A 288,358-nucleotide genomic window follows, 5' to 3' on the forward strand; every position below is an offset into this window, starting at 1 on the left:
CACAATTATTTAAAGTAAAACTCTCCTAATAGAGCAAATCTCAATCAAAGTCCCGATCTCATCCTTGTAATTGAGCAAATACCAACTCTGAAAAACTATACCAAATGTCACAAAAGGGGTATCTGTGTGTAAAACAAAAACATAGTCTCAGCAAAATCATACTGGCTTAAAGCAGAAAAATATTTTAGAATGAATAATAATTTTATTATAAAAAACAATTAATCAATCTGGTTTTGGCCCTAGGGAAACACTCAGCATACAAGACAATTTTTTGAGTTCCTGCCTGAGCAAGTCAGCTTGCAACCTCCAGTGTGAGGAAGAACCTGCCTGCCCGACAATACGCCAGCCGGGGAATGTGAAGCGAGGGTTCTCCACTTCGGTGATGAGACTAGGCGTCTCATCTGAGGCCGGGGAATGTGAAGCGAGGATTCTCCACTTTGGTGATGAGACTAGGCGTCTCATCTGCAGTATCAAACTGGCGCTGGAATAAATTTGATAAAATTTGTCCCCGAAATGCTTGGGGATGAATGAAATTTTAGAAATAACCAGTGATAAAATTCCATCAAGGTCCAAAAACTCAGATGGAAACAGCTGAGTGTCCCCAAGGATTTAGGATTAAGATTTATTCACCTTCAATAAAGTCATGAGAAAAATAAAAAAAAAAAATTATTATAAAAATATATGTACGTACATGATATATCTATATGTGTAGATCTACATCCTAATTTACAATTATGTAACTAAAAGTAGTCAGTATTAAAAGATTATAATGCTTTAAATTAATATTTCCTAACAATTCTTGTGCATACTTAATTGAAGTAGATGACACTCTTATATACCTGCAGTAACTATCAGAGGACCAGCGTCCTAGTATTTTGACCAAATGGTCACATGACAATACTACAAAATTATATTCAATATTCAAAGTTCTAACATGAGAATGCTATAAAAAGATATTCAGTAATTCAATGATGAGATTACTATAAAAATAAATATCAGTAATCTAGATTGATTCATATAGATTTTGAACATCATGAGAGATGCATTCAGTATTGTAATTCAGAGAGAAAGAAACTGCCTGTACAACAATATGCCAGTTTGGGAATGTGGAGCAAGGGGTCTGCACGAGGGGGTGAGACTTGGTGTCTCATCTATAGCTGTTAGTGTGCTAGGTCTGTATGGGGGATATTCCATGTGCTAGTAGATTAGCCAAGGTCTATCATAACTGTTACTGAAATACAGGAATGTTAATGCTATAAAACTATATTTAGTATTCAAATATGATAAATTTTCCTAAAAAGATTTTTGAAGAAAATACCACAAGCTGTTCAGTTATGCAGTTAATAAATAATTCTTTCGAATGCCTGAAGCTCTCATCATTGAAATACATGTTATATACAGTTATATATTTAATAATTCTTTCGATGTGTTTGTCTAAAGTTCAAAAGTACACAGCTATAAAGAACTGTTAGATTCTAGGGTGGTATTGACTGTTTTTATATACTGCTGTCTCCAATGTGAACATTGGGTGTGTAAATATAAAATTTTTGAAATGCATGTATACTCTACGGTAAACATCATTGTAATCCAAATATGAATCTCTTTAACATATTAGTTTCAACAGTAAATCTCCACTATGTATAGAGCAATAATACCTATGTACATACTGTCTCTGCTATTGTAAAAAGTGGTAAAAATACCTGTCTAAAACATAATAGAATCTCTATAATACTAGTATTTTAAAGTAATAGGCAAACTATACGGTTCCTTGGTTCTTGGGTTTGCCATATTTTAAAGATGAAATATTGTAAAGATTATCCAACTGGTGATACTATGATTAGCATACTGCAAATGTTCATGAGAATATATACATGTAAGTATGACTAAGCTCCAGTTGAACAAAAGTAAAGTTGAATAATAAGGTCCCATTGACATATAATTCCAGCTGTAGCCACATCTTAGGTTAAATGAAGAACTTGATAGTGTCTAACCAACAGAGATTATTTATGACATGTATCTGATTAAGAAAGGATTAGTGTGCCTCCTAGTGAGATACCAGTTGTAACTTCAAAGTGTCAAATGCCAGGGAAATTAACCTCAAGATATAACAAGTGGTTTGTGTATGTTAATTAAATGTATCCAGAATGTCAGCATCTTTATTATCACATTAATTATTAAGTGTAAGCTGGAATGGCCGTTTGTATAAACAGTACTTATATTACATATAAGTACAATACATATCTTAGTCCACATGTGACACTCGTTGTATTGCAAAGATTCCAAAGCTTCAGGTAATTAACTCAGTAATGGCCATATTCCAAGGCAAAACAAAATTATTTCATATCTAATGTATGCTTTATTTTTAAACGGAGGAAAACAGTTAAATCTAAAAAGTATTCGAAAAAGGATCTTAAATTTTATTTGTTTGTTCTTTGAGATGTACAAAATGAAAACAAAACACATATTTGCGTAAGATATTTACTGTTTCATTTATGTTGAACATACGAACATCATACGAAAAACATTGGAAAATATAAAATTCCATGAAATCATAGAACATTCAGCGAAAACGGCTAAATACGAGATATGTGTATGCATATTATATCAACGACATGATAAAGAATAAATTGCTGTTGCTTAACAAAATTGATTATATCCAAATCGGAATGTTTTAGTCAACCCTGCATCTACCAATATCCATTCTTTCGTTGTTTTAAAAGACAATTTTACATTTATGTATTTGTTTCTGTTAATAATAAGAGAGACACAATCTGTTAAAATGAATCAATATTTTCAAAACCTGCAAATCTAACTTTAGGCTTAGAACCACTAATTCCGGCCCGTTCTGAAAGAACATACAGGAAAGAAATAGATACTTTAACAAAATAGTTCCTACGTCTAGCTGTTACTTTGTCAATAAGTAAAATATCTGGGCATTTTTGGTATGAAATGAAAGCTTAAGGGTATGGGATCACTGTAAGATCCTTGTTAAAAGTTTCTATTAATAATAAAAAGAAATATGAAATTAAAACAGTAGGGCATATTTTTCCTTTTGTTCAGATCAGAAGTTTTTGTTTGTGTACTACCAAACTTCTGGGAACCAGTGCGCTCTAATATACAATTAAATGTATGTTAATTTTTCCCGCACAAGTCATGGTAAGGTATAGTTTTTAACATGAAATAACTGTCATTTCATTTGAACTTAAGACAAAATAGCTATGAATGCATAAATTGCAGAATTCAACATTGAAAGCAATGGGCTATGAATTAATAAATTTTTATTAAGAAATGGAAGTTGGATAATTTTTCTTAACTAAATGTACAAAAGAGATATAGATAAAGTGTTTTACTATCATTAAATAAAAAAAAAAGGTTTTGCGTTTAGTTTGTATCTTATTTCATTAGGAACTAACGATATGATAAAGTTCCTTGTAATTGATTAAATAATTCATTTCTTTCCGAAGCTTTTAAAGAAATTAAAGTACATCAAAGACATGAACATTTACTTCAAGTGCATACCAAAACAAGTCCTGAGATATAAAGGTTTCCGTAGCTTCATATTCTGATGAAGGGTGTAATATATTGCATTTGAATACATAATTATAAAATCATGAAAAAATTAAAACCAAAGCAAAAGAAAATATAGATAAACTCAACGAAGAACTATTTTATATCTCTAGGATTTTATGTAATCTCTTAAGACTCGAGCACGCAAAAGCAAAATGGTATATTAATATTCTATACAATCATATAAGCTAAACTGATTCTGTTCTAACTGAATAAAATCAAAATGTTCCATTGTTTTGTTCAAATAACTGTAACTGATGTCGACAACTTTCGTGTACTACTTTCTATGTCTGATTGTCCTTTATTGTGATCTTTATCAGTCGTTTCACAGGTAAGAATATTTGCCAATTGTTTTCGAAATCCTTTATCAAATGTGGCATATATGAAAAGATTAGCAACATGATTTATTAGGTATGATCTCTGTGCAATTTTCAGCAAGGAAAATGAGAACAGATCTAAAGTTTGTTCATCCAAACCCTTTGTTGCCCATTCGTTAATATATAAAGGCAAATAACTAAGGGTAAACACTGCACTAACTGTTATAGCAATTTTTGTCATCTTATGTGAATGAATTGTTGATCGGCCTGAGTGTAAACTGTGAAGTTCGGATTTGCGTTTCTTATTTCGTTGATGAATAGTCTTTCCAATCATAATATACAGAATAAACAAAAGTGATGTATAGGATAAAAACAAAAAAGTAAGGAACACATTATAGTTTTTCCAAGCCTGCTGTGATTCTTTCCATGCTACAGAACATGTATAGCCAGTAACATTGTTCCCGAGATCTGTTTCGGCAAAAGGTTGTGAAACAGCGATCTGTGGTATTCCGAGAGCCACTCCAATTGCACAACATATTCCAATAAAGTATGACACATTTTTCAGTGTTATCTGTCGTCTCAGACGATAGCATACGTGCCAGAATCTGTGAATGGTTAACAAAACTAGTAAATGAGTAGAAGTTATTATTCCACTATCCAAAATACCTACAACGATTTGACAACTCCTCAATGATTTGAAATTGTAATAGTTAAACATCCTGCTAAGATTGAATGGAATACCAATCAAACAGAACACCAAGTCTAAAACAGCAATCGTCCATATGATCTTGATGTAGACATTTTTATTATAATTTTTGTAAATTACCAAAATTGAAATGTTTCCAGGAAGTCCTATCAAGAGGAGAATAACAAGATACACAATTGGTGCCACTAATCTTTCGCGGACAACTACGTCATTGTAAAAATTTCTTTTAAAAAAATCCGTCATGATTGTATTATTGATATTCATTTTTGTCACAATAATATTGTCCGCATACTAACAGAATCCATATACAGTAAGAGTGCTGTTTGTAATACCTTTAAACATCGGTTCACGAATCTCTAGGTATTTATAATAAAATTCAGTTAAAGTACGCCTTTTTTGGCTTTTATGGTTATACTAACAAATAGAAAGTGGGAAAATATAATACAATAGTTAATAGTGTATACATGTACATTCACTAAAACCTTCCTTTTCCTAATTGTTCTTGTCTATGAAAAGTCCTGATGGATGATTAAAATTAAAAGTTCCTTATATTTTTTTTTTCAACTTATTATTACATGTTCTTTTTTTCAGATCTAATTACGATCTACAAAACTATTAGAACTAATCTTGTAATGTTATCTACGGACTGTATACATGAACGACATTTTAAAACCCATGTCATGTGTTAACAATTGACAGGTCTCATTACCAACAGCGTTGTACACATGTTGTAGTGATATGCTTGTGTTTAGCGTTCTGTTATGACCTCGTGCATTAGAAATGCCACGAATCTACTTACGACAACCTTATGTTTCACTTCATAAATACAAATTGTTGATATCAAAATCAAGCACAAAAAGAAGCACATAGATACAAAAAAAGTACACATGCTGAAATGTCTCGCCTGCTTTACTGATCATGATTCAATTTACGTTTAAAGTCTTAATTACAATTGTATTCTACAAATATTACATAAAATGCAATTAAATGTAAATCGAACCTTGTTAAACAAACATGTACGCAATACAGTCATTCTATACACCAAATATAGTTCTTACAGTTTCTGGTAAACAGACGTCACCAAATTATTTTAACTTCAGCATAAAAAAAGCATGAACATGAGGTCATTGTAAGATGAACCCTGTCGGACTGACATGTACACAGTACAATATTTCGATACACCAAAATATAGTTAACATATTCTTATAGTATATGAAAAACAGACCTAGTTACGAAAATGTCACGCTGATCTTTGAACCACGAAAATGAGGCCGAGGTCGGATAAACTTGCCAGACAGACAAGTATACCATACAATATTTCTATACACCAATGACATATTGCTTATAGTACCTGGGATGCAGATCTGATTTTAAAAACTGTACATTGACCTATGAACCACGAAAATGAGGTCATGGTCGGACATGACCTGCCAGACGGACGTGTACACCTTACACTCGTTCTTTACGCTCCATATTGTTGTCCTATTCTTAAAAAATCTGAGAAACTTGATTAAACAGGAAAACATAACACTGACCAATGAAACCTGACAAATAGACATGTATACCTTACAATCATTCCAAACACCAAATATAGTTGACTGTTTCCTTATAGTATCTGAAAAACAGACCTAACCACAAAACTTAACCTTTAACAATTAACCACGAAAACTAACCGTGTCTGATTGACATGTAGAACTTGCATGGGGCCATTTTCAAATTCACATGACAAATAAAGCTATACAGCTTTTTGAGCAATCGCTTGACCATGAAATGGAGCTAATGACAATCAACATATAACAGACAGACATTTGTATTCAAGGTATGAAGTATCCAGGTGTTTTATGCTCGGAAATATAAAACTTTGTGTAAATTTTTTACGCCTTTGCTGCTGTCACCACAGTATTGGCATGTCTATGTCTCGCATGCTTGCTAAGATCATATGGACCATTGCTGTTTTAGACTTGCTGTTTTGTTTGATTGGTATTCCATTTAATGTTTTTTTTTACTATTACAACTTCAAACGATTATGGTGTTGTCAAGTCATTGCAGGAATTTGGATAGTAGAATAATTACAAGTATTTTTTAAGAGGTTTTTTAATGAAAATTTTCAGGTATTTTGATATCCTTGGTATTCAAATTTGGCGTTTGGGCGTCTTGGTAAACATGGGGAAGGTAAATATAAGATGCAGTCCGGTAACTCCGCCCACATAAGCCTTTGATCGTATATATTTCTGCTTAATTATATAAAAATTGCATCAAATTTGATTTGAATCTATATCCTGAAAACTCAATTTTACGTTTATTATCTCATTTCCGCAAACATATCTGAAATGATTTTGAAAATCAACCAAACAAATGGGTCACCTGTGATTTTTAACGGAAGTGTGTTTGTCCGGTAAGTCCGCCTTTTCGTAGTAAACATGTATGGAGGGCCAGTTTATTACATATTAACGAACAAAAAAGTAAGGAAATGATAATTTATTAAGAGACAACTAAGAAAGGAATTCCAGATGAACGAAATAAAAAAAATTCAAGTCAGTATTATTAAGAAATCGATGAAATAAAAAAAAACAAAAAATTAAAAAAAAAAAAACCCAAAAAACAAAATGTGATTATAGAAATAGACAAGATTGTTAATAGCATGGTTAATAGTCTTGTTATATAAAATGGCTATCGTTTAGCCTTCTGAAATGCAGTTAAGACACACATATTCATCATCCTTGTCGATGGGTTTAAAGTCAGTGCATTAGGTCTTGTGCACCCAACCGTTGCACCTTACACATTGATACCACTCCACAAATTTTATTGACAGTTTTAAATCAATCTGACATGAATGTTTTCTGCTACAAGCCATACAAAGCTCAGTATTCTCTTCTTCATGTTCTTCATCGTCGAGTTCCTGAGTGTGTTGTTTCTTTGGTTTAAGACCTTTTCCTTTTGTAGAATGGGTTTTATTGGTTTTCTTCTCCTTTTTTTCTGTGGTTGGTCCATCTGATTTACTTGTACTTGTTTTTACTGGTGGAATGAATTATCTTTTTGTTGTGTTTTTCTCAGGAACTTTATATTGTTTCGGTGCCATGTTCTCCTTTTTTTTTTGTTGTTTCAAGAAACTGTCTTCTGTTATTGCAGCTCCAAATGGTGGAAAGAATTTCTTTCTTGGTTTCTTATTTGCTGTTACTACCATGTTTTCTTTTGATTGTTTAAACTGTTCTGTTTTCTACTCGAACAGTTTTTTCACTGATCTGTTATTACGTCTGTCCTTTCTTGATACATTTTTTTTACTTGTTTCTATGGTGATAATAGATGGTGGTGCAGTATTGACTGTTGACTGGTCCAGTGGGAAAATACCAGTTTTCCTAAAGCCTGACATGATGGTTGGCACGGTATAAAGTGCACGTGAGCTCTTGTATGCTGTTGATATCATGTGTGGGAGCAATTCTCTGGTGATAACATTATTTGGATGGAGATGAAGATATAAGTGAAAGTCTGTGTCCAGACAACGCTTGAATGAGGCAAACACAGATACGTCCAATGGTTGAAGACAGTGATGACTTGAATGTGGAGGAAGTACAAATAAAAAACGTCTTTAGCTGCTTGGATAATGTCACAGGTTACGTGTGTAGTATGACCATCATTGTATGCCTCTTTTAGTTGTTCCATTTACACCTGAAATATAAATGAATGTATAAATATTTTGTATTAAACAAGGATAAGTACAGTGTATAGTGGTTTTAATATAACCCACAATTTTATTTCAGAGTCAATATATTTTCTTTTTTCTTTTACTTTTAAATCGAGAAAAAACATCAAGATAAAGGAACTTTTAGAAAAAAAAGCCATTTTATTTTTGTTATTTTGGCTTTCCATAGTTTTTTTAAAATGCATTGTCTCCCTTTGTTTTAGACTTGACGTCAGCAAATGTTTTATGCGGCAGAAAGTTCTTTGAATGCTTATTTTTGGAACAGAAATTGAAAGAAATTGATGAAAACATGGTATCAAGAAATTGTTAGATAAATGTTATTTATTGTAACACAGTGATGACTGCTGTACCCATATTTTGACTATTTTATTTATAATGTCTGTTTTGTTCACGCATCGTTGTAAATATAACGAAATTTGATAAGACTGTCGTACAAGTGAGAGGTTTAGCGCTATAAAACCAGGTTCAATCCACCATTTTCTACATTTGAAAATGCCTGTACCAAGTCAGGAATATGACAGTTGTTGTCCATTCGTTTGATGTGTTTTGTCATTTGATTTTGCCATGTGATTAGGGACTTTCCGATTGAATTTTCCTCGGAGTTCAGTATTTTTGTGATTTTACTTTTTATTGTTTAATCTGACGCTTGGAAACATGTTGAACTGATTTACACAACTCATGAATTTTAATGAAGGCAAAGGCCGTGAAATGTAAACATTTCAACATGTGTTTGGGAGTTGGGCGTAAATTGAGTTTTGTAAGCAATTATAACATAATCTTTAACTTTAGGAATTGTTTTATATATTACCTTATTATTTTTGTGATCACACTTCCTGCTTGGTACTTTGGACAAATTCTTGGCAGCAAGGATTCTTCTAAAGTTGAAATGATATAGCAGACAAAATTTTTACGGAAGTGACGTACACGGAAGTAAAGGGTCGGAGATACCGGACGGGCGGACTTACCGGACACGACTGTAGAAAAGCGCTCTGAAGCACATAATTTATAAAGTACTTGCTATCTTTTTACCAGCACTGTCTTGCATGGTACCATTGCTGGTTGACTGTAAGTGGCAGTGGGTATCATCAGCTAAGTAGTCATTGATTCGGTATTGACATGAGTTTAAATATACTTAAGTTCTCCATTTAACCTGACCTCAACACAAAATTTAATGCTGACCACTTAAATGTTAAAAGAGGTCAAGTTCCCCATAGCCGATTCTTCATAAGAAAATAACTTAAATGTGAAATCTTAACGTTGATCTGAAATGTGAATCGTCCAATAAGAGATTTAAAATAACTGTCAGTCTCGGAGTCCGAGTACGAGTATGACAATAAATCATACAGGTAAGCTATAGGGTGATCTCAAAATAATGTGTTGGCTAACTAATCTACCGTGCTCAATCGTTGAGTAGTGATAGGAAAAACCATTTATCAAATCAATTGATGTTTTTTCCGTTTTACTGAAGAGAAGAAAAGGGCCTTTTCGTTTAAGCTCGCTAACAGATCTGTTCAGAATTTCAAAACTTTCACAACAACCATTTTTTGCTCCTTTTATTTGCTCCTTTTTATCGTTTACAAAAAAATCTTTTCAAGTTAAATGGTCCTTTCGTACCTAACGATATATTAAAAGAAAATTTGATTATACTATTATTCATTTTTTTTTAATGTTTTTTTAATTTGATTGTTTTTGGTCGGGTAGATGTCTGTTTGCTTCCACAGTGTATAGCCTTTAGGATAGAATAAACTTTTTCAATTGAATGATTGCCAGTTGTATCAAATCTTTTTGGGTGAGGAATTTTTGGGTTTTTTTGCTCCTGTTTGTATTGCTTTGGATGAAAAAACAAAATTCGTAAGTTATGTGAATCACTTTGAATTTCCAACCAGTATGCATTGCACTAATCAATCGTCTAAGTATTCCAAAATGTACAAAAATAAGTATGACAGAGAACCATACAACGCTTCTTTTTTTCAAATAGACATTGATATTTCAGCCCTTCAATTCGCAGTAGCCTTTTTGAATTTTTTATTGATCAATCAATGTATAAAGTGTCATATGTTAACATTCCTTCAAACAATTTCAGACGGAAAAAAGTTAAACTGAGCAGCAAATAATACAAAAGAAATAGAAAGGGCAGAAAGAATCAAAACAACGGGACGGAATAGTGTGTGGGAGGAACATGGAAAGTACATGTAGGTGGATGTGGTTATATAAGAAAAATACTACATTTAACAGACAAAGAAAATGTGTTTTAATTTTTGGAACTGACATTCAATTTTCTGTATGATTGTTTGACTTTTCGCAATTCGTCCTACCAGAAAACAAAAACCATTTAATACAAATACACGATGTACAATACAAAACTCGTGTTGTGAAGGAACAAAGGGATAAGACTAAAAGCACATCATTTATATGTTAAGATATTTCTTTGTTTTTTTTCATTTTTGATAAATATACATTGTAATGAATTAATCAGATTATTTTGTTTTCATAATTTAATATGCACGACATTACTGAAACAAAACAGTCTAATCACTTTCAGATGAATCTAAATCAACTTCGAGGTTTAAACCAATCTGGGAACCTGTTTTGTAATAAGTTTTTCATATCTTTCATTGTAACTGCGAACCAACTGCATTAAATGTACCTTTGTTTTCTTTTTTTTTTTGAGGTTTTCTTTTTATTGTAGCGTCAATTTTTGCAGGATCATCATTGCTGTTATCTGCAGGAGCATCATAAAAATTAGCTGCAGCTCTGTTTGTACCAACTGTTTATTTCTGCAGCTTTCTCTGTAGAATCGTCTGCATTGAAATCACAATTGTCAGGCCCATTATACATTTTTTTGAAGTTAAGGTTTCTCTACTGCTCTTACAGGAGAAGGTGGTTCCTAATCGTTGTCAATAGAAAGAGATTGGATTATTTCATCACCCATACACGAGACAGCCGATAACTAGAAAGCCGTGACACATTTGAGAGAAAGTCTAGAAAACTTAACAGACTCATACTGGAGTACTGAGTCTCTGTTGATCAAATTATTGGCAAATTTTCATGCAATAAAGTGATGGCAACTCTTTGGAGGCATCCTCATCACTCATCACAAATTTAAAGCCATAGTTGAAATTTTTGGTAATTTTTTTCAATCGCCAAAAAAATCTTTACCATTAACACTATAATGGTTTAACTACAATGTTTTCAATATTTTCATTATTTAAATATCGGCCCCGTCATTTAATCTGTCTTATTCGGACTTGGATCTAAGTCATACAATTATTGTAAATCTCTATTAAGGTCACTCCTATCTGAAAGACATGAACTTTTTACACATATCCTATTGACCAATTAAAGTTGACTTTGTTGTGAAAGTAAAAGAAAAACTAAAGCGCATAAACTCAACATTTTGATGACTGAACCGTAAAGGTTAGTCGAACCCTGGCAAAATGCACCAATAATACACTCAGAAACTGACCCAAGTGCGAAACATTAATCATTAGACCGTAAATAGTCAATCAGGATATTCCTGTCGGATATAGTGCGGTGACAAACAGGCACAAAGTCGTCTAATAATTGAGATCAATCTCCCAGCATAACACACAGCTAGAACTTATTTTATATTAAACATACATATGTCTACTTTAATCCCCCCTCCCCCCCCCCCCCTTAGTCTAAGAAATTCGTATGGTCACAATTTCCTAAAAAATCATTTTCTTCAAGAGAATTTATTTCATGGGATGAACATAATTATTGTTAGTTTCGGTTTTTATTGGTATATAACCTTTAAAATTATACAATTTCAAGTTGTTTAAAAATATCGCTTTTTTTTCGTAAAAATATAGATATAAACTTTATTTGCTTGTTCCTATATGTATAAATTTGTAGGTATAGAAAATTATAAAGATATTGATGATAAAAATCAAAATTATAAAACTTCAAGTTTAAATCGATCACTCCTCTCACGGTCATTAATTTTTAGTTAGCACTCAAGTAATATTTCAATTTACTAATTTACTATATTTATGCTATTATATATGTTTTCCAGTTTAATGTTGTTATAAATGAACAAATATGCATTTTTATGTTTATTATTTAGTAATTTCGCCTTTTTGTGTGAAGAAAATGTCTTTTATTTTAAAGCAAAATTTACGACGGACATTTCCGCATTGATTCGTCTAGCCCATTGAACATTTTTGCTATCAAGCTTCATTGTTTTCAAGGGCGACCTGTTTGACAGGTTAAACTCTCTATCAAGATCATCGAATACGAAAAAGTTAACCTTTACACCAGATCTATAGAGGTACTCTATTGTCTCCAAGTAATCGAACGGGTTTTCCCCCAGGTTGATTTTTTTTGTCTGGCAACGAAAATAAGCAATCATTACCTCAGATTCTTTAGAATTTTATTACATATTACAACATAAAAAACCCTTATGCACTATAAGACTTTAGATTATTTACTTTATTTGTATTTCTACCTATCTCAAATTGTAGAACGTATCTGTGCAAAGTGTCATTGACTGTATCGACATAACCCATGAGCGGGGGAGGGGGGGGGGGGGGCACATATGATTCTGCACATTATCCATGTCGATAGACAGTTTGGATATTTTCATTATACAGATAGAACTGGTGGAGAGTGTTCTTTTTTGGCATTCATAGCACATCTCCTTATTTTCATATTAAAAATTTCTTTACATTGACGTTTTAATTCTTTGTTTTTAATTTTCTTTATCCCTGCAAAATTCAGATGATCTGTGGTATTAAACAGCAACTATTACTTTTACCAAGTACACAAGACGTTACGAACTTGAACATAAGCTTTGTACTTATTTGAAACTCTATTAAATTAATGTATGTCTCTAGCACATGCAATTGCATGATATGACTTCTCACAGAAAATGTAACATGACGGCTTTCAAAGTTCTTAAACAGATGACAGATTGCCATACAGTGATATGGATGAATATCTTCAATTTGCATGAAAGATAATCGCAATGTTGTATGATCAAAAAGGTAAACTAAACAGCGTTTTCAGTTGTCCTAAATATACGGTGAAAAAAAACTTTCTCCTTACTAAAACACGTCCTTGGCAAATCCACTCCCTTGTGAGTTCACATTAGACTCAATTAACCTCAAGTATATCCACCCAAAATAGTTGATTCACATCTATGTAAACCATCTCCGAGATCTCTGCTAAAATTGGACAGATTGAAGTTATTATTACTAGAGGTTCCAATGTCTTGTATTTCTTACAAGTACTTCATCAAGTACACGCTTTGCTTTGCTTGAAAGTGAAGCGTAGACAACTTATCTGCATTTTAATCAGAGTAAAAATGTCTGTAATGAGTACAAAATTATAAGTTAGTTACTTAAGAATAGAGACAAATCATGTAGGGTTCGTGTTGTTCAGTCTTAGTTTTCTATGTTGTGTTTTGCGTACTGGTGTTTGTCTTGTGGTCGTTTTTTGTATTTTGCAATAGCAATTTCAGTTTGGTATCTTTAGTCTTTCTTGTGTCTGTTATTATACCGTTTCCTACGAAATCTTATATAAGACAGTGTTTCTCATCCAATATTCTATTAAAATATCGTAAATAGAACTGAAAAGTCACATATTTAAACTCAGAAAAGTTTCGACATCTTTCAGCAAGGAAAACATGCATGATTCAGTCAAAATGGATTTTTTTCTTCGATGGTTTGCTGATTTTGAATACGTTCAGTTCTCTCACAAATACTGGCCATTTCAATTCGTCGATACTTAGACTTCATAAACATGTTAGAAGTGATGTTTCTCTCTTTTCCCCATGAGTGCAAGTATCAAACCAACATTTTTGGCAACCTTGGCTTGTTTGCCATAGTAAAGCGCATGTTCTGAAAAAAATGGTTTTCAAATAAGAGGTTGTTTTATTTCTCTGTTTCAAGTTTGTGGTCAGATGTTGGTAGCGGGACTATTTAGTTTTCCGTCCAATTGCATGTTTTACTGTTACTATATATGATCTAAAAAGGCAAAGTTGTAGGTTTGTGCACACGTAACCCCTCCACCCTAAACCACCATCACCACCAACACAACACACACATACATACACATGATGTGTCTGTACTAGGTCAGACTTTTGACCCCATGTTTATCACTTTTTTTCAATGTTTTAATGTATTATTGAAATACTCAAAAGGGTTCGTTTGCTTTGAGCAGAATCCGTCATGCGCAGACTTTTGTTCATGCTATATAAGAGAAATATGTAATAACATGAAAACCCGTCTTGTGATAAATGACGGAAATGACAATAATGGAGTACAGACTTGAGAACCTTTGAAAATCTGTAGTACGCTGCAAAAAGAAAGGAATAGGGCTCCTATAAAATCAATATAAGTAAATATGACTACCTAAAAGACATTTTATTCATTTAACTACCCATTTGGAAACAGTTTTATGGATAAAGCCAAACAAATTCCTGTAGTAAACAAATATGACACAATCAGTATAATGTCATATTAAACCTTACTGCTTTTGAACTGATACATCGTATACAATAGTGGCTGAAAAATAACTTTGTAGTTTTGTCTTTCAGGACTAATGATATTTTACGTAAAATTGACATTATTTGTAAGGTCATGGTCATTGAAATACAAACAATAAACTCTATTTTAAGATGATCTTCAATACCTTAATCATTTTGTGTATGATAAGGCCATTCTGGAAGTTCATTAGACATCAAACTATTAGACATCGAGAATTATATTCCGCGGAATCCTATGTCTCGCCTGCGATTGCTGCTGTCAGTGTTAAAAAGTGTAAAGTGTAATACAGAATAAAAAAAAAACCTTTTCCTTAGATGCTATTTCAGGGTCTTGAGCTTCTGTCCAAGTTTCATAACAATCCATGAAGGTTAACAAATTTATCAAACAAGTTTAATCCCAGACTGTCTGTAAATGTTAACTGTAAAAAAAATCCATCAATCAGAAAATACTGAAAATGAAAAAAAAATATATTTTCAAAAATTTGCTTCAGACATTATCTCTTAATCATAAAAAAGCTTCTGCCAAAATATCATAAAATTCTATGAAGGTTTGACAAAGTAATTGATATATGCCAAACTTTAACCCCAGACTTTTATCCCACTGCCTGAAGTCTTGATTGCTTCAATAATAACTTTGAAAGTTTGGTAGATATATAAAAATTACAATAACATGGTCTTGCCTAAAATATTTAATGTTTTAATCTTAAAGCATTTTGTTAACTCAGCTTGAATAGACAAAATTCACATATTGTAAAAATGAAATTCTGAAAAGTATGTAGGTGAATTATTCTGTATTTACTGACTAATTTCTAAATTCACCTTTTGATATTTGATATGCTGTTATTTATGGTCTTTTCCTTTAATTCTCATCATTAAGTTCTCCAATAGAATCATGAGAGTCATGAGAGGTATAACGTATAATCTGTAATGAGTTTGATTAATCTTATATTTTGATACAATTTATCTTCTTAGTTCGATTCATTATAGTCCTGAAGAAACAAATGACTGGAACTGCTACCTGGCACATTTACTTTTCCTTTTTAATTTTCCCAAGACGTTTCACTGTGACAATTTTTATCTGTAAACATAAAAATAGTGTTTAAGTAAAAAACTAATAGTAATTTGAAAAAAATTGTGATGCTTATATTAAGATGTTGGTTTCGCCATTACTGAAATGTACTAAAGGAGTTAAAGTTTACGAAAGGCAAATATCCTAAATATTCTTATGAAGAAATATAGAAAAATGCAAAATCAACAGTCATTGCAAGAAAAATAAAAGGACATACTTCAAATGTTCCCTTCATTTACGTAGATATGTAATCTGTTCAAAGGCAATAACTCTAATATATTTATTGAGGGTTCTTTTTCATAAATATCCTACATGAAGTTGTTAACAATGCAGTTTCAAACATAATAATATGTGGGAACTTTCTTATTTTGTTTACAAATACCTATAATGGTTTACTTTTATAAATTTTGACTTGGATGGAGAGTTGTCTCATTGGCACTCGCACCACATCTTCTTATATCTATTTGAAATTGAAAGAGAGAGTTGCATTGTCTGATATTAAAAGGTATCTTATTCCATAATTTCACTGTTGCAGGGAAGAATTATTCAGAATATGAGCGCGTTTTTGTACTGATATCTAAGATATTTTGATTTTGCCTTGTATTATTGTTATATAAATGTTTACTTCCTACTAAACCTGGTATAATTTGTTAACAAAGATAAATAGGTGTTTTGTCATACGTGTTTTATAATTTTGTGACAGAGAATTAATCTATATATGACTTTCCCTTCGTACCGATAACTTTTCCCATTGAGATTCAACATGCAATTTACAAATTCATTAATGTTAACAAATTTGTTATCACCTATAGAATTAATGCTATATGAATATAAAATTATTGTATTTGTGAATATATATCAATTGACTTTATTGCTAGAATCTCAAAGTACACACATGAAGCTGTGCATCATGCTCTGAAAAAGTAAACAAAAACCAAGACTTTTGGAAGTAGTCCAGGTGTAATATTAATAAGGGGAAATTAGACCAACATCTTAACTGTCCCTCATCCAATATATACCGTGAAACACCTCTGCCTATAGTATTTGATTTACTTGTATTGTTTATACTGATGTCTGAAATATGTGCCACTGGGACATTATACAAACATCAATCAATCATGTTAATGTGTGTAAATGTTTTGTTATGTGATTTAATTTGATTTATATGCCTACACAGGATAAAAAGTATTCCTTTTTATACCCCTGCAGTCTGCACTTAGCCACAAGTCCGATGCCCCAGACTAGTAAGTATTTTCAAAATTTTGTTTTGACACATAAGAAAAATATAGGAATATTGATCTTTCAGACTAGTAGTTGGAAAAGATTTAGGTGCAGACTGCCCCTGTCGTAGGCGAAGGGGGCATTAAGTGTTACCCTTGACCATCCGTCAGTCTTTCAGTCCGTCCGTATTTCCATCCATCCCATTTCTGTTTCCACATTCTAACTTTAGTTTGCCTCATGCAAACTCTATGAAACTCTTTACACAATAATAAGAACCAAAACTTGCAGATAGAGTTCGAATTTGGGCAGTTTGTCACTTACCGTTATATAGTTATGCCCCTTTATAACTGGGAAAATTGCAAATTTATTCATTTCCGCACTCTTACTTAAATTTTGCTCATCCAAATTTTATGAAACTCGTACACAATGCTTAGAACCATAATTCTCACAGAGGGAGTTCGAATTTGGGCAGTGAGTCACTTACCGTTAAAGAGTTATGCCCCTTTATTATTTGAAAATTGCAAATTTATTTGTTTCTGCACTCTTTCTAAGGTTCTCTCATTCAAATTGTATGAAACTCAATACACAATGCTAAGAACAGCAACACGCACTCGCAGACACTGACAGAGTTTGAATTTGGGCAGTGAGTCATTTACCGTTCTGGAGTTATGCCCCTTTTTAACTTGGAAAATTGCAAAGCTTGAGCGGGGGTATTCGTGTCCTCAGACACATTCTTCTAAGTTCTTTTATTTGTAAAGACAATGTATCCATTTTAAAATGTGAAATCCAGAAAAAAAACACAGGTCTTTCTACATGTTCTAAACGTTTTTTCCTTTGTATTTTGTTTATTCATTCAGTGCAATGAACTTTTTTTTCTTCTATGTAAAATGTATTGTAATCTCTTAACTTTGTAGAAAAGAAATTAGTATTTGTACAAGTAAGACATTACATGTATTAATTATAAGATTTAAGGTTCATCATACCCACCACTAATCTCTTATTTATTGTGCCATCGATCTTTTCATAAAATATCTTACGACTAAAATTGATCATAAGTTACATGTATACTGTAATGTTCATGACATACGACTGCTTTTTCTTGTAAGATTTTTTTTGAGAAATTTATCGTTGGGCCCCTGAAAATATTTAAGTCCACCTTATTATACATGTATGGTCTTTATTTTGGCTTTCACATGAACACAGACTGTGTCTGTCATTGTATGTGAAAATAATTACTGTAGTTATGAAATTGATTTCTTTTTATCCTATAGGTCAGTTAGCAAATATGACCTCCCCTAAGTCAGGAAGGTACATGTATGTTGAAAAAATCCACAAATGTGGAAGAAAATGGCAGGGAGAGATGCCTGGTAAATGTTGCAAATATACTTCAGCAATGGTAAGTATATTAAGGTATGCACAATTTCTACTGTATTGAAAATTTATGTACTTTGCAAGACAACATGCTTTCAATACATAATATATGATGTAACTTTATTACTATATATTGAGGTAACTTTGCTGTCACAAATAGTAAGGAGAATTTATTAGAAAAGATATACTGCAATAGAGAAACAAAGGATATGGGGTATCCATCCATGACACAAAATCAGTACATGTACAGCAAAAACACATTAAAAGCAAAGGAACATCACTTTTTGTTCATCTAAAAGTCACAGTGAGGCATTCAACACGGAGCAAAAAAAAAGAAACCCTCCTAACTGCAAGATTAAGGTGGCCCCTAGCACCGGCTTGAGTGGAAATCTTTGAAAAAATAATTTGATAGACTTATAAGATGTAGCACTACCAAATCGGGCACGGTCGAAAAGAACATCCTGGAAAGTAGTACATATTTAAAACAAAACAGTTCCTATGCATACGTGTAAATATCAAATGAAAGGTAGAGGACTGGTGATCCTTGTAGGACACATTTTGACTGATAATTTTGAATAATACAAAAATGTATGAAGGAATTCTAAAATTGAGGAAGTTTATAATTGCCTGTATATATACAGACATGACAGACATTGACAAATACAACGCCTACCCATGTAAAAATGAGCAAAGAGCATGGCATGAAAGAGAATGTCTTAATTTACAAATAAGTCAACATGGCAGATATCATCAGTTGACTCCTTACAGACTTTGAATGAAGATTTGTACCAATTTTTATGTTTTTGCTTGAAACTACAGGAAATTTTCTTGAACATTGCATTGTATGGTAATTTAAAGAAAAATACAGATTCCTTAGAGCCTATAGTTTAACATGTTTAACATGCTTCCTTTTCGATGTGAGCCAAGGCTCTGTGTTGAAGGCCGTACTTTGTCCTATAATTGTTTACCTTTTACACATTATGACTTGGATGGAGAGTTGTCTCATTGGCACTCATACCACGTCTTCTTATTCATAATTAATGTATTTTCTGTTTAGGCTTTTATTTTCACCCTTTGTGAGTCCACTGATTGAGGTTAAAATGTTGTTTGAGATCTCTGAAAATCTATTTTAACTTTGCATTGGCTGCAAAATGTTTTTGTGTTATCTGCCTTAATTGTTGCTCTCTTGTATCTTGGTCTGAAGCACAAAATGATATTCAATTTTTAATTAACAGCTTCTAAGTAAAACAGAAAAAACCCTAACTGTTGAGACAAGACACTTCTGTCAACATTAACCAAGATTTATGGAAGAGAAACATTAGTAGACCTCTCAAATTGTAAGATTATTATTGACAAATTATATTAAGTATAGGCTATAGCTCAAATACATCCTGTACATACATGCACAAGTAACAAAAAGTTTGAAAAAAACGATAATAGTTAAAACGGTCTTCTCTTAGTAATAAGATGAAAAATTAAAAAAAATAGTTTGTGCTAAGGTCAGTTAAGGGGAACCACCAATGGTAAGTTAATGATATATAGTATGCAGTCATACTACATGTATAGCATTGGCACACCTCATTTCCAAAACTCAAACAAATAAAAGTTTAAAAAGTTAAATCATTGGGAACTATCCATAAGAAGAGAAGATAATGAAAATCTGTTGTGAAGCTATGCAAACTATGTATGATCCATTTTTTGATTTGTCACTAGTTTATCCTGTTGCTATAGAAAACATCCTAGGGAGAAAGTGACAGTTTAACTATCAAACCTACTACAGGGTAGACAATTTAGACACATCTCTATTGGGCAGATGTTGTATCTTTAATAAAGCTAAATGGAAAAAGGTAAAAAAAAAAAAAATAGGGATGGGATTAAATAAGAGTAGGTCAATTGACAGTGAAGTTGAACACATGCATTTTTAGCTCACATTGCCTGAAGGGCAATATGTGAGCTTATACCACAACTTTCCGCTTGTCCACTTGTCTTCCGTAAACTTTTCTTAAAAACAATTTTCTCTGAAAGTGCTTAATAGATTGAAACCAAAGTTTGTCACCTTCAATTTTTGTCTTGCTTTGGCAAAGTAAACAATGCGAGACTAAGGCGTGCTGTTTTTTGGCGTCATCGCTGGTGGTGGTGTCATTAATGTATTAGTTTGATCAGTTTAAGATAAACCACTAATGTTAAGTCAATGATATTTGGTATGCAGTTGTATAAGCATTTGCAAGTCTCATTTCCATGGAGATTATATGGCTCGGTCCTATCATCATGGTTCATTGACTTTAAAACTTTTGCATGGTTTACAAGTTTAAGTTTGTGTTTAGGTTAGTTTAAAGGGAACCACTAATGATAAGTTGATGGTATTTGGTATGCAGTTTTTAAGCATTGGCATTTCTCATTTCCATGGAGATTATGTGGCCCTACACCTTCAGTCATTGTTCACTGACTTTGAATGTTTCGCATAGTATAAATGTAAAATGTTTGAATATTGCCATTTAAATTTTAATTTTAACATTTGCATTTTACTATCAAAATCTCAAAAAAAAACAGATGTACAATGTATCTCTGTGTCAACTGTTTATTTGTCTTGTTTTCAGAATTTGGAACTTCTTAAATATTTGAATTTTTAGTATAGCCTAAGAGCATTTTCCATTGTTTAAGAAACATTCTGTACAACCTGTCCATTTGAGTATTTGATCTATTTTTCTGTAATTTACTAATGAATCATTATGGAACATTGCGTGGAAGTAGTTCGATCTTTTGCATTCAACATTTAAGTACCATCTGAGAAAGATTTTAAAGCTTGAAAAACTTTGTCTTATCTTCATGGCATTTTACAAAATTTGGATAGAAGTTCATGTTTAGCCCTGAACAAAATAACATTTTTTTATATAAAATCTTATGAAATTAAGCAAATTTAATTTAAAACACAAAATTATGAAAAAGGACATTTTGATTTAACCAAATATTAGTGAATCTAGTGTTTTATTTAGAAATTGTTTAAAAGGATGGGGCACGACCATGTATAAACCCTGTACGGAAAAACACTGTCATTGAGAGTGAATCAGAACTATCTTGTACAAAAAAATGTACCTTAATAATACAAAATGACCTTTGATAATGAATTAATTCAAAAAGTGAGGTTTCATCATTTTATTTTATTTATGTTACAGGAGTCTCTGGAAAGCCAAGCAAAACCAAAGGATAATTTCATATCATGGACTTCTGTTGTTATGTATATATATACTATTATTAAAAAGTTTTAAATTTTGTCCACGCTGTGCATAAAATAGGAAAAAAAAAAAATAATAAGGCTGAAAATGCACCAAATATTTATATTCCCACGCTGTGCATAAAATAGGAAAAAAACATAATAAGGCTGAAAATGCACCAAATATACTATGGAGAACATTTTTGAACAATTTGCTGTTGTAATAGACAAAATGTGAATATTCATATTGAATATAAATATTTGGTGTATTTTCAGCCTTATTATTTTTTTTCCCTATATATATATATATATATATATATATATATATATAGTCTAAATTGAAAACAACGTTCAAACCTATGATTGCGTTGGATAAAAACCGCAATTTTTATACGTGTGCATGCAAAACAAATTTCTTGGTAGAGGGGTCTAAATACAGCACAAACAACATTTTCCAAAAGACCAAAAAAGTGAAAAAGTATATTTTAACAAAACGCATTTGACTAACAGGTCGAACAACAAATGTTCTTAAACCCTGCTGACTGCCATTGGCGATTGCCAAATAAACGGATCACCGATGTAATAAATGGATCTTAATTTTAAATCTAATACTAAACAGAAAACAATAAACTTGCGGAAAAGATGATATACCGCAAACAAAAGGTGCAAAGGTTTTTGTACACCATATCCGGATTTCGACAATTAATGTCTCTTCAGTGATGTTAGGAATCGAAACGGTATTTGGACAGTCAGGATTCTACTTCGTCAAAATTATCTCCCCATTACGCCAGTTCATTTTTACAATCGTAAAAAACGGAAGCCATTGTAGGGATGACGCGCTTCCAATTTAGCTCTTGAAAACCGATAAATTTATCCACATAACACCATTACGATCCTTATATGCCAGGTGTATTTTAAAAGACAAATGTATCTACTAGCTAATGAGCATCAGTTAATGTACTTGTCTGCATTCAGTCAACTAAAAACTATTGTCGGATCGGTTGTCAGGTGGAATTTTCGGAAATTCATAAACATTTAAAAAAATTCTAATTAAATATTTCGTGGAAGGGCAGACTAAAAATTTTCAGAGGTTGAAGATTATAAACCCTAATTATCACACACAAAAAATGAAGTTTTTTCGAAGATATGCATTTTTAAGATCCAACTTAAAAGTCAGTCGTAAAGTACTTTTAGTAAAAATTTGCTATTCGAACACACCTACTCTATTTTTGTGATTCATTAGAAAGGTATTTCACTTGACCCATATATCTAATTGTTTAGTACTGTGAACTTTCGATGTTATAAAGTCAACTTGCAGCCTTGATATATAAAAATAATAGAATATGAAGCGAGATGATGTATCAAATACTCTTGCTTTATACGTTTTCAAGACAAAATATTTAACTCAAACACGCCCTAACATAAAATGGTGCACTCGATTTTATCTTTTCGGTGCAATTGTTACCCATTTTTTTGAATTTTTTCTTGAGTTACATAATGGAAGGGCAGAAACGAAAATTAAGGAACAAATAGATTGATATGTTCTCCGTCCGTGGTAAAAAAAAAAATAAAAATCGGAGGTTATGCATTTTTTAGATCCAACTGAATAGACACCCATGTCGTCGACTTGATATATAATTGTTCTGCCTAATTATGTAATAGATAAATTGAAAACTTATGCAAATTGTGTTTTCATGATAAAGTACTTCGTAATTTAGCCGAAAACTGTCATTTTATTTGTTTCTATTAACTTTTAAAAATTTTGTTACTATAGTAAACATTACAGTAAGCATTTATCGCCTTCTCTAACAAAGAGCTTCGATTCTTTTGTTCTATTTCAACTGGGTTTCCGCCTGTGGAAGGCCATATAATTTACCTCAATTTAGGATAGACTCTTGAATTTTAAAGAGTCGAAATAGGATGAACGGATCATATAAACCCGAAGGCAAATATAATACAAGCCCAAACAAAAAAATATAAATAAGTCTAAATTGAAAACAACGTTCAAACCTATGATTGCGTTGGATAAAAACCGCAATTTTTATACGTGTGCATGCAAAACAAATTTCTTGGTAGAGGGGTCTAAATACAGCACAAACAACATTTTCCAAAAGACCAAAAAAGTGAAAAAGTATATTTTAACAAAACGCATTTGACTAACAGGTCGAACAACAAATGTTCTTAAACCCTGCTGACTGCCATTGGCGATTGCCAAATAAACGGATTACCGATGTAATAAATGGATCTTAATTTTAAATCTAATACTAAACAGAAAACAATATACTTGCGGAAAAGATGATATACCGCAAACAAAAGGTGCAAAGGTTTTTGTACACCATATCCGGATTTCGACAATTAATGTCTCTTCAGTGATGTTAGGAATCGAAACGGTATTTGGAAGGCCATATAATTTACCTCAATTTAGGATAGACTCTTGAATTTTAAAGAGTCGAAATAGGATGAACGGATCATATAAACTCGAAGGCAAATATAATACAAGCCCAAACCAAAAAATATAAATAAGTCTAAATTGAAAACAACGTTCAAACCTATGATTGCGTTGGATAAAAACCGCAATTTTTATACGTGTGCATGCAAACAGATTTCTTGGTAGAGGGGTCTAAATACAGCACAAACAACATTTTCCAAAAGACCAAAAAAGTGAAAAAGTATATTTTAACAAAACGCATTTGACTAACAGGTCGAACAACAAATGTTCTTAAACCCTGCTGACTGCCATTGGCGATTGCCAAATAAACGGATCACCGATGTAATAAATGGATCTTAATTTTAAATCTAATACTAAACAGAAAACAATAGACTTGCGGAAAAGATGATATACCGCAAACAAAAGGTGCAAAGGTTTTTGTACACCATATCCGGATTTCGACAATTAATGTCTCTTCAGTGATGTTAGGAATCGAAACGGTATTTGGAAGGCCATATAATTTACCTCAATTTAGGATAGACTCTTGAATTTTAAAGAGTCGAAATAGGATGAACGGATCATATAAACCCGAAGGCAAATATAATACAAGCCCAAACCAAAAAATATTAATAAGTCTAAATTGAAAACAACGTTCAAACCTATGATTGCGTTGGATAAAAACCGCAATTTTTATACGTGTGCATGCAAAACAAATTTCTTGGTAGAGGGGTCTAAATACAGCACAAACAACATTTTCCAAAAAGACCAAAGAAGTGAAAAAGTATGTTTTAACAAAACGCATTTGACTAACAGGTCGAACAACAAATGTTCTTAAACCCTGCTGACTGCCATTGGCGATTGCCAAATAAACGGATCACCGATGTAATAAATGGATCTTAATTTTAAATCTAATACTAAACAGAAAACAATAAACTTGCGGAAAAGATGATATACCGCAAACAAAAGGTGCAAAGGTTTTTGTACACCATATCCGGATTTCGACAAATAATGTCTCTTCAGTGATGTTACGAATCAAAACGGTATTTGGAAGGCCATATAATTTACCTCAATTTAGGATAGACTCTTGAATTTTAAAGAGTCGAAATAGGATGAACGGATCATATAAACCCGAAGGCAAATATAATACAAGCCCAAACAAAGAAATATAAATAAGTCTAAATTGAAAACAACGTTCAAACCTATGATTGCGTTGGATAAAAACCGCAATTTTTATACGTGTGCATGCAAAACAAATTTCTTGGTAGAGGGGTCTAAATACAGCACAAACAACATTTTCCAAAAGACCAAAGAAGTGAAAAAGTATGTTTTAACAAAACGCATTTGACTAACAGGTCGAACAACAAATGTTCTTAAACCCTGCTGACTGCCATTGGCGATTGCCAAATAAACGGATCACCGATGTAATAAATGGATCTTAATTTTAAATCTAATACTAAACAGAAAACAATAAACTTGCGGAAAAGATGATATACCGCAAACAAAAGGTGCAAAGGTTTTTGTACACCATATCCGGATTTCGACAATTAATGTCTCTTCAGTGATGTTACGAATCGAAACGGTATTTGGAAGGCCATATAATTTACCTCAATTTAGGATAGACGCTTGAATTTTAAAGAGTCGAAATAGGATGAACGGATCATATAAACCCGAAGGCAAATATAATACAAGCCCAAACAAAAAAATATAAAAAAGTCTAAATTGAAAACAACGTTCAAACCTATGATTGCGTTGGATAAAAACCGCAATTTTTATACGTGTGCATGCAAAACAAATTTCTTGGTGGAGGGGTCTAAATACAGCACAAACAACATTTTCCAAAAGACCAAAAAAGTGAAAAAGTATATTTTAACAAAATGCATTTGACTAACAGGTCGAACAACAAATGTTCTTAAACCCTGCTGACTGCCATTGGCGATTGCCAAATAAACGGATCACCGATGTAATAAATGGATCTTAATTTTAAATCTAATACTAAACAGAAAACAATAAACTTGCGGAAAAGATGATATACCGCAAACAAAAGGTGCAAAGGTTTTTGTACACCATATCCGGATTTCGACAATTAATGTCTCTTCAGTGATGTTAGTAATCGAAACGGTATTTGTAAGGCCATATAATTTACCTCAATTTAGGATAGACTCTTGAATTTTAAAGAGTCGAAATAGGATGAACGAATCATATAAACCCGAAGGCAAATATAATACAAGCCCAAACAAAAAAATATAAATAAGTCTAAATTGAAAACAACGTTCAAACCTATGATTGCGTTGGATAAAAACCGCAATTTTTATACGTGTGCATGCAAAACAAATTTCTTGGTAGAGGGGTCTAAATACAGCACAAACAACATTTTTCAAAAGACCAAAAAAGTGAAAAAGTATATTTTAACAAAACGTATTTGACTAACAGGTCGAACAACAAATGTTCTTAAACCCTGCTGACTGCCATTGGCGATTGCCAAATAAACGGATCACCGATGTAATAAATGGATCTTAATTTTAAATCTAATACTAAACAGAAAACAATAAACTTGCGGAAAAGATGATAACGCAAACAAAAGGTGCAAAGGTTTTTGTAAACCATATCCGGATTTCGACAATTAATGTCTCTTCAGTGATGTTAGGAATCGAAACGGTATTTGGAAGGCCATATAATTTACCTCAATTTAGGATAGACTCTTGAATTTGAAAGAGTCGAAATAGGATGAACGGATCATATAAACTCGAAGGCAAATATAATACAAGCCCAAACCAAAAAATATAAATAAGTCTAAATTGAAAACAACGTTCAAACCTATGATTGCGTTGGATAAAAACCGCAATTTTTATACGTGCGCATGCAAAACGAATTTCTTGGTAGAGGGGTCTAAATACAGCACAAACAACATTTTTCAAAAGACCAAAAAAGTGAAAAAGTATATTTTAACAAAATGCATTTGACTAACAGGTCGAACAACAAATGTTCTTAAACCCTGCTGACTGCCATTGGCGATTGCCAAATAAACGGATCACCGATGTAATAAATGGATCTTAATTTTAAATCTAATACTAAACAGAAAACAATAAACTTGCGGAAAAGATGATATACCGCAAACAAAAGGTGCAAAGGTTTTTGTACACCATATCCGGATTTCGACAATTAATGTCTCTTCAGTGATGTTAGGAATCGAAACGGTATTTGGAAGGCCATATAATTTACCTCAATTTAGGATAGACTCTTGAATTTTAAAGAGTCGAAATAGGATGAACGGATCATATAAACCCGAAGGCAAATATAATACAAGCCCAAACCAAAAAATATAAATAAGTCTAAATTGAAAACAACGTTCAAACCTATGATTGCGTTGGATAAAAACCGCAATTTTTATACGTGCGCATGCAAAACAAATTTCTTGGTAGAGGGGTCTAAATACAGCACAAACAACATTTTTCAAAAGACCAAAAAAGTGAAAAAGTATATTTTAACAAAACGCATTTGACTAACAGGTCGAACAACAAATGTTCTTAAACCCTGCTGACTGCCATTGGCGATTGCCAAATAAACGGATCACCGATGTAATAAATGGATCTTAATTTTAAATCTAATACTAAACAGAAAACAATAAACTTGCGGAAAAGATGATATACCGCAAACAAAAGGTGCAAAGGTTTTTGTACACCATATCCGGATTTCGACAATTAATGTCTCTTCAGTGATGTTAGTAATCGAAACGGTATTTGTAAGGCCATATAATTTACCTCAATTTAGGATAGACTCTTGAATTTTAAAGAGTCGAAATAGGATGAACGAATCATATAAACCCGAAGGCAAATATAATACAAGCCCAAACAAAAAAATATAAATAAGTCTAAATTGAAAACAACGTTCAAACCTATGATTGCGTTGGATAAAAACCGCAATTTTTATACGTGCGCATGCAAAACAAATTTCTTGGTAGAGGGGTCTAAATACAGCACAAACAACATTTTTCAAAAGACCAAAAAAGTGAAAAAGTATATTTTAACAAAACGCATTTGACTAACAGGTCGAACAACAAATGTTCTTAAACCCTGCTGACTGCCATTGGCGATTGCCAAGTAAACGGATCACCGATGTAATAAATGGATCTTAATTTTAAATCTAATACTAAACAGAAAACAATAAACTTGCGGAAAAGATGATATACCGCAAACAAAAGGTGCAAAGGTTTTTGTACACCATATCCGGATTTCGACAATTGATGTCTCTTCTGTGATGTTAGGAATCGAAACGGTATTTGGAAGGCCATATAATTTACCTCAATTTAGGATAGACTCTTGAATTTTAAAGACTCGAAATAGGATGAACGGATCATATAAACCCGAAGGCAAATATAATACAAGCCCAAACCAAAAAATATAAATAAGTCTAAATTGAAAACAACGTTCAAACCTATGATTGCGTTGGATAAAAACCGCAATTTTTATACGTGTGCATGCAAAACAAATTTCTTGGTAGAGGGGTCTAAATACAGCACAAACAACATTTTCCAAAAGACCAAAAAAGTGAAAAAGTATATTTTAACAAAACGCATTTGACTAACAGGTCGAACAACAAATGTTCTTAAACCCTGCTGACTGCCATTGGCGATTGCCAAATAAACGGATCACCGATGTAATAAATGGATCTTAATTTTAAATCTAATACTAAACAGAAAACAATAAACTTGCGGAAAAGATGATATACCGCAAACAAAAGGTGCAAAGGTTTTTGTACACCATATCCGGATTTCGACAATTAATGTCTCTTCAGTGATGTTAGTAATCGAAACGGTATTTGTAAGGCCATATAATTTACCTCAATTTAGGATAGACTCTTGAATTTTAAAGAGTCGAAATAGGATGAACGAATCATATAAACCCGAAGGCAAATATAATACTAGCCCAAACAAAAAAATATAAATAAGTCTAAATTGAAAACAACGTTCAAACCTATGATTGCGTTGGATAAAAACCGCAATTTTTATACGTGCGCATGCAAAACAAATTTCTTGGTAGAGGGGTCTAAATACAGCACAAACAACATTTTTCAAAAGACCAAAAAAGTGAAAAAGTATATTTTAACAAAACGCATTTGACTAACAGGTCGAACAACAAATGTTCTTAAACCCTGCTGACTGCCATTGGCGATTGCCAAGTAAACGGATCACCGATGTAATAAATGGATCTTAATTTTAAATCTAATACTAAACAGAAAACAATAAACTTGCGGAAAAGATGATATACCGCAAACAAAAGGTGCAAAGGTTTTTGTACACCATATCCGGATTTCGACAATTAATGTCTCTTCAGTGATGTTAGGAATCGAAACGGTATTTGGAAGGCCATATAATTTACCTCAAGTTAGGATAGACTCTTGAATTTTAAAGAGTCGAAATAGGATGAACGGATCATATAAACCCGAAGGCAAATATAATACAAGCCCAAACCAAAAAATATAAATAAGTCTAAATTGAAAACAACGTTCAAACCTATGATTGCGTTGGATAAAAACCGCAATTTTTATACGTGTGCATGCAAAACAAATTTCTTGGTAGAGGGGTCTAAATACAGCACAAACAACATTTTCCAAAAGACCAAAAAAGTGAAAAAGTATATTTTAACAAAACGCATTTGACTAACAGGTCGAACAACAAATGTTGTTAAACCCTGCTGACTGCCATTGGCGATTGCCAAATAAACGGATCACCGATGTAATAAATGGATCTTAATTTTAAATCTAATACTAAACAGAAAACAATAAACTTGCGGAAAAGATGATATACCGCAAACAAAAGGTGCAAAGGTTTTTGTACACCATATCCGGATTTCGACAATTAATGTCTCTTCAGTGATGTTAGGAATCGAAACGGTATTTGGAAGGCCATATAATTTACCTCAATTTAGGATAGACTCTTGAATTTTAAAGAGTCGAAATAGGATGAACGGATCATATAAACCCGAAGGCAAATATAATACAAGCCCAAACCAAAAAATATAAATAAGTCTAAATTGAAAACAACGTTTAAACCTATGATTGCGTTGGATAAAAACCGCAATTTTTATACGTGTGCATGCAAAACAAATTTCTTGGTAGAGGGGTCTAAATACAGCACAAACAACATTTTCCAAAAGACCAAAAAAGTGAAAAAGTATATTTTAACAAAACGCATTTGACTAACAGGTTGAACAACAAATGTTCTTAAACCCTGCTGACTGCCATTGGCGATTGCCAAATAAACGGATCACCGATGTAATAAATGGATCTTAATTTTAAATCTAATACTAAACAGAAAACAATAAACTTGCGGAAAAGATGATATACCGCAAACAAAAGGTGCAAAGGTTTTTGTACACCATATCCGGATTTCGACAATTAATGTCTCTTCAGTGATGTTAGTAATCGAAACGGTATTTGTAAGGCCATATAATTTACCTCAATTTAGGATAGACTCTTGAATTTTAAAGAGTCGAAATAGGATGAACGAATCATATAAACCCGAAGGCAAATATAATACAAGCCCAAACAAAAAAATATAAATAAGTCTAAATTGAAAACAACGTTCAAACCTATGATTGCGTTGGATAAAAACCGCAATTTTTATACGTGCGCATGCAAAACAAATTTCTTGGTAGAGGGGTCTAAATACAGCACAAACAACATTTTTCAAAAGACCAAAAAAGTGAAAAAGTATATTTTAACAAAACGCATTTGACTAACAGGTCGAACAACAAATGTTCTTAAACCCTGCTGACTGCCATTGGCGATTGCCAAGTAAACGGATCACCGATGTAATAAATGGATCTTAATTTTAAATCTAATACTAAACAGAAAACAATAAACTTGCGGAAAAGATGATATACCGCAAACAAAAGGTGCAAAGGTTTTTGTACACCATATCCGGATTTCGACAATTAATGTCTCTTCAGTGATGTTAGGAATCGAAACGGTATTTGGAAGGCCATATAATTTACCTCAATTTAGGATAGACTCTTGAATTTTAAAGAGTCGAAATAGGATGAACGGATCATATAAACCCGAAGGCAAATATAATACAAGCCCAAACCAAAAAATATAAATAAGTCTAAATTGAAAACAACGTTCAAACCTATGATTGCGTTGGATAAAAACCGCAATTTTTATACGTGTGCATGCAAAACAAATTTCTTGGTAGAGGGGTCTAAATACAGCACAAACAACATTTTCCAAAAGACCAAAAAAGTGAAAAAGTATATTTTAACAAAACGCATTTGACTAACAGGTCGAACAACAAATGTTGTTAAACCCTGCTGACTGCCATTGGCGATTGCCAAATAAACGGATCACCGATGTAATAAATGGATCTTAATTTTAAATCTAATACTAAACAGAAAACAATAAACTTGCGGAAAAGATGATATACCGCAAACAAAAGGTGCAAAGGTTTTTGTACACCATATCCGGATTTCGACAATTAATGTCTCTTCAGTGATGTTAGGAATCGAAACGGTATTTGGAAGGCCATATAATTTACCTCAATTTAGGATAGACTCTTGAATTTTAAAGAGTCGAAATAGGATGAACGGATCATATAAACCCGAAGGCAAATATAATACAAGCCCAAACCAAAAAATATAAATAAGTCTAAATTGAAAACAACGTTCAAACCTATGATTGCGTTAGATAAAAACCGCAATTTTTATACGTGTGCATGCAAAACAAATTTCTTGGTAGAGGGGTCTAAATACAGCACAAACAACATTTTCCAAAAGACCAAAAAAGTGAAAAAGTATATTTTAACAAAACGCATTTGACTAACAGGTCGAACAACAAATGTTCTTAAACCCTGCTGACTGCCATTGGCGATTGCCAAATAAACGGATCACCGATGTAATAAATGGATCTTAATTTTAAATCTAATACTAAACAGAAAACAATAAACTTGCGGAAAAGATGATATACCGCAAACAAAAGGTGCAAAGGTTTTTGTACACCATATCCGGATTTCGACAATTAATGTCTCTTCAGTGATGTTAGTAATCGAAACGGTATTTGTAAGGCCATATAATTTACCTCAATTTAGGATAGACTCTTGAATTTTAAAGAGTCGAAATAGGATGAACGAATCATATAAACCCGAAGGCAAATATAATACAAGCCCAAACAAAAAAATATAAATAATTCTAAATTGAAAACAACGTTCAAACCTATGATTGCGTTGGATAAAAACCGCAATTTTTATACGTGCGCATGCAAAACAAATTTCTTGGTAGAGGGGTCTAAATACAGCACAAACAACATTTTTCAAAAGACCAAAAAAGTGAAAAAGTATATTTTAACAAAACGCATTTGACTAACAGGTCGAACAACAAATGTTCTTAAACCCTGCTGACTGCCATTGGCGATTGCCAAGTAAACGGATCACCGATGTAATAAATGGATCTTAATTTTAAATCTAATACTAAACAGAAAACAATAAACTTGCGGAAAAGATGATATACCGCAAACAAAAGGTGCAAAGGTTTTTGTACACCATATCCGGATTTCGACAATTAATGTCTCTTCTGTGATGTTAGGAATCGAAACGGTATTTGGAAGGCCATATAATTTACCTCAATTTAGGATAGACTCTTGAATTTTAAAGACTCGAAATAGGATGAACGGATCATATAAACCCGAAGGCAAATATAATACAAGCCCAAACCAAAAAATATAAATAAGTCTAAATTGAAAACAACGTTCAAACCTATGATTGCGTTGGATAAAAACCGCAATTTTTATACGTGTGCATGCAAAACAAATTTCTTGGTAGAGGGGTCTAAATACAGCACAAACAACATTTTCCAAAAGACCAAAAAAGTGAAAAAGTATATTTTAACAAAACGCATTTGACTAACAGGTCGAACAACAAATGTTCTTAAACCCTGCTGACTGCCATTGGCGATTGCCAAATAAACGGATCACCGATGTAATAAATGGATCTTAATTTTAAATCTAATACTAAACAGAAAACAATAAACTTGCGGAAAAGATGATATACCGCAAACAAAAGGTGCAAAGGTTTTTGTACACCATATCCGGATTTCGACAATTAATGTCTCTTCAGTGATGTTAGGAATCGAAACGGTATTTGGAAGGCCATATAATTTACCTCAATTTAGGATAGACTCTTGAATTTTAAATAGTCGAAATAGGATGAACGGATCATATAAACCCGAAGGCAAATATAATACAAGCCCAAACCAAAAAATATAAATAAGTCTAAATTGAAAACAACGTTCAAACCTATGATTGCGTTGGATAAAAACCGCAATTTTTATACGTGTGCATGCAAAACAAATTTCTTGGTAGAGGGGTCTAAATACAGCACAAACAACATTTTCCAAAAGACCAAAAAAGTGAAAAAGTATATTTTAACAAAACGCATTTGACTAACAGGTCGAACAACAAATGTTCTTAAACCCTGCTGACTGCCATTGGCGATTGCCAAATAAACGGATCACCGATGTAATAAATGGATCTTAATTTTAAATCTAATACTAAACAGAAAACAATAAACTTGCGGAAAAGATGATATACCGCAAACAAAAGGTGCAAAGGTTTTTGTACACCATATCCGGATTTCGACAATTAATGTCTCTTCAGTGATGTTAGGAATCGAAACGGTATTTGGAAGGCCATATAATTTACCTCAATTTAGGATAGACGCTTGAATTTTAAAGAGTCGAAATAGGATGAACGGATCATATAAACCCGAAGGCAAATATAATACAAGCCCAAACAAAAAAATATAAATAAGTCTAAATTGAAAACAACGTTCAAACCTATGATTGCGTTGGATAAAAACCGCAATTTTTATACGTGTGCATGCAAAACAAATTTCTTGGTAGAGGGGTCTAAATACAGCACAAACAACATTTTCCAAAAGACCAAAAAAGTGAAAAAGTATATTTTAACAAAACGCATTTGACTAACAGGTCGAACAACAAATGTTGTTAAACCCTGCTGACTGCCATTGGCGATTGCCAAATAAACGGATCACCGATGTAATAAATGGATCTTAATTTTAAATCTAATACTAAACAGAAAACAATAAACTTGCGGAAAAGATGATATACCGCAAACAAAAGGTGCAAAGGTTTTTGTACACCATATCCGGATTTCGACAATTAATGTCTCTTCAGTGATGTTAGTAATCGAAACGGTATTTGTAAGGCCATATAATTTACCTCAATTTAGGATAGACTCTTGAATTTTAAAGAGTCGAAATAGGATGAACGAATCATATAAACCCGAAGGCAAATATAATACAAGCCCAAACAAAAAAATATAAATAAGTCTAAATTGAAAACAACGTTCAAACCTATGATTGCGTTGGATAAAAACTGCAATTTTTATACGTGTGCATGAAAAACAAATTTCTTGGTAGAGGGGTCTAAATACAGCACAAACAACATTTTTCAAAAGACCAAAAAAGTGAAAAAGTATATTTTAACAAAACGCATTTGACTAACAGGTCGAACAACAAATGTTCTTAAACCCTGCTGACTGCCATTGGCGATTGCCAAATAAACGGATCACCGATGTAATAAATGGATCTTAATTTTAAATCTAATACTAAACAGAAAACAATAAACTTGCGGAAAAGATGATATACCGCAAACAAAAGGTGCAAAGGTTTTTGTACACCATATCCGGATTTCGACAATTAATGTCTCTTCAGTGATGTTAGGAATCGAAACGGTATTTGGAAGGCCATATAATTTACCTCAATTTAGGATAGACTCTTGAATTTTAAATAGTCGAAATAGGATGAACGGATCATATAAACCCGAAGGCAAATATAATACAAGCCCAAACCAAAAAATATAAATAAGTCTAAATTGAAAACAACGTTCAAACCTATGATTGCGTTGGATAAAAACCGCAATTTTTATACGTGTGCATGCAAAACAAATTTCTTGGTAGAGGGGTCTAAATACAGCACAAACAACATTTTCCAAAAGACCAAAAAAGTGAAAAAGTATATTTTAACAAAACGCATTTGACTAACAGGTCGAACAACAAATGTTCTTAAACCCTGCTGACTGCCATTGGCGATTGCCAAATAAACGGATCACCGATGTAATAAATGGATCTTAATTTTAAATCTAATACTAAACAGAAAACAATAAACTTGCGGAAAAGATGATATACCGCAAACAAAAGGTGCAAAGGTTTTTGTACACCATATCCGGATTTCGACAATTAATGTCTCTTCAGTGATGTTAGGAATCGAAACGGTATTTGGAAGGCCATATAATTTACCTCAATTTAGGATAGACGCTTGAATTTTAAAGAGTCGAAATAGGATGAACGGATCATATAAACCCGAAGGCAAATATAATACAAGCCCAAACAAAAAAATATAAATAAGTCTAAATTGAAAACAACGTTCAAACCTATGATTGCGTTGGATAAAAACCGCAATTTTTATACGTGTGCATGCAAAACAAATTTCTTGGTAGAGGGGTCTAAATACAGCACAAACAACATTTTCCAAAAGACCAAAAAAGTGAAAAAGTATATTTTAACAAAACGCATTTGACTAACAGGTCGAACAACAAATGTTGTTAAACCCTGCTGACTGCCATTGGCGATTGCCAAATAAACGGATCACCGATGTAATAAATGGATCTTAATTTTAAATCTAATACTAAACAGAAAACAATAAACTTGCGGAAAAGATGATATACCGCAAACAAAAGGTGCAAAGGTTTTTGTACACCATATCCGGATTTCGACAATTAATGTCTCTTCAGTGATGTTAGTAATCGAAACGGTATTTGTAAGGCCATATAATTTACCTCAATTTAGGATAGACTCTTGAATTTTAAAGAGTCGAAATAGGATGAACGAATCATATAAACCCGAAGGCAAATATAATACAAGCCCAAACAAAAAAATATAAATAAGTCTAAATTGAAAACAACGTTCAAACCTATGATTGCGTTGGATAAAAACTGCAATTTTTATACGTGTGCATGAAAAACAAATTTCTTGGTAGAGGGGTCTAAATACAGCACAAACAACATTTTTCAAAAGACCAAAAAAGTGAAAAAGTATATTTTAACAAAACGCATTTGACTAACAGGTCGAACAACAAATGTTCTTAAACCCTGCTGACTGCCATTGGCGATTGCCAAATAAACGGATCACCGATGTAATAAATGGATCTTAATTTTAAATCTAATACTAAACAGAAAACAATAAACTTGCGGAAAAGATGATATACCGCAAACAAAAGGTGCAAAGGTTTTTGTACACCATATCCGGATTTCGACAATTAATGTCTCTTCAGTGATGTTAGGAATCGAAACGGTATTTGGAAGGCCATATAATTTACCTCAATTTAGGATAGACTCTTGAATTTGAAAGAGTCGAAATAGGATGAACGGATCATATAAACCCGAAGGCAAATATAATACAAGCCCAAACAAAAAAATATAAATAAGTCTAAATTGAAAACAACGTTCAAACCTATGATTGCGTTGGATAAAAACCGCAATTTTTATACGTGTGCATGCAAAACAAATTTCTTGGTAGAGGGGTCTAAATACAGCACAAACAACATTTTCCAAAAGACCAAAAAAGTGAGAGTATATTTTAACAAAACGCATTTGACTAACAGGTCGAACAACAAATGTTCTTAAACCCTGCTGACTGCCATTGGCGATTGCCAAATAAACGGATCACCGATGTAATAAATGGATCTTAATTTTAAATCTAATACTAAACAGAAAACAATAAACTTGCGGAAAAGATGATATACCGCAAACAAAAGGTGCAAAGGTTTTTGTACACCATATCCGGATTTCGACAATTAATGTCTCTTCAGTGATGTTAGTAATCGAAACGGTATTTGTAAGGCCATATAATTTACCTCAATTTAGGATAGACTCTTGAATTTTAAAGAGTCGAAATAGGATGAACGAATCATATAAACCCGAAGGCAAATATAATACAAGCCCAAACAAAAAAATATAAATAAGTCTAAATTGAAAACAACGTTCAAACCTATGATTGCGTTGGATAAAAACTGCAATTTTTATACGTGTGCATGAAAAACAAATTTCTTGGTAGAGGGGTCTAAATACAGCACAAACAACATTTTTCAAAAGACCAAAAAAGTGAAAAAGTATATTTTAACAAAACGCATTTGACTAACAGGTCGAACAACAAATGTTCTTAAACCCTGCTGACTGCCATTGGCGATTGCCAAATAAACGGATCACCGATGTAATAAATGGATCTTAATTTTAAATCTAATACTAAACAGAAAACAATAAACTTGCGGAAAAGATGATATACCGCAAACAAAAGGTGCAAAGGTTTTTGTACACCATATCCGGATTTCGACAATTAATGTCTCTTCAGTGATGTTACGAATCGAAACGGTATTTGGAAGGCCATATAATTTACCTCAATTTAGGATAGACTCTTGAATTTGAAAGAGTCGAAATAGGATGAACGGATCATATAAACCCGAAGGCAAATATAATACAAGCCCAAACAAAAAAATATAAATAAGTCTAAATTGAAAACAACGTTCAAACCTATGATTGCGTTGGATAAAAACCGCAATTTTTATACGTGTGCATGCAAAACAAATTTCTTGGTAGAGGGGTATAATACAGCACAAACAACATTTTCCAAAAGACCAAAAAAGTGAAAAAGTATATTTTAACAAAACGCATTTGACTAACAGGTCGAACAACAACTGTTCTTAAACCCTGCGGACTGCCATTGGCGATTGCCAAATAAACGGATCACCGATGTAATAAATGGATCTTAATTTTAAATCTAATACTAAACAGAAAACAATAAACTTGCGGAAAAGATGATATACCGCAAACAAAAGGTGCAAAGGTTTTTGTACACCATATCCGGATTTCGACAATTAATGTCTCTTCAGTGATGTTAGGAATCGAAACGGTATTTGGAAGGCCATATAATTTACCTCAATTTAGGATAGACTCTTGAATTTGAAAGAGTCGAAATAGGATGAACGGATCATATAAACCCGAAGGCAAATATAATACAAGCCCAAACAAAAAAATATAAATAAGTCTAAATTGAAAACAACGTTCAAACCTATGATTGCGTTGGATAAAAACCGCAATTTTTATACGTGTGCATGCAAAACAAATTTCTTGGTAGAGGGGTCTAAATACAGCACAAACAACATTTTCCAAAAGACCAAAAAAGTGAAAAAGTATATTTTAACAAAACGCATTTGACTAACAGGTCGAACAACAAATGTTCTTAAACCCTGCTGACTGCCATTGGCGATTGCCAAATAAACGGATCACCGATGTAATAAATGGATCTTAATTTTAAATCTAATACTAAACAGAAAACAATAAACTTGCGGAAAAGATGATATACCGCAAACAAAAGGTGCAAAGGTTTTTGTACACCATATCCGGATTTCGACAATTAATGTCTCTTCAGTGATGTTACGAATCGAAACGGTATTTGGAAGGCCATATAACTTACCTCAATTTAGGATAGACTCTTGAATTTTAAAGAGTCGAAATAGGATGAACGGATCATATAAACCCGAAGGCAAATATAATACAAGCCCAAACAAAAAAATATAAATAAGTCTAAATTGAAAACAACGTTCAAACCTATGATTGCGTTGGATAAAAACCGCAATTTTTATACGTGTGCATGCAAAACAAATTTCTTGGTAGAGGGGTCTAAATACAGCACAAACAACATTTTCCAAAAGACCAAAAAAGTGAAAAAGTATATTTTAACAAAACGCATTTGACTAACAGGTCGAACAACAAATGTTCTTAAACCCTGCTGACTGCCATTGGCGATTGCCAAATAAACGGATCACCGATGTAATAAATGGGTCTTAATTTTAAATCTAATACTAAACAGAAAACAATAAACTTGCGGAAAAGATGATATACCGCAAACAAAAGGTGCAAAGGTTTTTGTACACCATATCCGGATTTCGACAATTAATGTCTCTTCAGTGATGTTAGGAATCGAAAAGGTATTTGGAAGGCCATATAATTTACCTCAATTTAGGATAGACTCTTGAATTTTAAAGAGTCGAAATAGGATGAACGGATCATATAAACCCGAAGGCAAATATAATACAAGCCCAAACAAAAAAATATAAATAAGTCTAAATTGAAAACATATAATATTTTCTGAACAATATTTTTGGTCTACATACACATATATATGAAAGATTTGGACAGTGATTTAGAAAAAAAATATAAAAAAACACTTGCTTTTCCAAACACATTGCAGCTGTTTATTTTTCATACATTACCTATAAATAAGTTAAATGAAAACTAACTTCTTATGATCATAACACTTAAGAAACTGCTTGATTTTGTAAGTAAAAAGATCAGTTGTGTTTACATTTTGTGTTAGAATAGATTTTTTTATTACAAATATAAATTGCTTCCAGTTTTTTCTACATAAGTTTAATATAAAAATAAGAAGATGTGGTATGATTGCCAATGAGACAACTATCCACCAGAGACCAATGACATAGAAGTTAACAATGAGCAAAACCCATGATAAATGTATAACAAAAAATCATGTGTCTGAGACTAAAAAATCAATCAGTACACATCCAACATCCAATGGATTTAGTGAAAAGTCACTGAGGTTATTTCATTCTGTTTAAAAATGAGAACTTCCAGTATATGGGAATAAATCAAATTAAGCATAAATGTAAGATTATGAATGTAATTGTTTTCTTTTCAGATGAATACAACTTGAAGAATAACCCTCTTTTTGTTCACTTTTTGACAAAATTACAGCTATGCGTAGGAACTATTTTCGTTGACATATGTACTACTTTCTGGTATGTTCTTTTTTACCGGGCCCGAATTTGTGCTTCTATACCTTCTGGGTGTCAAGCGAAAACTAAAAGAATTAACTCACAAACTATTTTTGGAAATTAGCGCAAACGTCCCTGCACGCTCTACGTAAGTCTTACTAATTTTCTGGAGAAAAAAAAAGATAAGCGAAAATCAAACAAAGGCTGAGGAAAATGAAAAAAAAAACTATCTCCTTCTTACGTAGTTATATGTTTTTAATTCAACAACATTCAGAATATTTTTGAAATGATTTTGTGACTCTAAAAAGAGTAGTTTTCTATATGCAATTGTCTTTGTTCTGTAACTTTCTGTCTGGATGTAATCACTTTAACTGCTTTTCAGAAGTGTTAACATTTGATTCTTCCCCTTAGACTGCAGTGTAAACCGATTTCTCAGATCCTCTCCATGTTTTCTTCATTAGACGATCGATTAAATTGACTTCCTTCCTGCATGGTTAACTGAGTGAATTGTTTCTCTACAGTTCCGTTACATCTGGTACCATACGGACGTCAACTTCGACTAATGACTTGTTTTTATACTCATGGAATGGTTATGCCAGTGTGACTCTGACTTAGACTTTATCAGTTTTAATCGTTGACGATGAAATTATGTTGTCTTTTCGTCTGTTGCCTATGCCATACTGTGATATAAAATGTATATCTACTCAGATTGACGGTATTGCACAACACTGTAACTTGCTTATTTTACGTAGGCCTCCGCTGAAGAAAGTCTCGCGCCATAAAATTCTATTTTTTTGCCAATACACGTCATAAATAAAACACCACTCCTTGCACGTGAAAAGTGGTTTATATTTGAACTGACAATCCAATAAAGTAAAAACAGCAAACTTCATGCCGTTCAGTTGTTTCAAAAAGTAACAAAAATCGTTTTCCAAACTTAATACGATACAAAACAAGCTTGTTCTTTCAGAAGTTTTTCATTTTTCGTCTATTTGTGAAGTTGTGATCTGCACAGATTAAAATTGAATAGTCGAAAAAAATTTAAACAACGACTCAATCATGAAATGAGTCTTTATCGTGGTTTTTTCCTGAAAAATAAACAATAATTTTGCAAAACTTGGAAATTATCCGTATTATTATACCTTTTTCATGAAACAATTCTTACATATAACTTTGCATTGCAAAATTTGTAATCTAACCGCAGTCTAGTAATTACCGTATAGTTTTGTTAAGAACTTAACCCTCGATGGGACTGAGTGAAACCCGTACGTTAAGGCGACGGAGTCAATTCTTAGAAGCAACTTTTCCCATATCTCTCCTAGTAATGTTGTAAGATAAAAGGGGGGGGGACGGATGGGAAAAAAACTTTCGTTTAACCCTGTTACATTTTCTTAAACGTGTGTATGTTCATTTCAGGAACGTTGTCGTTAGTGGTCGTATGTCATATCGTAATGTTTACCCCCTTTTTTTAGAGAATTGAGTGTTAATAGCAGATCTTTGATAAATTCTGTTGAATTTATATATATATAAATCGTTCATAGAATAGAGACAATTAAGAGCGAGATATATTGTGTGGTTATCTGTCTATTTTTTCGAAGATGGTTTTTTGGGGTTATTTTTATCGTTAGGCTGCTGTTCCATTGGCATACATACAGTCTTCGAAAAAAATAGACAGTTGACCACACAATCGCTCTCGATTCCATGAACGATTTCTATATAAATAAATTCAACAGAATTAATCAAAGATCTGCTATTAAAACTCAATTCTCTAAATAAAGGGGGTAAACATTACGATTTGACATACGACCACTAACGACAACGCAACGTTCCTGAATTGGACACACACACGTTTAAGAAAATGTAACAGGGTTAAACAAAAGTTGTTTTTTTTTCACAACCGTCCAACATTACTAGATGAGATATGGGAAAAGTTGCTTTTAAGAATTGACCCCGTCGCCTTAACGTACGGGTTTCACATAGTCCCATCGAGGGCTAAGTTCCCAACAGAACTAGAGAGTAATTACTAGACTGCGGTTAGATTACAAATTTTGCAATGCAAAGTTATATGTAAGAATTGTTTCATGAAAAAGGTATAATAATACGGATAATTTCCAAGTTTTGCAAAATTATTGTTTGTTTTCAGGAAAAAAAAAACCACGATAAAGACTCAATTCATGATTGAGTCGTTGTTTAAATTTTTTTGGACTATTTAATTTTAATCTGTGCAGATCACAACTTCACAAATAGACGAAAAATGAAAAACTTCTGAAAGAACAAGCTTGTTTTGTTTCGTATTAAGTTTGGAAAACGATTTTTTTTACTTTTTGAAACAACTGAACGGCATGAAGTTTGCTGTTTTTACTTTATTAGATTGTCAGTTCAAATATAAACCACATTACACGTGCAAGGGGTGGTGTTTTATTTATGACGTGTATTGGCAAAAAAATAGAATTTTATAGCGCGAGACTTTCTTCAGCGCAGGCCTACGTAAAGTAAGCAAGTTACAGTGTTGTGCAATACCGTCAATCTGAGTAGATATACATTTTATATCACAGTATGGCATAGGTAACAGACGAAAAGACAACATAATTTCATCGTCAACGATTAAAACTGATTAAGTCTAAGTCAGAGTCACACTGGCATAACCATTCCATGAGTATAAAAACAAGTCATTAGTCGAAATTGACGTCCGTATGGTACCAGATGTGACGGAACTGTAGAGAAACAATTCACTCAGTTAACCATGCAGGGATGAAGTCAATTTAATCGATCGTCTAATGAAAAAAACATGGAGAGGATCTGAGAAATCGGTCTATACTGCAGTGTAAGAGGAAGAATCAAATGATAACACTTCTGAAAAAGCAGTTAAAGTGATTACACCCAGACAGAAAGTTACAGAACAAAGACAATTGCATATAGAAAACTTCACTTTTTAGAGTCACAAAATCATTTCAAAAAGATTCTGAATATTGTTGAATTAAAAACATATAACTACGTAAGAAGGAGAGAGTTTTTTTTTCATTTTCCTAAGCCTTTGTTTAGTTTTCGCTTATCTTTATTTTTCTCCGGAAAATTAGTAAGACTTACGTAGAGCGTGCAGGGACGTCTGCGCTAATTTCCCAAAATAGTTTGTGAGTTAATTCTTTTAGTTTTCGCTTGACACCCAGAAGGTATAGAAGCACAAATTCGGGCCCGGTCAAAAAGAACATACCAGAAAGTAGTCTTGGGATCACCTTTGATGAAAGTTTCTCATCAATAATAACATAAATATATGAAAATCTAATATGGATCATATTTGCCCTGTTACTCAGGACAGAAGTACCTGTTTTTATACTACCCAACTTTCGGGAACAAGTGCGCTGTAATATACAATTAAAGATATGTTGAATTTTTCTGCACAGTCAAGTCAGGATAAGTATAAAAATAAGGAGATGTGGTATGATTGCCAACAAGACAACTATCCACCAAAGTTCGTATGGAATTATAGGCAACCGTACGGCCTTCAACAATGAGAAAAATCCAAACCATATAGTCGGCTACAAACGGCCCCGACATGAAAAATATGAAACTATTCAATTGAGAAAACTAACGGCCTAATTTAATGTATAGTTTTGCTATGAAATGACTGCCACTAAATAGCTTTCAATGTTTAAAATTGCATGATTTAACATAGAAAGCTATGTATTAGTGGTTTTATTCCAGAAAACACATTCGAAGCAAGTGCGCGTCTGCGTTTCTGTAAAATTCCATCTTTCTACACTCAGAAAATATCAAAATAGCAATGTTTAAGTAGACTAGACACATGTGCAATATCTTAACGATTTGATTTTCTGACACAATGGCTTTAAATATGCATGATGTATTTGTCACTGGACGTTAAGACAAAAAATTGAAATAAATCCGCTATATTTGAAACAAAGCAAAACTGGCAGTGCTATCAGATTTATATGATAATATATTTTGGCAGTCATCATTGCACACGGAAAATTAAGCTGCATGAATAAAAGGAGATGTGAAGTATACGTCAATGAGACAGCAACCCAACTACATAAATAACTAAAAGACATTAAGAGGGAGACGTGTAATCGTCAACAACAGACAGGTGTCCTAACAATATGTCATATATGTGCTATCAGATTTATATATTTTTTTTTCAGCCAGCAGTGTACAAGGAAAATTAAGATTGAAATGGAAGTAGAATCAGATGTGGGTTATACGTCAATGGAACAGCAGCCTAACGATAGAAATAACCCCACAAAATCATCTTGATGCATATATACAGTCTTCGAAAAAATAGACAGGTGACCACACAATATATCTCGCTCTGAATTGTCTCGATTCCATGGACGATATATATAAATATAAATTCAACAGAATTAATCAAAGATCTGCTACTAGCACTCAATTCTCTAAAAAAGGGGAAAACATTACGATATGACATACGACGACTAACGACAACGTTCCTGAAATGGACAAACACACGTTTAAGAAAATGTAACATGCTTAAACGAAAGTTGGTTTTATTCTCAACAGTCCCCCTTTTATCTTACATCATTACTAGGAGAGATATGGGAAAAGTTGCTTTTAAGAATTGACCCCGTCGCCTTAACGTACGGGTTTCACTCAGTCCCATCGAGGGCTAAGTTCTTAACAAAACTATACTGTAATTACTAGACTGCGGTTAGGTTTCAAATTTTGCAGTGCAAAGTTATATGTAAGAATTGTTTCATGAAAAAGGTATAATAATACGGATAATTTCCAAGTTTTGCAAAATTATTGTTTGTTTTCAGGAAAAAATCACGATTAAGACTCATTTTATAATTGAGTCGTTGTTTAAATTTTTTTGGACTATTTAATTTTAATCTTTGCAGATCACAACTTCACAAATAGACGAAAAATGAAAAACTTCTGAAAGAACAAGCTTGTTTTGTTTCGTATTAAGTTTGGAAAACGATTTTTTTGACTTTTTGAAACAACTGAACGGGATGAGGTTTGCTGTTTTTACTTTATTAGATTGTCAGTTCAAATATAAACCACATTTCACGTGCAGGAGTTGGTGTTTTATTTATGACGTGTATTGGCAAAAAAATAGAATTTTATAGCGCGAGACTTTCTTCAGCGCAGGCCTACGTAAAATAAGCAAGTTACAGTGTTGTGCAATACCGTCAATCTGAGTAGATATACATTTTATATCACAGTATGGCATAGGCAACAGACGAAAAGACAACATAATTTCATCGTCAACGATTGAATCTGATAAAGTCTAAGTCAGAGTCACACTGGCATAACCATTCCATGAGTATAAAACAAGTCGTTAGTCGAATTTGACGTCCGTATGGTACAATGTACCAGATGTAACGGAACTGTAGAGAAACAATCCACTTAGTTAACCATGCAGGGATGAAGTCAATTTAATCGATCGTCTAATGAAGAAAACATGGAGAGGATCTGAGAAATCGGTCTAAACTGCAGTGTAAGAGGAAGAATCAAATGAATATTGTTGAATTAATAAAATATAACTACGTAAGAAGGAGAGATTTGTTTTTCATTTTCCTCAGTCTTTGTTTAGTTTTCGCTTATCTTTATTTTTCTTCAGAAAATAAGTGAGACTGTTAGAATGTGCAGGGATGTCTTCGCTAATTTCCCAAAATAGTTTTTTCGCTTGACACCCGGAAGGTATAGAAGCAGAAATTCGGGCCCGGTCAAAAAGAACATACAAGAAAGTAGTACATATGTCATAACAAAATAGGTCCTACGCATAGCTGTAATTTTGTCAAAAGGTGAACAAAAAGAGGGTTATTTTGGTGTCAAATGAAAGCTTCCTGTTTCGAGATCACTTAGAACCCTTGATGAAACTTTCCCATGTATAATAAAATAAATATATGAAATTATAGTAGGGGCTATGTTTGCCCTGTTACTCAGGACAGAAATACCTGTTTTTACACTACCCAACGATTGGGAACCAGTGCGCTGTAATATACAATTAAAGATATGTTGAATTTTTCTGCACATATAAGTCAGGAAAAAGTATAGTTTTGCTATGAAATGACTGCCACTTTATTTGAACTTAAGATAACATAGATATAGAGGTTTTCCCGTAACAGTGTTGACATCCGAAGTACTTTTGTTGCTAAAAATACTGAATCATTTACCTTCAACTTGTTTGTCATCGGCTATCGATAACAACAATTTTACGCTCACTCATTCTTTCAGAGACCATCCAGTAGGGATTTAAATAAACACTTGTTACACATTTCGATACATAAAATGAAAATCTTTTCACAAAACTTTAAAGGAATTTGTTTGAAATATTCATTATATCAGCACACACAACAGTTTCATTTTAGAGAATAATAAATGTTCAGAGCAAACATCATTAAATAATCGAAAAATACATTTACACATTTAGATTTTCATTGTAAAAACTTCAAGTCGATTGGGTTAATTCACAAAATATCTTTATTCAAGATTAAGGGCATACAATACAGTAAAGATATCTGGATATTTCAATAATTATTTTGTTTGTGACAAAATAAAAAAGACTTGTTTATTTAAATCAATCTTTAAGTGCAACAGTGTGCTTTCATAAACAACATATTTGCTTTCCTTTGAAGTATTTTAAATACATATAAACAACTCATTTAAAGACATCTGTGTGTTTCTTGGAAGTTAAGTTATATTATTATCATCATTGCGAAAACAATGCGTAACACTTCGATAAATTATTATGTGCCTATTATATAGTATACTACTAGGACTGTATCGTATGCCCTTAGATACACATGACAAATTATAAACTATGTCACTCTACAGAGCCATTTATCGTCCCCTTCCGACAGACTATCATCGTTATTTTTTTCAAAACTTTAAAGGGGAGGGGATGTTTATCCTTCAGGCAACGTGAATCGTTCTCTAATAAAGGAATGTGCAAGAAGTTTAAATATGAGTGTAAGATTAATTTTTTTTTCTTTCAGAAGCATGGCACAGCAAGAAAAAGATATAAGACACTACAAGACATTCCAAGTGATTTTGAATAAGACAATTGATTGACTTTTTCAATGTATTCTTAAATAAATCAAATAGTTGATGTAATGGTGTTTTGTTCTCATCTCTTAAGCCAATTATCAATGATTATTGACCTAAGATGTAACCCTATTAGAAGTGTAAAGTTTTAGTTTAGAAAGAGAAGTTATATTGAAAAATCTGAATTTGGGACACAAGTTTTAATCAATGTAACTTCAACTTAAAAATGTGTATAATGTTTGCATAATGTCCAATGGCAAATATGTCATGCATGTTCAGGTTGACATATGCATGATGTGTATAAGATAGGTAATAAAAGTTGAGAGTGAAAAACTAAACATTATACCACTGTGGTAGGAATGTGGGCTTTCTTGCACTGTCTGTCGTCTGTCCACCTATATTTGTCGGATTTTGTCCAACAAATATTTTCATTACTGTTTTTTCCAAAACTGCTGATCAAGATGAGTTCATATTTTATGAGCTGCTTGATAGTGATGAACTGTGATGTGTGAACGTTTTTTTATCTGGCACCTGTTTCCTGTTTGCTTATACATTGTATTTCAAAATGTTGAATGTTCTCAAATTTTTCATTACTTTTATTAGTAATGCTGCTGAACAGAATGACTTCATATTTGGTAAGTGGCTTGACCATGATGAGTTGTGTCTGCAATTTTGGATGTGTCAAAATTTGTCGATACTTCTTGGTTTAAGATACTTTGAATTGTGAATTTTCAAATGCTTAATAGCAAAACAACTGATTTATTCTTGTGTGTATATAGAATGAATCACTGTGTATAGATTAAACTAATAATTTGAAATTTAAAAAAAGCAGGAAACTCAATCAAAAGTACAGAAAGTTTTATATTGATATGATCTAGATATCAACCAAAAACATCTTCTTAAAACATTTTGAAAACATTTTTTAGGCACAGTCTCACTTGAAAGAAAACATCCCAAAAACATTTTTATAACATTATTTGATGTTCATGATGTTTTTCAAACGTTCAGAAAATATTTCCAGAAAATATTTTTTAAAAGATTATCAAAATGTTTTATTTGCCATTGGTTTTCACATTATCATGATATTTCTTGACAACATTTTAATTATGTTATGCAAATATTTTAGAAAATATATTAGAAAACGTTTTAGCGATATATATTCTACCATACATTTAATGTTTTTCTGACGTTCTTTTGTGATATTTTCATGACATTAGACACAACATTTGAATAACATTTTAAAGATGTTTTTGTGTTTGCTGGATATCTATATGTTTATCTAATTAATTAAAAGATTTTTCTGTATGTATAATGCTTTTATGTAAAGTGGAAACTGTTCCGCGTGTGTGTGATCCTGTTTGTCTCTTTGATCAAAGATAGTTAGTCATAAACTAAATTGCAGTACTCGTCGATATATCATTCTTGTATCTCACGGATTTGGGTCTTTTACTTACAAAACTTATTTTCTTGTAACGCATTTTATTGTTGAAGAATGAATGTTGACCGTTTTTTAATTTTTTGTCGTTTGTTTGTGTCTCATTGACATACAACCGGATCCCCTTTTCTTCATATTTAAAAAAAATACGAGATGACATCAATACCAATTCATGACACAAAATAACTGAGTTAAACTAACAGTAGAAGAAAGAAAAAGAAAAGCGCTTTCATGGTTGTACTCAATCTCGAAGTCATAATGTGGTCTTTGAAAAAAATGTTATAAATAATAAAAAAATAATAATAATAATTTTTGAACGTTTATATTGGAAAAAGTAACGTTGTGTAAATTATAACAATTATTTCAATTTCAATCCACATTAAGCTATTATATGCACATTTTCATTGCGATCTTAAAAAGGACGAAGTTGATATATAAACTGCCGTCAATTATTGTGTGTGTGTAAGATGGGCCGTTTTTTTTTAAATGAATTGATTCTAGAAAAGAAATGGAAAGGAAAAAAAATACTGTGTTTCAGAAAAAAGAGGAAAAGAACAACTAATTGATTTACATTCAAATTTAGGGACGAAAAAAAAATACGATACTAAGATTAAAAAAGTAATGTCCATGTAAGTGCATGAGAAAAAAAACCAATCCCCCCCCCTCACAAAAAACAAAAAACACAACACACACACACACTCAGAAAAGGAAGAATAGTCGGTGCATAATCATTCTGCTTCCAAGGGTTTTTCACATGTAGGGTCTATAGTAGTCAGCAGAAAAGTTTCAGTTTCGAAAATACACCAAATTTACATTTTACCCACTAGTATTTCGTGAAGTAAAATGCAAATTTTATAAGGCTTGGTCCAAATAATTTTTTACTGTCCAATGTCTTGCAAGTACGAAAAAGACCGTAGAAAAGTATATTTTGTCTATGTTTTGTAATTGCACAACAATTGAAAGTTGATCATGCATTCGTTCTGAAATGAAATTTTACACAAGAAAAAAGTTAAAAGATACGAAGTGAAAAAATTAGACAACCGCAATGGGTTAATCGCTTTGACGTCCGAAAAAAGATAATAGCCAACGCATACATTGTAACTTTTAAAGCTAATTAAATTAATTTTTATGTTTAAAGAACGTGCAATATCAAAAATATTGTTTATCAAAACATAACAAAAACGCTAGAAAAGAACGTTTAAGTATTCAATATTAATCAAAACACAAAGGTTAATCATGTACTATTTTTTCGAATTATTTGATTAAGGCGGTGCGAACCTTTGGTGACCTCACAGTTTAAATGTCTATAATAAATACGACGTGATAAGTGGGCGTTACAAACGAACGTTCACCAAATATAACGTAGTCAATGGAAGACTTGAGCGCGCCAAAAATTGGTCTCGTCCACACTGTTATGAAAACGATACTAAATGCTTAAAATTGTATTATTTAACCTAGAAAGCTACGTATTAGTTGTTTAATATCAGAAATCACCTTTGAAGCAAGTGCGTGTCTTTGTTTTTGTAAAATTATTTCTTTCTTCACTCAGAAAAAAAAAGAAAAAAAAAAGCAAATGTTTAAGTAGACTCGACACATGCGCAATATCCTTCTATTTTGAGCATGGAAACATTATCTAAATAGAAATATTTAAAAAAAAAAACAATTGACTTCTTGTTTTATGGTTCTTGTAGATATTTCTTGAAGATATTTTCAAAAGTCGAAGTCGACGTATTGTGTTTCGTAAGGAAAAATCGATGACGGCCATGTAAAAACGGTTTGACTATAATTTTAACTTGTGAGTAAAATCTACTTTATTTTATTTATCATGTAACAATGATAACCATATGATTTAATAAATAAAAATTTTGTTTCTCGAAATTCTTAAAAAGTAAAATAACAAAAATACCGATCTCCAAGGAAAATTCAAAAAGGAAAATCACTTATTTAAAAATGTCAAAATCAAAAGCTCAAACACATCAAATGACCGGTAAACAACTGTCATATTCCTGAATTGGTACAGGCATTTCCTTATGCAGAAAATTGTGGATTAAACCTGGTTTTATACCTCTCACTTGTATGACAGTCACATAAAATTCCATTAAATTGACCACACAATTAGATTTATTTTATTATTTTATTATTGATTAGATGATTTCAGGGCTGAATATTAATTTTTCAAAAACACAAGTAGTTTGGATAGGGAGTAAACAACACTGTTGTGGTATTCTTTGTCTAAATAGAATTAATCTAATTAGACCTTTTCAACAATTGCCTACACCTACAGTTGACAACGACTACGACAGGTAAAATGTAAGTGGTCGTCTCAAAAGTAGTAATGGTAGTATATATAATTGTCATTGATCAGTACTTGAATTGAAAGGGGAAAAAAAACATGTTTGCTTATTTTTATTTACCACAACCATATGTTTCTTGTTTTGATTATAAACCATTTACTGATTTAAATTCTTTAGTTTTATTTTTGGATTTTGTATGGGTTTACAGATTGTACATAAATGGACCAATACTACTGAATCATCATGGCACAAAAAAAAATAGAGAAAAAAAAACAAACAGAATACTAGGGTACTAAATTATGATAAAGAACAAAGAATAGAGAATAATTGGCAACATAAAATACAGAATAGAGAATAATGGACAAAATAAAAGAAGAATAGAGATGATGTGTAAAATAAAAACAGAATAGAGAAAAGTGCTAAAAAATAAGACAATATAAAATTGAGAGATCTCCATCCAGACCCTCACGAACAAATAAAAGGGAAATCTTTAATATTCTATTCTAGGCCTCGGATGCCTTCACAATGCACTTTAAACTTAGCGGGCTTTTTTTTTTACATGGCACGAAAAAAGCTTAAAATCACATAATGCAACACCTATAAAACATTTAGAGGTACCGCGTGATATCTTCAATACTATCGGAAAATCAGTTCCAAGCCGCGAAATCTGAACGTCAAGTGGCGGATCCAGGGAAAAGGGGGGGGGGTGTGGTTCCGGGGGTTGGAATCCCCGCTTTTATTACGATTAATGCATTTGAATGGGGGCATATAGTTAGAACCCCCCACCCCTTTATCCCGGGATGGGAACCCCCTTTTAAAAATGGCTTGATCCGCCCCTGACGTAAAGAGATAATAATATTGTGAACTAAAAATTCTACCGAGAAAAGAATATTTACCTTTGACCAACATATTCCGGGGTTGGAAAAGGGGCATGACATATTCGGCGGGTTGAAATAAAAAAAAACATTGAGACGCATAACAAAACTAGATAAGAGAAGAAAACTGGAACGCAAATTAACAAAAGTGAAAATTCCGAAGAAAAAATCGGGGGAAAAGAAAAAAGGGCAATTTTCACATAGAAGACCAAAGTTATATGAGAAAACTCTGTAAAACAGGGATCAACGCAAGTACTCCTACAGGCTAGGCTTAGTAGTTTAAGCTTTTTACAACAGACTAGATGTTTTTCCCGTGATGATAATGCCCGAGAATGGAGAAAATGTTTCAAAAACAAAGGGTCACGGTTTTATCATTCGGACCGAAGACAACTTATAAAAGTCAATTATATTCAATATGTACGACAAGTATAATAAAGGTCTGTTGAGAAGCAACATCTACAATGTCCACAAGTGTGCTTCGGACACGTTACGGACAGGCAGATGGTCCCGTTACAATGTCCTATCCGTAACTTTGTTACTATGGGTAGTCATGTAAAATAACATTCCAAAAACGAGTTGACGGCTATTGGCAAGCGAAGCAGGCTTCTATGGAAAACTCGTACAACTAGAAAGCAATAATCATATTACCGAAGATTAAATAGTTTCGGATGTGAATAGATTGGCGATTTTTTTTAAAGATTTGAAAGTTAAATGCTTTATAATTTGTTTTAACATACTATGATAAGTATTATATGAAAGAAAGGGGAAAACAAAGAAAATTCACAATAGCTATTTGTAAAATATTCGTTCTTTTTTAAAAAATAATATCGTTAAAATCGAATATGTAGTACTATGTTTATGTTACATGCATGTTATACATGAATGCTTTTTATCTTTGATACGACCCCTCTATTTCTCCTGTAAACTGCAGGTGTCAATAGTCGGTGTCGAGAGTTGTTGAAAAGGTCTAATAAGATATGGTCAGAAAGTAATCGTACAGTAATAGGTAAAATTACAGTTGTTTTTATCTGATTTTACCTGTCCTGAATCACCCTATAATTACATTGCCAAATCCAAATCAAGAACTTGTTAAAAAGATTAACGAGCTTATTTTACATTTATTTGGAATTCACCTGTTCATTGAGTAAAAAAAAAGAGCTGTTACAAAAGGACTACAGTGTAGGTGGGTTGAAAATGATCAACATTAGCTCCTTCATCACAGCCCTCAAATCTACATGGCTTAGAAAACTTTTTCAATCAGACTATCAATGGAAAAATATTTTATTTTCCATAATAAATCAAGAAAAATTATTCAAATGTGGTAATTGTTATCTATCATACATTAAATAAGATATGAAATATAAATTTTGATATGATATATTTCATGCATGGGACACTATTGTTGAACAAGAAGAAAACAACATGGGAATACCAAGCCCACTGTAGATGAACAAATGTACAAAAATAGAGAATAAACCTGTATTTTATAAAACTGGTTCAATAATGGTATATTTTTCATTAATGACATTGTTTCAGATGCTGGAAAAATTCTCAGTTTGGAACAGTTAGAAGCAAAATTAAAATTGACAGAAATGTTATGAAATATAACAGCATACTTTCTGCTGTAAAGAATGCAGGAAAGTGCTATGTATTTGATAATTATAAACTAGCCACTCCATTTGTTCCTTCATTTGCCAAAATGGTTTTTGAAAAGTTGAAGGGGAACTAAAGACATGTATTCACTATTAGTTAGAAATGATATAGTTTTAACATGTTAGAAAAAATCGAATGAAATTTTAGGTTTAGATGAAAATGAATAGAGACAATTTTTAAATAACTTTTTATAGTCACATCAAATACCAAACTGCAGTGGTTACAATATAGAATTAACCAGCATATTTTAGGTACAAATAAACTCATGTCATTGACAATCCTAACTGTGAGATTGTTAATTTGATTCATCTGCAAATAAAACAATATATTTTTAACTGCAAATATTTTTAAAAAGCTTTAACATTGCAGGCAGTGAAAAACTTATTGCTGTTAAAAATAAAAGAGTTTTTTTTTTCAACTAACAAATGTACAGATTTCAATGAAATATGAAAAAGAAAAAAAAAGAAAATAAGAATTCCATCAAATTGACAACATTGTGTGAGCAAAACAAACAGACATAATAGATAAAAATGTCAAAAATTGGGGTACAGCATACAACATTATGTTATAATCCTAATCACTATAACACAAATAACTATGTCAACAAAAGAAAAACAAAATGACATATAGACACTCCATAAACAAAGCTCATAAGCAAAACCTGAAAGACAAGAATACACAAAATGACCATAGCTCAATAACACAATGGTGAGATGTATAAATAATCGGAATGCTCATATGGTGCGGAACATACAAGTATTTTGCATTTTGCATGCTTTGTAGCAGATATCTGTCTCTGACATTCTCATTTATTGAAATACAAACAATAAACTCTTGTTTCATTTATCAATAAAATTAACAATTTTGAAAGGCTTAAATAGTTCAACTATTTTGCAATTTCCGGGGCCAATTAACCATTCGTATCATGCCTCCTCTTTTATTAGTATCAAATCTAATCTATGGAGGAGTAATATAAAGAGGATTGAAAATCGTATGGTGAGGTGTTTCTATATTTAAAATTCCTAATAAAAATCTTTCATCTAACAAATATGAAAACTTGACATTTGGCACAGGGTAAACTAAAAGAAAAAGGCTTGAAAATTTATAAACTATCATTACAGAAAGTTTGCATATATAGAGAGAATAAAAAGCTATTTAAGAAAAACAAATTTTAAACACCTTAAATGCAAATAACAAGTTTTCCAAATATGAAGTAAATGATACATTTCCTTTTTTTTTTAAAATAAGAAGTTTCACCAAACGTGACTTTATAGAAATTATAAATCACAAATTCTAAACTATAAATAAATATATATTTTAAAAAAATGTCAATGACTTCCATAGGAAGATCCACTTGTATTTCATCGTCTATAAAATGAGATTAATGGGACATAACATACTTTGAACATCCTTCCTGGTCTGCTGTGTTTGAAAAACGGATTTCCCCTCTTCAGTTATTTTTGCCATCTTTTCAAAAATACATTCATCATGTTGTCTTTTGGATCAATGTCAAGTAAATATTTTGCCAGGAATTTTTTTCACTAATTTCTCAAAATTAATAAAATGCTAAATTAGTACATTGCGTACTTATGAATTTTGATAAACATCAAATAAACATTTAATTCTTAATTTAAATCTGAGTTGTACCACCTGCCAATATGAGTAGTCAAAATTCTGATAATAAGTATAGAAAAGAATACAACACACAATGTTTTGTTTAGATATTTTGAATTGGTCAAGGAGCAGTTCTTGACTTAATTACAATGGAATAATTTTTTGTTGATTACAGTTTATGTTTATTGTATTTAGGTGTTATTTATTTGGTAAAGGATTTATTGCAATTATAAATTTGAAATCACACTTCAAAATACTTGAGGAAGGTGGATATATTATAGTTAAGTTTGAGATGTGTCGTCATGTATTCAGAGGAAAAAATACGAGAAATACATGCAATGTAAACATCTTACCCATCTGAAATATTGAGATGTGATGAACGTGACAAAGATTTCACTACAAGAATTTAGTATTAAACTAATTAGTTTTATCTTGATTCTCATTCTAATCATTCAGACTTCTCATTATTACTGTGGATTCGTTATTATTCGTAGGATGCGGTCAATTTTCGTGAATGTTGAAGATATAGTTAAACCAGAAAGGAAAAGGGATGATAAAACTAATTATTTTGGCCCTTGAATTCGAAAATGAAAAAATATTATAAATCTGACATATATCATCCTTTAGATGTGCATTAGCCTTTGGTCTGCCAGATACCAGTATATATAGTTTTGAATTTTGCTTCACATATTTACATCACGTCTTTACACTAAATCCATTGGATGTTGGATGTGTACTAATTGATATTTTAGTCTAAGATACATGATTTTTTTATGAGTTGTTATTTGCTTTGAACTAGCGGTCAGTAACTGCGAGTACTCTCAGATCTGTTCTTTGTGTCTTTTTTGTGATGGATGTATAAAAACCATGTCACGTCCGGTCTGGGCTTTTGTTAGACATTTTTGCTGCTTTGTATCGATCTGACGAATAAAGCCCTTTTCAACTGATTTTTATTATAGTTTGTTCTTATGTTGTACTGTTACACCACTGTCCTAGGTTATGGGGAATGCTGGCGCCTTCAAACATGTTTAACCCCGCCACATTCTTTATGTGCCTGTCCCATGTGAGGAGCCTGTAGTTCAGTGGTTGTCGTTGGTTCATGTCTATTATATTTGTTTTCCTAAATTGTTTTGCTATAATTTAGTCCGTTAGAATTCTCAATTGAATTGTTTCAATTTTTCCTGTCGGGACCTTTTATAAACGACTATATGGTATGGATTTTTCTCACTTTTGAAGGCCGTACGGTTGCCTATAATTGCTTACATCCACTTCATTTGAACTTAGTTGGATAGATGTATCATTTGCAATCATACCACATCTCCTTATTTTCATATCAACTTAAGGTTCAATCTTCTTGAAATTAGTGCAAAACTACAACACATTTCAGGTCTTGTCATTGATAATTACATATTAGCAAAAGAATTACCAAAGAAAGTTTTTTAGAAAGATGATTATGTTAGTAAAATATCTTTTTGAGTAAGGCTGTCGCTCAAATCTATTTGGCCAAAAACTATGTGTTAAATAGCCATTTACACAGCTAACAAATTTCGGAATTTTCTTGAAATGTTTTTTTTCAACTTCATTTGTTTATTGATAAAGGTTAACTTTACACTGTTCACTACACCGGAATTGTTTTTCGATGAAACGTTTTTTTTCTATAGTGGAATTATGTTGGATTATTCTGGAAATAGCATCAAGTGAAAGTATGGAATCAACTATTAAGTACAGCAGCCGATATAGAGTGTAGGACGACATTATTTCATATCATCGTGTTAAATACCGTACTTGGGTTTACTTTAAGAAACGGTGTCCGTTCTTTGATTGCATAGTATAGCTAAATATAGTTTAACCCCGCAACATATTCATGTAATTGTTCCAAAAATAACCTCATCAAATATACAATGCTTACAATTTGGTACTCCAGACTCGCGTTCTTCACACTAGACTCACCAGTGGCGCTCGAATAAAAAAAGGTGAAAGGCCAAATCTTATACGCAGTTGAAGAGCTTTAAAAATTTGAAATATCAAAAAGTTGTGCCATGTCAGAGATCTCATCAGTGTTTCTTATATGTCATATCTTTAATGTCTTGTTATTTTGATAAATTGACGTTAATGGCAGATTTTTTAACAATTCTTTTTTTTTAAAATTTTTATTGTGATACATGTATAGGAAAATGTCGCCATTGAATATTAGGAAACGCTAACCAACTGTGTAGTTAGCCACACATAACAACATCATTGGTTTGAAATATTACATTCTTCTTTTAATCAATAAACATTGTTTAAAAACTTCTCCAAAAGTATAAATCAAACAGGTAGATAATATCAAACGAACTTTGTAAAAAATAAAAAATCAGAAAAATCAAAATCAAGATGAAAAGACTGGGGTACAATTCAAAATCAACGAGATAAGTATAAGCATAAAGTTAAAAAGACGTACGTAAAACAAACGAACAACAAATAAACAAAAATAAAGCTTGGAAAAAACTTATCATTGATACAGATTTCCATCAAAATCGATATTGATCGATATCAGGTATGCATATCTTAATCCGCATGCAACACTCGTTGTATTGCAAAGATTCCAAAGCTTCAGGTAATTAAATCACTAATGGCCATTTTCCAAGGCAAAACAAAATTATTTCATATCTAATGTATGCTTTATTTTTTTAAACGGGGAAAAACAGTTAAATCTTAAAAGTATTCGAAAAAGGATCTTAAATTTTATTTGTTTGTTCTGTGAGATGTACAAAATGAAAAAAAACACATATTTGCGTAAGATATTTACCGTTTCATTTTTAGTTTAAAAATATGAACAAAATACGAAAAACATTGGAAAATATGAAATTCCATGAAATTATAGAACATTCCTCGAAAACAGCTAAATACTAGATTTTTATGATTACATCCAAATCGGGATGTTATTGTCAACCATTGCATCTAGCCATATCCATTTTTTCGTTGTTTTAAAAGACAACTTTACATTTATGTATTTGTTTCTGTTAATAATAAACTGTCAAAATGAATCAATATTTTCAAAACCTGCAAATCAAACTTTAAGTTTAGAACCATTAATTCCGGCCCGTTCTGAAAGAACATACAGGAAAGTAGCAAATACTTAAACATAATAGTTCCCACGCATAGCTGTTAATTTAGTTTAAACAATATTTTATTTTCAAAAGTGCACAAAATACATTATACAATATAAATTCTGGGATTCGGAAACAAGAATAACTTATATAAATCCGTCTCCGAGAGCTGTTAATTTGTCAATAAGTAAAATATCTAGGCAATTTTTGTATGAAATGAAAGCTTAAGGGCATGGGATCACTGTAGGTCTTTTGTTGAAAGTTTCTATTAATAATAAAAAGATATATGAAATTAAAATAGGAGGGCATATTTGTCCTGTTGTTCAGATCAGAAGTTTTTGTGTTTGTACTACCGAACTTCCGGGAACCACTGCACTGTAATATACAATCAAAGGTATGTTGAATATTTCCGCACAAGTCAGGGTAAGGCATAATTTTGACATGAAGTTACTGTCACTTTATTTGAATTTAAGACAAAATAGCTATGAATGCATGAAATTGCAGAATTCAACATAGAAAGCAATGGGCTATGAATTAATGATTTTATTCAATTAAGAAATGGAAGTTGGATATCTTTTCTTAACTAAATGTACAAAAGAAATATAGATTTTTAGTTTTACTATCATTAATTTAAAAAAAAAGGTTTTGCGTTTAGTTTGTATCTTATTTCATTAGGAACTAACGGTATGATAAAGTTCCTTGTAATTGATTACATAATTCATTTCTTTCCGAAGCTTTTAAAGAAAGTAAAGTATATCCAAGACATGCACATTTACTTCAAGTGCATACCAAAACATTTCCTGAGATATGAAGGCGTGTGTTGCTTCATATTCTGATGATTAGTGTAATATATTGCATTTAAATACATAATTATAAAATCATGAAAAAATTAAAACCAAAGCAAAAGAAAATATAAATAAAACTCTACGAAGAACTATTTCATATCTCTGGGATTTTATGTGATCTCTTAAGTCTCGATAACGCAAAAGCAGAATGATATATTTATACTTTATACAATCATATAAGCTATAAAATTGAGATTGGAAATGGGGAATATGTCAAAGAGACAACAACCCGACCAAAGAGCAGAAAACAGCTGAAGGCCACCAATGGGTCTTCAACACAACGAGAAAATCCCGCACCCGGAGGCGGGCTTCAGCTGGCCCCTAAATAAAAATGTGTATTAGTTCATTGAAAATTGGCCGTCATCCCAAACTCCAAAACATATAAATGAACTAAAATAAAAAAAAACAAGACTACCAAAGGCCAGAGGCATCTGACTTGGGACAGGCGCAAAAATGCGGCGGGGTAAAACATGTTTTGTGAGATCTCAACACTCCCCCTATACCTCTAGCCAATGTAGAATAAACTGCTTCTGTTCTAACTGAATAAAATCGAAATATTTGATTGTTTTGTTCAAGTAACTGTAACTGATGTCGACAACTTTCGTGTACTACTTTCCGTGTCTGATTGTCCTTTATCGTGATCTTTATCAGTTGTTTTACAAGAAAAGATATTTGCCAATTGTTTCCGAAATCCTTTATCAAATGTGGCATATATGAAAGGATTAGCAACACGATTTATTAGGTATGATCTCTGTGCAATTTTTAACAACGAAAATGTGAACAGATCTAAATTATTTTCATCTAAACCCTTTGTTGCCCATTCGTTAATATATAAAGGCAGAGAACTAAGGGCAAACACTGCACTAACTGTTATAGCAATTTTTGTCATCTTATGTGAATGAATTGTTGATCTGCCTGATTGTAAAGTGTGAAGTTCGGATTTGCGTTTCTTATTTTGTTGATGAATAGTCCTTCCAATCATAATATACAGAATAAACAAAAGTGATGTATAGAGTAAAAACAAAAATGTAAGGAACACATTATAGTTTTTCCAAGCCTGCGGTGAATTTTTCCATGCTACAGAACATGTATAGCCGGTAACATTGTTCCCGAGATCTGTTTCGGCAAAAGGTTGTGAAACAGCGATCTGTGGTATCCCGAGAGCCACTCCAATTGCACAACATATTCCAATAAAGTATGACACATTTTTCAGTGTTATCTGTCTTCTCAGAGGATAGCATACGTGCCAGAATCTGTGAATGGTTAACAAAACTAGTAAATGAGTAGAAGTTATTATTCCGCTATCCAAAATACCTACAACGATTTGACAACTGGTTAATGATTTGAAATTGTAATAGTTAAACATCCTGCTAAGATTGAATGGAATACCAATCAAACAGAACACCAAGTCTAAAACAGCAATTGTCCATATGATCTTGATGTAGACATTTTTATTATAATTTTTGTATATGACCAAAATTGAAATGTTTCCAGGAATTCCTATCACGAGGAGAATAACAAGATACACAATTGGTGCCACTAGTCTTTCGCGGACAATTACGTCATTGTAAAATTTCTTGTCAGAAAATCAGTTATGATTGTATTATTTATATCCATGTTTGTCAAAATTATATTGTCCGCATACTAACAGAATCCGTATACAGTAAAAGTGCCGTTTGTAACATCTTTAAACATCGGTTCACGAATCTCTTGGTATTTATTATAATATTCGATTTAAGTACGCCTTAGTTATATTAACAAATAGAAAGTGGGAAAATATAATACAACAGGAGATAGTGTATACATGTACATTCACTAAAACCTTCCTTGTCTATTATTTTTTGTCTATTAAAAGTCCTGATGAATGATTAAAATTAAAAGTTCCTTATTTCTTTTTTTTTCAACTTATTATTACATGTTTTTTTCAAATCTAATTACGATCTACAAAACTATTAGGAGTAATCTTGTAATGTTATCTACGGACTGTATACATGAACGACATTTTAAAACCCAAGTCATATGTTAACACTTGACAGGTCTCATAACCAACAACGTTGTAGTGATATGCTTGTGTATGGCGTTCTGTTATGACATTATGCCACGAATCTATCTACTTACGACCACACTATGTTTCACTTCATAAATACAAATTGTTTTATATATAAAAATCAAGCACAAAAAGCAGCACATAGGTACAACACAAGTGTATATGCTGGAATGTCTCGCCTGCTTTACTGATCATGATTCAATTTACGTTTAAAGTCTTAGTTACAATTATATTCTGCAAATGCAATTATATGTAAACTAAACTCTGTCAAACAGACATTTGCGCAATAGAATCATTCTATACACCAAATATAGTTAACCTATTGCTTACAATTCCTGGGAAACAGACTTCACCAAAATATTTAACTTCAACATATGAACCATGAAAATGAGGTCATTGTAAGAAGAACCCTGTCGGACTGACATGTACACAATATAACATTTCGATACACCAAAATATAGTTAACCTATTCTTATAGTATAGGAGAAACAGACCTGATTAAGAAAATGTCACGCTGATCTTTCAACCATGAAAATGAGGCCTAGGTCGGATAAACTTGTCAGACAGTCAAGTACACCATACAATATTTCCATACACCAACTATAGTTGACCTATTGCTTATAGTACCTGAAATACAGATCTGATTTAAAAACTGAACATTGACCTATGAACCACGAAAATGAGGTCATGGTCGGATAAGACCTACCAGACGGACATTTACACCTTACACTCATTCCATATATTCCATATAGTTGACATATTCTTAAAAAACCTGAGATACTTGACTAAACAGGAAAACATAACAATGACCAATGAAACCTGGCAAATAGACATGTATACCTTACAATCATTCCAAACACTAAATATAGTTGACTTATTCCTTATATTATCTGAAAAATAGACCAAACCACAATAACTTAACGTTTACCAATTAACCACGAAATTAACCGTGTCTGCTTAACATGTTGAACTTGCATTGGACCAAATAGAAATTCACATAACAAATAAAACTATACAGCTTTTTGAGCATTCGCTTGATCATAAAATGCAGTCAGTGACAATCGACATATAACAGACAGACATCTGTATTCAAGGTATGAAGTATCCAGGTGTTTTATGCTCGGAAATATAAAGCTTTGTGTAAATAGTTTACGCCTTTCATGCTGTCGCCACAGTATTGGCATGTCTATGTCTCGCATGCTTGCTAAGATCACATGGAACATTGCTGTTTTGGACTTGCTGTTTTGTTTGATTGGTATTCCATTTAATGATGGTTTTTTTTTTAACTATTACAACTTCAAACGATTATGAAGTTGTCAAGTCGTTGCAGGAATTTGGATAGTAGAATAACTAAAAGGTTTTTTTTAGAGATTTTTTAGTGTATTTTGATATCCTTGGTATTAAAATTTGGCGTTTGATCGTCTTGGTAAACATGGGGAAGGTAAATCTAGAAAAGAGCGCTGAAGCACATAATCTATAAAGTACTAGCTATCTTATTTCTAGCACTGGCTTGATACTATTGCTGGTTGACTGTTAGAGCCAGAGGGTATCATCAACTCAGTAGTCAGTGATTCGGTATTGACATGAGTTTGAATATACTTACATTGTTTTTGATTGTTTTCGGGGAGGGGGTGATGGCTGTTTGTTTCCACTGTGTATAGCCTTTGAGGATAGGATAATAATCAATTGAAAGATTGCTAATTGTATCAAATCTCTCTGGTTTAGGAATTTTTTTTTTGTTTTTTTTTGTTCCTGTTTGCATTGCTTATTGATGAGAAAACAAATTTCATGAGCTATGTGAATCATTTTGAATATCAAATCAGCATGCATTGAATTAATCAATCGTCTAAGTATTCCAAAGTTTACAAAAATAAGTATGACAGAGAACCATACAACGCTTCTATTTTCAAATAGACAATTCTACAAGATCATTGGTATATCAACTCTTCAGTTCGCAGTAGCCTTTTTGAATTTTTTATTGATAAATCAATTTAGATAGTGTCATATATTCGCATTCCTTAAACAATTTCAGATTGAAAAAATTAAATTAAGTAGCAAACGATACAATAGAAATAGAAAGGGCAGAAAGAATCAAAACAACGGAACGGAGTAGTGTGTGGGAGGAACATGGAAAGTGCATGTAGGTGGATGTGACTATATGAGAAAAATACTATATTTAACAGCCAATGAAAATATTTTAGAATTTTTGGAACTGACATTTTTAAGTTTTCTGTGTGATTGTTTGACTTTTCGCAATTCATCCTACCAGAAAACAATAACCACTTAACACAAATACACGATGTACAATACAAAACTCGTGCTGTAAAGGAACAAAGGGATAAGGCTAAATGCATATGATTTATATGTTAAGATATTTCTTTGTCTTTCATTTGTTGATAAATATACATTGTAATAAATAAATAAGATTTTTTTGTTTTCATCATTTTATATGCACAAAGACATCATTGAAACAAAACAGTCTAATCACTTTCAAATGAATCTATATCAACTTCGAGGTTTCAAACAATATGGGGACCTTTTTTGTAATACATTTTTCATAGTAACTGCGAACCAACTGCATTAAATGATCTTTTTTTTTTCTTTTTCGGATGTTTTCTTTTAATTGTAGCATCAATATTTGCAGGCTTATCATTGATGTTAGCTGTAGGAGCATCATAAAAATTAGCTGCAGCTCTGGTTGTATAATTATCTGTTTATTTCTGCGGCTTACTCTGTAGAATCGTCTGCATTGAAATCTCAATTGCCAAGGCCCATTATACATTTTTTTAAGTTCAGGTCCCTCTACTGCTCTTACAGGAGAAGGTGGTTCCTAATCGTCGTTAACAGAAAGAGATTGGATTATTTCATCACCCATACACCAGACAGCCGATAACTAGAAAGCCGTGACACATAAGAAAGAAAGTCTAAAAACTTAACAGACTCATACACGAGTACTGAGTCTCTGTTGATCATGTTATTTGTAAATTTGAATGCAATAAAAAAAAAACAATGGCAACACTTTGGAGGCATTCTCATCACAAATTTAAAGCCATTGTTGAAATTTTTGGTAGTTTTGTCAATAGCCGAAAACAACTTTTCCATTAATACTATAATGATTTAAGTACAATGTTTTCAATATTTTCATTATTTTGATATCGTCTTCGTCATTTAATCTGTCTTATTCTGACTCGTAGTCGGACTCTGAACGGAGTTGTTGTTTACAATTAGTGTAAATCTTTTTTAAGGTCACTCCTGTCTGACAGACATGAACTTTTTACACATATTCTATTGACCAATTAAAGTTTACCTTGTAGAACAACTAAAGCGCATGAACTAAACACTTTGAAGACTGGACAGTCAAGGTTAGGTGAACCCTGGCCATATGCACTAATGATAAACTCAGGAACGGACCCAAGTGCGGAACATTAATCCTTAGACTGTAAATAGTCAATCAGGATATTCCTGTCGGATAGACATTTACAAATAATAGATGACAAACTTTTCTAAGTTCGAAAACTTAACATTTATTTAGATGGACTTATTAGTTTGGTTAGTCGCTGCAGACAAATTAGCATAAATATATTTCGCAGTTGGATTATTTCATAGTAGATAACCGTCTTTGGCATTCTCATCCATTGAAATACAAACAATAAACTCTATTTAAGATGAACTTCTCTATCTTAATTGTTTTGTGTTTGCTACATGTACTCCAAATACTAGTAATAAATTTGTTTGTCAGGAAGTTTTAGATTTGATTCAGAAAGTCTTCTTATATATAAACTGTACCTCCTTGACATATTTACAGCATATATATTTGAATGTATAGATAGAACAATGAGGTCAAGTCATTTCTTGAGCTAGTTCGTTAGATGTAGAATAAAACCAATATTAACTTTGTTTATTATCTATTGAAAGAGTACCGGTATTGAAAGAAGAAGGTATGATAAGGCCATTCCGGATGTTTCAGAGGTACAACAAAAGTGCACACGCTGAAATGGCTCGCCTGCTTTACTGATTCAATTTACGTTTAAAGTCTTAGTTACAATTGTATACTAAAAATATTACATAAAATGCAATAAAATGTAACTTAAACCATGTCCGACAGACATGTACGAAATACAAACAATAAACTATTTTGAGATGCACTTCAATATCTTAATTCTTTTGTGTTTGCTACATGCACTCCAAATGATAAATTTGTTTGTTAGGAAGTTTTAGATTTGATTCAGAAAGTCTTCTTATATTGTTATATATAAACTATACCTCCTTGACATCTTTGCAGCATATATATTTGAGAGTATAAGTAGAACAATGAGGTCAAGTCATTTCTTGAGCTAGTTCGTTAGATGTAAAAATAAAATCAATATTAACTTTGTTTACTACCTATTGAAAGATTATTGAAAGGAGAAGAAGGTATGATAAGGCCATTCCGGAAGTTCATTAGACATCAAACTATTAGACATCAAGAATTATATTCCGCGGAACCATGTGTCTCGCCTGCGATTGCTTTTGTCAGTGTTTAAGTGTAATGTTGACTTAAAAGTGCGTCCATTTATCAGTAAAATACAGAATAAAAAAGAATCAAACTTTTTCTTTAGATACTATTTCAGGGTCTTGAGCTTGTGTCGAAGATTCATAATAATCCATGAAAGTTTACAAATCTTGCATGTCAACAAATTTTAATCCCAGACTGTCTGTAAATGTTAACTGTAATCAATGTAGCAAGCTCTACAATAATAAAAAGTATGGGTCACTGGGCTTCTCAAGCTACAGGTTGTGCAAAATTGTTAGATTTTATATGGATTATGCATGAAAAACCCAATTTTAAGTGATAGAAAAAAAACTAAACGATAAAATTTTAAGATTGAATATGTGAAGATAGCTCGTATAATCTGCTTTCTGAAAATAAAATAAAAAATTGGGGTCACTGGCCTCTTTTTCTTGCTACAAAACAAAACAGGTAAATTCCTTACATATTCCTTTATAAAGTTACATTATCTGAGTTATCTCCCCTTATATTGCAAAGTTGAAAAAAAAATTAATCGAGCAAAAAGATTCTGTATTTGTAAAAACAGTTATCAAAATAAGATAAAACACAATATTTTTCATTTAGATGAACATTAAAACAAAATGTATTACATTCCTCTCTCAGTATTAGTATTTCATTTAGACCGATTGTTTTCTGCTATTTAGAATTCCAAGATGCCGGAAGACACCCGATCTACCTTAAGGCTAAAAATTATTGCATTTTATTGCAAAACTGTAAAACTGCAAAAATAGCCTCATTTGTGACCTTGTCATCTTCATTTAAATATGGCCAAAGGTTTTACACAAAATCCTATTCTACAAAGATGTTGATGTGTGTAAAATACTTTTTTGGTTGTAAGGACTTGGCTCATATCTATTTTGCCCAAAAACTGTGTTTAAAATAAAAGACGATTTAAGGTTAAAATGTTAATTTCGTCATATTGATGGCGTCACATAAAACTGACCACTAAGCCTCAAACTTCCATATAATATCAACCTGTATATTTATAAATGAAATCAACATAATTTTAAAAGGTTTGAATAACTTTACTATTTTTACAATTTCGATGACCAAATAATAGTTCTTATTTAACCTCCTCCCTTATCAGTACCCAATATAATCATTGGAGTAGTAATAAAGGGCTGACTGAAAACTGTTTGGACGTTTGTTTTTCTATGTTTACAATAGCTCATATATATATACAATAGATCATTTAAAAAACATTGTTCGTCTATCATTAAGCAAAAACTAGATCTTCACATTTTGAACGGAGTACTCTCAAATAGTTAAACAGTAAAGCACTTTCAAAATTACAGATACCCCATTATTCAAATAATTATCTTCTGAACACAATCAAATTTTTCAATTGATGAAGGAATCGCCTGTCAAATGTAGCGTAAATAAAGGGATTGATTAACTACATGGTTAATCAGATATGCCCTTTGTACAATTTTAAGCAAGGAAAACGTAAATAAGTTCATTTTCTTTTCGTTTAAACCCTTGGTTGCCCATTCATTCACAAATAAAGGAAGATAGCCAAAGGAAAACACAGTGCTGACTGTAAAAGGCAATTTTTAGTCGTCTTATGTGAATCACTTGTTGATTTCGCTGATGGTAATTGTTTGCCTTGAAGATTTTTTTTACGTTTTTGTTTTGCACCTGGATGGTTCTACCAATTAGTATATAAAACACTAGCAATACCAATGCACACAGTAGAGTCAGTTGACCGTTATGGAATACCTGTTTCAAAGATGAGGACGGAGATGTTCCAATCATCGTAACCACAATCCTGTCTTCCTTTTCCCTAAATGTGACCTACTGAATTAGACTTATCACCAGGTTTGTACTTGCACATGTGGAACAGGATCTGCTTATCCTTCTGAAAAACACCTGAGATCCCCACCGGTTTTTTTTAAATTTGAAATATGATATCATGGAAAAAATCTAAAGATGAGTACACAAAATATCATTTATTCGTATTTTATGTACGAAATGTACCATATGAAAAGTACTTAAGCCTTTGAAAATTTTGTCTTGTTGTTAAAATCATAGATATTGTGTTTTAAATAATAAGTATTCTAATGATTATGGTGTTTATATATCTCAACTTGTTCGATTCGCTCGTGTATGTAACAACGTATATGATTTTAGCGAAAGAAATATCTGTTTTACTGAAAAATTATTACACCAGGGTTTTCGATATCACAAACTTGTCAAAACATTTATTGAATTTTATCATCGGTACAAGGACATCATTCGTAAATATAAATCAACGTGCATACATCTTATACGTTCAGGTATTTCACATCCCATCTTTTATGATAATATTCAATACAAAACACAAAAATTTCGTCATTCACCTCAAAAGCTAACCAAACCTTTAAACTGACTTATTCAGAAGGAATATAGTTACGATACTGTTGTCAGGTCAATAAAGATGGCATTTTTTGGAATAAATATTGATTCACTCACAGGGTCTTTGCATCGGAAATAAACACATTTATTCTAAAACCAGTTGTTGGCATGAAACGGGTTATGTTCTGCTAGTATATTTCATGATGGTATGATACTAAACCCCTAACGGAGGGATTGTCCTTAATTTTCATATGATGAAGACATTATCTTTCAATCAGTTTAATTGAGGTCTGGAGCTGGCATGTCAGTAACTGCTAGTATTCCTTTGTTAATTTATGTAGCATTGTCATTTTGCTTAGTTTCTTTTGTTACCTATTCTAACATCGGACTCGGACTTCTTTTAAACTGAGTGTTACTGTGCGTATTGCAGTGTGTTTGTTTATTCTACACTGACTAGAGATATAAGGGAGGGTTGGGATCTCAAAAAACATGTTAAACCCCGCCGTATTTGTGCGCGTGTCCCAAGCCAGGCACTTCTGGCTTTTGTTAGTTTTGTGTGTTTTTTTTAACTTTGGTTCATTTATATGTTTCGAAGTTTAGAGTGACGTCCATTTTCTCTGAACCAATATACAATTTTGTTTAGGAAGCCAGCTAAAGCCCGCCTCCGGGTGCGGGATTCTAGCTGTGTTGAGGACCCATTGGTGGCCTTGAGCAGTTTTCTGCTCTTTGGTCGAGTTGTCTCTTTGACACATTACCCGTTTCCATTCACAATTTTAATGATTAATTTTTGATAAGGAAAAATAATCTTAATTTATCTGCACATTTTATATGATATTTTACCAAAACAGTATTTTTAAGTTGAGTTTTAAAATGATCCAATATACTTGATTCCTCATTTAACAACTGAATTATTTTATTTGTTGATTATTTCGCAATCGCCAGGTAAATTTTATATGTTGCTACAATCATGTCCTATTGTTCGGAGCCCTTAAGTGCAATATAAATATAAAATGTTCGTTCGCCGGAAATTTAATCTAGTGAACACTAGTTTGAAAAATCGTGCGCCTGACTTTGAAACTCGTGTGATTGACTTTAAAACTCGTCACGTGCGCACCAGTTTGAAAGTGCACACGACTTTCAAACTGGTGCGCACGACTTTTAAACTGGAGCTTACGATTTCAAACTGGTGCGCACGACATTTTTAAACATGTCACTTGACTTTCAAACTAGAGCGCTCGTTCGTACAGAGACAGTCAAACTTTGTTTTAAAGTCGTGCGCACCATTTATGAAAGTCGTGCGCACCATATTGAAAGTCTTGCGCACTAGTTTCGAAGTCGTGCGTACCAGTTTTACATTACAAACATTACACTATTATTTCGAAATATATTTTAACATTGACTTGATTATAATAAATGTTCATGTTATTGTAAACATAAATATATTGAACAACTGACTCTAACAACCCCCCCCCCCCCCCCCCCCCCTTGTTTTTTCAGTTATTCATAACGGTATATATCTTCAAAGATAATGATGATGATTTGAACCCGAGCTACATAGCTGGACTGTACTTATTCTACTGTTTATTCTTATTTATTACAATATCTATCAGATTGTAATAGACTGTATATTGTTTCATGTTTGTAGCTTGTAGTGTGTATGCATTTAATTATAGTTATTATTTGTTAATGCTCCTTTATGGGGACCTTGATTGGAATAATAAATATTCATATCTCTTTATCTCATGAAAATTATCTTTATTTTATCACAGACAGGACCAAAACCATTAAACCAGTTACGATAATGATTAAATTATATATAAATGTAAAAATATGTAAACGAGAGGCAAAAAATACCAGAAGAATATTCAAATTCTTAACTCGAACACAAATTAACAACGCCATACAAATATAAATCAAACAATAATTGAATATGACCCATCAACATTTTAAGACATGCAAAGTTCAGATAAAAATGCTTGAAGTGTAATATCGCCAGAGTTATTTATTACACCCAATTTTACTACGAAAGAAAGTTATTAAGCAACTAAGGTTGTTAAATTATAGAGTAAAAACCTGCGTATGAATGTTTATTTCACACACATTAATCTTGAAACTGTTGATTAATTCAAATACATATTTACATTACACATGTATGCTTTTTATCTGTTATATTGACCGCTTGTTAACATCGGTGAATGACATCAATTTAGTTATTTCAAGTACATAATTATTCTCATACCATTAGAATGACGGATTAATTTAGTTTTAGTTTTTTAAATGGTGAATTTCATTGAATTTGTACAACGTTGTATTCTAGATGGTTTAGCTATTCTTATTCCTTCTAGATTGACACTTTAACTAATGAAGTCATCCAAGTAAAAAGGCAACTTGTAAAAATGGGAGAAAACCCAGACAATACTGAACAGAAAGTGGATATATTGATTCAAATACTGCAATAAAACACAATTAACAAAAAAGGGAAGCCAAAAGATTAACGTACCTGCACAAATTGTAGTAAGTAATTATTCATTATGCCACTTGTAATTTACCTTTTTATAAGGTGCTTATTGCAGTAGGGGATATTTCATTCAATTTTCATTTTTATATGTAGTCTAACATAACAATATTCGTTAAGTTTGAGAACCTAAAAATTCAATACTTTTTGGCAAAATATGATTTATTTTCATTTTTTTTTTCAGCCTATGTACAAAGGAGCAATTGTGTTATGCACAAGATTCAAGATTCGCTTAAGCATATAGTGCTCATACATATTGCACACTTACATTTTGTGTATTAATCGTATAAAATTTTACAAACTATGAATACATTTTGTTGTGTTTAGTACGTAATGAACTCGTGAAATTAAGAATGTATGTTTTTTTCATGTTTGCGACTTTCTACACATGAATGTGACTTCAGTTCTATAAACTTCAACAAAACAGCAACCCAACAACACACAACTGAATGACATGAAATTCGCTATTTACCTTATTAGATTTTTAGTTCAAATATGCACCACTTTTCACGTGCCAGGGGTGGTGTTCTAATTATGACGTTTATTAGCAAAAAACTAAAAATTTAAGCGCGGAACTTTCTTCAGCGCAGGCCTACGTAATATAGGCGAGTTACAGTGTTGTGCAATGTCGTCAATCTGAGTAGATGATCATTTTATATCATAGTATGGCATGGGCAATATACGAAAAAAACAGTATAATTTCATCGTTAACGATTAAAACGGCTAAAGTCAAAGTCAGAGTCATACCGCCATAACCATTCTGAGAGTGTAAAAACAAGTCGTAAGTCGAAGTTGACGTCAGTATGGTACCAGAGGTAACAGAACTGTGGAGAAACAATCCACTTATTTGACCATGCAGAGAGGAGGTCAATTCAATCAATCATCTAATGAAAAAACAGGGTGAGGATCTGAAAAATTAGTCTACACTGCAGTGTAAGAGGAAGAATCAAATGTTAACACTGCTGAAGAAGCAGTTACAGTGATTACACCCAGACAGAATATTACAGAACCAAGACAAGTGCATATTGAAAACGGTTCTTTTTAGAATCACAAAATCAGTTCAAAAAGATTCTGAATTTTGTTGATTCAAAAAAATATAATTACGTATAATTTATCGACATATCAATGAATTCTAATTTATGTACATCACACCCTTCAACCGGCTTTCGCTACTCCGGATGCAATCGGTAAAACAGATCCGACGGACGTTTTTCAGGGTTGCAGGTAAGTAAACATATTTGAATTAAACCTTACCCTTTATCAAAAGTTTTCAGATTTTACAAAAGCGACAATCAAATCTAAAGGAGGAAAGTGAAAGACCCAATTTGAATCAGTTTTATTGTTCACCATAGCAAAACCATGTTTATTGGACAAATTAAATCTTGTAAATACCTGCAATTGATCAACATGAATGGTTCATCCTTGGTAAGAAGGTCGTCTATGGTCTATTAATGTTTTATGAAACCTAAAGGTGGCGACGAAATTGTAGTTTCCAAGAAATGAGTTATCATTAACGAAATTTCTTGGAAACGAGAGAACGCTTAATTCACACTTTTTAATAGGTAAAGGCCTAACCTAAATTTTGCAAAATACGTAAAACATAAAACCATTACCACAAAATTCTATAAACAGAAGATAATACGAATATATTAGATCTACTTGTCATTCCGAGAAAACACCGCAATACACATGCCGGATCTATAATATCGATTGCATCTGCTGCACAGATTACCGGTAATTATAGGGTGTTTACCCTGTAAAAAGAGGGAAAGATACAAATAACCCGGAAATCTGGTGGCGTAAATAAAAATGCTGAAAAAGAAACAAGAATCAAGAGATCAATAAAGGCAACAGTAGTATACCGCTGTTCCAAAGTCATAAATCGATTGAGAGAAAACAAATCCGGGTTACAAACTAAAGCCGAGGGAAACACATCAACTATAAGAGGAAAACAATGGAACAACAGAAACACTGAAGTGCAACTAAAACAAACGCAAACATACATAGAAACGAATTATTTGATAACAACTGCCATATTCCTGACTTAGTACAGGACATTTTAAGAAAACTGGTGGGTTGAACCTGGTTTTCTACATTTGTATTTTTAAAACGATAAAAGGAAGTTTATAAATGTTTCATATCAGTGGTTCAAAGATCCTAATGATTATTCAAAGTGCTGCCAAATACTTTCTTCTTTTTTCTTAGATGAGCATGATGAGATTTAGTCAGATCTTGATGTTGATTGCAATGCACATGCAAAAGACAAGATTTTCAACAGTTTATCTGCTGCACATGGTATTAATTCTGGCAAATAGGTTTTTTTATTTTAATTAACTGTTCTACTAACAACTTATCTGCTACAGATACTTCTTATTAACAACTCCTTGTATGAACATGAATACTTCGAACATTTTGAATACGTTGTTTGACATGATTCTAATTAAAACTTTCTTTAGATCTACAACTCATTGTTCCACTCGGTTTTATTTTTTTCTTGTTTACCTTACATTTTGCATTAACACTGTTAATTGCATAGCTAGTCAAAAGGAAAAGGAAAGAAGAAGGTACATTTAGGTCGTATTAGGCCATTTTTCTCTTTTTCAAAATAAAAAGCAATGTATATCATTATAAATCACAGTTTTAAAACATCTAAATGAAACTATTTTGTTGACCATCAACGGTCGACTATCATAAATTTTGACATCAACGATATTATCACAAAATACACCTAATTTGTAAATATATCATGGGATGTACCCTTCATGATTGTCAGCATATATTTTTATCGGAATCAGTTAGTCTACATCTTAGTCTACTTCGCCATTTTATTGAATGTATTGTTATTTCGTGACTGTACAGTTTTTGTCAGCTGTTTTTCATTCGTTACATTGGTTGCTATAATCGAGCGTTTGATTTTATCAGGTTTGTGGAATTCCCTCGCTTTGAATTTACCTTGGAGTTAGGTATTTTTGTCAATACGTTTCATGTAGAGTAATATCGATCAACAGAAATGTCAAAGCGGATTGAAGTAGATGTAAGTTTTCTAATTCTGCAAAGCGATTATTATTGAATCTAGGATCAATTCGGCTGCGAAACATATCTAATGCTCATATTGATTGAATATCTATATAATTATCCTTTAAACTATAATGTAATCAGTTAAATTTAGATTAAAAGAGCGGAGAATAACAAATGTACTAAATTTCATGCGCATATGAAATGTATTTTGGACATTGAGCTATCTTAAAACTATTTTCAGTAACCAATTTGTAATTGTATTTCCACGCCATCCCTCTAAAAAACTCAAAAAAAAACCCGAGATACCCCCAAGATACCCCCAACACACCCAAAGAACATACGAGCTTTGAATCTAATAACTGATCTCGGAAATAAGAAAAACATGTTACTATTTGAATAAAATGGGTAAGACTTCATTATCAACGTCACTAATTTGACAAAAATAAACAATAACATCAATATCTACCTTTTCAAATCTATTGACCCATTCTCCTCCACCTTAATACTTTAGTCGAAATATCAAAAAAAAAAAAAAATTAAATCATATTAATCCAATGCAGTTTTTATTATTGCATTAAGTAGAGAGGCCTAACAGACAGACAGGTCTTATATTCCTCTGTATATTTAAACTATAGTATGGATGAGAATAAAAGGAGAATTTCTTATACGACATTGAAAGCTGATAGGCAGTTAGTATAATGTTAATTTAATTGTTGTTGATCTTATTGACATTTCTTATCTTGCAGAAGGAGTTCTATATTAAGGAGGTTGTATTGAAAAGACCAACAGTACATTGTGATATTTTTTGGCAATATGAGAAAAGTAAACATGATTTTTATTTTTGTGAAAGCTGTTTTTAGTCGGGTGCACTATGGTGAATTTCCGGCTAGCGGACGGATAAGCGAACACCAGGTGTGAAATAGATGGTTAGTGTTTTTGTAATCACTTCCTCCTCCAGATCTTTAGTGCTGAACGACAAAGCTGTTTGTATATACCTTGATGTTTACTTCACTTTGTGAACACATTTTGATATTTTTCGCAAAATGTCTAGAAATTCTAACTCAGTAAATTAAAGTAGCATTCTTAATGATAGGTGCACTTTTCGTCTATTGACACTTCCTATAGTTTAACCTAGAGGCTTCATAATTTCTAAAATCGTTTTATTAATTATTTCTTATTTATATTGAAAATATACTTGACTTCGAGTAAAAAAGATTTTCATATCGTGTAATATACTTCATTTTATAGACTACAGCATTCACAATTTGTAATACGTTGACACAAGCATTGAAAATGTGCTTCTAATTTTTTGTAATAGTTCAGAGATTTTTGATAGGGGTACCCCACTTATATTACAGTTTTTATTTCAAACCTTCAAGCTTTCTAGAACTCCTTCAGGGGTCTTGTGATAGTGTACGTGCTTTTAGAGCAGTATGTCGTTGATTTGAGACTAGGTTAAATCAAAAACTTAAGGATTGGTATATGCTTCTCAGCTAAGCACGTGACCCTGTAAAGTATGAAGAAAAATTAGAAGGCTCGATGATAGAAAAATGTGTGGGAGTAAAACGTAAAAAAACCGACTATGCTTTCTATTATGAACAAACATATTCAAATTTTAAAAACATAGCCCTTTCGTCCTGTTTATGCCCGAATCAATCAACAATTTTTCTTGAATATTTGTTTATACATTGAAAATTTTGCAACTCACTCTATGTAAGCAGTCAGATAGTTTTGGTTTTAGTTATAGTTAATTTCTTCTTTGACTGAAATTTTCCTTATTCTTATTAATTTGTAGAAATCAGTAGATATATCCTTTCCTTTATAACTTTCAAATAGAAGCTCCCTAAATCATAAGAAAAAAGTGTCATTACCATTTAATGGTCTTTCAAGTTGCATAATAATGAGTATTTCAACCAAGCCATCATATTTAATTTTTTTTCTGAATTTAATACATAGAATGAATGGATTACATACATCATGTACACAAGAGTCAATCATTCACTAGGCAGTAAAATTTATTACAACATAAACATTATTGAAATACCAGGCTTTGGAAACGTAGAGAAAGATAAACAAATTGTTAATCGAATTCGAGAGTATTTTACAACAATAGGCGAACAAGGTATAACATGTTTGGAGGGTGTATGCGTTGTCATTCCGGCATCAACAACAATATCACCAGAACAGAAATACCTTCGACGCAATTCTATCAATATTTGACAAGAATGTAGCGGAGAATATGTTGATCTTGGCTACATTCGGGGACGGTGATGAGCCTCAAGTAACAGAAGCGTTAAATGTAGCGCATGTTCCTTACAAAAAAATGTCTTCAAGTGAACAATGTTGCATGGTTTTGGTTTAACAAGAAGAAAAAATCTCCGAACGAAATATATTGGGATATGAGCTTTGAAAGTTTAAAAACTTTTTTTTAGAAGTTGGAAAGGCTGAATCAACATATCACTATCCCTGTGATGACGACAAGGCAGATTGTGCTGCAATGATCGTGGTTACTGCATGGTTTGTCCTGGAAAATGCTACTGGGAAAAACACAAAAACAATAGCTACCGATTTGGAATTTACCCCGTTGTAGTCGGAAAAACACATAAATAAATAAAAAAAAAGTATTATGATGCACGACAGAAGACAAAATATCAAAAAGCTGTTATAGACAAGGCAAAGGAAGAATTCAATTTGTTGCAACAAGACATTTCAAAAACTATCCAAAAAGTAGCGGGATATATCACTGAGTTAAACACAATTGCTTTTAAACCAGATCAGTTAGTCGTCGCTGATTATATTGATATAGTTATTGAGAACAAGAAAAAAGAGAAAAAGCCTGGTTGGGAAAACAGAACGAACATTTACAGCCAAATGAGAGATGAAGCTCATCTGATGTCGAAAATTCACGACAGGAATTTCACACCATGGAACGTTGACGACCTGTTTCAAAAATAACTAAATTTTGCTGTCTTCACATGTGTGCATAAACCAAAGTACAATGCTTATTTCTGAAGTAAATGCAATTTATAATATCGAAATTTTAACGGTGTTGATAAATTTATATTATGTTTAGGTGTACAAAGTACGATATTTGACCGTAAAATGTATAAAAGGTAGAGGATTTAGGTAGCCTTAATCGTTCACTTGGTATACATATGTGACATTCATGCATTCATTTTCACCATTACCACATTAAATTTTGCTCCGTCCAAGAGAAATAGGCGTTATAGATTTCAATGAACATAATAGTTACATCACTGGTAAATTATTACGTCAAGAAATCGTTACCACAAATTACTTAAAACCTATACTAAATTCTTTAATAGATATAAACATTGGGTTTGAAATTTTGTTGTACCTGTAGAAAACGTATTACTAACGGGAGATCACATCTTCATTTTACAATGATATTGTCTATAGAGTGTAAGCCTATCGATCCTTGAATAAACTTATCCTTAAAGTTTATCAATTTAACACTGTAATAAAATATTTGAAAATTGTTTTCATCAGTACTAATTAACATTGATGTTCTCATCAATAAATCAACACATAACTAAATATGTAATTCTAAACAGTTAAAAAGGTTAACGGTTGTACATCATGTTGATAATTCTATTTCGGCATGACATAAGATCATGTTTTCCCAGACTGTTTATGACGTCTCTATACTAAATCCATTGGATATGTTCTGATTGATATTTATCTTGGATACATGATTTTTCTATTAGTTGTAATTGGCTTGGAACTAGCTTTCAGTAACAGCGAGTACTTTCAGATTGGTACCTTCTGTCATTTTTTTAGTTGTTTTCTGTGCTGTGTATCAATCAGATGTGTAAAGCTCTTTGTCAACATAGTTGTTTGTTTTTATAGTGATTATGATTATAACACATTGTTGACTGCTGTACCCCAATTGTAGACATTTTCACCTAGTATGTCTTTTTGGTTGCTGACACATTATTGTCAATGTAATGAAATTCTATGCGACTGTCAGTGATGTAAGAGATTTAGTTAGCTATAAAACCAGTTTTAATCCACCATTTTCTACATAAGGAAATGCATGTACCAAGTCAGGAATATGACAGTTGTTTTCAATTCGTTTGATTTGTTTGAACGTTTGGTTTTGCCATTTGATAAGGGACTTTCCGTTTTAAATTTTCCATTGAGTTCGGTAATTTTGCTATTTTACTTTCAACTGATTTCTATAGTTTTTTCTATATTTCTGCTGTTACACCAGTACCAGGTTGGGGGAGGGTTTGGCACCCCTAAGCATGTCTAACCCCGCTACATTCTATATGTGCTTGTCCCAGGTCGGAAGCATGCAATTCAGTTGTTTGGTTGTTGTATTTTTTTCCCGTTTATTGTTTTATACAGTTTGTTTAAGTGTCGTGTTTTTGCACAACTGTCTCAGCCTCGGGGAGAGTTTAGCTCCAAAAACATGTTTATCCTCGCTATATTCTGTATCTGCCTGTACAAAGTCAGGATCCTGTTATTCAGTCGTTTGCTCCTGTTTACCATATTTCTGTTTCGTTTATTGTTTTGTTCAGTTTGTTCTTGTGTTGTACTGTACACCACTGTCACAGGATAGGGGAGACTTGGGCGCCCTAAAACATTTTTAAGCCATTCTGGATGTGCCTGTCCCAAATCAGGTTCCTGTTATTCAGTGGTTGTCGTTGTTGCTGTACATATTTATTTCGTTTGTTGTTTTGTACATATATCAGGCCGCTGTTTTTTTGGGGGGTTTTTTGGTTTGAATTGTTTTACATTTTGATATGTCGGTGCCTTCTATAGCTTTGTATGATGTATGAATATTACTTATTAGTGAAGGCCGTACGGTAACCAATAGTTTCTGACATATACTTTATTTGGTCTCCGGTTGATAGTTGTCTCATTGACAATCATGCCACATCTCCTTATACTATATATTTCTTAAAGGCTATACATTTATATATGTATTCGCCGGTTGTAAATACTTAATTTGTATCTTGTTCACCAGATTATAGAATACTTAAACTCTAAACTTTCCATCTTTTGTTGTTTTTGATTAATATGTATGTAGTTCAAGATTATGGAATTGTAATTTCCTACAAACGATCTTTGGTATTAAATTTACATGATGATCAAGATGTTTGAAAATTGGCTTAGCTAGTGATGCCATTTTACACCAGGCTGCTCATACTGATGAAGGATATTTGTCATCCGAAATATTTATTGAATTTTGTTTTATTTGTTTCATATTTTTTTATTATTGTTTTGGTGTTGCACACTTTTATGTCCATTTGGTATCTTTCGCCTCTCGTTTAAGACGCATATAATATGTATATATATATATATATATATATATATATATATATATATATATATATATATATATATATATATATATATATATATGTGTGTGTGTGTGTGTAAATATATATAACAGTGTAGTGAGATCTTTTTTGTATAGATTTTTTAATCTTGATTAGACATTCACTTAAAGTTTTCATTTTTTTAATTGTTGCTGATGACTAGTGGTTTTTACATGTTAGTAATTTTTGTGTTTTTAAACGTTGCATTTTTGTTGCTGATTTTGCTTTGAATATGATCAACTGATACTTAAAATGCATTTTTCCACTTCTGTGCGAACAAAAATGTAGTAACTTTCATGATTTTTTACAATTTCTTAATTTAATGATTTTGTCTTTAAATCCGAATTTTTGTTTGCGATTTTAGTATTCAATCCAATGAAAATAGTTCTTTTGATGACTTATGTTTTCTTGTTCATTAAAAATATTTTAAGCAAGCACAGAACATCTGAGCTGGCTTCAAAATGTTGTAAATTGTGCAGTGATTTGTATGTATTGCCCTAAAACAATAAGTATTCCACACTATCATAATTTCTTGAACTGTTCATGAACTTGCTTTGTAAAATCTGTAAGGTCGTCCCAATAAGAGCCTTGTATCGCACGATTTCTGTATCATTAGGTTTAGTACTTCGTGCTTGCTTTGTTCGAAACGTATAATTAAGTATTGCTTTTCTTATACATAATGCTGGTCCTGACTACCACAAAGGGGTTTTGTAATAAAAGCTTTTATTCTGAGCTGATTTTCATTGTTAGTTTTTATAAACAATTTGTTTAACAGATCAAAGATGAAAAAAGTTGTACCTCAGTGTATGTGCCTGTCCCGAATTCAGAACTTCGCAGTTGTTTTTATTCAAATATGTTAATCACGGTCGGTGTTCGTAAACGCATGCGACAAGAATATTTCCATGCCCCTGCTTTGACAATCGTTGACAACATATAAATTGTACTGTAAATGTTTTGTGCAATATACATATTTATGGAGTTTTCCAGTGGTCCGTGGAAAAAGTGTTTTAATTTTTTGCGAAAGATCTGCGCATAGATGTAGCGAGCTAAAATAGTCCTTGTAAAATATGAACGAAGGAGAGCTGTTTTGAAAACTAAAGCGAATGAATTAAGTCAAATGAATTTGACTCGAAAGGTAAGAATTATTTATTGGCGAGAACTCAAACTCGATACGCTCTTAATACGTGAATTTAGTTTGAGTAACGATGTCTCTAATGTTTGTCCTGAATATTCATGAGATATTTACATGACTGGGCATTTATTCTAATGTTAATCATTAAATCCTTCAATTCAAAGTGCACTAAAAAATGTACAATTTTCCATTTTTTTCAAAACAGTTTTCAACAGCATTTTTAACAGCCAGTGAGATTTTGATGTTATGCATTTATAAACATATAGGAACATTATTGCCTAATTCTTAAAACAAAATTCCACAAAGTTTCAACACTTTCTGGCTTTTATCCAGTGACTTAATGAAACAAATCATTGGGAAAAAGTCATCTTGATATCTTTTGCTAATAAAACTCTCATAGTAAACTAGAATTGCCAAGCTGAAATTCAAATTTCATGTGGTTTTTGTAACGAAATTCATGTCTAACTGTGGGTAGTACGGCGGATGGGGTGTCTGTCGGCTTATGTTTTTCTGTTGAATAAATCAGATAACCGTTCAAACAATGTTTTTTCAGTTTTCAATATTGAACACTATTGATTACTGTACATGTAGTTTGACGTTCTCTTTTTTTCAATGCATTGATAAATAATAAAAATGTAATAAGGATTAGTGATTATTGCTCATTTTCGTTAATTGTAAAAGAAAAAATTTGTTCAAGTTGCATATTTCTTCGTGTTTTTCAATGGGAAGCACTTTTTGAGGAACTAATAATTTCATGTACTGTAATCTCTTTATTGGAAGTTAGTGTACGGTATGACGTCACTGGGTAAAAGATGTATTACAGGCTGCCCACGTAATTATCGTAACGATTTACAGAACAGCTATTTGCATTTGCAAACATATGAAACCATGACACAATAAGAAACACGAAAAACAATTTGTGTACGGTTCTCAAGCAATATAATCAGAAAAAGCTGGCGCCGACCAAAACCCCGTCTGGCTGCCCACCGTACTATAAAAAATTGAATTTTATAATGACGATTCTAGTTTTTGACAATGAGTTTAATTGCTATACGGTACATGCCTATTTCTCCTGAACGTGTTCCACTCAGTCACGGGATTAAATCCTGAAAGTTGTTGAAACAGAGTAGAATTTTGCTGAAGGGATTTAGCAATAATTTCCTCGTAAAGTAATATACTCACAACATTACATTTTAAATTTAATGATTGTTTTAAAATTGCTATTGTGGACTATTCTAGTTTTCTATAAAGAGGTTTAAAATCATTATTTAAAGGTGTCATGATGAATTTTCCCCGTGAATTTGTTTCAATCAGAAATGGGATAAAACCTGAAAGTTGTTAAAACCTTATGGAACTGTACTAAAAGAATTAAGCAATAATTTTCTAATGACTGTTAAAAATTGCTGTTGAAGATTATTTCAAAAAAATGGAAAATCGTACATTTTATTCAAATTTGTATTGACTCTTTGGAATAAATGCCCTGTCAGTCAATCATTTCATGTATAGACAACAAAGAAATTGTCAACCAAACTGAAGTCATGTCTTCCAGCGTATGAGTTTGGGCTTCATGCAAATAAATATTCCTACCCGTCTCGTAAAATTTATTTGGCCCAATCCATCTTCTTCGATAAATCCAACAGCTCTCCTGTGTTATCATTTCTGATGGCTATTTAAACTAGATTTGTGCGAAGATATTTCGACTAAGAAAAGTTCAAAACCTTTTTGCACGGACTGCAAGAAAAAAAATGTCTTGAATATGTAATAACTTTAACGGTACCAATTATGGCACTAGATGAGCATTTCGACAAAACCTAAAATCTAATACAAATTTTGATGAGCTGCTTAAACCGAACGCGGACAAGAAATCAGATCGAGCTATGAATAAGGGAGATACTGTAAAGTGACACACAACATGTACATTACAATAAAGGAATTGTAAGTGAACCCTAAGATTGCACAGTAAATAAAACTTAAAGAACTGAACTGAATACTTTTTAATTTAGCAAAAACCCGCGAACAGATTTTAAATTTGATATACGGAAACTTTTTTGTGTGTACGTGTGTTATATTAGTACTTAATTTTAATTCATAATTCAAGCTTTCTACTTGGCTACTTAATAGGCGAAGTATCTTCAGAATTAATATGATTAAAAAAAACCCATCGTCTTGAGGTTGCCCGATCCTGATAACGCTATCAACAAAGATGCAGCTGATAAGATAAAAGCCGCTAACACTGAAATTGTCAACTCTCTTGCTACTGATGAGTCAACTACCAGCACAAAACGGGGGGTCAAGAGAAAAGCCAGCAACAACCACTACACACCAGAGACCCATGCTAAAATAGCAAAATACGCCACTGAACATGGCAATGTTGCCGCTGCCCGCAAATTTAGCAAAGACCTCCAACTTGACATTAAAGAAAGTGCAGTACGAGCCATGAAAAAGAAATATCTTGTACACTCAAAAGAATCTAAACACCAACTTGTCAATGCGTTGACACCAGAAAAACGTGGTAGGCCACTACTTCTTGGTGATTTAGACAAAGATGTAGGAGCCCACATACGCAGCATCAGAGAAGCCGGTGGCATCGTAAACCAAGCTATCGCTATTGCAACAGCCCGTGGACTTGTCAGACACAAAAACCCCACACTACTCAGTGAAGCTGGTAGATCGATACATATCACCAAAACATGGGCCGTATCCTTCTTAAAAAGACTTGGGTACGTCAAGCGAAAAGGTACCAAAGCAGCCAGAAAACTGCCAGATGACTTTGAGCACCAAAAAAGTGAATTTCATCGCATCATCACCGAGACCGTTACCAAGTACAACGTGCCTCCACAACTGATCTTCAACTTTGACCAGACTGGGTTAAAGATCGTCCCTGTATCTAACTGGACATTAGAGATGGAGGGCTCAAAGCAAGTTGACATTAATATTTTGGTAAAAGGAGTTAATTTACGCGATTTAACAAAAAAATGATTTACGTTGTCTTATTCCTTCCATATTCATAAAAATGAACGACATGTGAATATAAGACAAGGAGACAACAACCCAACGACAAAGATAACCGAGAGACATCTAGAGCCAATAAACAGTCTCAAACAATAGACAGAATGAAGTATAATCAATTGTTGAAAAATATTTTAATTTGGATTCCAGTAGATTTAAAAACTTATATTTTTAACAGCTTTTTGAGTTTTAGGTTCAAAAAACCATTTGCATTCGGAAAATGTCTGTATCAAATAAGGAATACGATTGTTGTTTTCGTTAAATAAAGTTGTGAAATCATTGCGGTAAGTCCGTAAAAAGGACGTCGATTAGATAAGCCAAATATTGGACGTCGAATTGAGAACAACAAAAAGACGTCGATTACATGTAGAAGGGCACAGAATTGGCCGTCGAATTAAAATCGTATTTCACTATGACGTCAAATTTGGACGTTGATTCGAAACTGAACATCAATCTGAGTCTCTTACATATAAAAACATGATGATGTCAATAGATTGTTATTTCACCGACGTTCACGGCATGTCAATGAAGATATATAATAAGGTTTTTCAATCACATTGTATTAACTATAAAACTGCATTCATCTTTTTTTTACCATGGTCTATTAACAACTATCTAGAAAAGATGTTTTACAATTGACGAGTTCTTGAATATTTTTTTTCCTTCATTAATATTGAGATCAAATAGAAAAAAAACACTGAAACCACGACATTCGGACTTTTTTCTAGCGTTGTACAAGGGTAACACACATAAACGATATAAAAATTGTCAATACACTTAAGAAATAAAAATTTAAATGATTGTATTATTACAGCACATATACTTGAGTGTGTAGGTAAAGGTAGTATCTTTGGTTTGCTTGTTTGCTAGCTAAACCATGAAATCATTATTAGCTAAGGTACTACCTTCCTTTGGGTGGATTCAGTAGTTAAACAGAGAACCAATCAAAAATAGGGACAGTGTATAAACATTGTGAAACCTTTTTTTTTTTCAAGTCAGTTATCAGTTAAATAGGTTTTCATTCTTAATTTAAAATCTTGTATCAATTATAAGCTGATTCGCATCTTATTCGCAAGCATGTTTTAGGTGTGTTTGAATTGCCAACATCGTTTCAATCAATTAACTCTGTTCATTTATAACTAGATTATTTACATGTGTAATTTTATACAGTAAACAGTAGTTTACAATGATTTAATCGATTCATTCAACAACAAAAACTTTTCATATCCTTATAACATATGTTTATATATATATATATATAATAAGGATATTATTATAATTGAATTTGTTATAGATGAACAGACGTCTACGGTAATTGATGGAAATGACCTAAAACATGCTTGTAAATTAGCTTAAAATTGACACTAGATTTTACAGTTAGTTTGAAAACCTGTTTTAAAACTGACTTGTAAAACTGGTTTTACTATGTTTATATACTGTCAGTATTTTTGATTGGTTCTCTTCTATTGACTTCACTCAAAGGAAGGTAATACGTTAGCTAATAATGATTTCATTGTTCAGCTAGCAAGTAAGCAAACCAAAGATACTAACTTTACCTACACATTCAAGTCCATGAGCTGTAAAAGGCGGAAAAAACTCAGAAAAAAAGTCTGTCAAAATGAATCAACATTTAAATTAGATCATGATCAGTATCTGAAGTTCACCATTTTTACCAATCTATAATAGACAGCGTGTTCAAAGAGAGGCGAAAAATACCAAAGGGACATTCTAATTCATCAGTCGAAAATAAACTGACAACGCCATGGCAAAAAAAGAAAAAGACCAAAAGACAAACAACTGTACACACAACAAAACATAGAAAACTAAAGACTGAGCAACACGAACCCCACCTAAAATCGGAGGTGATCTCAAGTGCTTTTGAAGGGTACACAGAACCTGCTTCACATGTGGCACCCGTCATCTTGCTCATGTAAGTACAAACCCGGTAATAAGTCTAATTCGGTAGGTTAAATTTGGGGAAAAGAGGACGGGATTGTGGTTACAATAATTTGAACATATCCGTCGTCATCTCTGAAACACAATGATATTCAATAACGGCCAACTTCAACTTCCCCACTTGGAAAACTTCGTTTGATAGCATTCTTGTGAGCAGCAACTCTCTATCAAGGAAATCATGATAGAAAATGCAAGCCCTGGAATATCGTATCAATAGGGAGATATATACTCCATATGCAGGCGCTGCTGGAACGTTGCTACATAGAAATGGAAGGTTCACAATTGAGAAGCTGAAATCATCTCTATTGTCGTAAAGTTTTGTTTTCAACCGACCCTCATTGTCAATTTCTTGATGTAAGTCAAGATATGAATCAGACTTAACTGTATCTATTGTATCCTTTATCTCAAGTTCGATGAGAAAGATGCGTTCAACATAGTCACCAAACTTTGAATTATGTAGTGAAAGGACATCATCTATTTCAAGACATACAAATTGTAAAACAAACATGTATATGTTTTGGATTGTTTATTCTACTCAATGGGTAAAAATAAGCTTTGTTACTCATTTGTTTTCTATTCATTTTTGTTATTAGTATTACTTATTATGCAATAATGTCCCCATCCAGACCTTCTTATAGCACCTAAATCAAGGTAAATCAGATTGTTATTTTGTCTTTTTATTTGTTTTAATCCACTCGACACATTGATTCAAGGGTTTCATTTTAAAAAAATCAGTTACCAACATTAGAAAGTCAAAGATTTATCAGGTCAGTACTTGAAACTGTGTGATGAACTATATCATTAAAAAGAAAAATAATAATAGCTAAATCCATCTAATGTCAACCTTACCTCAGTAAGTTGGAACCTCTATTTCTTTTAATTTCCAAAAAGGGTGTAATATAAATCAAGTTAGTACCGTAGCACTGAATACTGAGATGATGCTACCCTATACCAAGTGTTAACTAACGAAAATAACACACTATAAATAAGTTGTTTCCGAGGCGATTTTCTGGATTTACTTTGAAAGTAATGAGTTGGCAGGTGTTTCCTCTATTTATAATCAGATAGAGGGAAATCCGTTGAATCATTAGATAGGATATTAGTTTCCGAAAATAAAACATTGAAAAGTCGCATTGTTTATTTTGTTGAAAAAAAATAAATAATCACAATGCAATATTGATATATGAGTTCCTGGTTTCAATCGTTAGGTGATCATTGTTTCGAGGACAACTTTCATTCAATAAAATGCTTGAATAGAACATAGACATCACTATTTCATATAACTTGATGTAATACTGAATTATATTCAAAATGTTTTATGTATTATTAATAGCAGTCATCCGTTTTGTTATTGGAATATTCGGGAATGCACTGGTTATATATGTGTATAACTTTCAGGCGATGGAGAACACTCAATGATTTTTCATTTCAGTTCTAGCAGTTTCTGATATAACTTCTATTTTACTTCGAACAACATTAGTCATACTGCAGAATACTAATATGACTGACAAGTATTCCGCACTGTGTAAAGCTCGTTCATTCATCTTTGGACTACCTAGTGGAATTTCATCCTTTTTACTTGTAGCCATAGCTTTAGACAGATACCTTAGAATATGTAAAAACAATTCAATGTGTTCAAAATGGAGAGAACAAGTAATCATCGTGGTTATTTTTGTATCGGATGAGGATAAAATTCGATATTGTTTACCTGTACTTGTCCTCTGTGTTGGTATTGCTGCTATTCTTGTTATTCTGTACGGACGTATTATTTTAACTCTTAACGCTCATTTCAAAAGAATAAAGAATGCTTTGACCACTGCTGAAATTTCAGGGAATTTAGAAATTCACAATATGCAAAATGAGCCGAAATCTGAACTTTCACGACGGAATATTCTAATCATGAAGAAGACAATATCAATTTTTATTGCAATTTCTGTTACATTTTTCCTTAGTTACATTCCATTTTTGATAACATATTTGTTTAGAAAGAATAAGGATGAAATCAGTTTTGTAATATCACTACTATTATATAATAGTAGTAGTTTTGTAAATCCCTTCATTTATGCATTTATGGATGTCAAGTTTAGAAGGGAAACAAAACATTTAATGACACAAACATTCCTAAAATGTGGGCGTCCTGAACAAACTAATATTTGATTTGTTTACATCACTGAATCAATTATTTGAAGAACAAATCTTTTTTCTTTCTGTGAACAAAAACACACCTTGTTGGGTTGTTACAAAAAAGGGGTAATATATGAAGAGGGGGAATCTAATGGGAAACAACAATATCAATTTGATTTTTATTAAAAAGACTAGTTAAGGTAATCTTTTTATCACTGCAAAAATTAAATCCAATATTTTCCGATAGGTCTACCTGCAGTTAGAGAGGCACAAAGGAGGGGGACATTTTAAGTTTTGATATATATCTTAAGAATTATTAGTGATATAGGTTTGATGTTTTGCATTTCATGCAAAGCCCACATTCTGTTTTGTTCCAATTTTTTTTTCAACAAGAGTCCTACTGATACACCCTTTGAGGTGCTCGGTTTGGGCGACTTTTGTAATAGCATCCTATTACTGGAATACTCTTTATCATTGTAGTTGATATTTAATGTCATTGTCACAAACTGTATGATTAATTGAAAATGATAATAATACAAGTATTTTTTGATGTTTTTAAATAAAAATTATAATATTGCTACAAAGGAATATCTTTGCTACATGTAAGTCAGTTTAAGTTCAAGACAGAAAATAATTGAACTAGCATAGAAAAGGTAGTTAGTTATATTCCCTGCAGCTAGTGGTTCTAATCGACGATTCAGCTCTCTTTAGCAATACGAATTTAAAAGTTCTTTTAAACTTTATATCATGCAAATTCATCGGGAAAATCACAAACATAAATTCTGTGTGTGTAACAATAGTCTTGATTCTAATTTTAAGCTTTTGATGAATTACATTAGTAACAGTCGTCTATAAATAATGATTCTGATTTATTAATTTTAAATAAATGAATACGCGGGTAGGTTAAGGAACTTCGTAATGTAAATAGTTGCAAAAATATGATATATCTAGAATAAAATAGTTCAAAACAAAATTCTGGAATCTTAGTTGTTTAATTTATATGGGCATGTAGTAAAGATTCGGTACATTGGAATTCGGGTCATGATCCCTTGGTCACGCTGCTTCTACATGGGTAAATTAAAATGCATAACTAAATTTGCAAAAAACGGATTAATACACTGAATACAAAAACGCCAAAGTTTTTTTAAAGAGGTACTAAAACGCAAAAAACATGTTTGAATAATTTTAAAGTTCGAAATAATCGTTGAAAAACGCAAAAAAACTCGATAAAATTATATCTTACAATAATCGAGATATTTGCAAAATACTGTCGGTTCGTCATTTGCACACCTGAACGATTTAGTAAAACACGCCACTAACACCCTCTAATTCTACCCAACGGAAGTGACGTACAGTGGGTTACCCTGATCAAATACGTATATTATATCGTATGTACATAGATCCGCTCGGAAAGTAAAATAACATATAGACCTATATCGGTGATAAATACCAACCGAATCTACATTGAGAACATTGATATACATTTATCAAGGCTTGATATTAAATCGCATGAATATTTTAATCAAATGTTTATAATTAGAAAAGTATTAAAAAAAAACTTCCAAAAGCACAAATCAACCTTTTTCTCTATCAAATATTTACATGTGCATCCAAAAGTGACAAAATAATTATTAATCAGTTTATTAATGGTGACCGCGTAATGGTAGAAGCAGAAGAAGAACCGTGCATGTTAAGTTCCATGGCGGAGAAACGGCTTTTAAAATAGGACACTCCCAACACGTGCTTCCAAAAGACGACTGCGGTCGTAACTTGTTGATTTATTGTTAAATAAAACCAGAGACATATATAAAACTAAGTGGGTTTTTCTGGGCTATAAAAAATAATAAAAATGTTCCTACTTACTTACCGACGGACTTTTGTTACAGCAGCATTTCAAAATTATATAAATTCATTCTCCAGATAATGTGAAGAATTGCGTATTGTCAGTCACAGTAGTCTGCTTGACTGGTTTAGAAACCTGAATATGTATTGATAAAGCTATTTCCTTGAAAATGAAATACTGGATAGACTTGTAATTAACATATACACCAAAATCCACCGAAATAAAATCTTTAGAAAAAAAGGGTGTGCATTCCCAAACTACTTGAGTCCTAAATCCTAAATGTTATTGTCGCAGGAAAAATGGGACACCAATAATACATCGACTTGGGATGAGGAATAAGTCACCATAAACCCATAAACTTGTCGTGGTAATGCGTGTGGGCCATTTCTGCATTAAATGAGTTGTCCAATTTATATATACTTTATTATAATTATAATCTGCAGCGGTGACTTTAGTCTGCCGCCTCCCCGATTGTAATAATGACCAGTGACTAACTCGAAAAGTGAAATTGTATTAATATATATATGGTTAGTATTGCCGCGCTTTGAGCTCATGCATAACTCATGCTATTTGAATATAAATATATATCATTTAAATAATAATAAAGAATCGCTTTACCTTTCTATTGTACTAATTTAAATATTCGGTACGCAAAGCAAAACATAGCGTACAAAGCTATAGTTTATTTCAAAATACGCAGCGCAAAACTATTTTCGTCAATCATCAAGAATCAAGAATATGAAATATGAATATGATATGAATGGGAAACATACAACACTGAAAACACAAATAATATGAAATGCTTTATAATGAACAAAATGGATAAATATATCCGGTGACATACACCCCCTCCTACAAAAAGTTTCGTCTCGAAACTATATCGAAACTAATATATCAAACCTTATACAATAATATATGACACTTTTGAAATTTGGGCAACATAGATGAGCATGTGGCAAACGCCTCTATACCATATAGCAATGACCAAAATTCAAGAACCTTCAATAGAATTCACAAACAAATAACAAAAAAAAAATATATCAAAAAGTCAAATAAAATTAAAAAAATCTTCCCTCATTGCTTTGAATTGCCGTTGACAAACGATCAATCCAAATCCTTGCCAAATCAAATGTAGGATGTACCCCATCCACTAATCTGTTATACAAATATCTAAATTTCCCACTCTTACATTTATGTACAGGAGAATGAAAAAATGGAGTGATAACATGATTTGTATGATTAAATTCTGTAATAAAATTATTTACATCCTGTATAATAGAGTTAAGTTCTAGCTGCATCCCATCGTATGCATTCTCATACTTTAAATGACTTGTTTTTCCAAAAGACAATCTATGTAAATTCCAAAGACAGAAACTCATAGTTGTAATAGTAGCAAATACTACCTTACAATTTATTCTTTTTAATTTAGTTTCTGTATTTACTATAGTATTCTTTAGTCTCAATGCATGATCAAAACAACCATTGTCAGTTCTTTTAAGAAATTATTCCTCATAATTTGATCTACGATTCCTTTCTAAAGAACAAATATCCGGTATTCCAGCTATGAAATACACGATTTTCAGGCCGTCTATATCTTTAAGATCATCATATGCATATTTGCACAAAGTTTCCGATTTCCCTCCAGGCACTACACGTAACATTTTACAACGAACTTTGCCTTCTAGAACTTTTCCTCTACTAGACGTGTAAATATATGTATGCTGATTCATTTCTGTGATACAAACAAAAATGAAACTAAATAGATATAAAACTAAATTCCAAATATCAATAAAAAAATATTCAAAAAGTTAAAACATTGAAATACTAGTATCTAACATAATCTTGAAAACGGACTGGCGGTTTCACTTGTCTACTCGACCGCCGCACTTGAATTTCAGACTCTGGTTGGACATAATCTAAAGCGCTCGGCTAATGACTATCGGATAAGCTTGACGCTTGATTATCAGAACTGGTTTCTGATTCACTACTGACGGGGACTGGGTTGCTAAACTCAGATACACCTAAAATACTTGACCTCTGACCATCAGATTGTTCAATACTACTGTCAGGACTACTAGATCGCTGACTTACTTCATCTAGATTCAAAATGCCCGGATGAAATTCATCCGCTAAAGGTACTATATCTACTCGACGCCTCGGGCATTCGTGAACTAAAAACTCTTCTTCTGAATCAGAATCAGAATTATCAGATGAAGCATTTGAACCAACTTGGTCGTCAGTAGTGATTTCGTCCACTGTTTTATCAGAGTCTAAAACTTTGTCTACTAATACAGACGGACAATCTTTCTTCTTTGAAACTACATTTCTCTTACCTTGAGAGTTATCAATACACTGAGGGTTTAAAATGGGAATGGAAGTAATGGGAAGTAACATATTCCTATGTACTGTCTTGCGGCCTCGACCGTGTTCCTGTCTGATGATATAAACCGGTATATTAGAGTCGGGTTTTGAAACTATAACATAAGGTTGTTTACCCCACTTATTTTATGCTTCCCTCTAGACGCTACATTTTTAAGTAGAACTCTATCACCAGGCTCCAGTACTGACTGTCTGACTTTCAAATCATATCGCGTTTTATGACGTCTCCCAGTCCTTTCGGCTGATTTTTCAGCTGTTTTATAGGCAAACTGCAGTCGTTTTTTCAAGTCACTCACGTATGCAGAGTGATCTTTTGTAACAGACTGGTTTGGGTTACCTATAAAAGCATCAATGGCAAGCCGTGGGTGCCAACCAAACATCAGATAATGTGGGCTGTATCCAGTTGTATCGTGTTTTGTTGCATTATAGGCATGAACTAACGGCGCAACATACACTTTCCAATTGGATTTCTTTTCATCATCAAGAGTACCCAACATGTTTAATAAAGTCTGGTTAAAACGCTCGCACTGACCATTCCCTTGCGGGTGATACGGAGTAGTGCGAGATTTTTTTATGCCTGCTAATCTACACAGTTCCTGGATAACCTTACCCTCAAAATTTCGTCCCTGATCACTGTGAAATCGAAATGGAAAAGAATAGTGCTGAATAAAATTTTCCCATAATGCTTTAGCTGTAGTTTTAGCGGACTGATTTTTCGTAGGTATAGCCTGAGCGTACCTCGTAAAATGATCCGTAATGACCAAAATATTCTCATATCCTCCCTTTGACTGCTCAAGAGTTAGAAAATCTATACAAATGAGCTCCAAAGGGTAGGAAGAACATATATTTACCAATGTTGCAGAATTCCTGCACTTCGACTTTCTGAGTATGCAGTTCTGACAGTTCGAAACTTTCCTCTCTACGTCTCTATCAATACCTGGCCAAAAATATCTTGATTTCACAAGTGATAAAGTACGATCGCGCCCCTGGTGACCTACATCGTCGTGCAGAGCAGTCAGTACTAGTTCATGGTAAATAGAAGGTAATACTAGTTGAAACACAGCTTCATGATTAATGTAGCTTTTCCTATATAAAACCTTATCTTTCAGAGACAGTTTTTCCCATTCTCTCAATAATCTTCGGACAAGATCCGTCTCATGAGACATCTGACGCTTAGTGAGTCTATGACCGGTTGTAACTAAATCAATAACTCTACTTATGCATGAATCTTGTCTCTGCTCATACATCCAATCTATATCAGCGAATTTGGATGTATCGGTCATAATCTCACTATCGCTGTCTATAAACTGAATATCATGTGACAAACATATAGTTTCAATAGCAGGGTTTGTATCTGGAGTTAATACTATAGATTTACAAATAGCCTGAACTACGTCACTAAAAACTTCTTTACAATCGGACGGAAGTCTAGAAAGAGCGTCAGCGTAAATATTTGACTTGCCTGTTCTATACACAATGCTGAAATCATAGTTTGACAATGCAGCAACCCATCTATGGCCGGTAGCATCTAATTTAGCTTTACCGAGAACGTACGTAAGTGGATTATTATCCGTTCTAACAGTAAATTTGCTACCAAAGAGATAATCATGAAACTTATCAGTAACAGCCCATTTAAGCGCCAAAAGTTCTCTTTTATGGGCTGGATATAATTTCTCTGGGCCACGTAGGCTACGACTAGCGTAAGCTATCACCCGTTCTTTACCCTCCTGTTCTTGATACAAGACGGCACCTAAACCGGTACCACTTGCATCAACGTTTACAATGAAAGGTAATGAAAAATCTGCATATGCAAGAACTGGTGGGTTTGTCAACTTTTCAATAATCAGATCAATAGCATTCTGTTCCTCGGGACCCCATTTCCAAGGACTAGGCTTACTAGACTTCTTCCGTTTAGACCCAAGGTTTTTCTTGTTCGTAAGTTGTCCAAGAAATAGGTCATTTAGAGGCTTTGCAATCTTAGCATAGTCTCTAATGAATTTCCTGTAATAGGAAGTGAAACCTATAAACCTACGAAGGTCCTTAATGTTCTTTATAGCTGGCCAATTTTGAACTGCTATAACTTTCTCTGGGTCGGTTTTGATACCATCGGCAGACACTATAACACCAAGATATTTAATCTCCTTCTTAAAAAATTCACACTTGCTACCTTTTAGTTTTAAGCCGTGGTGTTTAAGACGACTAAAAACAGACTCAAGCCTAGCAAAATGGTCATCTTTGCTACGTGAAAACACCACAATATCATCTAAAAATACCAAGCATTCACGTAAATGAGCTTCTCCCATGCATCTTTCCATCAATCTCTGAAACGATGCTCCTGCGTTTGTCAGACCAAATGGGAGCCTATTAAACTCATAGAACCCCAAAGGACCTAACGAAAACGCGGTCTTATGCTTGTCTGACTCTTTAATGCCCATTTGCCAATATGCCGACCGAAGGTCCAGTCGTGTAAAGTATTTAGCCCCAGCTAGACAATCAATTGTCTCTTCAATGCGAGGCAAAGAATAACTGTCACGAATTGTCTTCTTATTTAAAGATCTAAAATCTAAACAGAACCTCAGAGAACTGTCCTTCTTCCGAACGAGAACAGCGTTACTAGCGTAAGGACTGTTTGACTCCCTTATACAACCCGCATCCAACATTTCACGTACATGTTCTCTTACCTCATCGAACAATGCTGGTGGAATACGCCTGTAAGGTTGTCTAAAGGGTTTATCATCTGATAACTGGATCTCGTGCTCCATCAGATCTGTGAGCCCAATGTCAGTGGGTCCTTGGGAGAAAATAGACTTATACTTACTAACTAAACCTTTCAATCTAAGTTTAGTGTCATCAGGAACATCGAAATTCTCTAAGTTAATTCCTAGAGATGACAACTCCTGATCAGACAAAATACTTTTCTCATCCTCAACAGCGCTTTCAGCATTTTGAAAATCAACATGACGAACAACCTTAACCTCATTCAGAGAACACAAGTGTGTTTTAGGTTTTATGACCATAGCTTTGGCAGTCATGTTAAATATTCTAACTGGGACCCGACAAGTTGACCCCTTAACGTTTACTACCCGTGGGCATACTGACACATCTGACAAGTCATCTGACAGACTCTCAGTCACTACTGTACATGCTTCTGGTTTCTTCGACCTTGCTAAACCAGATACATTTAAGACAGATAAAGGTTTGATCTTGATGGGATTTTTATTTGTAGAGTAAACTTGACCTATTGCTTCATCTTTGATAGAATTAAAAGCAATATCCCACTCTCTTGGGATCTTGTCTATGTTAGTTTGCTGTCTACCAACCATAGAACATGAATCTAACAATCTGATTACATTTGTACCAATAATAATAGGTACATTTTTGTTATAATCAGTAAGAGAGACAACCAACAATGGTATCATAAAATCTTGCTCTACAAAATCAACCTTTATACTAGCTTCTATGTAACCTAAATACGGTTAAGTGGTACCTCCTGCCACACTAATTGATAAGCTAAAGTCATCTAAACTTTTCAATTCAGGTGGAGGTGTTAAATCATTCAACATACCTTCAGATATTGTTGATATCATGGACCCTGTATCAATCAAAGCCTTACACTTTGTATTATTAATGTAAATAAAAGATTCATTTGCTAAACCAATCATACGTTGAGCCAGAATGCTCTGCGTACGAGTATCAACAAGTTTGGGACTAGGCACATTCTCAGGCCTATATAAGTCTCTGGTTTGTCCCTCAACCGAGACCTTTACCCGTTTAAACCCCTCGTCTGAGAATTATAATTCTGGTTTTGTTGGTTTCCTGTATTGCCACGGCCACGCCAGCCACGGTTATTATTGAATCTACCCCTTCTATCAGACCCTCGATAGTTCCCGCGACCTGACTATTTGACGAACTTGTATGATCATCAGGTTTACTTTCTTTTAATTTCTTTAACTCCCCCTCAAATGATTCCATTCTAGTATTCAAGAGCTTCATGGACTTTATCATCTCTTGCATACCTGACTGTTCAACAACCGCAGGTTGATGTTGAATCTTATTGTCAGAACCTGAGGCATAATTTGATAAGTCCAATTCAATAGATCGGATCTCTTTTAATAACTGATCAAATTTTTCAACAGTATCGTATTTATAACGACTAGCGTTTTTCAAAAGGGGATCTCTGAGACCTGACCACAACTTTGATCTAAGCATGTCGTTTTTAGCCTGTGAGTTAATTTGACCTTTTTCAACAGCTTTTTGGGCAATATCTTCAAGTCTCATACCATAATCAGCAACAGACTGACCTTGTTTCTGAGTTTCCATGTAAAACTTTTGAAGCAATGCTTCACTACTGAACACATTTCCATATATCCCATCTAATTTTTTCAATAATCTGTGTGGGTGTAGCCCCATCTGGGAGTGATAACAATAAACCCCTAGCTTTACCCTTTAGGGACCCTCTTATACACTGCAATAATATAGTATCTGTATAATTACCTTCCCGTATTATACATTTAACTTCGAACTTCCATACGTCAAAAGACACTTCACTCTTTTCTTCCCCAGAAAATACAGGTATCTTGGGTTTTGCATATGAAGAGTTTGAACAAGAAACGGTTGTATTATTACCAAAACCTGCAGCATAAGTTGCCACTCTTGCTATAGACGAAGACCTAACAGGTGCCAAAGGAGGCTTAGTATGAGCAGTAGTTCCCTTTATAGGAGTACTATGTCCAAAAGATACATGCTTCTCACTACTTAATTTATCAAACTCATCTGATGTTACAACTCTAAAGCTTGTATTATGATTCAAAAACTCAATCATTTTCTGAACCTGTTCTTCTGAAACCTTAGGTTCAGTTTTTAAACCTTGTTTTGACTCCGCTTCAGCCATCACTTGTACTTTAACCAACGACAAAAACAACACCAAATAAACAAAACAAAACAAGGACAATACACATGAATGAAATGAAAATGATGTAATGATGATGAACTTACTCATATGTCTGTATCAATGCAAGTCGCTTTCTTAAGTCGCTGCTGTAACTATTAGTGCGTAACTTGTTAAATCAGGTGCGTGCTTCTATTCATGCACAAACAATAATCAAATCTGTAAAATACAGTAAAGATGATAAAATATATTCAAACAATAAAACACAATTTTTAAATCAATAAATATTTATAACATTTGTTTTCATAAATGAATGTCAAATAAATACTACTACAGTTCACCGGCAACAGTTGTAAAATTCTCCATCCGTGCGGAACGTTGATCGATTAAATTCCTTCAGTTGTCTAGGTTGTCACGTGATAAAGCAATACACATTCACCTTCACAGGTATGCTGACCGTGCATGTTTCAGTTGAAATTTGTAAATTGACTTTCACTAATAATGAATAACATCAAACATATTTACATGATGTAGTATGAGCTTCCCGGTAGATATGCGCATTATAAGAAATATGAATTTCAAATATACCTTTCAAACATCAGGGTTTCACAGTCGTAAATTCACAATATATAAAGCAGTTGCTGACATCAAAGTTGACAAATGGTTGTTGTCTCACCATGAAGTAGCGGTACGTTGTTCCGGAACTAATTTCTTGAACTTGACTGTATAATATTATAAACGGCAAACGCCAAATACTGGTTATGACGGACCGGGACTTCACAAGATCATTCTAGTTATAAAATGTAGAAATCTACGTTGTCAAAACCATATAAAGTTGGACCATCTCGGTGGAACCTCCAAAATGTCGCAGGAAAAATGGGACACCAATAATACATCGACTTGGGATGAGGAATAAGTCACCATAAACCCATAAACTTGTCGTGGTAATGCGTGTGGGCCATTTCTGCATTAAATGAGTCGTCCAATTTATATATACTTTATTATAATTATAATCTGCAGCGGTGACTTTAGTCTGCCGCCTCCCCGATTGTAATAATGACCAGTGACTAACTCAAAAAGTGAAATTGTATTAATATATATATGGTTAGTATTGCCGCGCTTTGAGCTCATGCATAACTCATGCTATTTGAATATAAATATATATCATTTAAATAATAATAAAGAATCGCTTTACCTTTCTATTGTACTAATTTAAATATTCGGTACGCAAAGCAAAACATAGCGTACAAAGCTATAGTTTATTTCAAAATACACAGCGCAAAACTATTTTCGTCAATCGTCAAGAATCAAGAATATGAAATATGAATATGATATGAATGGGAAACATACAACACTGAAAACACAAATAATATGAAATGCTTTATAATGAACAAAATGGATAAATATATCCGGTGACATTATGATCACACCAAATAGTTTTTTTTTAATAAAAAAAATTATAAGATACTGTCTTTAAGATTTTGAAATATTGACCTTTTCTTTCATTTGAAATTTTAAGCAATGACAATTAAATAACCAAATAAAACAAATATTAATCCCCTCAGTCACCTTTTGATCCTGGTAGTTAAAACAGTCCGCACCTGTTGATAAGTGAACATCCTGTAAGGTAATAAAGATCAGACAGGGTACTATCCCTCCACTCAGGTAATTAACAACTTGGCCATGCAGAAATGCCACCTGTTGTTTATAAATTGATGAACTTTATAGTTTGATAATTAACATTATTAAAAAGGTATTGTGAAAACCCGGTTTTTAACTTGCAATTTTTATTACATGGAAAAGATCTTGTCAAGATGTTATGCAACTTCACGTACATGTATTAAACATAAATAATATTTATCCTCGACTCAATAATTTTTTTTTATTAATAGCTAGAGTATAATATATTAACCATTAGTTTTTCTCTTTCCTACGATCAGGAACATTGTTTTAAGTTGAAAACTCAATGTTGAATTACCCCAACCCCATCCCCCTTTTTTTCTATTAAAACACATTTTTAATACACTTCCCTTCTGAAACATATCTTTTTCCATTTGACTAATTGGTCATAATAAAGAATGAGCTTTGGGTAGCGAAATGCATTGGCAGTGCTTTAAATCAACGATCAAGAGAAAGTTCATTATTAAACAACGTTTAGATAAACCGAAGAAGTGACCCACTGTGCTTCACTTCCGGGAATTTGTTTTTCGGGCTGTTACCGGAAGTAGCGTTGATTTGATTTTCCTAAGGTAAAAATATTTGAACTTTACATGCAATTATCTCTGTAATTAGTGGACCAAATTCTATCGGGTTTTTGCATTTTTGATCAATTATTTCTACCTTTTAGATAACAATTACTTGTTATGAGTGTTTGAGTACCTCTTTAAACGAACCCTTGTGATTCCCCGTTAATGAAAAGTGCTGCTCGTTCTTCGAGAAATGTATATTAAAATATTGTTGGTTTTCTCAGCAGCATATAACGTCACATAGTTTCGTTTTGATAACGATTACAATTGCATATTCAATAAGCGCGCAGCTCTTTTTTTATCAGGTTATAACTATTTCATTCTATTTCAATTTATTTTTTTTAAAAATGTCGTCACTAGTAAACCGTTATTTGTGAATATAGAACTATGGTTTCGATACATTTGTTTATGTCTTTCAAGTGCACTGCAGACTCAGATAATTCACCGAAGTTCCGCAACTCTATGGTCACAGTTGACGATGCAGGAATATTGCACTCAACATATTTTGGTCTAACAGACAATATCTGTTGAAATCGTTTGGCCTGTGTAGTGACCAGCGATAATAAAACAAGTTATCTGTATTTGATGCCTCTCTCCAAGCTTCAATTATATGTAAAATGTTGAATTTACCCCTACACGCACGGCTACAGGGTTGTCAAAATATGTGCAGTTCCACCTTTCTACTTTAGCATACATATAACCTGTACTACCAATCTATATGGAAGTTTGGTCGAATAAACTATTATTTTTTCTGTGACCATGTATTGCTCAACAGATTTCTTGTTTATCCCTTTCTAAAAAATCTGCATAACTTATATGTAATTACCAACACAAGTAAGTATTTAAAGTGGGTTTTCATAAATATATAAGTCAATTCTCAACACTTGTCATATTTAAGTTATTAAAAAAAAATAAATATATATAATCAGAATATATACCCTCCAATTTTTTCAATATATGATTTTTAGTGGTTTAAAAAGTGCTCTATGTTCAATGGAACTTTATGGAAAAAAAAGTTAACTTGACTGTCTCATCTGTGTTTAATTTTGATATTTGAAATGGTAATGAATCCTTTATGAATATATGTAAGCTTGGCAAAATCATAAGTATATTTTCTGTACATGTACAATCTAGTGGAATATACATGTACAAGTTCATCTCTTTTCCCTTGGATTCATATTACTCAATCGTTAATTTTCTGTTTAATGTCTTCTTTTCATAATCTTTAATTACCATGGATGATGTTTTTGTGTGTGTTTGACTTATCAATTTTGATTGAGCTCTTTGATATCTTGTTATTATTTTTTGCTCTCTGTCCATGGGATTTGAATGCAATTTAGTTAATAATTCTTTGATGTCTAATCACAAGGGGTTTCATTACAGATCTCTCATGTTGACTCATACTTTTCCCATTTGTATGTGGTAATTTCAATTATATAATATGTTCCATGAATATATAGATTATATAAATTCCTAAATACAAGCAGTACTTATCAGTAGCATAGGAAGGTAAAAGTACTAGAAACTGCCTCCTCGTGAATTGTCTGAATCACAAACTTTAACATGTAAATTATGTGTGTACATTTATGCTTAAGTTTCAGTCAATAGACCATGACAAAGAAAGTGGAGCTAAACTTTTATTATCGCCATGAAAATTAGGTTTTTCAATGCTAATACAACTGCATAACGGAAATACATTATACACACATACAAATATGGGTTTCGCATAATACTGACCTCATCAACGATAAAATGATGTTTGTTAATTTTACCACTTGAAACAGCATGTTTTACGAATACTCAAACTTCACTTATACAACTTTTCTCACAGGCAGAAGAAGAGGAATCAAAGACAGATCAGTTTAGAGAAATAAAATATCGTCTATTTTTATTAGACAATTTTATGTTAAATAATGAAACCAATCATGAGAAACACGAGATTATTATTCTTGCGATTAAATTGGGGTGTGTGAGGGGATCCCACATTAAGTTTTCCATTAGACATGATTTAAACAATTTTAAACGATTTCTTAGGGTTGAACTTTTGTCTGGTTTCTATTTTTTTGGCTTTCTACTGAAACAACCTCAATTATCATACTGAAGGGAGTATTATTTACGAGAAAGTAGTTTATATTTTAAACAAAATAGTTCTACGCATAGCTGTAACTGTCTAAAAGTTAAAAAAAATATTACTTTGGTATCAAATGAAAGCTCCAGGTCTTGGGAACACTGTAGAACCCTTGATGAAAGTTTTTCATGAATAATAAAAATAAATATATGAAATTTTGATAGGGGGCATATTTGCCCTGTTACTCAGGACAGAAGTTCCAGTTTTTCTACTATCAAAATTTCTGCCACCAGTGCACTGTAATAAGCAATTAATTATATGTCGAGGAATGTAGTACGTACATATGTTAACAAAATAGTTCCTACGTATAGCTGTAACTTAGTCAAAAAGAAATCATGGGTTATTTTAGTGTCAAATTAAAGCACCATCCATGTCTTGGGATCACTGTAGAACCCTTGAAAGTTTCTCATGAATAATAAAAATAAACATATGAAATTATGATAGGGGGCATATTTGCCCTGTTACTCAGGACAGAAGTTCCTGTTTTTCAACTATCAAACTTTCTGCAACCAGTGCGCTGTAATATGCAATTAAAGATATGTCGAGGAAAAAAGTACATATGTTAAACAAATTAGTTCCTACGCATAGCTGTAACTTTGTCATAAAGTAAACAAAAAGAGGATTATTTTGGGTCAAATGAAAGCTCCAGGTCTAGGGATCACTGTAGAACCCTAGATGAAAGTTTCTCATGAATAATAAAATAAATATATGAAATTATGATAGGGGCATATTTGCCCTGTTACTCAGGACAGAGGTTCCAGTTTTTCTACTATCAAACTTTCTGCAAACAGTGCGCTGTAATTAGCAATTAATTGTATGTCGAGGAAAGTAGTACATATGTTAAAAAAAATAGTTCCTACGCATAGCTGTAACTTAGTTTAAAAGAAATAAAGGGTAATTTTAGTGTCAAATTAAAGCTCCATATCTTTGGATCATTGTAGAACCCTTGATGATTGTTTCTCATGAATACCAAAAAATAAATATATGAAATGTTGATAGGGGGAATTTTTGCACTGTTACTCAGGACAGAAGTAGCTGTTTTCATACTACCCAACTTTCGGGAACCAGTGCGCTGAAATATGCAATTAAAGATATGTTGAGGAAAGTAGTACATATCTTAAACAAAATAGTTCCTACGTATAGCTGTAACTTTGTCAAAAAGTAAACAAAAAGAGGGTTATTTTGGTGTAAAATAAAAGTTCCAGGTCTTGGGATCACTGTAGAACCCTTGATGAAAGTTCCTCATGAATAAAAAATTAATAAATAAAATTTTGATAGGGGTCATATTTAACCTGTTACTCAGGATAGAAGTACCTGTTTTTATACTACCCAACTTTCGGGAACCAGTTCGCTGTAATATGCAATTTAAGATATGTTGAATTTTTCAGCACAGTCAAGTCGGGATATGTATAAAAATAAGGAGATGTGGTATGATTGCCAATGAGACAACTATTCACCAAAGTTTAAATGAAGTCGATATAAGCAATTATAGGCAATCGTACGGCCTTCAACAATGAAAAAAACAAAATACCGTATAGTCGGCTGCAAAAGGCCCCGACATGAAAAAAATAAAACAATTCAATTGAGAAAACTAACGGCCTAATTTAACGTATAGTTTGAGTGCTACTTTATTTGAACTAAAGACAGAAATAGCTTCAAATGCTTAAAATTGCATAATTTAACATAGAAGGCTATGTATTAGTGGTTTTATTTCAGAAAACACATTTGAAGCAAGTGCGTGTCTGCGTTTCTGTAAAATTCTTTCTTTCTTCACTCAGAAAATACCGAAACAGCAAATATCTAAGTAGAATAGACACATGCACAATATCTTTACGATTTGATTTTCTGACACAATGGCTTTAAATATGCATGAAATATTTGTCACTGGACGTTAAGACAAAAAAATCAAATCAATCCGTTATATTTGAAACAAAGCAAAGCTGGCAGTGCTATCAGATTTATATGATAATATATTTTGGCAGTCATCAGTGCACACGGAATAAAAGGAGATGTGAAGTATACGTCAATGAGACAGCAAACCAACTACATAAATAACCAAAAGACATCTAAATGAGTGACGTGTAATCTTCAACAATAGACAGGTGTCCTAACAATATGTCATATAAGTGCTATCAGATTTATATATATTTTTTCACCTAGCAGTGTTCACGGAAAATTAAGAGTGAAATGGAAGGAGAATCAGATTTTGGTTATAATACGTCAATAAAACAGCAGCCGAACGACAGAAATAACAAAAAACAGAACAAAAAACAAAAAACAAAAAACATCTTGATGCATACATACAGTCTTCGAAAAATAGACAGGTGACCACACAATATGTCTCGCTCTTAACTGTCTCGATTCCATGAAAGATATATATATATATATATATATAAACAAATCTAAATTGAAAACAACGTTCAAACCTATGATTGCGTTGGATAAAAACCGCAATTTTCATACGTGTGCATGCAAAACAAATTTCTTGTTAGAGGGGTCTAAATACAGCACACACAACATTTTCCAAAAGACCAAAAAAGTGAAAAAGTATATTTTAACAAAACGCACTTGACTAACAGGTCGAACAACAAATGTTCCTAAACCCTGCTGACTGCCAATGGCGATTGCTAAATAAACGGATCACTGATGTAATAAATGGATCTTAATTATAAATTTAATACTAAACAGAAATATATATCAGTCTAAATTGAAAACAACGTTCAAACCTATGATTGCGTTGGATAAAAACCGCAATTTTTATACGTGTGCATGAAAAACAAATTCTTGGTAGAGGGGTCTAAATACAGCACAAACAACATTTTCCAAAAGACCAAAAAAGTGAAAAAGTATATTTAAACAAAACGCATTTGACTAACAGGTCGAACAACGGATGTTCTTAAACCCTGCTGACTGCCATTGACGATTGCCAAATAATCGGATCACAAGATGTAACAAAATGAATCTTTATTATTAATTTAATACCAAACAGAAAACAATAAACTTGCGGAAATGATGGTATACCGCAAACATGAGGTGCAAAAATTTGTACACCATATCCGGATTTCGACAATTAATGTCTCTTCAGTGATGTTAGGAATCGAAACGGTATTTGGAAGGCCATATAATTTACCTCAATTAGTGATAGATTCTTGAATTTTGAAGAGTCGAAATAGGATGAACGGATCATAAACCCGAAGGCAAATATAATACAAGCCTAAACGAAAAAATATAGATAATTCTAAATTGAAAACAACGTTCAAACCTATGATTGCGTTGGATTTTATACGTGTACATGCAAAACAAATTTCTATAATATATAATATATATAAATATATATAAGTCGTCTAGATATTAGTCAACGATCTTTCTTACGAGAGCACTGGATCGTTACAAGTAACGATACATGTACACAATAAATAAATTATATAAACGCCTAAAAAGTGTACAAAACAACACCAATATTAAAAAATGAAAACATTAAATGCCATTATCTATAAATATTTCGGATAACAGATATCCTTCATCAGTATGATTATGATGCAAAATGAATCATATCAATCTATTCTGATTTAACTATAACAATCTTGAAATTTATACAATTAAAACAATTAAAACCGAACACAAAAACGCTTGTAAAATGACGTAGGTTAAATGGCTATGTAAACAAATGTAGGGTTATATTGGTGTAAAATAAAAGTTCCAGGTCTTGGGATCACTGTAGAACCCTTGATGAAAGTTCCTCATGAATAAAAAATTAATAAATAAAATTTTGATAGGGGTCATATTTAACCTGTTACTAAGGACAGAAGTACCTGTTTTATACTACTCAATTTTCAGGAAGCGGCAATGCGCTGTAATATGCAATTTAAGATATGTTGAATTTTTCAGCACAGTCAAGTCGAGATATGTATAAAAATAAGGAGATGTGGTATGATTGCCAATGAGACAACATTCACCAAAGTTTAAATGAAGTCGATTTAAGCAATTATAGGCAATCGTACGGCCTTCAACAATGAAAAAAACAAAATACCGTATAGTCGGCTGCAAAAGGCCCCGTCATGAAAAAAAAACCAATTCAATTGAAAAAACTAACGGCCTAATTTAACGTAAAGTCAGAATAAGTATAAAAATAAGGAGTTGTGGTATGATTGCCAAAAAGACAACTATCCTCCAAAGTTCAAACGAAGTGGATGTAAGCAATTATAGGCAACCGTATGGCCTTCATCAATGAGAAAAACCCACACCGTATAGTCGGCTACAAAAGGCCCCGACATGAAAAATCTGAAATAATTCAATTGAGAAAACTAACGGCCTAATTAAAGGTATAGTTTTGCTTTGAAATATCTGCCACTTTTTTTGAACTTAAGACAGAAATAGCTTTAAGTGCTTAAAATTGCATATTTTAACATAGAAAGCTATGTATTTGTGGTTTTATTCCAGAAAACACATTTGAAGCAAGTGCGTGTCTGTGTTTCTATAAAATTCTTTCTTTCTGCACTCAGAAAATACAATAATAGCAAACATTTAAAAAGACTAGACACAATCGCTATATCTTTACGATTTGATTTTTCTGACACAATGGCTTTAAACATGCATGAAACATTTGTCACTGGACGTTAAACCAAAGAAAATCAAATCAATCCGCTATATTTGAAACAAAGCAAAAGTGGTAGTACTATCAGCAATCCAACTAAATAAATAACCAATTAAATTTATTTTTTATGATCATTTATTTATTTTTCATAGATATAGGAAGATGTGGTATGAGTGCCAATGAGACAACTCTCCATCCAAGTTACAATTTATAAAAGTAAACCATTATAGGTCAAGGTACGGCCTTCAACACGGAGCATTGGCTCACACCAAACAGCAAGCTATAAAGGGCCCCAAAAAATTACTTGTGTAAAACCATTCAAACGGAAAAACTAACGGTCTAATCTATATAAAAACGAGAAACGAGAAACACGTATGAACTACATAAACAGACGACAACTACTGTAATCAGATTCCTGACTTAGGAAAGGTGCAAACATTTGCAGCGGGATTAAACGTTTTAATGGTACCAAACCTTCTCCCTTTTCTGAAACAATAGTATAACATCACAACATAGAAAAACACACTATAAAATATCAATTGGAAGGCTTAACTCAATCAAAAAACGTAAATTAACACACAATGAACGAATAAATTTGACCTGTGACACCTGAATGCAAATACACAGTTAATAAAAAATTACCATGGATAAATAATTAAAGTCAAAAGTAAATAAACAGGTTTAAACAAAGTTAAAGTATGATATCACTGTGAAATTTCAAACAATTTTTAGAAAATCATCACTTTTTAAGAAACCTGCGTCATATTATACACATGCATACATATTTCATTTTATGAACAAATATTTAATTTTATTCATATACATGTATTTTTAATTTTATTCACCGTGTCATATTTTGAATTTTGAATATATATTTTGTTTTTATGAACATATATTTAATTTTTATGGACACTTTTCCTGTTTGAATGGTTTTACACTAGTCATTTTTGGGGCCCTCTATTGCATGCTGTTCGGTGTGAGCCAAGGCTCCGTGTTGAAGGCCGTACTTTGACCTATAATGGTTTACTTTTACAAATTGTGACTTGGATGGAGAGTTGTCTCATTGGCACACACCACATCTTCTTATATCTACTTATCAATTTTTACAGACCCGATTTGATCAGTTTGGCTATTCACCACAGCAAAAAAATAACATTTTTTATTGAACAAATTAAATATTGTAAATGACAGTTATTAAACAACATGAATGGTTCTTCTTTGGTAAGAAGTAAGTGTTTGGCCTACATAATTATGTTTTATGAAACCTTAAAGGTGACGATGAAATTGTAGTTTATAAGAAATGAATTATCATTGACGATTTTTTCTTTGAAACGAGAGAATGTTCAACGTGACAACACTATTTTTTTCAATAGATGAAATACTAACTTCATATTTGAAAAACACGTGGCCTATTGTATAAGCATAACATGAAACACGATATTCTGTAAGCAGGAGATAATGAGAATGAATTATCTACCTGCCATTCCGAAGAAAGGGTGTGCACATAAAAAGAGGATACTTAGGATACAAATAAACCAGAAATCTTGTGATCAGTCCAAAAACACATGCCGTAAATAGAAATGCGGAAAAAGAAACAAGAAACAAGAGATAAGGTATGTATTTTTGGGACGATTAAAGGAAGTTTATAAATGGTTCATTTCCGCAGTTGCTACATACAGGATTATGACCATGAAACCATTTTTATACAAAATGTAGATGTTGCCAGATATTTTCTTCTTTTTTGCCTTGATGGGATTTATTCAAATCTTTTTGTTGATTGCCGTCTATATGTTATAGACAAGATTGTCAACAGCTTATCTGCTGCATGGGATATCTTTTGTTGGAGATAAAACCATTGGAGGTTGCACATTACCTCATAATTACTGGAAAACGTCATCATTTTTATAGAATTTGATACTTTAGTTTTTTATTTCTTCTAGAGAATAGGAATTGTTTTTATTTTACTGTTCTTATTACCACTGATCTAATACAGATTCTTCCTATTAACAACTCCTTATGTGGAAATGAATATTTCGAACATTTAAAAAACGTCACATGACATGGTTCTGATTAAAAAAAACTCTGATTCAACTTTATGATACAGTCGGTTTTCCTTTAACTTGTTTATTTTACTTTCTGCATGTACACTGACAATTGCAAAGCTAGTTAAAAGAAAAAGAAAACAGACGGTTCATTTGGGTCATACTTGGCCCTGTATATTTTTTTGAAAAATAGAGGCTTCACGGAGCCTGTAGTTCTCACCTAAATATATGCATCTTCAACAATGGCCAAGTTCTTACAATGTAGACTAGAATTTAATTCCTCATTAAAATCTCTTTTTTGTTGATGTTTTACTAGTGTTTTTTTTTCTATTTGCAGAATACTCAACAACAAAAAATAGACTTACAATTTCAGATTTGTTAACCTTATTTGTTAGTTGTGTCTTGCTGATGACTAACAATCACTCTGTAGTCTACATTTGTTGCCCAAAACGCAAAAAGGGTCAAAATCGTCATTTCAGGACAATGACTCCTTTAAGGAGTCGACTAACAATTTTGGCTTTGCCGACATATTTGTAGATCTTGTTTTGCTGATCATTTTACAAAATATTATTTGTTATATGAATAATATTTCCTAAACTTTAAGTCGTCTGAAGTGATCCGAGGAAGCAGATAACACTGGAATGTCTCTGAATATGTTGTTTTCAAAAGAATCTTGAAATCTTTTTATAAAGCTGTAAAGTGATTACAAGCTACTAATGCGAGAATAGATAATCATATTTTCCAATCTTTGTTAATATCTATGCTATGTTATAACTTTCATTTTGTTTTATTGTTAACATTATTTGTAATTAGTTCTTCCAAAATTTACATAGCGCATCACTTATAAACTTGTTCTGTTATGAGTTCTTCCACTATAGTAGGTAAAGTTATGCATACAAGTCTTGTTTGTCACATCTAAATCGGCCAACGGCTTTTCATTGAAATACTAGTACTGTAGGCTCGTTAATTAACGTGGGTACCAATTTCCGCTGATTAAGAAAAACTTATATTTTTGTGGATATTTGATTTCGTGGTTTGACAAATTCAGTACACAAGGTTATATAAAATTTATCATTTGTTGAGCACTTCCATTCGTAGTTAAAGTTAAGTCTGCCTCTTATCTTGACATATATCAAGATTATGCCAGGCAATAAACGCAAGAAAGAATACGCAGATACTCTTTTCGCATGGATAAAGGCTACAAATCAGCATTAAAAAAAACTGAATGGGTCTATGAAAACACATATGCTACATCAATCTTTAAAGACCCAATTGTTGCAAAACACCTGTCCTACCTCCATGACAAATATGTTGTTGTCCTCGCAGATAAAGCCACAAACAACATCGTTTAAAAGTGTAAATCACATTACATAAACTGCTTGATAAATATATTAAGTATTGACAATTCACTTGGAAACTCAACATATAACCCCACGACACTTACCAAGGAGTAAATTCTGGGTAATCGTTTGTATGTTCTATTTGTCTTTGGAATTACAACCAAAGATGAAGAACTGGATCTTCATTCACTGTATCGGATACCTAAATTACATAAGTGTCTTTACAAACAACGTTATATTGCTAGGTCTTTCAAGTGCTCCACGAAATACATCAATTTCAGCAACAATCAAAGCCGGGCTTCAAAGTTATTGTAAAAATACCTATTCTAGTGGTGGCGTGAATCAGATGTGGATATCCGGTACTAAAAAATTCCAAAGATCTTTTAGAATACATACAATCTAAGACTCTTTCATCTTGCAATAGTATTAAAATATTTGACTTTTCTACACTTTTCACAAGTATATCCCATTCCAAACTAAACGACAAATTGAATAAGTTGGTCCTGCTTTGTTTCATAAAAATGAATGGCCAACGTAGATTCAAGTATCTTGTCTTAGGGAGGGATACATCGTGTTTGGTAAAAAATAACTCTGATTCAAACAAAAAATTATCTGAAACTGACATTATCAAGATGCTTGATTTCTTGATTGACAACATATTTGTTACGTTTGGAGGACATGTTTTTCAACAAATAATTGGCATTCCCATGGGAACGAACTGTGCTCTTCTTCTTGTCGACTTGATCTTTTATTCATATGAGGTTGAATTCATACAGGAGCTTCTTTGGAAGGAAAAAACAAGTTAGCATTATCCTTTAACTTCACTTTCCGCTATATAGACCTCTCACAAAATTATTCTAAGTCTGATGACTATGTTGAACGCATCTATCCCATCGAACTTGAAATAAAGGATACAGTTAAATCTGACTCATATCTTGACTTAAATCTAGAAACTGACAATGAGGTTCGGTTGAAAACAAAACTTTGAGATGATTTCAGGTTCCAAATTGAAAACTTTCCATTTCTATATAGCAACATTTTAGCAACTCCTACATATTGAGTATATATCTCTCAGTTGGTACGATAATTCAGGGTTGCATTTCCAATCATTATTTCCTTGGTAGAGGGTTGCTGCTCAGAAGGAAGCTAATAAGCCAAGAGTTCCAAGTGGTGAAGTTGAAATCATCCATTTCTATTTTTTATGGACGCCATCACGAGTTGGTTCACCGTTATAGAATATCTGTTTCACAGATGACGACAGATATCCCGTCCTCTTTTCCCCAAATGTGACCTACCGAATTAGACTTATGAGCTACATGACGGGTGTCACATGTAAAGCAGGATATGCTTACCCTTCCGGAGCACCCAGTTGATGCGATATTTCAGAGTTGCGTTTTCTATCATGACTTCCCTGATAGCTAGTTAATGATGCTTTTGTACCAAGGTTCCAAGTTTGAAAAGTAAATGCATCCCTACTTTAGTTTAACGGTTATATATTATCTGTGTCACAGACTTGTACTTATGATGAGAAACATGACGTGTCATGAAATTAAGGAGATGCCTATCCTTCTGAAGCACTTAGTTTTTTTTTATTCATGTTGCGCAGTTGTGAGTCTTTTGTTAAGGGGTTTGTGAAGTTGTTTGATTTTTCGTCGTTTTTCGTTATTTGCCATGGCGTTGCCTTTTTTCCTTCTTCTTACGTGTTTTGAATATCCCATTGGTATCTTTTGCCTCTGTTTTAAGAAACAAATAACCTCTTCATAATTCAATGGAAATTTCTACAATCTGAATATAGAGGAAACACTCGTGATTTTCAATGAAATATTTCTAAGGCTTATTGGAGTTATTATTAAGAAAATGTAAATGCCCATAAAATGCACAATCTATAGTTTAATACACAGATTAAAAGCGTGACAATACCAGCAAGCATATTGATAGCCACATTAGAAATTAACGAATTGTGTTTAAATACAGAGGGCGAGTCGCATAAAATGTTACAATCATTGATTTTCAATTACGTAAATAATTGTTTATAATTTTTGAATAGTAAAGGTTACATGCATTTACCAATGTAAACATTAAATTAAACATTGCATTGTACGAATCATTGGAAGGGACATTTTTCTAATTTGAGATAGTATCCTTTGTCCATTATTGTAGTTTATTCAACTACGGTAATGGCCGAAGGAAGATACCTCAAACTTAAAATGTTCTCAGTCAAGATAAATTCTTGCACAAAACATAACTTACTTAATCCTGACAAGAATTATTATGCACATGCAAATCATTTTGTACATCTGATTATGTATTTCATTGATGAATATATTGACTGTACAGGATAGGATGAAAAGAATGTTCACCTCAATGCACCATATTTTTGTAAGCAGTGATGAGGTCTGGAAAATACAATTATCAAGCCAGTCCCATTAGGTTTTTGATTGCATACATGCAATCTTAACCTAAAAAACAACAAAAAGACAAAAAAAACCATTTGACGTACCGTTTTCTCAGTACTAGATGATGTTTATTGGGCAATCGAAAATTATATGTCAATTAAAAATAGGCTAAACCATGACAAAATAAACCAACAAAGTGTCAAACAACAATAACAAAACATTACATATAAAACTGAAGATTTAGCAACACGAACTCCAATAAAAATTTGGGTAGAAGTCAGGTGCTGCGGTCACTGCTCCACATATGGCACCTGTCGTGTTATTCAACCAAGTAAAAATCCGATGATTAACTATATATATATGGTAACAGCATGGGTGTGATCGACGATCTTTTCTGTGATTGGTTGAAAATGATCGCATGTAAGATGCTCGAAATTTTGTATTTTTGTATATTAATATTAACTACAGCAGATGAAAATGATATATCAATACGGCATATCTTTGCCAGATGAGCGATTCATCATACTACTATCTTCTATTAAGGCAAATACATTTACTTTCCCTATACATAATTATTAAACCATTTTTGATCTGAAACGGTCATCTTAATCTGAATAGCTCATAAAAACATTATATTAATTCTAAAGTAATGTTCAGTTTTTCAATCAATTTCCAGACTTATTCACTACAGTACATTCAGCTCTTTTCAGAAAACATATTTGCAGTTAATTAAGATCTGTTCAGACTATGTTTAGTATTTTATATTTACGTGTACAAAACAACAATATACTGAACTGTCGAAAAAGCTGAACAGTTTGGATTGACTTCCAGCAAAATGTCAGAACAGTACTTAATTTACAACTATTACAAAAACATATCTACAAAATAACTGAAACTCTTAACAAAACTGAACTTGTTTAGGTTCAGACTTTTCAGATGATGTTCAGATCGAAATGGCCGTTTAAGACGTAATTTTATTTACTAGATCTTACACATTTCATGTTATCTTTAAATATCATGCTTTCTACAGCTAAATATAATATACATTTTATACATTAAGCTAAAATTTGACTATTATCCATTGCGTTTTTTTTTTCAGAAATAAGGGATGTTCATTGTACATGTTGTACCATGGATCAAGCATAAAAGTGTAAAGAGTAAACTTAAAAATTGCTTTTTTAACAACTCGGCTCGTCCCATGGCAGGAAATTCTTGGCTTGTACATTCGACATCAACTGAGCCTCATCTCTCATTTTACTGTAAATTTTTGTTCTGTTTTCCCATCCAGGTTTTTTCTCTTTTTTCTCGTTTTCTAGGACTATATCGATATAATCAGCGACGCCTAAATGATCGGGTTTAAAAGCAATCGTGTTCAACTCAGTGATAAACCCTGCTACTTTTTGGATAGTTTTTGAAACGTCATGTTTTAACAAACTAAATGCTTGTTTTGCCTCTTCTATAACAACTTTTTGTTGTTTTGCGTTCTTTTTTGCAGCGTGATACTTTTGTTTAATATCTTCATATGTTTTCTCGACTTCAATGGGGAAAACTTCAAATCGGTAACTATTATTTTTGTGTTTTTGCCAGTGGCATTTCCCAGGACAAACCATGCAGTTACCTTCGCACATTGCAGCACAGTTTTCCTTGTCGTCATCATCAGGTATGGCACAGGGATAGTGGCATGTTCTGTTACATTGGAGACAATTTGTGACATATTTTCCTGTTTCAAGATCAACTTTCCTCTGGTGTGTTTCTGTTACTTTGTACTTAAACTCTTTGTATTCCTCGACATCAGATTTATGTCGTTCTAGAATGAGAACTTCTTCTTGTAATGTATTTAACTTATTCGTCCCTTCTTCAATTTGAGGAAGAAGACCCCGAATCATTGCTTCAATTTTTTCTCGATTTTTAAGAACCACTTGTGTTAAGAGGAGACTTATTGATTCAGCTTTTTCGATTTCTAAGAAAAATGTTTTTAAACTTTCACAGCTCATATCCCAATAGATTTCGTTTGGAGATTTTTTACTCTTGTTAGACCCAAACCAAGCAACATTGTTCACTTGAAGACACTTTTTGTAGGGGACATGTGCTATATTTAATGCCTCTGTAACCTGTGGCTCATCGCCGTCCCCGAATGTAGCCAAGATCAACATATTCTCCGCTACTTTCTTATCAAATATTGAGAAAATTGCGTCAAAAATGTATTTCTGTTCTGTTGATAATGCCGTCGAAGCAGGAATGACAAGACACACAGCATTCAAACATGCTATACCTTGTTCGCCTTCTGTTGTAAAATACTCTTGAATTCGATAAACAATCTGTTTATCTATCTCTAAATTACCAAATCCCGGTATTTCGATAATGTTTATGTTATAATCGATTTGACTGCCAAGTGAATGATTTACTCTTATGCACGTGATCCATTCAGTCTACAATATAAATTAAGAAGATAATTAAAAAAAAAGGTCAAAAGTCAAATGGCTTGGTTGCAATACAATCATTTTCAATTTTAATGGCCATTAAATGGTAATTACACATTTTTACTTATGATTTATGGAGCATCTAAGTGAACGCTAGCATGGACAGGTATATATACTACAGTCCGAAGAGATAATAACTATTACAAAAAACAAAATATCTCTAAATACTTACATAAAGTGCACATTTTCAAGGTATTATACAAATATTCTAGAACGATTGATTTAAGAGATAACTGTATTGTATTTGAAGCTTTGCGGGCGTCCATCGGTAGTTTTACTGTCGCAAATTTAGTTTAACTTGCGACGCGTAGCGGAGACAGGTAAACGGGTATTTGCGACAGTAAAACTACCGATGGACGTCCGCAAAGCTTCAAATACAATACAGTTATCTCTATTCTAATGTAAAACAAGTACATAATTCAATTTCAATCATTATTCTAGTGTAAAATTCTCATTAAAGAAAATTCCGCGAGAAGATGTTATCTTCTTTGGCCCCTAAACTAGGTGACGTCATAGGCGTCAAACGTAAACACCGTGTTTTCTGGCTTCTTGGCCGCTTCAGAATGTAATAAAATTTTATAAAAAGAAGATTTCTAGGTGCAACATGGGAGTTTTTTTGCTTATTATTGTAAAAATTTATGTCGATACATTCCGCAATTCAAAATGTCGGCTTCCTTGGTTACAGACAAGGAGATAGAGAATTTTACGCTCACTGTCATCCAATCAGAACCATTGATACAAAATAATTGCATTGGAATAACTAATGGCTGGTTATCGTCCGGCGACAAATATTGCAATAACGAAAGTATTATGTTATTTATTATACATGAATATTTTTCGTTCATTATTTCACCATTCTGCAAATCTTATAAATTCTCTAAACAAAAACTCATCAAAGATACCCGGCTCATACTTTTGTACGCTAGACGTGCGTTTCGTCTACAAAAGAATGATCAGAAAAGGAAAAAAGTTAGAAATTGAATATTATTAAGAATCCAAAAATTCCGAAAGGTATTGCCAAATACAACTAAGGTCTATTTTAAAAAAGAAAATACTTAGTATTTCGAAGACTGCAAAAGTTTGGAAACAGCTAATTTACAGTCGGAAAGCAAGCCCTTAGAAACGACCGTTGTTGCTACTTTCTTAAGACAACAATGGGACTGATATTAAAACCCGCCATTCTGAAATTGAGTTAATTTCGCGGAAAAAATAATTTGGCGCCAATTTGGAATTTTTTCTTTTTTCTGTTTCTTACTTGCCATTAGGGTCAGACATAGATTTCTTTCGATTTTTCAAGCATGGGTCTTATTATCAAAGAAAATAATACTTAAACATGTTATAAATTGTCCGTCTTTTAAAAATAACGTAATGCCTTTGATCGTCGTTTAAGAATTATGCTAAATTGTCTTTTATTTTTTTCTTCTTTTTTTTTCCAGATAAACAAAGATTATACAAACTATATAAAAAATTAATAATAAGTATCTCAAAGTTAAAACAAAAATCAAGTCTAATGTTCTATCACCCCTTAGGAAACCCCGTTCGAACTAAATTCCAAACGAAAGACATTTTTTGACATTGTAGTTTTTTTATCTTACACATCGATGTCAACTTGCATCTTTACACAATGTACACACATTTAGTGTGTTTGTTTGAATAAGCAATGGCGAGTTCAGCTGTGAATATTTGACTGGATTAATTATTCTCTTTAAGTCAGTGAATTGTTTGACTTAACTAAAACAAGGTAAGGAAATCGTATACTGTCTTTACACAACCTTAACCAAAACTCATTCATCGTTAATAATATATTAGTGATATGTAAAAAAGTTTGTGATGAAGTAATCCTGCAAAACTGCCAAAGGCAAAGGTAAATGAAAAAGTCTTGTCCTAAATATGAACTTAAAACAATCTCTTTCAGACTAGCATTTTAATCACTCTTATTCAAAGCATGTTCATACTGACATGAAGTGTGACTTACTTATGACTTGTGATCTAAAACATAATATTGTTGACTATAAGCACTCAGAATCTGCTCTGAAATACTTTTATATAAATATAAAGATGCATAATTGTTAAAAAAAAAAAAAATAGAAGAAAAAAAATATTAGACCCAGTCTTTTTTGTTCTTGTCTATTTTCAAGTTCATAATCATGATTAGAACCATTTATTTATTGGTTTAGTGTTTTTTTTTTTATAATTTGAGTCCATTCATTAGAATCTGCATGGAATCAGTGAGACATAATTGATTGTTATATTTAGTTTTTTTCATACAAGAATTGCAAACTAATTAAGTAATTTCCTTTTATTTCAAATAATGAAGAATTTACATTCAGTCTCAGAATACTTTCATTATGGTCTCGTTTAAGTTTAAATGAAAAAGGTAGGATCAGGTATCAGTAATGAAAAGGAGTTCCTGTATTTGATCATTTTAATCCTGTCTTGATCCATTATTCATTAATATTTTGGCTACCCCTTGTATGATTAAATTAGAAATTTATTTCTGTGTTGAAATAATTTGGTTACAGCAGGATAAATACTTACCAAAATATAAATATTAAATTAACTCTTGGAATAATAATATTATGGCACATACTGACATAGGGCCTCATGATTTGAGTATTTCACTGAGACTGAGTTCTGAAAAGTGATAAAATGTGTTTCGCTAATTTTTTTGCACATGTCTTTAGTATCAAAATATATTCAATAATATTATTTTAATAATATCCTCATGTAAATAACAGCATATGGTGCTTAATATAATAATAGTTTGATCATGAGAGTGTCAAACAAAGGGACGTAACTCGCAAATTACTATCGGCCCCGCTTCGTCAGAAATATCGACACATCGAAGTGGCACATTTGCGTATTACAGCGTATTAAATGGCACAAATTTGACATGTCATAGTCAAAGTTAGGTTACATGACATAATTTAAATTCAGCATAGCTTCCCGAGAAGTTAAGAAAGAAAATTACGATTTTAATTTCCAGTGACCGATTTTTTTGGTCAACACCTAGACTTTGAAGACACATTTTGAGAGAAAAAATTAGTTTAATCCATAATTGAGTGGATCAATATATTTCTTATATAATACTCAAGAATGTTCACTTAAAAGCAAATTAGTTTTAATTCATGCAAAAAACTACAAATTCCAAAAAACGGGCTTCACTTTTTTTGGTAAAAAAATGCCCTTATATGGTAATCACATGACTTCCATTGTTGCTTTAAGAAATGGGGTCAAACCGGGGTCAGCTTTCCGACTGTTATATATATATTAACATATTAATTAAATTTTATGTCAAAACAGAAGTGTTGACTCGTGTGCTGGTGATTGCCTCGCAGAGGAAACCTCCCTCAGCAGTGACATCGACCCAGTGGTTGTAAAATAACTTCTCAAAGATACCAGGTTTATAATGTTGTATGCAGACGCGCATTTCGTCTTCAAAAGAATTATCAGCGACGCTCGAATAAAAAACATAAAAGGCCAAATATAGTACGAAGAGCATTTAAGACCCAAAATACCGAGAGATTTTCCAAATACCGCTACGGTAATCTATTCCTGAAGTAAAACATCCTAAATATTTCGAACAATTCAAAGTTTTGTAAACGATTCATTTATAAATATTATAAATATAAACTAGTACACAAAGACAGATGCACATTTTTAATGCCTATGCGCACATTTTAGAAATTACAAAACAGTGCACACGCTGAAATGTCTCTCTGGTATACTTCAGATTAAATTTATGTTGAAAGTCTGTAATATGCTTGTTTTATATACTACAAGTATCGCATGAAAATAACACTATCAATGATCCATGAAAATGTGGTCAAGATTAGATGAACCATGCCAGACAAACTTGTACACCTTACAATCATTCATTAAACAAAATATAATGGTCCTATTGCTTAAAGTACCTTGAAAACAGACCAAACTACATAAACTTAACATTGGCAAATAAATCATGAAAATGAGGTCAAGGTCAGATAAACCCTGCCCAACAGACATGTACAACTTAAAATCGTTCCATACACCAAATGGGTTGACTTATTTCTACTAAAAAAAACTGACAAAACCGCGAAAACTTAAAATTGACCAATAGACAATGAAAAATAGGAAAAAGGTCATATGAACCCTGTTAGACAGAAATATATACCTTATAATCATTCCATACACCAAATATAATTGACCCATTGCTTATAGTATCTATTAAACTGACAAAATCTTAAAAACTTAACATTGACTAATGAACCATGAAAATGTGGTCAAGGTCATATGAAACCTGCCAGACAGACATGTACACCTTACAATCATTTCGTACACAAAATATTGAGGTTAAGTTGTTTATAGTATCAAGAAAAAGACTAAGCCACAAAACTTAACATTGTCCAATGAACCATGAAAATGAGGTCAAGGTGAGATGAAATTCGCCAGTCGGACATGTACACCTTACAATCATTCCATACACCAAATATAGAGGCCCTATTGATTATCATATCTTTGAAATACCCTAATCACCACAAAAACTAAATATTGTCAACTGAACCATGAAAATTATGTCAAGGTCAGAGGAAACCCGCCAGTCCGATGTGTTCCATACAATCATTTCATACACCAACTACAGTTGACCTTTTGCTTATCGTATCTGAGATACGGACATGACCACGTAAACGTAACCTTGATCACTGATTCATAAAACGAGGTCCAGGTCAGGTTAACCTTGTCCGAAAAACATGTAAACCTTTCAAAGGAGCCATATATGTGAAAAAAAATAATAAAAAAATCCAAGCAGTCACTGAACACTGAACCATGAAAATGAGGTCAAGGACAATGTGCATATGACAGAAGGAAACATCGTACATAAGTTATCTGCATACAATATTTCAATCATCTAGGTCTTCTACCTTCTGAAATATAAAGCTTTATACAAACAGTTTACACCGTCACCGTCGCCGCCGGATTGTAATCCCTATGTATCGCATTCTGCGACTTTTGTCGCAGGCGAGACAAAACTGTAGGAGCTTACACAAAATCAAAGCCTTTAATTATAACTTACAGACTATTTTTGTGAAGTTCTACCATCTTAAAATTCGCATAAACTCATCTAATTTGTGCACAAAGCTTAAGGTGCAATCATGTTTAGTATGTTAAACATTCTCAGAATTTTGAAGACTATAAGAGAAGTTTATTAAACCCTCCACTTAAAAATTTGCTGAAAATTGCCTTCAGGGCATACGATACAGTTTTGATTCTACAGTGATTTCTCTACGAAAATTTGCACACAAGCTATTCTTCACCTCGTCACCCCAAATATGTACAAAATATACCTTTATCATGTGTATGTGGTACTTTTAGGGATAAATGGGGTCGGAATTTTAGATATTTACTCAAAATTTGGGTCCTTGAAAATTTCTATCCTTCGGAAGAACATACCAAACTTTTTTTGTTTCAAAAGATAAACACAAGCGGATTTTTGTACAAAAAACATTTGGAATATCTTCTTTACATAATTATGCCATAAGTTTGTATAAAAATTCTTGGGAAATAATTCGTTTTTATTAAATTTTCATGATTTTAGAAAAAACCGGCATTATTTGATGTACATTTATCTAATTCAAAAAAAAAAAATTCATTAGCGATTTGCTAAAATAAATGGGTTCAAATAATTTTCAATATTTATAAAATAGTTTTAGAATGATTGAAGGCTCTGGATTGAAAACTGTAGGAGGAGTTAAAACGACATCCTTCATTAAGAATACTGATTATACCTAACCCATAGGTACATGGGGACAGAACATTTATTTTAGCCCTCCCCTTTTTCCCAAAATCCGTTATTTTTCTGTGTTCTATTAACATAAATAAACTAGAAATAACATGTATTTGCTAATGACTATCCTAGTTTACTATCCACAGCGGAGACTGATTATATACTCTCGAATATATAATGTCAGGCAGCATACGCAGTGAGCCAGGATCCAAGGCTATGAAATAACTTGTCTGTTTGTCAGATTTAACAGTGACCAAGTGACGGCAACTTTGAATGTTTTTTAGTCAGTTTTAAGTAATAAGAACTGGAACCCGTATACTTAAGTAAAGTTCATGATAATTGCGCATACCTATACAAGTTTTATTTTTTATAAGTATTTATATTAAGTAATAGTATTACGTGAGGAGAAATTCTCACAAGGACATTTCCAAGATGAGGGGTCTGTAGAAGTACAAAATGTACAATGGTACAGAGCTAGTTATAAAGTTGAAAATTAAATTTGTTTTCAATATCAACCTGACAAAAAATGGCTTTCGCATTGTAGGAAGGCGTCAAGCAAATTATATATCTGCTGCATTTTGTGTGCATGCGTAAATTGGACAAAAAGGAAACAAGTATATGAACATGTACGGTAAGGCATGGATTTTTTCTTTATTTTGTCCAATGTATTTTACCTTGCATAAACATGATATATGGGAAGACCTGCAATTTGTTCACAATTTAAGTACCAAAAAATCAACAAAAATCTGAAGCATACAAAACAAGCATTCTGAGAGCATTGCATGGAAATACATTGTCCCCTACCGGTAAAAAATTCATTGTACTGGAACAAAATGCTTACTTGATTTATAACTTGTCATGGTGTGAACTTTATAAAATATCAAGTCAATATCTTCAAGCATGACGAAAAATATATACCAATTACAAATCTATATCTTTAAGCATGACCTAAAAAAATGCGGAAACTGATTATTCTAAGTCCAAGGACCATAACTCTGTACAAAATCATCAGACCGGAACAAAATTCAAACTTGATCTGTAACTTGTCATGATAAAACAATACACTAAATATCAAATCAATATCTTTAAGCATGAAGAAAAAAAGTGTGGAAAACTGATTTGCCAGACTGACGGACAGACAGACAAACAGACAGACAGACAGACAGACAGACAGACAGACAGACGAAGTGCAAACCTAAAGTCCCCTTTGACTTCGTCGGTAGGGGACTAATAAGATAGACATGGAAATTCTTAAACCTGAGTATTGTGCATATGGGCGTTATTCATAAAATAATTTGCTGATTGTAGGATAAGATAGAGAGTTATGCCAAGATCTAGACCACTCAGATTCACCAGCTTTATTTATATGTACAAAAATTGATTATCATCCTCATGGTGCGTCAAAAACTTGCAAACATCTCTTACACAATGTTTTGAATTTTCCTCGGAGTTCAGTATTTTTGTGATTTTACTTTGTATTTGGAGTATGTACAGAAGCAATGTGAAACTTTTTTTATTTCACAAATGTATATAAAGACCGGCATGACTGGACAAAAGCTCCAAACTATCTTAAATAGATTTGGTTATTTACCTCAATTGGAGAATTTGTGATTATATATGTAAAGATGAATATAAATATATATTTGTTCAAATCTTGAGACCAGACCGAATAACAAACTAAATATAATGTAAAAAATGAATTAACAAAAATACCGAACTCCAAGGAAAATTTTAAACGGAAAGTCCCTTATCAAATGGCAAAATCAAAAGCTCAAACACATAAAACGAATGGAAAACAACTGTCATATTCTTAATTTGGTAAGGGCATTTCCTTATGTAGAAAATGATGGTTTAAACCTGGTTTACAAACAATAACAATATTTATAAGCACATGCAGTTAAAGGATTAAAGAGATTATCAGATGCCAAATAGAAATAACCCTAGATTAAAAGAGTAATTAGTGTCCGACACGTAATTGTAATGGTTATGCGCGCAAATGTAATGCACCGTTTGTAAATTTGTCCAAGATTATGCCACTTAATTCGTGTAAAACACTTAGTTATATGGTCACATATAAAAAGAGAACGAAACCTATTGATATCGAGGTCACAACATTTAAGGTCAAGGTCAAAGATACTAAAAAATACACAGAAATTAGAGACAAAAGAATTATCAGCGACGCTCGAATAAAAAACATAAAAGGCCAAATATAGTACGAAGAGCATTTAAGACCCAAAATACCGAGAGATTTTCCAAATACCGCTACGGTAATCTATTCCTGAAGTAAAACATCCTAAATATTTCGAACAATTCAAAGTTTTGTAAACGATTCATTTATAAATATTATAAATATAAACTAGTACACAAAGACAGATGCACATTTTTAATGCCTATGCGCACATTTTAGAAATTACAAAACAGTGCACACGCTGAAATGTCTCTCTGGTATACTTCAGATTAAATTTATGTTGAAAGTCTGTAATATGCTTGTTTTATATACTACAAGTATCGCATGAAAATAACACTATCAATGATCCATGAAAATGTGGTCAAGATTAGATGAACCATGCCAGACAAACTTGTACACCTTACAATCATTCATTAAACAAAATATAATGGTCCTATTGCTTAAAGTACCTTGAAAACAGACCAAACTACATAAACTTAACATTGGCAAATAAATCATGAAAATGAGGTCAAGGTCAGATAAACCCTGCCCAACAGACATGTACAACTTAAAATCGTTCCATACACCAAATGGGTTGACTTATTTCTACTAAAAAAAACTGACAAAACCGCGAAAACTTAAAATTGACCAATAGACAATGAAAAATAGGAAAAAGGTCATATGAACCCTGTTAGACAGAAATATATACCTTATAATCATTCCATACACCAAATATAATTGACCCATTGCTTATAGTATCTATTAAACTGACAAAATCTTAAAAACTTAACATTGACTAATGAACCATGAAAATGTGGTCAAGGTCATATGAAACCTGCCAGACAGACATGTACACCTTACAATCATTTCGTACACAAAATATTGAGGTTAAGTTGTTTATAGTATCAAGAAAAAGACTAAGCCACAAAACTTAACATTGTCCAATGAACCATGAAAATGAGGTCAAGGTGAGATGAAATTCGCCAGTCGGACATGTACACCTTACAATCATTCCATACACCAAATATAGAGGCCCTATTGATTATCATATCTTTGAAATACCCTAATCACCACAAAAACTAAATATTGTCAACTGAACCATGAAAATTATGTCAAGGTCAGAGGAAACCCGCCAGTCCGATGTGTTCCATACAATCATTTCATACACCAACTACAGTTGACCTTTTGCTTATCGTATCTGAGATACGGACATGACCACGTAAACGTAACCTTGATCACTGATTCATAAAACGAGGTCCAGGTCAGGTTAACCTTGTCCGAAAAACATGTAAACCTTTCAAAGGAGCCATATATGTGAAAAAAAATAATAAAAAAATCCAAGCAGTCACTGAACACTGAACCATGAAAATGAGGTCAAGGACAATGTGCATATGACAGAAGGAAACATCGTACATAAGTTATCTGCATACAATATTTCAATCATCTAGGTCTTCTACCTTCTGAAATATAAAGCTTTATACAAACAGTTTACACCGTCACCGTCGCCGCCGGATTGTAATCCCTATGTATCGCATTCTGCGACTTTTGTCGCAGGCGAGACAAAACTGTAGGAGCTTACACAAAATCAAAGCCTTTAATTATAACTTACAGACTATTTTTGTGAAGTTCTACCATCTTAAAATTCGCATAAACTCATCAAATTTGTGCACAAAGCTTAAGGTGCAATCATGTTTAGTATGTTAAACATTCTCAGAATTTTGAAGACTATAAGAGAAGTTTATTAAACCCTCCACTTAAAAATTTGCTGAAAATTGCCTTCAGGGCATACGATACAGTTTTGATTCTACAGTGATTTCTCTACGAAAATTTGCACACAAGCTATTCTTCACCTCGTCACCCCAAATATGTACAAAATATACCTTTATCATGTGTATGTGGTACTTTTAGGGATAAATGGGGTCGGAATTTTAGATATTTACTCAAAATTTGGGTCCTTGAAAATTTCTATCCTTCGGAAGAACATACCAAACTTTTTTTGTTTCAAAAGATAAACACAAGCGGATTTTTGTACAAAAAACATTTGGAATATCTTCTTTACATAATTATGCCATAAGTTTGTATAAAAATTCTTGGGAAATAATTCGTTTTTATTAAATTTTCATGATTTTAGAAAAAACCGGCATTATTTGATGTACATTTATCTAATTCAAAAAAAAAAAATTCATTAGCGATTTGCTAAAATAAATGGGTTCAAATAATTTTCAATATTTATAAAATAGTTTTAGAATGATTGAAGGCTCTGGATTGAAAACTGTAGGAGGAGTTAAAACGACATCCTTCATTAAGAATACTGATTATACCTAACCCATAGGTACATGGGGACAGAACATTTATTTTAGCCCTCCCCTTTTTCCCAAAATCCGTTATTTTTCTGTGTTCTATTAACATAAATAAACTAGAAATAACATGTATTTGCTAATGACTATCCTAGTTTACTATCCACAGCGGAGACTGATTATATACTCTCGAATATATAATGTCAGGCAGCATACGCAGTGAGCCAGGATCCAAGGCTATGAAATAACTTGTCTGTTTGTCAGATTTAACAGTGACCAAGTGACGGCAACTTTGAATGTTTTTTAGTCAGTTTTAAGTAATAAGAACTGGAACCCGTATACTTAAGTAAAGTTCATGATAATTGCGCATACCTATACAAGTTTTATTTTTTATAAGTATTTATATTAAGTAATAGTATTACGTGAGGAGAAATTCTCACAAGGACATTTCCAAGATGAGGGGTCTGTAGAAGTACAAAATGTACAATGGTACAGAGCTAGTTATAAAGTTGAAAATTAAATTTGTTTTCAATATCAACCTGACAAAAAATGGCTTTCGCATTGTAGGAAGGCGTCAAGCAAATTATATATCTGCTGCATTTTGTGTGCATGCGTAAATTGGACAAAAAGGAAACAAGTATATGAACATGTACGGTAAGGCATGGATTTTTTCTTTATTTTGTCCAATGTATTTTACCTTGCATAAACATGATATATGGGAAGACCTGCAATTTGTTCACAATTTAAGTACCAAAAAATCAACAAAAATCTGAAGCATACAAAACAAGCATTCTGAGAGCATTGCATGGAAATACATTGTCCCCTACCGGTAAAAAATTCATTGTACTGGAACAAAATGCTTACTTGATTTATAACTTGTCATGGTGTGAACTTTATAAAATATCAAGTCAATATCTTCAAGCATGACGAAAAATATATACCAATTACAAATCTATATCTTTAAGCATGACCTAAAAAAATGCGGAAACTGATTATTCTAAGTCCAAGGACCATAACTCTGTACAAAATCATCAGACCGGAACAAAATTCAAACTTGATCTGTAACTTGTCATGATAAAACAATACACTAAATATCAAATCAATATCTTTAAGCATGAAGAAAAAAAGTGTGGAAAACTGATTTGCCAGACTGACGGACAGACAGACAAACAGACAGACAGACAGACAGACAGACAGACGAAGTGCAAACCTAAAGTCCCCTTTGACTTCGTCGGTAGGGGACTAATAAGATAGACATGGAAATTCTTAAACCTGAGTATTGTGCATATGGGCGTTATTCATAAAATAATTTGCTGATTGTAGGATAAGATAGAGAGTTATGCCAAGATCTAGACCACTCAGATTCACCAGCTTTATTTATATGTACAAAAATTGATTATCATCCTCATGGTGCGTCAAAAACTTGCAAACATCTCTTACACAATGTTTTGAATTTTCCTCGGAGTTCAGTATTTTTGTGATTTTACTTTGTATTTGGAGTATGTACAGAAGCAATGTGAAACTTTTTTTATTTCACAAATGTATATAAAGACCGGCATGACTGGACAAAAGCTCCAAACTATCTTAAATAGATTTGGTTATTTACCTCAATTGGAGAATTTGTGATTATATATGTAAAGATGAATATAAATATATATTTGTTCAAATCTTGAGACCAGACCGAATAACAAACTAAATATAATGTAAAAAATGAATTAACAAAAATACCGAACTCCAAGGAAAATTTTAAACGGAAAGTCCCTTATCAAATGGCAAAATCAAAAGCTCAAACACATAAAACGAATGGAAAACAACTGTCATATTCTTAATTTGGTAAGGGCATTTCCTTATGTAGAAAATGATGGTTTAAACCTGGTTTACAAACAATAACAATATTTATAAGCACATGCAGTTAAAGGATTAAAGAGATTATCAGATGCCAAATAGAAATAACCCTAGATTAAAAGAGTAATTAGTGTCCGACACGTAATTGTAATGGTTATGCGCGCAAATGTAATGCACCGTTTGTAAATTTGTCCAAGATTATGCCACTTAATTCGTGTAAAACACTTAGTTATATGGTCACATATAAAAAGAGAACGAAACCTATTGATATCGAGGTCACAACATTTAAGGTCAAGGTCAAAGATACTAAAAAATACACAGAAATTAGAGACAAAAAATGTTTCTTGAATCTAAATCTAATACTACATAGGGATCTCAACCATACTTTGATATACATATAGTCACATATACTAAAAGATTTGAGGTCATGTTGTCCAAGGTCACTGTTACCTAAAATAGACTGAAATGTATGTAAAAAGGTGATTTTAAGATGCAAAATCAAATTACTATACATGGGATTGCAATTTTACCTTGATATAAAATGGTCACATATAATGAGAGGAAGTCTTAGATCACTTTTGGTTTTGCTGTCACCACATCATTGAACTAGGTCAAAGCTGCTAATTTGATAGACAGAAATTATTGCAGAAAAGTGGTTTCTTTATTAAATACTATTTTACTTTGCAACCTTACTTGGACATGTGGTCACATATTTCATGTTTAGTCAATAGATCAATTGTAAGGTCAAGCTTACTAAAAATATGTTTTTGTACAATTTAATTACTGCCTGAAATAACAACAAATAGATTAATATCTAAAACTATCCCATCATGCCATTTTTAAAAGCGTTTGCCTTTTTATTCGAGGCCTTGGGTATGTGAGCTTGTTAAGCAAATATTCTCTTATTCATCTGCCAGGGAGCCAATAATTAGTAAGCATAATGAAGTACAACAAAAAAAGACTATCAACAATTAATGTTTTAAACACATTTTTAACCATCTGTACTGCATACTGTAGAGTCCAAAGCACAAATGGTCATTCATTTATGCATGTATATATGTAAAAGGACGAAACTCACAAGTACTTAACTACTTCCAAAATCATCTAAGATTGTTCAATTGTTTTTTGTTCAACTTTTGTCATTATTTGTTTAATCTAAATTCGTGTCAATCATATTAATGGTTACAACTGCACTGCTCTATGTTTTACCACCATTTATAAACATCATGCTCTTATTTTTATCACCACATTTGTTAAAAAAGTTCATCTTTCTACAGAAAATAATAGAATTCTAGAAAATTAATTATCATGAACAAAAAAGACAATTTTATTAAAATTAATTCTTTATTTGAAAAACAAACTTTTTATCACTTCAATCAGGCCTTGTGATTCTAGGCAGAAAACTTTTCAAAAGAAAGAATAAAATTATACTTTCTGCATCTATTAGCTCACCTAGACGAAAAGGTTGTGTGAAGTACAGTCTATTTTTTTTTATATTTCAATCAGCGGCAAATTCTTTCTTGCCAACTTGACCCAAACTTAACAGGAATCTTCATATTTGAAGGTATATGTACTTTCCATTACAAAATGAAAATAAGAAGATGTGGTATGATTGCCAATGAGACAACTAACCATCAGAGACTAAATGATGTAGAAGTACGATTGAATTTGTGAATCTGAATTTAAAAATAACCACCAGGGCCAAACATGTATATTGATTGCCTGAAATTGCAAAGATCTTGTGATCAGCATATTTGTTTAAATTTTTGAAGGAATGATCCATTGATAGTCTAATATCAATTTTAGTTTTTGTTGCCAAGGCCAAATTCAAGATAACCACCACCACTTGCACCATTGAACAATTTTAACCATAGAACTATATGAAATACGTATACATACACATAAATTCTTCTCAGAAACTCTCGCTCTTACATACTTAAATAAAATCTTGTACTAATGGTACTAAGGTGATCCTATGTTAATTTGCAATTTGTATTACCTAACTGAAATCAGCAATGACATCCAGGGTGACATACAATAAAACCATAAGAGTTTTTCTCTAAAACCATGATGGCCACTATTGTGCAACATAGTTTACGATAGAACCATTTTTGAAATCGACATAAATAGGTTCCTTCTCCAAAACAGTCTTGAAGATTATAATCAAATATTGAATGAATGAAATTATGCTAATTTATTACGTAACTTTATCAATGAACAGTGAATGAACTGAAATGATGTGAATTTGTGCAATACCAATGATTTTTATATGCACATTCAATAAAAAATATGGCATTTATTCTTGTATCATGTTTGCCTCAATTTTCTTTTGCGGTTCAGTATATATATAAAAATAAAGTTTGTGGTGAACCATTTGGGTCGGAAAATACCTCCACAATTTTCAAGAGTAGGGAGAGAAATACAAATAATGTGAAAACACAGAACCCCGATCCAATCAATCATTTGATTAAATGTTACAATTTTAATTGTATTTCCCTTTCTAAAAGCGTCTCATTTTTGTATAATTTCCATTAAAAAGATGAATATCCTCATCTTTAAATAAATTATTGTAAAATTAAAAGTCCCGATGATTGGCCAGGATTTTACTTTTCGGAAGGCATTGAATGACGTCACCGGTCTTCGGAATATCCTCGACTAACAGAAACATCTAGAAAGAAATATACAGGCCATCGCTTCACAAGTAAATATAACCAATTAACTTGAACACTAACGTATTGGTGAGAACATTTTTCATTCAACTCTGAAGGGAGCAGACTTGGGGTCAATTACATTGGAATGTAATTAATTGAATTACCCATTACATTGCAAAAAATGATCAATTACACTAATTACCAATACACAGTTTTGGCAATGTAATTAATTAAATTACAATTACTTTACCAAAGTAATTAATTAAATTACACATTACATTTTATCAGAATTGTATAAACCAATAAATTATGTACATGTACAATGTAAATATATATAACTTGTCTCAAATTTAGCCCAACAATGTTAAATCTTCTTCCCTCAGCTGAATTTAACCTCTTGATTCTTTATATATATATATCGCACGAGCCAAGGCTCTGTGATGAAGACCGTACTTTGACCTATAATGGTTTACTTTTATAAATTGTGACTTGGATGGAGAGTTGTCTCATTGGCACTCATACCACATCTTCTTATATCTATTGTAAGCTTATGTGACAATTTGGATGTAAAGTGTTTTCATTTACTTGATAACTGGTATTTTTTGTCAGCTATTGTCTATTGTCATTAAATTTCTAAACTTTTCAATTTTAACTATTGCCAAGCTATATATATGTCAAAGGCAACAAAGATCACTATGGCATCCGTTTTTTTTTTTTGCATTTGGTCAAATACCATTGAATTTCCTTTAATTAAGGTAGCCAACTTAGGTTGTTAACTTATTTTCTTCTCATTTTTAAGAAGAAGGATTTCTTTGTAATTTAATTAAAAAGTTTTATATAATTTACAAATTTATTTTGTTCTTTAAAAATTTCAAAAGAAATATAGTTGTTATAACATTCAAAATAATTGAAGTATAACGCTTCATATATTTGTATACATCTGCTAATTAGATAAAATACATGTAATAGTTTACATTGTCCCTAGGCTGTTTTACACACATATTAATCAGACTAATTGTCATTTGTTTTTACAGCTGATAATTTTATTTCTATAAATTTATTGTGTATACTAATTTGACAAAATTAGTGTGTGCAAGGATTTAAAACATTTTTACCTTCATGTAAGTCACAAAGTCAAACTTCCAGATATTTTAGAAGTACATTAATGGCAATTTGCTCTAAAAGTTTCATTAGGATTTGTTGGTTTCTCATTAATATATGTGAATAAAATATTATTTTACAATTAATATTAACATAATTTCTTATAATTAACATAAAAAATTACATGCACATGTAATTGAAAAGTAATTTAGCATTACATGCTATTTTCAATGTAATTAATTAAATTACCATTACATGTAATTTAAAAGATGCTCAATTACACATTACATTCAATTATATGGAAAATTGTAATGCATTACACTTAATTACAATTACATTTTCAATTACCCCATCCCTGGAAGGGAGTTACACAAAATATTTCTATATCTAGGCTGCAATGTTGGTTAACGATCTACTTGAGATCATACAGAAAATCTATAATCTAGTGTGTCAACAATTACTTCCCTTGAAAGCATGTGGTTTCATGTAACCTGATAAATTGAACTGCGCACCCTCCAAAATGGTGCCCGTAAGTAAAGTACCATGATAAGGTAATATAACACAATTTATGTATGTTTATATTTATTTTCACCGAACTATGGTTTAATGAAGCTGAACAGCTGAATGGGTCACTTTCGTCCTGGGTACTATAGGAACGTTCCCTTGAGAATATATTTATGCTTTCTTTTAGTTATTTCGGTAAGCAGTATTTAGTACTAAATTTTGATTTCATTCCGTCTTGATACTACTCAATAAGTAATAATCCCTTTTTGCAGAAATATAATTATTGTAAAGCGAACCGAAACAATCATTTTCATTCAGGTTTATTATGGAATGTTATCATGCACATATCTTTTACATGTCAAGATCTTTCTTATTGGCATTCAGATATCATATATTACGTTTTTTAAAACAAAGCAGAACCAACAGGACATGTGCCGGAACTTCCGAAATCAGGTGCAGTCCATCTTAATAAAGCAAAAATTAGGAAATAATCTTTTCTCCTTTTTTTTTGTTGGAACTTCAGAATAAAGAATTATGGACCACATAATAGAGGAGATAAAAAAATTAGATTTGTTACATTTGTACATGTACAATTGTGTATATAAACAAGTCTAAATTGAAAACAACGTTCAAACCTATGATTGTGTATATATATATATATAAATATTGTTTGTGGTGAACCAAATTGGTCGGATAATACCCTGATTTTTTCAAGAGTAACGAAGGAGAGCTGGTTGAATGATATTAATACATGGAACCCAAATCTGACCAATCTATAACTAAAATGTACCATTTTTCAATGGATGTTATATTTTCTAAAAGCGTCCCATTTTTGTATAATTTCATATTTAGCATGCAAAATCCCCATCCAAAATAAATAATTTCTACAATCATGAAAATTAAAATTCTGCTGATTGGTTGAAATACTGAAACGATCCCAAATAATGAGCCACCACACAATTTTATTTCCTCCGCTTAAAAATAAATCCATTGGTAAAGTAAATATAACAGTTATCAATAATCATATAATAGGGACGAGAAAAACTGTATCTTAATGTTTTAATGTGATTTTGGCTACAAAATATATGATGCCACACTTTTTGCTTAGGCAACGACCAATTAACTTGAAAGGAGGGGGGGGGGGGGGGGGGGGTAATAATATTTTTTTGTTTATTTTTATACGTCCTGTCTTTGTATTTTATGGTATACCAATGTATGTTTGTCCGTCAACACTTCATACGATAAATCATATTTGCTTTAACCAATTATCATGTAATTTTAACACATCATTAGTCTTGTAGGCAGAATGCCTACTTTCAAGTTGGAAAATTGTTTGCTTTGAAGTTCCAGAGTTACGGGACTTTAACTGTTTGAATTAAGGCAATTTTTCACCTATAGCGCACCAAGTCCAGTATGCCTGGATTCATTTTCATAAAACTTTATATTATTGTCAAGATTGGTAAAAGGAAATTCCCTTTCGATTTTTTAATTTTCTGTTTCGTTCAAGAGTTAAAGGTCTTTAATTATTTGAATGTAGGCAATTTTTCACATATCGTTCACTAACTCCAATATGCCTGGATTGATCTGTTTAAAACTGAACGTTACTGTTGGGATTGATAGGGATTGATAAAAGTAAGTTTTCGATTTTTGGAATTTTCTTTATATATTGAATTTAATGGCAAAAACTCTCATTCAATCAGAAAATTTATTTTTCCCTTCTGCTTGGTCAAAATACTTATTTCTTCAAAGTTGGAAATATCATTTTTAGAGAAAAACCCTAACACCTCCTCAGAGTTTAATGGTGTTCCCTTACTGGACATTTATGATTGAAAATATTTCTCTATCCGACAGCATAATTGCTAGATTAGTCAGCTGGTCCTTTTAAAGACAGAACATTTGTTTATGTAAATAAAATGTATATATATTGGTCCATTTGTGAACTAGAGTAAGAACAAACCAAATCCAAAAAAGAAAAAAAATATAGACGTTAAAACATGTTATAGTTACTGTATTAAATGTTTGTTACCCAGTGTTGTCTATTAAAAGGTTAAAGTCAGTTCATGTGTCAAAATGAGAAGCATGGTCAGCACTTGTGCATGTAGTGACTACAACTAGCTTTGTACAGAATATTTCTGCCACAGCTTCCTTTGTCTTTTTACACCCAATAGAAATAATTTGCATAATTTGTATAGGATCTCCATGCAGTTTGGTAACAATCAGTTGTAAAGAATTCAAGTTACCATGATTATGGCCAGTATTACAAGGTATATCACTGGATAGAGTATTTTCATATTACCGACTAATGACTCCGGATTATATAATTTTTCGACAGGTTACCTTTTCTGTGGTTAGACATCCTGGTACTCGGTCAAGTAAGAGCAACCAAAAGAAGAAAAATCAAACACATAATCCGTGCAATTTGAGGGGAAAGTTTTCTGTTTTCTGATGATTTTATCGTGTTAAGAAAATATAAAGCAGTTAATTTTCCCCATAAATTGTATCGATTAAAAGCTTGATTTTACTGTTTTACGTTGCTCTTACTTGACCGAATACCAGGATGTCTTACCACAGAGTAGGTAACCTGTCGAAAAAATATAAACTCTGGAGTCAAAAGTCGGTAGTATGAAAAAGGTCTATTGAGCTTTCTGTCTAAGTGGTTTTTTTAAGTTATTTGCATTGAGCTCAGGTTTTTGTTATGCATATACATTCTGTATGGAATTCAGATTTGAAAACAGACAACCCATCTATACATGTACATGATCATATGAACTGTAAGGTAAGATGGTTGAAACATTTTGTATAATCTATAAATCTCTTTAACAACTGCCAGCACATGGTATTATGGAAGCATAACATCAACTATTAACCCTTTCCTCCATGACAACTTTTTTTTTACATACCTGTTTCGAATAGGATTTTTCAATAAAATGTTGAAAATAAGCTTACTTAAATGAAATATTGACTGTGCCTTTAATAGACCAGTTAAATATATATAATTTTGGTCAGTTATATATCAAAATAAGAACTTTATTTTCTGGTAATTTTTTTTCATATATTTTGTTGCCATGGTAACAATTTTATAGATATAAATACGAAAATACGCTAAAATTAGGGTAGACACTTGTAACAGCAGTTACATCTTATGGAAACCATGATATGTTTGACTGTCTATGAATAAGCTGAATGTTAACCTTTTTTTTATGTGAAAACGTCCCAATTTTTTTCCATAGCAACAGATTTATTTCCCTAGCAACAAAGTAAATTGTGATGAAATTAAAAATAAATTAAAAAGAATTCATGTTTGTTGACTCATAAAGGGATGTTTTATCATAATATGTTTCCCTAGCAACAGTTTCCATCCATAGCAACCAAAGGAAATTTCTTTATAATATGCAAATTGAACAACAGTCCATAAAAAAAACCATTTTCAAAAAAATGTATCATTTCATTCACTGGAAAAACTTTACTTCTTGCAACCAAATGATGTCTTTAAAAAATAAGCTTCTAAAAAAAAAGGGCAACAGTGGCTTAGTGGTCTAAGTAGTTGAACATCTGTAACACTAGCTTATCAACACTGAGGTTGTGAGTTTAAATCAGGCAGGAGGCAGGTGCGCTCGACTCCAATCTTAATTGACTAGGATTGTCAGTATTTCTGGTGGTTCTCTTTCGGCACTCTGGCTTATTCCACCAATTAAATTTGACTGCCATGAAATAGCATAATAGAATAAATGAATTCAATATAGATTTGTTTTGTAATCCAATATTTTAATGCTCAAAGTCAAATGGCAAATGGCAGTCCATGTTGCTGATGATAGTGTTCAAAGCAGGATTCTCTGCATAAATGAATGTTACAGTTCGAGCAGCCATATACAGTTTCTTTTCGTTTCTTTTCTCCCTGCTTAGTGCTAAATTTGCATCTTCTTTTTGTTCTGTTCAAACGAACACTAACATGGTTATTGTTAGGTTGTTGAAAAACGATTCTCCTGTTCCTTTTGGTGAAATTCCCAATCAGTTGCTTGGCAATGTCGATGCGATAATCCAACAAGGAATAGCGCTTCTTCCTTGGTTGATAACCAACAGATTCATTCATAACAATGAACGCATTAGTAATGCATAAGTTGATAATGTAAAAAAACAAATATTTCCACCATTTCTTTGCTGGTCTGCCTACATGTGTTTTAGCACGGAGCTGATTTTTTCTGTCTACACCTCCCATGTAATTGTGATAACCTTCAACAGGGGGTGATCTGTTTATTTCAATCCTAGTGCCGTTTTTCAGTCTTCTAAAGGTGGAGCCTTCACCTGTTGGATTAGAGTTGGTTGACAGGAAATGCACCTGAAAAGAAGTTTGTTAATTGTTCAGAATAGCATCAATAGAGTACAATAACAGACCAAGGAATTGGAAAACAATTCTTAATTGCTGTTCTTCATTTTTAAATGACAACAAAGACCTTTAACTTTGAGCAACAAATCCTGTAAATTAATATGACATTTTTTTAATCTTATCTGTCAAAAGGTTTTTTTTAGGTTCATTTTCCTATTTCACAAATAGATATGAAACTAAAAACCCATTAGTATGATCTGTAAAATAAGTTAGATTTAAATGAATTCTTATTTTATTTAAATCGTTTTATTGATAAATTTTCCTCATATGTCACTAAAACATTTACATCAATAGTACCGCTTAAGTCCACGCTAGGGGCCGTCTTGACCTTGTTGTAGGGTATGAATGATTCGTTCATTGTTGAAGACCCTACATCAACTGTGAAGATGAAGAACAGGAATAAAAGCCCTGTTCATTGATAATTTTCTATGTTTTCTATGTATTGTGTGCGATTTTGTCCCATGTACATTTACTCCATATCCTTTCATTTTTTCTACATATTATTTTCTGTTTACTTACTTTTTTCTTATCTTGCCACACGGTTGCTAAAAACTTGCCATTCTGGCGGGCAATACTGTCCCCTCGAGCCATCCTGGGGGGATCTGTTATGTCTTCTGGAAGACCAACTGCTGTGCATTTTATTGTACCACATCCATAAATGCCATTTCTTTCTTAACATCTAAACAATGGTACTGATGTAAAGTATCTGAAAATAAATATGAAAAAAGTATAATTTTTGTTTCCATGATTTATCTTTTCCAAAAATGAGGTCGATCAACTATAACACAAGAGATTAAAAATTTGTTTTTAAACCTCTATCCCAAATCCTTGTTCTATTCATAATTTTGTTTGTATTTTTTTTAAGCCCATGTTTATCTCCTTGTTTATTTACTATCTAGGTTTCTTCATATTTTATTAATTGTTTTTGACATTTGACGAATGTTCACAACATCTCATTGTAGGCATCAGTACAACACTCATGGTCAATATTCTGTTAATTTGCATATTTCAAGGTGTAATTATTAATATACACTTTAGATTCATTATTGTTTTTCCTATTTTAATGTAATTAAGAAATTACCTATCCATATATATATATGGTGTCCTTTCCATTTGAGGTCCTTGTATAGCAGTTTCACCACTTTTCCCCTAGTTTAGGACCTTTGTTTGGATCGTCCTTGCCCATGTATACATTGAACTGATGACAGTATCCAGATGTTGAATCAGCCCGCATCCAAACTTTCATGCCTCTTTTGATTGGTTTTCCTGACAAAAAAATCATCATTTCACATTCTATTTCTAATTTTTTTCAGGTCTATAAAGAAAAATGTTAAAATAAGAAGATGTGGTATAATTGCCAATGAGACAACTCGCCATCTTAGACCAAATGACATAGATGTTAACAACTATAGGTCACCGTTCTGCCTTCAACAATGAGCAAAACTACACCGGATATTCAGCTATAAAGGCCAAAAATTGATATTTGTTTTCAAGAATGTTGAGAGATCTAACTAAAATATGATTTTGCAGATGTTTTAAATGAAAAAGGCGACAGTCATCTTAGAATGTCAATTGTTTGTTTATATTGAAATTAGCAGAAATAAAATCAAATGACAATATATTTACAAGTGAAAGAGAGGGGAAAGATACCACAGGGATATTCAAACTCAAAAGTCGAAAATAAAGGAATGAAATGCAACCAGATTGAAAAACATTTTGTTCTGCTCTTTGGTCGGGTTGTTGTCTCTTTGACACATTCCCCATTACCAATTTTACTTAGACCTCCAATGTAAAAGAAGAATAAGGATTGTATTCAATTGTGTACAAATAATAAAATTACCTGGCATGTACTGTTTAATTGAAAATCTTCCCTTGTATTTCACCATTGCTTCATCCACTGTTTGATTCTGTTTTGGTTTGTAATGGTCTTTGAAAGTATGATCTACCATGTTGATGATTGGTCTAACTTTATGTAGTTTGTCGAAACCTTCAGTGTCCCTTGCTACTGCTGTTTGATTGTGGGCGCTCCAGTCATGCTTCAGTGATTCCCTATTAATCAAACAAATTTTCCCACAAGAGGGAGAGCCCGGGCCCACCCCTGGATCCGCCTATGGAAAGCGCAGAAGTACATTTTTGATAGCAATATTATGCAAGACTTTAACAAATTCTGTTAGGCATTTGCAGTGGCGAATCCGCAAGGGGGGGGGGGGGGTTTGGAACCCCCTTTTTTTTACAATCAATGCACTTGAATAGGGACATATAGTTGGACCTCCCCTTTTATAAATGGCTGGATCAGCCCGTGTTTTTGATATGTGTACATTACTTTACCCTTATAAAACCAGCACTTGCCTCAAAAATTATCAACATAACCCTCCAACCCTCTCTCTGTCTTTAGAATAGACATCTTCATTACTCCCCATCTCTTTTTCCCAGGTCCATAGAAGATTTTAAAGAAAAAGTTAAGATTGATGGAGGACAGTTTCATTTATAAGACATGAAACATACACCAATCTCAATATTTATGATAACATTTTGTTTACCTCTTCCCAATGCTGATCATTTTCTGAAGTCTGTTCAGCATACAAGTTTGTTTGCTCTGATAGGTGTTGAAAAATTGTTCTTCAAAAAACAACTGAAAAAAATCAACAGCTTGTCCGTTCAATGGCAACATGTGCAAAGGACCTGTCATTTCCTTGAAATCTGGTATTTCAATATCCTCCAACTGTTCAGACCAAAAGTCATCATCAGATACACTAGTGAGTTGGCTGCTCGGAATTTCACTCAGCTGTGATTCAAACTCACCATCACTGTACGGCAATTCATCATCGTCTTCCTCAATATCAGAATCAGGGTTTCTGTCAGAAAGGTCTGAAGCTACTTCAGATTCTTCATCAAATAATAAATCTGATGTTCTCACTGAACTAGGAGGGCTAACTGAACCTGGACTGTCATTTTCGTCCTCTAAATCTGATAACCCGAACTCCGAAAACTGTGAGGATTGGGAAGAAAGGAAAATCTCCATTTCATTAGTCGGCCATGTTTTATTATCCAAAATGAATTGCCAAGTACACAAAAGTAAAAGCTGTGTATTTTTTTTTTTGCAAAATGATATTTCATGAACATAGAAGTTCACGGAATACTGTATAGATGTATTTATTAAAATAAAGTACGAGGATAAAAGGGTTTCGTCTTTTTTATGAGAAAACAGCACTGCAAGTACGGTACTATATTATGAATTCCGAGCCGTGGGCGGGGTTTAGAAGTTCGATCAGAAAAAAGTTGAAAAACTAGTTATTTACGTTCAATTTATTAAGAAAATGATTGAGGTTTAAAAATCATTCCGTTTTCTTGAAATATTTCCTTAAAACATTGCAATGAAATGTTTTTTCTGGTTAATAAAAGTTATGTGTTCCCGCCCACTTTATGATTCGTTGATGCGTAATCGCCGGAAGTCGGAAAAGGGATTCCCAAAAGAATTCACATGTTTACATTTTACACGGTATCACCTTCTTGTTCAAAATGTGTCGGGAAAAAGAGTGGTATGGCATCGACTGCATATCTTTCAATTCTTAATAGAATTTCTGATATTCCAAATGCTATTTTAAACACAATTGTGTAATGCAGAGTATTTTATTGCAATTTTCTTCTGCTCTAAACTGGGAAATGACATCGACTTGATCTTCCATCATTTTAAAAATTTTAAAAATCTACCAAAAGTCATTTAACTCGAAACTGTATCGTACAAAATAATGATAAGGCATTCAATCAACAGTTGTTATCAATAACTTATGACAAAAATCGTAATTAATGCAATTTCAGCTGCTTTGAAAAGTTGTCAACAAAAAGTTGGACAAAATGGCGACGGCGTTAAAAAAAAGAAAACAACAACAAGTTTAAATTTATAATTCACGTTGATAAACAATTATTTCATCAAGAAAATTTACACCAGTTATTCACAAGTTTATACTTCTTATTTTGGATACAAATTTGATAAATTTTGACACGGATTACTCGAGGACAAAGTGTTTCAACTGAGGTTGTTAACAGAGGCGTCAAAAGGCGTCATTATGGAGTAAAAGGGGAGGCGTCAAAAGGCGTCATTATGGAGGAAAGGGTTAAGCCGGAAGATTAAATATAGTATTTCCATTAGAAACTAACATTCTCCGTCTGCTAGACAGCCAATTAAAATTAAATGCACAAAACCTGCTTATTGCAATACATGTACATGCATGATGCCAGGCGTTTTTGACAAACATTTTGAACCATCTTTACTGCATACCGAAGAGTCCCAAGTACAAATGGTAATTCATTTATACTTCATATTTATAAAAAGGGACGAAACTCGCAAGGCCTTACGGACTTCTAAAATTAATTTAAATTGTTTATAACTTATTTGTTAAATCTAAATTTGTGGTAATAACAGCACTGCTCTATATTCTGCAAAATCTTTCTTGCCAACTGAAATCAAAATTGGCAGGAATTTTCATATTTAAGGTACTTCACCAAATTATATACATTTTGGTGTAGATCTGAAATTTATGATGGTTGAAAGGGTCAAAAAATGTATTTTGATTACCTGAAATAGCAAATATCTTAGAAATTTCTTTGCATATTTATTTAAAATATTGTAAAAATGATCCATAGATACCCTAAAACCAATTTTGAATTTTTGTTGCCAATCCAAATTCAATATGGCTACCACCACTGAACACAATTTAACATAAAACTATGAGAAATACATTTACAAAACTTCTTCTAAGAAGCTGTCTCACATATTTAAACACTGTTACCTAGGTTACGGATGAACCTATATATGAGCATTTACGATTTTGTATCCAACCCGAAATAAGATATGACTTCCACAGTGGAACATCATAAAGCCATACAAGAAATATGCACATATAGCTTTATCAAAACCACATCGCACAATTAAATCCAAATCGTGCACCTAGGGTGTTCCTCTACTAATTTTGAGATCTGGTGCTTCTCTAAAAACAAATATTGTCACTAGAATAGAAAAGAAATTTACCTTAGCTGTATTTGGCAAAACCATTCCTAATTTTGGGTCTTCAAAGCTCTTCAGCTTTGTACTTTATTTGGTGCACGGAGTGTGATACGAAAAAGTGATACGAAAATTTGCGTTAATTTGATTGGCTTATCCAGAAACATGAGACGATATTACGACAATTCCATTGGCTATTCGTTAGGTCATTGATGACTTTCAAAGGTTAAGGCGATGTACATTTCGTCCATGGCAACGGACATACTTGATTTATTCAATAATACACAAAACACTCACACTTTTCACCTTAAAATCTTCTTTTTGTCAAATTTTAATATATTCTGAAGCGTACGAAAAGTTTTAAAATGTCTGATGTTAAAGTTTGACACCGGAACAGGACATATGACGTCATACTTGTATGTGCAAAAGACTAGATCAACTTTTCGCGGATTTTTTAATTTAACACAACGAGAGTGTTGACCATAAGAGAGATAGGTTTAATAGACTGGTTCCCGATCGCAATATTCAGTATGTTACACATATACCAATATAACGACCGGGACGGACTTTACGCATTTGGCTAACTTTTGAATGATGGCGTCTATGGAAACGCCCCTTCACGGGATGAATTCCGATATCTATCTCTCGGAGATGTCATTTAAATATTATAATTTAAAAGATAAACAGGAACAAATAAGAACAAAAAAAATTAAAAAATGTTTTAAATAAAAGATTTATTTAATAAAAAAATTCCATACATGTAGATCCTTGAAAAGATAATTGCTGCAACGTTTGGTCGGATTTTTTCAGAGTTCTTCATCTCATAATCAATTTATGAGTGGTTGCCATGGTAACGGACACTCTATTTTTTGGTAGTTAAGCGTAGTAAAACCTTTAAAAAATGAGCTAAATCACTACAATTCAGAGCCTGATTTTGAATAGAATCAAACTTTTGTCAGGAATTTTCATATATAACATTGATATAACTTGGTTTAAGCTTCACTTTAGATAAGATTGCAGTTCAACCCAACTTTTAGATTTTAACACATATTTTCAATTTTTTTGAATCATGGAGTTTTGTGAGATTATCAAATTTTCTCGTGTGTTTTTCCGAAAAGTGCAAATATGTAAAGCATAGCTAGTATTGTAGTAACTAAGTTTGAATACTACTTTACCAAAATAAATAGAATATTGCATGGGACTCTCTTTAAATTTATCACCATAACAACGTATTTTCCCCTTGGAAACAGAGTAATTATTTGTAGTATAGGGACTTCAATGTTCTCAACTGTTTTTTAAAACCTTTTAGAAAATACATAGAATCATATATATACTCTAATTCTAAACTACCATCGTTAAGTATCGTTTACAACAGTTGCCATGGTAACAAATATCACCCATAACAACATCCAATCAAAAGATATATAATATAATTTTATATAAAAAATTACATATAATTATGTAAATGATGTTCAGTTTTCTAATCATTTGGTCAGGTTTTGTTAGAGTTTTCAATCTTGTAAATAATAATTATTCATGAAAAGTTACTAACAGATGATGGACTTTGCAATAGCCCAATCTAGCTTTTGTCAAGGTCCATATTATTACCAGTAATATAACGTTCTTTACCACTTGTAAGAAATTAAGAAATTTTGGCAAAATTCTCAATTTCCTAGCACAATAACTCTCACAAATTTAATACCAACAGCAAGAGACTCAACTTGAAATCTCACTTATAAATATAAGCTTACAAACCAAAAATAGAAACATCTCAAACTGAAACTGAAGTGACAAGGATAGACAGATGGACGGACAGACCAAAGGAAAACATATAAAGTCATTGTGTTTATAAGAACACTTAACACATAACAATTAACATAGGTAAAATCTCTTTGTTCTTATTGTGCTACAATCTGGATAATGCACATCTAAGGTGTGCATTAACTACCTCAGATATACTGCACAGTTCAAAAGTACTCTTACCTTTAGGGGCGGATCCTGGATTTTAAAAGGGGTGTAATTCCATAAAATTAAAAAAAATATCACCGAGTGTAGCGAGACTAAAAACAAATTTTGATGAATTTAGTGTCAAAATATGAAAAAGAAAGTGTTTCTCATTCCTTAAATTAAGACAAAAAATATTTCATTTTGTGTACAGTGTAAATCTTAAATAAGTGCTTCAAAGTCAAACCAGATAATAACTATTTTATTTATTTCTGCCAAAAAAGAAATGCATTTTTGAATATCCAAATAAATGAAATCTGATTAAGTGACTATTTCGGGATCGAATTTAATGAAGATCATATCCAAGTGTGTGTCAAAACAGGGGACGGCGGATTAGTTGCAGATTAATCAGACTTCGTTTAGATAGACATGTCTTCAAAAATTGATACAGTAGGAAAAAAATTGGGAGAACTGGGGAGTTAAAGATTGGAAAGTGAAACTTTTTTTTCTGTTTATTTAACTTTCTAAATTTAGGTACATCTCTCCTCGGTTCATCTTTCTCTAAGCATATTATTGAGGGAAAGAAAAGCAATTAATTTATACTCAATAACCCTTTCAGTTATGATACACCTATTTGAAAGTACACCAAAACGGAACCTAAATTGTAGGAGATGTAGGTTATACGTTAATAAGACAGCAATCAAACGAAAAAAACAACTAAAGACATCTAGCGGGCAACATACAGTTTTCAAAAATAGTTATAGGTGTTTACACAATATGTCAAATTCTTAATCTTTACTAATTTATATAATTATTGAGAATAAATATAACAGAAACGATAAAACAAAATCTACCATTAAATCGCAATTCTTCAAAATGGAACAATTTAGGAAGAAGCCTAAATTAAAAAAATTTAATAAATTAAAACTTACCAACCTTTTATTACTACACAATTAAAGGCGTATTTCCCCTTTCTTTACCCTTTTCGAAGAAACTTTCCTTGGAACCGTGGATTGCGATTTATCGTCCGCATATTTTCCAAAATGTACAAGTAAATTGGTGGCGTCATGTGTTAAAACAGTTATTGGCCAATCGAATCGGTATATATTATTTACTATGCATGGTTGGAATGACCCTTTAACCCGAACTCCTTTAAAGATACAGAGTGATTGACAGAATGGGACAGTAATTGACATTACTAAAGTTAGAAAATGGAAACCAACTTTGGGACGTACTAACATACAGACTGACAAGGGTAAAACTTACTCCCCCCCCCCAAATCCAAATCGTGCACCTAGGGTGTTCCTCTACTAATTTTGAGATCTGGTGCTTCTCTAAAAACAAATATTGTCACTAGAATAGAAAAGAAATTTACCTTAGCTGTATTTGGCAAAACCATTCCTAATTTTGGGTCTTCAAAGCTCTTCAGCTTTGTACTTTATTTGGTGCACGGAGTGTGATACGAAAAAGTGATACGAAAATTTGCGTTAATTTGATTGGCTTATCCAGAAACATGAGACGATATTACGACAATTCCATTGGCTATTCGTTAGGTCATTGATGACTTTCAAAGGTTAAGGCGATGTACATTTCGTCCATGGCAACGGACATACTTGATTTATTCAATAATACACAAAACACTCACACTTTTCACCTTAAAATCTTCTTTTTGTCAAATTTTAATATATTCTGAAGCGTACGAAAAGTTTTAAAATGTCTGATGTTAAAGTTTGACACCGGAACAGGACATATGACGTCATACTTGTATGTGCAAAAGACTAGATCAACTTTTCGCGGATTTTTTAATTTAACACAACGAGAGTGTTGACCATAAGAGAGATAGGTTTAATAGACTGGTTCCCGATCGCAATATTCAGTATGTTACACATATACCAATATAACGACCGGGACGGACTTTACGCATTTGGCTAACTTTTGAATGATGGCGTCTATGGAAACGCCCCTTCACGGGATGAATTCCGATATCTATCTCTCGGAGATGTCATTTAAATATTATAATTTAAAAGATAAACAGGAACAAATAAGAACAAAAAAAATTAAAAAATGTTTTAAATAAAAGATTTATTTAATAAAAAAATTCCATACATGTAGATCCTTGAAAAGATAATTGCTGCAACGTTTGGTCGGATTTTTTCAGAGTTCTTCATCTCATAATCAATTTATGAGTGGTTGCCATGGTAACGGACACTCTATTTTTTGGTAGTTAAGCGTAGTAAAACCTTTAAAAAATGAGCTAAATCACTACAATTCAGAGCCTGATTTTGAATAGAATCAAACTTTTGTCAGGAATTTTCATATATAACATTGATATAACTTGGTTTAAGCTTCACTTTAGATAAGATTGCAGTTCAACCCAACTTTTAGATTTTAACACATATTTTCAATTTTTTTGAATCATGGAGTTTTGTGAGATTATCAAATTTTCTCGTGTGTTTTTCCGAAAAGTGCAAATATGTAAAGCATAGCTAGTATTGTAGTAACTAAGTTTGAATACTACTTTACCAAAATAAATAGAATATTGCATGGGACTCTCTTTAAATTTATCACCATAACAACGTATTTTCCCCTTGGAAACAGAGTAATTATTTGTAGTATAGGGACTTCAATGTTCTCAACTGTTTTTTAAAACCTTTTAGAAAATACATAGAATCATATATATACTCTAATTCTAAACTACCATCGTTAAGTATCGTTTACAACAGTTGCCATGGTAACAAATATCACCCATAACAACATCCAATCAAAAGATATATAATATAATTTTATATAAAAAATTACATATAATTATGTAAATGATGTTCAGTTTTCTAATCATTTGGTCAGGTTTTGTTAGAGTTTTCAATCTTGTAAATAATAATTATTCATGAAAAGTTACTAACAGATGATGGACTTTGCAATAGCCCAATCTAGCTTTTGTCAAGGTCCATATTATTACCAGTAATATAACGTTCTTTACCACTTGTAAGAAATTAAGAAATTTTGGCAAAATTCTCAATTTCCTAGCACAATAACTCTCACAAATTTAATACCAACAGCAAGAGACTCAACTTGAAATCTCACTTATAAATATAAGCTTACAAACCAAAAATAGAAACATCTCAAACTGAAACTGAAGTGACAAGGATAGACAGATGGACGGACAGACCAAAGGAAAACATATAAAGTCATTGTGTTTATAAGAACACTTAACACATAACAATTAACATAGGTAAAATCTCTTTGTTCTTATTGTGCTACAATCTGGATAATGCACATCTAAGGTGTGCATTAACTACCTCAGATATACTGCACAGTTCAAAAGTACTCTTACCTTTAGGGGCGGATCCTGGATTTTAAAAGGGGTGTAATTCCATAAAATTAAAAAAAATATCACCGAGTGTAGCGAGACTAAAAACAAATTTTGATGAATTTAGTGTCAAAATATGAAAAAGAAAGTGTTTCTCATTCCTTAAATTAAGACAAAAAATATTTCATTTTGTGTACAGTGTAAATCTTAAATAAGTGCTTCAAAGTCAAACCAGATAATAACTATTTTATTTATTTCTGCCAAAAAAGAAATGCATTTTTGAATATCCAAATAAATGAAATCTGATTAAGTGACTATTTCGGGATCGAATTTAATGAAGATCATATCCAAGTGTGTGTCAAAATAGGGGACGGCGGATTAGTTGCAGATTAATCAGACTTCGTTTAGATAGACATGTCTTCAAAAATTGATACAGTAGGAAAAAAATTGGGAGAACTGGGGAGTTAAAGATTGGAAAGTGAAACTTTTTTTTCTGTTTATTTAACTTTCTAAATTTAGGTACATCTCTCCTCGGTTCATCTTTCTCTAAGCATATTATTGAGGGAAAGAAAAGCAATTAATTTATACTCAATAACCCTTTCAGTTATGATACACCTATTTGAAAGTACACCAAAACGGAACCTAAATTGTAGGAGATGTAGGTTATACGTTAATAAGACAGCAATCAAACGAAAAAAACAACTAAAGACATCTAGCGGGCAACATACAGTTTTCAAAAATAGTTATAGGTGTTTACACAATATGTCAAATTCTTAATCTTTACTAATTTATATAATTATTGAGAATAAATATAACAGAAACGATAAAACAAAATCTACCATTAAATCGCAATTCTTCAAAATGGAACAATTTAGGAAGAAGCCTAAATTAAAAAAATTTAATAAATTAAAACTTACCAACCTTTTATTACTACACAATTAAAGGCGTATTTCCCCTTTCTTTACCCTTTTCGAAGAAACTTTCCTTGGAACCGTGGATTGCGATTTATCGTCCGCATATTTTCCAAAATGTACAAGTAAATTGGTGGCGTCATGTGTTAAAACAGTTATTGGCCAATCGAATCGGTATATATTATTTACTATGCATGGTTGGAATGACCCTTTAACCCGAACTCCTTTAAAGATACAGAGTGATTGACAGAATGGGACAGTAATTGACATTACTAAAGTTAGAAAATGGAAACCAACTTTGGGACGTACTAACATACAGACTGACAAGGGTAAAACTTACTCCCCCCCCCCCCCCCCCCCCTCATTGCGGCGCGGGTATAAAAAGTGTTCATTTTAGTTATTGCCCTTGTACCTTGGATAGATAAAATATGTGCAACTCGGGGGACATTGGAAATTTGTTCTTTTATTTCACATGGGACACTGAAGTCTTGTTTTCATGAACGATTACAGCTTGATGGGACTAGAAAGCATTGACAATTACAAAGCAAAATAAGATTGGTATGTACTGCGCTGTTTCTAGTGTTGCAGTTAAGAAATAAGACCATGTTTGTAATTTGTCTTCGAATAACTGTTAATCTTGTATTTATGCACACCTTCTCAGCTTAATGGTTTGGTTCCAAATCTCGAGATTAATTCACAGTCTTTTATAAAGGTTACAGAGACAGATACACGGTCCGAGAAAATAGGGGGAGTATTTCATTAAAAGGTTTAAAAATCGTTGAGAGCAGCAAAACGATTTTTTCGAAGATTCAACCTAAAAAAAATGATACATTTTTATACGCCCGTTTAGCATATGGCTATCAGCTAATACCTGGAACGTAGTACCGGGAACCAGGATATAGGTTTAACAACTTGTGAAAATTGGATATCGCTTGAAATCAACTCTCGTTATTTAATTTAAAAAGTAATAATAAACTCGCCGAAGGCTTGTTTATTATTATATTGAAATTAAATAACTCTAGTTGATATAAAGCGATATCCAATTCTCACTCGTTATGAAACCTATAAATATTATTTATCCGTGACAATATTGATAAACTGCATATTTTTAATATTTAAAAACAAACAATGAACCATTGGAGGAAGAATCAGTTGTGGACGCATTCAATGATGAACCATTCAAATATGACCTGATTATTTAAGGAAAACTATCAGATACACAAAAAATATATATTGTTGATTTTCATAAATCTTGAACAAAAGTGAAATAAATGAAAACAAGAATATATATATATACATATATAAATGCCTAAGAATGTAACTTTAACACGCTAATGAGTGTTATAAAAATAGTTGTGATATTTTATATATTCACGCAATATTTCGCTGGACAAATAAATATTTGTGAGCTTTCTCAAAGTTCAGCTTTACTTTATTTAAGGAAAGGGTTACTGTGGGTGAAAATATACAAGAGACCCATTAGTATATATCCCAGATAAAGCAAATGGGTCATCGGATAGAGAGCATTTAATGTCCCTAAAAACAATCCTGAGCTGATCTGTTATAAGATGGGACGGCAGCTGACTCTAGGGAAGTTTTTCGGTAGAAAAACAGTTAGCTAATTTTACATCATTGTATAGTTGTAAATGGCAGTATAGAAATTTCTAAAGAAAGTACAAAATTTCGGCAAGTTGTTGTCTCTTTCAGACAAGTAAAACATGATGGTCACTTGCCCAAAGTGCAAGTTGTTTAAAAAGTAACTAGTGTCGATCCCAGCACAATACCAATTTTGAGCTTTTGCTTCTTATCTGAAAATGCAAGATGACTGTCACTGTGGAACACAGTTTAACATAGAACCCTATGTGGTAGACAAAGAAATAGCTAAAAAAAACATCAGATGGGAGCACAACAATACATCTGTGATGATAAGACAGTCAAAAATACTAACACATTTAACAATTAATATCCACACTGATATGTGTCCACATTTGTTTAAGTATGAAAATAATCTATAACATTTAAGGGTAAAAGATAGATTTGTATACTACAGCACCAATCTATAATTATTTTGCTCCTTTGAAACAATTACCAAAATCCTACAACAAAGATTAATATGTTAAAAGCCGTCCTCTGCGCACAAATTATTGCTCTCATTCATCGGTCACAACGTGCGTGTCCAGAATAAGATAAACTGGTCGAAGTTTTCATCAATAGATGCTGCCTAGTTTATGTTATATTTAGTGTAATATATAAACTATAGGATGCATTTGAAATGTTATCAAAGTGTATACCTTATCGTCAGTATTAGTGCTTATTTCACTAGACAGTTCTTGTGCAAGTGAGAATCTGTAATCTTCATTCCAGGAAACACCCAGTATATAATTTACCATACCCTCAATTGTAAGACTCTTCCCAGATTTTGAGGCACCAATTACCAAGATTGTTTTCTCGGGAACCAAGCTTACATTAGCCTTGCCTGTAATTAAATGAATCAAAGTTTATTGTAACACGAACATCAATGTAATAATTCGGTTATAGAAAGGGTTCATATGAAATTCTGCAAACTTTTGCTTAAGGTTAAAAATTCTACACCTAATTTCATGATATATGAAGAATTGGGCAGATATCCTTTGGAAATTGATATAAAACTCCGTATAATTAACTACTGGACTAAATTATTGTCTGGAAAACAAGAAAAACTTCCTGCAATACTATACAAGTACTCATTTTATAAATATAAAAATGGTATTACTTGGTTGAAACATGTTAAATCCATGATTCTTGATGAATCTGGTTTGTCATTTGTGTGGGATACCCAATATTTTGTAAGCGATACATGGCTATATAATATTGTTAAACAAAATCTTGTTGATCAATTTAAACAGAAATGGCACAATAACGTGCAAGAATCGCCAAAAGCTATAAACTATCGTATGTATAAAGAAAACTGTGAATTTGAATATTATTTTAAAAATTTAGATGGTAGAAATATTATTACACTATGTAGATTGAGAACAGGAAATCATAGATTTCCTATTGAGACTGGTAGGTGGCAAAATGTTGCAAGAGAAAATAGAAAATGCTTACTTTGTAATTCTGGCGACATCGGAGATGAATTTCATTATATTTTTATGTGTTCTGTATTCAATGACGGTCGTAAACAGTTTTTGAGAAAAAGATATAGAAATCAACCAAATTCATTGAAATTTAATGAACTGATGAATAGTAAAAATCTTTCTGATCTCAACAACTTGTGCAAATTTATAAGACTAATAAATATGCATTTAGGCTCTCCTGGGTAATTCATGTACTTGATATCATTTAGTTTAATATGTATACCGTAATATATGATATGTGTCTCCCTCTTGCTTCCGTATAATTTTTGTATGTCTGTACATATACATTATGTAATATTTATTGTGTGTATCTCTATACCAATGTAATTTGGTTTGTTGAGAAATAAAGATATATATATATATATATATATATGGGCAATATCTCAATTGTTAATGCATTTTGCATGAACTATATCACATGGAACCGCCTTTGAATGTCGCAACTTGAGTCCCGCAGGAGCCTGGCAATTTCCTAACCACTGATTCAAATTGAATATCGTAAATCAGATATTTCTACTGTGTTCATATTTTGATTTATTTGACACATACAATGAAAGCAAAATATAAAATACACCAAAATTTACACTTTCTGATACAGGTTAAAAGAAAAACTGTCAATGACGATCAACAACTAATATATAATTTTAAGAGTGATAAGTGCATATAACGTAATGGAACGCATTTAATTTTTACAAATTTATGGGATAACATTAACAATGGAAAGCCCAACACTATGAACATTTATAGATAAGAATTATATAATAATACATATACATTGCAATTTAATGAGAGAAGAAAAACAATCCCATTAATTTATTTATATAAATGAAGACCATCAAATGTTGGTTACACGATCAATGTATATGTATTATTGTCCTACTCATCTATTATTTAAATGCGCTTTTCAACAACCTTCCTTCAGTTCTGCTGCCAAAAAATTGTTCAGATCTTTCTACTACATTTAAGTATCAATATGGTCTTTGTCTTTGTTGAATCAGCGTAGTGTCCTATTTTTGTAGTTATTATTCTGTAAAAACCAATTACTGACACCCGCTTTAACAATGGATTCCGTTACACCAATGTAGAAATAAAGTATTCACAATAAGGGCCCTGTTTCACAATTCAAAATTTAACCCCAACGTTTTGTTAAAAAAAAAAGATATGCCTTATTTAACATATATAAATATGTAGACGAAACGTCTATTTGATAAACTATCTTAAAAAATTGCTTAGAATCTTTTATGACTTACGATATAAATAGTTTTTTTTTCTTCTTCAGAATTTCCCCACAAGCCACGGCAGTTATCTTAGTTGACCGGCAAGGGAATTGATAGTCACTTTGGAAAGCACTACTAGATGACTATTTTGCAACAATTTAATATATCCAAAAGCAGTGACTTCTTTATAAATGACAAGTAAATGCACTGTACCTCCTTTCAATATTTTGAGTAATGTCAGCCACGTTCGTTACATTGCAGGCATATGCGATCTTTATTTTTAACGACATGCCCTACGGATGGTTAACGTTGTGGTTAAGGGTTTCACCCACGATTTTTGGTGGTGGTCAGCTCAGCCTTTAGGTTTCTACATGTATGTTGTGTTTTTTTGTTTTTTGCCATGGCATGCATTGTCAGTCCGTTTTTGACTTAATTATGAGTTTGATTTTCCCACTGGTATCTTTCACCTCTCTTTTACAAATATTACCAGTCATATTGGACAAGTTGCATGCTATATTTCTGCTAAAGACCAATTTGGAAACCATTTAAACAAAAAATATTGAAAATAGATCTTTGTATGACAACAAAACATGTTCTGTTCATGTTAATAACGTCTTTACATCCATGTTTTTAGTTTCGTTAGGAGAAAAGGTAGGCTGTTTAATTTCACATACAATTTTCCCTCTCTGTATATCAAATATTAAGTTACAGAAATAAAATCTTTGAATAAAGGTATTAATATTGATAGTATAAATGTCATGACGCCTAACGATGCTAGTTTAAAATATATATGCTAGATTGTGTGAATGGATGGAGCATTAAGTATATATACATTGTGGTTGATGATGATGATGATGATGATGATGATGGATAGCTGCTTAACGTCCAGCAGCAAATCAATATGCATATTCAGGACGAGAACATGTTAATTTGATATGAATATTTACCCTGCTTTGTACCAGATCGACACGCTGAGCCTGATTTTTAACGTGCTAGTTCACAAGGTAACAGTCCGCAGGAAGACATGTCACCTTACACGGACACATTATTCTGACTCCGAGTCGATCAGTCTTTGTTCTTACTCCTTAATGCCGCGTGATTAGCGGCGCAGCAGCAAATACCATTTTTAAAGTCTTTGGTTTGACCCGGCCGGGGTTCGAACCCACGACCTCCCGCACTCGAGGAGAACACGCTACCATGAGACCACCGAGGCGGTTCATTGTAGTTGATCAAGTATCAAGCGTTTTAGACAAAGCTCTGTTCAGCGTTCTAAATTTAGTTTTGGTCGTAAAAGTCATTGTCTAGTCCAAAATGATTCATATAGGTAAATGATCACTGTAGCAAGCAAAATGGTCAGTGTAGCAAGGTTTAAGATGTAAAAACCTTTTGACTGCCACTTTTTTTTTTTCTTTTTACAAAAAAACTTTATGGTTAATCGTTTGATGCCGATTTCAGAGCACAGAACAAAAGTTTTGGAATGACTTTAACATGTTGTCTAGAGATCTAACGTTTCAAAAGCTATATAAAATCTAAGGTATGAGAGCATATTCGGACATGCATATGTTCAGATGATATGAAATGAGCTCTGCTTTGTGCTACAGACGGACATTCTGAGGCGGATGAACGGGCTAATTCACAGTATAACAGTCAACAAGAAGACATGCCATCCTACCAGAACACATTATTCCGACTATTAGCCGACCTGTTTTTACTTTTAGTCCTAAATACCACTAGCTTAGGGGACGACCATTTGATTCTGAAGGAGGGGGGGGGGGGGGCTGGCAAATTTGATGTGGTCAGAATATTTATTTCCAAAATTGAGGTGGGCAGATTATTTTTATTTTCACTCAGACCAGGGCCAGATATCTATTTTCTGCTCATCCACAAATTGACAAAAAAAACTGTCCCTCCTCGCCCCGTCAAAATCAACTTTTAACCCCCTAAAGTAATTTAACTTTTGTGATACAGATCACCTATTTGTAGGATACACATACAACTTCAAACATATAGAGCAGTCAAAATGATGTCTAGAATATATATTCTATCAAAATGAAAATATAATAGCCTTACAATCAAGGGAGGATCCAGGGTCCAAGGATAGAGGGGGGTTATTATCCATAATGGTAAAATTTCTGGTGAGCGTAGCGAGTCAAATTTCTAACGTTTTTGACGAGAATTTTGTGGTCAACTCAACTGTTACACTTTTTCAACGTTAAAACGCTGCAATGCCAAGGTTGGATCCTGCTATTCGAAATATCGTCATCGGCCGTCTCCAGGCCGGCGTGTCCCAAAGTGAAGTAGCAAGAACAGAAAATGTTAACCAGAGCACAATTTCGCGACTTTGGAACAGATACAAGCAGACTGGCTGTACTAAGGGCCTCCCGAGGAGTGGACGACTTCGCCTAACGACTCCTGAACACGATCGCTACATCCGGGTATTTCATCTACTGAATCGAACCGTTGCCGCAACAGCCACTACAGTTGGGATACCAGGATTGAGAAGAATCAGATCACAAACATTCCGCAATCGACTGCGACAACATGGCATTAGACCCAGGAGGACTCGTTTTGAGGCCGTTACACAGACGGAATCGAGTCCGATGGTGCAACACATTTAGGGGCTGGACATTCCGCAACTGGTGCAAAATCTGGTTCAGTGATGAGTCCCCTTTTTATGCTTCATAAACGTGATGGAAGAACTCGTTTCGACCGGCGCATGAATGAACGTTTTGCTTCCTCGTGTGTCCAAGAAGTGGACAGCTTTGGTGGAGGAAGTGTCATGATATGGGCGGCTATCTCTAATGACCGTAAAACGGAATTGGTACATGTTCCGGGTAATTTAACGGCTCAAAGGTACAGAGACGAAATTATCCAACCTCATCTTGTGCATGTTATTGACCGACAGAGGGAGTTATTCCAGCAGGACAATGCTAGGCCTCACACAGCGCGTTTAACAATGGACTACCTTGAGCAGAATAACATGTTATCAATGTGCTACCTTGGCCTTCCAAATCACCGGACTTGAATCCTATTGAGCATCTATGGGACCAACTGGATAAACGTGTACGCCAGCATCAACCCCCGCCACAGACCCTTGATCAGCTACGACAAATGTTGCAACAGGAATGGCGAGCAATTCCACGCAACAACATTAGAACATTGATAGCATCCATGCCGAGGAGATGCGGAGCAGTCTTAGCAGCGAGAGGTGGTCATACACGATACTAACTTTAATGGCACCGGAAGTAACTCTAATTGTGATAAATTGACTTTTATTCATCAATCTCGAAGGAATTGACTGTCATCTTCTCAATCAAACACGTTTTGAGTGAATATCTTTATGAGTAATTGTAAAATTTCCATTCAAAATACATGTATTAAAATTCTTAAAAATACATCATGCGTTTCTTTTTTTGCAGAGTATATTTGTCCCTCCGGCATAACTGAGGTAGAAATACGTGTCCCTCCGGCAGCAAGAGTGTTGTTAAAAGTGTATTTGTTGTTGGAATTGGCGTGGTTCTTCATTGAATAAACTTGTTTGTGATCCAAAAGAAAAATGTATCTACGTTTTCAAAGTTTTGTAAAAAAAATATTGTTTAATGAGTAAATGTAATAGTTCTTTCAATTGTGCATTCGGTATGGTAGTGTAGATATATCAAAAGGATATAATTTCAAAATTGTAATGAAGTATTTGAAATTGCGAATAATTTGACATTTCTCAGTTTCATCTTGACATTTCTTAGTACCGACTTGATATTTTTTGGTTCAAACTTGAAAATTTCTCATTTCCAACTTTAATTTTTTTCAGCTTCAACTTAACATTTTTAACTTTCAAGTTGGAACTGATTAATTTTAACTTGGAAGTAATAAATGTCTAATTGGAACAAAGAAATTTCAAAATAAAAATGAGAAATAATAATAAAAAAAAGCATGTCCCTTTCGGTCTTTCGTAAAAACAATTTAAAATTCGCATCGAGATCTTTCTACAGACAACGATACAGAGCGGTAATAAAACAAGCAGTCTGTCGCTTGATCTTTCACAAACAAGCTTTACGTGTTACGTTTTAGGTATAGTCAAACTATTTTTATTGCAAATATCGTTCACATTCGCCAAACAAATTGTCCTGATAGTTTGATGGTGATGAGAGAAATTGTCCTGGTTCTGTACTCTTTATTTTTGAGTAAAAGGTGGCAAATATGCAAGGTCATTGATACAGAAAATTTATGTTTTTGATAGAAAAGACACCTATAATACATTCGGTGGCTGCATTATTTCAGATGAGCAAAGTTAAAAGCCTATTTTGTACATTGTCAATCATGTTACCTTGGTGGATAGTTGTCTCATTGGCAATCATACCACATCTCCTTTTTTTTATATAATAAGAAAATATGCATATAACTAGCAAAGACATGATCTAACCCCCCCCCCAAAAAAAAACAACAAAAAACAACAAAAAAAAACGTGTCGAATACCCTATCCCTATGCTTTCTAGTCATTAAATTCATCCTGTTAATACAAAACAAAATAATTGTTTAAATAAATCCAGTTGTCCATTGCTAAAAATTAAACATGACAAGGCTTTTTTTTATCCAATTAAGTTACACAAAAGTAAATGGATGACCTTACGGAATTAAATGAAAATTTTCATGCAACTAGAGCTTTTATTTATTGTCTGAGATATGGCAAATTAAATAGCCGAACAAATTGTACAAATGTATAGAATACACGTAAGTTTCATAAATTAAAGTTCATTAACTTTGACTGAAAATAATTATTTCTCGACATCTTGTCATACGAATTTTGTATACAATTGATTTGTTATTGCTACTAACGATCACTAGCACAGCACATTCTCTCACGGGACAACCTAACCCACAATGAATAAGCTCACTATGGACATGGCTGCGTATTTATACATCATGCATAACCAAACGGCACCCCTCGGCAAAACCTACCTATCGAATTTAAATTTAATTTGTTTCATGGAAATGTTTTTCAGTGTGCATTTACCAAACAATCAATCAATCAAACATAACTCATTAGATCAAACTGTGCGCAAAAAAAGTCACAACAGTTATCTAACGAACCATTCATGTAAAATATGCAACGCAAGAATACAAAGATACTTGTTGTACTGAAGTTAATAACGAACTACGTCATATATAATTTGTATATATAAGTTGAAAAACACAAAGAGTCGACAAATCGCTAAAGTGCAGGTCCAATAACTCAGACCATTCTCAATCAACAAAAATGTTAAATTAATATACCAAAAAAATGAATATGAAAATCAGCTATTTTAAGACACGACAACTTTGAATGCGGCATTACCTTCAGAAGTCCACAAAATGTTAAATGTGGATGTCTATTTAGAAATTCTGCAACACATTTTATCAATTTTGAACGTTAATTGAAGAGCTCAAAAAAAGATGTCAAATTAAGCTGTCGTTAAAAAAAAAAGAAAAAAAAGTTGATCTGAAGTTTCCTGCATACTTACTTTTATTGTGTGGAAGGTAAAAAGAAAAAGAGAGAGGATAACAAGAATAAATTGAAAGTCTGTCAGATAACACCATCGCAAAAAATAAGTACGACGAAAAAAAGAACAACAAATACAAAATATTACAAAAACATTGATCAACAAGAACTCCACAAAATAAACGGAGTTGATTATATGTGATCCTGATGAGAAAGAAAGTCCTTCTCCAAATGTTGCATCTGTCATGATGTTTTAATTATGCAAATGAAAATCCGGTGAACAATTGCGATGTTCAATTTTACTGACGTAAAAGATGAAGTACATTCCATTAAAGATGTTTTCCTATTTGCTTATTTAAAATAGGAATTGAATTATTGATTAATTACACGGGTGTCATTCGGTATTTCGAGAAAAATGATCGTGAAAGAATAACAACTAACGGTGGCCAAGCATTGCTATCGGATCGTGAATGCAATTAAGTGTATTTCTACTTCAAAATCTGTAAAAAAATCTGCTGTATTTTCGAAAGGTGGTACAAATCAGAAAAAAAATTATTACCGTCAAAATAATTCAACTTCCTTAATAAAACTGTGCATTAAGTTAAAGAAAAAATGCAGTACTTTTTAAGAAAACACAAAAGGCGACACACAATCCTAAGAAAATCATTAAGAAAAAAACATGTTTTGTATCTATAATGGTCACATTCCAATATATCATGATATATTTGAAACTTCATCTTTATTGTGTCAGATAGTCCAGTAAAATAGAAGTAGGTTATTACTTGAAAAGTTCATATTATTTTTGAAAAAGTATAATTTTGTTGATTTTTAATCAAAATTGATCGTGAAAGATCATTCAACGCATTATTTTGATCGTGAAAGACAAGGGCGTGACCAGACTTAATGATCAGAAAACAACATTTCTTTAACCAATTGATATACTTGTAAGGGGTTGAAGCGTGTAATTACTTGCTAAGGACGTAAATTAATGCTTTTATTTTCTTTGGTGATAAATTATATATATATACCCATATTTAGACCTGTTTTCATTTAAGAGGCAATGCTACATGTAACTAGCCATCCAAGATAATAAGACCTTCAGGAGCGTTAGTTGTCGAAAAGTAAATATCTTTGTATACAATGTATATAATGCTAAATGCATCCACAAATGAGTGAAGCGAGAGGGGGTGTGGTGGTCTTCCCCTGGAAATATCTTAATGTGTACATTTATGTTTTCGTAAGGCTTAAACCAAAGAAGATATATCATTTAATTTTACATACATATGTATTGAAGATAATCTTTCCATTAACAATACAAACTTTTCTGATTGGGTACCATTAAAAGTCACAAACTAGAGATAACAGACACCACATATACAGCTTCCTCGGCCTCATATACCACAAATTTGACAAACGAGATGACTTCAATTTTGAAATTATAAATTTTCCTCACCTTAGCAGCGATTTACAAACTTCATCCGATTATGGGGTAGATATTTCTCAACTCATACGATTTTCAGGAGCGTGCAACTTTCAAAATCTGGTGCGCACGACTTTCAAACTGGTGCATATGAGTTTCAAACTGCGCACCAGTTCTAGAAAGTTATGCGCACCATTTTGAAAATCATGCGCACCATTTTTGAAAGTCTTGCGCACCCTTTTGAAAGTCGTGCACGTCAATTTGAAAGTCTTGCGCACCAGTTTGAAAGTCATGCGCTCAAGTTTGAAAGTCGTGCACATGACCTTAAAAGTTATGAGCGCGATTTTTCAAAATGGTGCGCACCAGATTAAATCTCCGGCAATCGAAAATATTTATATTTACATTACACTCAAGGGGCTCCGTAGTTATGCTTTACTATACTGACTGCATTATCAACTGCAAACATTTTTTTGTTGGCCTCTTTGTTTGATTTAAATGTAAGTGTGTTTGAACGTTAAATTCAGTTGTGTTGTATGCCTGTGATGTATGTTTACCCAATTTTTGCTGCTGAATCCCAGATATGGCCACGTTAACCAATTATATCTGTTTGGGTTGCTCATCAAATTTGGCAATATTACGGAACATTAAACAACTAACAACTGTCATACAAGTGGGCATATTAGCTAGCTAGAAAACCAGATTTAACACACCATTTTCTTAAGAAAATGCCTGTGCCAAGTTAGGAATATGACAGTTGTTTTCCTGTGTGTTTTTTTAAAACAATGTTTTTTTTTTCCAATTTAAAAAAAAATCTACATGGATTTTCGTTTTATAGATATGACGGTGCATAAAAATTAATAGAAATCAGATGAGACAATCTTGACTTTTAAAACGATATAAAACTTATGCAGGATGGACAGACGGACTTATATTGTTATACGAAAAATAGTCGGTGTGGTATTTTCAAATAATCAGATCCAATGGCATTGAACCATCATAGCCCTATTCACAAACAAAAGTGAAACGGAATAAGTCATGCAAATCCAATCTCTTGTTATACCAGTTACAAATATAAATTATCATTTTATATTTGTTTAAAAAAAGATTTGATCGTTTACATGGATTGTTTGCAGTAAAGAATAAGCGGCAACAGATCTTTCACGATCATCAAAATGCGGTACTCGATCTTTCACGATCCGAAATCATTTTTTTACAAATATTACCATATTTGCAAAGTTTCTTATTAAACTAAATCAAAATAACTTTAGGAACTATTCTAAACAGTAATATTGAACGTAGATATCTCTGAAATTTCGAAGAGCAATCTGCCTTTTGTAGTTTTGTAAACGCGGTGTACTTTTAAGACTTGATTTTTCTCGGATGCTGATCATAATGTTGAACCATTTTGACAGACAGTTTATAATTGATTAAATTAGATTATTTACAGACGTTGCATGTGTCTATTCGATAAAATTTCCTTCACGATCCTATACCAGATCTTTCACGATTCAATAACAATACTTGACCACCGTTACTTATTCTTTCACGATAATTTTTCTCGATATACCGAATGACAGCCGTGAATTAGGACATCGAATAAGATAGAATAATGTGTACGTCATTCGCTTATATATATCTAAACCATGATAATCAAATCTCTATAGATCAACATTAAGATGATAACAAAAGGTAACTAAAAATTCATACGTTCATAAAGAAGGGTAAACACTAATTAAAGCCATAAGAATCAACGAAAACACAATCAATAAAAAAGTAGACAAGATATTTTGACTCAACTATCACAAAAAAACCTTGTAGGAATGATAATTATTATTCGATCTACCTGAATTTCTCGTCGTGCTGCTCAAGTGATAAAATGGCCTATTGGTATATTCCAGTTTTCTATTTCCAGCTTTTCACAATTATGAATACATATTAAAATTCATCGAATGAATGAAAAAGCTTACCTAATACATATTTCCTGGCTTTCGCTTTTTTGTTGTCAAACATTTCCTCATGCTTCATTGGAAGGAGGTAAACAGATGGACATCCTTCCGAATGTAGAGTGGCGGATAAACGAACTTTATTTGCCAAAGATTCTATTGTTGCCACTTTTATAGGAGGATGATAAGGTCCTTCTTCCCCATTTGTATCTACTGCTCTAACCTTGACTTCAAACTCTGCTCCAGCTTTTAAATCAATAATCTTTGCATTTGTTTTGTTATCACCTGTCTCCAAAAAAATCCACCTTGTGGTTTTTTCTGTACATTCTCTGTATCTTATTTCATAATGGCTAATGTTGTAATCTGCTGGTGGTGCATCCCAGCGTAGTGTTATTTCACTTGATGATGCCTTTATTAGATTAAGTTTTTCTGGAATACACGAGTACGAGTTCTCTGGAAACAAAGAAAATACATATTATGAAAGTAAATTCATAACATAGGCTTCACCTTAAAGTAAGACAGATAACGCTGTAAAATTCCAGTTGACATGAACATGAACATATTGTTTTTGAGTGAACAACTAACAATGAATGTAAAAATATATACCTGCTTCGAATAGGGTAAATGCCACGAATACTACTTTCGCCTCATTAATTCCGAGTCCGTTATAAACCTGTTAAACGATTGAAGATGCATCATATACTTTACACGATCTATTGTCTCTACTTTTAACGCATTAGAACATTTCTCACTATACATAGTACCTTTTTTTTGCGTTGAAAATAACGTAAAAATTCAAAGTTTCGAATGTGTAAATCAATATTTATAATATTTCTTACTCAGATTTCAAATTACGTGTAAATTCTCACATAAACTTGTTATGTATTAAAATGTATGCGCCTCCTCAGAGAATACAGTAAACAATCAGGGTATGACAGCTTTCCTAGGTCATCTACATCTTCTATGAAATGCTATTTTGAATTGAACTAAAGATCCTTTCAAAAGTGATAAAAAGTACAATCAGAGGTCGTTACTGAAATGTCGGTGTGGCTTAAAGATGTATAGGATTTTACTGCCTTACATGGTTCTTCTCTACGGAACAGGATAGAGGGGTGTGAGAATTCATCTTTTTAACAGAGGTCATCTTTAAAAAGTGATGGTACATTAAAGAACTGCTGGCATGCTAGCTCCTGCTCATTCTCTTTAGAAGAACCTGCTTAAAGTCTGTCCTATACGAATAGAGGCAGAATTGAATGGTGACTGTTTTCTACCACCATTAAACGTAATAGTTGTCTTGTCAATATTTTACATGATGCCCTTTGAAAAAGTTTTGTTGCATTCGAAGAGATTTGAATCTTACACACATGATTTTGATATGTTTGGCATTCTTTTTATGAAACAAATGTGGACTTTTTAAAAATTCGTCTTTCAGTTTTAAATTAAGAGAACATTTATTTACTGTATTCAATTTCATAACTGAAGTTTTTCTGAAATGCCTTTCAGATAGATTACTTCATATAATTGTTTAATTAGAAATGTTGACCACAAGTGTATACTCATTATTATAATGATTATAATACTTGTTTGAATTTTTAATAAGACGATACATACATGTACGGATACCTGTTTACAAAAGTGATTCTTGAATCAGTAAGCATGGTAAACAAACAGTTAAAACAACATTACCTATTTCACCTATAAAGAGTTATGAAATAAGAATAAAACTGCGTAATTAGGGAAATAAACTAGAGCTGGAACTGATAATAAAGTACCTGCAAACACTTATGTATTTATTAAAGTTAGATGAACACGTGTTTATGTTCTTAGTTTTTAATGTTGTTTGTTTACGAACAACTTTTCACGTGTTTGTGTGTCACCAATAAGCGATCTGATTGGTGACTGCTTAATATATAAGCAGGTTTATTATTATTTAATTCCAAATTAAATATCACTGGATGGTATTATGCTGCAATGCGATGTTCTATGAATTGTTATGTTAATAACACGAGTATTTTTTCATGAATTTAAGCGGGAATACTTTTTTTTGTTAAGTAAGACAATTATTAAGGTTATTCGATGCTTCTAATAAGTGGAGCAAGGATCGTTTTGTATATTTTCCCACCAACCCACCCATTATATACAGATTTTTTCTTTTAGTACTGTACAGTTTTTGGTGAAAACATAATTGTTTTTCATTGTAATTTATCACTTGTATGTTTTACATGATGATTTTATTTTGTAGACGTCTATGTTTAAAAGTTGGATCCGCAGCGGTCAGTGTGCTTTTGATGGACATATATTGGCTTATTTAATAAAATAAAACTTGCTGCACATATTCTAGCGAGCTGTTCCTATAAACAAGTGTTTGTTTTTATTTGATAAATATTTTATGTTCGGTTTAGTTTGACTAATTGGAACATAACATTAATCGGACGTATTTATTTGTAATAAACAGTGATGATAGATCGAAAAATAAGGTATTCCATACAAATGGTTTTATAGAAGGTAAATAATTCCATTGAGGCATTAAAGGGGCATTAGCTACGAGATATAAAAAAAATAGATATTTTTTTTGTTCAATCATTTATGAAGCTAAGAAACATCGCTGATGAATTATTCACTTGCAAGTGAATAATTCTGCCTCATTGAATCCGTATTCGTGTGACCTTCAATTTAACCCCTTAGCTAGAGATTGGTTACGCATGTATTAGTCGTGTTCAGCCATTAAAAGAAAAAGAATATCAACATTGAAAGTGAAACAAAGATGAACCATTTCGATGACTGAATCGATCCACAAAAAAAAAATCATTCTTATACAGGTAAAAACTATGATTAACTTATTTTTTAACCTATAACATGAAATTAAACAGACCTAGAAAAGTCCAATTGCACGAGGTCACTATCTTTTTATATTTGTGTTTATGTTTATATCGGGTTATGTGACCTTCGGCAGTCTTTGGAGGTCATCTCGATGGTTAATTAGATGGCTTCTAGACTAAAATACACACGAAATGTTGATATATATTATCGAGTCCATGCATTGTTAATTGTTTATTTCAGACTCACTGTAATTTGGATATACGTTTTAGTATGTTATAAATCAAATATGAGAATTTGAGTCAAATCGGTGAACATGAATTTGACAGCTAATGCCCCTTTGAAGTCTGATGATATGTTTTAACTTGATTGTCCATTTCTTCGCCAAACAGTTTTAAAGACCGCGTTTGTTTTACTTTAAGTTCATTAACATCACGAACAATTGGTATATACATTTAAACCAGCTGAAAAAGTAAAGAATGTCGTTTTTCATATAATTGTTTGGCGGATTTTCATTTTCAAGATTTAAAACTGACCGCGAAATACCTCGAAAATTACCGGTAATATGGTACTTTGTTATTATCATCTGATACAAAAATACACCTCCGGTCCAAGGTGACCACTACTTTGACCGAACGATAGTCTAATGCCATTGTCTCAACTATCTGGAAACTACCCACTATCAAATGCAATAGATGCCAAATATCACTGAAATGGATGTCATAATAACAGTAGAAAAATCTATCTAAAGAAGTCAATACTCGTAATCCTTAAATCTTTCACAATGTTGTTTTTCAGTTAGTACTTTCCCATATACTCAATTTCCATGATCGAGCGTCATATGGTATTTTGGCACCCATGGAAAATTTATCTCGATGCCAGTTTTCGGCCATGGAAATGTGCCCTCCTCGTGGAGAAGTGAACCCAACTGTATGGAAAACTGAGCCAGACAAAAAAAGACAAGCAGTGGGTCAATTAATCTAACCAGAACTGTAGGGCAAAACCACCATGGCCAAGCTAAAAGAGAGGCTAAATATACCAAAGGATATTCAAACTCGTATATCGAAAACTAACTGACAATGACATGGCCAAAAAAAACCCGGAAAAACTACCAAAAGACAAACAACAGTGTACAAAATACAAATGTTGTATCATATTTCCGAACATATGTTTTTTCTTCCAGATACTTATTGGAATATTGTAACTAGTTAAGGTTGTTCAAATACTATGATCATTTTAATTGTGGCATTTAATGACGGGTTTTAATTTTCCCTGCATTGTAAAATGGCTAGGTAAAAGTTTTGTGATATAAATCCCAACATATGCTATTCTTTCGGAATAATTATGCGTACATTATATCTACATTAAAGTCATATATATGAAACTTCCAATTAAAAATAAAATTAAATATGTTTTATATACTTGAATGGCTAGGTTTTACTATAAAACAAGTGTATGTGAACTTTTTTGTAAAAGAAAATCCTTTATAGTATCAAAATCTTCATAAATGTACTGCTTTTGAATTATTGTCTTCCCGTCCACTCACTAGTAGCAAGATTTCAGTCTGAAACGGCCAATTTGGTCCGATCAAGTCTTATCGACTGAATTTACCGCAAGAGAAAAACGTTGAGACTTTTTCAGACTTTCAGACGCTGTTCCGATCGATTGTTTTCAGTCCGTTCAGTCATGTCAAGATAAACAAGACAGATTTTTCTAGCGTGCGATTAAGACTTGATCAGATCACTTTAAGACTAAATCAGATGGTAAAAATGCTGTTTAGATTTTGTAAGATTGTGTTCAGTCATGTTAAGATTTTAAGTATTCGGGAGGAAAATGGGCGACACTTTCCCTGTGTTTATCAGGGGTTGCTCCCCTTTATGAATAAAATGGGCAAATCTTTGAAGATGTTCTTTTGTGGTCTTTTATTGTAATATTGTATGTCTATTTAATTAATTAACGTATGCAAATTTACAATTAATAAATTATATTATTTTTTTTTTCTATAGAATTTTTAACATTTAAGTACCAGTCTTTGTAAGAATCATGCAGGTTCCTGTTGATGGGCTATTCATGACCCCTCTTCAAATGTCTTTATATTTTGTTTATGAAGAAGGTATGGTATATAAATAAGTTTCATATATTAATTTTTTTCTTTTGAACCTTGGTTGCCATGGAAACCATCCTTACAAATTTTTGCCAAAATACGTACAAAAGTAGCCTTTGAAAATTGAAATATAAGAGATTTTAAAGAACCATTGAAATAAAGTTAATCAAAACAAACAATAAGTACATTTACAGTATTGACAAACAAAACCCCAAACTACACAAAAACGTTAAAATTTTGAATTTACTACATAGTTTGTTTCCATAGCAACCATTTAAAAATGTGTTAAAATTCGAAAATGAAAAATTTCAAAAACTCCTAAATTTTAAATCTGTTTATCTCCCAAGACCAACAATACAATTACATGTCAGTGACAAATTTTGAAAGACAACATTCTATATATTCATAAAATAAAAAGAAAGTCGTATGGTTTTTTTTTCTTTAAAAAAATAATTTTAGTCAAAAATTGTCAATTTTCACCAAAATTCAGATTACCAAACAGATGAATAATCAAACATTTTGAACTTAAAAAGCTAAAATATTCCATTTGTATGTGCAATTCTGACACACATTTGTTAATTTAGAACTAGAATATATGATTAATGAAGATATACTTGTACAAAACGAAAACTCATCACTCTGGGTATGGTGCACCCCCCCCTTTTTTTTGGAAAAAAAATCATTTTTTTTTCAAAATTAGAAAATTTGTTGAAAAAAATGTGGAATCTTATTGTGTTTACTTGTGAACTAAGCATTTTAAGAATTAAAGCATACCATTACTTCTATAGTTATATGTAAGATTTCTCAGAAGTGTGAAAAAAATGGTAATACGCATAACCCGTTGTCGTGCCTGGGATTGATGCTGTTAGTGAAAAAGAATAATATTGAACTCCAAAAACATTTAAGTCTGTGTATAAAAATAAGAGGATGTGTTGTAATTGCCAATGAGACAACTCTCCGCAAGAGACCAAATGACATAGAAATGAACAACCACAGGTCATCGTACAGCCTTCAACAATGAGCATAACATGATTGTTTGTAAAACAAATCTTAGTGAACAATTTAAAAAAAAATTGCCCTAGACTAAGATCTGCTAAACAAGAATGCACACCCTGAAATGTCTGGTTGGTTTTATTTATCAATGAATTACTTTTGAAACTCTGTTATATAAAGATTTTAATACAAGTATCATAATAACTTAACATTATCAATGTTCTAAGAAAATGAGGTCAGGGTAAGATGAACTATGTCAGACAGACGAAAGAGAGAGAACGGAAACGAAAAATTCAGCAATTTTTCCATTTTTAAAGGGGCATAACTCATTAACAGTACAAGTGACACCAATAAAATTCAAACTAGATCTGTATTTTATGGTAATAAGCATTGTGTATAAGTTTCAAAACATTTGGCTGTGGCTAACTTAAGTTAGAGAACGGAAACAAAAAAGTCAGCAATTTTTCCATTTGTAAAGGTGTATAACTTTAGAACGGACGTACTTACGAACAAGGGTACAACTTAATACCCCCTTCGCTACGGTGGGGGCATTCAAATTCTACGTGTTCTATCTGAGGAAATATATACCAACGATCTATCTTAAACTGTGCAAGACTTTGTCAATGTTTGTATGGTATATGATGGAAAAGGACAGCTGGTCTATCAATTTTGTTTTATAAATAACCTAACTGAATTATTATTTGTATTAGGCAGAGTTATCGCATCTTTATAGTTCTCAAAACATATTCTCCTTGTGGGCCTTGAGGAAAAATTGCTGGTCCTTACTAGTATATACTGTTTTGATTCTCAAAACCTTAGGACCACCATGTGCAAAGATCATTCATGGAATTTTGCTCAATTTTATCAATTGTTATATTTACACATTTGTATGCCCCTGCCGTGGAGGAGGGGGCATTAAGGTTTACCATTGTACGTCCCAAAGTTGGTTTCTGTTCTCTAACTTTAGTTTGCCTCAACCAAATGTTATGAAACTTAATCACATTGCTTATTACCACACAACACAGACCATGTTTGAATTTTTGGTGTCACTTTAACCGTTCTAGAGTTATGCCCTTTTACAAATAGAAGTATTGCTGTATTTTTCGTTTCCGTTTTCTAACTTTAGTTTGTCGTTACCAAATTTTATTTTAATAATACACAATGCTTAAAACCACCAAATACAGATCAAGTTTGAATTTTACTGTTCTAAAGCCATGCCTCTTTACAAAGGGAAAAAGTTGCTGAATTTTTCGTTTCTTTTTTCTTTCTTTAGTTTGCCTCAACCAAATATTATGAAACTTTTACACAATACTTATGACCACAAAACGTACATAAAGTACACATTTGGTTTGTGTACCAAACTTAATAACTGTCCCATTGGTCTAATTTTTACAGAGTGTTATTTTCTTATCAAAACCACTGATTTAAGACAAAAGACCGACTTTTTGTTTTTTAATTTTTGTTATTTTAAAAATAGTCTTTTTTGCCAAAAAAATAATAATCAATATTAGAACTTAAAATTTTAAACTTAAACATTGTCTGCTTAAAATTTTGATTGCCGTCCGTCCTTGTGTCCATCTGGCTGTCCGTGTGTCTGTCTGTCTGTTTGTCCGGTCCTTGCAGCGCTCTCACATGTACAAATTTTGTCAGATTTTTACGAAACTAATACTATAGGTTAATATAAGCAACATCTCAAACAAGTTATATACTGGTGGCCAATCGACTTTTTAAGAGTTATTAACCTTAAAAATATTAATTTATGGAAAGTGGCCTGGTTAGCGCTCTCGAGGGTACAAGTTGTTTATTTTTCATTTTCAGTATATTTCTGATAGAACGGACGTAGTATTTTAGTTCACCGTTCCATCACTTGGCGTCCGTCGTCGTCCGTCCGGTGTTAACTATTTCAAATATCTCCTCTGAATCCACAGAACCAATTCCAGCCAAACTTAAGCTGCATGATCCTTAGGATATCTAGAATAAATTTGTGTTTTATTTTCTATTTTGTCAAAATACATGGCCGCCATGACTAAAAATAGAACATAGGGGTACAATGCAGTTTTTGGCTTATATCTCAAACACTAAAGCATTTAGAGCAAATCTGATGTAGGTAAAAATGTTCATTAGGTCAAGTTCTATCAGCCCTAAAATTTTCAGATGAATCTAACAACCCATTGTTGGGTTGCTGCCACTAAATTTGTAATTATAGGGAAACTTTGCAGTTTTTGGTTATTATCTTGAATATTATTAATGACAAAGATAAACTGTAAACAGTAAAAAAATTCAGCAAAGTAAGATCTTCAAATAACTTTAATGACAAAAATTGTCAATTGACCCCTTAAGGAGTTATTGCCCTTTAAAGATTTTTTTCACAATTTGTTCATCTAGTTTGCTTACTTTAAAAATCTTCTCCTGAAACTGCTGAATCAATTTCAGCCAAACTTGGGAGTATTTATAAATTTTGTATTTTACTTCCTTGTAATTCAAGAAACATAGCCACTATGGCTAAAATGGAACATAGGGGTAAAATGCATTTTTTTGCTTTTGAAGAAAATATGACAGATACAAAGAACATTTAAATGGAATTTTTATGCCACTTATTGATATATATTGAAAAGCATAAATAATCATTGATGAAAGATTTAACCAAAAAATTACAGGTAATCGATTCAGGCTCTTGAGAGCTTCTTGTTTAGAGTTAAAATTTAAAGACAGTCTGAGACTAAGATTTTTTTGACATAGACTGAAATAAAACTTGGACAGAGGCTAATTTTCAAGACCATAGCATCTTAAAATTTCAATTTGCACAAAACAAGTGTATTTCATGTATTTAAGGACGCAGAAATCGTTCATTCAGTCATCAGCCTTTCGCCTGTTTTCTGTTGTTTGTTGGATTGTTGTCTCTTTCACACATTCCCTATTTCTGAAAAAAATCTAATATCTAAAAATGGGGAAGGATGTACTATCATTGCCCTAACCCTTTGAAATTTTATAATTTTGAAAAAAAATGATTTTTTTTCAAAAAAAAGGGGGGGGGGGCACCATGCCCAGAGAGAAAAGTTTCATTCTCAATCAATAATATATTCTCATTTATAATTACTAAATTTGTGTCAGAAATGCACATATAAATGGAATGATTTAGCTTTTTAAGTTCAAAATGTTTGATTATTCATCTGTTTGGCAGTCTGAATTTTGGTGAAAATTGACAATTTTTTTCTAAAATTATTTTTTTAAAGAAAAAAAAACACACGATTTTCTTTTTATTTTATAAATATATAGAATGTTGTCCTTCAAAATTTGTCAATGAAATGTCATGGTATTGTTGGTCTTGGGAGATAAACAGACTTAAAATTTAGGATTTTTTGAAATTTTTCATTTTCGAATTTTAACACATTTTTAAATGGTTGCTATGGAAACAAACTATTTGGTTAAATAAGGAGAGAATAGTTGTTGTAACCGGTAAAAGCGTGTAAGTCATAAAAACTTTGCAGTCGTGTTTCTGGCTTTCTAATAATCCTGTTTTTATTCATTCGGTCTGTAAATATTAGTAATATCTCTCAAAAATGTTTTTAAACGAATTTCGTCTTTGCAATTCGATATGAACTTTAAAAAATCTACATCAAAAGGGGAGTGATTTCCATAAAACCATTTAACCATTGATACATATTAATCTTTAATATTTTTCATTATGGAAAATCAATGTTTTATGCATTGTTTCCATTTGTACGAATTCCAAAAGTATTTTCAAACTACTTCGCACTATCTATAAATAATGTACAATAACTGTTTTTAGCCATATAAAATTTGTCAAGGAAAATATATTTCTGAGTATCTAATTTACTCATCTTTTTTTTACTTATGACAGATGTTTAATGCTTTTAAAGGATTATCTGATCAGTGCACCGAAATGGATTGTAACACACTTTTTAAACAATCATAAATAACCATGACTCACAGTGCAACGCTGTGGTCGTTTTCCAATGGAAATAAAATGAAATATAATACTTCCATGTTTTATCATACATGAGGATAAACCGGGTAAAATTGAACATTATTTTTTAAAATAAAAGCAATAAGAATACAAGCATATTTCTAAAATTATTTTACAGTTTATATTTACCAATAGGTATCTTTAACCCCGATTTAAATACTTCTCTGACATTTTGACCATCATTTACTTTTAGAAAGAACTAATAAAAGACTAAGTTATATCAGAGACATATAAACATGTATGTGTATATATAAACGTCTCTGATTATATAATAGAAAAATATAAAATAGCATAAGTTAAAAAAAGATTGATAAAAAGAAAATGTACATAATTATAAATCTGGTGCAAGGTTTATATTTATGTTTCGTAGCAGATTTTTTTTCTTTATGCTTTTCATTTTAAAAAACAACGAAACTCGTAACTAATTTTTCGGAATTAATCAAAGAGCTATGAAATAACGTAACGAACTGACGTATACTAATAACCGGGAGCAGTTTATAACATTTTCACTTCGATAAATAAAAATATGTAAATAAAGTAAATTAAAGGTATTTGTATCATACTGTTACATTTTAAAATCTTTAAAGGGGCATTAGCTGTCAAATTCATGTTCACCGATTTCACTCAAATGCTCACATTTGATTTATTACAAACTAAAACGTATATCCAGATTACAAAAAGTTTTAAATAAACAGTTAACAATGCATGGACTGTATAGAATGTATGATCATTTCATGTGTATTTTAGTCTGGACTCCATCTAATTAACCATCGAGATGACCACCTTTAACTATAAGTAAATGACTGATAGAAAAACATTGATTGTATTGTATCGATCGTAAAATTAATGTCCAGTGTCAAGTATAACACGTCGATGACCACTTAGATGTTCAACTGATTGAACAGAAAATTGAAATTAGATTAAGTTCAAATGCAGTTCATTACGCTGCAATTGTAATCTTTATTAATATTTTTTAAACATTTATGTCAAGGAAAAGACTCAAGTGACATGGATATGCATTGTTTTGTTCAGCCTGATACAGTAAGCGTATGTCGGCAATAGGTCATATCTACCAGAAGACATTGTTGTGAATCCGAGCCAATTTGACCTATGTTCAAACTTTACTTATAGATAATGCGTGTTTGTGGAAAAGAAGTATATATCAATCTCGAATGAGTGTGTTGGGTTGTTGAACAAAAAATCTCCCGCACTCGGGCAGAGAAACTGCCGAGACTAATTTACCGATAATTTCCCATATGCAGTGACCTTAACTACGAGACCTCTCGTTAGAACTTCGGCCACCGCATAGCGCAAGTGCGAGGGGAAACGCGTGATGAAAGAATGTAAACAAACGTGCACTGGAAGGTAAATAGTAATAAATGATCCTTAAAGAACAATTTAAATACACCAAATCAATCAACTGTTAACGAAAAGTTTAATTAGCAAATAGGAACGCATGATAAATATAAAAAAAATATCAGGGCCCTATCAATTCACTTATTCCTCACATGCTTCACGTGCTCTGTGTTAATTGTTTATCAATGTCATAATCTGGTATACTTCGGCATACAAAGTAGGAAGTTAATAAGGTTTGACTATTAGTCCCTGAGAGTATCACCAGCCCAGTAGTCAGAACTTCGCTACTGGCACGAACATAAGGAAATTGTTTTATTGAAATTTGTTGGTTTTCAAAATAATTTTAAATCAATGAATATATCTTTCATGCAAGGCTCTGATTCCTAGTCCCGATTTTGTCCTTTTTTGCTTTATCAGTTTATCAGTGAGTATATAATATCTACATTAAGCGATTTATTTGTAATCAAAATTGAAATTATGACATATAAAAGTGCGAACAATGTTGCAAGGAAAAGGGGGTGTCAAATACCATGACAAAGAAAAAGTGATGTATTAATTTTTCGAACATAAAAAAAAATGTTTGTTTTTCATTCCAAATATGTATTGAATGAATATATAATGTAGTTTGCATGCTATGTTTATTTTACGTTAAAGATAGGGGATTAAAATGCTTGAATATTGAATTTATTAAAGTTAGTCGTTGATCACACAAAGTAGATAAAATTTCTATATATTTTTTTTCAATTTTAATATCTGAAGATGGAAAAAGGGGAGGTTTTCAAAATATCATGAGCAAGGAAAAAGATTTTTTTCTTTTTCACAGCATGTGAGTTTTAAGCCAGGTTTTTTTTGTTGAGGTAATCAATCTAGATATGGTAGTTCTAATGATATGATAAGTATATAGTGACAGGGGATAAATTTTTGAGGGTAGGAGATTAAAAAACAATGCCAAGAAAAGGTGTTATGAGGGTGTGTTCACGTTTTTCCAACATTTGATAATTAGACTCAAACAACATTAGGGATGGATTAGGGGGTTCTCTTAAGGACTGGCATCTTGATATTTACCTGGAATTCACCTGTTTCAGTTCCTAGCTAAAATATTGTAATAAAGGGGATATTGTTTAAAAATCATATATATCAAAACATTAACAAAACATATTTTTTTTTTTTTACATTAATTGGTTTTTCATAGATTTTTGGTTGAATATAACCAGAAAATGGTACGTAATTATTTTATCAGTGTTTGAATTACAAAATTAAAAAGTTATTTAACAAAAGAAATCCATAAATAAACAAGGAAAATTCAAACATTTTTCCTTCAACTGTGAAAATTTCATAAAAATTTATCAAGAAATAATCTCAAAATGATTTTTTGGAAAAAAATTAATTTTATTCATTCTATTACTTGATATGTTTTTGTATTTCTGTTACATGTATGTATATATCCAAATCTAAACCGATGCGCAACAACGAAGTTTTATGTACGTATATAGTCATCGAAACTGTTGTCTTCTAGTGCGAATAACCATATATCATCTACCTAGTCGTTCTGTCTGTATATCATAAGAGCCGAAGTCAATGTTCTTGGCATGCTGTCTCAAGCAGATGTCAGTCGTATATTGGTTCACTTTTTCCACGAAAACGGGAGAATACAAATTGGGTATATTAACACGTGAACTGTAGGGTATTTAACTGTGGGAGAACTGGCTTGTTGAATTGTGAGCTTCTAGTATTCTCGATTTGTCACGTACCCTTTGGAAAATTAAAGCAAGCTGACTAAGAAATTTAAATATACTACATCTTTGATAATAAGCAGCGTTTTATATAAGTTAATGACTCAAGCTATATAAATTCTTAAAAGCTCTCAGAATATAAAATGTTTATTTTTATTCAAGATCGCAACATTGTAATTTATAATACATTATTATGGAAAATAGAGAAAGAAATATGATAACAAAGTAAAATTAAAATTGACATCACTGTGCCAGATTATATCGACTAAAATCTTAGAAAACTCTTTTTTTTTTAAATATGAAAAACAAATTATTGTAAGAACAAATATGTTTTGTTAATATTTTACAATAAATCTTTGAAGAAAAACCTTTTTACAATATTCTAATTAAGAAATGAAACAGGTGAATTGCAGGTAAATATCAAGATGACAGTCCTTAAGAGGACCCATTAATCCCTTATGTTGTTTTAGTCTAATTATCAAATGTTGGAGAAACGTGAACAAACCGTTATGAGATCTTATATAATATAATTTATAAAAGGATAATACCTATTGGTGCATTTTAACTATTAAGTAGATTATACCTTAATTTTATGATTGCTTTTTTTTAAATTCTGACATCTAAAGGGGGATCAAAATATCATGGATAAGAAAGAGCATTGTAATACCATTCCTTACATATGTTTTTATGCCCCCGCGACAAAATTTCGAGGGGCATATTAATTTATCCCTGTCCGTCCGTCCGTTCGTCCGTCCGGGTATAAATACATGATATGTCCGGCTGTCTCCTCCTACAGTTTTTGAGCTACAGCTTTAATATTTTGTATGATGTTTCTAAACATAATAGAGTTGTGCATGTGCACAGGAGTTTAATTGTTTTCAAATATTCTCAAAATGCCAGGTATTTGGACTTAGTCATATTTTGGTACTAGCTGCATAAAGAGATCATGGTTTGTCCGGCTATCTCCTCCTAAGTTTTTTTAGCTACAGCTTTAATATTTTGTAGGATGTTTCTACACCTAATAGAGTTGTGCATGTCCACAGGATTTTGATTTTTATCTAAATATTTCCAAAATGCCAGGTATTGGGACTTAGTCATATTTTTGTAATAAAAGTCAGAAAGGGGGGATTTAGATATTCACAAAAACCGGTAGTTGGACTTCATTTCCTTCACACTTGCTATATAATTTCAAACATGGTTTTATGCAACGAATAAGAGTTTTTAGTATTGTCAAATATTTAATCAATACCGGGAAGTTGAACTTGGTGACCACTGGAAATAGAAAGTTGACCTTGGTGACTACTAAAACTGGAAAGTTGAAACATTTTGGTTGGACATTCAGTTCTGCAAGTGTCGACATTCAGAATAAGAATAAAAGATAGATCATCAGACATAGTGTTAAATTTATAATTTCTTATGGTAAGGCGGGGGCATCATTTGTGTCTTACAGAGAGCGCAACAATTTCAAGTTGTACTTCAACATCACTGTTTGTCAAATCTAAAAGTATGTGGAACTATACTCATGCATATGTCAGAGCAGGGAGTTGGGCATCGTCCATTTCTAGTTTGATTAAAAAACATGTGCTGTGACATTTTTTCTAACAAATTTGATTTAATCGGGATGTTATTGCATTATAAGTAGAACACGAAAAGTAAGAATTTCAACTTCTAACAAAATTTGAAATTCTGTCATCTAAAAGATATCATAAAATATGTTTGAATACCATTCTATTTCTTATTTAATGTATTTTGACAATTAATCAACTCTTTAGATATCAGAATTTTAAAATCGTAGCTATCAAATCTTCTTTATGAATAAAAAATGCTTTGGATACTATCCTAACTGCTGTCAAATTTTTCTTTATCTAGAAATATGCTTTTTCGTTAGTATTTAAGACCGTGCGCTCCACCTAGAGCCAAATAGTAAATAATGTTGTCACAACCACATCTCAGCTGAAGGCCTCCCTGAATATTTGAAGGTCCTTACGATGTAGGCTACCTAAATTTCACCAAAAAAAACCTTCAAATTTCGTTTCATTTCGGCTTTTAGTAAATGCACTACGACTACTCTTTCTGCTCTTGTTAACTATATAAAAATAAGCAGATACGGTATGATAACTGGTTCCCTTACTTCTATTTAAAACTTGTTTGTAATAAAGCATATGACAATAATGGAGTTAATTATTTTTGGAGTGTCAAAAACTCTTAGGATGTTTTGGATAAATTACGTGTTTTTGATGTTCCATATCAAAGTATTAAACCTACTTTTTTCTAGTTATAATGCTCCAATGTAGTTATGGATGCCCAAATACCGCTTATGACACAAATGACCGCAAAGAAAACTAAATATTTGCAAGGTATACATGTCTTGGCAGGTTCATCTGGAACTAGGTCCATTTGTTAGAAACTGTAAGTTATAAGTTAACTGTATTTGCAATATATAATGATTATAACGTTAACAGGGTTTATCTGAACTTTACCTCATTTTCAAGCATCAGTGGTGGGCAACTTCATGTTTGAGTAATTAAGTCTGTTTACCAGAGAGGATTAATCATAACCTGTATTTCAATTTCAATTTGTCATACGTAAACGAATTTTTAACTGTTGCAATTGAGTTTCCTTCTTGACGCGAAGCGGACCTTGGTAAACAGTAATTTGCTATAGTAAAACTGTGGTTATCGCCATTTTAGTCAGAGAGAAAACCAAACTTTCGATTTCAGTATAAAAATCTGACAAATTGATATTATTAAACAAGATGTGGTATGATTGCCAATGCGACAACCCTCCGCCAGAGACCAAATGACATAAAAGTTAGCAGCTATAGGTAATCATACGGCCTTTAACTACGAGAAAAACGCATACCGCATAATAAGCTCTAAATTACCCCGACATGGCAAGTTTAAAACAATTCAAACGAGAAAACACACGGCCTGATTAATGTACAAAACATAAACGAAAAACAAATCTGATATAAAGAAACAAAAGACTACCACCGAATAACAGGCTGCTGACTTTGAAAGGCACATACAAAATCTTAAGCACGTTTGCAGGTACACAACCCTCCCCCTTACCTGGGATAGTGGCGTGACAGCAGAACATACGCACACACTATAAAAATTCGTGACTCATGAAGTCGATACAAATCATATAACAAAAATTCACAAGAAGACGTTGGACACAAAGTGCAGAATTGAGAGTACTCGCAGTTACTGAAAGTTGTTCCAATCCAATCGCAATTAATAAAATAAAGAGCTGCGCCATGAGCGCATGATACACCCGTCACTTTTTCAAAGAATAAAGTTCCATTGCTCCTCAATGTCATATCAGAAATTTATAAAAAAAACAAAACTAAAGGGAGGTTGTTTTAATAGATATAAAACTGTCACCAAAGTTTCATGAAAACTGCTCAAAGCACTTTTGAGTTATTGTCCGAAATCTAGAAAAAACCCTTTTTTATGAAAAAAATCCCATAACTCGAAAACGTAAAATCTAAAATTAATAAAAATTGAAAGGGAGCTTACGTCAGTAGATATAAACATTCACCAAAGTTTCAGGAAAACTGCTCAAAGCATTTTTGAGTTTTTGTCCGAAAACTGGAAAATCCCCCTTTTTTAATGAATAAAACCCCCATAACTCGGAAACGTAAAATCTAAGATTTATAAAATTCGTAAAGGAGTTCACGTCAATAGATATAAACAATTCACCAAAGTTTCATGCAAATTGGTTTAAGCGTTTTTGAGTTATTGTCCGACATGTTGACGACGGACGGACAGACGGACGGACAACGGTATACCATAATACGTCCCGCAAACGGGCGTATAAAAATCATGCATGAAACTAAACTGAAATAATAATATTTACACATCCATTGGCTTAAGTGTACAGATGTCATAAACAGTCAAAGAAAACATGATCTTGAGTATAGTTCGTGTTTGCTTCAGAATAGAATAAATTTTGACAAAAGGATGATTTGCAGTTGAAAATGTGATTATTTTGTATATAATCAATGGCAAATGGAATAACTTTAAAATAAATTCCGAAATTCGACCTGGCGGTTCCTCTTATTTGCAAACACGTAAATCGTGGATATTATACCTCGATATACATGACGTCGTCCAATTAAGGTCGTCGATACAAACAAACTGCATTATAATAAGAATTTGACTGAAAACTTCCATTTTTTTCTTATTTAACAAACCTTTACTGTCCAAATGTTTTGTTTTGTTTGTATCTAGTCTAGTGTTTAAAACATGTGCAGATGATTCAGAACAAATCTTTTTCACATCAATTGTATCGGACGATGTTTCATCTTCTACACCCGTTCCATCATCTAAAATAGAGTAAAAGATGTTTTTACATCTATTGTCAAAGAAGTAGGGCGATCATTTGCATTAAATATTTGTCTTCATTGATTTACCAAGCAAGGACACATATTTTGCAAACACAAAAACGCATCAAAGATCACATGCTTATTATTTGTTACAAGTCATATTCCTGACATGGTACGGGCATTTTCTTTTGTAGAAAATGGTGGATTTCATTTAAGACTAAGTAGGCAATTTCGGATCCTAAAAATTTCCTCCTTAAGGTAGGTTTTTTTTCAAACTAGAGAGGTCAGTATTTCTTGACTTTAGATAACACATCAATGCACAGATTTACACACACATTTGTAGATGTATCTTATCAAGAACGATAGTGCATCTAATAAGGATACTTCTAGTATTTGTTTTTGCTTTAAAAAAAGGGGATGGATCATATTCCAATACATTTGTTTTCAATTTTTGTTTATTTATGTATGAAAATGTAAATAACATTTGATAGATAATATATTTGTTTTGTTTTTTAACTGTGAAAACAAGAGGAGTGTAGTGATTCTATCCTCAGACACAATAACCTAGCAGTGGATGCACATGAGACAACAGTCTAGGGAAATACGTTATCTGATGCAAATCATAAAATCTCCCTATATATAAACGAAAAACGTACACTGGAGAGAATTTACTCCAATAATCTCATAAATTATTAGTTTAATCCGGATATGAATTTAACGTCGATCACGATAATGATAAAAGCAGACGTTTAAGATCAAGTAAGAGTAAATGGGCTATGTAACAGATTATGGTAAATTTTGCATAAAACTTTGGCTCGTTGGTCTATAACTAACAAAGTAACGCATTTATCTCTTTTAACTTCTGAACTATTACTGATTGAATCCTATCAAAATAGATGCACATTTGGATAGAAAGCATACAAATGGGCAAACAACGTTCTTAAATATGTCTGAAAAATTATTAAATCTCCAAATACCAATGCATATATTTTTCTTCTTGATGATACATAACATTTTAATGATGTAAAATAATAAAAAGGTCACTGAAGTCGCATCACTTCGATGAATTTAAATTTCAATTAGCCATTTCAACTTTGCCTGTGGGAGTTGAAATTTTATTTTTTTAAAAATATCTTAATTTATCAACCGAGAAATTTAAGAAAAGTATGTGAGATACGCAATAAGGGTGCCGAGGCATAGAAGACTGAGCTAATGCTAACATATAGGGGCGAACAATAGACCATCAGTGGCATCGACCAAGTGCTAGAAAAGAAAATACAACTCATTAAATTTAGTGCCTCAGAACGCTTATCTCCCTCACCAGGAACGCTCAAACCCACAAATGTGTGCGTGTGTTTGAGAGAGAGAGAGAGAGAGAGAGAGAGAGAGAGAGAGAGAGAGAGAGAGAGACTGATTGTGTTCGTTTGCTGCGAGAGAGATAGAGTATATGTCAATGAGTTATATGAGTCAGGTAGAAGGAGTTGGTTAAATATATTGTCAGTGCCGACGCACAGACTTCTAAGCTGGTAATACTTTCGGGACTAACAGTCAACCAGCAGTGGTGTATCGACCCTGTGCTGGGAAATTAAACTAAAATGTTAATAAAGTTTGCGTCTGAAGCGCTTTTCTGGGTGTATCTTCATCAGAAATGCTCAAATCCAAAACATTTCAAACCAGAGATGTATAAATACTTTAATACTTGCGGAGCTAATTAGCCAAAAAGGACCAAAAGATAATAACCGATAATATTTGCTTAGATACCTCAACTTATAGTTCTATTTTTAACTCCCAAATGGTTTCTGTGGTTCATTGGATCCTATGTTTGACGCACTCGAAAAATGTAAAATGAAAAAAAAGTCACTTTTAAAAACAAAACTGAAATTATTTGAATAAAGGCTTTTCTTACTGAAATATGAAATTTAAAGGAATCTAACTTTGCCAAAAAAATCAAACAATATAAGATAAATATGAATGATGGATTTTTATTATAAATTCGTTTCTAATGAGTAATAATTTGTTGCACTGCCTTTTATTGGTAACGGATATTTTATCGGGTAAAATTAAAAGTTTAACAATCCAAACAGAACAATGTCATATTAATAATTGCGTCAAGACGGTTTATTTTGTTGCCTTAATATTTGTCATTATAGATTCTTTATTAAGGTATGTATCATGTATTAAGTATGCAAACAAACTCATCATAGATACCAGGATTGAAAATTTGTATTTGCGCCAGACGCGCGTTTCGTCTACAATTGATGTAAAAACTTAGAATCTAAGGTGTTTCTTCAGAATCATAGTTATACTATCACCAGGTGGCGCTTGGTTGTGTAAATCTATAACAATAAAAAGACACTTGGCTGTTTTACCACGTACGGTATGATTATTGTATAGTGTGGCTGTACAAACACTTTTTTGTTTGATTATTACAGGGAATGTTGTGCATATCAGATCTCTAAAGAACCTTTTCAAATACAATTTTCATTCGATTGATTGCTAAGGCCCATTTTACTTTATATTTGATATTTTACATTTTCTTTCATTGTCAAAAGAAAGTGTCCATTTAATTGTCATTATTGTTCGATTGGCTTTAAAGCCAGAACATTTTTTCCTACCTTTATATAGTGTATGGTATTTTTCTGTCATATTTTAATCGTCATACTATTTGCAGGACTTAATTAAAACACACACTCAAGATATCACATTGCACCTACACGACGTATTAGATATTTATAAGGTTAGCAGTTCTGTAATAGAAATGTTTTGATATTTTTCTTACGGCGTGCAAAAATTTGAAATTTCTCAACGATAACAGGTTCTACTGGTTTGATAACAGCTGAAGTAACAATGCTGGTCCAGTACCTTATTGTTTATAATAAAGTTATAAGTTGTCCATGTTTAAATTGGAATTTTTTTTTTTTTGTTCATTCAAAGGCTTCTACAAGTTATATATGTTGAAGTTTTGGCTTATACCTATTAGTAAACACGCAATAAAACATTACATGTAATCCTAAAATACGTACCAAGTAAGGTACAGTATTATGACCGCCGTCGTTCTTTTTTTTTGTTTGTTTTGATAGTCATTTACTGTTTGTTCTCGTTTGAATTTTTAAAATGATCCGTTCTGTTTCACGTATGTTTTGTTTAAAATGCTTGAGTAGTTTTGGACCATTTCTGATAAGTTCGCTGCAAAAAATAGAACCCTTAGGTAATAAACCGAATGTTTTCAAGACGACATCATTACATGGATTACAATCACTGAGTATTTTTGCCACGAATCAACTTTGCTAAGATCTATTTACAGTCCAGTCCTCTAATTGACGATTTTAGCTTATCGCCGAAAGTAGCTAATTTTTCATATTTTACTAGTGATGAAAATTCATAATTAGTGTTTCTGTGGGAGAAGAAGCTGCTCAGCCTTCTGAAGCTTTTGATGTTACCCTCGATATTTGTCTGTCCATCCCTTTTCTTGTGACCAGGGTGCTGTTCGTTGTTTTGAATTTACGACTTTGCATTGTCTTTTTGTTAATTGAATATATATTTTTAAATGATGCGGCGAAAACCAAACTGAAGATAATCATTGTAAGTTCTTTTTCTTTTATGTAGTTTGAATTAAAAGTAACTGTTACTAATCAGTAAAATTGTAATCTACTGGGCCCAGCATTTTTGAAAAATATTGTGTGGTACTATTTTTCTTTGCTATATAATGTTCATTATCACATAACTTGAGTTTGTATATATAGTATGTATAGATAAGATGTGTATTGAACACTCATAGAACAAATGCTCTATAATTTCATCAGAAGCCTTACGTACAAAGCTTTGAATCTTTTCGTTTCAATTTATAGAATAAGGTATTAGTTGCAATTATTCTATGCAAAAATTGTATAAAAAGATCTTAAATAAGTGTCATTACATGATTTTCCTAAAATACTGTAATATTCTGACCAATATGCAATTTACATACCTAGTGATTCCTCCCCTTGCAAGAACTTTTCAGTTGGCGGTTGCACATTTCTGTCAAAAAGATCTTTCCCGACGGGTGCCACATGTGGAGCCGTTTCTGCTGACCCTTCCGGAGCACCTGAGATCACCCTACGATTTTAGTGGGGTTCGTGTTGCCCAGTCTTTAGTTTTCTTTGTTGTGTTTTGTGTACTGTTTGTCTTTGCGTCTTTTTTTCGTTTTTTTGCCATGGCATTGTCAGTTTGTTTTCGACTTATGAGTTTGAAAATCCCTTTGGCATCATTCACCTGTCTTTTACAACCACTAGGTCGATGTCTCTGGTGTCATGAAATTACATCGCCTACTATGATATTAGGCACTGGATTATAAAGGTCTGACTTGGATATGAAACTTCTATTCTAATGACATTTTATACATAATTAGTTCTAAACATTGTTTTGTTGGTCAATAATTTATTGTTTTGTTTTTTAAGTTATTGCGTAATTGTCATTTGGATATTTTTTCTGTAGCAATTACTGATTTTCTAATATTATGTTCTGTAGACTATCAACTTCCTTCATATTGACATTTTGCAAGTGCTGTACACATTATTTTCAAAAGTATTCAACAATTTTAATGTGTTTTAAAAGAACACTCAAATTTATTTTTAAGATGAGTGAAATTTTTGAAAAAAAACTTGAAAACATATCAAGGGACACAATCAAAGTTGTGTAAATCAGATTCCTCTGTGAATGGAGCGGGTATCATCAGCCCAGTAGTCAGCACTTCTGTGTTGACATGAATTATCATTGATATGGTCAAAATTATAAATTATCTGTTTATAAAAACTTGAATTGTTCAAAATACTAATAATTTTCTACCCCAGGAATAAATTACCTCACCTGTATTTGGAAAAATCTTTCAAAAGTTTGGTTCCTGAATGCTCTTCAACTTCCCACTTTAAAACTAATTATGTATAAAATGTCATTAGGATAGAAGTTTTCATATCCAAGTTAGACCTTTTTAAAACAAGTGCCTTATATCATAGTAGGTGATTATTTTATTTCATTTTCATGACACAGACATTAAATAACTGGATTTGCTAAATTGTTTTACCAGTTGATCAGTTTGTAGATGTGAATACATACTGCAATTGGGTAAAACTTTTTAAGCAATTGGTATAGTAATAGGCTAAAGCCATCTGGATAAGCACTGTAAGAACGATATACAGCCGGGTCGTCAAGATGTTCGACTAAACATCTTTTCTAAAGTTCTTACCACTTTTCTTTCTACAGAAAAATTGTAATGAGGAATATTCAACCAGCGGTACCACTAAGATGTGAATTTTTTTTAAATTCTTAAGATCTACTTCAAAATCTGCATTCACAATCTTTACATTTTTTTCTCAGTATTATCAAAACCTTTAATTTTCTACGCTTTACAACACTTTTTCCCATGCTCAATTGAAAGATCGACTACATCATCTCTTAAACATAGCTTTTCTTACAATAATGGGAAACGTACAAACATATCTCTTGTTTTGGGTCTAGCAAAATCCCACTTTGTAAAGAGCCACACTGATTCTAATAACAAATACACCGAAGATAATATCATCAAAATGTTGGACTTTTTGAACGTCAACATATCTGTTGAGTTGAGTAGATTGATATTTCAGCAGAAAGTTTGTATTCCAATTGGTGCTAAATGTGCAACACTACTGGCGCTTACCCTGTTGACACACCCGGTCTCGTTCCATTTGGAGTTCATGTGATTACCTCGGTTTTTGTTTGTTACCTTGATTGTTTCTTTCTTATCGATTCAACCATTAACTACTGTCGTATTGATTTAAATTCTTTTCTCTTTAGCAAATAAATATAATATTTCGTGGCAACTCTTAATATAAAAGGAAATCAAACCTGCTTGACCTAGATTTCCAATTTTGATGAGATGAATATCGTCACCTTTTTCTGTTAATGTTTTTTTTTCTGTCCTCGCATTGTTTCGGTGAATCGGTAAGAATTTGCGACAACTGTGAAATATGAGCAGTTGTTGCTGATGATTTGTTGTTATCTTTTTGTGAAATATCATCCTCTGTAAATGTATTTTACAACTATCATATGTCAAGCTACTTTATAACTATTAGATCTAAATTAAAAAACACCGAATATGATAAATTCTCCTTCAAATAAATTTATACTTTTTGGTATATACGAAGGTGAAGAGGAGTAAGTGAGGGGGGAAGAGGGAAGAGGGAAGGGGGGGGGGGGGGGGGGTTCTAAACATATATCTTTTAAGCCTTCTCTCTTCTCTTGTTATCTTCTGTACAGCTCAAATCTGTCATATTTACATTGTTGAATAATCAAAGATTCAAAGTAGAAAAAAAATTAAGCGAATCTTCAAATACATGTAATCTGATATCTGTTAAGCACAGGTTTCACCAGCGAAGATGAAAACGGTCTACCTTCCAGGACACCTATAACCAACTAAGTTTCGATATAATGTAGGGTATAATGTTTTTGACCAGTCTGTCTATCTGTCCGTCCGTCCGTCCGTACGTCCGTTCGTTCGTAAGTCAGTCAGTCCATCCGTCAGTCCTGTTCTGAAACCACACAACATAATTTCATGAAACTTTGTAGATAGTACGGACATTCCATGTGGACGTGCATATCTACAGGAAATTATGATTCTGAAAGGTATCTATCCCCTTTAAACTTAGAATTTGGACTTAATATACAACTGCAACAGTTTGTCATCGCAAGTCCTCAAACCACACAAAAGAATTTCATGACAGTTTGTTTTGAATTCTGTTCTTATTTCCTTCTGTGAATTACATTGCCTAGAATCTATGCAGTCTTGTAGTCTGTTTCAAATTCCTATATTTTTTCTTTTTATTGGTTCGTTTGAACCCATTGTTTACATTCGAAAGGCTACAACACTATTTGTTCTTTCATTTAAACTCATTCAAAACTGTTTTTTTATAATTCTTTTTTTTGTTTGGGTCATGAAATACTTATAGCCAAAATATATGATATGTTAGTGCAGATTTTCTTTTAAGAGCAAAACTAACCTTTTTTAAATATATTTTCAAATGCGTTGGCATCAATGTCGTCTCCTTGTTCAAATTTTGAAGTTTCGTGATCTTCGCGTAGTCTTTGTGATTCTGAAAGAATTTGCGTCTTCTTTGTTATATCAGCAGAAGCTACTGGTGGTTTGTTGTCATGTTCTTGTAAAATACCATCTTCTGTAAAGTTTATGAATTTTCAAAATACAATATGTTTCTTTTTGTTTACTTTTACTCAAGCTTATGAATAAAAAATATAACTTAACTGAACGACGATGAAATTAGTATAAATGTACTAATGCGTTTGATGCTAGTTGACACAATAATAACACTATCGATATACAAATATTATATATTCTTCGCACTATAAATAAATGTGGAAACTTTCCAATCATTATACTTGTTTCAATACAAAATATACCCCAGCCTAATCTTATCCCTCGTAAAACTACACCTGAAAAAAAATCTGATAAACCTATCTGTCACATTAAGGAAATAACAAGTAAAAAAAATCAATCAAACTGTGTTTGATATGACTTAAAATTCGAAACACAAATTGAATTCGGCAAATCTAAAAGCAATGAATCATGTGTAAAGCAAATAATAAAGGAATTGTACAAACAGAAAACTAGGGTCAATGTCTATAATGAGGACACTACATAAATGACGTGATTCTTGTATGTCGTGATAACGACCAACCATTTCATTGCAACAGGAAATGCTTTGTTAATATATCAATTAAGGCTGTGTTTACTTTTACGACATATGGTCGAGATAGGCTTGTGTTCACGTAAAACTTGTTTAACCCAACCATAAATTGTGGCTGTAACAATTCAGAATATCTGGTCATGTTTGTTTGTACGTCTATTTTTTCGGACGAGTCGATTTTTGTGATTGGTGTGCTCTTTTGTACTTTCCAATATTATTATAATGGTTATTCCTGCTAACCTTTTTATATATTATTGAACATAACCCTGACAGAGTAGTTAATTTTACCATACTTATGTCTTATCAAAGGAGTCGTTGTAGTGGACACAAGCTCTTGGCAAGCAATCAAAATGGTAATGATTTGAAACATTCACAATACACAAAATCCCAATCGTCACTTTAGTGTTCAAACTTTCAAACGTTACTTTTAGTTTATTGGTGAGTGTAAGTCAAGATATGAAGCAAATCCTGCAGTTTTCGCATTGTCCTCAGTTGGAAGCTTATTTTGGATAAGTGAGATAGATTAATCTCCTTCACTTATTTAAGAAATATTTCCTACTTTAAACATAAAGGAAAGAAAAATCTATCTGAACGAAGTTTTCTGGAATCTCTAAAAGATCATGTTTACCTGATCCTTTATTACTTATGTTCCAAATGGAAAGACATAATATTCTGATCTATATGTTTTCTTTAAGTATGAAAATATTAAAGAATTAAGTTCGCTGAAAATAAAAAGTGTCTTATCTTCCCTCAACTCAATGCATAAGCATTTTAGGGTTTAGGTTAAAAATTTCATCAAAGATACCAGGATCATAATTTTGCACGCCAGACGCGCGTTTCGCTTTCGTCGCATAAATCATTATAATAATCATTAAAATATTTTTTTTAAGTTACGACAAACAAAATAAATATGTCTTCGATATGATAACTGCACTTGAATATTGAGATTTCGTTTATCGCTATATTATCGGAATTCCAATGGGGAATAACTGTGCACCACGTATTGCGGACTTGTTTCTGTATTGTTACGAATCACAATTTATGTCGAAATTCTGATATTTTGGCTCTCAATAATGACGACTTCAGTATGTACAGTAAAGAGGCTTCTCTTGTTTAATTTACTTTAAATAAAGCTGATACTAACAATGAACACTGCCCTTTCCTGGATCTTGATATATATATATCTAACGAGAAGCTTAATACTAAAAGTTACGATAAAAGAGATGATTTTTCATTTCCTATTGTTAATTATCCGTTTTTAGATGGTGACAATCCCGTGGCACCATCGTATGGTGTATATATATATATCAAATTGTTCGATGCTCTCATGTATGTACAACGTATTTGATTTTATCAAAAGAAAACTCTCTATTACTGAAAAATCATTTCGATATCAAAAACTTTTACTAAATTTTATCGTAGGAACAAGGACATCATTCGTAAATGTAAATCAACGTGCAGACATCTTATACGTTCAAGTACTTCACATCCCATCTTTCAAGTTTATTAAATACAAAACACAAAAATGTCAAGTCATTAAAAATGGCATTTTAGAGATTAATATTGATTCACTCATATGGTCTTTGCATCAGAAATAAACACATTTATTCTAAAATCAGTTGTTGGCATGCTACGGGTTATGTTCTTCTAGTATAATTTATGATGGCATGATACTAACGGGATAGGTTGTGGTTGATTTTCATATCAGTTTAATTGAGGTCTGGAACTGGCATGTCAGTAACTGATAGTAGTCCTTAGTTTATTTATGTTGATCATTGTCATTTTGCTTAGTTTCTTCTGTTACATATTATAACATCGGACTCGGACATCTTTTAAACTGAGTTTTACTTTGCGTATTGCTGTGTATTTGTTTATTCCACATTGGCTAAAGGTATAGGGGGAGGGTTGAGATATCACAAAACATATTTTACCCCGCCAAATTTTTTGCGCCTGTCCCATGTCAGGAACCTCTAGCCGTTGTAATTCTTGCGTGATTTTTAAAATTTTGATTCATGTGTATGTTTCGAACTTAACTTAATGTGGCGTTCATTTCGCTGAACTAGTACACATGTATATATTATTGTTTAGGGGCAAGCTGAAGTCACCTCTGGATTCGGGATTTTCTCGCTGCGTTGAAGACACATTGATGGATATGGGCTGTATTTTGTTCTTTGGTCGGTTCGTTGTCTCTTTGACACATGACCTGTTTCCATTTTCTATTCTATAAGCTTACCGTATTTATTGAGATATTGAAAAATCATACGACTCGGCAAGGGATATGTTAATGATGAGAAACGTGAAATTGACAATTTAAAAGTAGACATCATCACGTTCGTCATATGGTTTAGTTTGAAGTCGTCACAAGTTTACTTGGGATTTGTGCTATGCAATCACTCACTAAAATTTGGGTATTTGAGTGACTTGACATCATTAATAAAACTGAAAAATAAAATGTAATTACAAAAATACCGAACTGCAAGGTAAATTCATACACGGGAAATCCATAAAGACTCACAAACCAAATGCTCCAATATATCAAACGAAGGAACGACTGGAAAACAACTGTCATGTTCCCGACTTTGTAAGCCATTTTCTGACAAAAATGGTATGTTAAACCTGGTTTAATAGCTAGCTTAACCTCCCACTTGAATGACAGTTGTATAAAGTTCCGTTAAATTGACAAAATTATGTGAGCAACCCAAACAGACATTATTGGTTAATGAGACAATAATTAGGATCCAGCAGCCAACATTGTGTAAACATACATCATAGATATACGGCATTACTAAAATCAAATAAACCAAACAAACATATAATTAAATCTAACAAAGACGCCATAAGAATTTTTTTTGTAGCTGATAGTTATCTGGTTTCCTATCACACTCACCCGATAAAGTACAAATAGAGTAAAATACTAATACGAGAGTACACAAAATGAAAATAAAATTATAAAACTTTCATGCGTCCGAAGCGCCCCTCTGGATCTATACCTGTATCAGGATTGCCCAAATCCAAAAGTTTGAAAGCGGGTGTATAAATACGGAGCCATTTTTTAAGTTGTACGACCAAAAGGGACATAATAGTACACAAAAAAAGTTAAAGGGAGAACTGCAGAGGTAAATTAAATGATACACAACGTCGGCACCTAGAATCCATAACGCAAGACCATCCTATATCATTGTGAAGTTGACACTGAATACACTAAACCTTTCGATGAACTTTTTATGAAAAAAAGACAAGACGTTCTGTTACAAAACCCTGGCTCATCATTGTTTTGCTCAGATACCGATGACGTGTTGCAAAGTCTGAGTATTAACTGCAATCTTTGAATATCGTATGAATTTAGAAATGTATACTCCATACGCGGATGAAGTTGCTATATCGCTGCAAAGGTGAGGATATTAATAATTTCAAAATAGTAATCGTTTCGATTGTCATAGACTCTGGTACTGCGATGACCGCTAGAGTCCAATTCGTGATAAACATTGTGTTTAATTGTATGTCTAGAAATCAGGCGGAGTAAGTTGAAAAGTGTGGATTGTTAATGAAGACAATATCATCAATACATATGTATGTGAAATTAAATGATCTAGCTTCTTTGTTTTTCAAGTTTTTTTTAAAGTAACTGAAGGAAATCCGATTCATATAAAAAGAAGAAAGGGTCAGCAAGGGGAGGCGCTCAGTTGAATCTCATAGGAATGCCAAAAACCTGCTGGAAAATTCTACCTCCAAATTCAACAAATATGTTGTCAATGAGAAACACCAGCATACTGATCACTTGTTCTTCGGTGTAGCATGTTTTATCCTAGGGTTAATTTTTAACAAAATAACACGAATTGTACCCCAAAACAATAAATTTGGGGTTCATGGTACCCTTTTCACGACGAAAAGGTATGTTGATTATTTTTTAAGACGGGTTTTCAATTTTTCATGTGGTATATATGGTGGTGTAAGGGATGGAAAAATCGAAGGTTTTGATAGAATTTATTTCAAATTAGGACCGAGATTAAAAATTTTCCAGACGTTGTTAAGAGTTCTTTAGAATCTGCATATTATTAATGCCACTACGTTCTCATCCTTATCAAAAGTTATGTTTTGTACGTGGGATTACCCGAGTGTTCATATATTCCTAATTCTTTGATAAGAGACTCGTAGTAATTGGATTTACAGACAAAATCAATATTGCTTAAAGCTTTTTCTTCAGGAACAACAACATATTTAACGTGATAAGAGGATATATATTTCAGAGCTTCTTTGTCTCTGAATACGGGCTTTGGTCTATCATTCACACAACTTTCAATTTGTGGATTCGACAGTGTTTCAAAGACATACATGATTTCACCCATTCTGACAGAGTGTCTAGTTTAACTTTTTCTCGCTTTGCCCATGCTCTGACGTAGTCCTCAACAGAGTCCCTAACCGGGGTTATCTAAATTAAGGACCATGATATATAACCTTCCGGAGATGTGCATGTTAAATAATGTATAGATCACCAGTAGCTACTTCGCCTGAGGGGTTTTAAATATATGGAGAGTGCACGGGAACATTCCAATGTCAGAGGTTTTTTTAAGTATACTAAAAGTTTTCATACCTGGAGAGCAGTACACGATTAGCTATGGAATAAAATCTGTTTTAGTACCTAAAAGGACAATATTTAAACATCTCACTCGATGTTTAATTTTTTTTATCTTTAAAATACGGTTATTGAAAGGAGGTATAAGTGTTAATGGATTGTTTCTATTTTCTATATTTACGAGCTCTATAAATAAAATCGCTATGACAATTAGGGTGTGGTATCCGTTAGTAATACAATTTTGAAAGGTACAGCCAAATTGCCAAACCAAATATATGTTTCAATCGGAGTATTTAGTTTAATATATAACAAAAGCACTACCATAGACAAAACGATAAAGTTAAGTATTTACTTGATACGTCATAACCAAATTATAAACGACACTAATCTTCCAACTAATAAAAACATATATGCGTGTTTGTCTTTTTAATTAGTTATAACTGATTCATTAAATTGATTTTTTTTAAATCTCAACATATATCTAAAGAGGTAGTGTGGTAAATTCGAAATTGACTAGATCGTTACGGTCAATCGTATGGCATGCATTTATACAATGAAAGATCGTCAGGCCACACATTTATGTATTTTTTCATTACAGTGCAGGGGAGGACTGTCTCCTTCTAGTTTATAGTAATAACTATTCTTTAGAATAATGAAATAATAAAACTGAAACCTGTTGGAATCCTTTTTTTTTCATTTAAGTCCCCCCTTTCATCACAATAACAAAAATCATTGATGTGAAGTTAGCATGTATATATAGTGGTTCAGAACATGTTTTTATCTAATTTCCATGAATAATTTGTACATATTTTTCGATGATTTTCATTTGCGCTAAAAAAAAATTCGTTTGCGCAACACATCATATTTCATTTGCGACAATAATACAGTTGAATAGCAAAAATGATATTTATATATTTTCACTATTCAATTTATATTATTTATCTCTTCCGTTCTCCTGCATAACATGTTATCCCTTGTCACCACTAGGAGGTTTCTAAAAAATGTTACTTATAAGGTTAAAACACAATATCTTCAGCTTTGTTTGCCTTATTAAAATATGTATGTCCTAATCTGTTGTCACAGTTATATATAATTTAAAAATAAGAAAATGTGGTATGATTTCGAATGAGACAACTATCCACCAGACTATCCACCAGATACCAAATGACGTAGATGTAAGCTAATGAGCAAAACCCATACCGTATAGTTAGCTATAAAAAGCCCGACATGACAAAATGTAAAATGATTCAAACGAGAAAACCAACGGCCTGATTTATGTATAAGATTTGTCTCTATTCTTCAATACACTGGATAATATGTACGTCTTATTATAAAAAAATGCGGATTTATTACTTTCTGATTGAATTATGTCCATCTTATCACATTGAAAATGTCAACACTTACAATTTCATTCCCAGGTGACAGAAATGTTTGAAAAATCAGTATGAACTCTCTTAAATTCTCAGGGCGTACCCTTCAAAATTTCTTATACGAGCCTCATATTCAAAATACAATCTACATCGGAATTTAATCTTCATTTATGCTACCTTAAAAAAATTTTGCAAAATAAGTATTGAAATTTTGGGACAAATGAAATGAAATCTTGTGGCTCAAATGAAATAAAATCTTGTAGCACAAACTAAATGAAATAAAGCCAGCTGAAGCAAATAAATTAGTTTTTTATGACAATAGAACAAAGTGTTATAGGCTGTAATAATAGTTCTAATATTTAATAAAAATGAACAGCTATCTCAACACGAAGGTTGCCATGAAGCGTAGGTTTTTCTTTAACTTACTTGTCTAGGTTCAATGATATTAATATAATACTGGATCTGTCAGAGTTCAAGGTAAATAACATAGTATAGTTTAATGTAGATAAACTGTATACCGCCATCTTGGATTGTAAAATAGCAGTACACAATCGGTCTAGTTCTTTCCTTACATTTGCAAGTCTTGAGACAGATTGGAAATTAATGTGTAAGACTGTTTATTTAGATAAAGAAAAATAAAGGATTTGTGGCATTTTATAGACTGTTTTAACAAATACCAAATATTTGTTTTTGTTAAAATCAGTTTTTAAAACTTAGCCATTTAACTGGAAATAACTCTTTAGTAAATTTTTATATAGAATGTTAATGAAATTTTCATTTTTTACTTGTAGCAAGAAAATAAGTTCGGTAACACCATTTTTTTCTTTTTATTTTCTTTAGGTCAAATTACAGTAAATCGGCGATGTCCCAGATTTTCATAAAATTTGGAATACAATTTTCGCTCGTTGAACTATAACTGAAAATTTTAAAAATATTGCATCAATTTGCAAACAATATCTGAAATATTACTGATTGAAATCTTTCAAAATAGGCGAACATTTGAATAGAAAGCACTTAAAATCGGCGATCAAATCTCCAATTTCAAATCCATAGATTATTCTTAAAAAACTATATACATAAGTTTCCGTTTGAATGATGTAAAATAATATTAGGGTCACCGACTTTATTTTAACGGTATACATCATCCAAAGTGGTGTTCTAGGTGAAAAAAATTACCACAAAATGTCGAAATAATCGTAACGTCATCGCGTTGTAGGCCGTAAAATGTCGATTTGTTTACGTTTTTCACTACCAACTAGGTGACAGATTGATTAATAGACCATTAACGAAGTCGGTGACGATATGAATATTTTATATCATTAAAATGGAAATTTATGTATCAACAGCATATAGTGTTCAAGAAAAATCTATGGATTTGAAATTTAAGACAAATTTAAGAACGTTTTTGTCGATTTTATGTGCTTTCTATACAAATGTTCACCTTTTTTGAAAGGATTCAATCAGTAATATTTCAGAAAATTAAAGAGATAAATTCATTATTTTTTCGATTTTCAGTTAAAGTTTACCAAAATCTTTGACATAGCCTATTTACTGTTACTTGACCTTAAACATATTATAAAATCTGTCTTCTGATTTTTTTTAAATCAATCATAGATTTCTTTGTATTCACAAAAAGCGTTTTTTCATGAATAATCTATGCAAAATTTTGTAATTATTGCACGACGTAGCTTTAAAAATAGCACGGTGACCCAAACTTTTTATTAAATTTTTGAAAACAGCATAGTAAAATTTTACATTTTTGTCAAAGTATAAGAAAATTCTATCTGAGGAAATATATAGCGATGATCCACCTTAAAATGATCGTTTTGGAATGTAAAATTCTTAAAACTTCATTTGCAAATAAAACAGGGTTTTGTTGAAAAATCTCTTAAGTCATTGATTTTCGATTCAAGTGGCCTTCATTTTTTTAAAAGTTAAAATAACAAATATATCTAATGTTTTCTATTTATATCAACTTTACATTGTATCACCTACTATGTGCATTATTATTCTACTTAAGAAATCATGACATTTTGATATGTTGTTTACCATGTACAATCCTTATTTATATATTGGTGGAGTGCAAGGTAATTTATTCTTCGCTTCGAACAACATCTCTGCGTTTGGTTTCTTGAACTTCCCGGGCTAAACCCTGGACTTTTCGGAGAGTGACCAACACATTAGCATATCGATATATACAGTGCACCGATGTATTTGTACAAAGACTCGGACACTTACATGTATCATAGCAGGGTTAACAGATCTGTACATGTAAATTTGACCAGCTACCTTTAACATGCAGCCGCACAGGTTCTGCATTTATTGTATTCAATCTCAAATTACTAAATATCTTTTGTTCAATTTATAATTCCCAAGTATAAACTGAAAAATTTGGTAACATATCGACCCAGTCAGCATTGATTTAATTATTTATCCTTGTTCATGCGATCCCTCTGTGGTCGTATAATGGTATAATTTGTTGATAGGTTTGGGTATCGTTGTTTTCATTATCTTCTGTAGACACTTTTGATATAGTAGACCAATTTTTTCTGAAAATTTATTTCAAACATTTTCTAAGCAAGTAACGGTAGTGCTTTTTTTTTTTATTAAGATTCGAACCCCCTTTGCCTCTGAAAATGATCCAAAAAGGTGAAACATACTCACATGTTTTGATCTTGTTGATGTATAACATTTTTTAATCAGATATAATGCGTGTTTATTCTTTGTATTCTTTTATTTAATACTTGTCCACAGCATGTCATGTCAATAAATTTGAACTACATATGGTTTTAACTGAAAGACTTTAACGTCTTTACTGATTTTTTTTAATTCTTGAAACCATATTTTAACTCGGCCATGATTTTAAAATGAAAGTAGTAGCCATACTTTTCATCTAAAATGGACCAAAGTGGCTAACACGTGACTATATCAACAATGTGCCGTGTTCACGTTCGCTTTTAACATACGTTTTTTCAACTTAACTTTGCAAATAAGCTGAATCTAGTTGAGCTATTTTTCATTAAATTATATTTGGAAATGCTATTATAAGTATACACAGACAAACAATCAAAACGTACTTGTTTCACCAGTAGCCGTGTCGTTGCTATCGTTCTGCGTCCATCTCAACCCTGGAAAATGACAATGTAGTTACAATACATGTAGTAGAGCATATTAAATCCAATAATCACGTCTCTTCTGTAAAGTATCATACTTATAGACGCGCTTTTCTGGATTTATCTTCATTAGGAGCCATTTAACCAAAACATTTGAAAGCTAAAAATGTATAAATACATGAATACGTGAGGAGGTGTTTGAACAAAAAGGCAAAATATACGTAGTATAAAAAAGACTAGATAGATCATTCGAAGTTCAATATCGTTAGTTTGATTTAAACGTATGATTTATATTTAAATTAGTAAGCACGTCGAGTGGTCTACCTCCATTAGGTTCGCTAGAGACCAAACCAAAGAATCAAGCATTTTAGAACATTCAAACCCAATAAATCTGACCATTAAAGCCACAGTAGTCAAAATTAACATAACCCGAGGTAGTATCAGTCTTAGCTTAAGTAGTATTCAGGTTATTTGTATAGGAATATTTGGACACATACTAAAACAATTGAGATAAGATCATGACAGACAGATTATTTGCAATTCAAGAACTTATAATTTTTGGAAGGGCAAATATTATTATACCACCCTCTGTCTTCGAGATACGTTTAAAGCAGAAGAAGATAACAACATCAAAGACATTACCAAACAGCGTATTCATATTGCGAGGGCAATAAAAAGAATAAGATGATTGTGAGTTGTTTTTAAAATTATAATAACGTTCAAGAATTGTATGCAAGAAAAGTTATGTTTGCACAATCTATTGATATATAATATTTGCCTTTCAATTACAAACTTGACATTAAGATGTTTTGAAATTAACTTCATCTTGTGAGTGAATAGGTGAATTGACACTTCAATAAACTTTTTCAAAATAACGATAATTATCATAAAAGTAGTATTTTGAAGGGTGCGTTCTTCCTGGTTATTTATTGGTGACTATGAACTGTCATAATATCCTGCTAGTTTGGAGTTATATTTTACTTGTATTGATATGTGTGAGAAAATATTGAGCTGTATACATTGGATATATTACTTTGAAGTAATATTGTGTTCTAAAGCATGTTTCCTCAGAATTGTTGAATGAAAAGCCTTAATAAATACTAGGTTTTACTGAGTTCATATATTTGGTGACATTATTGTGTATATTTATTACATTGAACAGTTAACATAATGTATTGCACTTGCATACTAGGAACGTTTGTATCCTCAACAGAGTTTTTACATCTCTGTATTCTTATTTTTGACTAAAACAACTGCCGGATTGAATGGATATGCAAATGGTGAAATATTGAACTCATTTCTCCTATTTTTAGTCCGAGTTTTATCATATCCGTTAGTAAAACATTGATAGACATAGAACTTTTAATGCTTATAAAATGTTAAAATTACAACTCTCTCCTGCTCGTAAGATAAATAAAGTAATACATACAGCTTGTGGCAAATTGCCTTCCCTGTCGCAAGTAATTCATGTTATGTTCCTCGTCAGCCGCCGGTTAAAACCTGTGCAAAAATAATGAAATTGAGACTGTAGTGATTTAACTGCGTAAAATATTTTACACATAAAGAATGTATGTTGCTCGAAAACTCAACTGTAGGTTTATATAATCAATACAAGATTATATATCTTACCTTGAATTATTAATGTCATACGTTATGAATATTATTTCCTCATTTTAGAACTTTTAACTTTTGAATGGGTATTTAAAAGCTACATTAAAATTCATTTTCTAATATTTTGCTCAACAATGAAAGAAAAACCTAGCAGACGTTATCATTACAAATTCTAATAAGGAAGCGAATACAGATTGAATCCATAAGTTATATCCATATTTTTTCGTTTTCATGGATGACTTTTATTTATTTTGTTACAAATAGTGTACTGACGTACAGGATTTTTGAATATAAAAGGACAAGGTGCGATAAGGTCTAATTTGGCCCGATTTTTGTTAATATTGTTTTATTCATGCATGACCTCACTAAAAAGGCACTTATACGCGTTTTCGTGAAATATCTATACATTTTAGTCATGTTAAGGTATACTTAAAGCACATGCAAGTACCAACTAAATAATTGACCAAACCGTTTTTCTATATGAACGCCACTTTTCATGTTAATAGTTTGTAGTAAATGCGTTTGCTCAATATTTCCCGCTAACGAATATTTGTGAAAATATGCAACTTTTGTTATTTTTTGCAGAGAAATTAGAATTTTGCTATCTTTCGATAACTGTTTTAGAAAAATAATTCATGGGATATCATTGGTCTTTTGGTATGGATATGCATCGGAGTTCATGCAAAGTTTAAATTATGACAATATGGCCTCAGTCATGCAACAGTGATTTTGAAAATATATTTGCATTTTGATTTGTGTTGGAAAACTTTACGTTCCGCTATATAAATGATGTCCTCTCACTAAATAATTCAAGTTTGGTGACTATGTTGAACGCATATATCCCTTTAAACTTGTTATTAAGGATACCATATATAGAGTTTAGTCTTCATATCTTGAATACATCATAAAATTGACAATAAGGGTCGGTTAAGAGCAAAACTTTATAACAAAGGAGATGATTTTAGCATCTAAATTGTGAACTTTCCATTTCTTTGTAGAAACCTTCAAGCAGCGCCGGCATCTGGAGTATTTATCTCTCAAGTGACACGATATCCATGAGCTTGCGTTTCTACCATGATTTTCCTGATAGAGGGTTACAAGTAAAAAATGAAAACAACACGCTATGAAACCAAGGGTTCCAAGTGGTAAAGTTGAGGTCATCCCTTCTACAACTTTACGGAAACCATCACAAGTTGGTTGACTGTTATCGAATATCTGTTTCACAGATGACGACGAATAATTTCAAATTCTCGTTTCCACAATTTTGTCTTCTTTTCCTCGAATGTGAATGTGCAATATGAATGCGCAACACGACGGGTACCACACGAGGAGCTGGATTTGCCAACCCTTCCGGAGCACCTGATTTCGTGTTCTTTTTATTCTAGATTTGTAGATTTTCAATGATAGCATAACACTGTATATTTTCATTCTTCCGCCATTTTATGGTAACTTTTTATGTTTCACGCAATGCTTATACAATAGGTCACGGTCTATTTAAATGTTAGGTTATGACATATTTAACAGAGTATCAGTGTTTCTAGTCGATTGATCACTCGTTTTCAAAACAAATGTTATCAATGAAAGCACTAAAACTTAAAAGCTACAATCGGATCGTAACCTTTAAGGTTTCATTAAAGATATGTATGCCATGAACGATCTGCTACCAAAGAAACATTTCTGTTAACGTTATTTAAAGGGGCATTAGCTACGAGATTAAAAAAAAATAATAAAAGATGATTTTGTTTTGTTCAATCAATAATGAAAGTGGAATAGTGAAATAATAAGTCCCTTTTAGCAGCCAATTTGGTTCAATTTTGTCAAAATAAGCCAAGAAACATGGTTGATGAATTATTCACTTGCAAGTGAATAATTCGACCTCATTGAATCCGTATTCATGTGACATTCAATTTAACCCCTAAGCTGGGCATGAGTAACACATTCATTCAGCTATTAAAAGGAAAAGAATGTCACCATTGAAATTGAAACAAGGATGAATCATTTGGTTGACTGATTCGATCCACACAAAATCATTCTTATACAGGTAAAAACGATGACTAACATACTTTTTAACCTCCAATATGAAATCAAACCGACTAAAAAAAATCCAATTACACGTGGTCAATATCTGTTTATATTTATATTTATGTTTATATCGGGTTATATGACCGTCGGCAATCTTTGGAGGTCATCTCGATGGTTAAGTAGATGGCGTCTAGATAAAAATACACACGAAATATTGATACATATTATCGATTTCATGCATTATTAATTGTTTATTATTGACTTTTTGTAATTTGAATATACGTTTTAGTATGTTATAAATCAAATATGAGAATTTGAGTCAAATCGGTGAACATGAATCTGACAGCTAATGCCCTTTAATTAATACTATATACAAGATTGAATTTGGTCAATCAACAAGTTATTGCTATGGTGGACAGCCATAAACAGACTGCTAAAAATGAGGTCTTTCAGATTGCGCTGTTAGATGTGTTTATCGCAAATTTTACTGAAATATTGATTAAATACTCTATAGAATTACGATTTAGAACATAAAACGTGAATAAGGTAATGTGTTACTGCTTTGCATACTGAGAAATGTTTACAATCAGGTTTGTGCATAAACTTAGAACGATGTCTGGAAATTAGATAGTTAGATCATGAAATTTCCGTACTACATATGGAAAATGTTGTAGTTAACTGAACTATTTTGTTTATGGTCAATGATAAAAAGTACGGGAATATTTTTTGAGGGAAAAATTTGATTTGATACTAATATGTCACTGTACATGACCTTTTGTGAATGTTTTCAGACCGAACATGAGCGACAAACAAATGTAACGGAGCAAAGCTGATTTTTATGAAAAAAGCTATCATATCGAATATTGCCCGTCACAGAATTTTCACACCAGCTTGCATTGCAAAAGAAGTTACAAAAAAAAAACAATCTTTTTTAGAAAATTTCTTTGCCAACAAAGGTCTTGATGCCGTCAATTTAGCAATATCCTTCGTCATTAATCAAATCAATGGAAAATGCATCCTTAGTATAACGTCTATTCCTGTCATATCTTATATCACACCTGTTACATTTATGTGTCGGTCAAGTACTAGACCTCTTTCATAACTATTAACATCAATTGTATACACACTCAAAGCTGGGCTTCAGAGTTATTGTGAAACTACTTTCTCTTGGGCGGTGTAAATCAGATGTTGAAGCTAAAAATGTCCTTAGATCTGTTAAAGTTCAAACAATCTAACCTTCTTTCCTCTTGCAATAGTCTAATAACATTTGACGCCTCTATCCTGCACAGTAGTATTTCTCATTCTAAATTTCAAAACACATTGCAAGAATAAGTTAAACTTTGTTTTATTAAAAAAAATGACCAACGTAGAAACAAATATCTTGGTCGAGGAAGGGAGATCTCGAAGCTTCCATTATCCTTTAACTTCATGTTCCGCTGTGAAGGTGATGTCCTCAAACTAAATAATTCAAAGTTTTGTGACTATGTTGAACGAATCTATCCCATCAAATTTGAAATAAAGGATACCACAGATACAGTTTAGTGTGCCTCATATCTTGATTTACATCTAGAAATTGAAAATGAGGATTGGTTGATTATAAGACTTCATCAAAATGGATGAGTCCAGCATCCCAAATGTGAACTTTCCATTTCTATTTAGCAACATTAAACATCGCCTGCATATGGATTATAGATCTCCTAGTTGATATAATGTTCCAGAGCTTGCGTTTCCTATCATGAATTCTTTAATAGAGGGTTGCTGCTTACAAGGAAGCTTCTGAAACAAGGTTCCAAATTATGAAATGAAGTGATACCTTCGAAGGTTTAACGGACTACATCACGCGTTGGTTGACCATTATGGAATATCTGTGTCACAGATGATTACAAATATGTTCCGACAGTTTTGGACGCATTCCCGCCATCTCTTCCTCGATTGTGACATCGCAAAACGAGATTTATGACCGGATTTGTACTTATGATGAATACATGATGGTTGACACTAGCTGAACAGGATCTGCATACTCTTCCGGAGCACCTGAGATCACTCGTCAGTTTTTAAGTGGGATTCGTGGGGTTCAATCTAATTTTTATAATGTAATGTAAACCAAAAGCCGAGATGCATCATTCGAGATTCAATATCGTTAGTTCGATATACACGTATGGTTTATATTTTTATCGGTAAGCACGCAACTTGTTTCTAGAGTTACCTTCATTAAAATTGCCAGAGACCAAAACTAAAGAATCAAACATTTTAAAAGAAGTCGAAATGAACAATTCTGAACATTAAAGCCATAAAGTCAAGATTAATATTACCTGAGATAGTATCAATCTTATCGTAAGTATAATTCAGGTTATTTGTATAGGAATATTTGGACACATTCTAAAAAAATGGAGATAGGATTATGACAGACAGAGGATTTTTATTTCAAGAACTTATAATTAAGAGATAGGCAAATATTATTATACCACCCTCTGTCTTCGAGATACATTTAAAGCAGATGAAGACGACAACATTAAAGATATTTCCCACCAGCGTATTCATATTAAGCGGGCAATAAAAAGAATGAAATTGTGTCTTTATATAAAGTAAAAGTTGATCGAAACTTTGAACAATTCTATGCAATTAAAGTTATTTATGCAAAATGTTTTGATATATATACTTTGCCTTTCAATTATAAACATAATAAAGTTTTTTTGGAATGAATTCAACTTTTTAGTGAAAAGTCGAATTACCTCATTGACAAATTCCTTCAAAATAACAATAATTACTGTAAAAGAAGTATTGTTGAAGAGTAAGATCTTCCTAGTTATATATGAGTGACTGTACACTTTGTTTAACATTAACATTTTGGAGAATATTCTTCTCGTTTGGAGTCACATTGCAATTATAGTGATTAGTATGAGAAAGGGACTTGATCTGTGTACATTGGATATATTACTTACAATTGAAATGTGTTCTTAATCATGTATTTTTCCGAATTGTTTAATGACAAGCATTTATAATCACATCTTGTTAAAAAATTGCCAATACTACGCATCGGCTGGCCGACAAAGTGTCCTTGTTTTATATTCTTAACTCGAAAAGTAGAATAACAAAAATATTGAACTCCAAGGAAAATTCAAAACGAAAAGTCCTTTATCAAATGGCAAAACCAAAAGCTCAAGGACAACTGTAATATTCCTGACTTGGTACAGGCATGTCCTTACGTAGAAAATGGTAGACTAACAGATATAATAGGTTAAAATGTCAAAAACTGGGGTACAACAGTCAACAAGGTGTTATCATCTTAATCACTAAAAAATACAAACAAATTTGTCAACAAAGAAAAACAATGGCACATATAAACTCTATAGACAATCCAAATCAGCAAAAATGAAAGACAAGAATACAAAAAATGACCATAGCACAATAACACTATGGCGAGATGTACAAATACCGAGCCACACCAAAACTATATTACCAAAAATAGTAAAGGTTAAAAATATACAAAGACAAATAAAAAGAACACCATAACACGTAATTAAGATGATAAACAGCGTCAGTACCTAGAATCTATACTTCAAGACCATCATGTATTATTTGTGAAGTTGATACGGAATATTTATCAACAAGGTCTTGGTATCTTCCGATGAACTTTTTTTTAGAAAAAGGACGAGACGTTGTTTGACATAGCCCTGGTTCATCAACTTTCTGCTCAGACACTGATGACGTTTTATAAAGTCTGAGTAGCAGCTGCAAGCTCTTGAATACCGAATGAGTCAGTAAATGTATATCCCATATACAGGTGAAGTTGGTATATTGCTGCTGTCAATTCATACATTGTGAATGATACTTACTTTATACATGTTACATAGTGATTATATGCATATTTCGTACCTTGAACAATTAACACAATATTGCACTTGCACATTAGGAACGTTTGTATCCAAAACAGAGGCTTTACAGCTCTGTATTATTATTTTTGTCTTAAACAATTGAATGATTGGATGGATATGCAATTGGTGAAATTTTGGACTCATTTTCCCTTTTTTTAGTCCGAGTACAACTATTGCTGTGGTAGAAAATTAATAGACATTTAATGCTGATCAAAATGATAAAATTACAACTCTCTCCTGCTCGTAAGATAGATAAAATAATACATACAGCTTGTTGCAAATTACTTTCCCTGTCGAAAGAAATTCATGAATTGTTCCTCGTCAGCCGACAGTTTATACCTGGACAAAATAATAAACACTTGAGATTGTATTGATTACTTGAGATTGTATTGATTTTAATGCGTAAAATAATGAACACAAAAAAGATGCAGTGATGTCCTGTTGAAACATTACATGTAATAAGGATATTAAGCTTTTTAAGTGGAACACTTTGATTATATTACTCATACACTCATACACTTAAGAAAGTTCGCTCCTCTGTTTCAAAATAACAATCTTTTAAAAAGGCCATATATAAATTGATAGTCTGTAAATATGTAACTTAATAAGCAGAAAAAGATTAAAAGTCCGTGTTCTTGTTTTCGTGATATAAGCCAATCAAAATTTGGCGGGAAACGTTTTTCTCTAGATTTTTCATACATTAACATTAGAAAAGTAGTGGTAAGCCGGCGTTTTTTTTTAATGGCACCACATGGATAAAAATAGAGGATTCAGAATATCTTACTATAAGTAAGAACAAGATCAGCGAACATCCTTAAAGCTGTAAATAACTTGAAGAACGTGTGTAATTAAGTGAGTTCAAACAAATATGAATATAAAGGTACCGAAATGCGTCGTCTTTTTAGCTTCAACAAGTGATTTTAAAGTAGGAGACACATTAATGCTCATTGTAATGCTAGCTGTATCTTATAAGTAGAACTTTGTGGTATTGACCTTAAGTAAGGACAAGATAAGAGGGGATTGACAGGAGGTATTTGATTTCCTCTTACCTATCCCCCCATTCTCACTTTCCTCCTCCTACTGCCACTTCCCTCCCTTACTCCCACTTCCCTCCTCCTTACTCCCAGACGAAATTCTATCAAACATAATTTCCCAGAATATCCCTATGTTTACTCCCCCTTTTCTCCCGGTTCCCACCCCTGACTCCAACTTCCTGTCCCCTCATTGCAAATTCCCGTACCCTTGTCCATCCCCTCAGATAACGTAACGTATTCTCCTTAGCTTTTTCCTCGATTGCCTCATTTTTTGTTTATTATCTTGATTTATACCTTCTGAATCGATTTATGAGATTTGAACATCGGTGAACTACTGTGTCCTAAATTTCTCCTATCATACGTTAGCCTTTAGCTGTATCTATAAAATCATGAATGTATGTTGCCCGAAAACTAAACTGTAGTTCGATATAATCAATACAAGACAAGATATGTTACCTTGAATTCTCTTATGGTGGCCACGACCTGTTATCTATTTCTCGCATGAAGTGTGATAACCGAACGTGATGCAAAAAATGCTTTGTATTTGCTTATCCAGTCATGAGACGATATTACGACATTTCAATTGGCTATTTGGTAGGCCTTGACGAATTCGAAGGTTAATAAAATGAACGTTTCGTCCATGACAACAGAGATACAAAACATTCACACTTTTCACCTGATAATTTTCTTTTTGTCAAATTTTATTACCTTCTGAAGCGTACAAAGAGTGTAAAAATGTCTGATGTTAATGTTTGAAGCCAGAACAGGACATATGACGTCAAACTGGTTTGTGCAAAAGACTAGACCAACAATTTGCGGATTTTCTTTATTTAACACAATTTTTACCATAAGAGAAATAAGTTTAACAACTCGTGAGAATTGGCCATTGGCCCGTTGATTATTATATTGAAAATAAATAACTAAAGTTCATATCAAGCGATATCCAATGTACACCCGTTATGAAACCTATAATTATTAATGTCATACATTATCAATTTTATTTTCTTCGTTTTAGTGGTAGATTAATTGTATAACGCCATCTTGGATTATAAAATAGCAGTACACAATCCATCTAGTACTTTGCTTAAATCTGCAAGTTTTGAGACGGATTTGCAATTCATGTGTAAATAGATATAAGAAGATGTGGTAAGACTATTTATCTAAATAAAGAAAAATAAGTGATTTATTGCATTATTTAGACTTTTTGAACAAATTACCATTTTTTTTTTCAAGCAAATACCAAATATTTGTTTTTGCTCGATTCAAATTTGCAACTCAGCCATATAAGAGGAGATAACTCTTATAGTAAAAATTTGTAAAGGATAATTTTAATATAAAAACAAGTTCGGTGACGCCATTTTATCTTTTTATAATATTAAGAATAAACACAAATCTACTCTTATTTCATTTCATCTCATAGCTTTCTTTTTATTCACAGAAAAGTGTTATTTTTATGAAAAATGTATGCAAAATCGGGGAATTTTGCATGACTTGCACGACTTGCAGCTTGAAAAATAGCGCGTTGACCCATATATTTTTGAGAAAAACATGGTAACGTATTAGAACATTCTATCTCAGGAAATACATAGTGATGATCCACCTTAATGAAGTGAATACAGATCAAATCCATATGTAAAAGAGAGGCGAATGATACCAAAGGGACTTTCAAACTCATAAGTCGAAAATAAACTGACAACGTCATGTCTAAAAAAGAAACAGACCAACAAACAAACAACAGTACACAAAACAAAACATAGAACACTAAAGACTGAGCAACACGAATCCTACCAAAAACTTGTGGGGATCCAGAGGGGTAAGCAGATCCTGCTCCACATGTGAAACCAATAAACCGTATATCCAGATTTCTTTTGTATTTTTGTTACATAAATTGTATTTGTTTTGTTACAAATAATATACTGACGTACACGAGTTTTGAATATAAAGATACAGGGTGCAATAAGGACTTATTTGGCCTGATTGTTGAGGTAAATCATTGATTGTTTTATTAATGACGTCACGGGAAATGTCCTTCTAAGAGTTTTCCAGAAATATCCATACATTTTGGTAATTTTTCAGATAATTTTTGGACTTGCATTCATATAGTTCATTTACCAGACCGTTTCTCTATATGAACGCCACCTTTCATGTAAATTGTTTGTTGTACTTTCAAGTTGTATATCGAATATTTGTGAAAATATGCAACTTATTTTGGGTTTTGTTTTTGTTGTAGAAAAATTGTAAATTTTGCAGTCTTTTGACCTTAAAATCTTAAAAGAGAAACCGACAAGACCATGGCATAAAACGAAAAGCAAAGAAAAGACAAATAATGCTTATTAAAACATTACATAGAAAACTAAAGAATGAACAACATTAACCCCATAAAAAACTGAAGTGATATCAGGTTCTCTTGAAGGTTTAGTAGATTGTGTTCCTAATGTGACACCCTTCGTGATGCTGGGTTTAATTTTAGGACTGAAAATGTTAAATAAGTAATGTGGATCTCGTCGACAGAGGCTTCCATTTTTGATTCATGCTTGTTATCCATACACAGCCGTATTATGAAACATTTGTAATAACGAAGTTGTTTGAATTTCATTTTAATTAAAGGGAACAACATTTCGATCGAAAACGCAAATATGTGAATTAAATCTTTAAAACGATTTGATAAAGGGTTGCCGTTACCAAGGACTTAATTGAACCAAGGTTCAAAGTGCGGAAATTACGTCATCCTTTCGAATGTTTTTTTTCCCGACATTTCGAGTTGGTTGACCATTATGGAATATCTGTATTACAGATGATTACAAATATGTTCCGACTGTGACTTCGTAGAATGAGACTTGTTACCGGATTTTACTTATCATGACCAACGGGTGTCAATGGTTGAGCTTGATATGCTTACCCTTCCGCCCGTTTTTGGGTGGGGTTTGTGTTGTTCAGTCTTTATTTTTTTATATGTAGTGTTCTGTTTACTTGTTTGTTTTTTGTTTTTTCTGTAGTTCTTTTCCTTTGACATATGAGTTTGAATGATCCTTTGGTTCGAATTTCGAATTATGATGACCAGAAAGACTGCTTCTTCTTGCGACCCCATTAAAACATCAAGAAAGCGAATTAGTTGGTCTCGAAACAAATTCAGTATAAGAAGCGGAAATATCAATATGTCCCTGGCAACTAGTGACGCAACACTGTTGTTTAATCTAACGATTTGTAATTGCGATCATAAAACCTCGTCAGTGATTATATTAAAATTTTAAATGAACATTTCCTTGACTTAACAGCTTTTATTACAGTAATATCAAGAAGAACATCTGTAAGATACAAGATTTGTAATAGCGGATTAACTGTAATTAAACACCATACACAGGAGATATAGTCATATTACGCATCAGAAAGGGAAAACAAGATAACAGTAAAAAACTTCAATCAATACGCTTGACATTCAATTTAGATAACAAATTTAGATTTCGATCGTCCTTCACTGTAAAAACATGACATGGCTGTGAAGCTCCCTTATTGTTGTAAAAGTGTCAGCGTGAAAATTAACAAATCACCATAGATACCAGGGTTATAATTGGTTATGCCAGATGCGCATTTCGTCTACATTAGGCTCATCGGTGGCACTAGAATCAAACAAGTTGGAAGCCAAATCAAACACGAAGTTGAGGAGCATTGCAACCCAAAAATTAAGTCAGCTAGCTAGCTTTTGGAATACTACTTAAACAAGAAAATCAGCTTCGTATCTTGATCATTTTCTTTAAATAAACATAGATGCTCTTCACTTCACTTATGTATAATATAGAAGTAACAAAGCTTGTGTTTCATGTTGAGCAGGATCTGCTTACCCTTCCGGAGCAGCTGAGATCACCCCCGTTTTAGGTGGGGTTCGTACAGGCTTTAGTTTTCTATTTAGTTGTGTGTGGACTTGTTAATCTTTTCGTAAATTTTGGGGTTTTTTTTCGTTACGTAGACTTATGGGTCTTCAATGTCTCTTGGTATGGTCGACCTCTAGGCATATGACAAACGTTACAACTTGCGTTTTCCCATGGTCTACTAATTTCTCAGTAGGCACATGTCTTTTATAACGGGTGTATTATAAAATAAGGAGATGGGGTATGATTACAAATGAGACAACTATCCACCAGAGATCAAATGACGTAGATGTTAACAACTAAAGGTCAATTTACGGCCTTCAACAATGAGCAAAACCCATACCACATAGTAAGCTATAAATAGCCATGACATGACAAAATGTAAAATAATTCAAACGAGAAAACCAACGACCTGATTAATGTACAAAACAACAAACAAAAAACTTATATGATATACAGCAACAGCGACAACCACTCAATTACAGGCTCCTGACTTAGGGAAGGCATATACAAAATGTGGCGTGTTCATAATATACGGACTTCATTCACAGGGATATGCTCCTAAAAATGCTCCACTAAGATTTTGAAGAAGAACGAATTAAACCGTCACCAACTCTTATTTGTATACCTTATACCCAGTGTTGTAATTAAAATAAAAACAGCTTAATATACTCAATTACATATACACAAGAATGGATTTGCTGAAACCTACATTATAAATTGCATGAAATATTTGCCTCTGGACTTCAAGCAAGAAACAATCTATCAATTAAATCGTCATTCCGAATTATGAATTAACAGCGATGACATGTTGTGTTAGTTCATATAATGTCTAATGAAGGAAAAAGAAAAATAGCATGTACAATGTAAACAAATATTAAAGTAAAGTCACTATGTTATCCTATATATATATATATATATATATATTGTAGAATTTCACATAAAATGATACATGTACATTATGTAACAATCGAGCGCACCTGATGAAAGTTTTAACTGAATACTTTGGACGAGGTCTATTTTGTTCATCGGTAGTGAGCCAGAAGAGGTCCAATTCTGTTTTTTTTTTTTTTTTTGCATTTGGAAGATCTTCTGTCTCTCTTCTCCTACTTCCTTTTAAGTAGTTAATTTAGACGACAGATGTACATTTCAAACATGGCGTCGTTTAAACTAAATGGTATAAATAAATTTATAAATGCAGATATAATAGATCGTGAGTTGTGTAATAAACGTTTTTATGGTATGGCAGCCTTTGTAGGACACCCCTGTAGGGACGACAAAAGCTAGTTGAAGATAAATATTTACTTGCAATACTGTTATATTTCTGAGGTACAAGTTAAAACTTCTGCTTAACAGAAGTTCTATAAAATATAATTGCAAATTTCTTGTCTATATTTTACATGTTCCATCGAATATTCCAACTGAAAACAAATAATGAAAATATCCGATGAAAAATGGCAAAAAATGACGGAAGATTTATAATATAGAACTAGCTGGTCAAAATCAGTAAGGGGACGACCATTTGATATTATGTGGAGGGGCAGGAGGATTTTTTGCGGATTTATTTTTCATTTTAATGAAAAAAAACTAACGGCCAAATTTATAACAAAACAATTTACAAAACACAAATATCAGACATGAACGAACAACAACAACTGAACTACAAGCTCCTGACTTGAGACAGGCACTTAAAGAATATGGTGGAGTTAAACATGTTTGTGAACGCTCAACCCTCGTCTAACCTGGGACAGTGGTGTAACAGCAGTATATAAAAAAAATTATTTGCAATACGCTTAACTCAATAGACCGGTACGAGGCATAACACAACTAACATAAAAACAACAGACATAAAGCACCGAATTAAGATTATTCACAGTGAATGAGAGCTAGTTCAAAGCAAGCTTCTAATAAATAAATCATGTTCTCCCAGATTAAAGTATCGATCGCTACTCAACCAACGGGTTTATTGTAAAGATGTCAGAAACAGTCCAGGAAACGCATGACCTTGTATACCATGAATCATATATCTTTTATATACAAAAATAATCCAGTTTGGTTACTTTAAACTTATTTGATAGATAGACAAGATGTCTTTTTCGATCATATATCAGACAAACATTGATAATTCGTGTACAGTTTAAGATTATTACTCAAAATTAAATTGTCGGAACTTTAAACTGGTTTTGTTTGGTTAAGTAATGTTAGGAAGGCATAACGAAATAATGTCACGCTCAGCGATTTCTTCCAACCAACTTTCTCAGTTTTTAAACCTATTATATAATTACATTAATGATAAAACAGAGCACACTATTATAGTCATGTCTTTCGACTGAGCTGACGTAACTGAATTTTCTCATAAACCATCATTGACCTCAGTTATTTATCAAACTTTTTAAAAAATCTGCTAAACTCGACGCCAAATTGAATTTGTGTTTTATTGCTTCTTCAGAATATCTACATTTGAGGTGAAGATTTTTTTTTTACTCTTCACCAGAAGGGAGCAATAAAACACGCTCCTCCCTTTTAAATCGTTTAAAGGTTAAATCACAAAAATAAATGCGTATTAACTGTTATTGTTTCATATGTGTCACCGCTTAACATTTTAGGGGCAATATATTTCAAAGATACATTCCCCATTTCCATTCTCAATTTTATTAGGTATATAATTCATTTGATTTCAAAACATAATATGATGTCAGTAGCACATGCAATATCTAGGTGGTCGATGCAGCTTTTCTGATGTACAATGTATTAGTTATCAATAATTATGATATGATATAATCCTTAAATCCATTCCGTCCGGATATGTGTAACGAAAGCAGGATATAGTGCAAATAGGTTGTTAATACTCTGTTTTTCTTAAACATCTGTTTATATTTGATTATGAGTTGACTAATAATCATATCTTTAATCATATTTTAGAATATCGAAATTTAAAGAAAACAGATAAATCTGACTTGATTAGAATGAGATGAAAGTTGTCCAGAGGACAATTATTGCGCAATTCTAACATAACAGAAAGTAACGAGTATAAAACTGTAGGCTCTGAACAGCTGATTGGAGTAGTCTTATCAGAATATAAGCCAAACATTGTCTGGTTAATGATTAGAAATGAAAACAACTCTTTATAAATCATGTAAATTTCATGCGTTCGAAACGCTTTTCGAAATTTACCTTCATCGGAAACGCTAAAAGCCAAATATTTGAAAGCTAAGGATGTATAAAAACCGAAACAGTTGAAGGGCTATATGACCAAAAAAGGACATAAAAATAATAGCCAATTCATCTAAAGTCAATTTTATAAGGTAGTTAGGGCCTCCTAGAATATGACTGATTTTTTAAAGTTATGTTCAGAAATATCAGTAAAATTTGATTTTTGATTTTTTGGTGTTTTAACGCCACTTTTAAGCACCGCTTTTGGGCTATTTCGTGGCGGCCAGTTTTTATTGGTGGAGGAAGCCGGAGTGCCCGGAGAAAACCACTGAACTTCGATATGAATATCAGTAAAATAACAGGCACGTATATATAGGGTACAATAGTTTGTTTTTAATTTCTCTTCAATGATGGACACAGAAAAAAAAAAAAGAAAAAAGAAAAAACATTTATTGCATCATTTATTGTCAATTTTACATACATGCATAGATGTGATTAAATATATAATGCTATGTCATTTTTACATTGGTGATTTTATACCGTTCAATACTTAAATTTGGCATTTTATAAAGTCGTTCTGTTTTGACTATAAATAATCCTCTTAAACCTAATCCGCTTAGAACATGTTCTAGATCCTTAATGGATTTTTTTACGTGTTACGTGTTAAGGCCATTTGTGGACAGTCACAGTTGTATTATTCACACACATACCTCACCGCATTATGTTTACTTTTAGACTATTCAATCATAAATACAAGATACATGTATATATGTTGGGTTTTTTTTTACTTATTTTAACCTTGGGCTTATTTTATTGCAAAAGAAGGTGAAGATGGTTTGGTAGAGGAAAGGAAAAGGGTACCTCTTATATTGTTCAGTTAGCCCCCTGTTACAGGTTAGGAGACGGTTGAGCGCTCGCAAATATGTTTAACCCGCCACATTATGTATGTGCCTGTGCCTAGTCAGCTGGAGCCTGTAAATTCAGTGGTTGTTGTTCCTTTTTGTCTGTCATTTTTGTAATTCATTTAGTGTTTGTCATAAATAAAGCCGTTTGTTTATTGTTTAGTTTTATTATATTCACATTTTGTCATGTTCGTGCCTTTTATAGCTCATTATACGGAATGGTTTGCTCATTGTTGAACGCCGTACGTTGATCTATGGTTGCTTTAATACGCGTCTTAAATTAGTGAAAGGAAACATTTCCACCTGTACTCATTTAGCAACATTTTTACTAACATTGATTCATATCTAATTTTGGCAAAACAATTAGTAAATGGTAATTTTAGATCAAATATGTCAATTTCGAGACTTTGGTGACATTATAGTGAAATAACAATTGCAATTTCTGCACGAAATATTCAGATTATGACATCTTATTTATTTATCACTAAAATGAACCAAATGTTAAAAGGCTTGAAGAATTTTCATTTAAAGATTGTTATATGAATACTATTTCCTTAACTTTAACTTTAAGTCGTCTGAAGTCTATCTGAGAAACAGATAGCACTAGCATGTTGCACAATTTGTCTCTTGATATTTCTTTCCAAAAGAATCTCTGAAATTTTACATAAAGTTGTAAAGTGATTACAAGCTGCTAATGCGAAAAGAGATAATCATAAATTTGTAACTGTCTATGTCATGTTTTAACTTTCATATTGTTTCATTGTTAATGTTATTTGTTATTTATTTTTAGTTCTTCCGTAATTTTAATTGCAATCATGCAATACCGAAAAAAAATTTCATCGGATCTGTGTAACAATTGCATTTGTAGTACCGTTAGCATCTACAGTAACGATATCATCTACAGTAACGATAGCATCTACAGTAACAATAGCGTCTACAGTAACGATATCATCTATAGTAACGATATAATCTACAGTAACGATAGCGTCTTCAGTAACTAAATCATCTCCAGTAACGATGGCATTTACAGTAACGATAGCATCTACAGTAATGATAGCATTTTCGGTAAAGTAACGATAGCATCTACAGTAACGATAGCCGGTAATAGAGGTTGATGTACTTAAGTAGGAATTGATTTATATGTTGGAAAATTAATAACAATTCCATTTATTTAAATATAATGAACCAGAATCCTTACTTATAGACGATCGAGACTAACGTCATATGTCAACAACTCAAGAGAGGAATCAAGACCAGTGTTACAAATTTTACATTCATTTTCGAGATTGTTCTAAAAATGGTCATGAGTTGTCCTTTTCTGGATTTGGACATTTCAATCTCTAAAGGAAAACTCCATACGAAAATTTACGACAAAAGAGACGATTTTTCATTCCCTATTGTTAATTTTCCTTTTTTAGACGGCGATGTTCCTTTGGCTCCATCATACGGTGTTTATATATCCCAACTCGTTCGTTATGCCCGTGTGTGTAGTGATGTCATAGATTTTAACGAACGTAATCAATGCATCACTGGTAAATTATTAAATCAAGGATTTCGTTACCATAAATTACGTAAAACTTTTGCTAAGTTCTTTCATAGATACAAAGATTTGATAAATAAATTTGGCTGTACTTGTAGAAAACTGATAAAAAACGGTATTTCACATCCTAAATTTTACGGTAATATTGTACTTAAAGCGCGGAAATCACTATGTGATCCGTGTAAACTCATCGAACCTTTAAACAAACTTATAAGTAAAGGTTATCTTACCAATGTTGTAATTAGATCTTTGAATATAGTTTACATTGGCACTAATATCGATTTGTCATCAGCAAATTAAAACATAACTAAATTTGTATTTTTTTCAAGCGGGATGTATAAAGACACACCCACGTTCGTTTAGATCTATAAAGAGGTTAAACTCCTAACTATCCTACTGTCTGTCGATACATTTATTTTTGGCATAGCACTAGTCATGTCTTCTTTGACTGTCCATGACGTTAAAATACTAAATCCCTGGGATGTGTTTTAGTTGATTTTAGTCTCTGATGCATGATTTTTTATTATTAATTGTTTTGGCTTTTAACTAGCTGTCAGTAACTGCGAGTACTCTCAAATCGTACTTTCTTGTTTATTTGACCTGTTGATACTAATTGTATTGCTTTTTTGTTATTTAATGTTATTCAGGGTTATATCTGGTCTATATACCAGCTTTAATAAGTGTTTGGTATAACTATAAATTTTCACTTCGTACTATGAACATCAAAATTATTTATTTTGTAAAAATATTTCCTTTCTCTAGGAAGTACACCACTAATTCATGGCCCCATTGCTTTCTATGTTAAATTCCTCAATTTCAAGCAGACACAGCTCTTTTGTTTCAAGTTCAAATAAAGTGACAATCATTGCATGTCAAAGCAACACTTTATGGTGTCTTGTACTGGAAAAATCAACATACCTTTAATGGCATATAAGAAAGAACTGGTTCCCGGAACTTCGGATGTACCAAAACAGGTACTTCAGATCTGACATACAGGCAAAAAGTACCCTCGTTATAAAATTTAGTGCAGTTTTTTTAATATTCAAACTTATAAGTCAAAAAGTGTTCTACAATGATCACCAGTCATGCAGCTTTCATTTCATACCAACAATACCTAAATATTCTACATATTTTGAAAGTTACACTCATGCGTAGGAACTATTTTGTGTTAAATATGTACTACTTTCTGGTATGTGCTTTCTGGCCGGGCCGAATTAGTGGTGTTACACCTCTATTGGTACTGTACACGTATACCTAACAACAAAATTATTTTCATTTACCTGTATTTAAAGTTATTACAAATAGCTGATATTTTTGTTCGAGCATATTGTTTTTCTTTAATTGTCTAACATTTCTTACCGATATAACATGTTACTTTTATTATTCTACCCTTAGTTTATTTATTTTGTATTTACATTGTGTCATAGGTCAAATTTATTTGTTCAGTGTATGTTCAATAGTGTTAATATGTCCTTTGATTGAGTTAAGCTATTTCAGTTGATATTTTATAGTGTGTCTTTCTATGTTATGATGTTACACTATTGTTTCAGAAAAAGGGTGAAGGTTTGGTACCATTAAAACGTTTAAACCCGCTGCATTTGTTTGCACCTGTCCTAAGTCAGGAATCTGATGTTCAGTAGTTGTCGTTTGTTGATGTGGTTCATAAGTGTTTCTCGTTTCTCGTTTTTTATATAGATTAGACCGTTGGTTTTCCCGTTTGAATGGTTTTACACTAGTAATTTTTTGGGGCCCTTTATAGCTTACTGTTCGGTGTGAGCCAAGGCTCCGTGTTGAAGACCGTACTGTGACCTATAATGGTTTACTTTTATAAATTTTGACTTGGATGGAGAGTTGTCTCATTGGCACTCATACCACATCTTCTTATATCTATGATACCAAGATTAAAAGAACAAAGTCTTTTTGTCCAACAGGTATAAAGTTTCGAAAAAAAACCCGGAGCCGTAATTTCGGGTAGAATTTAACCACCATTTTCTGATCTAGTTCAATTATGTTTTGTCAATGCACATAATTTACTTACATAGCAACGATATACTTATGTAGCAATATTTTGATTTGTATTTTATAAAAAACAAATGGAAATATTGTTTTCATCTTCAATTTATCAGTTTGTGACATTGAAATAAAATAACAACTATAATTATAATAATGACAGCATGGGGTTTATACATAGAAAATACGAGTCCTCTGTCCTTTGTTAGTTCTGATGACAGCTTTATAAAGGGGCCTAATTTATTTGTTTGTTCTTGCTTTGAAGGGTTATGTAAATATCTTCAAATAAACTATAAACTGTAAAATGGTAAATTGATAAAATTGAAAATTCTGATCTGAAATCGGAATTACCGCTTTATGAACAATCAAATGAAAAATGTTTTCATCGTGAAGGGTTTTACATTTTAGCAATCTCTCCTCAAGTTATATTATGAAATATCACTTTTCAAAATAAACAAAGACTGTTCATAAACCTATCTTTAGTAATGAGTCTTTTAAATTCTAAACGCTATCCATGATAACCCTTGCATCAGGGATTTATTATAATTTACTTTTTATGTCTGTCCTTGCAAATATTTCCTCAGTAAAGTTTTCAAAACTAGAGATCAGCTTTGCTTTTATTTCTCTTATTGTATTTTTACGTATTTTAAAGCTTTACAATTACGGATTCTAGCTAAATTTATATCTGCATCTTTAACTTTACTTTATGCATACTAAACCATTAAAAACTGAGCTGATAAAAGGGATTCTTTTATTAATGGATCCAGTTTTGCAGTAAATAATCTGGCGTCATTACATAGCATTCAGTTGGATATCTTTTAAACTTCAGTTTTTGCTCCGAAGTTAGAAGATTTGTTTTCTAGTCCGAAGAATAATTTGCAGACTATGAGATGCAAATATTCTGAAGGAGTCTTTTTAATGAAAATTAAACTGATACTCCTTTCATGGATTATCACAAAAGGCATAGTTTTTAAATTCCGATTCTAAAAAATATGCTCGATTTACAAAAAATGAAAATTTGAAGAAAAAAATGACTTCGTTTTATGGACTTTACCTAACACGGGATGTTTTCGTGAACAGAAAGTAAAATTAGAAAAAGGTCAATCTAAATGACAACGGAAAGAAAAGTAATTAAAACCAGTTGATTTATCATAATCGAACGTCATGTATAAAGATCAAGACAACACCAAATGCATTTAATTAAATGGTGGTGTGAAATCTTGATGGAAAAAATGCAGACGAAGCTTTTGTTGAAAGACACTTGTATAAATTCATATCGTTTTTATGTTATATTAAAAATGTATCATATGCCAGCATACACTGTTATTTCATTTTTGCCAGTTTATGCGTTAACCAATTATTGTAAATGTTTGTTAAGCAAAATGTATTCTTCTCTTCCGTTACTTATGTCTTGATGTATCTGTGATATAAAAAAACAAGTTTTAGTTCGATCCGAGAGTTCACATTTTATAAACTATTTGTATCATTAAATTTTTCGTTTCATTTGTAAACTTGACATCCATAAAGGAATAAAAAAAGGGATTTACAATTCTACTTATATTGAAGAATAGTAATTACAGAACAACACTGATGGTATCACCACGGGTAAATATAAATATTATCAAAAATGGAATGTAGCTCGGGAAAAATGTAGCAGAAGTTGCAATAAATATTGAAATTGTCTTTTTCATTACTAGACTATTCAGTGGTGAAAGTTAAGATTTTGGTTCATTTTGAACATTGTTAATTTCTGAATGACCTAAAATTTCAGCGGAGGTCAGAGAAGATTATATTCTTTTGAAATGTGCGTTGATGGTTAACATAATACATGTACGTCCGTACAGAATAACAAGAACAGTATCAATACCAATACAAAGGACAAGTACAGGTAAACAATATCGAATTCTATCCTCATCGGAAATTTCACAAACCGAAGCTGTATGATTATCACTACTGTTACTATAAATGAATAAGCTTTACACAGTGCGGAATACTTGTCAATCATATTAGCATACTGCAGTATGACTATTGATGTTCGAAGCAAAACAGAAGTTATATCGGAAACTGCTAGAACTGAAATGAAAAATCCTTGAGTGTTCTCCATCTCCAAGAATTGATACACATATAAGACCAGTGCATTCCCGAATATTCCAATAACAAAACGGATGACTGCTATTATAAAACATTTTTAATATAGTTCAGTATATGAAGTATTAACGTATATGTGCTATTCAAGCATTTGATATATATATTTAGACTTGTTTTTATTTTTTGTTTGGGCTTGTATTATATTTGGCTTCGGGTTTATATGATCCGTTTATCATATTTCGACTCTTCAAAATTAAAGAGTCTATCCTAAATTGAGGTAAATTATATGGCCTTCCAAATACCGTTTCGATTCCTAACATCACTGAAGAGACATTAATTGTCGAAATCCGGATATGGTGTACTAACAGTTTTTGCACCTTTTGTTTGCGGTATACCATCTTTTCCGCAAGTTTATTGTTTTCTGTTTGGTATTAAATTATTATAAAGATCCAAATGTTACATCTTGTGATCCGTTTATTTGGCAATCGCCAATGGCAGTCAGCAGGGTTTAAGAACATTTGTTGTTCGACCTGTTAGTCAAATGCGTTTTGTTAAAATATACTTTTTCACTTTTTTGGTCTTTTGGAAAATGTTGTTTGTGCTGTATTTAGACCCCTCTAGCAAGAAATTTATTTTGCATGCACACGTATAAAAATTGCGGTTTTTATCAATTTAGACTTGTTTATATTTTTTCGTTTGGGCTTGTATTATATTTGCCTTCGGGTTTATATGATCCGTTCATCCTATTTCGACTCTTCTTAATTCAAGAGTCTATCCTAAATTGAGGTAAATTATATGGCCTTCCAAATACCGTTTCGATTCCTAACATCACTGAAGAGACATTAATTGTCGAAATCCGGATATGGTGTACAAATTCTTGCACCTCATGTTTGCGGTATACCATCTTTTCCGCAAGTTTATTGTTTTCTGTTTGGCAATAAATTAATAATAAGATCTATTTTTACATCTGGTGATCCGTTTATTTGGCAATCGCCAATGGCAGTCATCATATATATATATATATATATATATATATATACAAGTCTAAATTGAAAACAACGTTCAAACCTATGATTATATATATACAAGTCTAAATTGAAAACAACGTTCAAATCTATGATTGCGTTGGCTAAAAACCGCAATTTTTATACGTGTTCAAAACAAATTTCTTGGTAGAGGGGTCTAAATACAGCACAAACAACATTTTCCAGAAGACCAAAAAAGTGAAAAAGTATATTTTAACAAAACGCATTTGAATAGCAGGTCGAACAACTGATGTTCTTAAAACCTGCTGACTGCCATTGGCGATTGCCAAATAAACGGATCACAAGATGTAACAAAATAGATCTTATTATTCAATTATTACCAAACAGAAAACAATAAACTTGCGGAAAAGATGGTATACCGCAAACATGAGGTGCAAAAATTTGTACACCATATCCGGATTTCGACAATTAATGTCTCTTCAGTGATGTTAGGAATCGAAACGGTATTTGGAAGGCCATATGAAGGGTCTAAATACAGCACAAACAACATTTTCCAAAAGACCAAAAAAGTGAAAAAGTATATTTTAACAAAACGCATTTGACTAACATGTCGAACAACAAATGTTCTTAAACCCTGCTGACTGCCATTGGCGATTGCCAAATAAACGGATCACAAGATGTAACAAATGGATCTTTATGATAATTTAATACCAAACAGAAAACAATAAACTTGCGGAAAAGAAGACAAAAGGTGCAAAAAGTTTTAGTACACCATATCCGGATTTCGACAATTATTGTCTCTTCAGTGATGTTAGCAATCGAAATGGTATTTGGAAGGCCATATAATTTAGCTCAATTTAGGATAGACTCTTGAATTTTGAAGAGTCGAAATAGGATGAACGGATCATATAAACCCGAAGGCAATATATATAAATATATAAATCAATGTTTCATTGTGAATATTTTTTCCAACAAAATAAACAATGGATGTTCTAATATTGATTTCAGGAAACTAATATCCTATTTCATTATTCGACAGATTTTCCTCTATCTAAATATAGAGGAAACACTTCACAACTCATCACTTTGAATGTAAATCAAGAAAAGCGCCTCGGATGTAACTTATTGATAAATTTGTAATTTTCGTTTGTTTACACTTGGTAGAGACCCCTGCTGGTGGACTGCTCATCCCCGAGGGTATTATCATCGCAGTATTAAGTGATTCTGTACTGACTTGATTTATAATATGCCCTTTTGGTTTTCATTAGAAATAACTAAGAAGCAGAAGTTCCAACTCCCTCAGACAAAGTAGACTGAGTTGGCTATTCTTATTTATTTCCTTTTAATGATAAAGCTCATCACAGTTTCAAGTACTGATACATCCATGACTTTCTTATTTTGGCGTGGAACGTTCCTGCTGAAGAAGGTAAATGCAGAAAAATGCTTCAGACGCAAGTTATTTATACCGTGTCATTTTCGTTCTAATTGAAATTTCTAGAAGGCAAATCACCAATTGGAGGTAGTAATGAAAAGTGTGAATGCTCATTAAATGCATAAAATGTACTTAAATACACAGATTGGTAATTTGACACAGTGCAATAGTAATCACTTTTTTGACACCTTTAGGAATAACCGGTATTTTAATAAAGAGTCGCTCATGTCAAAGTTTGATTTTAAAAACACCAATAAATGGAGAAAAATACCAAGGAGCAATCGAAAATCATAAGTCCAGTGAAAAGATATAACACCATGTCCAAATATAATAACGAGGAAAAGACAAACAACAATTATTAAACATTATATAGAAGACAAAAAAAAGTAGCAATACGCATCCAATCAAAAATATGGTCTAAAATTAGGTGCTCCGGAAGTGTAAGCTGTACCTAACAATAATGTTTTGACTTTTACAATATTTCTCTGGCTTTAAAAACACAAACGAGAGATCAGAAAACTATGCCCAATTTACCCTTAACATTTATTTTGATATGGAATGGTCATTTGTCGAATCTTACTCAATTTGATTAGATGAAGTTATTTTTGCTTTATCTGTTAACCTGTTGAAAAGTGTCTAACTCTGGCGTGAAATTTTATTATAAAACAATAGTTGTTTATAAAGAATGTGGCTGTGAACTTAAAAATTATTTAAGAAATAAATAAGTTACTTTTGTTACTTGATTATAAATTAAAGTTACTTTTTTCCGTCCTCTATACGATATGTAAAAGTCGGAAAAATACTCATTGATTTAGTGTATAACAGAGGCTGATTTAGGGGGTAGGGTGAATCAGCCCAAATATGGAGCTACATATGTGATAAATGCATACTAGACATTTTACAAGTATCACTCCAATCGTTGGCGTGCCAGGGGCCCCTCTTTTTCAAAATCCGCACTTGTTTAAACATTAAAAAAAATATACATTTAATTGATCATCCAACTGGACACTGGACAAATTCATGTCATTTTTATCAGTGAAACATTAGGTATGACAAGTTCGATTTGCCATTCCTTCCTTATCCACATAATTTCATAATACAGATAATTGTTACAATATTAGAATAGCGCATTCTTAAACATGTGAGAAATTTACAGATCATGCGTTTTCGTCCTTGGGAAAAAGTTATTTTTTTAAGAGAAACATTGAAATATATTTCACTCACGTCAACGCATTGTAAAAGGCTTGTGTGTCTTAAAAGACACTATAATTTTTTAGTTTTATAATGTTGTCATCATTTCCCATGTTACCTAAGGGAAAGCAGTAAAATTAATAAATGAAGTCAAAATGTGGCCGATTTACCTATTTTTAATATGAAAAACCAATTTTATCCCTTTAAGGCCGGATTTGTATACCTCACAAAATGTTGGCAGGTACTTTAATAGTACTACAACTAAAATAACATAATAATAAATAATCGCATTGAAACAATTACATATAAAAAAGACATTTTTTCATATCATTTATTGTTAATATAGATAGAAATTTTAAGTGGCATGTTAAAGCTTACTATGTGGTATGGTTTTGTTTATTGTTGAAGGCCGTACGGTAACTTATGTATATAGTTACTCACGTCATATGGTCTCTGGTGGATAGTTGACTCATTGGCAATATTGAACATCTTTTGAGTTTGCGAAATTGACACAAAGTAAAATGATATTTAGCCGGGTCCTTTTCGGTTACACCAGCTGTTCAACCTATATATTATTTGTTGGATCTTCAAAATATTTTGGCTTCGAGGATCACTGAAGAGTTATTAATTGTCGAAACGCGCTCTGGTGCAGTAAAATGTGTACCGTTTAATGTTATAAAGATCTGAAAGTTCATATGGTTGACAACCCTGTTTTTTCCATTTGTATTTCCGTTGCATTTACAAACAATGATAAGAAAATTTTTCCCCTTACATAAGACGAACATTGCGTTCCCAACCAAAAAAATTGAAAATGATCAATCAAATTTACACTGGACTTAATAACATTCTAAAGTTTATCAATAATACCACTTCTGACTAGCTGCTGCCACTATTAATATGATAAACACTATCATTTTTTTTTAATAATTTCTATAAAGCAGTTGTACAACCGTGTCCCTTTTTACGTTCTTAAAATCAGCCAGGGTAACGCTGTCACACGATCCAAGCATTAATGCTTATGTTTTTTTAACTCCAATTCCGCAGTCTTGTATTTAGTATTGATGAAAAATCTAATCAATGGGTAATGCTTGTGCTTTGTTTATTGCTTTTAAATTTTGACGTAAAGTCCATTAAGGGTAGCAATTTGAGAATTAGCTTCGGACGCTCGTTTTCACATTGAAAATCATCTATTCTAAAAAATATATTATTAAGATAGAACTACATAGTCTACTTCCCTTTACTCATTTTAGTCTTATACCTCGGTTATCAATAATCCTAGAATTGTTTGTATAAAAACTCATTTTATTACCAAAAAAAAAAAAATATAATTTTAATACCAAATATCTATGCATGCATGAACGTTTACAAGGTATTATAATAGCCCAACAATGTAGTCCAGTCTGGAAACCCACATTTTATGCCCTATTTGTGTCATTAAAATTTTCGTTTGACTTCTAAACTTGACATCCATAAATGCATAAATAAAGGGATTCAAAATACTGCTTATATTGAAGAATTGTTGTAAGAGAACAAAAGTGAAAATGGAATGTAGCTGAAGAAAAATGTAACAGAAATTGCAATAAATATTGATATTGTCTTTTTCATGACACGAATATTTCGTCGTGAAGGTTCAGATTTCGGCTCATTTTGCACATTATCAATTCATGTTTGAATTTAATGTAGCATTAAAAGCAAGAAATAGTTATGTCTGAATTTACTTAAACTTTTTGATTTGAAATTAAAATTGTTCTCGGCACAATGTATCATAAAATGATTGAAACAAAGAACTCATTCATTAATATTACATTGTGTTTGTTTTTCAACAAAATAAACAATGTATTTTTTTCTATTTCATTTTAAGAAACAACTTCTGGTATCCTATTTAACGATTCGACGGATTTTCCTCTATTCAAATATAAAGGAAACACTTGACAACTCATCCCTTTTAATGTATATCCTGAAATGCGCTTCGGATGCAACTTATTTACAAATCGTTATTTTTCTTTGTTAACACTTGGTAGATACCTCTGCTGATTAACTGCTCATCCCCGAGGGTATCATTATCGCAGTATTCAGTATTGACTTGATTTATCATATTCCTTTTTGTTTTTTTTTTTACATAATTTAGAGTCAGAGATTCAAACTCTCTCAGGTAAAGCAGACGGAGTTGGCTATTTCTATTTATTTTCTTTTAATGATATAGCTCATCACAGTTTAAAGTAATGATACATTCTTGACTTTCTGGCTTTGAACGTCCTGATGAAGGTAAATGCAGAACATCGCCGCAGACGCAACTTATTTATAATGTGTTATTTTCGTTCCAATCGATATTTCTAGAAGACAAATCTAGATTTGGAGGTAGTATTGAAAAAGTGCGAATGCTCATTAAATGTATAAAATGTAGTTTAATACACAGATTTGAAGTTTGACACAGTGCAACAGCAATCACACTTTTGACACCTTTAGGAATAACCGTTTGTTTTAATACAGAGGGAATGTCGTATAAATTTTCTACAATCTTTACCTCGCAATTAGGTATGTTAAACTATAGATGAATCACAAAATAAAAACATATTTCAGATCTCTATACGAGGAAAAAGCAAACAACTATATCAAAACATTACATAGAAATCAAAATAAAATTAGAAGCACGCAACCCACCAAAAATCGGGACTAAATTCTGATTCTCCGAAAGTGTCAGTAGTTCCTTCCAAACATGCGGCACCCGCCGTGTTGCTAAATCATGTAAAAAAGATTAAGTATGGTAACATCAAGGTTATCATCGATGACGTATACCGTGATTGGGCCGAAATGATGTCATGTTTCATGCTTGTTTAATAGTTTATGAAAGTTTAAAATACATATATCTAAGACAAGATCAATCATATATCGACAATACTAATCAAATATTTACGTGTGTCAAAACCTACAATCTATATCTGAATATGCAACTTTAATATTATCATATGCGTGCCTTTAAAACTTATCTACTTATGATTCTTTTAAAAGATTCAGTCTTACAATGAATAATTTGGCCAAATATGAAATGATATGCGTTTTAAATAGCATTCAATTGGAAGTGTTCCTGCATCTGATCTTGTCCATTTAGTCGAAGAACATTTCTTGTCCAACGAATATATTTGCAGACTTTTCTATAGGAGTCTTTATCTTTACAGTGATAATTCACAGTTTTTCAGAAATGACACAATGACATAAAGTTCTGTAAAAAGTAAAATAAATAAAAAATTAAATTCTCAAAAAATCACCTTGTTTTACTAATACATGAAATTAATTTTTGTTTTCACAAATTTAATACAAGTTCATGACATGAAAAAACGAAAAGGTTTCGTTTTCTGTCCTTTTCCAAACAACGAGTGTATTGTGAATAGAAAGTAAACGACATGTTAAAAGAGTGGACTAGCTTGAAACAACAGCCAGTCATCCTATTGTTCCCTATCCAAATATCTGCTTGATTCCAAGTAATCAATACAAATGCAGTTCAAAATGTTAATATAGAATGCTGAAGGAACAAATAAAGAAAATTATTACGATAAAAAGGAGAGACAAGATGCTTTTTACCCATGTTCATTGGATGTATACAAGAAGACAATATAAACATTAATTTCGATGTTTGCTAATACAACGTTTCGCTTAAACGCATTTTATGACATTACCACTGAATTAATCAGAATAAGAATTTTTGCAATATTTTAAAAAAGAATTTTGTTATGTATCTTTGTGTGTTTTTATTTTGTTGTTTTTGGTTAATTAATTACCGTTTTAATAAAGCAACTTTGCTGTATAAAGTCATTAATGATTTGAATTTTGAAAGACAAAATTTCTATTGCTTTAAATACGCTTATGTGAGATCAGAAAACTATGCCAAAAAAGGCATGTAGCTTTTTGTAGTTTTCGCCAAAAAAAATTAGTTGATTATTTTTTGGTTGTTATTTCAAGATATTATCTTGAAAAAACAGATTTGATCCTTACCCAATTTACGTCTGACTCTTATTTTGATATGGAATGGTCATGTTTCGAATCTAAATCAACTCAATAGGGTGGAGAAATTATTGCTTTACTGTTAACCTGTTGAAAAGTGTCCTACTCTGTCTTGAAATTTTATTATATAGTTGTTTATAAATAAAGGGGCTGTGAACTTAAAAAGATATTTAAGAAAAAATCAAGTTGCTTTTGTTTCTTGATTAAATATTACAGTGACTTTTTTGCGTCCTCCTCTACACGAAATGTATAAGTCGATTTAGTGTATTACAGAGGCGGACTTAGGGGCAGAGGGAACGAACCCCCATAATGCAGCTACATATGGCTTGCCAGGAGCCCCCTTTTTCAAAATCCTGGATCCGCATTTGTATGAATACGATAAAAAGAATATATCTATACTTAAAATGTCATAATCTAACTTTGTTGAAAGTTCCTAAACTGAAAAATTTAGCATAAAATGTATTGATATCCTGTATTTCAGAACTTGTTACCATGTACTAGTATCTGAAAACATATTAATTGCATTTCTTTTTATACATACGTAGCAGTAATTTAGTTGATCAGCCAACTGGACACTGGAAGAATTCATGTCATTTTTATCAATGAAACTTAACCTATGAAAGGTTCGATTTGCCATTTCTTCCTTATTCCAAAATTTTAATATTACAGAGTATGTTTACAAAAAATGAAAACAACACGTTTTAAAAAAATCAACACATTAAAACTATTACATATAAAAAAGACATTTTTGTCATATCAATAACTGTTGATATAGATATAAGTGGCATGTTAAAGCTTATTAACAGTATGCATGGACTTCGCTTATTGTTGATGGTCGTAGGGAGACATATAGTTGCTTACGTCATATGGTCTCTAGTGGATAGTTGAGTCATTGAAAATAAAACCGCATCTCCTTGTTTTAATATATAATTATAGAGAAGTCATTGCGTATGTAAACAAAAAAAAGAAGAAGAGTTTTATAAATTTGAATGTATCTTTTCATTTTTTCGCCTTCCTTCACCACCATATTTTTGAAATACGCGAAACAAATGTATCACCCGGCAAAAAAATTTCATAGTTATGATTATAATATTTCTGGATTTTACAATAATAAATCAAAACTGCTTTTATAGCCAAGGCCTTTATTTCACAGAACATCTTTTGAGTTTGCAAAAAGTAAAATAATATTCTTCAATAATAAACGCTTTAACGGGTCAATAATTTGAATCTAATCTCCATGGCAAAACCATTTTCGTAGGGTTTTAAAGAACTTCCGCTTCTAGAAAGTAAATTTTATTGTGTTTGCTTAGATTATGTAAACAAAACTAAACATATTCCTTTCATCTACAGAATATGCAATCTTTAGTAGATCTTGTACATATTCACTATATGTGACAGTATCAACAGCTTACATTAATTAGTGTAAAAAAGTTCATCGATACTGCCTTGCAAATACGTATATTGTTTAATTGAAATTTTCTATCCAAACATCTAGAAAGTAATTTGAAATTAAGGAATGTATCTCCCTCGTGCAAAGTTCTGATTCCGTTTCATTTCATTTACATACAATGTTTGTGCGAAATTGTGATTTTAAGTTCTTCCAAAATACTCCGTTTTGAAATACTTTACAAGCATGTTGCACTATATTAGAGCAAAATTATCGTTCCTCAGAACAACATAACGTTAAAACGGACAATCAGGCATCACATCGGTACCTTCTAATTAAATAACACCTTTGTAAATGTGTTTTCTTTACAATTATAAAATGTAATTATTGTTTTATCTGGTTCGACTCTGTATTCATTTATTGGCAGAAGGTGTCTATTTAATTATTGATTAAATCATTAAAATTGAGAATGGAAATGTGGAATGTGTCAAAGAGACTACAACCCGCCCAAAGAGCAGATAACAGCCCAAGGCCACCATTGGGTCTTCAACACAGCAAGAAAATCCCGCACCCGGAGGCTGGCTTCAGCTGGCGCCTAAACAAAAATGTGTACTAGATCAGTGAAAATGGACGTCACACTAAACTCAGAAACATATTAATTAACTAAAATTAAAAAATATACAAGACTAACAAAGGTCAGAGGCTCCTGACTTGGGACAGGCGCAAAAATGGGGCGGGGTTAAACATGTTTTGTGAGATCTCAACTATCTACTTTGACAACGTTCCTGGCGTGGACACACACGTTTAAGAAAATGTAACGGGGTTAAATAAAAGTTGTTTTTTTATTCAACAATCCCCCTTTTATATTACAATATTACTAGAAGAGATATAGGAAAAGTTGCATCTAGGAATTGACCCCGTCACCTCAATGTACGTACGGGTTTTACTCAGTCCCAACGAGGGCTAAGTTCCCAACAGAGCTAGACTGTAAATACTAGACTGCGGTTAGATGACAAATGAAAAACCCATGATAAAGACTTATTTCATGATTGAGTCGTTGTTTAAATATGTTTGGTACTATCTAATTTTAATCTGTGCAGATCACAACTTCAAAAAAGACGAAAAATGCCAAAAACCCTACAAACGTATATAATACGTATATAACGATCCAGATTTTTGTCAATACCTTCTCTGAAGAAATTTTGCAAATTGTGTACTATATAAGGTTTTCAAACCCATTACATCGTATGCTAACTTCTGAAAGAACTAGCTTGTTTTGTTTCGTATTATGATTGGAAAACGATGTTTTTGTGTTTTTGTTTTACTTTTTCTTTTTGCATCGTTTTGGGGTTTTTGGGGGAGTTTTTTTAAGAAAAGTGGGGTGCCGTGAAATAGATTGTTTTCGTGATAAACATCAGCTATAAAATGCGATCATATTTTCAATGTTTTAGTAAATAGGTAACAAATTTTTGACACATAAACATTAAATATGAATAAAAGAAGATACAAGGTATACATCAATAAAACAGCAGCCCAACAACACACAAGGCCCCAACATGAAAAATATAAAACAATTCAATTAAGAAAACTAAAGGCCTAATTAAACGTATAGTTTTGCTATGAAATGAGTGCTACTTTATTTGAACTAAAGACAAAAATAATTTCAAATGCTTAAAATTGCACAATTTAACATAGAAGGCTATGTATTAGTGGTTTTATTCCAGAAAACACATTTGAAGCAAGTGCGTGTCTGCGTTTCTGTAAAATTCGTTCTTTCTTCACTCAGAAAATACCAAAACAGCAAATATTTAAGTAGAATAGACACATGCGCAATATCTTTACGATTTGATTTTCTGACACAATGGCTTTAAATATCATGAAATATTTGTCACTGGACGTTAAACCAAAAAAATCAAAAAAACAATCCGCTATATTTGAAACAAAGCAAAACTGGCAGTGCTATCAGATTTATATGATAATATTTTTTTGCAGTCATCAGTGCACTCGGAAAATAAAGCTGTATCATTAAAATAAGATTTGAAGTATACGTCTATAAGACAGCAACCCAACTACATAAATAACCTAAAGACATCTAAAGGGTGACGTGAAATCTTCAACAATAGACAGGTGTCCTAACAATATGTCATATAAGTGCTATCAGATTTATATTTTTTTTTTCACCTAGCAGTGTACACGGAAAATTAAGAGTGAAGTGGAAGGAGAATCAGATGTGGGTTTTAATACGTCAATAAAACAGCAGCCGAACGACAGAAATAACAAAAACAAAAAACAAAAAACATCATGAGGCAATCATACAGTCTTCGAAAAATAGACAGGTGACCACACAATATGTCTCGCTCTTAATTTTCTCGATTCCATGAAAGATATATATATATATAAATTAAACAGAATCAATCAAAGATCTGCTATTAACACTCAATTTTCTAAATAAAAGGGGGGACATTACGATATGAGATACGACCACTAACGACAACGTTCCTGGCGTGGACAAACACACACGTTTAAGAAAAGGTAACGGGGTTAAACACAAGTTTTTGTTTATTTCAGCCATCCCCCTTTTATCTTACAACATTGCTAGAAGAGATATAGGAAAAGTTGCATCTAAGAATTAACCCCGTCGCCTCAACGTACGTACGGGTTTCACTCAGTCCCAACGAGGGCTAAGTTCCCAACAGAACTAGACTGTATTTACTAGACTGCGGTTAGAAGACAAATCTTATCATGCAATGTTATATTATGTAAAAATTATTTAATGAAAAAGGTATGATAAAAAACGGATAATTTCAAAGTTTTGCAAAATTATGGTTTGTTATCAGGAAAAATCCATGATAAAGACTCATTTCATGATTGAGTCGTTGTTTAAAATTTTTTGGTACTATTTAATCATAATCTGTGCAGATCACAACTTCAAAAAAGACGAAAAATGCCAAAAACCCCACAAACGTATATAATACGTATATAACGATCCAGATTTTTGTCAATACCTTCTCTGAAGAAATTTTGCAAATTGTGTACTATATAAGGTTTTCAAACCCATTACATCGTATGCTAACTTCTGAAAGAACTAGCTTGTTTTGTTTCGTATTATGATTGGAAAACGATTTTTTTGTGTTTTTGTTTTACTTTTGCTTTTCGCATCGTTTTGGGGTTTTTGGGGGTTTTTTTTAAGAAAAGGGGGGTGCCGTGAAATAGATTGTTTTCGTGATAAACATCAGCTATAAAATGCGATATTTTCAATGTTTTAGTAAATAGGTAACAACGTTTTGACACATAAACATTAAATATGAATAAAAGAAGATACAAGGCATACATCAATAAAACAGCAGCCCAACAACATATATACAACTGAACGACATAAAGTTCGCTGTTTTTACTTTATTAGATTGTCAGTTCAAATATACACCACTTTTCACGTGCAAGGAGTGGTGTTTTTTTAAATTATGACGTGTTTTAGCAACAAAAAAAATCTAATTTTAGCGCGCGACTTTTTTCAGCGCAGGCCTACGTAAAATAGGCAAGTTACAGTCTTGTGCAATATCGTCAATCTGAGTAGATGTACATTTTATATCACAGTATGGCATCGACAACAGACGAAAAAACAGCATAATTTCATCGTAAACGATTAAAACTGCTAAAGTCTAAGTCAGAGTCATACTGGTATAACCATTCCATGATTGTAAAAACAAGTCGTAAGTCGAAGTTGGCGTCAGTATGGCAGATGTAACGGAACTGTAGAGAAACAATCCACTGAGTTAATCATGCAGAGAGGAAGTCAATGTAATCAATCGTCTAATGAAGAAAACATGGAGAGGATCTGAGAAATCGGTCTACACTGCAGTGTAAGAGGAAGAATCAAATGTTAACACTGCTGAAGAAGCAGTTAAAGTGATAACACCCAGACAGAAATTACAAAACAAAGACAATTGCATATTGAAAACGGCTCTTTTTAGAGTCACATAATCATTTCAAAAAGATTCTGAATATTGTTGAATTAAAAACATATAACTACGTAAGAAAGACAGAGTTTTTTGTTCATTTTCTTCAATCTTTTTTAAGTTTTCGCTTATCTTTATTTTTCTCCAGAAAATGAGTAAGACTTACGTATAGTGTGAAGGGATATCTGCGCCGCTAATTTCCAAAAATAGTTTGTGTGGTAATTCTTTATTTTTCGCTTGACACTCAGAAGATATAAAAGCACAAATTCGGGCCCGGTCACAAAGAACATACAAGAAAGTAGTACATATGTTAAACAAAATAGTTCCTACGCATAGCTGTAACTTTGCCAAAAAGTAAACAAAAAGAGGGTTATTTTGGTGTCAAATGAAAGCTCCAGGACTTGGGATCACTGTAGAACCCTTGATGAAAGTTTCTCATGAATAATAAAATAAATATATGAAACTTTGATAGGGGTCATATTTGCCCTGTTACTGAGGATAGAAGTACCTGTTTTTATACTTCCAAACTTTCGGGAACCAGTTCGCTGTAATATGCAATTTAAGATATGTTGAATTTTTCAGCACAGTCAAGTCGGGATATGTATGAAAATAAGGAGATGTGGTATGATTGCCAATGAGACAACTATCCACCAAATTTTAAATGAAGTCGATGAAAGCAATTATAGGCAACCGTACGGCCTTCAACAATGAAAAAAACCCATACCGTATAGTCGGCTACAAAAGGCCCCAACATGAAAAATATAAAACAATTCAATTAAGAAAACTAAAGGCCTAATTTAACGTATAGTTTTGCTATGAAATGAGTGCTACTTTATTTGAACTAAAGACAAAAATAGCTTCAAATGCTTAAAATTGCACAATTTAACATAGAAGGCTATGTATTAGTGGTTTTATTCCAGAAAACACATTTGAAGCAAGTGCGTGTCTGCGTTTCTGTAAAATTCGTTCTTTCTTCACTCAAAAAATACCAAAACAGCAAATATTTAAGTAGAATAGACACATGCGCAATATCTTTACGATTTGATTTTCTGACAAAATGGCTTTAAATATCATGAAATATTTGTCACTGGACGTTAAACCAAAAAAATCAAAAAAGCAATCCGCTATATTTGAAACAAAGCAAAACTGGCAGTGCTATCAGATTTATATGATAATATTTTTTTGCAGTCATCAGTGCACTCAGAAAATAAAGCTGCATGAATAAAAGGAGATGTGAAGTATACGGCTATAAGACAGCAACCCAACTACATAAATAACCTAAAGACATCTAAAGGGTGACGTGAAATCTTCAACAATAGACAGGTGTCCTAACAATATGTCATATAAGTGCTATCAGATTTATATATTTTTTTTTCACCTAGCAGTGTACACGGAAAATTAAGAGTGAAGTGGAAGGAGAATCAGATGTGGGTTTTAATACGTCAATAAAACAGCAGCCGAACGACAGAAATAACAAAAAACAAAAAACAAAAAACATCATGAGGCAATCATACAGTCTTCGAAAAATAGACAGGTGACCACACAATATGTCTCGCTCTTAATTTTCTCGATTCCATGAAAGATATATATATATATAAATTAAACAGAATCAATCAAAGATCTGCTATTAACACTCAATTTTCTAAATAAAAGGGGGGACATTACGATATGAGATACGACCACTAACGACAACGTTCCTGGCGTGGACAAACACACACGTTTAAGAAAAGGTAACGGGGTTAAACACAAGTTTTTGTTTATTTCAGCCATCCCCCTTTTATCTTACAACATTCCTAGAAGAGATAAAGGAAAAGTTGCATCTAAGAATTAACCCCGTCGCCTCAACGTACGTACGGGTTTCACTCAGTCCCAACGAGGGCTAAGTTCCCAACAGAACTAGACTGTATTTACTAGACTGCGGTTAGAAGACAAATCTTATCATGCAATGTTATATTATGTAAAAATTATTTAATGAAAAAGGTATGATAAAAAACGGATAATTTCAAAGTTTTGCAAAATTATGGTTTGTTATCAGGAAAAATCCATGATAAAGACTCATTTCATGATTGAGTCGTTGTTTAAAATTTTTTGGTACTATTTAATCATAATCTGTGCAGATCACAACTTCAAAAAAGACGAAAAATGCCAAAAACCCCACAAACGTATATAATACGTATATAACGATCCAGATTTTTGTCAATACCTTCTCTGAAGAAATTTTGCAAATTGTGTACTATATAAGGTTTTCAAACCCATTACATCGTATGCTAACTTCTGAAAGAACTAGCTTGTTTTGTTTCGTATTATGATTGGAAAACGATTTTTTCGTGTTTTTGTTTTACTTTTGCTTTTCGCATCGTTTTGGGGTTTTTGGGGGTTTTTTTTAAGAAAAGGGGGGTGCCGTGAAATAGATTGTTTTCGTGATAAACATCAGCTATAAAATGCGATCATATTTTCAATGTTTTAGTAAATAGGTAACAACGTTTTGACACATAAACATTAAATATGAATAAAAGAAGATACAAGGCATACATCAATAAAACAGCAGCCCAACAACATATATACAACTGAACGACATAAAGTTCGCTGTTTTTACTTTATTAGATTGTCAGTTCAAATATACACCACTTTTCACGTGCAAGGAGTGGTGTTTTTTTAAATTATGACGTGTTTTAGCAACAAAAAAAATCTAATTTTAGCGCGCGACTTTTTTCAGCGCAGGCCTACGTAAAATAGGCAAGTTACAGTCTTGTGCAATATCGTCAATCTGAGTAGATGTACATTTTATATCACAGTATGGCATCGACAACAGACGAAAAAACAGCATAATTTCATCGTAAACGATTAAAACTGCTAAAGTCTAAGTCAGAGTCATACTGGTATAACCATTCCATGATTGTAAAAACAAGTCGTAAGTCGAAGTTGGCGTCAGTATGGCAGATGTAACGGAACTGTAGAGAAACAATCCACTGAGTTAATCATGCAGAGAGGAAGTCAATGTAATCAATCGTCTAATGAAGAAAACATGGAGAGGATCTGAGAAATCGGTCTACACTGCAGTGTAAGAGGAAGAATCAAATGTTAACACTGCTGAAGAAGCAGTTAAAGTGATAACACCCAGACAGAAATTACAAAACAAAGACAATTGCATATTGAAAACGGCTCTTTTTAGAGTCACATAATCATTTCAAAAAGATTCTGAATATTGTTGAATTAAAAACATATAACTACGTAAGAAAGACAGAGTTTTTTGTTCATTTTCTTCAATCTTTTTTAAGTTTTCGCTTATCTTTATTTTTCTCCAGAAAATGAGTAAGACTTACGTATAGTGTGAAGGGATATCTGCGCCGCTAATTTCCAAAAATAGTTTGTGTGGTAATTCTTTATTTTTCGCTTGACACTCAGAAGATATAAAAGCACAAATTCGGGCCCGGTCACAAAGAACATACAAGAAAGTAGTACATATGTTAAACAAAATAGTTCCTACGCATAGCTGTAACTTTGCCAAAAAGTAAACAAAAAGAGGGTTATTTTGGTGTCAAATGAAAGCTCCAGGACTTGGGATCACTGTAGAACCCTTGATGAAAGTTTCTCATGAATAATAAAATAAATATATGAAACTTTGATAGGGGTCATATTTGCCCTGTTACTGAGGATAGAAGTACCTGTTTTTATACTTCCAAACTTTCGGGAACCAGTTCGCTGTAATATGCAATTTAAGATATGTTGAATTTTTCAGCACAGTCAAGTCGGGATATGTATGAAAATAAGGAGATGTGGTATGATTGCCAATGAGACAACTATCCACCAAATTTTAAATGAAGTCGATGAAAGCAATTATAGGCAACCGTACGGCCTTCAACAATGAAAAAAACCCATACCGTATAGTCGGCTACAAAAGGCCCCAACATGAAAAATATAAAACAATTCAATTAAGAAAACTAAAGGCCTAATTTAACGTATAGTTTTGCTATGAAATGAGTGCTACTTTATTTGAACTAAAGACAAAAATAGCTTCAAATGCTTAAAATTGCACAATTTAACATAGAAGGCTATGTATTAGTGGTTTTATTCCAGAAAACACATTTGAAGCAAGTGCGTGTCTGCGTTTCTGTAAAATTCGTTCTTTCTTCACTCAAAAAATACCAAAACAGCAAATATTTAAGTAGAATAGACACATGCGCAATATCTTTACGATTTGATTTTCTGACAAAATGGCTTTAAATATCATGAAATATTTGTCACTGGACGTTAAACCAAAAAAATCAAAAAAGCAATCCGCTATATTTGAAACAAAGCAAAACTGGCAGTGCTATCAGATTTATATGATAATATTTTTTTGCAGTCATCAGTGCACTCAGAAAATAAAGCTGCATGAATAAAAGGAGATGTGAAGTATACGGCTATAAGACAGCAACCCAACTACATAAATAACCTAAAGACATCTAAAGGGTGACGTGAAATCTTCAACAATAGACAGGTGTCCTAACAATATGTCATATAAGTGCTATCAGATTTATATATTTTTTTTTCACCTAGCAGTGTACACGGAAAATTAAGAGTGAAGTGGAAGGAGAATCAGATGTGGGTTTTAATACGTCAATAAAACAGCAGCCGAACGACAGAAATAACAAAAAACAAAAAACAAAAAACATCATGAGGCAATCATACAGTCTTCGAAAAATAGACAGGTGACCACACAATATGTCTCGCTCTTAATTTTCTCGATTCCATGAAAGATATATATATATATAAATTAAACAGAATCAATCAAAGATCTGCTATTAACACTCAATTTTCTAAATAAAAGGGGGGACATTACGATATGAGATACGACCACTAACGACAACGTTCCTGGCGTGGACAAACACACACGTTTAAGAAAAGGTAACGGGGTTAAACACAAGTTTTTGTTTATTTCAGCCATCCCCCTTTTATCTTACAACATTCCTAGAAGAGATAAAGGAAAAGTTGCATCTAAGAATTAACCCCGTCGCCTCAACGTACGTACGGGTTTCACTCAGTCCCAACGAGGGCTAAGTTCCCAACAGAACTAGACTGTATTTACTAGACTGCGGTTAGAAGACAAATCTTATCATGCAATGTTATATTATGTAAAAATTATTTAATGAAAAAGGTATGATAAAAAACGGATAATTTCAAAGTTTTGCAAAATTATGGTTTGTTATCAGGAAAAATCCATGATAAAGACTCATTTCATGATTGAGTCGTTGTTTAAAATTTTTTGGTACTATTTAATCATAATCTGTGCAGATCACAACTTCAAAAAAGACGAAAAATGCCAAAAACCCCACAAACGTATATAATACGTATATAACGATCCAGATTTTTGTCAATACCTTCTCTGAAGAAATTTTGCAAATTGTGTACTATATAAGGTTTTCAAACCCATTACATCGTATGCTAACTTCTGAAAGAACTAGCTTGTTTTGTTTCGTATTATGATTGGAAAACGATTTTTTCGTGTTTTTGTTTTACTTTTGCTTTTCGCATCGTTTTGGGGTTTTTGGGGGTTTTTTTTAAGAAAAGGGGGGTGCCGTGAAATAGATTGTTTTCGTGATAAACATCAGCTATAAAATGCGATCATATTTTCAATGTTTTAGTAAATAGGTAACAACGTTTTGACACATAAACATTAAATATGAATAAAAGAAGATACAAGGCATACATCAATAAAACAGCAGCCCAACAACATATATACAACTGAACGACATAAAGTTCGCTGTTTTTACTTTATTAGATTGTCAGTTCAAATATACACCACTTTTCACGTGCAAGGAGTGGTGTTTTTTTAAATTATGACGTGTTTTAGCAACAAAAAAAATCTAATTTTAGCGCGCGACTTTTTTCAGCGCAGGCCTACGTAAAATAGGCAAGTTACAGTCTTGTGCAATATCGTCAATCTGAGTAGATGTACATTTTATATCACAGTATGGCATCGACAACAGACGAAAAAACAGCATAATTTCATCGTAAACGATTAAAACTGCTAAAGTCTAAGTCAGAGTCATACTGGTATAACCATTCCATGATTGTAAAAACAAGTCGTAAGTCGAAGTTGGCGTCAGTATGGCAGATGTAACGGAACTGTAGAGAAACAATCCACTGAGTTAATCATGCAGAGAGGAAGTCAATGTAATCAATCGTCTAATGAAGAAAACATGGAGAGGATCTGAGAAATCGGTCTACACTGCAGTGTAAGAGGAAGAATCAAATGTTAACACTGCTGAAGAAGCAGTTAAAGTGATAACACCCAGACAGAAATTACAAAACAAAGACAATTGCATATTGAAAACGGCTCTTTTTAGAGTCACATAATCATTTCAAAAAGATTCTGAATATTGTTGAATTAAAAACATATAACTACGTAAGAAAGACAGAGTTTTTTGTTCATTTTCTTCAATCTTTTTTAAGTTTTCGCTTATCTTTATTTTTCTCCAGAAAATGAGTAAGACTTACGTATAGTGTGAAGGGATATCTGCGCCGCTAATTTCCAAAAATAGTTTGTGTGGTAATTCTTTATTTTTCGCTTGACACTCAGAAGATATAAAAGCACAAATTCGGGCCCGGTCACAAAGAACATACAAGAAAGTAGTACATATGTTAAACAAAATAGTTCCTACGCATAGCTGTAACTTTGCCAAAAAGTAAACAAAAAGAGGGTTATTTTGGTGTCAAATGAAAGCTCCAGGACTTGGGATCACTGTAGAACCCTTGATGAAAGTTTCTCATGAATAATAAAATAAATATATGAAACTTTGATAGGGGTCATATTTGCCCTGTTACTGAGGATAGAAGTACCTGTTTTTATACTTCCAAACTTTCGGGAACCAGTTCGCTGTAATATGCAATTTAAGATATGTTGAATTTTTCAGCACAGTCAAGTCGGGATATGTATGAAAATAAGGAGATGTGGTATGATTGCCAATGAGACAACTATCCACCAAATTTTAAATGAAGTCGATGAAAGCAATTATAGGCAACCGTACGGCCTTCAACAATGAAAAAAACCCATACCGTATAGTCGGCTACAAAAGGCCCCAACATGAAAAATATAAAACAATTCAATTAAGAAAACTAAAGGCCTAATTTAACGTATAGTTTTGCTATGAAATGAGTGCTACTTTATTTGAACTAAAGACAAAAATAGCTTCAAATGCTTAAAATTGCACAATTTAACATAGAAGGCTATGTATTAGTGGTTTTATTCCAGAAAACACATTTGAAGCAAGTGCGTGTCTGCGTTTCTGTAAAATTCGTTCTTTCTTCACTCAAAAAATACCAAAACAGCAAATATTTAAGTAGAATAGACACATGCGCAATATCTTTACGATTTGATTTTCTGACAAAATGGCTTTAAATATCATGAAATATTTGTCACTGGACGTTAAACCAAAAAAATCAAAAAAGCAATCCGCTATATTTGAAACAAAGCAAAACTGGCAGTGCTATCAGATTTATATGATAATATTTTTTTGCAGTCATCAGTGCACTCAGAAAATAAAGCTGCATGAATAAAAGGAGATGTGAAGTATACGGCTATAAGACAGCAACCCAACTACATAAATAACCTAAAGACATCTAAAGGGTGACGTGAAATCTTCAACAATAGACAGGTGTCCTAACAATATGTCATATAAGTGCTATCAGATTTATATATTTTTTTTTCACCTAGCAGTGTACACGGAAAATTAAGAGTGAAGTGGAAGGAGAATCAGATGTGGGTTTTAATACGTCAATAAAACAGCAGCCGAACGACAGAAATAACAAAAAACAAAAAACAAAAAACATCATGAGGCAATCATACAGTCTTCGAAAAATAGACAGGTGACCACACAATATGTCTCGCTCTTAATTTTCTCGATTCCATGAAAGATATATATATATATAAATTAAACAGAATCAATCAAAGATCTGCTATTAACACTCAATTTTCTAAATAAAAGGGGGGACATTACGATATGAGATACGACCACTAACGACAACGTTCCTGGCGTGGACAAACACACACGTTTAAGAAAAGGTAACGGGGTTAAACACAAGTTTTTGTTTATTTCAGCCATCCCCCTTTTATCTTACAACATTCCTAGAAGAGATAAAGGAAAAGTTGCATCTAAGAATTAACCCCGTCGCCTCAACGTACGTACGGGTTTCACTCAGTCCCAACGAGGGCTAAGTTCCCAACAGAACTAGACTGTATTTACTAGACTGCGGTTAGAAGACAAATCTTATCATGCAATGTTATATTATGTAAAAATTATTTAATGAAAAAGGTATGATAAAAAACGGATAATTTCAAAGTTTTGCAAAATTATGGTTTGTTATCAGGAAAAATCCATGATAAAGACTCATTTCATGATTGAGTCGTTGTTTAAAATTTTTTGGTACTATTTAATCATAATCTGTGCAGATCACAACTTCAAAAAAGACGAAAAATGCCAAAAACCCCACAAACGTATATAATACGTATATAACGATCCAGATTTTTGTCAATACCTTCTCTGAAGAAATTTTGCAAATTGTGTACTATATAAGGTTTTCAAACCCATTACATCGTATGCTAACTTCTGAAAGAACTAGCTTGTTTTGTTTCGTATTATGATTGGAAAACGATTTTTTCGTGTTTTTGTTTTACTTTTGCTTTTCGCATCGTTTTGGGGTTTTTGGGGGTTTTTTTTAAGAAAAGGGGGGTGCCGTGAAATAGATTGTTTTCGTGATAAACATCAGCTATAAAATGCGATCATATTTTCAATGTTTTAGTAAATAGGTAACAACGTTTTGACACATAAACATTAAATATGAATAAAAGAAGATACAAGGCATACATCAATAAAACAGCAGCCCAACAACATATATACAACTGAACGACATAAAGTTCGCTGTTTTTACTTTATTAGATTGTCAGTTCAAATATACACCACTTTTCACGTGCAAGGAGTGGTGTTTTTTTAAATTATGACGTGTTTTAGCAACAAAAAAAATCTAATTTTAGCGCGCGACTTTTTTCAGCGCAGGCCTACGTAAAATAGGCAAGTTACAGTCTTGTGCAATATCGTCAATCTGAGTAGATGTACATTTTATATCACAGTATGGCATCGACAACAGACGAAAAAACAGCATAATTTCATCGTAAACGATTAAAACTGCTAAAGTCTAAGTCAGAGTCATACTGGTATAACCATTCCATGATTGTAAAAACAAGTCGTAAGTCGAAGTTGGCGTCAGTATGGCAGATGTAACGGAACTGTAGAGAAACAATCCACTGAGTTAATCATGCAGAGAGGAAGTCAATGTAATCAATCGTCTAATGAAGAAAACATGGAGAGGATCTGAGAAATCGGTCTACACTGCAGTGTAAGAGGAAGAATCAAATGTTAACACTGCTGAAGAAGCAGTTAAAGTGATAACACCCAGACAGAAATTACAAAACAAAGACAATTGCATATTGAAAACGGCTCTTTTTAGAGTCACATAATCATTTCAAAAAGATTCTGAATATTGTTGAATTAAAAACATATAACTACGTAAGAAAGACAGAGTTTTTTGTTCATTTTCTTCAATCTTTTTTAAGTTTTCGCTTATCTTTATTTTTCTCCAGAAAATGAGTAAGACTTACGTATAGTGTGAAGGGATATCTGCGCCGCTAATTTCCAAAAATAGTTTGTGTGGTAATTCTTTATTTTCGCTTGACACTCAGAAGATATAAAAGCACAAATTCGGGCCCGGTCACAAAGAACATACAAGAAAGTAGTACATATGTTAAACAAAATAGTTCCTACGCATAGCTGTAACTTTGCCAAAAAGTAAACAAAAAGAGGGTTATTTTGGTGTCAAATGAAAGCTCCAGGACTTGGGATCACTGTAGAACCCTTGATGAAAGTTTCTCATGAATAATAAAATAAATATATGAAACTTTGATAGGGGTCATATTTGCCCTGTTACTGAGGATAGAAGTACCTGTTTTTATACTTCCAAACTTTCGGGAACCAGTTCGCTGTAATATGCAATTTAAGATATGTTGAATTTTTCAGCACAGTCAAGTCGGGATATGTATGAAAATAAGGAGATGTGGTATGATTGCCAATGAGACAACTATCCACCAAATTTTAAATGAAGTCGATGAAAGCAATTATAGGCAACCGTACGGCCTTCAACAATGAAAAAAACCCATACCGTATAGTCGGCTACAAAAGGCCCCAACATGAAAAATATAAAACAATTCAATTAAGAAAACTAAAGGCCTAATTTAACGTATAGTTTTGCTATGAAATGAGTGCTACTTTATTTGAACTAAAGACAAAAATAGCTTCAAATGCTTAAAATTGCACAATTTAACATAGAAGGCTATGTATTAGTGGTTTTATTCCAGAAAACACATTTGAAGCAAGTGCGTGTCTGCGTTTCTGTAAAATTCGTTCTTTCTTCACTCAAAAAATACCAAAACAGCAAATATTTAAGTAGAATAGACACATGCGCAATATCTTTACGATTTGATTTTCTGACAAAATGGCTTTAAATATCATGAAATATTTGTCACTGGACGTTAAACCAAAAAAATCAAAAAAGCAATCCGCTATATTTGAAACAAAGCAAAACTGGCAGTGCTATCAGATTTATATGATAATATTTTTTTGCAGTCATCAGTGCACTCAGAAAATAAAGCTGCATGAATAAAAGGAGATGTGAAGTATACGGCTATAAGACAGCAACCCAACTACATAAATAACCTAAAGACATCTAAAGGGTGACGTGAAATCTTCAACAATAGACAGGTGTCCTAACAATATGTCATATAAGTGCTATCAGATTTATATATTTTTTTTTCACCTAGCAGTGTACACGGAAAATTAAGAGTGAAGTGGAAGGAGAATCAGATGTGGGTTTTAATACGTCAATAAAACAGCAGCCGAACGACAGAAATAACAAAAAACAAAAAACAAAAAACATCATGAGGCAATCATACAGTCTTCGAAAAATAGACAGGTGACCACACAATATGTCTCGCTCTTAATTTTCTCGATTCCATGAAAGATATATATATATATAAATTAAACAGAATCAATCAAAGATCTGCTATTAACACTCAATTTTCTAAATAAAAGGGGGGACATTACGATATGAGATACGACCACTAACGACAACGTTCCTGGCGTGGACAAACACACACGTTTAAGAAAAGGTAACGGGGTTAAACACAAGTTTTTGTTTATTTCAGCCATCCCCCTTTTATCTTACAACATTCCTAGAAGAGATAAAGGAAAAGTTGCATCTAAGAAATAACCCCGTCGCCTCAACGTACGTACGGGTTTCACTCAGTCCCAACGAGGGCTAAGTTCCCAACAGAACTAGACTGTATTTACTAGACTGCGGTTATAAGACAAATCTTATCATGCAATGTTATATTATGTAAAAATTATTTAATGAAAAAGGTATGATAAAAAACGGATAATTTCAAAGTTTTGCAAAATTATGGTTTGTTATCAGGAAAAATCCATGATAAAGACTCATTTCATGATTGAGTCGTTGTTTAAAATTTTTTGGTACTATTTAATCATAATCTGTGCAGATCACAACTTCAAAAAAGACGAAAAATGCCAAAAACCCCACAAACGTATATAATACGTATATAACGATCCAGATTTTTGTCAATACCTTCTCTGAAGAAATTTTGCAAATTGTGTACTATATAAGGTTTTCAAACCCATTACATCGTATGCTAACTTCTGAAAGAACTAGCTTGTTTTGTTTCGTATTATGATTGGAAAACAATTTTTTCGTGTTTTTGTTTTACTTTTGCTTTTCGCATCGTTTTGGGGTTTTTGGGGGTTTTTTTTAAGAAAAGGGGGGTGCCGTGAAATAGATTGTTTTCGTGATAAACATCAGCTATAAAATGCGATCATATTTTCAATGTTTTAGTAAATAGGTAACAACGTTTTGACACATAAACATTAAATATGAATAAAAGAAGATACAAGGCATACATCAATAAAACAGCAGCCCAACAACATATATACAACTGAACGACATAAAGTTCGCTGTTTTTACTTTATTAGATTGTCAGTTCAAATATACACCACTTTTCACGTGCAAGGAGTGGTGTTTTTTTAAATTATGACGTGTTTTAGCAACAAAAAAAATCTAATTTTAGCGCGCGACTTTTTTCAGCGCAGGCCTACGTAAAATAGGCAAGTTACAGTCTTGTGCAATATCGTCAATCTGAGTAGATGTACATTTTATATCACAGTATGGCATCGACAACAGACGAAAAAACAGCATAATTTCATCGTAAACGATTAAAACTGCTAAAGTCTAAGTCAGAGTCATACTGGTATAACCATTCCATGATTGTAAAAACAAGTCGTAAGTCGAAGTTGGCGTCAGTATGGCAGATGTAACGGAACTGTAGAGAAACAATCCACTGAGTTAATCATGCAGAGAGGAAGTCAATGTAATCAATCGTCTAATGAAGAAAACATGGAGAGGATCTGAGAAATCGGTCTACACTGCAGTGTAAGAGGAAGAATCAAATGTTAACACTGCTGAAGAAGCAGTTAAAGTGATAACACCCAGACAGAAATTACAAAACAAAGACAATTGCATATTGAAAACGGCTCTTTTTAGAGTCACATAATCATTTCAAAAAGATTCTGAATATTGTTGAATTAAAAACATATAACTACGTAAGAAAGACAGAGTGTTTTGTTCATTTTCTTCAATCTTTTTTAAGTTTTCGCTTATCTTTATTTTTCTCCAGAAAATGAGTAAGACTTACGTATAGTGTGAAGGGATATCTGCGCCGCTAATTTCCAAAAATAGTTTGTGTGGTAATTCTTTATTTTTCGCTTGACACTCAGAAGATATAAAAGCACAAATTCGGGCCCGGTCACAAAGAACATACAAGAAAGTAGTACATATGTTAAACAAAATAGTTCCTACGCATAGCTGTAACTTTGCCAAAAAGTAAACAAAAAGAGGGTTATTTTGGTGTCAAATGAAAGCTCCAGGACTTGGGATCACTGTAGAACCCTTGATGAAAGTTTCTCATGAATAATAAAATAAATATATGAAACTTTGATAGGGGTCATATTTGCCCTGTTACTGAGGATAGAAGTACCTGTTTTTATACTTCCAAACTTTCGGGAACCAGTTCGCTGTAATATGCAATTTAAGATATGTTGAATTTTTCAGCACAGTCAAGTCGGGATATGTATGAAAATAAGGAGATGTGGTATGATTGCCAATGAGACAACTATCCACCAAATTTTAAATGAAGTCGATGAAAGCAATTATAGGCAACCGTACGGCCTTCAACAATGAAAAAAACCCATACCGTATAGTCGGCTACAAAAGGCCCCAACATGAAAAATATAAAACAATTCAATTAAGAAAACTAAAGGCCTAATTTAACGTATAGTTTTGCTATGAAATGAGTGCTACTTTATTTGAACTAAAGACAAAAATAGCTTCAAATGCTTAAAATTGCACAATTTAACATAGAAGGCTATGTATTAGTGGTTTTATTCCAGAAAACACATTTGAAGCAAGTGCGTGTCTGCGTTTCTGTAAAATTCGTTCTTTCTTCACTCAAAAAATACCAAAACAGCAAATATTTAAGTAGAATAGACACATGCGCAATATCTTTACGATTTGATTTTCTGACAAAATGGCTTTAAATATCATGAAATATTTGTCACTGGACGTTAAACCAAAAAAATCAAAAAAGCAATCCGCTATATTTGAAACAAAGCAAAACTGGCAGTGCTATCAGATTTATATGATAATATTTTTTTGCAGTCATCAGTGCACTCAGAAAATAAAGCTGCATGAATAAAAGGAGATGTGAAGTATACGGCTATAAGACAGCAACCCAACTACATAAATAACCTAAAGACATCTAAAGGGTGACGTGAAATCTTCAACAATAGACAGGTGTCCTAACAATATGTCATATAAGTGCTATCAGATTTATATATTTTTTTTTCACCTAGCAGTGTACACGGAAAATTAAGAGTGAAGTGGAAGGAGAATCAGATGTGGGTTTTAATACGTCAATAAAACAGCAGCCGAACGACAGAAATAACAAAAAACAAAAAACAAAAAACATCATGAGGCAATCATACAGTCTTCGAAAAATAGACAGGTGACCACACAATATGTCTCGCTCTTAATTTTCTCGATTCCATGAAAGATATATATATATATAAATTAAACAGAATCAATCAAAGATCTGCTATTAACACTCAATTTTCTAAATAAAAGGGGGGACATTACGATATGAGATACGACCACTAACGACAACGTTCCTGGCGTGGACAAACACACACGTTTAAGAAAAGGTAACGGGGTTAAACACAAGTTTTTGTTTATTTCAGCCATCCCCCTTTTATCTTACAACATTCCTAGAAGAGATAAAGGAAAAGTTGCATCTAAGAAATAACCCCGTCGCCTCAACGTACGTACGGGTTTCACTCAGTCCCAACGAGGGCTAAGTTCCCAACAGAACTAGACTGTATTTACTAGACTGCGGTTATAAGACAAATCTTATCATGCAATGTTATATTATGTAAAAATTATTTAATGAAAAAGGTATGATAAAAAACGGATAATTTCAAAGTTTTGCAAAATTATGGTTTGTTATCAGGAAAAATCCATGATAAAGACTCATTTCATGATTGAGTCGTTGTTTAAAATTTTTTGGTACTATTTAATCATAATCTGTGCAGATCACAACTTCAAAAAAGACGAAAAATGCCAAAAACCCCACAAACGTATATAATACGTATATAACGATCCAGATTTTTGTCAATACCTTCTCTGAAGAAATTTTGCAAATTGTGTACTATATAAGGTTTTCAAACCCATTACATCGTATGCTAACTTCTGAAAGAACTAGCTTGTTTTGTTTCGTATTATGATTGGAAAACAATTTTTTCGTGTTTTTGTTTTACTTTTGCTTTTCGCATCGTTTTGGGGTTTTTGGGGGTTTTTTTTAAGAAAAGGGGGGTGCCGTGAAATAGATTGTTTTCGTGATAAACATCAGCTATAAAATGCGATCATATTTTCAATGTTTTAGTAAATAGGTAACAACGTTTTGACACATAAACATTAAATATGAATAAAAGAAGATACAAGGCATACATCAATAAAACAGCAGCCCAACAACATATATACAACTGAACGACATAAAGTTCGCTGTTTTTACTTTATTAGATTGTCAGTTCAAATATACACCACTTTTCACGTGCAAGGAGTGGTGTTTTTTTAAATTATGACGTGTTTTAGCAACAAAAAAAATCTAATTTTAGCGCGCGACTTTTTTCAGCGCAGGCCTACGTAAAATAGGCAAGTTACAGTCTTGTGCAATATCGTCAATCTGAGTAGATGTACATTTTATATCACAGTATGGCATCGACAACAGACGAAAAAACAGCATAATTTCATCGTAAACGATTAAAACTGCTAAAGTCTAAGTCAGAGTCATACTGGTATAACCATTCCATGATTGTAAAAACAAGTCGTAAGTCGAAGTTGGCGTCAGTATGGCAGATGTAACGGAACTGTAGAGAAACAATCCACTGAGTTAATCATGCAGAGAGGAAGTCAATGTAATCAATCGTCTAATGAAGAAAACATGGAGAGGATCTGAGAAATCGGTCTACACTGCAGTGTAAGAGGAAGAATCAAATGTTAACACTGCTGAAGAAGCAGTTAAAGTGATAACACCCAGACAGAAATTACAAAACAAAGACAATTGCATATTGAAAACGGCTCTTTTTAGAGTCACATAATCATTTCAAAAAGATTCTGAATATTGTTGAATTAAAAACATATAACTACGTAAGAAAGACAGAGTGTTTTGTTCATTTTCTTCAATCTTTTTTAAGTTTTCGCTTATCTTTATTTTTCTCCAGAAAATGAGTAAGACTTACGTATAGTGTGAAGGGATATCTGCGCCGCTAATTTCCAAAAATAGTTTGTGTGGTAATTCTTTATTTTTCGCTTGACACTCAGAAGATATAAAAGCACAAATTCGGGCCCGGTCACAAAGAACATACAAGAAAGTAGTACATATGTTAAACAAAATAGTTCCTACGCATAGCTGTAACTTTGCCAAAAAGTAAACAAAAAGAGGGTTATTTTGGTGTCAAATGAAAGCTCCAGGACTTGGGATCACTGTAGAACCCTTGATGAAAGTTTCTCATGAATAATAAAATAAATATATGAAACTTTGATAGGGGTCATATTTGCCCTGTTACTGAGGATAGAAGTACCTGTTTTTATACTTCCAAACTTTCGGGAACCAGTTCGCTGTAATATGCAATTTAAGATATGTTGAATTTTTCAGCACAGTCAAGTCGGGATATGTATGAAAATAAGGAGATGTGGTATGATTGCCAATGAGACAACTATCCACCAAATTTTAAATGAAGTCGATGAAAGCAATTATAGGCAACCGTACGGCCTTCAACAATGAAAAAAACCCATACCGTATAGTCGGCTACAAAAGGCCCCAACATGAAAAATATAAAACAATTCAATTAAGAAAACTAAAGGCCTAATTTAACGTATAGTTTTGCTATGAAATGAGTGCTACTTTATTTGAACTAAAGACAAAAATAGCTTCAAATGCTTAAAATTGCACAATTTAACATAGAAGGCTATGTATTAGTGGTTTTATTCCAGAAAACACATTTGAAGCAAGTGCGTGTCTGCGTTTCTGTAAAATTCGTTCTTTCTTCACTCAAAAAATACCAAAACAGCAAATATTTAAGTAGAATAGACACATGCGCAATATCTTTACGATTTGATTTTCTGACAAAATGGCTTTAAATATCATGAAATATTTGTCACTGGACGTTAAACCAAAAAAATCAAAAAAGCAATCCGCTATATTTGAAACAAAGCAAAACTGGCAGTGCTATCAGATTTATATGATAATATTTTTTTGCAGTCATCAGTGCACTCAGAAAATAAAGCTGCATGAATAAAAGGAGATGTGAAGTATACGGCTATAAGACAGCAACCCAACTACATAAATAACCTAAAGACATCTAAAGGGTGACGTGAAATCTTCAACAATAGACAGGTGTCCTAACAATATGTCATATAAGTGCTATCAGATTTATATATTTTTTTTTCACCTAGCAGTGTACACGGAAAATTAAGAGTGAAGTGGAAGGAGAATCAGATGTGGGTTTTAATACGTCAATAAAACAGCAGCCGAACGACAGAAATAACAAAAAACAAAAAACAAAAAACATCATGAGGCAATCATACAGTCTTCGAAAAATAGACAGGTGACCACACAATATGTCTCGCTCTTAATTTTCTCGATTCCATGAAAGATATATATATATATAAATTAAACAGAATCAATCAAAGATCTGCTATTAACACTCAATTTTCTAAATAAAAGGGGGGACATTACGATATGAGATACGACCACTAACGACAACGTTCCTGGCGTGGACAAACACACACGTTTAAGAAAAGGTAACGGGGTTAAACACAAGTTTTTGTTTATTTCAGCCATCCCCCTTTTATCTTACAACATTCCTAGAAGAGATAAAGGAAAAGTTGCATCTAAGAAATAACCCCGTCGCCTCAACGTACGTACGGGTTTCACTCAGTCCCAACGAGGGCTAAGTTCCCAACAGAACTAGACTGTATTTACTAGACTGCGGTTATAAGACAAATCTTATCATGCAATGTTATATTATGTAAAAATTATTTAATGAAAAAGGTATGATAAAAAACGGATAATTTCAAAGTTTTGCAAAATTATGGTTTGTTATCAGGAAAAATCCATGATAAAGACTCATTTCATGATTGAGTCGTTGTTTAAAATTTTTTGGTACTATTTAATCATAATCTGTGCAGATCACAACTTCAAAAAAGACGAAAAATGCCAAAAACCCCACAAACGTATATAATACGTATATAACGATCCAGATTTTTGTCAATACCTTCTCTGAAGAAATTTTGCAAATTGTGTACTATATAAGGTTTTCAAACCCATTACATCGTATGCTAACTTCTGAAAGAACTAGCTTGTTTTGTTTCGTATTATGATTGGAAAACAATTTTTTCGTGTTTTTGTTTTACTTTTGCTTTTCGCATCGTTTTGGGGTTTTTGGGGGTTTTTTTTAAGAAAAGGGGGGTGCCGTGAAATAGATTGTTTTCGTGATAAACATCAGCTATAAAATGCGATCATATTTTCAATGTTTTAGTAAATAGGTAACAACGTTTTGACACATAAACATTAAATATGAATAAAAGAAGATACAAGGCATACATCAATAAAACAGCAGCCCAACAACATATATACAACTGAACGACATAAAGTTCGCTGTTTTTACTTTATTAGATTGTCAGTTCAAATATACACCACTTTTCACGTGCAAGGAGTGGTGTTTTTTTAAATTATGACGTGTTTTAGCAACAAAAAAAATCTAATTTTAGCGCGCGACTTTTTTCAGCGCAGGCCTACGTAAAATAGGCAAGTTACAGTCTTGTGCAATATCGTCAATCTGAGTAGATGTACATTTTATATCACAGTATGGCATCGACAACAGACGAAAAAACAGCATAATTTCATCGTAAACGATTAAAACTGCTAAAGTCTAAGTCAGAGTCATACTGGTATAACCATTCCATGATTGTAAAAACAAGTCGTAAGTCGAAGTTGGCGTCAGTATGGCAGATGTAACGGAACTGTAGAGAAACAATCCACTGAGTTAATCATGCAGAGAGGAAGTCAATGTAATCAATCGTCTAATGAAGAAAACATGGAGAGGATCTGAGAAATCGGTCTACACTGCAGTGTAAGAGGAAGAATCAAATGTTAACACTGCTGAAGAAGCAGTTAAAGTGATAACACCCAGACAGAAATTACAAAACAAAGACAATTGCATATTGAAAACGGCTCTTTTTAGAGTCACATAATCATTTCAAAAAGATTCTGAATATTGTTGAATTAAAAACATATAACTACGTAAGAAAGACAGAGTGTTTTGTTCATTTTCTTCAATCTTTTTTAAGTTTTCGCTTATCTTTATTTTTCTCCAGAAAATGAGTAAGACTTACGTATAGTGTGAAGGGATATCTGCGCCGCTAATTTCCAAAAATAGTTTGTGTGGTAATTCTTTATTTTTCGCTTGACACTCAGAAGATATAAAAGCACAAATTCGGGCCCGGTCACAAAGAACATACAAGAAAGTAGTACATATGTTAAACAAAATAGTTCCTACGCATAGCTGTAACTTTGCCAAAAAGTAAACAAAAAGAGGGTTATTTTGGTGTCAAATGAAAGCTCCAGGACTTGGGATCACTGTAGAACCCTTGATGAAAGTTTCTCATGAATAATAAAATAAATATATGAAACTTTGATAGGGGTCATATTTGCCCTGTTACTGAGGATAGAAGTACCTGTTTTTATACTTCCAAACTTTCGGGAACCAGTTCGCTGTAATATGCAATTTAAGATATGTTGAATTTTTCAGCACAGTCAAGTCGGGATATGTATGAAAATAAGGAGATGTGGTATGATTGCCAATGAGACAACTATCCACCAAATTTTAAATGAAGTCGATGAAAGCAATTATAGGCAACCGTACGGCCTTCAACAATGAAAAAAACCCATACCGTATAGTCGGCTACAAAAGGCCCCAACATGAAAAATATAAAACAATTCAATTAAGAAAACTAAAGGCCTAATTTAACGTATAGTTTTGCTATGAAATGAGTGCTACTTTATTTGAACTAAAGACAAAAATAGCTTCAAATGCTTAAAATTGCACAATTTAACATAGAAGGCTATGTATTAGTGGTTTTATTCCAGAAAACACATTTGAAGCAAGTGCGTGTCTGCGTTTCTGTAAAATTCGTTCTTTCTTCACTCAAAAAATACCAAAACAGCAAATATTTAAGTAGAATAGACACATGCGCAATATCTTTACGATTTGATTTTCTGACAAAATGGCTTTAAATATCATGAAATATTTGTCACTGGACGTTAAACCAAAAAAATCAAAAAAGCAATCCGCTATATTTGAAACAAAGCAAAACTGGCAGTGCTATCAGATTTATATGATAATATTTTTTTGCAGTCATCAGTGCACTCAGAAAATAAAGCTGCATGAATAAAAGGAGATGTGAAGTATACGGCTATAAGACAGCAACCCAACTACATAAATAACCTAAAGACATCTAAAGGGTGACGTGAAATCTTCAACAATAGACAGGTGTCCTAACAATATGTCATATAAGTGCTATCAGATTTATATATTTTTTTTTCACCTAGCAGTGTACACGGAAAATTAAGAGTGAAGTGGAAGGAGAATCAGATGTGGGTTTTAATACGTCAATAAAACAGCAGCCGAACGACAGAAATAACAAAAAACAAAAAACAAAAAACATCATGAGGCAATCATACAGTCTTCGAAAAATAGACAGGTGACCACACAATATGTCTCGCTCTTAATTTTCTCGATTCCATGAAAGATATATATATATATAAATTAAACAGAATCAATCAAAGATCTGCTATTAACACTCAATTTTCTAAATAAAAGGGGGGACATTACGATATGAGATACGACCACTAAAGACAACGTTCCTGGCGTGGACAAACACACACGTTTAAGAAAAGGTAACGGGGTTAAACACAAGTTTTTGTTTATTTCAGCCATCCCCCTTTTATCTTACAACATTCCTAGAAGAGATAAAGGAAAAGTTGCATCTAAGAAATAACCCCGTCGCCTCAACGTACGTACGGGTTTCACTCAGTCCCAACGAGGGCTAAGTTCCCAACAGAACTAGACTGTATTTACTAGACTGCGGTTATAAGACAAATCTTATCATGCAATGTTATATTATGTAAAAATTATTTAATGAAAAAGGTATGATAAAAAACGGATAATTTCAAAGTTTTGCAAAATTATGGTTTGTTATCAGGAAAAATCCATGATAAAGACTCATTTCATGATTGAGTCGTTGTTTAAAATTTTTTGGTACTATTTAATCATAATCTGTGCAGATCACAACTTCAAAAAAGACGAAAAATGCCAAAAACCCCACAAACGTATATAATACGTATATAACGATCCAGATTTTTGTCAATACCTTCTCTGAAGAAATTTTGCAAATTGTGTACTATATAAGGTTTTCAAACCCATTACATCGTATGCTAACTTCTGAAAGAACTAGCTTGTTTTGTTTCGTATTATGATTGGAAAACAATTTTTTCGTGTTTTTGTTTTACTTTTGCTTTTCGCATCGTTTTGGGGTTTTTGGGGGGTTTTTTTAAGAAAAGGGGGGTGCCGTGAAATAGATTGTTTTCGTGATAAACATCAGCTATAAAATGCGATCATATTTTCAATGTTTTAGTAAATAGGTAACAACGTTTTGACACATAAACATTAAATATGAATAAAAGAAGATACAAGGCATACATCAATAAAACAGCAGCCCAACAACATATATACAACTGAACGACATAAAGTTCGCTGTTTTTACTTTATTAGATTGTCAGTTCAAATATACACCACTTTTCACGTGCAAGGAGTGGTGTTTTTTTAAATTATGACGTGTTTTAGCAACAAAAAAAATCTAATTTTAGCGCGCGACTTTTTTCAGCGCAGGCCTACGTAAAATAGGCAAGTTACAGTCTTGTGCAATATCGTCAATCTGAGTAGATGTACATTTTATATCACAGTATGGCATCGACAACAGACGAAAAAACAGCATAATTTCATCGTAAACGATTAAAACTGCTAAAGTCTAAGTCAGAGTCATACTGGTATAACCATTCCATGATTGTAAAAACAAGTCGTAAGTCGAAGTTGGCGTCAGTATGGCAGATGTAACGGAACTGTAGAGAAACAATCCACTGAGTTAATCATGCAGAGAGGAAGTCAATGTAATCAATCGTCTAATGAAGAAAACATGGAGAGGATCTGAGAAATCGGTCTACACTGCAGTGTAAGAGGAAGAATCAAATGTTAACACTGCTGAAGAAGCAGTTAAAGTGATAACACCCAGACAGAAATTACAAAACAAAGACAATTGCATATTGAAAACGGCTCTTTTTAGAGTCACATAATCATTTCAAAAAGATTCTGAATATTGTTGAATTAAAAACATATAACTACGTAAGAAAGACAGAGTGTTTTGTTCATTTTCTTCAATCTTTTTTAAGTTTTCGCTTATCTTTATTTTTCTCCAGAAAATGAGTAAGACTTACGTATAGTGTGAAGGGATATCTGCGCCGCTAATTTCCAAAAATAGTTTGTGTGGTAATTCTTTATTTTTCGCTTGACACTCAGAAGATATAAAAGCACAAATTCGGGCCCGGTCACAAAGAACATACAAGAAAGTAGTACATATGTTAAACAAAATAGTTCCTACGCATAGCTGTAACTTTGCCAAAAAGTAAACAAAAAGAGGGTTATTTTGGTGTCAAATGAAAGCTCCAGGACTTGGGATCACTGTAGAACCCTTGATGAAAGTTTCTCATGAATAATAAAATAAATATATGAAACTTTGATAGGGGTCATATTTGCCCTGTTACTGAGGATAGAAGTACCTGTTTTTATACTTCCAAACTTTCGGGAACCAGTTCGCTGTAATATGCAATTTAAGATATGTTGAATTTTTCAGCACAGTCAAGTCGGGATATGTATGAAAATAAGGAGATGTGGTATGATTGCCAATGAGACAACTATCCACCAAATTTTAAATGAAGTCGATGAAAGCAATTATAGGCAACCGTACGGCCTTCAACAATGAAAAAAACCCATACCGTATAGTCGGCTACAAAAGGCCCCAACATGAAAAATATAAAACAATTCAATTAAGAAAACTAAAGGCCTAATTTAACGTATAGTTTTGCTATGAAATGAGTGCTACTTTATTTGAACTAAAGACAAAAATAGCTTCAAATGCTTAAAATTGCACAATTTAACATAGAAGGCTATGTATTAGTGGTTTTATTCCAGAAAACACATTTGAAGCAAGTGCGTGTCTGCGTTTCTGTAAAATTCGTTCTTTCTTCACTCAAAAAATACCAAAACAGCAAATATTTAAGTAGAATAGACACATGCGCAATATCTTTACGATTTGATTTTCTGACAAAATGGCTTTAAATATCATGAAATATTTGTCACTGGACGTTAAACCAAAAAAATCAAAAAAGCAATCCGCTATATTTGAAACAAAGCAAAACTGGCAGTGCTATCAGATTTATATGATAATATTTTTTTGCAGTCATCAGTGCACTCAGAAAATAAAGCTGCATGAATAAAAGGAGATGTGAAGTATACGGCTATAAGACAGCAACCCAACTACATAAATAACCTAAAGACATCTAAAGGGTGACGTGAAATCTTCAACAATAGACAGGTGTCCTAACAATATGTCATATAAGTGCTATCAGATTTATATATTTTTTTTTCACCTAGCAGTGTACACGGAAAATTAAGAGTGAAGTGGAAGGAGAATCAGATGTGGGTTTTAATACGTCAATAAAACAGCAGCCGAACGACAGAAATAACAAAAAACAAAAAACAAAAAACATCATGAGGCAATCATACAGTCTTCGAAAAATAGACAGGTGACCACACAATATGTCTCGCTCTTAATTTTCTCGATTCCATGAAAGATATATATATATATAAATTAAACAGAATCAATCAAAGATCTGCTATTAACACTCAATTTTCTAAATAAAAGGGGGGACATTACGATATGAGATACGACCACTAACGACAACGTTCCTGGCGTGGACAAACACACACGTTTAAGAAAAGGTAACGGGGTTAAACACAAGTTTTTGTTTATTTCAGCCATCCCCCTTTTATCTTACAACATTCCTAGAAGAGATAAAGGAAAAGTTGCATCTAAGAAATAACCCCGTCGCCTCAACGTACGTACGGGTTTCACTCAGTCCCAACGAGGGCTAAGTTCCCAACAGAACTAGACTGTATTTACTAGACTGCGGTTAGAAGACAAATCTTATCATGCAATGTTATATTATGTAAAAATTATTTAATGAAAAAGGTATGATAAAAAACGGATAATTTCAAAGTTTTGCAAAATTATGGTTTGTTATCAGGAAAAATCCATGATAAAGACTCATTTCATGATTGAGTCGTTGTTTAAAATTTTTTGGTACTATTTAATCATAATCTGTGCAGATCACAACTTCAAAAAAGACGAAAAATGCCAAAAACCCCACAAACGTATATAATACGTATATAACGATCCAGATTTTTGTCAATACCTTCTCTGAAGAAATTTTGCAAATTGTGTACTATATAAGGTTTTCAAACCCATTACATCGTATGCTAACTTCTGAAAGAACTAGCTTGTTTTGTTTCGTATTATGATTGGAAAACAATTTTTTCGTGTTTTTGTTTTACTTTTGCTTTTCGCATCGTTTTGGGGTTTTTGGGGGTTTTTTTTAAGAAAAGGGGGGTGCCGTGAAATAGATTGTTTTCGTGATAAACATCAGCTATAAAATGCGATCATATTTTCAATGTTTTAGTAAATAGGTAACAACGTTTTGACACATAAACATTAAATATGAATAAAAGAAGATACAAGGCATACATCAATAAAACAGCAGCCCAACAACATATATACAACTGAACGACATAAAGTTCGCTGTTTTTACTTTATTAGATTGTCAGTTCAAATATACACCACTTTTCACGTGCAAGGAGTGGTGTTTTTTTAAATTATGACGTGTTTTAGCAACAAAAAAAATCTAATTTTAGCGCGCGACTTTTTTCAGCGCAGGCCTACGTAAAATAGGCAAGTTACAGTCTTGTGCAATATCGTCAATCTGAGTAGATGTACATTTTATATCACAGTATGGCATCGACAACAGACGAAAAAACAGCATAATTTCATCGTAAACGATTAAAACTGCTAAAGTCTAAGTCAGAGTCATACTGGTATAACCATTCCATGATTGTAAAAACAAGTCGTAAGTCGAAGTTGGCGTCAGTATGGCAGATGTAACGGAACTGTAGAGAAACAATCCACTGAGTTAATCATGCAGAGAGGAAGTCAATGTAATCAATCGTCTAATGAAGAAAACATGGAGAGGATCTGAGAAATCGGTCTACACTGCAGTGTAAGAGGAAGAATCAAATGTTAACACTGCTGAAGAAGCAGTTAAAGTGATAACACCCAGACAGAAATTACAAAACAAAGACAATTGCATATTGAAAACGGCTCTTTTTAGAGTCACATAATCATTTCAAAAAGATTCTGAATATTGTTGAATTAAAAACATATAACTACGTAAGAAAGACAGAGTTTTTTGTTCATTTTCTTCAATCTTTTTTAAGTTTTCGCTTATCTTTATTTTTCTCCAGAAAATGAGTAAGACTTACGTATAGTGTGAAGGGATATCTGCGCCGCTAATTTCCAAAAATAGTTTGTGTGGTAATTCTTTATTTTTCGCTTGACACTCAGAAGATATAAAAGCACAAATTCGGGCCCGGTCACAAAGAACATACAAGAAAGTAGTACATATGTTAAACAAAATAGTTCCTACGCATAGCTGTAACTTTGCCAAAAAGTAAACAAAAAGAGGGTTATTTTGGTGTCAAATGAAAGCTCCAGGACTTGGGATCACTGTAGAACCCTTGATGAAAGTTTCTCATGAATAATAAAATAAATATATGAAACTTTGATAGGGGTCATATTTGCCCTGTTACTGAGGATAGAAGTACCTGTTTTTATACTTCCAAACTTTCGGGAACCAGTTCGCTGTAATATGCAATTTAAGATATGTTGAATTTTTCAGCACAGTCAAGTCGGGATATGTATGAAAATAAGGAGATGTGGTATGATTGCCAATGAGACAACTATCCACCAAATTTTAAATGAAGTCGATGAAAGCAATTATAGGCAACCGTACGGCCTTCAACAATGAAAAAAACCCATACCGTATAGTCGGCTACAAAAGGCCCCAACATGAAAAATATAAAACAATTCAATTAAGAAAACTAAAGGCCTAATTTAACGTATAGTTTTGCTATGAAATGAGTGCTACTTTATTTGAACTAAAGACAAAAATAGCTTCAAATGCTTAAAATTGCACAATTTAACATAGAAGGCTATGTATTAGTGGTTTTATTCCAGAAAACACATTTGAAGCAAGTGCGTGTCTGCGTTTCTGTAAAATTCGTTCTTTCTTCACTCAAAAAATACCAAAACAGCAAATATTTAAGTAGAATAGACACATGCGCAATATCTTTACGATTTGATTTTCTGACAAAATGGCTTTAAATATCATGAAATATTTGTCACTGGACGTTAAACCAAAAAAATCAAAAAAGCAATCCGCTATATTTGAAACAAAGCAAAACTGGCAGTGCTATCAGATTTATATGATAATATTTTTTTGCAGTCATCAGTGCACTCAGAAAATAAAGCTGCATGAATAAAAGGAGATGTGAAGTATACGGCTATAAGACAGCAACCCAACTACATAAATAACCTAAAGACATCTAAAGGGTGACGTGAAATCTTCAACAATAGACAGGTGTCCTAACAATATGTCATATAAGTGCTATCAGATTTATATATTTTTTTTTCACCTAGCAGTGTACACGGAAAATTAAGAGTGAAGTGGAAGGAGAATCAGATGTGGGTTTTAATACGTCAATAAAACAGCAGCCGAACGACAGAAATAACAAAAAACAAAAAACAAAAAACATCATGAGGCAATCATACAGTCTTCGAAAAATAGACAGGTGACCACACAATATGTCTCGCTCTTAATTTTCTCGATTCCATGAAAGATATATATATATATAAATTAAACAGAATCAATCAAAGATCTGCTATTAACACTCAATTTTCTAAATAAAAGGGGGGACATTACGATATGAGATACGACCACTAACGACAACGTTCCTGGCGTGGACAAACACACACGTTTAAGAAAAGGTAACGGGGTTAAACACAAGTTTTTGTTTATTTCAGCCATCCCCCTTTTATCTTACAACATTCCTAGAAGAGATAAAGGAAAAGTTGCATCTAAGAAATAACCCCGTCGCCTCAACGTACGTACGGGTTTCACTCAGTCCCAACGAGGGCTAAGTTCCCAACAGAACTAGACTGTATTTACTAGACTGCGGTTAGAAGACAAATCTTATCATGCAATGTTATATTATGTAAAAATTATTTAATGAAAAAGGTATGATAAAAAACGGATAATTTCAAAGTTTTGCAAAATTATGGTTTGTTATCAGGAAAAATCCATGATAAAGACTCATTTCATGATTGAGTCGTTGTTTAAAATTTTTTGGTACTATTTAATCATAATCTGTGCAGATCACAACTTCAAAAAAGACGAAAAATGCCAAAAACCCCACAAACGTATATAATACGTATATAACGATCCAGATTTTTGTCAATACCTTCTCTGAAGAAATTTTGCAAATTGTGTACTATATAAGGTTTTCAAACCCATTACATCGTATGCTAACTTCTGAAAGAACTAGCTTGTTTTGTTTCGTATTATGATTGGAAAACAATTTTTTCGTGTTTTTGTTTTACTTTTGCTTTTCGCATCGTTTTGGGGTTTTTGGGGGTTTTTTTTAAGAAAAGGGGGGTGCCGTGAAATAGATTGTTTTCGTGATAAACATCAGCTATAAAATGCGATCATATTTTCAATGTTTTAGTAAATAGGTAACAACGTTTTGACACATAAACATTAAATATGAATAAAAGAAGATACAAGGCATACATCAATAAAACAGCAGCCCAACAACATATATACAACTGAACGACATAAAGTTCGCTGTTTTTACTTTATTAGATTGTCAGTTCAAATATACACCACTTTTCACGTGCAAGGAGTGGTGTTTTTTTAAATTATGACGTGTTTTAGCAACAAAAAAAATCTAATTTTAGCGCGCGACTTTTTTCAGCGCAGGCCTACGTAAAATAGGCAAGTTACAGTCTTGTGCAATATCGTCAATCTGAGTAGATGTACATTTTATATCACAGTATGGCATCGACAACAGACGAAAAAACAGCATAATTTCATCGTAAACGATTAAAACTGCTAAAGTCTAAGTCAGAGTCATACTGGTATAACCATTCCATGATTGTAAAAACAAGTCGTAAGTCGAAGTTGGCGTCAGTATGGCAGATGTAACGGAACTGTAGAGAAACAATCCACTGAGTTAATCATGCAGAGAGGAAGTCAATGTAATCAATCGTCTAATGAAGAAAACATGGAGAGGATCTGAGAAATCGGTCTACACTGCAGTGTAAGAGGAAGAATCAAATGTTAACACTGCTGAAGAAGCAGTTAAAGTGATAACACCCAGACAGAAATTACAAAACAAAGACAATTGCATATTGAAAACGGCTCTTTTTAGAGTCACATAATCATTTCAAAAAGATTCTGAATATTGTTGAATTAAAAACATATAACTACGTAAGAAAGACAGAGTTTTTTGTTCATTTTCTTCAATCTTTTTTAAGTTTTCGCTTATCTTTATTTTTCTCCAGAAAATGAGTAAGACTTACGTATAGTGTGAAGGGATATCTGCGCCGCTAATTTCCAAAAATAGTTTGTGTGGTAATTCTTTATTTTTCGCTTGACACTCAGAAGATATAAAAGCACAAATTCGGGCCCGGTCACAAAGAACATACAAGAAAGTAGTACATATGTTAAACAAAATAGTTCCTACGCATAGCTGTAACTTTGCCAAAAAGTAAACAAAAAGAGGGTTATTTTGGTGTCAAATGAAAGCTCCAGGACTTGGGATCACTGTAGAACCCTTGATGAAAGTTTCTCATGAATAATAAAATAAATATATGAAACTTTGATAGGGGTCATATTTGCCCTGTTACTGAGGATAGAAGTACCTGTTTTTATACTTCCAAACTTTCGGGAACCAGTTCGCTGTAATATGCAATTTAAGATATGTTGAATTTTTCAGCACAGTCAAGTCGGGATATGTATGAAAATAAGGAGATGTGGTATGATTGCCAATGAGACAACTATCCACCAAATTTTAAATGAAGTCGATGAAAGCAATTATAGGCAACCGTACGGCCTTCAACAATGAAAAAAACCCATACCGTATAGTCGGCTACAAAAGGCCCCAACATGAAAAATATAAAACAATTCAATTAAGAAAACTAAAGGCCTAATTTAACGTATAGTTTTGCTATGAAATGAGTGCTACTTTATTTGAACTAAAGACAAAAATAGCTTCAAATGCTTAAAATTGCACAATTTAACATAGAAGGCTATGTATTAGTGGTTTTATTCCAGAAAACACATTTGAAGCAAGTGCGTGTCTGCGTTTCTGTAAAATTCGTTCTTTCTTCACTCAAAAAATACCAAAACAGCAAATATTTAAGTAGAATAGACACATGCGCAATATCTTTACGATTTGATTTTCTGACAAAATGGCTTTAAATATCATGAAATATTTGTCACTGGACGTTAAACCAAAAAAATCAAAAAAGCAATCCGCTATATTTGAAACAAAGCAAAACTGGCAGTGCTATCAGATTTATATGATAATATTTTTTTGCAGTCATCAGTGCACTCAGAAAATAAAGCTGCATGAATAAAAGGAGATGTGAAGTATACGGCTATAAGACAGCAACCCAACTACATAAATAACCTAAAGACATCTAAAGGGTGACGTGAAATCTTCAACAATAGACAGGTGTCCTAACAATATGTCATATAAGTGCTATCAGATTTATATATTTTTTTTTCACCTAGCAGTGTACACGGAAAATTAAGAGTGAAGTGGAAGGAGAATCAGATGTGGGTTTTAATACGTCAATAAAACAGCAGCCGAACGACAGAAATAACAAAAAACAAAAAACAAAAAACATCATGAGGCAATCATACAGTCTTCGAAAAATAGACAGGTGACCACACAATATGTCTCGCTCTTAATTTTCTCGATTCCATGAAAGATATATATATATATAAATTAAACAGAATCAATCAAAGATCTGCTATTAACACTCAATTTTCTAAATAAAAGGGGGGACATTACGATATGAGATACGACCACTAAAGACAACGTTCCTGGCGTGGACAAACACACACGTTTAAGAAAAGGTAACGGGGTTAAACACAAGTTTTTGTTTATTTCAGCCATCCCCCTTTTATCTTACAACATTCCTAGAAGAGATAAAGGAAAAGTTGCATCTAAGAAATAACCCCGTCGCCTCAACGTACGTACGGGTTTCACTCAGTCCCAACGAGGGCTAAGTTCCCAACAGAACTAGACTGTATTTACTAGACTGCGGTTATAAGACAAATCTTATCATGCAATGTTATATTATGTAAAAATTATTTAATGAAAAAGGTATGATAAAAAACGGATAATTTCAAAGTTTTGCAAAATTATGGTTTGTTATCAGGAAAAATCCATGATAAAGACTCATTTCATGATTGAGTCGTTGTTTAAAATTTTTTGGTACTATTTAATCATAATCTGTGCAGATCACAACTTCAAAAAAGACGAAAAATGCCAAAAACCCCACAAACGTATATAATACGTATATAACGATCCAGATTTTTGTCAATACCTTCTCTGAAGAAATTTTGCAAATTGTGTACTATATAAGGTTTTCAAACCCATTACATCGTATGCTAACTTCTGAAAGAACTAGCTTGTTTTGTTTCGTATTATGATTGGAAAACAATTTTTTCGTGTTTTTGTTTTACTTTTGCTTTTCGCATCGTTTTGGGGTTTTTGGGGGGTTTTTTTAAGAAAAGGGGGGTGCCGTGAAATAGATTGTTTTCGTGATAAACATCAGCTATAAAATGCGATCATATTTTCAATGTTTTAGTAAATAGGTAACAACGTTTTGACACATAAACATTAAATATGAATAAAAGAAGATACAAGGCATACATCAATAAAACAGCAGCCCAACAACATATATACAACTGAACGACATAAAGTTCGCTGTTTTTACTTTATTAGATTGTCAGTTCAAATATACACCACTTTTCACGTGCAAGGAGTGGTGTTTTTTTAAATTATGACGTGTTTTAGCAACAAAAAAAATCTAATTTTAGCGCGCGACTTTTTTCAGCGCAGGCCTACGTAAAATAGGCAAGTTACAGTCTTGTGCAATATCGTCAATCTGAGTAGATGTACATTTTATATCACAGTATGGCATCGACAACAGACGAAAAAACAGCATAATTTCATCGTAAACGATTAAAACTGCTAAAGTCTAAGTCAGAGTCATACTGGTATAACCATTCCATGATTGTAAAAACAAGTCGTAAGTCGAAGTTGGCGTCAGTATGGCAGATGTAACGGAACTGTAGAGAAACAATCCACTGAGTTAATCATGCAGAGAGGAAGTCAATGTAATCAATCGTCTAATGAAGAAAACATGGAGAGGATCTGAGAAATCGGTCTACACTGCAGTGTAAGAGGAAGAATCAAATGTTAACACTGCTGAAGAAGCAGTTAAAGTGATAACACCCAGACAGAAATTACAAAACAAAGACAATTGCATATTGAAAACGGCTCTTTTTAGAGTCACATAATCATTTCAAAAAGATTCTGAATATTGTTGAATTAAAAACATATAACTACGTAAGAAAGACAGAGTGTTTTGTTCATTTTCTTCAATCTTTTTTAAGTTTTCGCTTATCTTTATTTTTCTCCAGAAAATGAGTAAGACTTACGTATAGTGTGAAGGGATATCTGCGCCGCTAATTTCCAAAAATAGTTTGTGTGGTAATTCTTTATTTTTCGCTTGACACTCAGAAGATATAAAAGCACAAATTCGGGCCCGGTCACAAAGAACATACAAGAAAGTAGTACATATGTTAAACAAAATAGTTCCTACGCATAGCTGTAACTTTGCCAAAAAGTAAACAAAAAGAGGGTTATTTTGGTGTCAAATGAAAGCTCCAGGACTTGGGATCACTGTAGAACCCTTGATGAAAGTTTCTCATGAATAATAAAATAAATATATGAAACTTTGATAGGGGTCATATTTGCCCTGTTACTGAGGATAGAAGTACCTGTTTTTATACTTCCAAACTTTCGGGAACCAGTTCGCTGTAATATGCAATTTAAGATATGTTGAATTTTTCAGCACAGTCAAGTCGGGATATGTATGAAAATAAGGAGATGTGGTATGATTGCCAATGAGACAACTATCCACCAAATTTTAAATGAAGTCGATGAAAGCAATTATAGGCAACCGTACGGCCTTCAACAATGAAAAAAACCCATACCGTATAGTCGGCTACAAAAGGCCCCAACATGAAAAATATAAAACAATTCAATTAAGAAAACTAAAGGCCTAATTTAACGTATAGTTTTGCTATGAAATGAGTGCTACTTTATTTGAACTAAAGACAAAAATAGCTTCAAATGCTTAAAATTGCACAATTTAACATAGAAGGCTATGTATTAGTGGTTTTATTCCAGAAAACACATTTGAAGCAAGTGCGTGTCTGCGTTTCTGTAAAATTCGTTCTTTCTTCACTCAAAAAATACCAAAACAGCAAATATTTAAGTAGAATAGACACATGCGCAATATCTTTACGATTTGATTTTCTGACAAAATGGCTTTAAATATCATGAAATATTTGTCACTGGACGTTAAACCAAAAAAATCAAAAAAGCAATCCGCTATATTTGAAACAAAGCAAAACTGGCAGTGCTATCAGATTTATATGATAATATTTTTTTGCAGTCATCAGTGCACTCAGAAAATAAAGCTGCATGAATAAAAGGAGATGTGAAGTATACGGCTATAAGACAGCAACCCAACTACATAAATAACCTAAAGACATCTAAAGGGTGACGTGAAATCTTCAACAATAGACAGGTGTCCTAACAATATGTCATATAAGTGCTATCAGATTTATATATTTTTTTTTCACCTAGCAGTGTACACGGAAAATTAAGAGTGAAGTGGAAGGAGAATCAGATGTGGGTTTTAATACGTCAATAAAACAGCAGCCGAACGACAGAAATAACAAAAAACAAAAAACAAAAAACATCATGAGGCAATCATACAGTCTTCGAAAAATAGACAGGTGACCACACAATATGTCTCGCTCTTAATTTTCTCGATTCCATGAAAGATATATATATATATAAATTAAACAGAATCAATCAAAGATCTGCTATTAACACTCAATTTTCTAAATAAAAGGGGGGACATTACGATATGAGATACGACCACTAACGACAACGTTCCTGGCGTGGACAAACACACACGTTTAAGAAAAGGTAACGGGGTTAAACACAAGTTTTTGTTTATTTCAGCCATCCCCCTTTTATCTTACAACATTCCTAGAAGAGATAAAGGAAAAGTTGCATCTAAGAAATAACCCCGTCGCCTCAACGTACGTACGGGTTTCACTCAGTCCCAACGAGGGCTAAGTTCCCAACAGAACTAGACTGTATTTACTAGACTGCGGTTAGAAGACAAATCTTATCATGCAATGTTATATTATGTAAAAATTATTTAATGAAAAAGGTATGATAAAAAACGGATAATTTCAAAGTTTTGCAAAATTATGGTTTGTTATCAGGAAAAATCCATGATAAAGACTCATTTCATGATTGAGTCGTTGTTTAAAATTTTTTGGTACTATTTAATCATAATCTGTGCAGATCACAACTTCAAAAAAGACGAAAAATGCCAAAAACCCCACAAACGTATATAATACGTATATAACGATCCAGATTTTTGTCAATACCTTCTCTGAAGAAATTTTGCAAATTGTGTACTATATAAGGTTTTCAAACCCATTACATCGTATGCTAACTTCTGAAAGAACTAGCTTGTTTTGTTTCGTATTATGATTGGAAAACAATTTTTTCGTGTTTTTGTTTTACTTTTGCTTTTCGCATCGTTTTGGGGTTTTTGGGGGTTTTTTTTAAGAAAAGGGGGGTGCCGTGAAATAGATTGTTTTCGTGATAAACATCAGCTATAAAATGCGATCATATTTTCAATGTTTTAGTAAATAGGTAACAACGTTTTGACACATAAACATTAAATATGAATAAAAGAAGATACAAGGCATACATCAATAAAACAGCAGCCCAACAACATATATACAACTGAACGACATAAAGTTCGCTGTTTTTACTTTATTAGATTGTCAGTTCAAATATACACCACTTTTCACGTGCAAGGAGTGGTGTTTTTTTAAATTATGACGTGTTTTAGCAACAAAAAAAATCTAATTTTAGCGCGCGACTTTTTTCAGCGCAGGCCTACGTAAAATAGGCAAGTTACAGTCTTGTGCAATATCGTCAATCTGAGTAGATGTACATTTTATATCACAGTATGGCATCGACAACAGACGAAAAAACAGCATAATTTCATCGTAAACGATTAAAACTGCTAAAGTCTAAGTCAGAGTCATACTGGTATAACCATTCCATGATTGTAAAAACAAGTCGTAAGTCGAAGTTGGCGTCAGTATGGCAGATGTAACGGAACTGTAGAGAAACAATCCACTGAGTTAATCATGCAGAGAGGAAGTCAATGTAATCAATCGTCTAATGAAGAAAACATGGAGAGGATCTGAGAAATCGGTCTACACTGCAGTGTAAGAGGAAGAATCAAATGTTAACACTGCTGAAGAAGCAGTTAAAGTGATAACACCCAGACAGAAATTACAAAACAAAGACAATTGCATATTGAAAACGGCTCTTTTTAGAGTCACATAATCATTTCAAAAAGATTCTGAATATTGTTGAATTAAAAACATATAACTACGTAAGAAAGACAGAGTTTTTTGTTCATTTTCTTCAATCTTTTTTAAGTTTTCGCTTATCTTTATTTTTCTCCAGAAAATGAGTAAGACTTACGTATAGTGTGAAGGGATATCTGCGCCGCTAATTTCCAAAAATAGTTTGTGTGGTAATTCTTTATTTTTCGCTTGACACTCAGAAGATATAAAAGCACAAATTCGGGCCCGGTCACAAAGAACATACAAGAAAGTAGTACATATGTTAAACAAAATAGTTCCTACGCATAGCTGTAACTTTGCCAAAAAGTAAACAAAAAGAGGGTTATTTTGGTGTCAAATGAAAGCTCCAGGACTTGGGATCACTGTAGAACCCTTGATGAAAGTTTCTCATGAATAATAAAATAAATATATGAAACTTTGATAGGGGTCATATTTGCCCTGTTACTGAGGATAGAAGTACCTGTTTTTATACTTCCAAACTTTCGGGAACCAGTTCGCTGTAATATGCAATTTAAGATATGTTGAATTTTTCAGCACAGTCAAGTCGGGATATGTATGAAAATAAGGAGATGTGGTATGATTGCCAATGAGACAACTATCCACCAAATTTTAAATGAAGTCGATGAAAGCAATTATAGGCAACCGTACGGCCTTCAACAATGAAAAAAACCCATACCGTATAGTCGGCTACAAAAGGCCCCAACATGAAAAATATAAAACAATTCAATTAAGAAAACTAAAGGCCTAATTTAACGTATAGTTTTGCTATGAAATGAGTGCTACTTTATTTGAACTAAAGACAAAAATAGCTTCAAATGCTTAAAATTGCACAATTTAACATAGAAGGCTATGTATTAGTGGTTTTATTCCAGAAAACACATTTGAAGCAAGTGCGTGTCTGCGTTTCTGTAAAATTCGTTCTTTCTTCACTCAAAAAATACCAAAACAGCAAATATTTAAGTAGAATAGACACATGCGCAATATCTTTACGATTTGATTTTCTGACAAAATGGCTTTAAATATCATGAAATATTTGTCACTGGACGTTAAACCAAAAAAATCAAAAAAGCAATCCGCTATATTTGAAACAAAGCAAAACTGGCAGTGCTATCAGATTTATATGATAATATTTTTTTGCAGTCATCAGTGCACTCAGAAAATAAAGCTGCATGAATAAAAGGAGATGTGAAGTATACGGCTATAAGACAGCAACCCAACTACATAAATAACCTAAAGACATCTAAAGGGTGACGTGAAATCTTCAACAATAGACAGGTGTCCTAACAATATGTCATATAAGTGCTATCAGATTTATATATTTTTTTTTCACCTAGCAGTGTACACGGAAAATTAAGAGTGAAGTGGAAGGAGAATCAGATGTGGGTTTTAATACGTCAATAAAACAGCAGCCGAACGACAGAAATAACAAAAAACAAAAAACAAAAAACATCATGAGGCAATCATACAGTCTTCGAAAAATAGACAGGTGACCACACAATATGTCTCGCTCTTAATTTTCTCGATTCCATGAAAGATATATATATATATAAATTAAACAGAATCAATCAAAGATCTGCTATTAACACTCAATTTTCTAAATAAAAGGGGGGACATTACGATATGAGATACGACCACTAACGACAACGTTCCTGGCGTGGACAAACACACACGTTTAAGAAAAGGTAACGGGGTTAAACACAAGTTTTTGTTTATTTCAGCCATCCCCCTTTTATCTTACAACATTCCTAGAAGAGATAAAGGAAAAGTTGCATCTAAGAATTAACCCCGTCGCCTCAACGTACGTACGGGTTTCACTCAGTCCCAACGAGGGCTAAGTTCCCAACAGAACTAGACTGTATTTACTAGACTGCGGTTAGAAGACAAATCTTATCATGCAATGTTATATTATGTAAAAATTATTTAATGAAAAAGGTATGATAAAAAACGGATAATTTCAAAGTTTTGCAAAATTATGGTTTGTTATCAGGAAAAATCCATGATAAAGACTCATTTCATGATTGAGTCGTTGTTTAAAATTTTTTGGTACTATTTAATCATAATCTGTGCAGATCACAACTTCAAAAAAGACGAAAAATGCCAAAAACCCCACAAACGTATATAATACGTATATAACGATCCAGATTTTTGTCAATACCTTCTCTGAAGAAATTTTGCAAATTGTGTACTATATAAGGTTTTCAAACCCATTACATCGTATGCTAACTTCTGAAAGAACTAGCTTGTTTTGTTTCGTATTATGATTGGAAAACGATTTTTTCGTGTTTTTGTTTTACTTTTGCTTTTCGCATCGTTTTGGGGTTTTTGGGGGGTTTTTTTAAGAAAAGGGGGGTGCCGTGAAATAGATTGTTTTCGTGATAAACATCAGCTATAAAATGCGATCATAATTATTTTCAATGTTTTAGTAAATAGGTAACAACTTTTTGACACATAAACATTAAATATGAATAAAAGAAGATACAAGGCATACATCAATAAAACAGCAGCCCAACAACATATATACAACTGAACGACATAAAGTTCGCTGTTTTTACTTTATTAGATTGTCAGTTCAAATATACACCACTTTTCACGTGCAAGGAGTGGTGTTTTTTTAAATTATGACGTGTTTTAGCAACAAAAAAAATCTAATTTTAGCGCGCGACTTTTTTCAGCGCAGGCCTACGTAAAATAGGCAAGTTACAGTCTTGTGCAATATCGTCAATCTGAGTAGATGTACATTTTATATCACAGTATGGCATCGACAACAGACGAAAAAACAGCATAATTTCATCGTAAACGATTAAAACTGCTAAAGTCTAAGTCAGAGTCATACTGGTATAACCATTCCATGATTGTAAAAACAAGTCGTAAGTCGAAGTTGGCGTCAGTATGGCAGATGTAACGGAACTGTAGAGAAACAATCCACTGAGTTAATCATGCAGAGAGGAAGTCAATGTAATCAATCGTCTAATGAAGAAAACATGGAGAGGATCTGAGAAATCGGTCTACACTGCAGTGTAAGAGGAAGAATCAAATGTTAACACTGCTGAAGAAGCAGTTAAAGTGATAACACCCAGACAGAAATTACAAAACAAAGACAATTGCATATTGAAAACGGCTCTTTTTAGAGTCACATAATCATTTCAAAAAGATTCTGAATATTGTTGAATTAAAAACATATAACTACGTAAGAAAGACAGAGTGTTTTGTTCATTTTCTTCAATCTTTTTTAAGTTTTCGCTTATCTTTATTTTTCTCCAGAAAATGAGTAAGACTTACGTATAGTGTGAAGGGATATCTGCGCCGCTAATTTCCAAAAATAGTTTGTGTGGTAATTCTTTATTTTTCGCTTGACACTCAGAAGATATAAAAGCACAAATTCGGGCCCGGTCACAAAGAACATACAAGAAAGTAGTACATATGTTAAACAAAATAGTTCCTACGCATAGCTGTAACTTTGCCAAAAAGTAAACAAAAAGAGGGTTATTTTGGTGTCAAATGAAAGCTCCAGGACTTGGGATCACTGTAGAACCCTTGATGAAAGTTTCTCATGAATAATAAAATAAATATATGAAACTTTGATAGGGGTCATATTTGCCCTGTTACTGAGGATAGAAGTACCTGTTTTTATACTTCCAAACTTTCGGGAACCAGTTCGCTGTAATATGCAATTTAAGATATGTTGAATTTTTCAGCACAGTCAAGTCGGGATATGTATGAAAATAAGGAGATGTGGTATGATTGCCAATGAGACAACTATCCACCAAATTTTAAATGAAGTCGATGAAAGCAATTATAGGCAACCGTACGGCCTTCAACAATGAAAAAAACCCATACCGTATAGTCGGCTACAAAAGGCCCCAACATGAAAAATATAAAACAATTCAATTAAGAAAACTAAAGGCCTAATTTAACGTATAGTTTTGCTATGAAATGAGTGCTACTTTATTTGAACTAAAGACAAAAATAGCTTCAAATGCTTAAAATTGCACAATTTAACATAGAAGGCTATGTATTAGTGGTTTTATTCCAGAAAACACATTTGAAGCAAGTGCGTGTCTGCGTTTCTGTAAAATTCGTTCTTTCTTCACTCAAAAAATACCAAAACAGCAAATATTTAAGTAGAATAGACACATGCGCAATATCTTTACGATTTGATTTTCTGACAAAATGGCTTTAAATATCATGAAATATTTGTCACTGGACGTTAAACCAAAAAAATCAAAAAAGCAATCCGCTATATTTGAAACAAAGCAAAACTGGCAGTGCTATCAGATTTATATGATAATATTTTTTTGCAGTCATCAGTGCACTCAGAAAATAAAGCTGCATGAATAAAAGGAGATGTGAAGTATACGGCTATAAGACAGCAACCCAACTACATAAATAACCTAAAGACATCTAAAGGGTGACGTGAAATCTTCAACAATAGACAGGTGTCCTAACAATATGTCATATAAGTGCTATCAGATTTATATATTTTTTTTTCACCTAGCAGTGTACACGGAAAATTAAGAGTGAAGTGGAAGGAGAATCAGATGTGGGTTTTAATACGTCAATAAAACAGCAGCCGAACGACAGAAATAACAAAAAACAAAAAACAAAAAACATCATGAGGCAATCATACAGTCTTCGAAAAATAGACAGGTGACCACACAATATGTCTCGCTCTTAATTTTCTCGATTCCATGAAAGATATATATATATATAAATTAAACAGAATCAATCAAAGATCTGCTATTAACACTCAATTTTCTAAATAAAAGGGGGGACATTACGATATGAGATACGACCACTAACGACAACGTTCCTGGCGTGGACAAACACACACGTTTAAGAAAAGGTAACGGGGTTAAACACAAGTTTTTGTTTATTTCAGCCATCCCCCTTTTATCTTACAACATTCCTAGAAGAGATAAAGGAAAAGTTGCATCTAAGAATTAACCCCGTCGCCTCAACGTACGTACGGGTTTCACTCAGTCCCAACGAGGGCTAAGTTCCCAACAGAACTAGACTGTATTTACTAGACTGCGGTTAGAAGACAAATCTTATCATGCAATGTTATATTATGTAAAAATTATTTAATGAAAAAGGTATGATAAAAAACGGATAATTTCAAAGTTTTGCAAAATTATGGTTTGTTATCAGGAAAAATCCATGATAAAGACTCATTTCATGATTGAGTCGTTGTTTAAAATTTTTTGGTACTATTTAATCATAATCTGTGCAGATCACAACTTCAAAAAAGACGAAAAATGCCAAAAACCCCACAAACGTATATAATACGTATATAACGATCCAGATTTTTGTCAATACCTTCTCTGAAGAAATTTTGCAAATTGTGTACTATATAAGGTTTTCAAACCCATTACATCGTATGCTAACTTCTGAAAGAACTAGCTTGTTTTGTTTCGTATTATGATTGGAAAACGATTTTTTCGTGTTTTTGTTTTACTTTTGCTTTTCGCATCGTTTTGGGGTTTTTGGGGGGTTTTTTTAAGAAAAGGGGGGTGCCGTGAAATAGATTGTTTTCGTGATAAACATCAGCTATAAAATGCGATCATAATTATTTTCAATGTTTTAGTAAATAGGTAACAACTTTTTGACACATAAACATTAAATATGAATAAAAGAAGATACAAGGCATACATCAATAAAACAGCAGCCCAACAACATATATACAACTGAACGACATAAAGTTCGCTGTTTTTACTTTATTAGATTGTCAGTTCAAATATACACCACTTTTCACGTGCAAGGAGTGGTGTTTTTTTAAATTATGACGTGTTTTAGCAACAAAAAAAATCTAATTTTAGCGCGCGACTTTTTTCAGCGCAGGCCTACGTAAAATAGGCAAGTTACAGTCTTGTGCAATATCGTCAATCTGAGTAGATGTACATTTTATATCACAGTATGGCATCGACAACAGACGAAAAAACAGCATAATTTCATCGTAAACGATTAAAACTGCTAAAGTCTAAGTCAGAGTCATACTGGTATAACCATTCCATGATTGTAAAAACAAGTCGTAAGTCGAAGTTGGCGTCAGTATGGCAGATGTAACGGAACTGTAGAGAAACAATCCACTGAGTTAATCATGCAGAGAGGAAGTCAATGTAATCAATCGTCTAATGAAGAAAACATGGAGAGGATCTGAGAAATCGGTCTACACTGCAGTGTAAGAGGAAGAATCAAATGTTAACACTGCTGAAGAAGCAGTTAAAGTGATAACACCCAGACAGAAATTACAAAACAAAGACAATTGCATATTGAAAACGGCTCTTTTTAGAGTCACATAATCATTTCAAAAAGATTCTGAATATTGTTGAATTAAAAACATATAACTACGTAAGAAAGACAGAGTTTTTTGTTCATTTTCTTCAATCTTTTTTAAGTTTTCGCTTATCTTTATTTTTCTCCAGAAAATGAGTAAGACTTACGTATAGTGTGAAGGGATATCTGCGCCGCTAATTTCCAAAAATAGTTTGTGTGGTAATTCTTTATTTTTCGCTTGACACTCAGAAGATATAAAAGCACAAATTCGGGCCCGGTCACAAAGAACATACAAGAAAGTAGTACATATGTTAAACAAAATAGTTCCTACGCATAGCTGTAACTTTGCCAAAAAGTAAACAAAAAGAGGGTTATTTTGGTGTCAAATGAAAGCTCCAGGACTTGGGATCACTGTAGAACCCTTGATGAAAGTTTCTCATGAATAATAAAATAAATATATGAAACTTTGATAGGGGTCATATTTGCCCTGTTACTGAGGATAGAAGTACCTGTTTTTATACTTCCAAACTTTCGGGAACCAGTTCGCTGTAATATGCAATTTAAGATATGTTGAATTTTTCAGCACAGTCAAGTCGGGATATGTATGAAAATAAGGAGATGTGGTATGATTGCCAATGAGACAACTATCCACCAAATTTTAAATGAAGTCGATGAAAGCAATTATAGGCAACCGTACGGCCTTCAACAATGAAAAAAACCCATACCGTATAGTCGGCTACAAAAGGCCCCAACATGAAAAATATAAAACAATTCAATTAAGAAAACTAAAGGCCTAATTTAACGTATAGTTTTGCTATGAAATGAGTGCTACTTTATTTGAACTAAAGACAAAAATAGCTTCAAATGCTTAAAATTGCACAATTTAACATAGAAGGCTATGTATTAGTGGTTTTATTCCAGAAAACACATTTGAAGCAAGTGCGTGTCTGCGTTTCTGTAAAATTCGTTCTTTCTTCACTCAAAAAATACCAAAACAGCAAATATTTAAGTAGAATAGACACATGCGCAATATCTTTACGATTTGATTTTCTGACAAAATGGCTTTAAATATCATGAAATATTTGTCACTGGACGTTAAACCAAAAAAATCAAAAAAGCAATCCGCTATATTTGAAACAAAGCAAAACTGGCAGTGCTATCAGATTTATATGATAATATTTTTTTGCAGTCATCAGTGCACTCAGAAAATAAAGCTGCATGAATAAAAGGAGATGTGAAGTATACGGCTATAAGACAGCAACCCAACTACATAAATAACCTAAAGACATCTAAAGGGTGACGTGAAATCTTCAACAATAGACAGGTGTCCTAACAATATGTCATATAAGTGCTATCAGATTTATATATTTTTTTTTCACCTAGCAGTGTACACGGAAAATTAAGAGTGAAGTGGAAGGAGAATCAGATGTGGGTTTTAATACGTCAATAAAACAGCAGCCGAACGACAGAAATAACAAAAAACAAAAAACAAAAAACATCATGAGGCAATCATACAGTCTTCGAAAAATAGACAGGTGACCACACAATATGTCTCGCTCTTAATTTTCTCGATTCCATGAAAGATATATATATATATAAATTAAACAGAATCAATCAAAGATCTGCTATTAACACTCAATTTTCTAAATAAAAGGGGGGACATTACGATATGAGATACGACCACTAACGACAACGTTCCTGGCGTGGACAAACACACACGTTTAAGAAAAGGTAACGGGGTTAAACACAAGTTTTTGTTTATTTCAGCCATCCCCCTTTTATCTTACAACATTCCTAGAAGAGATAAAGGAAAAGTTGCATCTAAGAATTAACCCCGTCGCCTCAACGTACGTACGGGTTTCACTCAGTCCCAACGAGGGCTAAGTTCCCAACAGAACTAGACTGTATTTACTAGACTGCGGTTAGAAGACAAATCTTATCATGCAATGTTATATTATGTAAAAATTATTTAATGAAAAAGGTATGATAAAAAACGGATAATTTCAAAGTTTTGCAAAATTATGGTTTGTTATCAGGAAAAATCCATGATAAAGACTCATTTCATGATTGAGTCGTTGTTTAAAATTTTTTGGTACTATTTAATCATAATCTGTGCAGATCACAACTTCAAAAAAGACGAAAAATGCCAAAAACCCCACAAACGTATATAATACGTATATAACGATCCAGATTTTTGTCAATACCTTCTCTGAAGAAATTTTGCAAATTGTGTACTATATAAGGTTTTCAAACCCATTACATCGTATGCTAACTTCTGAAAGAACTAGCTTGTTTTGTTTCGTATTATGATTGGAAAACGATTTTTTCGTGTTTTTGTTTTACTTTTGCTTTTCGCATCGTTTTGGGGTTTTTGGGGGGTTTTTTTAAGAAAAGGGGGGTGCCGTGAAATAGATTGTTTTCGTGATAAACATCAGCTATAAAATGCGATCATAATTATTTTCAATGTTTTAGTAAATAGGTAACAACTTTTTGACACATAAACATTAAATATGAATAAAAGAAGATACAAGGCATACATCAATAAAACAGCAGCCCAACAACATATATACAACTGAACGACATAAAGTTCGCTGTTTTTACTTTATTAGATTGTCAGTTCAAATATACACCACTTTTCACGTGCAAGGAGTGGTGTTTTTTTAAATTATGACGTGTTTTAGCAACAAAAAAAATCTAATTTTAGCGCGCGACTTTTTTCAGCGCAGGCCTACGTAAAATAGGCAAGTTACAGTCTTGTGCAATATCGTCAATCTGAGTAGATGTACATTTTATATCACAGTATGGCATCGACAACAGACGAAAAAACAGCATAATTTCATCGTAAACGATTAAAACTGCTAAAGTCTAAGTCAGAGTCATACTGGTATAACCATTCCATGATTGTAAAAACAAGTCGTAAGTCGAAGTTGGCGTCAGTATGGCAGATGTAACGGAACTGTAGAGAAACAATCCACTGAGTTAATCATGCAGAGAGGAAGTCAATGTAATCAATCGTCTAATGAAGAAAACATGGAGAGGATCTGAGAAATCGGTCTACACTGCAGTGTAAGAGGAAGAATCAAATGTTAACACTGCTGAAGAAGCAGTTAAAGTGATAACACCCAGACAGAAATTACAAAACAAAGACAATTGCATATTGAAAACGGCTCTTTTTAGAGTCACATAATCATTTCAAAAAGATTCTGAATATTGTTGAATTAAAAACATATAACTACGTAAGAAAGACAGAGTTTTTTGTTCATTTTCTTCAATCTTTTTTAAGTTTTCGCTTATCTTTATTTTTCTCCAGAAAATGAGTAAGACTTACGTATAGTGTGAAGGGATATCTGCGCCGCTAATTTCCAAAAATAGTTTGTGTGGTAATTCTTTATTTTTCGCTTGACACTCAGAAGATATAAAAGCACAAATTCGGGCCCGGTCACAAAGAACATACAAGAAAGTAGTACATATGTTAAACAAAATAGTTCCTACGCATAGCTGTAACTTTGCCAAAAAGTAAACAAAAAGAGGGTTATTTTGGTGTCAAATGAAAGCTCCAGGACTTGGGATCACTGTAGAACCCTTGATGAAAGTTTCTCATGAATAATAAAATAAATATATGAAACTTTGATAGGGGTCATATTTGCCCTGTTACTGAGGATAGAAGTACCTGTTTTTATACTTCCAAACTTTCGGGAACCAGTTCGCTGTAATATGCAATTTAAGATATGTTGAATTTTTCAGCACAGTCAAGTCGGGATATGTATGAAAATAAGGAGATGTGGTATGATTGCCAATGAGACAACTATCCACCAAATTTTAAATGAAGTCGATGAAAGCAATTATAGGCAACCGTACGGCCTTCAACAATGAAAAAAACCCATACCGTATAGTCGGCTACAAAAGGCCCCAACATGAAAAATATAAAACAATTCAATTAAGAAAACTAAAGGCCTAATTTAACGTATAGTTTTGCTATGAAATGAGTGCTACTTTATTTGAACTAAAGACAAAAATAGCTTCAAATGCTTAAAATTGCACAATTTAACATAGAAGGCTATGTATTAGTGGTTTTATTCCAGAAAACACATTTGAAGCAAGTGCGTGTCTGCGTTTCTGTAAAATTCGTTCTTTCTTCACTCAAAAAATACCAAAACAGCAAATATTTAAGTAGAATAGACACATGCGCAATATCTTTACGATTTGATTTTCTGACAAAATGGCTTTAAATATCATGAAATATTTGTCACTGGACGTTAAACCAAAAAAATCAAAAAAGCAATCCGCTATATTTGAAACAAAGCAAAACTGGCAGTGCTATCAGATTTATATGATAATATTTTTTTGCAGTCATCAGTGCACTCAGAAAATAAAGCTGCATGAATAAAAGGAGATGTGAAGTATACGGCTATAAGACAGCAACCCAACTACATAAATAACCTAAAGACATCTAAAGGGTGACGTGAAATCTTCAACAATAGACAGGTGTCCTAACAATATGTCATATAAGTGCTATCAGATTTATATATTTTTTTTTCACCTAGCAGTGTACACGGAAAATTAAGAGTGAAGTGGAAGGAGAATCAGATGTGGGTTTTAATACGTCAATAAAACAGCAGCCGAACGACAGAAATAACAAAAAACAAAAAACAAAAAACATCATGAGGCAATCATACAGTCTTCGAAAAATAGACAGGTGACCACACAATATGTCTCGCTCTTAATTTTCTCGATTCCATGAAAGATATATATATATATAAATTAAACAGAATCAATCAAAGATCTGCTATTAACACTCAATTTTCTAAATAAAAGGGGGGACATTACGATATGAGATACGACCACTAACGACAACGTTCCTGGCGTGGACAAACACACACGTTTAAGAAAAGGTAACGGGGTTAAACACAAGTTTTTGTTTATTTCAGCCATCCCCCTTTTATCTTACAACATTCCTAGAAGAGATAAAGGAAAAGTTGCATCTAAGAATTAACCCCGTCGCCTCAACGTACGTACGGGTTTCACTCAGTCCCAACGAGGGCTAAGTTCCCAACAGAACTAGACTGTATTTACTAGACTGCGGTTAGAAGACAAATCTTATCATGCAATGTTATATTATGTAAAAATTATTTAATGAAAAAGGTATGATAAAAAACGGATAATTTCAAAGTTTTGCAAAATTATGGTTTGTTATCAGGAAAAATCCATGATAAAGACTCATTTCATGATTGAGTCGTTGTTTAAAATTTTTTGGTACTATTTAATCATAATCTGTGCAGATCACAACTTCAAAAAAGACGAAAAATGCCAAAAACCCCACAAACGTATATAATACGTATATAACGATCCAGATTTTTGTCAATACCTTCTCTGAAGAAATTTTGCAAATTGTGTACTATATAAGGTTTTCAAACCCATTACATCGTATGCTAACTTCTGAAAGAACTAGCTTGTTTTGTTTCGTATTATGATTGGAAAACGATTTTTTTGTGTTTTTGTTTTACTTTTGCTTTTCGCATCGTTTTGGGGTTTTTGGGGGTTTTTTTTAAGAAAAGGGGGGTGCCGTGAAATAGATTGTTTTCGTGATAAACATCAGCTATAAAATGCGATCATATTTTCAATGTTTTAGTAAATAGGTAACAACTTTTTGACACATAAACATTAAATATGAATAAAAGAAGATACAAGGCATACATCAATAAAACAGCAGCCCAACAACATATATACAACTGAACGACATAAAGTTCGCTGTTTTTACTTTATTAGATTGTCAGTTCAAATATACACCACTTTTCACGTGCAAGGAGTGGTGTTTTTTTAAATTATGACGTGTTTTAGCAACAAAAAAAATCTAATTTTAGCGCGCGACTTTTTTCAGCGCAGGCCTACGTAAAATAGGCAAGTTACAGTGTTGTGCAATATCGTCAATCTGAGTAGATGTACATTTTATATCACAGTATGGCATCGACAACAGACGAAAAAACAGCATAATTTCATCGTAAACGATTAAAACTGCTAAAGTCTAAGTCAGAGTCATACTGGTATAACCATTCCATGATTGTAAAAACAAGTCGTAAGTCGAAGTTGGCGTCAGTATGGCAGATGTAACGGAACTGTAGAGAAACAATCCATTGAGTTAATCATGCAGAGAGGAAGTCAATGTAATCAATCGTCTAATGAAGAAAACATGGAGAGGATCTGAGAAATCGGTCTACACTGCAGTGTTAGAGGAAGAATCAAATGTTAACACTGCTGAAGAAGCAGTTAAAGTGATAACACCCAGACAGAAATTACAAAACAAAGACAATTGCATATTGAAAACGGCTCTTTTTAGAGTCACATAATCATTTCAAAAAGATTCTGAATATTGTTGAATTAAAAACATATAACTACGTAAGAAAGACAGAGTTTGTTTTTCATTTTCCTCAATCTTTTTTAAGTTTTCGCTTATCTTTATTTTTCTCCAGAAAATGAGTAAGACTTACGTATAGTGTGAAGGGATATCTGCGCCGCTAATTTCCAAAAATAGTTTGTGTGGTAATTCTTTGTTTTTCGCTTGACACTCAGAAGATATAAAAGCACAAATTCGGGCCCGGTCACAAAGAACATACAAGAAAGTAGTACATATGTTAAACAAAATAGTTCCTACGCATAGCTGTAACTTTGCCAAAAAGTAAACAAAAAGAGGGTTATTTTGGTGTCAAATGAAAGCTCCAGGACTTGGGATCACTGTAGAACCCTTGATGAAAGTTTCTCATGAATAATAAAATAAATATATGAAACTTTGATAGGGGTCATATTTGCCCTGTTACTGAGGATAGAAGTACCTGTTTTTATACTTCCAAACTTTCGGGAACCAGTTCGCTGTAATATGCAATTTAAGATATGTTGAATTTTTCAGCACAGTCAAGTCGGGATATGTATGAAAATAAGGAGATGTGGTATGATTGCCAATGAGACAACTATCCACCAAATTTTAAATGAAGTCGATGAAAGCAATTATAGGCAACCGTACGGCCTTCAACAATGAAAAAAACCCATACCGTATAGTCGGCTACAAAAGGCCCCAACATGAAAAATATAAAACAATTCAATTAAGAAAACTAAAGGCCTTATTTAACGTATAGTTTTGCTATGAAATGAGTGCTACTTTATTTGAACTAAAGACAAAAATAGCTTCAAATGCTTAAAATTGCACAATTTAACATAGAAGGCTATGTATTAGTGGTTTTATTCCAGAAAACACATTTGAAGCAAGTGCGTGTCTGCGTTTCTGTAAAATTCGTTCTTTCTTCACTCAAAAAATACCAAAACAGCAAATATTTAAGTAGAATAGACACATGCGCAATATCTTTACGATTTGATTTTCTGACAAAATGGCTTTAAATATCATGAAATATTTGTCACTGGACGTTAAACCAAAAAAATCAAAAAAGCAATCCGCTATATTTGAAACAAAGCAAAACTGGCAGTGCTATCAGATTTATATGATAATATTTTTTTGCAGTCATCAGTGCACTCAGAAAATAAAGCTGCATGAATAAAAGGAGATGTGAAGTATACGGCTATAAGACAGCAACCCAACTACATAAATAACCTAAAGACATCTAAAGGGTGACGTGAAATCTTCAACAATAGACAGGTGTCCTAACAATATGTCATATAAGTGCTATCAGATTTATATATTTTTTTTTCACCTAGCAGTGTACACGGAAAATTAAGAGTGAAGTGGAAGGAGAATCAGATGTGGGTTTTAATACGTCAATAAAACAGCAGCCGAACGACAGAAATAACAAAAAACAAAAAACAAAAAACATCATGAGGCAATCATACAGTCTTCGAAAAATAGACAGGTGACCACACAATATGTCTCGCTCTTAATTTTCTCGATTCCATGAAAGATATATATATATATAAATTAAACAGAATCAATCAAAGATCTGCTATTAACACTCAATTTTCTAAATAAAAGGGGGGACATTACGATATGAGATACGACCACTAACGACAACGTTCCTGGCGTGGACAAACACACACGTTTAAGAAAAGGTAACGGGGTTAAACACAAGTTTTTGTTTATTTCAGCCATCCCCCTTTTATCTTACAACATTCCTAGAAGAGATATAGGAAAAGTTGCATCTAAGAATTAACCCCGTCGCCTCAACGTACGTACGGGTTTCACTCAGTCCCAACGAGGGCTAAGTTCCCAACAGAACAAGACTGTATTTACTAGACTGCGGTTAGAAGACAAATCTTATCATGCAATGTTATATTATGTAAAAATTATTTAATGAAAAAGGTATGATAAAAAACGGATAATTTCAAAGTTTTGCAAAATTATGGTTTGTTATCAGGAAAAATCCATGATAAAGACTCATTTCATGATTGAGTCGTTGTTTAAAATTTTTTGGTACTATTTAATCATAATCTGTGCAAATCACAACTTCAAAAAAGACGAAAAATGCCAAAAACCCCACAAACGTATATAATACGTATATAACGATCCAGATTTTTGTCAATACCTTCTCTGAAGAAATTTTGCAAATTGTGTACTATATAAGGTTTTCAAACCCATTACATCGTATGCTAACTTCTGAAAGAACTAGCTTGTTTTGTTTCGTATTATGATTGGAAAACGATTTTTTCGTGTTTTTGTTTTACTTTTGCTTTTCGCATCGTTTTGGGGTTTTTGGGGGGTTTTTTTAAGAAAAGGGGGGTGCCGTGAAATAGATTGTTTTCGTGATAAACATCAGCTATAAAATGCGATCATATTTTCAATGTTTTAGTAAATAGGTAACAACTTTTTGACACATAAACATTAAATATGAATAAAAGAAGATACAAGGCATACATCAATAAAACAGCAGCCCAACAACATATATACAACTGAACGACATAAAGTTCGCTGTTTTTACTTTATTAGATTGTCAGTTCAAATATACACCACTTTTCACGTGCAAGGAGTGGTGTTTTTTTAAATTATGACGTGTTTTAGCAACAAAAAAAATCTAATTTTAGCGCGCGACTTTTTTCAGCGCAGGCCTACGTAAAATAGGCAAGTTACAGTCTTGTGCAATATCGTCAATCTGAGTAGATGTACATTTTATATCACAGTATGGCATCGACAACAGACGAAAAAACAGCATAATTTCATCGTAAACGATTAAAACTGCTAAAGTCTAAGTCAGAGTCATACTGGTATAACCATTCCATGATTGTAAAAACAAGTCGTAAGTCGAAGTTGGCGTCAGTATGGCAGATGTAACGGAACTGTAGAGAAACAATCCACTGAGTTAATCATGCAGAGAGGAAGTCAATGTAATCAATCGTCTAATGAAGAAAACATGGAGAGGATCTGAGAAATCGGTCTACACTGCAGTGTAAGAGGAAGAATCAAATGTTAACACTGCTGAAGAAGCAGTTAAAGTGATAACACCCAGACAGAAATTACAAAACAAAGACAATTGCATATTGAAAACGGCTCTTTTTAGAGTCACATAATCATTTCAAAAAGATTCTGAATATTGTTGAATTAAAAACATATAACTACGTAAGAAAGACAGAGTTTTTTGTTCATTTTCTTCAATCTTTTTTAAGTTTTCGCTTATCTTTATTTTTCTCCAGAAAATGAGTAAGACTTACGTATAGTGTGAAGGGATATCTGCGCCGCTAATTTCCAAAAATAGTTTGTGTGGTAATTCTTTATTTTTCGCTTGACACTCAGAAGATATAAAAGCACAAATTCGGGCCCGGTCACAAAGAACATACAAGAAAGTAGTACATATGTTAAACAAAATAGTTCCTACGCATAGCTGTAACTTTGCCAAAAAGTAAACAAAAAGAGGGTTATTTTGGTGTCAAATGAAAGCTCCAGGACTTGGGATCACTGTAGAACCCTTGATGAAAGTTTCTCATGAATAATAAAATAAATATATGAAACTTTGATAGGGGTCATATTTGCCCTGTTACTGAGGATAGAAGTACCTGTTTTTATACTTCCAAACTTTCGGGAACCAGTTCGCTGTAATATGCAATTTAAGATATGTTGAATTTTTCAGCACAGTCAAGTCGGGATATGTATGAAAATAAGGAGATGTGGTATGATTGCCAATGAGACAACTATCCACCAAATTTTAAATGAAGTCGATGAAAGCAATTATAGGCAACCGTACGGCCTTCAACAATGAAAAAAACCCATACCGTATAGTCGGCTACAAAAGGCCCCAACATGAAAAATATAAAACAATTCAATTAAGAAAACTAAAGGCCTAATTTAACGTATAGTTTTGCTATGAAATGAGTGCTACTTTATTTGAACTAAAGACAAAAATAGCTTCAAATGCTTAAAATTGCACAATTTAACATAGAAGGCTATGTATTAGTGGTTTTATTCCAGAAAACACATTTGAAGCAAGTGCGTGTCTGCGTTTCTGTAAAATTCGTTCTTTCTTCACTCAAAAAATACCAAAACAGCAAATATTTAAGTAGAATAGACACATGCGCAATATCTTTACGATTTGATTTTCTGACAAAATGGCTTTAAATATCATGAAATATTTGTCACTGGACGTTAAACCAAAAAAATCAAAAAAGCAATCCGCTATATTTGAAACAAAGCAAAACTGGCAGTGCTATCAGATTTATATGATAATATTTTTTTGCAGTCATCAGTGCACTCAGAAAATAAAGCTGCATGAATAAAAGGAGATGTGAAGTATACGGCTATAAGACAGCAACCCAACTACATAAATAACCTAAAGACATCTAAAGGGTGACGTGAAATCTTCAACAATAGACAGGTGTCCTAACAATATGTCATATAAGTGCTATCAGATTTATATATTTTTTTTTCACCTAGCAGTGTACACGGAAAATTAAGAGTGAAGTGGAAGGAGAATCAGATGTGGGTTTTAATACGTCAATAAAACAGCAGCCGAACGACAGAAATAACAAAAAACAAAAAACAAAAAACATCATGAGGCAATCATACAGTCTTCGAAAAATAGACAGGTGACCACACAATATGTCTCGCTCTTAATTTTCTCGATTCCATGAAAGATATATATATATATAAATTAAACAGAATCAATCAAAGATCTGCTATTAACACTCAATTTTCTAAATAAAAGGGGGGACATTACGATATGAGATACGACCACTAACGACAACGTTCCTGGCGTGGACAAACACACACGTTTAAGAAAAGGTAACGGGGTTAAACACAAGTTTTTGTTTATTTCAGCCATCCCCCTTTTATCTTACAACATTCCTAGAAGAGATATAGGAAAAGTTGCATCTAAGAATTAACCCCGTCGCCTCAACGTACGTACGGGTTTCACTCAGTCCCAACGAGGGCTAAGTTCCCAACAGAACAAGACTGTATTTACTAGACTGCGGTTAGAAGACAAATCTTATCATGCAATGTTATATTATGTAAAAATTATTTAATGAAAAAGGTATGATAAAAAACGGATAATTTCAAAGTTTTGCAAAATTATGGTTTGTTATCAGGAAAAATCCATGATAAAGACTCATTTCATGATTGAGTCGTTGTTTAAAATTTTTTGGTACTATTTAATCATAATCTGTGCAAATCACAACTTCAAAAAAGACGAAAAATGCCAAAAACCCCACAAACGTATATAATACGTATATAACGATCCAGATTTTTGTCAATACCTTCTCTGAAGAAATTTTGCAAATTGTGTACTATATAAGGTTTTCAAACCCATTACATCGTATGCTAACTTCTGAAAGAACTAGCTTGTTTTGTTTCGTATTATGATTGGAAAACGATTTTTTCGTGTTTTTGTTTTACTTTTGCTTTTCGCATCGTTTTGGGGTTTTTGGGGGGTTTTTTTAAGAAAAGGGGGGTGCCGTGAAATAGATTGTTTTCGTGATAAACATCAGCTATAAAATGCGATCATATTTTCAATGTTTTAGTAAATAGGTAACAACTTTTTGACACATAAACATTAAATATGAATAAAAGAAGATACAAGGCATACATCAATAAAACAGCAGCCCAACAACATATATACAACTGAACGACATAAAGTTCGCTGTTTTTACTTTATTAGATTGTCAGTTCAAATATACACCACTTTTCACGTGCAAGGAGTGGTGTTTTTTTAAATTATGACGTGTTTTAGCAACAAAAAAAATCTAATTTTAGCGCGCGACTTTTTTCAGCGCAGGCCTACGTAAAATAGGCAAGTTACAGTCTTGTGCAATATCGTCAATCTGAGTAGATGTACATTTTATATCACAGTATGGCATCGACAACAGACGAAAAAACAGCATAATTTCATCGTAAACGATTAAAACTGCTAAAGTCTAAGTCAGAGTCATACTGGTATAACCATTCCATGATTGTAAAAACAAGTCGTAAGTCGAAGTTGGCGTCAGTATGGCAGATGTAACGGAACTGTAGAGAAACAATCCACTGAGTTAATCATGCAGAGAGGAAGTCAATGTAATCAATCGTCTAATGAAGAAAACATGGAGAGGATCTGAGAAATCGGTCTACACTGCAGTGTAAGAGGAAGAATCAAATGTTAACACTGCTGAAGAAGCAGTTAAAGTGATAACACCCAGACAGAAATTACAAAACAAAGACAATTGCATATTGAAAACGGCTCTTTTTAGAGTCACATAATCATTTCAAAAAGATTCTGAATATTGTTGAATTAAAAACATATAACTACGTAAGAAAGACAGAGTTTTTTGTTCATTTTCTTCAATCTTTTTTAAGTTTTCGCTTATCTTTATTTTTCTCCAGAAAATGAGTAAGACTTACGTATAGTGTGAAGGGATATCTGCGCCGCTAATTTCCAAAAATAGTTTGTGTGGTAATTCTTTATTTTTCGCTTGACACTCAGAAGATATAAAAGCACAAATTCGGGCCCGGTCACAAAGAACATACAAGAAAGTAGTACATATGTTAAACAAAATAGTTCCTACGCATAGCTGTAACTTTGCCAAAAAGTAAACAAAAAGAGGGTTATTTTGGTGTCAAATGAAAGCTCCAGGACTTGGGATCACTGTAGAACCCTTGATGAAAGTTTCTCATGAATAATAAAATAAATATATGAAACTTTGATAGGGGTCATATTTGCCCTGTTACTGAGGATAGAAGTACCTGTTTTTATACTTCCAAACTTTCGGGAACCAGTTCGCTGTAATATGCAATTTAAGATATGTTGAATTTTTCAGCACAGTCAAGTCGGGATATGTATGAAAATAAGGAGATGTGGTATGATTGCCAATGAGACAACTATCCACCAAATTTTAAATGAAGTCGATGAAAGCAATTATAGGCAACCGTACGGCCTTCAACAATGAAAAAAACCCATACCGTATAGTCGGCTACAAAAGGCCCCAACATGAAAAATATAAAACAATTCAATTAAGAAAACTAAAGGCCTAATTTAACGTATAGTTTTGCTATGAAATGAGTGCTACTTTATTTGAACTAAAGACAAAAATAGCTTCAAATGCTTAAAATTGCACAATTTAACATAGAAGGCTATGTATTAGTGGTTTTATTCCAGAAAACACATTTGAAGCAAGTGCGTGTCTGCGTTTCTGTAAAATTCGTTCTTTCTTCACTCAAAAAATACCAAAACAGCAAATATTTAAGTAGAATAGACACATGCGCAATATCTTTACGATTTGATTTTCTGACAAAATGGCTTTAAATATCATGAAATATTTGTCACTGGACGTTAAACCAAAAAAATCAAAAAAGCAATCCGCTATATTTGAAACAAAGCAAAACTGGCAGTGCTATCAGATTTATATGATAATATTTTTTTGCAGTCATCAGTGCACTCAGAAAATAAAGCTGCATGAATAAAAGGAGATGTGAAGTATACGGCTATAAGACAGCAACCCAACTACATAAATAACCTAAAGACATCTAAAGGGTGACGTGAAATCTTCAACAATAGACAGGTGTCCTAACAATATGTCATATAAGTGCTATCAGATTTATATATTTTTTTTTCACCTAGCAGTGTACACGGAAAATTAAGAGTGAAGTGGAAGGAGAATCAGATGTGGGTTTTAATACGTCAATAAAACAGCAGCCGAACGACAGAAATAACAAAAAACAAAAAACAAAAAACATCATGAGGCAATCATACAGTCTTCGAAAAATAGACAGGTGACCACACAATATGTCTCGCTCTTAATTTTCTCGATTCCATGAAAGATATATATATATATAAATTAAACAGAATCAATCAAAGATCTGCTATTAACACTCAATTTTCTAAATAAAAGGGGGGACATTACGATATGAGATACGACCACTAACGACAACGTTCCTGGCGTGGACAAACACACACGTTTAAGAAAAGGTAACGGGGTTAAACACAAGTTTTTGTTTATTTCAGCCATCCCCCTTTTATCTTACAACATTCCTAGAAGAGATAAAGGAAAAGTTGCATCTAAGAAATAACCCCGTCGCCTCAACGTACGTACGGGTTTCACTCAGTCCCAACGAGGGCTAAGTTCCCAACAGAACTAGACTGTATTTACTAGACTGCGGTTATAAGACAAATCTTATCATGCAATGTTATATTATGTAAAAATTATTTAATGAAAAAGGTATGATAAAAAACGGATAATTTCAAAGTTTTGCAAAATTATGGTTTGTTATCAGGAAAAATCCATGATAAAGACTCATTTCATGATTGAGTCGTTGTTTAAAATTTTTTGGTACTATTTAATCATAATCTGTGCAGATCACAACTTCAAAAAAGACGAAAAATGCCAAAAACCCCACAAACGTATATAATACGTATATAACGATCCAGATTTTTGTCAATACCTTCTCTGAAGAAATTTTGCAAATTGTGTACTATATAAGGTTTTCAAACCCATTACATCGTATGCTAACTTCTGAAAGAACTAGCTTGTTTTGTTTCGTATTATGATTGGAAAACAATTTTTTCGTGTTTTTGTTTTACTTTTGCTTTTCGCATCGTTTTGGGGTTTTTGGGGGTTTTTTTTAAGAAAAGGGGGGTGCCGTGAAATAGATTGTTTTCGTGATAAACATCAGCTATAAAATGCGATCATATTTTCAATGTTTTAGTAAATAGGTAACAACGTTTTGACACATAAACATTAAATATGAATAAAAGAAGATACAAGGCATACATCAATAAAACAGCAGCCCAACAACATATATACAACTGAACGACATAAAGTTCGCTGTTTTTACTTTATTAGATTGTCAGTTCAAATATACACCACTTTTCACGTGCAAGGAGTGGTGTTTTTTTAAATTATGACGTGTTTTAGCAACAAAAAAAATCTAATTTTAGCGCGCGACTTTTTTCAGCGCAGGCCTACGTAAAATAGGCAAGTTACAGTCTTGTGCAATATCGTCAATCTGAGTAGATGTACATTTTATATCACAGTATGGCATCGACAACAGACGAAAAAACAGCATAATTTCATCGTAAACGATTAAAACTGCTAAAGTCTAAGTCAGAGTCATACTGGTATAACCATTCCATGATTGTAAAAACAAGTCGTAAGTCGAAGTTGGCGTCAGTATGGCAGATGTAACGGAACTGTAGAGAAACAATCCACTGAGTTAATCATGCAGAGAGGAAGTCAATGTAATCAATCGTCTAATGAAGAAAACATGGAGAGGATCTGAGAAATCGGTCTACACTGCAGTGTAAGAGGAAGAATCAAATGTTAACACTGCTGAAGAAGCAGTTAAAGTGATAACACCCAGACAGAAATTACAAAACAAAGACAATTGCATATTGAAAACGGCTCTTTTTAGAGTCACATAATCATTTCAAAAAGATTCTGAATATTGTTGAATTAAAAACATATAACTACGTAAGAAAGACAGAGTGTTTTGTTCATTTTCTTCAATCTTTTTTAAGTTTTCGCTTATCTTTATTTTTCTCCAGAAAATGAGTAAGACTTACGTATAGTGTGAAGGGATATCTGCGCCGCTAATTTCCAAAAATAGTTTGTGTGGTAATTCTTTATTTTTCGCTTGACACTCAGAAGATATAAAAGCACAAATTCGGGCCCGGTCACAAAGAACATACAAGAAAGTAGTACATATGTTAAACAAAATAGTTCCTACGCATAGCTGTAACTTTGCCAAAAAGTAAACAAAAAGAGGGTTATTTTGGTGTCAAATGAAAGCTCCAGGACTTGGGATCACTGTAGAACCCTTGATGAAAGTTTCTCATGAATAATAAAATAAATATATGAAACTTTGATAGGGGTCATATTTGCCCTGTTACTGAGGATAGAAGTACCTGTTTTTATACTTCCAAACTTTCGGGAACCAGTTCGCTGTAATATGCAATTTAAGATATGTTGAATTTTTCAGCACAGTCAAGTCGGGATATGTATGAAAATAAGGAGATGTGGTATGATTGCCAATGAGACAACTATCCACCAAATTTTAAATGAAGTCGATGAAAGCAATTATAGGCAACCGTACGGCCTTCAACAATGAAAAAAACCCATACCGTATAGTCGGCTACAAAAGGCCCCAACATGAAAAATATAAAACAATTCAATTAAGAAAACTAAAGGCCTAATTTAACGTATAGTTTTGCTATGAAATGAGTGCTACTTTATTTGAACTAAAGACAAAAATAGCTTCAAATGCTTAAAATTGCACAATTTAACATAGAAGGCTATGTATTAGTGGTTTTATTCCAGAAAACACATTTGAAGCAAGTGCGTGTCTGCGTTTCTGTAAAATTCGTTCTTTCTTCACTCAAAAAATACCAAAACAGCAAATATTTAAGTAGAATAGACACATGCGCAATATCTTTACGATTTGATTTTCTGACAAAATGGCTTTAAATATCATGAAATATTTGTCACTGGACGTTAAACCAAAAAAATCAAAAAAGCAATCCGCTATATTTGAAACAAAGCAAAACTGGCAGTGCTATCAGATTTATATGATAATATTTTTTTGCAGTCATCAGTGCACTCAGAAAATAAAGCTGCATGAATAAAAGGAGATGTGAAGTATACGGCTATAAGACAGCAACCCAACTACATAAATAACCTAAAGACATCTAAAGGGTGACGTGAAATCTTCAACAATAGACAGGTGTCCTAACAATATGTCATATAAGTGCTATCAGATTTATATATTTTTTTTTCACCTAGCAGTGTACACGGAAAATTAAGAGTGAAGTGGAAGGAGAATCAGATGTGGGTTTTAATACGTCAATAAAACAGCAGCCGAACGACAGAAATAACAAAAAACAAAAAACAAAAAACATCATGAGGCAATCATACAGTCTTCGAAAAATAGACAGGTGACCACACAATATGTCTCGCTCTTAATTTTCTCGATTCCATGAAAGATATATATATATATAAATTAAACAGAATCAATCAAAGATCTGCTATTAACACTCAATTTTCTAAATAAAAGGGGGGACATTACGATATGAGATACGACCACTAAAGACAACGTTCCTGGCGTGGACAAACACACACGTTTAAGAAAAGGTAACGGGGTTAAACACAAGTTTTTGTTTATTTCAGCCATCCCCCTTTTATCTTACAACATTCCTAGAAGAGATAAAGGAAAAGTTGCATCTAAGAAATAACCCCGTCGCCTCAACGTACGTACGGGTTTCACTCAGTCCCAACGAGGGCTAAGTTCCCAACAGAACTAGACTGTATTTACTAGACTGCGGTTATAAGACAAATCTTATCATGCAATGTTATATTATGTAAAAATTATTTAATGAAAAAGGTATGATAAAAAACGGATAATTTCAAAGTTTTGCAAAATTATGGTTTGTTATCAGGAAAAATCCATGATAAAGACTCATTTCATGATTGAGTCGTTGTTTAAAATTTTTTGGTACTATTTAATCATAATCTGTGCAGATCACAACTTCAAAAAAGACGAAAAATGCCAAAAACCCCACAAACGTATATAATACGTATATAACGATCCAGATTTTTGTCAATACCTTCTCTGAAGAAATTTTGCAAATTGTGTACTATATAAGGTTTTCAAACCCATTACATCGTATGCTAACTTCTGAAAGAACTAGCTTGTTTTGTTTCGTATTATGATTGGAAAACAATTTTTTCGTGTTTTTGTTTTACTTTTGCTTTTCGCATCGTTTTGGGGTTTTTGGGGGGTTTTTTTAAGAAAAGGGGGGTGCCGTGAAATAGATTGTTTTCGTGATAAACATCAGCTATAAAATGCGATCATATTTTCAATGTTTTAGTAAATAGGTAACAACGTTTTGACACATAAACATTAAATATGAATAAAAGAAGATACAAGGCATACATCAATAAAACAGCAGCCCAACAACATATATACAACTGAACGACATAAAGTTCGCTGTTTTTACTTTATTAGATTGTCAGTTCAAATATACACCACTTTTCACGTGCAAGGAGTGGTGTTTTTTTAAATTATGACGTGTTTTAGCAACAAAAAAAATCTAATTTTAGCGCGCGACTTTTTTCAGCGCAGGCCTACGTAAAATAGGCAAGTTACAGTCTTGTGCAATATCGTCAATCTGAGTAGATGTACATTTTATATCACAGTATGGCATCGACAACAGACGAAAAAACAGCATAATTTCATCGTAAACGATTAAAACTGCTAAAGTCTAAGTCAGAGTCATACTGGTATAACCATTCCATGATTGTAAAAACAAGTCGTAAGTCGAAGTTGGCGTCAGTATGGCAGATGTAACGGAACTGTAGAGAAACAATCCACTGAGTTAATCATGCAGAGAGGAAGTCAATGTAATCAATCGTCTAATGAAGAAAACATGGAGAGGATCTGAGAAATCGGTCTACACTGCAGTGTAAGAGGAAGAATCAAATGTTAACACTGCTGAAGAAGCAGTTAAAGTGATAACACCCAGACAGAAATTACAAAACAAAGACAATTGCATATTGAAAACGGCTCTTTTTAGAGTCACATAATCATTTCAAAAAGATTCTGAATATTGTTGAATTAAAAACATATAACTACGTAAGAAAGACAGAGTGTTTTGTTCATTTTCTTCAATCTTTTTTAAGTTTTCGCTTATCTTTATTTTTCTCCAGAAAATGAGTAAGACTTACGTATAGTGTGAAGGGATATCTGCGCCGCTAATTTCCAAAAATAGTTTGTGTGGTAATTCTTTATTTTTCGCTTGACACTCAGAAGATATAAAAGCACAAATTCGGGCCCGGTCACAAAGAACATACAAGAAAGTAGTACATATGTTAAACAAAATAGTTCCTACGCATAGCTGTAACTTTGCCAAAAAGTAAACAAAAAGAGGGTTATTTTGGTGTCAAATGAAAGCTCCAGGACTTGGGATCACTGTAGAACCCTTGATGAAAGTTTCTCATGAATAATAAAATAAATATATGAAACTTTGATAGGGGTCATATTTGCCCTGTTACTGAGGATAGAAGTACCTGTTTTTATACTTCCAAACTTTCGGGAACCAGTTCGCTGTAATATGCAATTTAAGATATGTTGAATTTTTCAGCACAGTCAAGTCGGGATATGTATGAAAATAAGGAGATGTGGTATGATTGCCAATGAGACAACTATCCACCAAATTTTAAATGAAGTCGATGAAAGCAATTATAGGCAACCGTACGGCCTTCAACAATGAAAAAAACCCATACCGTATAGTCGGCTACAAAAGGCCCCAACATGAAAAATATAAAACAATTCAATTAAGAAAACTAAAGGCCTAATTTAACGTATAGTTTTGCTATGAAATGAGTGCTACTTTATTTGAACTAAAGACAAAAATAGCTTCAAATGCTTAAAATTGCACAATTTAACATAGAAGGCTATGTATTAGTGGTTTTATTCCAGAAAACACATTTGAAGCAAGTGCGTGTCTGCGTTTCTGTAAAATTCGTTCTTTCTTCACTCAAAAAATACCAAAACAGCAAATATTTAAGTAGAATAGACACATGCGC

At 32.6% G+C, this 288,358-nt stretch overlaps 1 protein-coding gene across 2 annotated transcripts; it reads right to left on the reverse strand.

The window, feature by feature from the left end:
* Positions 1-15,739: 15,739 nt before the first annotated feature.
* LOC127709845 (uncharacterized) lies at positions 15,740-193,815 on the reverse strand. 2 transcript variants are annotated; one of them, XM_052215515.1, is made up of 7 exons: positions 193,715-193,815; positions 192,250-192,300; positions 182,528-182,701; positions 175,386-175,517; positions 158,221-158,649; positions 147,316-147,500; positions 15,740-15,876 (listed from the first exon to the last, which is right to left on the reverse strand). In XM_052215515.1, the coding sequence occupies exons 1-7, from the start codon at positions 193,752-193,754 to the stop codon at positions 15,826-15,828; spliced, it is 1,062 nt and encodes a 353-aa protein (XP_052071475.1). In that variant the 5' UTR covers positions 193,755-193,815; the 3' UTR covers positions 15,740-15,825. The 2 variants fall into 2 exon arrangements, with proteins under 2 accessions (XP_052071475.1, XP_052071474.1); XM_052215514.1 differs by lacking the exon at positions 15,740-15,876 and adding an exon at positions 110,144-113,096.
* Positions 193,816-288,358: the final 94,543 nt, after the last annotated feature.

Source organism: Mytilus californianus, unplaced genomic scaffold, assembly GCF_021869535.1.
Source record: "Mytilus californianus isolate M0D057914Y unplaced genomic scaffold, xbMytCali1.0.p SCAF_7, whole genome shotgun sequence".
Taxonomy (NCBI): domain Eukaryota; kingdom Metazoa; phylum Mollusca; class Bivalvia; order Mytilida; family Mytilidae; genus Mytilus; species Mytilus californianus.

Coding starts and splice junctions, on each gene's coding strand:
- LOC127709845 (XM_052215514.1), bottom strand. CDS start 193,754: ATGAATTACTTGCGACAGGGAAGGCAATTTGCCACAAGCT. Junction 182,702..192,249: donor CACGGCTACTGGTGAAACAA/GTACGTTTTGAT, acceptor TAAACTTTACAG/AAGATGGTATTTTACAAGAA. Junction 147,501..158,220: donor AGCCAGGAAATATGTATTAG/GTAAGCTTTTTC, acceptor ATTTAATTACAG/GCAAGGCTAATGTAAGCTTG.